Raw genomic sequence first — 288358 nt, 5'->3', positions numbered from 1 at the left:
ATGGTATATTTGTTACAATTAATGAAATGATACTGATACATTATTATTAACTAAAGTCCATATTTTATTCATATATCTTTAGTTTTTATCCATTGGTCTTTTTCTCTTCCAAGATACCATATTACATTTGGTCATCATGTTGCATTAGACTTCTTAGACATCTTCTCAGACTTTTCCTTATTTTTGGTAACCTTAACAATCTTGAGGAGTACTGGTCAGGTATTTTGTAGAATGACCCTTAATAGGAATTTGTCTGATGTTTTTCCTATACATAGACTGGGATTATGGCTTTGGGAAAAATACCATAAAGATGAAGTACCTTTCACATCATATCACAGTGAATATATAAAATCTACATGACTTATTACTGTTAATGTTAACCTTGATTATTTGGTTGAGGTAGTGCTTGTCAGATTTCTCCAATGTAAAACTACTCTCCCCCTTTCCGTACTATACTCCTTGAAAGGAAGTGTGAGCAGACCACACTTAAAGCCTGGGAAGTTATGCTTCTTGAGTACAAACTGTGGACATAAATTGTCTGAAACTGTTCTACATGGGAAATTTGTCTCTTCTCCCCAATTATTTGTTTAGGCAATCATTTACCTTAGAGCTTGTGGTTGTTTATTTTATGCTTTGGGTTATATACTAATACTACTTTATTTTGTTGCTCACATTGTTATAATTTCAGCCATTGGTAGCCTTTTCCGTTTGCTCTTCCGTCACTTGGAACATGTCTCCATCATTGAGGGTTTTTGTCTGGTGTTTGCCTGTTTTTGTTTGTTTTAGTATTACCTTACTTTCTGACGCTACATGATGCCCTGCGCACACGTATTCAGTCACTCAGTCATGTCTGACTCTGTGCAACTCTTGTGGACGGTAGCCCATCAGGCTCCTCTGTCCATGGGATTTTCTTGGCAAGAATACTAGAGTGGGTTGCTATTTCCTTCTCCAGGGGATCTTCCCGACCCAGGGATTGAACTCTTGCATTGGCAGGTGGATTCTTTACCACTGAGCCAACTGAGAAGCCCATAAGATGCTCCACGTTCATCTTATATTTTCCTTGCCCACTGCTGGAATCAACCATTTCTCTAAGGAACACTGTTTCCTCTGACTGGATCATTGTACTAGAAACCAAGATCTGGGCAGTAGGTATACTCTTTGCTACTAGGGAGTTTCTCAGGTGATAGAATGAAGGAATATACCTGTCTAGACTAACATATGTATATACATATCTATAAGTATTTCTACATGTAAACATCTGTATATATTAAGCTAATCATGAGTTCATGCTGATGTCTCCAACTCTAATCCATCACCACATGGATCATTCTAGCCTCCTCCCCTTGCTTATCTGTAACCTCCCACCCTTACAGTAGAAACCTGGCTCTGTTGGTTGCCTTTGCATTTTCTTAGCATTATTGGTGAGTAGAGGGTTAAAATTTGATGAAGTCTAATTTATAATTTTTTTCTTTTATCTTTAATGCGTTGTTTCCTGTTTGAGAACTGTTTGCTTAACACAAGGTCATAAAGTTTTCTCCTATGTTTTCTTCTTGAAACTTGATAGTTTTAGCTCTGATGCTTAGATCTGTGATTCATTTTGAACTAATTTGTGTGTGGTATCTCCAATCTTTTCTCACTTTTTAAATATATTGTCCAATATCACATATAAATAAAATTCGGATGTGTGGCTATTTGTGGAAAAGTTCCCCCTGCAAAAGCCTTGGGTCATATTTCAGAGTTAACTAAAACTAAAACATTTTAGTACATTATGACATATAAAGCAAACACTGCCACCACCACCACCACCACATATACTATGTCATGCAGAAACTAACCAGTAAAAACCTGGTACATTGTTAAGAATGGAGAAGATCATGGTGGACTGATAAAAGATTCTGTTCACCAAGCTAGAGCAGTGTTGAGACACGCATAAAAAAAGCAAAAGTGTTAGTCACTCAGTCTTGTCCAGCTCTTTGTGATCCCATGGACTGTAGCCTCTGTCCATGAGAATCTGCAGGCAAGAATACTGGAGTGGGTCGCCATTGCTTTCTCCAGGGGAGCTTCCTGACCCAGGGGTCGAAACCAGGTCTCCTGTATTGGAGGCAGATTCTTTACTGTCTGAAAACTTAATTCTTTTTAAAAATTAAAATAGATAAAACTCTAGCAAAACTAATTCAAAAAGAAAAATATTATCATGAATGAGGATACACATTATCTATTATTGTGTAACAAATTGTCCTTAAATATGTAGCATACGATGACAACCGTATTACTTGTTCTTGATCCCATGGATCAGGAATTCCAGCAGATATCCATGGGAAAGTTCATCTTTGCTTCATGTCTGTGGTTACAGCTGGGATGGCTTGGTTACAGCAAGGATGGATAGAGTCTCTCTTTTCATTCTCTCATCTTGCTCTCCTAAGAGAGAGCAAGATGCTTCAAGATGTTCTTGCCCACCTGTGTGGGTCTTGTTGCTGGCCATCAGCTGGAGCCACTCTTTCTACATGTTTATTCTCTTATTCTCCAGCACGTTCTTCATTTGGTCTCTTTCTCCAGCAGACAATTTTGGACTTCTGTACATGGCAGCTGAATTCCTTCTCAGCAAATGTGGACCTCTTAAGATCTAGGGTTTAAACTCCAAGAATGTCACTTCTACCTTATTCTACTGGTCAAAGCAAAGTCACAAGGCCAGCCCAGATTCGAGGAGGTTCAATCTTATGGGAAGGGTAGCAAAGTCATGTTCAAAGGAGACTGGACACAGGGAGGAACAATTCATTGGGAGCCAGTTTTAGCTGTCTCCAGAAAAGCATAATTACAGATAAAGTTCTAAAAAGACAAGAAGAGAATACCATTAAGATCAATATGCCAATTTTGAGAACTTAGATTAATGAATAAATTCAATAGAAAGCTTAAATATTCTCTAACCAATTAAAGAAGTGAAAACTGTGGTTACATATGTTCCCATAAAGAAAACAGCAGGCCCAGATGGTTTTACAGATAAGTTCCATCTAACAGATTCCTCCTCCAACTCAGTTCATGGTAAATTCAATAAAAGGAAGAAAGCTTGCATTAAAAAATGCCCTTTTCCTTACTAAAAATAAAATCAAGAACCTACCATTTTCCCACTGTAAGTGGTAGCAGTAGCTAAATTTCTCTGAAATATACCAACTTTTTAAGATCTTCAGCCCACACGGTCAGTCCATTGATTACTTGTAACTGAAACAAGTCTGATTTATGTTCAAGCAGGACTTTATTTTAAATGCCAGGGTATTATGAAGGAAAATGCCTGTCATACTGTATTTCTTAAAACATTTTCTGTTGCATAGAACCAAGGGGAGCAGAGAGTTCATAGTCTCCAGTGATCTGAAGAAGCAGCCCAAAGTTGTCCATCTCATTCTAAAATTGTCAAACTGTCACCTTTTTCCTTAAAAAATCATCTTGATGCATTTTAACCCTAAATTGAGAAGTCTATATGGAATTTATTTAGTGTTTTATCCTCAAAATTCTTCAGCAAAGATAGATGCTCCAGGAAGAAGCCCCATAATTTTCTTGTGATTAGGTGTTTTCTAGTGTGCAAAGCACAGGAGGTAATCTGATGTGCTGCAGACATGGCAAACATTTGCAACAGACCCAAGGGAATCCAGAAATAAAGGGATCTTGCATAATCTTTCCCTCTTTGCCTTCTTATCTCCCTTTGTATTGGGGGCATATCTTTTAAGCCCACCACCTAGCGTGGCTACTCCTACAGTTCTGGACAAGACTTGGGTACTTTTCTAGAGAAGGCCTGCACAGTTCCAGTTTCCTGGTAAAAGAGCCATTTCTTCCTGGGTATGTGAGATGACTTATTTAGAGAAGGCCATCTAAATGGAGATGTGGCTTTACTCTTTTAACATCAACAGGATAATCATATTTCAGACAATATAACAGTCTCAATACTTAAGAAAAATGTACATATGTAGTCAGGGGAGAGGGGTTCAGGTGTGTAATACCATCTTATTTCGTTACAGTAAAATGGAAAATTCCTGGCCAAGAGTTAAAGCTGGATTTCAGTCTTAAACCATACCAGGATTCCATGCCTTCACTGCCAAGGGCCTGGGTTCAATCCCTGGTTGGGGAACTAAGATTTCCACAGGCAATGGGGCATGCCCCCCCCCCAAAAAAAAAGCATAGGACAATGATTGCAAATCTTAGACATGTTCATGTTTATTTTGGGGAAATGGTGGCTAAAAACATTAGTTCTCCCACATGCAAACCGTGGGGATGATATCTATCTACATACATACTTGCCAGAGTTGTGTTAAGGATGAAATGAAAATAATACATGTGAAAATGTTCCAAAAACTCTAAAGTCTGTATTCATAAAACCTGATGTTATTGTTAAAGTATTTTTAATTGGGAAAAAGAAGGAAATGATGTTTACAAGTGGCAGTCAATTTATACCATTTTTTGAAAATTACTTATTAGGCTCTTCTGATAGAAGTCTTCGGAAAATATGTTTCCGAACAATTATTGTTTGGGGGTAATTGTTCCTTTTAACAAGTTCAAAAATCATGCCAGTAGTTTCAACAAATACGATAGGAATGGAAGAAGATAGTGAACCTTTGGAACAAAAGAAATTATTGGACTTCTATGGAATTTTATTCATCTATGTAATATTTAGGCACTTCTAGGTTAAACTATGTAATGGAATTAGCCAAGGCAGCAAGTTCTTTTAGCTGAGATTTTTGCCATCAGAAGGACACATTCTTCCCAGTTTCAGAAACATTTTTAAGCAAGTACAAGTCTGCAAAATTCTTGTCCTTTCTATAAACTTAAACTTTGCAACAATTATGATACATTCAATGTAGAATAATGCTGACCTAAATTCAGAATGGTATCTTAGTGCTGAAAATTAATGAATAAGCAGTTATTGTAATTATAGAAACCCTAAAATAAAAAACTCTCACGAGGTTGTGGAAAAGAGTCACAGTGCCACTTAAAAATATATCAAAATTCTATTAGTATGTATTCCAGGGTAAATGAATATGCATAGAAGAAAGAATGCTGTAAATAAATTGGTAGTTTTCTATGTGGCAAGAAAATTAGGCCAAGATCATATTTAAAACAATGAATTCAGGTGTGTGCATGGAGAATTATTTTTAACTGGTGACACTGTAAATTAATATAATTTTGGGGAAAAGCATTTTGGCAGTATGTACCAAGAGCCGCAAAATCTTCAGAGCCTTTTTGACCCTAAAATGCCACATCTGATGGTTTACCACAAAATCATGCCTAAAGACATTCACCAGTTCTCTGAAAATGAAAAACCGGAAGCTATTTAAATGTCAACAATAGAGGAATGTGGTAGTTAAGAGTCTAATCTACATGATGGCTTATTATGCAATCACTAAAAAACATAACTGTGAAAGCCAAACAACCACATAGAAAAATGCAGAGGGTAATTCCCTGGTGGTCCAATGGTTAAGATTTTGTGCTTTCACTGCCAAGGGCCTGGGTTCAATCCCTAGTTGGGGAACTAAGATCCCATACGCAGTAGGGCATGGCCAGGAAAAAAAAAGCATAGGACAATGATTGCAAACCTTAGACATGTTCAATAATTATTTGGAGACTTGGGGATTATAAGATCTCAATATGTTTATATAATTTGAAAAGTGGGGCATTTACTTTTCTATTCCAATTTCATATAGCAGTTTTTAGTATACTTGAAGATGATAAAGCATTATGGGACAGTGGGATAGAAGCCACAATTAACCAAATTGTAGCATTAATTTGTATTTATTCACTTATCTATTTTTAAAATTAGTTATAGAAGCTAACTTAGATAACTGTTATCTAATATTTAATTCTTTCTGCGGAGTTTGATTCAACATTCATTGAGCCCTAAGTACTATTTAAGCATAACAACAAACTAGATGAATAAGATACAGTTCTTGTCTTCAAATAGTTTCTCTAATGGTGAATTTAAGCCCTCTTTCAAATGGCAAGTTTGTAAATGAATTCCTTGTATTTAAACCCAGAGAAGCTTTGGTGACCCCAAACAGTTTTAATCAACTTTTTAATCTAAACAAGCACTTAATCAGCTAACGAGCAACTGCTTATTGAATGCCTTCTATTAATGACTAAACTAAAATTACTGAAATTTTAATGAACACTAATAACCACTGAATGTTGTGCTATTTTCAGTTTTTTAAATGATATTGTTTTGTTTTGTTTTACTTTTAAATAAGTACAGTCTCAATTGGATACTAATGAATTGTGCCCTCCATAAGAACCTCCATTCTTCTAAGAAAAGGATTCTGCTTCTATCTGGAGCAATAACCTAATCAATGAGGCTTTAAAAAATACTCACATAAGGGAAAAAACTGAATGAAATGGGAAAGTACCATCAAAGTAATATGTTTTAAAAGAAAGCAGAATACAAGTTATAACATTGTTTTAATCCAGTTTTAGAAAGTAAAAATATTTATATCTAATTATAACAATTGCTAATAGTTAATATGATCTTGCTTCCCTGGTAGCTCAGCTGGTAACAAATCCACCTGCAATGCAGGAAACTGCTGTTTGATTCCTGGGTTGGGACGATCTGCTGGAGAAGGGATAGGCTACCCACTCCAGTATTCTTGGGCTTCCCCTGTGGCTCTGGTAAAGGGTCCACTTGCAATGTGGGAGCACTGGGTTCAGTCCCTGGGTTGGGAAGACCCCCTGGAGAAGGGAACAGTTATCCACTCCAGTATTCTGGTCTGGAGAATTCCATGGACTATATGGTCCACTCACAAAGAGTCAGACACAACTTGGTAACTTTCAGTTTCTTTCTTTTGTGCCAGACACTGTCCTGAAAGTGATTTACCCATTTAATCCTCACAAGAATGTAATAAAGTAGTTAAGGTTAGGAAACTGAGATACAGAGAGTGTAAGTAATTTGCCTTAAGTAACCTCCTCCAGATCACACATAGAAAGTAAACAAAAAACATTTGAAGGAAATAAAAAATTTTTACTAATTCTTAGGTCTAGAGAATAGATAATTTTCATTTTCTTCTTTGGTTATGTATTTTCCTATTTTTCCTGTGATGAACCTAAATTGTTTTGTAATCATAAGTGTTTAAAAATAAAATTTCAAGTTTTAGAATCCATGAAATTGCCCAAAATATAGTAAGTGGATTGCTAAAAGTCAATATATTTCAATGAGCATGCAAAGAGCATTAGCATTGACTATTTGATAACTTTTTCTCATAGCTTGAATGGGGAAATGAATTTACTTAGGAAGTGCATAGACAAAATCAAAAAGTCCCTTTCAGTGAGTGTAAAAAAACCTTAGGATTACAGTTGGACCCTATTTCATGCATATATCCTCCCATGGGAATATACGCTATTTAAATTTTTCACAAAACTTCTCCAGAATGAATAATGTGTACGTATTAATCAAATTCTGATCTAAAGAAAGAGCACTGCAGAATCAGCAGGACTGCTATATGGTAGCTGGTTTTTTACTTTAAGTCCCCACTATAAAGAACCACTACTAGCCCATATCTAAAGGAATAGCACCTCTTTGTGTCTGTGTGTGTTTTATTTATTTTTAATTGGAGGATAACTGCTTTACAATATTGTGTTAGTTTCTGCCATACATCAACATGAATCAGTCATACGCATACATATGTCCCCTCCCTCTTGAACTTCCCACCTCCCACCCCTCTAAGTTGTCACAGAGCACTGGGCTTGAGCTCCAAGCATCATACAGCAAATTCCCATTGGCTATTCTGTTTTATGTATGGTAAGGTATATGGTTTGGAGAAGGAAAATGGCAACCCACTCCAGTATTCTTGCCTAGAGAATCCTGTGGACAGAGGTGCCTGGTGGGCTGCTGTCCATCAAGTTGCACAGAGTCAGACACGACTGAAGCGACTTAGCATGCATGTATGCGTTGGAGAAGGAAATGGCAACCCACTCCAGTATTCTTGCTTGGAGAATCCCAGGGATGGAGGAGCCTGGTGGGCTGCCGTCTATGGGGTAGCAGAGAGTCAGACACGACTGAAGCGACTTAGCAGCAGCAGCAGCAAGATATGTTTCCGTGCTACTCTCTCAATTCATCCCACCCTCTCCTTCCTCCACTGTGCCCACAAGTCTGTTATCTATGTCTGTGTCTCCACTGGGGATACTACTTCTTAATGCCTTGACTATTTGGCTAAAGATTTGAATCCACATCTCTCTGACTTCAGTGTTTATGCTCTTTCTGGAATACCAGGCTGCCTCTCAAAATACCATACCATACAGTTCTCTTTGGCTTCTTCTTTTTTAAAAATATTTAGCTTTATTTATTTATTTGGCTGCACTGGGTCTTAGGGTTTCCCTGGTGGCTCAGTGGTAAAGAATCTGCCTGCAATGCAGAGCCGCAAGAGTAAGCTTGATCTCTGAGTCGGGAAAATCCCCTGGAGGAGGGCATGGCAACCCATTCCAGTATTCTTGCCTGGAGAATCCCATGGACAGAGGAGCCTGGCAGGCTACAGTCCATAGGGTCACAAAAGAGTCAGACATGACTTAGCGACTAAACAACAAAATTTCAATGAAAATCTAAAATCAAAACAGAGATCTGCTATACTGGATTTGAAGCCTTGGTATAAAAACAGAAAGTAAGGTGTCTAACATTTTTTGTATTGATTCTGTGTTGAAATAATATTTTAGATAAATTGTGGATCCATTGAGTTAAAATATATTACTAAACTTAATTTCACCTGTTTCTTTTTATTTATTTTATTTATTTATTTTCTTTCAGGAAAGAACTTTATTGCTTCCAGGATGGCTGCTTCAGCCTGGGTGAGGTCCTTGAACCTCACTTTCTTGTGGTCCAGGCTAAAGGCAGAAACCAAGGACCTGGCAGTCTCATTGCTAAAACCAGAGCAGCTGCCAGGTTGGTCACTCCACGCCTGGGGCACAGTCCTAGGGGTCAGCTGCAGAGGGGAAAGGGGTGAGGGGGGAATTCCCATCAGGCTGGTCCAGGCCTCTCTTCTCCAGCTCCAAAGTTTTTTCCACTTAAGCCCAGGTGCATCTTGTTGGCTTAAAGGCTGACTCCAGGGTTTCCCTATGGAACAGCTGGGGGCTGCTGAATGGGAGAATCCCATCTGCTCCTCAAGAAAGGCCAAACAGTGCCACAAGCTGGAGGAGGCTGGCCTGAGATCCGGCCCACCTCCCCATAGCCCCGAAGCAGGACACTGGCTAGTCCCGGCACTCCCACTCTACAGGCAGCCCACTGGTACCATTGCCTGAAGAGCCCTTTAGTGGGTCTCTTTCTGCAGGGCCAGTGAACCAAACTTAAGTCTCCAACCTTACCGAAAAATATTTAAAGTATCCCTTCTCTCCCGTCATGGACAGAGGAGCCTGACAGGCTACAGTCCGTAGGGTTGCGAAAGTCCAACAAGACTATGCTCCTGACCCTCCCCCCACCTGGAATTCACAAAATAATAATACACTGAACGCTAGAGAAATGATTCAGGCAGCAGCCATGCTACCTAATGGCCACCTCCTGCATGCTGGGCCCTCTGGGCACAGCCCATGGCTTCATGGCCCTCTGGTTTCAAGGACCCAGGCTGAGAGTGAGGCCAACTCCTAGTCTGCTGGTCTGTGAGCAGGCACAGCTCTGCTTGTCCCACCAAGGCCTTGCCACTCACCAGTTTCTTTTCAATGTGGCTATTAGAAATATTTAAATGGTGTATGTGGCTCATATCACATTTCTATTGGAAAATGCTGTCATAGTTTCTGAGAAGCTTCTCTGTTTTAAATATCAAGGAGAATGGAATGTCTCACTCCCTGTGAGTTACTTCGACACAGGGAAGCAACCTCAATTTCCAACCCAGAGCTTCAGAAAAGAGGTTTGTAAATGGCAGTTTCCAAGGAAACAGGTGATCAGACTAGAATATTCCCAACAGAACTTTGAAAAATATGTCCAACTGGAGGAGGCCAAGGCCATGCAAGCAGTGTTTCTCCCCAGGTGATACAGCTCCTTTCCTTTGGAATGATCAACTGCTTTTTTTTACCAGCATCCAAAACAAAGACCACTTTTAATTATAATACTGAGAAATAAAATGCAAGACACATTACTATCAAAAATAAGTAGGAATGACAAAATTAGCATTAGTTGGTCGCAACTATAAACTGGCAAAGTCTGGAAAACAAGCATAAGGGGTGTTTCCCAATCAGTCTTGCTTGCTTAAGTGTGGGTAATATGCTGTCCTGTGTGACTCTTTGCAGCCCCATGGACTGGGGCCTGGCAGGTTCCTCTGCCCATGGAATTTTCCAAGCAAGAATAGTGGAGTGGGATGCCATTTCCTACTCCAGGGGATCTTCCCAACCCAGGGATCCAGCTCACGTCTCTTGCATCTCCTTTGTTGGCAGGTGGATTCTTTACCACTGGCACCACCTGGGTAGTCTGTAAGGATGGGTAAAATTTCACTTTATTCTTTACACTGTAAGCCATTGCTTTGGATCAGTGTTTTCCGCCAGATGCCATTTTGAAATTAAAAAAAAATCTCATTCAAACTTTTCTTATTCTAATTATTGCTGCTTTCCCCCCATGAATCATTAAATTTTATCGATAATTCTTTACTCAGAAACTGTTTGAGAAAATATAACAGAAAGGCACTTAATAAGTTGATTGAAAATTTTATATGTAGATGTTTTATATAAAGTGACAAATATTTCATTTTTTATGGTGCTGTGAACTCATAAAATATGATTAAAAACACTTATAAAATAAGCTCTGTAGAATTTAAGCACAATCATATCTGAAAATCATATCTGAAAATATGTAAATACAGAGCTGGCAGATTGCAAAGATTTCAAATTTCATTGACAAAGTCTGAAAGGAAATGCAAAATTTTGTGCACTTTTCTTATATTTTAATTTCTAACTGGTGTTATAATAATAGCTTTTGTACAATAAATAATAGCTTTAAAATTTGTGCAAATAGCTGAATCTATGCCCCTGAGGATCTGATTAAATGTTCAATTTTTTAGTTATTTAAAATAACACATCTTTCTTAAAAAGAAAATGGTTTAATTAATTGCTGCATAACTTATTATGTTTTATACATTACAAATCATTCTATTCTTATTAGCTATTTAAGCTATTTTGTTTCCTGTTGTAAATAATCCTTTAAAGTTAACACCTTTTAAAATGTCAATTTTTGGTCAAATTTTTTCATATCACAAAATTGTTTATTTCCTAGTTTTTATAATGTGAGAGGAGAGTGGTACAATTTTTAAAAGCCATGTTTTTTTAAACTGAAAGAAGTAAAAATACCTGTCAAATAGTGCAAAATACATACATTTACCCCACCCCCACCCCCACCTGTCACTCCCATCACTGCCATCTCCATCTGCATGTGATCCCTTTCAGTGTATTCAAATTCCTGATCACTTCTTAGGAGAGCATCTCAGATAGGGCATTACTGAATAATAAAGGATCAAATAACATAGAAATGATAGAAACAGTAATAATATCACATGTTGAATCTTAAAAAATCAAACTAGTGAATATGGCAAAATAGAAGCAGACTCAGAGATACTGCTTTGTTAAAACTAGTGGTTACCTTTGTGGGGGAAGGGGAAACATAAGGGTGGGGGTGTGCGAGATACAAACTATTGGGTGTAAGACAGATTCAAGCATAGAGCATGGGGAGTGTAGCCGGTATTTTGTAATAACTATAAATGGAAAATAATCCTTAAAATTGTCTAAAATTATTTTTAATTTTTAAAGAAATTCAAGGAACAGTAAAGGAAACTATTGGTGGCAAAACAGAAAATTCAAATACTACATATATACAATATATATTCACATATATATACATACATAATAAATAGTTGCACAAGAGAAAACAAATGAAATAGGGTTGTTGTTTAGCCACTAAGTTGTGTCCTAGTCTTTTGTGACCCCATGGACTATAGCCCACCAGACTCCTCTGTCCATGGAATTTTCTAGACAAGAATACTGGAGTGGGTTGCCATTTCCTTCTCCAGGGGATCTTCCTGACCCAGGGATCGAACTCATGACTCCTGCTTGGCAGGCAGATGCTTTACCACTGAGCCACCAGGGAAGCCCTGCGACAGGGGAACGCTTGCAATTAATACGTCAGATGAAAATTTGGTATCTAGGGAGGGGGGTTCATGTTTGGGAACGCATGTAAGAATTAAAGATTTTTAAATTAAAAAATAAATAAATAAATAAGAAAATTTGGTATCTAAGAGAACTGATAATACATTCTTTGGACAATAGCATTCAGTAGATAAGTAAGAATTTTATAAAGAAGAAAAATGAGAGCTAGGCATGAAGGAATTTGCCCTGTGACATCTATGCTGAGTCTTTGTGCTTAACAACTATTGTATCTTTCTTTTATTCAGGAATTATGTGTGTTTGTTATATGACGTTTAGATTTCATGACTAAATATATCATGTGATTTATATTGATAGAGAATGTATATATGAACTGTGATTTAACAGGGTGCTGGAAAATATTCTCTAAAATCGTTTTACTGGATCAAAGGATGTAATCATTTTTGTGACTTTGATCACGTGAATGAATGATTTGAATGATTTCCTCCGTTGAAAGACTGCATGCTCCTTCACATTGCTCTGTTAATAGTAACTGTTGTTATTTTGTGTTAGTGTTTCCCTCTAATTGTTTTCCAAGTGTTTCTTTTGGGGTAAATTATTTGCTCATCTGTATAAAGCTAAGAAGATTTGTTTCTCAGTGTGGCTATTTTAGCATGTGTTCATAATATGGGAAGGAATTTAACAGTAAATTTTTAGAGTAAAGTCCTAGTATCCAAGGTATATTTTAGTGTGTGAGTTCTTTATTAAATTTATCTCATAAATATTAATCAGGTGGTATGTTTAACATAGTCTTATTTATTTATTATGAGTTAACCTAATTTTTTAGAAAAGAATTGCATTACATAAAATTAAAATTTAAAAGTTAGAATGAAAATAAAGAAGTCTCCCTCCTCTTCCCAGCTATCACTTCTCCTCATCCCCTAATTTGATTTTCAGAAATCACCTCTGTTAACAGTTTCTGCTTAATTTTTCTTCAAATTTTACAGAATCTGTTGATATTCTACTATGAAAGTATAAGAATTTATCATGACCTAGCTACTTTTTCATCTCTGGATTTTATTGCCTATATTTTATATTTTTATTTTCTAGTGGCTGCCTTATTTACATTAAATTACACATTTAAATATTTAGGTCTTGATTTATCAAATTTAGTATGGCTTCAGTTCAGTTGCACAGTCGTGTCCGACTCTTTGCGACCCCATGAATCACAGCATGCCAGGCCTCCCTGTCCATCACCAACTCCCAGAGTTCACCCAAACTCATGTCCATCGAGTCGGTGATGGACATCCAGCCATCTCATCCTCTGTCATCCCCTTCTCCTCCTGCCCCCAATCCCTCCCAGCATCAGAGTCTTTTCCAATGAGTCAACTCTTCGCAAGAGGTGGCCAAAGTACTGTAGTTTCAGCTTTAGCATCAGTCCTTCCAAAGAACACCCAGGACTGATCTCCTTTAGCATGGACTGGTTGGATCTCCTTGCAGTCCAAGGGACTCTCAAGAGTCTTCAACACCACAGTTCAAAAGCATCAATTCTTCAGCGCTCAGTTTTCTTCACAGTCCAACTCTCATATCCATACATGACTACTGGAAAAACCATAGCCTTGACTAGACAGACCTTTGTTGGCAAAGTAATGTTTCTGCTTTTGAATATGCTGTCTAGGTTGGGTACCCACAATGAAAAATGAGACTAATACCCTCCTTTCTACCTTTATCTAACTCTTAAGTTTTTCTCAGTTGTATTCATATGTGTCTGAATAATTCTATTTTCCCTTTCCCATTTTTCCATTCAAACAAGTAATATGCTCTGAATTTTATCACTTCAGGGGAGGTATAAGACAGAGAGAGAAGCAGAATTAGCCTGTAAGATTTGTCCTGGCTTTTGTTAATTCCACAGGCTTTTATGCTCACCGAAGAGCTTAGGATTTGAGGCAGGCAGCATGCTGACCTGGAGAAGCGGGAGACAGGAGAGGCTTCTCCCCACTCCAAGAGGGTTGGGTGGTAGTGATAAGCTGTATGAGACTCAAACCTGCTCCGTGGTGGAGTTTTGAGGAGCAGGCAAGGCTCAGACGGGGTAGCAGTGCAGGTATCTAGGGACAGCAGGACCCTAGCACGGGATCTCAACCTCTGCCAACAATCTCATGCCACACGTGGGACCACAAAGAAGCAGAGACCTGCTGCACAGGAAACAATCACTTACTGAGGCTCTCAGCCACTTGGATGTACAGATGACCAATGACTGGAGGGTCCCCCTTCTCTCTGCTGCTTTGGTAGTTGTGCACTTTGATGGGACCCAGGAGGTTAGAGAAACCCTAAGAATGTCTGTGTTTACCTTTCCCATCAATCAGAGCTTATGGGGGAGGTGGGACGAGAAAGGGAGTATTTTCAAGAGGTAAAAATTAAAGTGTAGAGAATAAGGTGGTATTTCTTACAGACTTGAATGTGTTGCCTGAGATTTATCCCCTGCCACATAATTTTTAAATTGTCATGATTTATGACATGTATTTGTACCTCTGTAATATAATCATTAACTCTTCTGTGCTTTGGGCATTGTTGGATACCCCGAAGTGAAAACTAATAGATAGCACAAATGCTGACAAGCATTATTCATAGTGAACCAAATATTGTGCTTGGGCTAATTTAGAAGGAAACTGAGTCTTGTGACATTAAAAGTGTGCTGCTTAAATCTTGGCTTTTTCTGTTTATGCTTAGTTGCTACCTTGTTGTACAGCCTGATCCCTTGGATTTCTATTTTTGTGCTGAAGTGCTTCTTCAAGTAATTTTTTCTCATGTATAGAATGTGAATGGTAAATTTTGAATTCCCAGATGTATTTATTTTGTCCTCATGTTTATTTAATAAAGCTAAACTTAATAAAATCTTCCCTCAGATCTTGGAAGGCATTATTTACATTTTGTCCAGCCAGAGACTAAGGGAAGTGAATTAGATTCTCTATTTCTTGTGTGTTTCTATTTCTCCTTGTATCATCTATGATTTTTGCACTATGAATATTGATACTATGTTCTTTGGTGCATAGATTTTATATCTCTATTGTAAATTTCCCCTTCAATACAGTAAAGTATCTTTTTTAATGCTTTTTTGGCCCCAATTCTGAAGTTACTACAAATCTGACTTTGACTTTTCTCTGAGGCCCCAAAAATCTCACCAGAAAGCATCTTTCATGAATTGCCCTGATGGTTGCTTCACAAACAGCTCCTCTCTTAGAATTTGCTGCTGCTGAGCCTCTTAGAAAGAACCTGGCTTGCTTTTGGTATCCTAGGATACAATTAATTCCCTTTTGATTTCTTTCACAAAATTCAAAACCATTTGCTTTCTATTTTTCAGGTAGTCCTCAAATTTTCTGGTACATTGATGATCCTCTGATCGTTTTTTACTGATATAGTTTTGTGTTTTAAAAAAATATCTGTCATGGAAAAAAAGTCTGTCTTGAGGTTCCCATGGCAGGTGGATGGATGGGTATGGGGTTCAACACGTGTCACAGTCTATACCCTGACCTGGAATCTTTCCTAGAGATTCTTAATAAGCACCACATTTATAAGAATAAAACATTGTTCATTGTCTATCCACTTTCCTCTTCCGTCCTTTATTCTTCAACATGCATTACATATGTACACAAAATCATTTAATTTATCATCTATTTACTTTTCCTTAGTATTCATTAAAATTCTCATTGTTTGAGTTCTTTTCAGTTCAGTTCAGTTCGGTCGTTCAGTTCAGTTCAGTTCATTTCGGTCGCTCAGTCGTGTCCGACTCTTTGCGACCCCATGAATCGCAGCACGCCAGGCCTCCCTGTCCATCACCAACTCCCAGAGTTCACTCAGATTCACATCCATCAAGTCAGTGATGCCATCCAGCCATCTCATCCTCTGTCGTCCCCTTCTCCTCCTGCCCCCAATCCCTCCCAGCATCAGAGTCTTTTCCATTGAGTCAACTCTTCACACGAGGTGGCCAAAGTACTGGAGCTTCAGCTTTAGCATCATTCCTTCCAGAGAAATCCCAGGGTTGATCTCCTTCAGAATGGACAGGTTGGATCTCCTTGCAGTCCAAGGGATCTCAAGAGTCTTCACCAACACCACAGTTCAAAAGCATCAATTCTTCGGCACTCAGCCTTCTTCACAGTCCAACTCTCACATCCATACATGACTACTATAAAACCATAGCCTTGGCTAGATGGACCTTTCTTGGCAAAATAATGTCTCTGCTTTTCAATATGCTATCTAGCTTGGTCATAACTTTTCTTCCAAGGAGTAAGCATCTTTTAATTTCATGGCTGCAATCACCATCTGGAGTGATTTTGGAGCCCAAAAAAAGTAAAGTCTGACACTGTTTCTACTGTTTCCCCATCTATTTCCCATGAAGTGATGGGACCAGATGCCATGATCTTCGTTTTCTGAATGTTGAGCTTTAAGCCAACGTTTTCACTCTCCTCTTTCACTTTCATCAAGAGGCTTTTGAGTTCCTCTTCACTTTCTGCCACAAGGGTGGTGTCATCTGCATATCTGATGTGATTGATATTTCTCCCAGCAATCTTGATTCCAGCTTGTGTTTCTTCCAACCCAGCGTTTCTCATGATGTACTCTGCATAGAAGTTAAATAAGCAGGGTGACAGTATACAGCCTTGACACACTCCTTTTCCTATTTGGAACCAGTCTGTTGTTCTATGTCCAGTTCTAACTGTTGCTTCCTGACCTGCATACAGATTTCTCAAGAGGCAGGTCAGGTGGTCTGGTATTCCCATCTCTTTCAGAATTTTCCACAGTTTATTGTGATCCACACAGTCAAAGGCTTTGGCATAGTCAATAAAGCAGAAATAGATGTTTTTCTGGAACTCTCCTGCTTTTTCGATGATCCAGCGGATGTTGGCAATTTGATCTCTGGTTCCTCTGCCTTTTCTAAAACCAGCTTGAACATCAGGGAGTTCACGGTTCACGTATTGTTGAAGCCTGGCTTGGAGAATTTTGAGCATTACTTTACTAGCATGTGAGATGAGTACAATTGTGTGGTAGTTTGAGCATTCTTTGGCATTGCCTTTCTTTGGAATTGGAATGAAAACTGACCTTTTCCAGTCCTGTGGCCACTGCTGAGTTTTCCAAATTTGCTGGCATATTGAGTGCAGCACTTTCACAGCATCATTTTCCAGGATTTGAAATAGCTCCACTAGAATTCCATCACCTCCACTAGTTTTGTTCGTAGTGATGCTTTCTAAGGCCCACTTGACTTCACATTCCAGGATGTCTGGCTCTAGATGAGTGATCACACCATCGTGATTATCCAGGTCATGAAGATCTTTTTCGTACAGTTCTTCTGTGTATTCTTGCCACCTCTTCTTAATATCTTCTGCTTTTGTTAGGTCCAGACCATTTCTGTCCTTTATTGAGTCCATCTTTGCCTGAAATGTTTCCTTGGTATCTCTAATTTTCTTGAAGAGATCTCTAGTCTTTTCCATTCTGTTGTTTTCCTCTACTTCTTTGCATTGATCGCTGAAGAAGGCTTTCTTATTCCCCACAAATGTAAACTATTAGAAAATGTGAAATACTGGGAAGAGCTATTTTAATGAGATATCACTAGTGAGCTTTCAAAAATTTAAGCATGCATTTTAAGACCTGTTGCTGTTATATAGCCATTATAGAATGCATAATTCCAAGGGGAATTATAGAATCTATAGTCAGAATATAGTGTAGTAATTTTAAAAAATGAATAAGTTGAAAGGTTTGAGTAAATTACTTGTATATAATTTTATTCTTATACTTTCTGTACATTACCAGTTCTAAGAACTTTACAACTAGCAGCTGGTAGTATCTGCAATAAGTCATTTTTCCTTTATAGGCTAAATATACAAGGGCTTCCCAGGTGGCACAGTGGTAAAGAATCCACCTGCCAATGCAGGAGACATGGGTTTGATCCCTGGGTCAGGAAGATCCCCTGGAGTAGGAAATGGCAACCCACTCTAGTATTCTTGCCTGGAAAACTCAATGGACAGTAGAGCCTGGCAAGCTACAGACCATGGGGTCACAAAGAGTCGGACACAAATACACAAGCAGAAAGTTATATATTCAATTTAATTATAAATATATGTGATGTCATTATCTACCTCATCTTAAATCCTCATTTTGGAAGGCAAATTCTTTTTCTTCTTTAATAAGAGCATTGGTTCACCTTCTTTGTTAGCTGCATCAGAATCTGTATTATCATTTTTCATTTTGGAAATTAATAGTTGGAGTCCTTCTTCAAAGAATCAGTTGCAGTACAGCAGACTCACCATGTGGTGGCACCCAAAAGCCCAGAAATCAGCATCACGCAGACATATCAGGCCTGTATCTAAAAATTTAGGCAGACAACTATCTTGTAGGTAGTAACAAGAAACAGAGCTGTGAAACAGTCGTATTAAAAGATGCTAAAAATGTTCTGTAGCTTTATCAGAATCGTGGTTACACAGGTATATACATATCTAAAAATTCATCAAGCTATATATCTAAGATTTGTGCATTTTACTATATGTATACTATACCCTGGACTTCCTAGGTGGCACTAGTGATAGAGATCCTGCCTGCCAATGCAGGAGATGTTAGAGACCCAGGTTCAATCCCTGGGTTGAGAAGATCCCCTGCAGGAGGGCATGGCAACCCACTCTAGTATTCTTCCCTGGAGAATCCCATAGACAGAGGAACCTGGCAGGCTACAGTCCATAGGGTTGCAAAGAGTTGGACACGACTGAAGCAATTTAGCATGCATACATACTACACCTTGATAAAAAGTTTTAAGTGATAATAAATGAAAAACATTTTATATAAACCACCTTAAAGTTTTCCCTATTACTGAACACAACAAAAAAAATTTTCAGAGGAAATGGGATGTAATAACAATTTCCCTAAACAGTATGAAACTAATAATAGTTATATTTTAACTTATTGCAATAAATTTAAAACATTTTGAAACTTAGAACATTTAGTTCAGTTCAGTTCAGTCACTCAGTCGTGTCCAACTCTTAGCGACCCCATGAACTGCAGCATGCCAGGCCTCCCTGTCCAACACCAACTCCTGGAGCCTACCCAAACTCATGTCCATTGAGTCAGTGATGCCATCTAACTATCTCATCCTCTGTCGTCCCCTTCTCCTCCTGCCCTCAATCTTTACCAGCATCAGGGTCTTTTCAAATGAGTCAGCTCTTCGCATCAGGTGGCTAAAGTTTTGAAGTTTCAGTTTCAACATCAGCCCTTCCAATAAACACCCAGGACTGATCTCCTTTAGGATGGACAGGTTGGATCTCCTTGCAGTCCAAGAGACTCTCAAGAGTCTTCTCCAACACCACAGTTCAAAAGCATCAATTCTTCGGTGCTCAATTTTCTTTATAGTCCAACTCTCACATCCATACATGATCACTGGAAAAACCATAGCCTTGACTAGACAGACCTTAGTTGGCAAAGTAATGTCTCTGCTTTTGAATATGCTATCTAGCTTGGTCATAACTTTCCTTCCAAGGAGTAAGTGTCTTTTAATTTCATGGCTGCAATCACCATCTGCAGTGATTTTAGAGCCCCCCAAAATAAAGTCTGACACTGTTTCTACTGTTTCCCCATCTATTTCCCATGAAGTGATGGGACCAGATGCCATGATCTTCGTTTGTGAATGTTGAGATTTAAGCCAACTTTTTCACTCTCTTCTTTCACTTTCATTAAGAGGCTCTTTAGTTCTTCTTGACTTTCTGCCATAAGGGTGGTGTCATCTGCATATCTGAGGTTGTTGATATTTCTTCCAGCAATCTTGATTTCAGCTTGTGCTTCATCCAGCCCAGTGTTTCTCATGATGTACTCTGCATATAATTTAAATAAGTAGGGTGACAATATACAGCCTTGACGTACTCCTTTTCCTATTTGGAGCCAGTCTGTTGTTCCATGTCCAGTTCTAACTGTTGCTTCCTGACCTGCATACAAATTTCTCAAGAGGCAGGCTCAGGTGGTCTGGTATTCCCATCTCTTTCAGAATTTTCCACAGTTTCTTGTGATCCACACAGTCAAAGGCTTTGGCATAGTCAATAAAGCAGAAATAGATGTTTTTCTGGAATTCCCTTGCTTTTTTGATAATCTAGCAGATGTGGGCAATTTGGTCTCTGGTTGCTCTGCCTTTTCTAAAATCAGCTTGAACACCTGAAAGTTCATGGGTCCACATACTGTTGAAGCCTGACTTGGAGAATTCTGAGCATTCCTTTACTAGTGTGTGAGATGCAATTGCACTCAATTGTGCAATTGTGTGGTAGTTTGAGCATTCTTTGGCATTGCCTTTCCTCGGGATTGGAATGAAAACTGACCTTTTCCAGTCCTGTGGCCACTGCTGAGTTTTTCAAATTTGCTGGCATATTGAGTGCAGCACTTTCACAGCATCATCTTTTAGGATTTGAAATAGCTCAACGGGAGTTCCATCACTTCCACTAGCTTTGTTTGTAGTGGTGCTTCCTAAGGCCCACTTGACTTCATATTCCAGGAGGTCTGGCTCTAGGTGAGTGATTAACTGGGTCATGAAGATCTTTTTTTGTATAGTTCTGTGTATTCTTGCCACCTCTTCTTAATATCGTCCGCTTCTATCAGGTCCATACCATTTCTGTTCTTTATTGTGCCCATCTTTGCATTAAAAACTGTCAATTGTGTTTAAAACTGGATCATCCACATCCTAACAATACATTGGATGGATATACTCACATATTGGAACATTATTCAGAAAGGCGAATTAGGGAAGCCCAGCTAAATGCATCAACATGGATAACTCACAACACAAAGTTAGGCGAACAAACCAAGTCACAAATATCACTTAATATATAAACTTTTATATAAAGTTCAAAAATAGACAAAATAAGATATATTGTGTATGTATGCATGCATAAGTAGGTAAATCTAAAGAAGTACCAGCATGATTATAATATTCAGGATAGTGGTTACTCCTTGAGGGGTGAGAGGAGGATGCCATCTGCAGAGAAGAACACAGACAGCTTCAAAGGTCTTGGCATCATTCTGCTATATTTCTTCACCTGGGTGGAGGTTCCACAGAGGTTTGCTTTACATTTTCTCTTAAAGTGTAAAAGAGGCAGATATAAAGTAAAAATCCCCAAACCAGGTATTTTGTATTTCAGAAAACTCAGGGGTTTATCCTCTGGCAAACTGAGAGTATTCACAAACATGTGACATTATATGTAGGGTTGGCAGATTTAGCAAACAAAAATAAGAAACTCTAGCAAATAGCTATAGGGAAGCTAGCTGGTGGCTCAGTGGTAAAGCAGCTACCTGCTGATGCAGGAGTGCAGGAGACACAGGTTCGATCCCTGGGTCAGGAAGATCCCCTGGAGGAGGAAATGGCAACCCACTCCAGTATTCTTGCCTGGAGAATCCCATGGACAGAGAAGCCTGGTGGACTACAGTCCATGGGGTTGCAAAGAGTTGAACATAGCCGAGCGATTGAGCACGCAGTGTATGTAGTAAATAACAATCCGGAAGCTCAAGGTGAATTTCTAGCTGTTTTTTAATTGCTAAGTAGTGTCTGACTCTTTTGTGACCCAATGGCCTGTACTCCACCATGCTCCTCTGTCCACGGGATTTCCTAGGCAAGAATACTGGAGTGGGTTGCCATTTTCATCTCCAGGCATCAAACCCTCATCCCTTGCATTGGCAGGCAGATCCTTTACCAGTGAGCCACCAGGGAAGCCCTGAATTTCTAGTAAACATCAACTAATTTTTTAGGATCAGTATATCCCCGTGTAATATTTGATCCCATGCAGTATTTGGAACACTGCTACTGCTAAGTCACTTCAGTCGTGTCTGACTCTATGCAACCCCATAGACGGCAGCCCACCAGGCTCCCCCATCCCTGGGATTCTCCAGGCAAGAAAACTGGAGTGGGTTGCCATTTCCTTCTCTGATTCATGAAAGTAAAAAGTGAAATTGAAGTCACTGAGTCGTGTCCAACTCTCAGCAACCCCATGGACTGCAGCCTTCCAGGCTCCTCCATCCATGGGATTTTTCAGGCAAGAGTACTGTTTAAAGGCAGAAGGCAATGGCAACCCACTCCAGTACTCTTGCCTGGAAAATCCCATGGATGGAGGAGCCTGGTAGGCTGCAGTCCATGGGGTTGCTAGGAGTTGGACAGGACTGAGCAACTTCATTTTCACTTTTCACTTTCATGCATTGGAGAAGGAAATGGCAACCCACTGCAGTATTCTTGCCTGGAGAATCCCAGGGACGGGGAAGCCTGGTGGGCTGCCATCTATGGAGTCACACAGAGTCAGACACAAGTGAAGTGACTTAGCAGCACCAACAGCATGTTTAAAAATAATTCATTGTTTATCTGAAATTCACATATTATTGAGCATCCTATACTTAATCTGGCAACACTAATTATGTGGTGGCAACACTAATTACATGGCAAGTTACACAGGCAAAGGCAGTTCTCTGTGGCTCACTGAGTGCACCCAGAGGAGGATCAAAGAAAAAGAAAGAAGAGAAAAAAAAAAAAGTCTTAAATTAGCCTGATTCTAAACCCCTATGTGGAAAACAGAGTGATGCATTTGCTGAGTTAAACCATTATTGCAATAGTTCACAAATAGTGAATTGACATAAGCTATTGAATAATTTCTACCAATGAAAAGCAATACCAGCAGCTATTGAAAACAGCCATCAGTATTTCTGCTAAAAATTGGATATCTCTCATTGCATCATCATCTCTTCTGATGATTTTGGTTAAATATATCGTGGAAAATAACCTTGTTAATGTTCATTCTGTGACTAAAGTTTTTCTGATTTGTAGACTATGACTACTAAGAGTGTGAAATTGCAAGGGAAGTTGTTTTGTTTTTATTCTACAAATATTCTCTGACAGCTCATCATGTGCCAGGAACTCATCTGAGACCCAAAGGACAGGATAATGAATGACACCAAAAGTGTCTTCCTGCAAAGCTTAGAGTCTAGGCCCTAAAGGACTGTAAGCTGATGATAGATAGACAGACAGACAGAGAGATGGATGGATAGATAGATAATTATGTGCTCTAGGGAAAACATTATGTAGCAGTAGTAGATATCTGCTGTTTTCTGGCCAGCATTCCTCTTTCTTTTGGGAAATCACCAAACCCAATTCCATGTGTTCGAATTGACCCCAAGCCCATGACCACATGCTTTCAAATTGTAGTCCTGGAGAAGACTCTTAAGAGTCCCTTGGACTACAAGATCAAACCAGTCAATCATAAAAGAAATCACCCTTTAATTGGCAGGACTGATGCTGAAGCTGAAGCTCCAATACTTTGGTTGCCTGATGCAAGGAGCCAACTCATTGGAGAAGACCCTGATACTGAGAAAGATTGTGGGCAGGAGAAGTAGGGCACAATAGAAGAAGAGATGGTTAGATAGCATCACTGACTGAATTCTGGGAGACACTGGAGGACAGAAGAGCTCGGCGTGCTGCAGTCCAGGGGGCTGCAAAGAGTTAGACATGACATAGTGACTAAAAAACAACAACCATGATACAATTGGTGATGACTGATTCAAGGATGGGAAAATAAGCTAATCAGAACGAATGGACCCCTAAAAGGCATTAGTAGAGGCTTCTCAGAAAACTAAGATCATGGCATCCGGTCCCATCACTTCATGGCAAATAGATGGGGAAACAGTAGAAACAGTGGCTGACTTTATTTTTCTGGGCTCTAAAATCACTGCAGATGGTGATTGCAGCCATGAAATTAAAAGACACTTACTCCTTGGAAGGAAAGTTATGACCAATCTAGACAGCATATTAAAAAGCAGAGACATTACTTTCAAGGCTATGGTTTTTCCAGTGATCATGTATGGATGTGAGAGTTGGACTATAAAGAAAACTGAGCACCAAGAATTGATGCTTTTGAACTGTGGTGTTGAGAGTCCCTTGGACTGCAAGGAGATTCAACCAGTCCATCCTAAAGGAGATCAGTCCTGGGTGTTCATTGGAAGGACTGATGTTGAAGCTGAAACTTCCATACTTTGGCCACCTGATGTGAAGAGCTGACTCATTTGAAAAGACCCTGATGCTGGGAAAGATTGAGGTCAAGAAAATGGGACCACAGAGGATGAAATGGTTGGATGGCATCACCAACTCAATGGATATGGGTTTGGGTAGACTCTGAGAGTTGGTGATGGACAGGGAGGCCTGGAGTGCTGCGGTTCATGGGGTCGCAAAAGAGCTGGACACGACTGAGCGACTGAACTGAACTGAGAGGCTACTGGGAAAAGTGAAGCATTCCTGCTTGCCTTTGGTTCCCGCCACTGTGTTGCTAGTTTGATAGAAGCCATCCAGACCATCAAGACCGTCAGGTATACGTCGCAAACAGCATTAATTACATATGCAAAAGATGAAGTCAACTCCTGGAAAATCATCCAAGTGATACTGGAGCTGTGATTCAAAATGAACTGAATGAAACTCTTCATAGACGTTTTAGTTAAATTGAGCCAATACATTTCTTTCTTTTTTCTTTTTCCACCACTCCATGCAGCTGTGGGATCTTCGTTTCCTAATTAGGAATAGAACCCAGGCCCACAGCATTGAAACCTTGAGGCTTAAGCACAAGACCACCAGGAATTCCCTCAATTCATTCATTTTTAAGGACAATTTGAGTTTTGGTTTTGTATCATTTGCAGAAATAGAGTCCTAACTGATACAATAAAAGTCTAAGAGGAAATAAAAGATTTCTCTCCTATTCCCCAACCTCATTTTATCCCCTGAAGATAATCACTGTTACATTTCTTTCAGACATTTATTTACTTTTCATGTAAATAGGATTGTGTTCCACCATTTGCTTGTTTTAATCTTATGTTTATTGGGGATATCTTCATTTGTGGATGCAGAATAACCTATAAATATATAATCATCAATTTAATGTCTTCCACTGATAGAAATTAATTTTTCCTCAATTTTTGCCTTGAGAAATAATATCTTTATACTTATGGCTTTGTGCATTTATGCAACTATAAAAAATTCTAGAAATGGAAATCTTCTTTCAAAGTGAATGTACATTACAAAATTTGCCCTCCAGTATGATTACACCAATTCCTAGTCTTCTCAAAAACAGAGTTTCTACTCACCATTGCTAACACTGTGTTTTGTGAAACGTCAGGAAATTTACCAAGATGACAATGAAAATCAGAATTGTTTTCTTGATATACATTTATTTAATGCATGAATAACACGTACAACATACATGGAGAGACCTACGTATACTTAGGCTGTTTTATAAATTCACCATTTTCCTATAAATTCCCCATTCATGTCCTTTGCCAATTTTTCTCTTGGGTCATGTGTCTTCCTTGTTGATTTGTCTTTATAAATTAAGAAACTGGACCCTTTTCTCACACATGGTTTGAATATATTTTTCCAAGTTTATTTGTCCTTCAGCATTCCTTCCTTCCTTTCTTTTTCTTTCTTCTTTCTTAAGTATAACATTTCAAACATACAGGAAACATGAGAGAATTATATAATGAGCACTTATACGCTCACCATTTAGCTTTAAAATGTTATTCTGCAGTTTGGCTTCACTTTTAAAAACAAAAAGAATAAAATGTCACAGGTACATCAAAGCTTCTTTTTATATTCTCATTGATTTTGTTCTTCTCCACCCCTCCCCAGAGGTAATCATCACCTTGAAGGTGATGTGCACGTATTTTTGAAGACCCTTTATATACTTGAAAACCCTCTCTTGTGCACCAAATTGTAAATATTTTCCTATGTCACTCAGAAAAAAAAACAAAGTGGAGAGAGGACAGCAATAACAAACTGTCAACAGTTGTTCTAAAGTTAGTCACATCAGGGATCTGCAGTATATTTTCTAAGATTAATTTCACATTATTGCAACAGCAGGGCTTGCAAAGGGCTTCCCAGGTGGCTCAGTGGTAAAGAATCTGCTTGCCAATGCAGGAGACAAGGGTTTGATCCCTGGATCAGGAAGATCCCCTGGAGGAGAAAATGACAACCCACTCTAGTTTTCTTGCCTGGAGAAGTCGTTGGACAGAGGAGCCTTGTGGACTACAGGCCATGGGGTCACAAAGAGTCGGACATGACTGAGTGACTAAGCAGGCACACAAGATTTGCAAAGTTCCCATGAGAAACCTTTTACAAATATGCCAGGCTTCTGGTTAATGTTGCTGATAAAGAACAGCAAAGAATCTACCCATCAAACTTGCCTCAAATGAGGTTATGATTGCATATATTTATATAATTCTATTATTTATTTTGACCTCAGGAGAGGTCAGTTTTCAAATGGCCATAGTACTGTTCTTGACCGCTTTGAAGCATATGTTAATTGGAGTCAAAACCCGCTATATAAATGGTAAAATGGTTATGGAGGCTGGGGTGTTTAGACTCACTCGGATATATGAAAAGGAGGCATTTCATAAATAGAGTAATTAAACAAATGTATTCATGTCTGAACATTTTTGCAGAAAGAATTAAAAGACAGTTTAAAAAAAATTCTTTGATATCTCTAGTCTTTTGAAAATATTCTGAAATTTCTATCTAATTGCTTATTTTTAAAACAACCCGTGGGGAGTTCCCTGGTGGTCCAGGGGTTAGGATGCTGCACTTTCACTGCCAGGACCAGTTTTGATTCCTGGTCTGGAAAATATGATCCCACAAGCACAGGCAAAAATAAACAAATAAGCCCAAATTATGCTTAGCATAAACAAGGGAGACACCTATGATTTTGACAAGCATCTTAAAAAACTTCTATACTTTTATTTTTTCACAGATCTCTTTTAAATATATATATATAACTTTATAAAACTGTGAAAAGTTCATATAAATTGCACATACTGTGCATATCCTTCTGCAGCTCATTGTGGTTTTCAGGATGACTTCAAAATTTGTCCATGTTGATACATATATTAACAGATTGAGTTGATTCATTTTATCCATTCAATAGTATTCTATTTGTGAGTTTTATTTTCAATTTTAAAATTAATAAACATTTAGATTCTTCTTTTTTCTTCTAGTAAAAACAGTGCTGGATTGAATATATCTTCTTGTGCACATGTCTGAGAATTTCTCTAGTTCATCTGACTCCAAGTGAAACTGCTGCTTTGTGAGTTCCATACCCCTGCAGAACTAGATACTGTCAAACTCTTCTTCCAAATGGTTGTATCATACAATTTCTATTTTCCCTGGCAGTAAATGAAGGTTCCTATTTACCCATATCCTTTTTGTCTCTGGTATTTTTATTTTGGAGTTGCATAATTTTAATAGAGGTATATTTTATCAAGCTACTGTCTTAAGCTGTCCTATAGCTTACTGACTTATAGCTTCTGTGTCTATATATGAGTTGTCATGTTTTGAGGGTAGTTTTTGTCTTCTGGGCTTCCCTGGTGGCTCAAATGGTAAAGAATTTGCCTGCAATGTAGGACACCTGAGTTTGATCCCTGGGTCAGGAAGAAACCCTGGAGAATGGAATGGGTAGGCTCTCTTTTCTAAATTAAATTATTTTTAATTGAAGGATAATTGCTTTACAATATTGTATTGTTTTCCGCCATACATCAATATGAATCAGGCATAGGCATACATATGTCCCCTCCCTCTTGAATGTCCCTCGCACATTCCACCCCATTCCACTGCTCTAGGGTGTCACAGAGCACCTGATTTGAACTCCTTGCTTTATATAGAAAATTCACATTGGCTATCTGTTTTACACATGGTAATACATACGTTTAAATGCTACTCTCTCTGTCTTTGCATCTCATCCTCTCCTTCCCCCACTGTGTCCGCAAGTCTGTTCTCTATGCCTGCATCTCCTTCGCTGCCCTGCAAATAGATTTATCCATACCATCTTTCTAGATTCCATAAATATGTGTTAATGTACGATATTTTTCTCTTACTGACTTACTTCACTCTGTATAATAGGCTCTAGGTTCATCCATCTCATTAGATTCAAATGCATTCCTTTTTATGGCTGAGTAGTATTCCATTGTATACATGTACCACAACTTCTTTTTCTATTCATCTGTTGATGGCCATCTAGATTGCTTCCATGTCCTAGATATTGTAAATAGTGCTGCAGTGAGCTTTGGGATACATGTGTCTTTTTCAATTGTGGTTTCCTCTGGGTATATGGGATTATTGGGTCAGTAATGGGACTATGCCAAAGCCTTTGACTATGTGGATCACAATAAACTGTGGAAAATTCTGAAAGAGATGGGAATACCAGACCACCTGACCTGCCTCTTGAGAAATCTGTATGCAGGTCAGGAAGCAACAGTTAGAACTGGACATGGAACAACAGACTGGTTCCAAATAAAGGAAAAGGAGTGCGTCAAGGTTGTATATTGTCACCCTGCTTATTTAACTTTTATGCAGAGTACATCATGAGAAACGCTAGACTGGAAGAAACACAAGCTGGAATCAAGACTGCCAGGAGAAATATCAATAACCTTAGATATGCAGATGACACCACCCTTGTGGGAGAAAGTGAACAGGAACTCAAAAGCCTCTTGATGAAAGTGAAAGAGGAGAGTGAAAACGTTGGCTTAAACCTCAACATTCAGAAAACTAAGATCATGACATCTGGTCCCATCACTTCATGGGAAATAGATGGGGAAACAGTGGAAAGGGTGTAAGACTTTATTTTTGGGGGCTCCAAAATCACTGCAGATGGTGACTGCAGCCATGAAATTAAAAGCCACTTACTCCTTGGAAGGAAAGTTATGACCAAGCTAGATAGCATATTCAAAAGCAGAGACATTACTTTGCCGAGAAAGGTCTGTTTAGTCAAGGCTATGGTTTTTCCTGTGGTCATGTATGGATGTGAGAGTTGGACTGTGAAGAAGGCTGAGCGCCGAAGAATTGATGCTTTTGAACTGTGGTATTGGAGAAGACTCCTGAGAGTCCCTTGGACTGCAAGGAGATCCAACCAGTCCATTCTGAAGGAGATCAGCCCTGGGATTTCTTTGGAAGGAATGATGCTAAAGCTGAAACTCCAATACTTTGGTCACCTCATGCGAAGAGTTGGCTCATTGGAAAAGACTCTGATGCTGGGAGGGATTGGGGGCAGGAGGAGAAGGGGACGACAGAGGATGAGATGGCTGAATGGCATCACGGACTCGATGGATGTGAGTCTGAGTGACCTCCGGGAGTTGGTGATGGACAGGGAGGCCTGGCGTGCTGCAATTCATGGGGTCGCAAAGAGTCGGACACGACTGAGGAAATGAACTGAACTGAACTGAACTGAATGGGATTATTGGGTCATTTGGTAGTTTTGTTTCTAGTTTTTTAGGGAATTGCCACACTGTTCTCCATAGTGGCTGTAGCAATTTATATCACCACCAACAGTGCAAGAGGGTTCCCTTCTCTCCACACCCTCTCCAGAATGTATTATTTCTAGATTTTTTGATGATGGCCATTCTGTGAGTGTGAGTTGATACTTCATTGTAGGTTTGGTTTGCATTTCTCTAATAATGAGCAATGTCGAGCATCTTTTCATATGCTTATTAGCCATCTGTATGTCTTCTTTGGAGAAATATCTATTTAGTTCTTCTTCCCATTTTTGATTAGGTTGTTCTTTTTTCTGGTATTGAGTTGTATGAGCTGCTTGAGTATTTTGGAGATTAATCCTTGCCAGTTGTTTCATTTGCTATTATTTTTTCCCATTCCAAGGGTTGCCTTTTCACCTTATTTATAGTTTCCTTTTCTGTCCAAAAGCTTTTAAGTTTAATTAGATCCCATTTGTTTATTTTTGTTCTTATTTCCATTACTGTAGGAGGTGGGTCATAGAGGATCTTGCTGTGATTTATGTCAAGGAATGTACTACCTATGTCTTTCTCTAAGAGCTTTATAGTTTCTGGGCTAATATTTAAGTCTTTAATATATTTTGGGTTTAATTTTGTGTATGATGTTAGGTGGTATTCTAGTTTCATTCTTTTACATGTAGCTGTTCAGCTTTCCCAGCAACACTTACTGAAGAGGCAGACTTTTGTCTATTATATATTCTTGCCTTCTTTGGCAAAAATAAGGTACTCATAGGTGCATGGGTTTATCTATGGGCTTTCTATCTTGTTCCATTGGTCTATATTTCTGTTTTTGTGCTAGTACCATATGTCTTCTTGCTTTTTGTGGGTTTTTTAGTCATGTTTAGTTTTTGTAGCTATTGCAGCTAACTTTCAAATATACTTTTGCTGTTTTTCATTTTGTTTTATATGGTAAAATTAAAAAATAATAGTGCTAATGGTCCAGAAATTTGGTAACCCTGCATCATGATTCTTTCCAGACTGTACAATTCCTTGCCTGAAAATATTAAGGGGTTAACAGTAAAATTAAATTCAGAGAACTGTGATTTGAAAACTCTGCTAAACATGATGTATAATAACTGGACATTTTTCATGGAAAGGTTTTTGCTCACTGTATAGAACTGGCTTATCTAATACAGTATTAATATACCAGGTCCATGGTGAATAGCTAATCTGTAGGGTTCCAGAACTGATGTTTCTTTCCCCCATCTTCTTCATCCTAATTTTTTTGAGTAGTGTTCACTTTCTCTTCCTTTTCAGGTCAGTTATAATGTTTCAGGAAAGTTCTAGGTGTCACAAAGTTCAGTTTAAAATTTTTGCAGTGTAAGCTCATTGAAGGCACTAAACTTTCTTATACCATCCCAGCTAAAAATAAACTAAAACTCCAAACCTGTGGGGTAACCAGATGTAACATGTGCCGAGCTGTCCTGTATAAATAAGCAATAAATCACAGAGTGAACAAAGACCATATAGCAGATGTGGTAAGTCAGGAATGTCCTTTTGACACAAGCTGATGGCATTTTTACGTCTTCTGCAATAATCAGAGGCATTTCCTTATTTTACACGCTCAATCTTTTTTTGTGAAGCATTGTTTCATAACAATATAAAATCTAACAACACTTTATCACATTATCACTAGGGACCGGGGACCGGGGACCGGGGAGATTGCTTTCTTTCACTATCTAAATGTTCCTAAATGAAGGATTTTTGCCTCAAGATGTTCATTCCTCCAAATTATGCGTGAAGTTTTCTTTGAAGAGAGTCTAACTACTCTATAAAAGTTGAAGTCTTGCACGGGGAAAATAATTTTGCTTTTTACTATTTCATGGTTTTTAGGAGGTGGCAAGGCCTTTAAGCCCATCTGTCCAGACGTGGGTTTTTTCATTTTTGTTTTTTTTAGTGAGAGTTGAAAGAAAACAAATCTTCACTCAAAACACATGGAAAGATATCCCTAGTTTACAAAGTCTTCCCAGACCCTTTCAGTAAGATATTCAGAATCCTATCCTTTCTACAGCAAACTGGAGGGCACTCTTGGTTGCAATTTGTGTTGCAACTTCTCCTACGTAAGTAGTATTTGTTGTGTCCGACTTTTTACGTCCCCATGGACTGCAGCATGTTGGCCTTCCCTGTCCTTTACTATCTCCCAGAGTTTGCTCAAACTCGTGTCCATTGAGTCAGTAATGCCATCCAGCCATCTTGTCCTTTGTCACCCCTTTCTCCAACCGTCCTCAATCTTTCCCAACATCAGGGTCTTTTCCCATGAGTTGGCTCTTGGCATCAGATGGCCAAAGTATTAGAGCATCAGTCGTTGCTATGTCAGGTCCTACATCAGGACTTATGTATTATCTTTTGAATATTTATATTTTGGAGCTCACTGTTTCATAAATCTATGGTTGTCATTTCATTTTCCTTCTGTCTGATTCCTGACCTTCCGTCGACTTCAGCTCTCAGTTGAAAAGGGGAAACTCATATGTATTAATGTATTTAAGATGTATTTAATGCCTTAAATTGCTTTTACTGTCATCTTCAATGATATATATAGAAAAAATTAATAGATCCTATCTGTTTCACATTGGGAACTTATAAATCAATCCTGCTTGGTTGTGTGCATCTCTCTGTGCTCACTAATAAACTCATAGCAGCTGACGGTTGGTATTAATCTCTTTTTAATTAGAGAAGCATATGCTCACATATCATTCTGAATGGGAGCAGTGGCATTTAATTTGTTTCTCTGATCCTGCTCACTTTATTGTCCATTGATCAGTACATGATGATTATATATCTTGTCATAGAGAGGATGGGGTGGTAGAATAACATGGGGTTTGGAGGCGATTGTTTGGAGTTGAGTCCAGGCCTCTGATTTAGCTGTGTGACCTCAGGCAAATTGTCTGATGTCTCTGAGCCTTAGATTCTTTATCAGTTAAACAAAGTCATTTCAGTTATTTAATAAGACAGTTATGATGGTTAGATAAGATAAAACATGGGAATAACTCAAAAACCTTTGAAAAAATTTTGATTATTGAACATTTCAAACATATTCTGAGACTGAAAGAAGAGGTTCATACCCTGACGTACCCATCACCTGCTTCAGCCCTCAGGCATTCATGCTCAGTGCTGTTCATCTATTCTCCATTCAGTGCCACCCTCTTTCCCCAATGTTAGAAAACAAATTCCAGATATTGTATTTCCATCCTTAAACGTTTCCCTTTTTTAAAAAAGCATAACTATAAAACCATTATCATATTTTTAAATGTAACAAAATATCCAGTCATTGTGCATTTCCCCAATTATATCATTTTTCTATAATTATTTTGTTTGACTTAGGACCTAAATAAGGGCTACATAGCATTTGGATGGCCTGTCTTTAATCTACAATTGTTCTACAATCATTCTTTAATCTACAACTGTTCAATGTGGTAGCCCCTAGCCATATGTGACTGTTTAAATGTAAACATAAATTAATTAAAATTAAATAAAATTTAAAATTCCATTCCTCAATAGCAATCACCACATTTCAAGTGCCAAATAGCTATATGGATATCTGTGTGTGTGTTAGTCAGTCAAGTCTGACTCTTTGCAATCCCATGGACTGTAGCCCACAAGGCTCCTCTGTCCATGGAATTCTTCAGGCCAGAATACTGGAGTAGGTTGCCATTTCCTTCTCCAGGGGATCGTCCCAACCCAGGGATGGAACCAGGTCTCCGAAACTGCAGGATATTCTTTACCGTCTGAGCCACCAGTGCAGATACAGAACATCACTGCATAAGTATTATGGGACAGAGTTGATCTGTAAGCCTCTCTTTCCTCTCTGTTCTATGACTGCAAGGAGATCAAACCAGTCAATCCTAAAGGAAATCAGTCCTGAATATTCATTGCAAGGACTGATGCTGAAGCTGAAGCTCTAATACTTTGGCCACCTGATACTAAGAACTGACTCATTAGAAAAGACCCTGATAGAGGTAAAGATTGAGGGCAGGAGGAGAAGGGGATGATGGAGGATGAGATGGTTGGATGGCATCACCGATTCAATGGACGTGAGTTTGAACAAGCTCTGGGAGATGCTGATGGACGGGAAAGCCCAGTCCACTGGGTCGCAAAGAGTCAGACATGACTGAGCAACTGAACGGAACTGAACTGAATATAATTGTTGGAAGAAAACAAATCATTAGTTGTATAGAATTTCCTATATTCTGGATTTTTCTGATTGAATTCCCTTGGTGTCCTTTAACATAGTCCTTTGTCTTTGGTTTATAATTGGCGATTAGATGTAGAAAGGAAAATCTGTTCCCCTGTTTTGTAAGCTCATGTGCCACCATGTGACCTTAAGCACACAACCTGACCCATGTAAATGTCAGTTTCCTCATTTATAAAATGAGAATAATAACAGTACCTATATCATGCGTGTGTGTGTGCTCAGTCACTTCAGCTGTGTCTGGCTCTTTGTGACCCTGTGGACTGTAGCCTGCCAGGCTCCTTTGTCCATGGGATTCTCCAGGCAAGAATACTGGAGTGGTTTGCCATACTCTCCTCCAGGGGATCTCCCTGACCCGGGGATGGAAACTGTGACTCCTGCGTCTCCTGCATTGCAGGCAGATTCTTTCCCCACTGAGCCACCTGGGAAGCCTGTAAAGAGTATATGAGAGTATTAATAGAAAGGACTCAACCTGGTACATGGCGCACAGTATGGATTAAGTATATGTTAGTTATTACTTGCAATATTATACTGATTATTAGGCAATGATTCTCAAATCCCAGTCTATATGGATCGGTTGCATTGAAATCCTCTACACAGGACTTTGAAGAAAAATTTTCTAGAGAGTCTCATTCAGTAGATCCGAACATGGTCCTCCCAAATCTGTATTTTGTAATAAGTTCTCGATGATACTGTTGCAGTTATGGGTTTGGAAACTGATAACTCTGTGATGTGTCAGCTTGACTACTCTGAACTACAATCTCCAGAATTTCTTTTCTAGTATGCTTCCCATTAAGGTGGATGACAGATTTCTTGCAAGTCAGAGGAGGAAAGGGAAAAAGCAGCTATTTTGCAGCATAAATACACCTTCTCCCAGTTATTTAGTCAAATGTAACTTAGGTGCTACTGTGAAAAGATTTTGCAATTGTAATGAAAATCCCTAGTTAGTTGACTATAAGTTAATGCAGAATGAGATTATCCTGAGTAGCCCTGACTTAATCAACTGGAATACTTTTAAAAGAGAGCTTAATCCAGGCCCAGCTAGTTTCACTGGTGAATTTTATGAAACATTTGAAGAATTAATGCCAATGCTTTGCAAACACTTCTAAAATATAGAACAGGAGGGAACACTTCCCAATTTACTCTATAAGGTCAATATTACCATGTTAAAACCAAAAACATCACAAGAGAAGAAAATTAGAGAGCAATATCTCATCGGAATAGAAACATAAACATCCCCAGCAAAATGCTAGCAAACTGAATCCAGGAATATGTAAAAAGAAGTATATATAATAATCAAGAGATTTATCCCAGACATGAAAAGTTGGTTTAATACCTGGAGTGAGTTAATGTAATATAATTTACCAGTAGAATAAAGGACAAAACCATATAATTATTTCACTAGATATAGAAAAAGTATTGGATAAAATTCAATGCCCCTTCATGTTAAAATCATTCGATAGGGTGGGAGGTGGGAGACAGGGTAAAGTGGGAGGGAACATATGTATACCTACGGCTGGTTCATCTTGACCTATGGCGGAAACCAACACAATATTGTAAAGCAATTATCCTTCAGTCAAAAATAAATAATTTTTTCTTAAAAAAAATAAATAAACCAGGAATAGAAAGGAACTTCCTCAACCTAGTAAAGAACACCTACAAAAACTCTCTTGGGAGTCCACACCTTCTTTTGTTCTTCTCTTCCAAACACTTTACTCATGCCTGATTTTATGCAGAGACTGGGGATAGTCCAATGTCTGGACCTGGGTGAGACTGTCATATAAGACAGACTGTGAGATTCAGTTATAAGACATTTATTTGCGTATGGATAGATGCCATATTATCCACCCTAGTCTTTATTAATAATAAACGTGATATTTAGACTCATCCCAGCCACTAATGCCTTAGACTCTATGTTATTCCTCCTTCAGAATTAAGACAGGGAAGAGGGGGTGGTAGCCTTTGTTCATTTTAAAGACCCCAGCATGACACAGTAGAAGGGATAATTTACAGACAAGTTTTAGACATGCACAACAGTAATCCCCAAAGTAATGACTAGGATCTTAGACTGTTTTTTAGAAATTGGAAAGGATCCCAGAGATCATCTAGCAGCTGGATTCTAACCCGCAGGGGTTAAGTAACGTGTACAAGACTACCCGGCCATCTAGTGGCATATCGCAGCTAGAATTCAACATTTTCGTCCAGCCCGCTATACTTTCCACCACACCCTCCTGCTTCCTTAGTATGCCGAGATAAAAAAAAATAGCACATTAGCTATTTGTTATCATCTTATCTGTTTCCCTGAAGATCAGAATTTTGTCATGAAGGAATAAATGCGCTTAGGTTAAATAACTTTCCGTTAGTAATAGGGCTTATCAGAGGTAGCACTGGAAATGAAAAATAGTACTCTAATTTTAGTTCAAGGCTGTACTCATGAGATCATTTTTTTTTTTTTTCTGTCAAAATGCCAAACTGAAATAAATAGGAGAGTAGAACAGCCTGGAAATACAGCAACTGCAGCAGAGTCTGTGGCTGATATGTTAATTCAACTGACGATCTTTGGTTCCTTTTCTAGCATGATGTCAGTGTATGTTGTGGTACTAAAATTTCCTCCTGTAAGAATAGAAGGAAATAAGTAGAATGGAGTGTCACAGCTTAACTCCAAAGCCTGTGATCTTAATTAACTATGATTTGTACTGCCTTCTCAGAGGTGTAAGGTGCAACGGCAAATGTTAAGACAATAAAATGAAAGTTTAGGTGAATATCTAGAAACAGTTAATTTAAATGTTATTCATAAAAGGACTTAGCACTTGGTTATGACAGATTTCTTTAAATAATCATCTCTGTGAATTTATTGGTGGAAGCAACAGTTATGTGAAAGAAGCACATTAGATCACTGAGATGACACCAGATCTGCTCATCAGGCCAGAATGCTTAGATTTTCTACAAAATCTACCAATAAATTTTATTTTCTACAAAATAGATCTTTAATCCCAACTCTTTGCCATGTTGAAAAGTTATTCATTCTTTCATATGTACTTTTATGCATCTATTGAGTGTCAGGCACTGTTTTAGGCACTGGGAAAAGAATTATAAATAGAACCAAGTCCCTGATCTCATTGAGAACAGGGTACTATAAAACAATAAATATAATAAAATTCTTTATTTTGTGTTATTAGAGATGGGCATTAATCTATTTAATAAAGTTGCAATATTTGTGTCCTTCAGAGAAGGCAATGGCACCCCCATTTTTCCACTTGCCTGGAAAATCCCATGGATGGAGGAGCCTGGAAGGCTGCAGTCCATGGGGTGGCTAAGAGTCGGACACCACTGAGCGACTTCACTTTGACTTTGCACTTTGCACTTTGCACTTTGCACTGGAGAAGGAAATGGCAACCCACTCCAGTGTTCTTGGCTGGAGAATCCCAGGGACGGGGGAGCCTGGTGGGCTGCCGTCTATAGGGTCACACAGAGTAGAACACGACCAAAGTGACTTAGCAGCAGTCATTTGTATCCTTTGAGAAGAAAAGAAAAGAAACTATGGTAAAATAAGTTTGGGAAATAATGCAACTATAGTTTCTTCTTAATGCTTCAAATTACAACTGGTTTACTAAAACCCCTAAGACATTAGACAATAAAAGAAACCCTTTAACTCCATTTTTCTTAACTTATTTGACCATTTAAGCTTTTTCATTTGGGGAGAGGAAGGATAGCACTTATTAACCTTCTGTGAAATGTACCTTCCAAGGAAGCCAGTTTTAGAAAATACTGAACCATAAGAGCTCTTTGTACAGTTTTTGTTTTTATATATGTTCTATGAGTCTAGTCAAGGCTATGGTTTTTCCAGTAGTCATGTATGGATGTGAGAGTTGGACTGTGAAGAAGGCTGAGCGCCGAAGAATTGATGCTTTTGAACTGTGGTGTTGGAGAAGACTCTTGAGAGTCCCTTGGACTGCAAGGAGATCCAACCAATCCATTCTGAAGGAGATCAGCCCTGGGATTTCTTTGGAAGGAATGATGCTAAAGCTGAAACTCCAGTACTTTGGCCACCTCACGCGAAGAGTTGACTCATTGGAAAAGACTTTGATGCTGGGAGGGATTGGGGGCAGGAGGAGAAGGGGACGACAAAGGATGAGATGGCTGGATGGCATCACTGACTCGATGGACGCGAGTCTGAGTGAACTCTGGGAGTTGGTGATGGACAGGGAGGCCTGGCGTGCTGCGATTCATGGGGTCACAAAGAGTCGGACACGACTGAGCGACTGAACTGAACTGAACTGATGATTCTTTTTAAAAAATTATAGTTTATATACAATATTGTATTAGTTTCGGATGCAGAGCAACATCATGCAGTTATATATGTATATTTTTCCAGATTATTTTCCGTTATAGGTTATTATAAGATGTTGAATGTAGTTCCCTGTGCTATACAGTAAATCCTTGCTGCTTATCTATTTTATGAATAATATTAGTTTGTGAGTTTTCGGATTCTATATCAGTTTTAGTTTTATTTTATATGGTTAAGTTTTGGAAGACAAAAATGGACCTGTACTAGCTCATATGCCTAGTAATAATCAATTATATTACAACAAAATCTATTGGGCTTACTTTTCTTCTTACATTTTCCAGGTTGGTTTAGCTCTGTGAATCACTGTAACTTTTAAAAAGTAGAGCTTAGTGACTAATTATAAGATAAACACTTTGTAGCCACCATCCAGGTCAAGAAATAGAACTTTTCTGGTCATCTCAGAAATCCCTTCCTGTGCCACTTGTAATTTACAGTCCCTTCTCTCCCTCCAAAATAACCACTGTTCTGACTTTTATAGTGATCTCTTTCTTGCATTTCCAAAAAATATTTATTTATTTGGCTGTGCTGGGTCTTAGTTGCAGCACTTAGGACCTTCGATCTTCACTGGGGCATGCATGACCTGTCATTGTCCCCTGCACTGGGAGTGCGGAGTCTTAGCCACTGGACCACCAGGGAAGTCCCTTTCTTGCATTCCTTTACACAGTAGTCTTGTTTTTCTCATTTAAAAAGGAAAAAAACCCTACCTTGTTATGTCTTTTTAATCTCTTTTAATCTACGGGTTCTCCCTCTATCCTTTCTTTTCCTTAATATTTTGTCTGTTATGAACTCAGTCTGTTTGAGTTTGTATAATGTATGCTCAATCACTAAGTCATGTCTGACTCTTTGTGACCCCATGGACTGTAGCCCACCAGGCTCCTCTGTCTATGGGGTTCTCCGGGCAAGAATACTGGAGCAGGTTGCCATTTCCTCCCCGAGGAGATCTTCCCGACCCAGGAACTGAACCAGCAACTCCTGTGTCTATTGCTTTGGCAGGCGAGTTCTTTACCACTAGCACCACCTGGGAAATCCCACTAAATGTTTAGATTCATTAATTTGTTGAGAGTTGCAAAAAAAAATGATATTTTTTAAAATTTTTATTTATTTTTAAATTGGAATATAATAGTTTTACAATGTTGTGTTAGTTTCTACTATATAACAAAGTGAATCAGTTATAGGTATGTACATATCCCCTCCCTCTCCATCCCATCCGATCCCGTTCCTCTAGGTCATCACAGAGCACTGAGCTGTGCTCCTTGTGCCAAATAGCAGATTGTCTAAAGGCTTGTCTTTCTTTAGTGCTTGGAAATAGTCTATTATTTATTTCATTCCATCCATTCTTTCTCTTTTTGGAATTCTGTAAGATGAATGTTGAACTCCTTGTATTAATGAATCAAAAGGATGATATTCTATTTCTACAATTTTTCTTTCATGTATTACTTTAGATACATGATTCTATCATGAGATGCTTTCCTTCATCTATTGATACTATTTGGTTATCCAATGGAATGGATTTTCCAGAAAAAGGTAGGACAAATGTTTGAGTTTTCCCTTTCACTTCCCCAGTTTTTGGTACAATGAATTGATTCTCTATTATGTTTTTAAATTTCCAATGAGATTTTAAAAATATTATAATGAAACTGAACATATTTAAGAGATTTCAGTTTATTGCAACTCTTGCCCATTTATTTTTAAGGCTGCACAGTGTGGCATCTTAGTTCCCCGACTAGGGATTGAACACATGCCCCCTGCATTGGAAGTGTGGAGTCTTAACCACTAAACTACCAAATATTTCTCTCTCTCCTTCTCTCTCTCTCTCTTTTTTTTGGCTGTGCTTCACAGTTTGTAGGATCCTAACTTCCCAGCCAGGGATCAAACCCGTGGCCCATTCAATGAAAGTACCGAGTCCTAACCACTGGATTGTCAGGGAAGTTCCCAACTCCTATCCTCTTTCAAGGATTTCCCAGGTGGCACTAGTGTTCCCAAAGCAACAGACACAGAAGTTGCCGGTTGGATCCCTGGGTCAGGAAGATCTCCTGGAGAAGGAAATGGCAACCCACTCCAGTATTCTTGCCTGGAGAATCCCGTAGACAGAGGAGCCTGGCAGGCTATAGTCCATAGGGTCACAAAGAGTCAGAGGCGACTTAGCATGCTTCCTTTTTGAAGCTCCAATTGTCCTGTGTTTGACTAGGAATCTTCAGATTGGCTCCTTGAACAAGATCCTAATAGTTTTCAATAGTTGTCTTGCTGGCTACTATGTCAAGATGTTCCATTTTCTGCTCTAGACCTCAAACCCTGGAATCAGCCTTTTTCCTAAGGACTCCTAGTTTCCTGAATGGGAAATGTTTCATGACCACAACATAGTTGCTATTTCTAAGCCTTGCTGGTAGAATGTATACTACCTTACATATTTGCATTCATATTTCTATTTTAAATTCAGAACAACGTAGTTTTTGCTTAACCTCTTCTATATTACATCTGTGTCTTCTACCTTCCACACAAAGAACCCTGATTCTCAAGGTAACAGGGGATGATAGAGTTAGAGTATTCCATAGTTTTCATTTATTTTTTCCCACCTTGGACAGCAAGGAGATCCAACCAGTCCATCCTAAAGGAAATAAGTCCTGGATATTCACTGGAAGGACTGATGTTGAAGCTGAAACTCCAAGTCTTTGGCCACCTGATGCTGAGAACTGACTCATTGGAAAAGACCCTGGTGTTGGGAAAGATTGAAGGTGGGAGGAGAAGGGGATGACAGAGGATGAGATGGTTGGATGGCATAACCAACTCAATGGACATGAGTTTGAGTAAACTCCGGGAGTTGGTGATGGACAGGGAGGCCTGGTGTGCTGCAGTCCATGGGGTCACAAAGAGTTGGACACGATTGAGCAACTGAACTGAACTGAACATAATACCAACAACTGTTCCAGAATAACAATACTAGTTGTCTCAGAATACCAGTAGTAATACTGATTTTAATATTACTAATATTATCATCAATTACTAAAAAAAGAAAGAAAAGCTATTAATATCTAACCTGACAGTGGTCCTTCTTCCTGTGTTTATGTAATGTTTAAAACATTTGACTGCTTTCTGAAATTTCCTGACCCTGTTCCCCTCAACCATTTTTTATCTGGATCTTTTAACTTCATCATCATAGTCACTATCCTGGTCAATTTTTATTCCAAAGCCAGAGGTTTCTCCTCAGAGCTATGTCCTGGAAGGGAGGTTTTGTTGGTCAGCACTGAAAATTCATATGGGTGAGACTATTGCCACCCTTTCAGGTCTTACCAGGACTTCATTGTACTCATCTGTTATTGGAATGGATAAAACCAGTTTCAGTTGCTACTCTCAGATTTCATTTTCCAGCAAAATATCTGTTTCTTTGGGATTGTCCAGTTCTCTGGTCCATCAAATATCTGACTGATTCCCTTTATTCTCTTGCGTAGACTCTAACATTGTGGTCTTCTGTTTCAGGTGATTTGGCCCCACCTGCATATAATTGTCAGGAAAGGTGATGGCACCCCACTCCAGTATTCTTGCCTGGAAAATCCCATGGACAGGGGAGCCTGGTGGGCTGCAGTCCATGGGGTCGCAAGGAGTCGGACACGACTGAGTGGCTTCACTTTCACCTTTCACTTTCATGCATTGGAGAAGGAAATGGCAACCCACTCCAGTGTTCTTGCCTGGAGAATCCCAGGGATGGGGGAGCCTGGTGGGCTGCCGTCTATGGGATAGCACAGAGTCGGACACAACCAAAGAGACTTAGCAGCAGCAGCAGCAGCAGCAGCGTATAATTTGTATTTTGTGTTAATACCTTATTATCTTGTTTTGTTGTAAATATTATCCATGGGTTTTTAACTTTGCTTTCCAATCTCTCTGTTTATATTAGGGTTTTAAGAAGATTCAAAAACTATGCTATTACTTCCTAGAAGCCCAATATAACTTTCCATGAACTGAAATTTAATTTTTTTATATTACACATCTTGCTTTTTCAAAATAACTACTCTAAAATCATTTCAACCTTACAGAAAATTCTTAAGACCAGAACAAAAAATTTTAGTTTGCCCTTTACCCAGATTCTCTAGTCAGCTGTTAATATTTTGCCAGTTTGTCTTTTTCTCTTTTATCTCTTTCTCTCTAAATTATTTTGTATGTATAGTAAATCCAGTAAAAATCAAGAAATTAAAACTGATACAAAACTACCATCCACTCCATAGCCTGCATTCAAAAGTAGTAATGTACCTACAGTTCCCTTCTAATCCCAGATCCCTTCTAATCCGTGATCCTGTGTTGTACCCAGTTTTATATGCCTTTAGTTGGAGAAGGCAATGGCAACCCACTCCAGTGCTCTAGCCTGAAAAACCCCCTGGATAGAGGAGCCTGGTAGGCTGCAGTCCATGGGGTCGCTAAGAGTCGGACACGACTGAACAGCTTCACTTTCACTTTTCACTTTCATGCATTGGAGAAGGAAATGGCAACCCACTCCAGTGTTCTTGCTTGGAGAATCCCAGGGATAGGGGAGCCTGGTGGGCTTCTGTCTATGGGGTCGCAGAGTCGGACACGACTGAAGCGACTTAGCAGTAGCAGTAGCAGTAGACTCCTTCTTGGAGGATTTCCTCAGTTTTTCCATGTCTTTCATGATATCAACTTTTTAAAAGAGAATAGGTCAGTTATTTTGTAGAACATCTCTCAATTTGAATTTGCCTTTTACTTATTAGATTGGATTCAGATTATTCATCTTTTTGGAGAAGTACCACAGGCATGATGCTACGTTCTTCTCAATGCATTATCAGGAGGCAAATGAACACATGTTAATTTGTCCCATTTCTAATAATGCTGGCTATTATCATTGATTAAGACAGTGTCTGCCAAACTTCTTCATTGTAAAATTAACATCTTGTACTTGTTAATTAATGTGTTATTAAGCAGTATTTTATGGAGAGCTACTTTGATATTATGTAAATATCCTGGTTTTAATGGCCATTGTTGGTTCTTCCCTGAACAAGTGATTACTATAATGACTGACAAATGGTGATATTCTAATTCCATCCTTCCTTCTATATTCATTATTTTGCACTGTTCTACTAAAGCTTCTATTCATTCCCATTTATTTATTTATATATATTTATATCAGGATAGACCCAGGATTCCTATTTTATCCAATAAGTCATAATCTGTTGCTACCATCATTCATTTTAAGTTTAAATAATCCCAGATTTAGTTAACGGAAGCTCTGCAGTTTGACTCCTTTCTAATAACTCCTCATCATTTTTGAGTACTTCCTTATTTTTATGCTCCACAATAATATTCCAGGGACAGATTGTACTTTCCCTGTCCCAGCCCCGAATTCAACCATTTCTTCAAGGAGTTTTGGACGATTTTAGTGGAGAATGATATTCAGAAGCTACACTTTGGCTGCTGGAAGTGCTCATTACTTCTAGGGGATCACTTCTTCCAGGCCTAGTTTTCTTCCTTTCCACATTGAGAAGTCTAGCTCCCTCTAGTTCGGTCTACTTACGTAACCATCCTGTATGCCTCTTGACCTAATAGCAGACTGACACATCACCGTCCATTGAGGCCACTGTGTAGTAGAAATGAGCCTGTCCTAACAGGCCAGCCCCACTGCTCTTCCCACTATAACTTGTGAATTACATTAAACAAAGCAAATGAGATACTTTTTCTCAACTCATTCCTATTCTGTATGCGAAAGAGAGAATATGTGAAACTTGGGACTCTACTTATATAATTTATCATAATTTGAAAAATTCATCTTATGGTAGAAATGAATATCATAAATACTGTGACTCAGATTTTCTTATCTGAAGTTTCTCATTTTGGGCTTTTTATGACATGGTGAGAATATTTGCTCAACTGCTTTCTGAGTATACATCAAACAAGCTGATAGATGAGACTTGACCAGCAGGAAAGAAATACAGTGAAAATTTTTAAAAAATTCAGTTGTCACAGAACTCACTTCTCGAATTGAAAAACTGATTTTAAAAAAGCTAACACAGGGACTTACCCAGCAGTTCAGTGGTTAAGACTCTGCAGGAGGCATAGGTTCTATCTCTGGTCAGGGAAACTAGGATCCTGCATGCCCTGTTTCATGGCCAAAAGGAAAAAAAAAAAAGCGAATTCAAATTTAATTCAATAAATATATTTCTAAACATAAACAATTCTGTTGTAGGCTTTGTCATAAGTAATAGTTACTGTTTGCAGACAAAAACTTTTATCTGTATGAGCATTATTGGTTCAGTTCAGTTCAGTTCAGTCGCTCAGTTGTGTCTGACTTTGTGACTCCATGAACCACAGCACTCCAGGCCTCCCTGTCCATCACCAACTCCCAGAGTCAACCCAAACCCATGTCCATTGAGTTGGTGATGCCATCCAACCATCTCATCCTCTGTCGTCCCCTTCTTCTTCTGCCTTCAATCTTTCCCAGCATCAGGGTCTTTTCAAATGAGTCAGCTCTTCACATCAGGTGGCCAAAGTCTTGGAGTTTCAGCTTCAACATCAGTCCTTCCAATGAACACCCAGGACTGATCTCCTTTAGGATGGACTGGTTGGATCTCCTTGCAGTCCAAGGGACTCTCAAGAGTCTTCTCCAACACCACAGTTCAAAAACATCAGTTCTTCAGTGCTCAGCTTTCTTCACAGTCCAACTTTCACATCCATACATGACCACTGGAAAAACCATAGCCTTGACTAGACGGACCCTTGTGTTACAAAGCCCTTCAAAACTATTATCTCAATCTTTTCCTAGCTCTGTAGAGTAGATGATATTATCTCCATTTTACAGATATGATCACAGGCTTTTAGAGGCTATGCAACCTATTAAGGGTTGCCCAACTATTAGGTGGTAAAATGGGATGTAAACTCCTTTTCACTATTTCATTCCTCTGACTCGGGAGGAATGACTGTTTCATTCCTCTGAATAGGGATTTTTCTCTCATCTCACTCCTGTCCTGTTTGCCAGATTACAAATAGGTAACTAACTTTCCCAAGTAGTTTACTAATTAGCCTGAGATCATTGAGTCAACCCTAGCAGATCTCATTTTTTCAAAGTGGCAGAGGGTGTTTGTCCCCCAATATTAATTTCCCCCTCATTCTGAGTAATAGAATGGTTAGCCAGGAAAATGGCTATCTAGAATAAAGTTCATTTCCCAGCCTAGTTGGCACATGGGAGTGGTGGTTTAGTCGCTAAGTTGTGTCTGACTCTTGCGACCCCTTGGACTGTAGCCTGACAGGCTCCTGGTCCTTGAGACCAGGCAAGAATACTGGAGTGGGTTGCCATTTTCTCCTTCAGGGGATCTTCCCCACCCACAGATGGAACCCATGTCTTCTGCACTGCGAGTCGATTCTTTACCACTGAGCCACCTAGGGAGCCCAGCTGGCAGGTAGGTATAGTCACGTGATTAAGGTAGCCATGCGTGACAGCTTCTAGAAATCTTCCTTCAAATGTGCCCTTTTGCCCGTTTTTGTTTGTCACTTCCTCTATGCTGGGATAATGAGGGTTAAGCCTACACTCTAGGAATGTCATTAGGATGGTGAGCTAAAGGGAGACTTCTGGGTCCCAAGGACATTATGGAGCAGAGCTGCTGTACTAAGCTTGTGCTGCGAAGTTCCAGACTTTTAGCAAGGAGACAGAGAACTTCTACCTTGTTTAAGCCAATGATACCTGCCCATCACATCCAAATTCAGTATCCATCTGCGGAATCCTAGTTGTCTTCCTAACATTCATTTAAGCCTTCTGACCTCAGGAACCTGCCCAGCAGTTGAGCAAGACTGACCACGCACCTCATATCCAGAGGGCTCATGGCTGATTACCTGTCAATCTGTGTTATTTTAATGTGCAGTGGTAAGTGTGATTGGTTCAGTGATGATCACCTAAGTCAATCAATTTATGCCCTTCCCCTAGCCCCAGTGGCTGGTTCAGGCATGACACAAATAGTGCGATTTTTGGGTGGTGGTGGTTTAGTCGCTAAGTTGTGTCTGACTTTTGCAACCCCCTGGGCTGTAGCCTGCCAGGCTCCTCTGTCCATGGAATTTTCCAGACAAGAATACTGGAGTGGGTAGCCATTTCCTTTTCCAGAGGATCTTCCTGATCCAAGGATGGGACCTGCATCTCCTGCATTGGAGGCCAAAGTTTTTACTGCTGAGCCACCAGGAGAGAAGGATGTAATCTTAGATGTAAACACAGAAACAGGTAGATTTTGCTAAACCAGGGTGAGGATATAGCTGGTTTGTGGATGAAAGTAAACCAAGAGAAATGAAGGAAAATGCTATTTTCCTTCAGTTTGCACCAACCTAAAGCCCGCCCAACTAGTGGTCTTTTCTGGAAACTGAACCAACAAGCTTTCAGTTATATTAGTTAAGCTAATTTGAATTGGATTTCCTGTTATCTGCCTCCTGTTATCTTACCTAATATACCTTCCAATGGCTTCAGGATTATATCCTATTCAATTGTGCAAATCAGCACTTCCAGGGAAGTATTTTTGAATGGAAGTTCTAACTTAACAAAACTTGTTCATATTGTTGACCTTGTTGTTCTATTTTCAAAACCTGGAAGGAAAAAAAAATCTTGAAGTATCCTTCTGCAAAGGCTGAGATGTCTGTGTTACAATTCAAATGTATCCTTTCTGGAATCATTCCTTGATTTTCTCCTTGTTGTTGTTTTTGTTTTTGTGGGGTTTTGTTTGGCCACACCCTGAAGCAGGCAGGATCTTAGTTACCCAACCAGGGTTGGAATCTGTGCCCCCTGCAGTGGAAGAGTAGCATCTTAACCACTGGACCACCTGGGAAGTTCCATCCATGTTTGTCTTATGCTATTTCATTTCTCCACCTTTTTCTCTGTCCATTTTTCATATTGTTTCTGTACTGACTCCTTTAGTTTATTTTCTCTTCTAACTCCCTAAAGAGCAGCATATCCTACTGTTTAGCCCTGGGGCCCTGATTTAATACGAAGCCTTTCTCAGAGGTGCTGCTTACTTTTATGATTTCAAGTCATTTCTTCAGTTGTCGCTTTTTCTTCATGCCTCTATTTCCATCTCTACTGGGAGTCATGGAGATACTTAATGCAATGTATCTAAAACTTGATTAAATTTTCATCTAAACCTAGCTCTCTCTAAGAAGGTTTTCGGTTTTTGCCTCTGCACCGTCATACTCTGTTTCTCAATTCCACAATTTGTCGTCTTTATGTTCTACTTTCCCTTTTCTACCTCCTGTACCCTCTAACCAGCCTTCCCTGGTAGCTCAGCGGTAAAGAATCAATCTGCAATGCAGGAGACATAAGTTCGATCCCTGGGCTGGGAAGATCCCCTGGAGAAGGAAATGGCAACCCGCTCCAGTGTTCTGGCCTGGGAAATCCCAAGGACAGAGGAGCCTGGCGGGCCATAGTCCGTGGGGTCCCAAGAGTCGGACACAACTTATTGACTAAACTACCACCTCCTCAAAACCAAAGTGTGATTTCTTCCTTTGTGATGTTTCAAGGACCACTACCTGGCACAGACCTTTATAACCTCACATCTGGATAACTATATTTATTTTCTGACATGTCATCCTGTCTCTATACCTCCAATCTATTTTATATGTGACATCTGACGTCTGTCTCTTGCTAAGAAGCTTTAAAGACTCCTTAAAGCCTTTATCCTGGCATTTAAGGCCTCCCAAATTGGTACTTGCTTACATCAAACAACAAAGTGTGAGGTGTACTAATTTCTTCCCAACTGCCACATCTTCTTTGCTCACATCCTTCTCCACTCTCTGAAATGCCCTCTTTCTTATCAGTTGTTTAATGTTATTTCTCCCCTAAAGGTAAGCTCAAGTTCTGCTTCCTCCAAGAAATAGTTGTTAGGGTGGTAGGATAGAGGTCCCTCTCCAGTTCTTCCCTTTCTCTCCCAGAGTTAGATACATGTCAGGCTAGCCTTATAGAATGGCACCCCACTCCAGTACTCTTGCCTGGAAAATCCCATGGATGGAGGAGCCTGGTAGGCTGCAGTCCATGGAGTCGCTAAGAGTCGGACACGACTGAGCGGCTTCACTTTCACTTTTCACTTTCATGCATTGGAGAAGGAAATGGCAACCCACTCCAGTGTTCTTGGCTGGAGAATCCCAGGGACGGGGGAGCCTGGTGGGCTTCCGTCTATGGGGTCGCACAGAGTCAGACACGACTGAAGCGACTTAGCAGCAGCAGCAGCAGCAGCCTTATAGAAGACATCCAGCCCTCAGTAAACCTTCTAGCAAGTGCAGGAAACACCTACAGGATTTTTAACCATATCCATGGATGATCTGATTATCTTATAGTTACCACAACCTGAGTGCAGTCCACTGAGTTCTCTTTTTCCTTTTTCCATCTTGAGCCTCCAGGGTTGGAAACCCCAAGAGACTTGACTAAGTCCCCAAACTGACATTTGGCACAGAAGCAATGGGTTCCTGAAGTCAGGGAAAGGGAGAATGAAAAACAAAAACTTTGTAGCTGTAGGAGAGGAGGTTTCTCTGATAAGGAGGTCAGGGAGGGGAGAGGTTGAGGTCTGGGTCCCATGAAAGAATTTAGGGAGTAGAAACTGATATCAGAGAACAGAGGAGTCACTTCTGTATCTCCAGTGCTTTTATTAAAGGCTATTTTGCACATTCTTTATATCTGTGTGAACTTGACCTATCTATCTCCAAATGGTAAGACTACTTGGGAACAAGTACAGTACTATCTCCTCCTTTCTAGAATACGAATATAACGTTGTAGTCAGCGTGCTGGCTGGAAAGATATGGCACATTCAGCAGTTTAGCCAAAGAGTTTAAGCAAGGACTATTGTCAGAGGTGTGAGCAGAGTTAAGGGACACAATAAAATTACTGGTGATGCTCCCAGGAATTAGCAACAGCTGAGAGCTGTTACCACCATAGGTCTGGAAAGGCGAGGGAAGTGAGCAGTAATACTAGAGACCCAGGGACCTGGAACCATGGAGAGAGACCACTTGGCAATAGTTGCAGCCAGAAAGTAACATGACCTCTGCTAGAACCCCACAGTGCTGTGGGCACTACGTTCCCATATCTTCTTCCCTTCCTCCCACTATCAGGAGCTTCTCTTGGCAATTCCCAGGGGTAAGCCACAGGCTAAGGGAGTACAGGGCATGCGGTCCTTGGAGGTCATCCTTCTAAGGCACAGAAAACGGGGCAGAGAAGAGCAGATAATGAATCTGTGGTGAGAGGACCAACCCAGAGCACCTCAAACACTGGAGTTAGAGGAGCGATTGCTTTCTATTCTGAATCCCACTGCACTTACAGCTTACACCCTCAGTTCAATTTTCAACAAACATCTCCTGAGCACTTCCCATAAATAGTAGATGCTTTGGGATGAAATTAACCTGACATGGGTCCCTTACGAGCTCAAATCTAATGGGCAACCACTGGGACACTTGGAATTTGCTCTACCTTGGAGGGGAGGGTTCAGATTGCAGGAGCAGAGAGATGTGTTCAGAGATGTTTTCTCTTGGGATGTGATTATGTCAGGCTCCATTTAGAATTAGAAGGTTAGTTCGGATATTGTGGCAAATCAGGCAATACCACAATGGCTTCTGCAAAAATCACCTCTGATACTGGTGGTGTGGCTCCCTGTTCCCTGCTCTTCTCTCTCTCTATTCCTGTATCCTCACTTTTCTCTGTTTGCTAACTGCTCACCTCTTTGCATGTCTTACACAGATTCCCTGAGACAGGGTTATGTTGTATCATGGTGTACCTATTAGAGTCCTATAAACCACTTCAAAGAGCAAATATTTCCCTTATGTTTAGTCTTTAGATGAACCGTTATGTCCTGAATAGCCAGGTCACATGACCCAATATGACAACTGTAATGAGCATCTGTAATTCATGGCTGCCCCAAACCTTCTGATCATTCTCTCGGCATAATCACAATTCTTCACAATATAAATCCTCCCTTCTCAATGTGGAACCATTTTCCTTTCTGTGCTTTCCTCCTTGTTAGGGTGCAGGCATGTGGCATAAATTCTGCTAACCAGACTCAAAACTTTGTTTCTGAATGGAGTTCTGTGCGCTAAGAGGGAGGGTGCAGGGTGTGTATTTTGCTGTTGCAGATCCTAGCAAAGGTGGTTCTGGAGCTGGTGAAGGGAACTGTAGAAACTAAAGAAGAGGTGGGCAACCACAGCTGCTCTTACTGTACATCCCCGATCCAAACAGTTTCCCTGAGGATGAAGACTTTATGGAAAGAAAAGACCATCAAAACAGTTGTTGCTATCTCACAGCCAGAGGAAACTTCTTAAAATGCAAAGAGTCCTTCTGCCTCTGCCATTGCCAAGGGAAGATGTGACCAAGCTTTTCTGCCATTCTAGGAGGAAGAGGAGGAACAGTTAGAGTAGAGCCCAGGGCACGGAAGGGTCCAGTCTGCATCAGCTTATTCCCAGCTGACTCGGAGATACACTGAGCGAGTCTAGCCCAATGCACCCTCCCTCTGATGACCCCAAGGCACGTGAGCACATCTAGCCAAGGTAAGCAGCACTGCCTAGATCAGCACAGGTCAGCTCATCCCCAGGTAACCTTGAGACATATATCGACGTCAGCTGGGGTTATCAGACCTATTCATCCCTGCCCAGTTAAAACTGGCCAGTTCCCAGCTGACCCACAGATTCAACAAGACTGAACTACTCATTGAGCTGGACCATGCCTGTGTCCCCCAGGACTCAAGGAGTAGGCTCTGCACTGAGACGCTTATATGGCCCAATACTCCTGCCCCTGAGCAGCATCCATCCAGCTCCCCAAAGCCCCTGAAATGCTCACTGTGAACCAGTAGCACGTGAGCGCCTTCTGTGTCATCAGTCATTTTACTACTCGGTGCAGGAATAGTTTGAAAATCATGCTGTTTTTGATCCCAGTTGGACTACACAGTTTCGAAATGTGAACACTTTGAAAACACCTCTTGCTTCTTCCTTAGGTTTTTTCCCTAAATATTTATGTATTTATTTGGCTGCGTCAGGTCTTAGTTGCTACATGCAGGATCTTTGATCTTTGTTGATGGATATTTAGTTGCGGGTGGAGAACTCTTAGTTACAGCATGTGCCTCTGACCAGGGACCAAACCCAGGCCCCTGCATTGGGAGCACAGAGTCTTAACCCCTGCATCACCAGGGAAGTCCCTCCCCTAGTTTTTAAAGATAAAGTTAGTGAAGTAAGTTGAAATTCTGCAACTGCATCAGCACTTCTCCTTACTTTATTCAAAGGCCAGTCAGACACAAGCCAAGGAAGGGATCTGAGAATAGGGAGATTTCTGTGAACTTTGTGGGCAGGATAAGGCCTCCAGGACCTCAGAATAAAATATTTACTCCATAAAAGGGAGAGTCATTGGCCAGTGTTTTACTGATTCTTCTTCCTTACCTCCATCAAGGTCTGTGCCTGTTTCTAGTCACTAGTTTGGCTTCGGACCTAGTGATCTGGTGTGTTCTCTGCCATTTGAGGTAGCTGGCAGGGTCCTGGGAACGTGATGCTCTGTGTCACACGGGTCCCAGAGACACTGTACCAGGTGATGGCAGCACAGGCAGGGGAATACAGACCTGGCCCAGATTATCCTGGATTTCTGTGGGAAATGATGTACTTATGTCTATAGTCACAGTTTTACTTATTATATGCTACTCTATACGAGACAGAAAAAAACTGGCCACTGGAGTCTGTGCCCTTCTAGAGAAAGACATCTAGTTTTTGACAAGTCTGACTTCATTCAAAAAGAATTTAGAAAAGGCTACATGCTGTATGATTCCAACCACATGACATTCTAGAAAAGGCAAAAGTACAGATACAATAAAAAGATCAGTGGTTGCCAGAGGTTGTGAAGCTAAAAGGGATGAATAGGTAGGAACACAGAGGAATTTTGGGACTGTGAAACTATTCTCTATGAGACTATAATGAGGGATACCATTTGTCAAAGCCAAAAGAATGTATAAGACTAAGAGTGAAATGTAAACTATGGACTCTCGGTGATAATAATGTGTCTGAGTAGGTTCATCAGTTGTAAAAGATGGACCACTTCTGTGGGGGATGGTGATAAAGGAGGGGTATGCATACCCATGTGTGAAAGAGAACAGGGGTGTATAGGTAACTTTCTGTACCTTCTGCTCAACATTGCTGTGAACCTACTCTAAAAAATAAAATTTATTAATTAAAAAAGTGATCTGAAATTTACAGGAAAGTTGAAAGTACAGTACAGATAACATTTTATCTTAAACCATTTGGGAGTACTGGAGTAGGAAACTCCAGTTTCCTACTCCAGTATTCTTGCCTGAAAAATTCCATGGACATGGGGTTGTAAGAGTCAGACACAACTGAGTGACTTTCACTTTGGGAGTAAGTTGCCAACCTGATGCCCCATTGCCCTCAAATAGTTCAGAGGTTTGTGTAGGACATTCTATTTCATAGTCACAATACTATCATCAAAATCAGGAAATTAACATTGATAATACTAACTAATCCTGAGACCCCACTGAATTTTACCAAATGTCCCGGGAGTATCTTTTAATGCAAAATAAAGGATCCAATTGAGGGGGAAAGAAAAGAATTTAGAAGCCTTGAATCAACTTTAATGGATGCCATATTTGAGGAAAAATGATCAAAAATATTAAAGCTGGAAGTCATTAATAAAGAGCCAGAAATTTTCAACACATTTTATGAGCTTAAAGAAATTGAGAAAAGGACTCAAAGAGATAAATGTAAACACTTAAGAGAAGTTGAGCTGATGATTGACATTATAAGACAGATTCAGTCTTTAGAATATGCATCAAAACGTAGCCAAAGCAGCCTTCAATATACACAGCAAGGGTAAGAAACAATTTCAGAAGCACTAAAAGATGCTTTGATGAAAATTTTTATTTTTTAAGGAAACATAAAGCTGTACTCACAAGAAAGGGAAGAATAGAAAGGAAGAATGACGGACTGATCCTACAGAAGAAAAAAAAGATGAGGAAATGCTAAAGTGCATATGGTGCAAGGCTCTGGTGAGCACGTGCTAATGATGAGCCACCAGGCTTCTGTTCTTAAAGACAACGTATGTTGTGCGCACTTGGAACTGGATATAAGAAATGCTTTAGAAAATGCTCAGCTCCTAGAAGATGAATAAAAGAGATTTTTAAGAAATGGATTGATGTGAGTTAAATACTTATTTAAAGCTTTTTGAAGAAAAAAGAAACCAAATGTACACAAAATTAATGAAAGAAGGTAAGTTAATTGATGCACTTAAAGATCAGATGAAAAGAGGACTTCCCTGGTGTTCCAATGGTAAAGAATCCACCTGCCAATGCAGGAGACACAGGCTCAATCCCTGGTCCAGGAAGATTCCACATGCCTTAGGGCAACTAAGTCCATGCACCACAACTACTGAAAGTCGTCCCTAGAGCCTGTGCTCCGAATCAGGAGAAACCACTGCTATGAGAAGCCCTCACACGGCAACCAGAGAATGCCCTCATGCATCAGTGAAGACCCAGCACAGCCATGAATAAATAAATACATACATTTATATAAGAGCACATTAAAAGTTAGTAAATGTATAACAGCCTTAAAGTTAGGCGGAGGGGGAAAGCAGGGAAAGGGGGAGGCCGATGGTTTGACTGAAACTCCAAGTTCTTCCTGAGTTGCATCAAGAAAAAGAAGTGAATTTTCACCAAACAACCGATTTAAAGAGAAGTTACCCTTTGAAGATAAAGGAGAATCTTTCCAAAGCAGATGTGAAGATGAGCCATGCATGTGAAGGGCTGAACACCTATGAAATAGAAGCCAAAGTTCTTTCGGAAAAATTCAAAAGAACTGCTGGCTATTACCCATGCTAGTTCATTTTCCACTTAAGAAAGGATTGTGTAATGGGTTGAGAGCTCTGTTGGCTGAGAGAAACTTTGATAATTTAAGAAGAGAAAACGCAGGCTGTAAGATGTTTGGGAAAAAGATCTTTCTGTTCCCAATCTTCCAAATAGGATATTTGGCAGAGACTCAGGTGGACTCAGGTCCTTTATGGACCAAATACCACCCTCAAGGGGTTGTTACTGAACACAAGTTCAGGTGCCTGATGAACAGTGAAGCCAAACAGAAACATTGGAGTTTGCAGCAGAGAACTGTTTATTGCAGGGCCAATCAAGGAAAACAAGTGGCTTGTGCTCAAAAACCCTGAACTCCTTCACGGTTTTTGAGGAATTTTTAATAGGTAAAATTTGGGGTGAGGGCTGCAGGGCACGTAGAAGGCTGCACTCTCTTCTGGCTGGTTGGTGGTGAGGTAACAGGGTGGTGTTCCAGAAACCGAGCGCTCAGCCTTAAGCCCACCCTCCTCCTGGGTGGGGGCCTTAGTTCCCCAGAAGAACTCAGAGATAATGCTCTGTGTATTCCTCGGGGAGGAACCAGGACTCTGCCCCAAGGTTGCACTATTGTTTCCTGACTCCTCCTCCCTTGTGTCTGCATTCCCTCCCTTTCCTGATTAGCAGATGTTTGAATCTGCCCTTTGGAACTCAGGGAAAGTCCAGGAGGCTGAAAGAAGCCTATTTCCTACAAAAAAGAAACAAATGAGGAGAGGGAGGGGAGGGAAGTGAACACAGAAAGGATTTTTAGCTGGGAGGGTCCCACAGGGTTGTGCTTCATTTCAGGTTCAGGATCCCTGAAAAAGGATCCATCCATCAGGCCAACTTCATCCTGAAATAGATCCTCTTCCAGAAGCAACACAGAGCTTTCCCTTTTTTCCTGGTGCTCCTTACAGTGACAGATGCTTAGGACTTTTTTGGTTACCTTACCACGGAACTGGAAGACACTGACCCAGGCAGTTCCTCTCTCATCCTCCTGTCAGGAGTTAAGATGTTGCAGAGGGGACAGAATGCAATTCCTGAAAATTAGGTCCCCCTCCCTCTTCTTCCCTTGGGGCTTCCCTGGTAGCTCAGCTGGTAAAAAATCTGCCTGCACTGCAGGGAAGTGAAAGTGAAGTCACTCAGTCGTGCCCGACTCTTTGCGACCCGTGGACTGTAGCCCACCAAGCTCCTCCGTCCATGGGATTCTTCAGGCAAGAATACTGGAGTGGGGTGCCATTTCCTTCTCCAGGGGATCTTCCCGACCCAGGGATCGAACCCAGGTCTCCCACATTGCAGGCAGACACTTTAACCTCTGCACCACGGAAACCCTGGTTCAATCCCTGGGTCGGGAAGATCACCTGGAGAAGGGATAGGCTACCCACTCCAGTATTCTTGGGCTTCCCTGGTGGCTCAGACGGTAAAGAACCTGACTGCAATGCTGGAGACCTGGGTTCAATTCCTAGGTTGGGAAGGTCCCCTGGAGGAGGGCATGGCAACCCACTCCAGTATTCTTGCCTGGAGAATTCCCATGGAGAGAGGAGCCTGGTGGGCTACAGTCCATGGGGTCGCAGAGTTGGACATGACTTGAGTGACTAAGCACACACACACAGGTCCTTCTTCCCTTACTCTGGAAAGTAAGGATGAAGCTCCCCAGGAATCCTTCCCACCCTCGTCTGGGGAAGGTCCCTACACAGCACATTCTTCACTGGCAACAAGAAAGGATTGCACACCAAGGCTCAGTCTCTAAGCACACAGCTGGAAAACAACGCGTATCATTTTCCACTGTGATCCCTTGTCAACGAGTCTACTTTTGAAGATCCAAAACCACAGCAGGTAACTTTTGTTCTCTCTGCTAAACTAAATTATATTTTTTCTTTTAGTTTTATTGCTATGAAGTTTTTATATCAGCTACCCTGGTGGCTCAGGTGGTCTGGGTTTGATCCCTGGATTGGGAAGATTCCCTGGAGGAGAACATGGCAAGCCAGTCCAGTATTCTTGCCTGGAGAATCCCAAGGACATCGGAGCCTGGCGGGCTGTGGTCCATAGGGTTGCACAGAGTCAGACACAACTGAGCGACTAGGCACACAAGTGAATATACAGTGGTTCAGATGGAAGCTTGATAATATTATAAATTCCTAGAATAATGTTTTCCAGTGGTTTGTTGTTCTTTGCTGTTCAGTCGCTCAGTCATGTCCGTCTCTTTGTGACCCCATGGGCTGCAGCATGCCAGGCTTCCCTGTCCTTCACCATCTCCTGGAGTTTGTTCAAATTCATGTGCATAATGTTTTACAATGATAGAGTTTTAAATTGCGAATCTTAAAAATTAATTGCTTTCATTTTATAATATTTGTAGGTAGAATAATTACAATATTTTTGTTTTTGTTAATAAGTTCATTAAAACAATTTGGAAAACACTTTTTGTCTTTAAAATAATTTTTTATTTTTTTCTCTTTTTAGCTATGCTGGGTCTTTGTTGCGGTATACGGGCATCTCATTGTGGTGACTTCTCTTGTTGAAGGGCACAGGCTGTAGGTGCTCAGGCTTCAGTAGTTGCTGCAAGTGGGCCCAGTAGCTATGGCTCTCGGGCCCTAGAACACAGGATCAATAGTTGTGGTGCACAGGTTATTTGCCCCATGGCATGTGTAATCTTCTCAAACCAGGGATCGAACCTGTGTCTCCTGCATTGGCAGGTGGATTTTTAACCACTGGACCACCAGGGAAGTCCTCTCTTGGTTTTACTATTTAACTGATTATACAATTACTGACGTAGAAAATTAATAGGACTATGATTCTTAGATTTTCTAAATGTATACTAAATGAATATGCATCTGATTTGTAAATTGTTTTCATTTTATTTGATTTCTAGATAGTTCATCATATTTTTGTATTATTTAACAAACTTTTTTTTTTTTTTTTGGTTTTTTGGTCTCTCTTACAAAGTGGTTTTGAATTTTCTTGCATTTAGTTTCTCTGTAATAGTTGTTGTATATTTGCTCAGAAATGAGCTTGATAGGATATAATTCACAGGATAGTGTTTTTAAATGTAATTTACTTAAAAATGACTTTCACAAGTAAATAGTTTCCTTTTCTTCTATTTCTGGATGGTATAAGGACAACATTTCACTTCTCTTTTAACGAGTCTTCTTTCCATAACATGAATTGTTGTGGCAATCTCATATGAGATGTCTCATAACCAAAGACACTTGAAACTCGTAGTTTACATTCATATACTGAAGACTAAATTTACTCTAGTTGTGAGACTGTCTGAATAATTGTTGCAAAAATGACCTAATTTCAAATAATTATTAATAAAGTGGAAAAAGAGAATTCTCTTTATAAGACTGATATTTTAAAATAACTTTTGGTTTAGAAAAGAGCGGAATGAGAAAAAGCTGATGAAATGGTAGATGAGTCTTGGTTTAATATGTTAGTTTGTCTACATATTCTTTAAATTGAGGAAATAAACTCTGACTTGACTCTGTGCTATTGCTTTCTCACTCTTGACTGTAACTTCATCATCAAAAGCCCCTAAAGGTCATTGCTAGAGCTTGCTAGAGCTAGCACTCAGGAGCTTGTGAGGGCCAATTGTGCCCATCTGTTTCTAATTCCACGTTGCCTCTCTGAAACTATGTAACTCAGTTTAGGACTTGAACCCACTGTCTTTGTAACTAAGATCACACACCTGGATTCAGGAATTAATTAAGCTCAGATTCTTGATATCTCATCAGAGAAAGAATTCAGTGAGAAACAAAGTGATAGGTAAAGAAAGAGTGGATGTGTTTAGAAACACATTCCATAGATAGAATGTGGGCCATCTCAGAAGGTGAGAGGCCTGGAAATGTGGCACGATTAGTTTTTATGCGTTAGGTAATTTCATAGGCTGATGAGTGGGAGGATTATTCCAACTATTTTGGGGGAAGGGGTAGAGATTTCCAGGAATTGGGCCACGGTCTACCTTTTGATCTTTGATGGTGGGCCTTGGAACTGTTATGCCACTGGTGTGTTTATCACCTAGCTTGCTGATGTGTTAGAATGAGCATATACTGAGGCTCAAGGTCTAGTGGAAACCAACTTGTCCATCATCTTGGACCTATTTGGTTCTAACCAGTTTTCGTCATATTCTACTGCTATGTCATTCTTCTAAAGGCTATGCCCTACCCACTTCCCTCCTGTTTCATCTTCACATTAGTAGCTTGAAACTGGTCAAGGTGGGAGTATTTACACCAAGAAATAGGCTTATATTGTATGAATCAGGGCTCCTTGGAATAACCCTCCCCCACCCGGAACAACCAGTTTACCAGCGAATCCGCGGCACTGTGGCAGCAATTCTTAACCTTACTGTGCATCAGAATCACAAATGCCGCAGCTCCCCCTCCCAGAGATTCTGATTCAGTTGGTCTGGGTGGCGCCTTGGCATCCTACTCTTCAGAAACTCCCTGGGTGATTCTAACGAGTAGCCAAGGTTCAAAACAACTGCCTATAAATACTTTCAACCAGCCTTTGATCTGTTTATTGTGCAAGAGACCTTTGGATGTTTCCTTAATACTTCTTTACGGAAAAATAAATCTACTTTATCAGGTTCTGAGTTCTCATCTCCTGGGACCTCTCTCTCCTGAGTCAAGTAGATGCAGTATGTGAGAAGACTGTAGAATGCCTTGCACAGAGTTACTGGCTTTTCTCAGCTGGAAATCCCTCCTGAGGATGCTTGGGTGTTACTAGCTCTCCCATCAGCTCCGCACCAGAGTGTGGCTACTTTATGTAGCATGTTACTTTTGATGTAAGTCCTTGGAACTAAGTTATTTTCAATAAACAGGATCTTTTTCTTTTTTCATAAGAATTTTAAATCTTTCAGATTTAAAGTAAAAGTCTTTAATGATGAATCAGGTTTTTTTTTTTGTTGTTGTTGTTGTTTAGAGCTTACTGAGGCCTCATTAGCCCTAACAATATGTTTGAAATTTATTTTGCATGAAGAATAGAGGTCAAGGGTTTGGGCACTTGGTGGAGTGACCATAGACAGTGCCTTTGCTGCAGCTCCATAAAGGCTCGTAACAGAATTCTGTGGGTGTCTCCTTCTGTGTGTCTCAGCTCCCTCTGCCCTCCACGGTGTTTAGTCATTGAATGATGCTGCTTCGTCATAGGTTAGTCATATATTTGTGTGCTTTGTTTGTGTACAGTTCTGGGGGTTACAGAACCAGCCAGAAAAGAAGCTGATAGGAGGACAATATAGGGAAGAGAACTTTGATACTCTGTCTCACTGTCAATTCTATGCGTGATTTTTTTTTCCACTTAGATTTTTTTTTTTAATTGCAAGATAATTGCTTTACAATGTTATGTTGGTTTCTGCCATACGTCAACATGAATCAGCTGCAGGTATGATTCCCTCCTGAACCTCCCCCCACCACTGTGGTTTTTTTTTCCGTGGTTTTTTTTTTTTTTTTTTTAAACAGCATTACAAAGGCATTTGCTCCTAGAGTTCAAATTCCAGGTGGCTTATAAATGCCTGAGTTTTGTCTTTGCCTTCTCACTGGAAAAATAGAGCAGTAATGCCAGGGTAAGTAAAGACAGAAATCTTAACTTTGCTTTCTCCACTTAACAAAGAAGTATCATTTTTATACATTAAGACTTCCGCATGTTTCACAAACAGTGTCATAAATACTTTGGTATAAGAAGGGAAAAGAAGAATGAACTGAAACTTTTTTTCTTTCATCACTGTTACCTATAGGCAGTAAGTTAAATGGTTTTTTTCTCAAGGATATTCTTCGCATCACAACCTCTCCTAAAATTTTCAAGTGAAAAGTTTCCATTTACTTCTTACATTTATAAAATACAACTAAGATGCCAAAAAAAATCTGAATAATTTTACAAATACCATTTTTATTTATTTTATTTTATTGTCTGTACTGCAGGGCATGTGAGATTTTAGTTTCCCTACCAGGGATGGAACCCATGCCCCCCGCACTGGAAATGCAGAGTGTTAACCATTGGACCACCAGAGAAGTCCCTCACCATTTTGATTTTTAAAAAGATTAGCTGTGAACCCGGAGAAGGCAATGGCACCCTACTCCAGTACTCTTGCCTGGAAAATCCCATGGATGGAGCAGCATGGTGGGCTGCAGTCCATGGGGTCGCTAAGAGTTGGACACGACTGAGAGACTTCACTTTCACGCATTGGAGAAGGAAATGGCAACCCACTCCAGTGTTGTTGCCTGGAGAATCCCAGGGATGGGGGAGCCTGGTGGGCTGCCATCTATGGGGTCGCACAGAGTCAGACACGACTGGAGCAACTTAGCAGCAGCAACAGCAGCTGTGAACCAACCATATTTGGTTCAGCTATTTTTTTCTTAAATAGAATATTCTATTATGATTGAAGTCCTTCTTTGTGCCTCTTTCTAACATTTTCTTCTCTTGTTCTCCTCAGAAATAATTATGATTCTGAAGTTGTTTGGGGACCTTCTCATCCATATCTTTATACTTTTATTGCAATTATAGCTGTCCACAAACAATAGTTAGCATTGTTGTGTGTGTTTCATTTGCATGTTTTTAACATTTGTGTAAATGGTAATATATAATGTGTATCTGTTTGCAACTTGCTTTTATCACTGATACAGTCTACGGGGTTGCAAACAGTCCAACATGAGTGAACCAATTTCACACTTTCACTTCTATCACTGAACCCAGTGTTTTCTGAGAATCACCACATTGATACACATAGATCTAAATGATTGAATTCTATTACTGTTTCTTATTCCATTATATGAAGATACTTCCATGTAGTAGTCATCTATCCCCTATTTGTGATCTTTTTTTTTCATACCTATGAATAGGGACAAATTATATATGCATAAAAACAGTTTACTTTTTCTTAAGTATTTGAAGACAGCTTTCTTCTTTTTTGTCCTCCCATTTCTCCTCTTCCTTTTTCATTATGTACTAGGTAGTCCTGCTTTGCTTTTAAAGTTGACTGGCAGTTTTGTAAGAATGACAGGGGATAAAAGGGAAGGGAGAGCTTGACTGGGATAAGATTTAAAACTGGCAGGCTCAGTTACTGCCTAAATGAATATTAAACTGTGCTTGAAAACAAATAAGAAAACCCTTATCACAAACTCATTAAATTTTCAAATAATTTTATTATTTAATATGAATAAGTTAGAAGATTCAAATAATTCATCTTTGACAATAACATACAAATTATAGTCCAATACAGAATAAAACTCAACATTAATTTAATGCATCAGGCCCTCTGAAGGGAACATGTGAATCATTTTACCTTTGAGAAGACACTGGGGGAAAATGGGAGCCTTTTCAAAAGACAACAAGCAGCACTGTGACCATAAAGACAAGTTGACCACTTAGGAAAGGATCATAAAGCTATGACCATTGGAGAGGGTCATGCTGTTTAATCTGGGGGAGCTTCCCTGGTGGATCAGCGGTAAAAGAATAATCCTGCAACGCAGGAGACATGAGTTTGATCCCCTGGAGAAGGGGTTGGGAAGATCCCCTGGAGAAGGAAATGGCAACCCATTCTTGCCTGGGAAATCCCATGGACAGAGGGGCCTGAGGGGCTCCAGTCCGTGGGGTCACAGAGTCCAACATGTCTCAGCGAGTAAAAACAACAAAAACAACAACATGCTCTTTTAGTTCCATTTATGTAAAATTGACAAGTTTGGCAGTTTAAATATCATTGCATTTAATGGAAAGATATTTTTACCTCTGAATACTTTTGAATATTTTGATATAGTCAATAAAATTGTTCTCTTAGCTCTTTCATTCATTCACTGATTCAGTAGATCAGTTTATGTCTTTAAAGAGCTCACAGAGGAGAAGGGAAGCTCTGTACATAATAAACCACCTTGAAATGTTTTAAGTGGAGTAGCACAAGTGGAACAAAGTTCCGTGAGATCACAGATCGGGAGAATGACTAATGTTGTTTAGGGATTCAGGGAATGAGTCATAGGAGTCGTGAGATTGCAGTAGGTGAATAACATGCTTGTATGAGCCACAGTACTTGCATCTTCTCTGGGCACCTGGATTGTAAGAGCAATCGCAAAAAGGTAAAAAAATGATTACCAATTTTATTCATTTTATGCCTTTTAAAGGAAGAGTGGCTTAACCGATTATTTTGGAGCTTGAAAAACAGTTTTTTTTTCCCTGTAATATTCCAACAGGGGCTTTTTATCATCAGAGCACAACTTCCTCCGCAAAGCAGGAAATTAAGAATCAGATGTGCCAACGTATAGAATAACACATATGTGGAAATATATTTAGGACATTTTGGAGAAGTAGTTAATGAACTTAAGAACAAGATTCTTACCACAACTATTAAGCACATATTGGTTTATTCGGAGAGTAAAGCCCTAGAGTTTTGCCAGTACTGGAAATACAAGAAAGATAATGCCTGCAGTCATGCACAAGTAGGCCCTCAGTAGCAGGGAATGAAGGAAATCACTGAGAAAGAGAGAGGATTCAAACCTACACTCAATATGTAGAGACTCGCATCGTATCATGTAGGGACTAACAGGAATCGTCTTCTCAACTAGTGGTGATTATAAAAGTCAGGTCATTAGGTAAGAAAATCAGGAAATAGAGGAGCTATAGTGGGGGCAGAGGCTGGAGAAGTGCAGCAGTAGTCAGGGGAATAGATGGCAAAGCACAGGAGCGATGAATGGGACCCTGAGGAGCATATTATCTGAGTGTGAGAATAGGGGCTCTGAGATAAGAAAACCAGAGTGGCTCTGAATAAGAGGGAGCAGTCAGGTGCCCCCACTCTTTCACAAGGCCATTATGCCACTCTGAAGGCACGCTTTGGCTTTGTTGAGAGGAGGGGCATCTAAAGAACCCAGGGATTGAACCTGGGTCTCCTGCATTGCAGGCAGATTCTTTACCGTATGAACCACCAGCGTGGCTCAAAGAAAGGACAAAACAAGCTCTAATACATATATGTGTTGTTGGCCACATGAGTCTTACTGAAGGCATATAAAACATTACCCATAGCCCAGCAGTTTTAAGAAGCGGTGAGAATCAAGATGTGAAAAAATGATGGGATTCTCTATTAGAGTACGGTAAATTCTAATACCGTAGAGGGATGGGTCCATTGCTTCAGAATGGGTGAGTTCAGAAGAAACCAACCACCACATACTTTTCCAAGGGAAATATCTAGTTCATTAATGTAATATTAGTATATTACTCATTGATAAAACAAATGATTTAGCAAGGAAATGCTGGTAACTGAGCTCTGTACTTTTTGCAAAGTATCTTTGGTATTTCAAAGTAAGACTTGGCACTAAGAGCATAGTTATGCCTGGTGGAAAATGTCAGCAAATCCTAAAATTGCAGAATATGTTGGTGGCATTTTTTTTTAAAGAGCTCACTTTTGAGCAAAGTCAATGCCCTGGACCATTTTAGCAAGCTGATGTAACTAGGTTACATTAGCCAGGCAGCCTTTCCTTTGCTACAGCAGGTGCCTGTGAATTTGGTGTGCTAAAGCTGAGGAAGAAGAAGGACAGGATGGCTAGTTTAGTGCTAATGCCGCAGGCTCCCCCAAAGTAAATGTCAGTGATTTGAAAATATCGTTTTCTTAAAGATTTCAAAGTATCACGAGTTCCAACTCATTTATTTAAAGAACACAAACACGCATTCACAGATTCTTTTCCCACCGGTTTTATCAACTTCTAGCATCATTAGTTTAGGATTGTTCCAGAAGCATAGCAAAACAAAATTATTTTATTATTACACTGTAGTAGCACTTGCCCCCAAAGAAGTAGGTTAGTGTCCCCCCCACCGCTACCGGTTTATGTTCTATACAACAATCTCCCATCCATGAATATAAGTGTGTGTGTGTGTGTGTGTGTGTGTGTATGCATGCTAAGTTGCTTCAGTAATGTCCGACTCTTTGTGACACTATGGACTGTAGCCCATCAGGCTCCCCTGTGCATGGAATTCTCTAGGCAAAAATACTGGAGTGGGCTGGTATGCCCTCCTCCAGGGGCTCTTCCCAACCCAGGGATCAAACCCAGGTCACTAGCATTGCAGGAGGATTCTTTACCATCTGAGCCACCAGGGAAGCTCCCATATGTGTGTGTGTGTATATATACACACACACACACATATGGGCAAATGAAATGGCAACCCACTCCAGTATTCTTGCCTGGAGAATCCCATGGACAAAGGAGCCTGGTGGGCTACAGTTCATGGGGTCGCAAAGAGTCAGACATGACTGAGTGACTAACACACACACATACACACACACACACACACACACACGTGACGCTAGTGGTAAAGAACGTGATTTCTAGTGCAGGAGACGTAAGAGACCTGGGTTCTGTCCCTGGGTTGGGAATATCCCCTGGAAGAGGACAGGGCAACCCACTCCAGTATTCTTGCCTGGAGGAGCTCATGGACGGAGGAGCTTGATGGGCTATAGTCCATAGGGTCGCAAAAGATTGGGACATGACTGAAGTAACTTAGTGTGGCACAGCATACACATATATGTACTAGGATGTTTTTAGCTATTTTCACAATTTTTAGGAAGTCCTGCTGCTTCTGCTAAGTCGCTTCAGTCATGTCCGACTCTGTGCGACCCCATAGATAATGTCTTAAATATTAATACAATTTATTATTTTATATAAAAAGAAGTCTCAAGGATTATTTTAATCAGAAGTTCAATCATGGCATCAAGGATGCAAGATACTTCCATCTTTCTGCTTTGCCCTTCTCTCATGTTGTCTGCAGCTAACATCGCTCATGATTCCAGGATGGCAGCCGCACTACCAGGCACAGTTCTAGCAGCAGAAGACAAACTTTTTCTTCTTGTGTGTTTTTCTCTCCCTTTTCTTGTTCTTGAGTATAATTTTATTTATGAAAGTAATGCATTTCAGCAGAAAATAATGTCTTTTTACTAAAGGTAAGAAAAACCTTTTCTGGATATATCTCGGGCTTCCCAGGTGTGCTAGTGGTAAAGAACCCAACTGCCACCGTAGGAGACATAGAGACTCGGGTTCAATTCCTGGGTCGGGAAGATCCCCTGGAGGAAGGCATGGCAACCCACTCCAGTATTCTTGCCTAGAGAATCCCATGGACAGATGGAGCCTGGCAGGAAAAACCTTTTTCAGGTATATCTCAGTAAACTTCCCTTCGCATTTTATTAGGTAGATTTGCATCACATACACATGCCTCAACCAATCCCCGACAGAGTTCAGGACCGCTCAAGTGATGACTTTGCTGCAGTGTTTCTCACCTTTGGCTTTCAGGGAGGGATAACTCTTTGCTGTGGCAGTGCTGAACTGTTGTAAGCTGTTGAGTAGCATCCCTGGCCTCTCCTGTTAGATGCCAAGAGCAATTCTCTCCAAGCTGTGGCAATCAGAAATACCTTCAGACGTTGTTGAATGTCCCCTGGGGGACAAAATCTATCCCCCCACTGAGAACCACTGGCTTAGGTCAGTCATTGTTCATCCCATGGATCTGGGCCCATCTCCCCTGAAACACAGAGAGTGCCTAAGCCCAGGATTCTGTTAGCAAGGAAGGAAAGGGAAATTGCTATTTTATAGACAGCCAATGGACAGTGACTCCTCCCTTCCCCTATCATTTTTTTTTCTTGTCATTTTTCGACAAACAGATCAGAGCCTTATCAAAAATATGAAAGATATAAGAATGAGTTACCTGGTATTACCCGATGAAGGCTAGTTCCTGTCTAAATGACAGGTGGGTAGTATTAATATAAATCTCCTTATGTTTATATTATTATCTGGCAAATATATTAATCATATATTAATATATTAATAATATAATGATATATATTATATGATATATTAATATATCTGATTAATTGGTGAATCAGAAAATTTGGTCAAAGGTAATTTGTATGGAAGCACCAAAATCATGACTGGTTGGTTGAGTTTTACAAGATGTTCTTACTTTTGGTCATTTCCTGGTACTAAGACCTTGGTTTTGATTTTATTCAGGTTCTGCTTCTACTGTACAAGACCTTTCACCCTTGCTATTTTTATTAATCATCCATTGATGATGAACTTCTGCATCCTGGATCACCTTGTTTGGTGTGAGTAGGTATGAATATTTTAAATAATTCGACAGGTATGTATTGGGTGCCTATTATTGTCAGGCATGGAGTCCGTGAAGGAAAGTGACAAGGCTGAAATATTGCACAGAGAGTTAGAGAAAGCTCTGAGGAGGTAACATTTCAGCCAAGACAGGGTCAGAATGGAGAGAAATTGAGGAAGGGGAAATTGCTATGGATCTTTGTGTTTGTGTTGTAGAAGCTGACATCTGAATGTTGCTGAAAGGTCAAAGGGCACTTAACAACAATGGGCTGGTTTAAGGACAGTACCTTGGAGGGAGGAAGACCTGAGACCTTGATTCGATTTTGCCTTGGCACTTTCCCTAGAAGAGGTTGTTGTCTTTTACTTCCCTTTTTAAGTGTGCAGGTTACCATAAAGTTAGTTGATCTAAGGGCCTTTTTTTGGGAGAAGTTAAATTTATTTTCAAAATTATAAGACTCTGATGCTGGGAAAGATTGAAAGCAGGAGGAGAAGGGGAAGACAGAGGATGAGGTGGTTGGACGGCATCACTGATTAGATGGATATGAGTTTGAGCAAGTTCCTGGAGATGGTGAAGGACAGGGAAGCATGGCGTACTGCAGTTCATGAGGTTGCAAAGAATTGAACATGACTTAGCAACTGAACAACAACAATACATTACAAGATATACTCATCTTTCTTGGCAGTTTGCTGCCCTGGTCCTTCTGCTTCCCTTTAGTTGCTCTTCTGTTTATCATGAATGAGGTTCTTCCTCCTGGCTGAGTAGCCTCTGCTTCCTCCCATTACCATCACCATGGTTCATCTGTGCACACCCTAGGCAGAAGCTCGGTGCTTCACACATGCTCCAATGACTTCATTCAAGGAGAGGTTAACTGCATGCCTTAACCTGTGTAAATTTTAAATTTTGGAAAGCACTTTCACTTTTCTCACTTGTTTGAGCTTCATGGTAATACAGTGAACTAGGAAGGGAAAATCATAATCACACCTAGGAAGCTAGTTTTGCAGTAAAGAGGGGCCTAGAGACAAAGTCCAGTTTCCTTTTGGTTTCCTCTGTCCTAAATGGAAGAAGTAGGTTGGGTTAAGAGTTTAGGGTTGTGGAGGACGATCAGAACGTGTTTTTCTTTTGAGGTAGGAGTGAGCTATTGAGGAGTCGTGATAGGTTCTTAGTTTTTATCTGAGTGGAGAGTCTGGGTCTATACAAACAAATCCATTGAACTGGGTCTTAATTTAATGTGACGTTTGCTTGCTGGTTTGAGATGACTAAGTTCTAATCATTGATGAAATAACCAAAGTAATACATCAATACTTTATAATATTTAGACCTTCTCAGCTGCTGTGCCCCCGAAGTCCCTTAATCTGTTCTTCTGTCAATACTGCTTCAATCCCACAACCCCACTGTGTCACCCTGGTGACCAAGCAGGCCAGGGAACTCCCTCCCAGGTGTGAGGCATTGCACTGGCTCTACTAGCTTTTTTCAAAGTTTATTCGCATTGTACAGATGGAGAAACAATCAAAAAACTACTTGTCTCAAGTGGTTTCACTGCCTGCTACTCTGATTGTTCTCTTAGACTTCTGCTGCTGCTAAGTTGCTTCAGTCGTGTCCGACTCGGTGCGACCCCATAGACGGCAGCCCACCAGGCTCCCTCATCCCTGGGATTCTCCAGGCAAGAACACTGGAGTGGGTTGCCATTTCCTTCTCCAATGCATGAAAGTGAAAAGTGATAGTGAAGTCGCTCAGTCGTGTCCAACTCTTAGCGACCCCATGGACTGCAGCCCACCAGGTTCCTCCATCCATGGGACTTTCCAGGCAAGAGTACTGGAGTGGGGTGCCATTGCCTTCTCCTCTTTTAGACTAGTGCTATTCAAAGTGTGGCCCACTAGGCAGCTTTAGAGTCAGTCCATGAGAAAGAGCAGAAATGAGAGGAAGAGGTTCAGAAAGTTTACTAGCAATTTGACAGAGTAACTTTATGTGTGCTGAGTTAATAAGAATTTGGGCTGTTTAAAACAACATTTTCACATTTCTAGAAGTTTTAGTCAGTTATATTACATTTTACAAAATAGTTCACAATGGATTAAATATTAAAAAAAATCCCTGCACGACTGGTTCTCAATCAGAGACAGTTTGAAAAACACTGCATTAGACCAGACAGTCTTTATAATTAGACTCTTACAATGAAGATATACTGGCCACATGGAAACCAGTGTCATTTAATTTTGGTATTTGTGTTTTTTGCAGTTTCAGTGTCTTTAACCCATCTGCAATTTCCAGGAACAGTACAGTGAGTGATATGATAAGAGTTCTGGGGTCCTTGCTCAGTTTGGCTCTAATAATGAGGCAGGAGATAGACGGGCCCCAGGCTGAACAGTCTCTTCCCTGAGGAGAGAAACTCCAAAACAGTAGGAACTCCATAAAAGCAGGATCATAGAGGAAGCTGGGGCCTTTCCAGATAGAAGACGAGTGCAGGCTAAGTCACTTCAGTCATGTCCCACTCTGTGCATCCCTATGGACTGTAGCCTGCCAGGCTCCTCTGACCATGGGATTCTCCAGGAAAGAATACTGGAGTGGGTTTCCATGCGCTGCTCCAGGGGATCTTCCCAAGCCAGGGATCGAACCTGCTCTCCTTACATCACCTGCATTGGCAGGGGGGGTTCTTTACCACCAGCGCCACTGGTAAGAGACCACATATTCCTCATTTTCAGAGTTAAGGAAAACTCCCTGCCTATATCCATGCTGAGAAAAGGCTCCTTGGAGGTCAAAAGAGAGAGGGCATCACCTCATAGTTAGTGACGTCAGCTGCCCATAAGTCTCTTGGCTAGAATTCATCATGGCTAAAAGATACACGCACACATGGGAGGACCCTGAGAAATATCAAATACAGACTCAGAAACAGGGAAAGCAAGATGATTGGTCAAAGGAAATCTGGAAGAAATGACTCATAAAAGTGACCGCAAACTACCACGAGGGCGCGACTTTTAAAAGCGCCAATACTCTTTCACCTAGGAATTCCATTTCTGGGTATTTATCTTTAAAAATTTACATTCATGAAAATGTTCTATGGTTTCTTTATAATGTCATAAAGGAAATAAGTCTGAGAATGAAGAATTTGGTAAATTTTCTATGTTCACTTAATATACTTTTACACAGCTTCTGAAGTGTTTATGAAGCTTATGTAGAACTAGGAAAAAATAGTTATAAAAGCAAAAACAAAAAAGCACCCCAAACCAACAAGGATCCAAAATTGTGTGTACACTATGAGCACATTATAAATTAAATATGCATGAGAAAATGTCTACAGGAAAATAAGCTGAATGCTGAGTACCTGTGTTAGGGTGAAGGCGTTTTTTTCTTTTATTGTCCTCATGTTTTATGATGTGGTCAAAATTATTTTTACAGTGAATACAATTAACAGTTTAAAGGCTGAGTATAAAATAGCCTTCACTGGCACTCTCATTTGAAAGTATTAAATAAAGTACCGAAAACCTCTTTTGTAGTCATCATTTACAATCCTTTACTCTTCTAAAGATTACATTTTGAGACTGTCAACCTCAAAGTTTATCAAATTGCTGGTAGGTATTACTGCCATTGAGCAGGGCATGACAACCCACTCCAGTGTTCTTTCTTGGGACTCCCATGGAGAGAGGAGCCTGGCAGGCTATAGTCCATGGGGTCACAAGAGTCAGACACGACTGAAGCTACTTAGAATGCACGCACGCATTCCTGCCTTTATTTGTATAGAAAAGAACATAATGGACATTCCCAATCCCTTCGTTTTACGAATAAGAACTCTGAAGCCCAGCTTCCCCAGGTAGTAGCAGAAGCAAAATCTGAACCCAAGTCTACTAGGTCATCTACCAGTAATTTAACACCATTTATATAGTTCCACCTCGGAGAAGGCAATGGCACCCCACTCCAGTACTCTTGCCTGGAAAATCCATGGATGGAGGAGCCTGGTGGGCTGCAGTCCATGGGGTCGCTAAGAGTCGGACACGACTGAGCACTGAGCGACTTCACTTTCACCTTTCACTTTCATGCATTGGAGAAGGAAATGGCAACCCACTCCAGTGTTCTTGCCTGGAGAATCCCAAGGACGGGGGAGCCTGGTGGGCTGCCGTCTATGGGGTCGCACCGTGTCGGAGACGACTGGAGCGACTTAGCAGCAGCAGCAGCATATAGTTCCACCCACATCCACCCACGAGTATTAATAGACTTGCCATTGCTACTGACTGTTGAATCCTGGCTTACTACCATTCTGGCTGGCTTGAGGGGTTGAGTCCTTTCTCTACAGGTAGTGCTTGAGCTTTCCCTCTTCACCGCTTGGGGGCCCGGAGAAGCCTCACGAGGTTTTCTCCGTTTAAGTACTCCCCCTCTGAATCCCCAGCGCCCGAAGTGCCGCAGAACCCCGGCAGGGGGCGTTGTGACCCTGACTCCGCGGCCCCTCCCCTGGCCAACCGTCGATTGGGCCGGCGCGTGACGTCACGCCGTTTTAGCCAAACAAATGGGTTTCGGGGCGAGCGTTGGGCTCCGCCGCGCCGCGCTGGGCGCTCGGTCTGTCTCAGCGGTGGGGAGCGAGCCAGGCCTCCAGCCGCCGCCGCTGTATAGGGGTGTGCAGCCCCTGGCCAGGCCCCGGCCGGGGCAGGAGCGCAGGTGGGTCCGGGCTGGGGTGGGGCGTGGCGCGAGAGCAGCGCGGTCGGGGTCCGGCGGCGGCCACGGTGGCCGCTCCCCGCCCCCTCCCGCCGCCCGCCTGCGCTCTTGGGGCGCCGGGCGGGTGGGGGCGGGGGTGCCGCCCGCCGGTCCGAGGCTCGGTCTGGGGCAGGGACTCGGTGGCCTGCACCTTGTCCTGGGACGGCCTCCGCCTGCACGCGGGCCGGGCGCTGAGCGCCCCCGCGGGGCTCGGAGGGTCAGGCGGGCCGGCGGGCGGGAACGGGGTCGCGGGTCTGGGTTGAAGCCGAGGAGATCCGGGATAGGCCCTGAGGAGTTTCAGGATCGTCTCTCCCACCCCCGGTACTGGCGGCCGGTGAGGAAGTCAGGCCCTGGGTGGGGGTTGTTTTGCCCGGTGGCTCCCGCCAGGGCTCGGCCGCTCCGTCCTTCCCTGTCCCAGCGCAGGTGAGCTGGCGCCTGTCCTTAACCTTCTTTGGGAACCGGGCAGGACGGAGGCTCGGAGGCTTCTCTGGCCTCTGGGCTGGTGCAGGTCGACTGCGGTTCCGCCCCAGTCCGCGATGAAGTCACAGTGTTGTGGGTCCGCGTGTCTGTGACGTCAGGGGTTACGAGGAGATGAGCTGTGATGTCACTGCAGGCCCTGGGGGTTCGGAACCCTGGCGCGCAGAAGTGCCGGGAGGACCGGGAGGGGAAAGAAAGGAAGTTCAAGCTTCTGTCAGCGCCTGGGGTCCCAGAGAATTTGAATCGAAAGTTGTTCGATATCAGCATTTTACAATTTTAATGTAGTAGTTGTCAAGTTCTTTAACTTCATTTCGAACAAGCATTGTTATACAGTTCAATATAAGACCCATTTGATTTAGGAAAATCTCAATCAGGAGGATTTTTTTTTTTTTTTTTTGGTGGGGGTGGATGGTGGCTGTTTGATCTAAATGCTTTTCAGAGAGCTTAACTGTAGTTGGATGGCTTGTGATTGGAATTGCTGAAAAAGAACCAATTTGAGCGCTGATGATTTCCTTACTGTTTCTTGCTATACAGTTTTGAAATAATTTATCTGCCCATTTGCTTTATTGTTGTTAAGAGAGTGACTTGGAAGAGAGCGGCTTTTAAGTCAACTTTTTCTTTTGTAAAAAGGAAAGGAGGAGGCCTGAATTAATGCAATATTATTGTTAAATAATAATTACCTGGGGATTTAATTTATCCGGGTTGTCCCTACCCATGGATAATTGAGGGTTTCCTGCGGTTATAGCTCACCAAAAAGGCTTTTTCTTGTTTTCCTACTAAGACTGGGTGTAACAGTAAAATAACATATACCAGGAACTGCTTGCCTGGACAAGTAACTAAAATTTTGTCTGTAGTGCTTGCAAATATGAAACTACAGAATTTTTAAAAATGCCTTGTCTGTAAACCGCTTTTCTTCCGAAGCTTTCCAAAGAGATCAGGCTAGACCTGCTGTTTCTAGCTTCAAGTATTGCAGCATATCAGTACTTTTGCTCATCATTTCTTCCTCTCTGTAAAACCACTTAAATAGAATCTAGTTTGAGAGGTAGATGGCTAAAATTGAAGCATAATTGCAATTTAGTGTCTTCAGCTGGAAGCTAGGATGGGCGTCCTCAGTCCCTCCCCATTGACCTTGACTTATTAGGGCTTTTCTGTTGTTAATACTTCTTCTCTTATTTGCTCTTTAAAGGTGATTGAAAAGGTATTGCATCTCTAGATTTTGCATCAACATGCTGGTGGAAGTTGTGCTGTGTGTCTTTGTTTACACAGAAAATGAAAACAAATTTACCCTTGTTAATTACTATTAGATTTGACTGGAAGTTCACAAAACAGGATGTTCTTGTAAATCTCATTTTAATACTCACCACACTTTGGACATTCTACAGCATTGTGTGTACTATTTGAAAATTACAATATACATATTTTAAAACATTAGGAATTGTGTGGTGACAGTGTTAAGGCTCTGAAGACATAATTTGGTTTTTTGGATCCTCAAGACTGATAAGTATCAAATTAACAATGAAATTGCTGATTTCGAGGGTGTTAACCAAGCTACTCTTTAAAATTAAATGATCATGACAAGATATTATGTAATGGAGTTGAAGGAGGTACAAAAAGAACACTTTAATATATCTTTTCCAATGAGCCTTTCTGGGGAAGGCCACATGGATGTGTATAAATTAAATGTACTAGTGCTCATGGGAAGGGGTGAAAGTCAAACTGTGTAAGTTGAAAGACACATAAATGATAATAAAATAGCTTCCCCTTGGCAGTGCATCTCCCCCACCCCATTGTATTTAGCAGTTTATTAATTTTTTTAATGGAAAATGAGTTTTTTATTCTGAATAAAGGTCTTCATGTATTCTGATATGACTGAGAGACAATGAAAACTATAAAAAAAACAGCTTTGAATAGTTGTATAACTAAACCAGCCATAACACATAAACATTTTTACAGTTTGTTTCTACTTTGGTCAGGTTATTTTTCACCCAGGCCTTGCAGTATTGGGAGTAGGAAGCAGTTTTTACTTCTTACAAATGAAAATTTATTTGAGATCAGTATTACTTTGTTATTTTATCCAGTTGCTGTATTTAGGGGACTAAGTGATACAGCATCTTTCTGACAGATAAAAGCAAATATAAACAATAAAAGTCCTAGAAATTCTTCAGGATATGTTTATTGGGTCAATTATTAACACATAGAATTAAAATTCTTATACATATTTTTTACTTCATTTTCTAATAAATTTATGCTCAGCCAGTTTAATTTGTGCGGTTTTGATACTCTAGTAACCCTTAATCTTATTCTCATATTTGTTGGGGAGAGAACATACTAATGGTTAGAGACATCATTCAGTGTTATCTTCCAAAATTTGCAGCTGTTTAGAACCAGGCACTTGAGAGAAGCTACTATGGTAGGATGAATGCCTTCCTTGTTAGGTCATGTGTGACAAAGGCAAAATTCAGCAAGTGCATAATCTGCGGTCCTTTGGAAGCAACAATAACAAAAAAGAGCAAATGAACTCCAAATGCATTTAGGTCATTGGAAATTGAATTCCTGTCGATTCTTACCTATGCATAATTTATCTTCCCCCCTTTTAGTTCATGTTTATGGTACTTTGACGCTGATGAACATACTGTATTATCTGGGGAAAGCATTAATGATTTAAATGTAGGTGTTTCTTAAAGTCAGTTGAAAGAGTTTGTCAGCCTTTTGTTTCTAGGTCCATCTTCTAGTTTGCTTTCCACAGAAGAGGCTCCAGATCTTCCCTTTTTAAATGTTCAGCTCTGGAAACTTAGCACAAACATTTTTCAACCTCAACACAATGTAGATTTAAATGTGAAACTAAGCTCTGTTTATGTATCATGTTATTATCAAGCATGGGTTTTACTCATACAGCAAGCATTTTTGGGTACTCTCTGCCAGGTCCTCAGCCAGGGACCGTGTGACCTTTGTTTTAACATTCTGTTGGTGTGGAGGGCCATGAGTCTGAAGTGCAAGAATTGGACCAAGAGGGTGAACATTTATGTTAACACAGATTGGTCACAGGTTTAGAATGAGAAACAGATTATTTTATCCCAAGACAGACAAAGGGGTTAGGCTCCACAAATTTGGATTGTTCTAGAATGAAGGGAGCTTAAGTGAGTATGCATTTTTTTTCAGGCAACAAGTATTCAAGACCAGAACTAGCCTGTGTAGTCTGTCTAAGACTAGAGATAGAGCTAGAGAGAAGAGGAATAATCCAGACATCCCTCTAGAAGAATGTATATACCTTCTTTTTTCTTCTTAAGATCAGTCCTTTAATTGACTGACTTCTGAAATAATGTGAGCCTCTCACAGCCTCATTTCCAGTCTGCTTTTTTCCCCCTATCATTTTATCATGAAAATTTCAGTCACAGAAAAGTTGCAAGAATTGTTTGTACATTGAATACCTAAATATCCACAACCTAGATTTTGTAATTCTTATTTTGCTATATTTACTTTATCTGTCCATACATTCTTACTTCTCTGCCAATGTATTTTATCAACCCATCTTATGTTTTGGTTGTATTTCAGGGTAGGTATATTTTACCCTTTACTTGAGCATTCCTATCATGAACTATTTATTTTGTAAATAAACAAATAGTTTAACTTGTCCCTTAGTTTGAACAAGTTCATACATCTCTTTAACCCATAACCCTGTCAATATATAGAACATCACCATCCCTACAGAAAGTTTCTTTGTGCATCTTCCAAGTCAATTTAGTTAAAATTTTAAATCCTGCAATCTTAACTCCACCCTTCTGAAACTACCTGTTGAAAGGGCCTATTTGTTAGCAGTGAATGTGGCATTATACTGAGGGTTCAGAATATAAGGAAATGAAGAACACAGCCCCTGCTCTATTTAAGCTTATAATTTAGTTTGGATTTTAGTTTGGTGTCTGATAAATAAATGTTCCATGAATTCAGAGGAGGCAACTTCGACTGCTGTGAAAGCTTTTTAGATATGGGTCTTGGATTGGACTTTTATTTTAGGACCTAAAAAAGAGATTTTTTTTTTTAAAGAAGACTGAATAAAAGTTGTGATGTTAAAAAAAAAGAAAGGCTTCCTTGGTGGTCCGGTGGTTAAGAATCTGCCTACTAATGCATGGGTTCAGTCGCTGGTCCAAGAAGATTGCACATGCGCGGCAACTAAGCCCCAACTACTGAAGCCTGTGCACCTAGAACCTGCGCTCTGTAGCACGAGCAGCCACTGCAGTGAGAAGCCTGCTCACCACAACTAGAGAAAGGCCACATGCAGCAGCGAAGACCCAGGACAGCCATCAAGAAAGAAAGAAAAATAAATGGTATAGAGGAACTGTAGCACACAAGGGGCCCAATTTTGGAGAGAGTTTGAGCATTATTTTTTTATACAGGATAATCTTTGAGAAAGGAAGTAATAAGAATGGATCTTAACCCAGTTTGTCATCTTTGGTATTTAGTTGAACAGAAGACATCTTCACATTTTTTGAATTCTCTCCTCTTTTGGTTCTTGTCTCTTATTTCTCCTGATTTATCAGCTTTGCTGGCAATTCTTTCTCTTTCAGATCCAAACTATCTAAACCTCTTTTTTTTTAATTGGAGTATAGTTGCTGTACAATATTATGTAAGTTATAATGTGTACATTTGTATGCAATAGTGTACCATATAACGATTGAATCACAGTTTTTTTGGGTGGGGGCCATGCTGCACGACATGTCTTAGTTCCCTGGCCAGGGAGTGAACTCGCTCTTCTTGCATTGGGAGTGTGGTGGCTTAACCACTGGACCGCCAGGGAAGTCCTACAATTTTTAAAGGTTATACACCACTTAGAATTATTATAAAATATTGGCTATACTCTCAGTGTTACATAATATATTCTTGTAGCTTGTTTTCTACCTCGTAGTTTGTACCTCACACGTCTCTACCCCTGTGTATCCTCCTCACCCTCCACAACTGCGGACCACTAGTTTGTTCTCTAGGTCTATGAGTCTGTCTAAAGCTCTGTTGTTAACTCTATATTGTGCTCCTTGTAATGTGGCCGGTAGCCTTTTAAGGCTTTTCGATTATAATGCTTTGCAGGTCAAGCCTATATCTTTATCTATAAGTTGTTAATTCTTGATAGGTTTCTAACTGCTAATAGGATGGTGCCTTTTTTTTTTTTTTAATTTATTTGTCTGTGTTGGATCTTCGTTGTACATGCAGGATCTTTGTTGTGGCACGTGGGCTTAGTTGTTCCATGGCATGCAGGATCTTAGTTCCCTGACCAGGACTCAAACCCATATCCCTTGCATTGCAAGGTGGGTTCTTAACCACTGGACCACTGGGAAAGTCCCAGGATGGTGCTTTTTTTTTTTTTTTTACATCCCTGTTTACTTTGTACTTATTTTACAAGAATCTGTAGCAAGAGCATCTGCTGTAAGTAGTTGTAGCAAATGGGATTTATTAAGAAAGAGGTAAACTTTGAGTAGGGTGAGTGAACAGATTAGACTGAGTTTCTTGGAACAAACCTCACAAGGACATTATAGAACTTGCCTGAGAAGGGGCTACTGTCATTATGGGCTGTGTTGTTGAATCAGAAAGCTTATTCATACATGGCAGAAGTTTTAACTTCTTTGGGCAAGAATATCATTACATGTTACTTTTCACTCTCTACATCTTAAGTGATCTGCTTGGCCACACTTTGCTCTTATGTGAAACCTTTGCTTCAAGGGCATCTGAAAAATGTAGTTTTAGCTGTCCAGCCTCTGTAAAACAGGACGTCCATGTGAGAATAGATCAAAGTGAATATTGAGTGAGTCTACATCAGGAAGCTTCCACAAGCCTCTTATCCGTATCCATCAGAGGGCAGACAGAATGAAAACCACAATCACAGAAAACTAACCAAACTGATCACATGAATCACAGCCTTGTCTAGCTCAATGAAACTATGACCCACGCCATGTAGGGCCACCCAAGACAGACAGGTCATGGTGGAGAGTTCTGACAAAACGTGGTCCACTGGAGAAGGGAATGGCAAACTACTTCAGTATTCTTTCCTTGAGAACCCCATGAACAGTATGAAAAGGCAAAACGATATGACACTGAAAGATGAACTCCAATGGAGAAATAACTCCAGGAAGAATGAAGAGACGGAGCTAAAGAGAAAACAGTGCCCAGTTGTGGATGTGACTGGTGATGGAAGTAAAGTCCAGTGCTGTAAAGAACAATATTGCATAGCAACCTGGAATGTTAGGTCCATGAATCAAGGTAAATTGGAAGTGGTCAAACAGATGACAAGAGTGAACATCGACATTTTAGGAATCCGTGAACTAAAATGGACCAGAAATTGGTGAATTTAATTCAGATGACCATTATATCTACTACTGCGGGCAAGAATCCCTTAGAAGAAATGAAGTAGCCCTCATAGTCAACAGTGTCCAAAATGCAGTACTTGGGTACAAGCTCAAAAAAACAACAGAATGATCTGTTTCCAAGGCAAACCATTCAGTATAGTAATCCAAGTCTGTGCCCCAACCACTAATACTGAAGAAGCTGAAGTTGAATGGACTGTGATGACCTACAAGACCTTCTAAACTAACACCAAAAAAAGATGTCCTTTTCATCATAGGGGGCTGAAATGCAAAAGTAGGAAGTCAAGAGATACCTGGAGTAACCTAGGAAAATTTGGCCTTGGAGTACACAGTAAAGCAGGGCAAAAGGCTAATAGAGTTTTGCCAAGAGAACGCACTGGTCACAGCAAACACCCTCTTCCAACAACACAAGAGAAGACTCTACACATGGACATCACCAGATGGCCAACACCAAAATCAGATTGATTATATTCATTGCAGCCAAAGATGGAGAAGCTCTATACAGTCAGCAAAAATAAGACCGGGAGCTGACTGTGGCTCAGATCATGAACTCCTTAATGCCAAATTCAGACTTAAATTGAAAAAAGTAGGAAGAACTACTAGACCGTTCAGATATGACGTAAATCAAATCCCTTATGATTATACAGCAGAAGTGAGAAATAGATTTAAGGGACTAGATCTGATAGACAGAATGCCTGATGAACTATGGACGGAGGTTTGTGACATTGTACAGGAGACAGGGATCAAGACCATCCCCATGGAAAAGGAAATGCAAAAAAGCAAAATAGCTGTCTGAGGAGGCCTTACAAATAGCTGTGAAAAGAAGAGAAGCGAAAAGCAAAGGAGAAAAGGAAAGATCTACTCATTTGAATGCAGAGTTCCAAAGAATAGCCTTCTTCAGTAATCAAAGAAATAGAGGAAAACAACAGAATGGGAAAGACTAGAGATCTCTTCAAGAAAATTAGAGATACCAAGGGAACATTTCATGCAAAGATGGGCTCGATAAAGGACAGAAATGGTCTGGACCTAACAGAAGCAGAAGACATTAAGAAGAGGTGGCAAGAATACACTGAAGAACTGTACAAAAAAGATTATCGTGACCAAGATATTCAAGATGGTGTGATCACTCACCTAGAGCCAGACCTCCTGGAATGTGAAGTCAAGTGGGCCTTGGGAAGTATCACTGTGAACGCAGCTAGTGGAGGTGATGGAATTCCAGTTGAGCTATTTCAAATCCTGAAAGATGATGCTGTGAAAGTGCTGCACTCAATATGCCAGCAAATTTGGAAAACTCAGCAGTGGCCACGGGACTGGAAAAAGTCAGTTTTCATTCCAGTACCAAAGAAAGGCAATGCCAAAGAATGCTCAAACTACCGCACAATTGCACTCATCTCACACACTATTAAAGTAATGCTCAAAATTCTCCAAGGCAGGCTTCAGCAGTACGTGAACCGTGGACTTCCAGATGTTCAAGCTGGTTTTAGAAAAGGCAGAGAAACCAGAGATCAAATTGCCAACATCCACTGGATCATCAAAAAAAAAATGTATTTTAAATAATTAATAACATAAAAATTGCCTATCTGAAGCTCTGAAATCACTCTTGGAACTACCATAGGAAATTGATTAGCTGGAGTTTCTGAAGATGATTTTGAGTTTGGTAAGGAAGTCTCAGTGGACATATTTGCTCTATTTTCCAGGAACCAGGAGAGACAAACTTATTTCCTAAGTAGGGGAAGAGATTTTATTTCAAGTTCAGTTATCAGAATTATTCTCTGGAGATTCTCGGTACTTTCTACGTACCACTTCAGCCCTTGGGGATAAGTTTCTGTGGTTCAGGCTGTCTTCTAGTTGAAGATCTATACTATCATCACAGTAGTCTAGCTTATTGGGGATGCTATGAAAACTGTGAAAATGGATCCTGAAAATACATGCATAGAAAGTCTATAGATTTATACTTTAGGAATCATATCTTTCATTTGACATTTTCTTAGCCCATGTTTTATGAAACGTTCCATGGTTATCTTGATAACATAGTTAAATACCACCATTTTTAACTTGTGGAATTTCAAGTCCTATGTATTTATTCATTTACTTTAAAAAAGAGAGCATGTTGCCAGGCATTATGTACAGTGCATTAGTTACCTTCTGTCACTTTTTCTCTCAGCACAATTTGCAGACCTATATATTCTTTGGCAAGTACCAGTCTTAAATTTAAGAATTTATCCTTTTGTCTTCTTTTTTTAATATCTCTTTTTATTTATTTATTTGGCCATACCAGGTCTTAGTTGCAGCCTGCGGGATCTTTGATCTTCATTGCAGAATGTGGGATCTTTAGTTGCAGCATGTGAACTCTTAGGTGGGGCATGTAGGATCTAGTTCTCTGACCAGGGATCGAACTGGGGTCCCCTGCATTGGGAGCATGGAGTCTTAACCACTGGACCACCAGGGAAGTCCCAATCCTTATGTCTTTTTATTGTTTATCTTTAACATCTTGTGGATTTTCCCCTTTATGGCAAATATCATTAATAAAATTGATTATTAAAAGTCCAAGTAAATACTAACTTTTCTGGGAAATTCACATTTTTTTTGTGTAAGTAGGAGGTTGTGTGTGCATTTGCGCTCAGTCATGTCCGACTTTTTGTGACCCCATGGACTGTAGCCAGCCAGCCTCCTTTGTCCGTGGAATTTTCCAGGCAAGAATACGGTAGTAGATTGCTATTTCCTACTCCAGTGGATCTTCCTGACCCAGGGATTGAACCCACATCTCTTGCATTGGCAGGCAGATTCTTTACCCCTGAGCCACCAGGGAATCCCATTTATTTTTTTGTTTTTGGCTGCGCTGGGTCTTCATTGCTATATTCTGGCCTTTTCTAACTGTGGTCAGTGGGAGCTACTCTTCCATGTGTTGCGCAGGCTGCGTGTTATGGTAGCTTCTCTTGTTGCAGAGCACAGGCTCTAGGCTCTTGGGCTTCAGTAGTTACAGCACTTGGACTCAGTAGTGGTGGCGCACCGGCTTGGTTCCTCTGTTTCTTGGGAGATCTTGCTGAACCAGCACCAGGGATCAAACTCTTGTTTCCCGCGTTGGCAAGCAGATTCTAATCCACTGCACCACCAGGAAAGTCCAGGATTTGCACTCTTAATTAAAAAAAAGTAGGGCATAAGGTTAAAGTGTGCTGCTTTTTTTTTTCCTTGCTCTTCTGTTTTTTCTTGCGTACATTCCTTAATATGTAGACGCGTATTTCAACTAATCTTAAAATGTCCTTTAATGTAATTGGGGAAAATAATCAATAAATACATTTCTTTTGGTTCCTTTTATATATTTCTTGTGGGTCTCTTAACTTTCTAACCTTTTACTCTCCAGTTGTTAAGTGGACTTAGATGAGTTATATAAAGTATGTTCTGAAAAAAAAAATTCTGCTAAAGTAATTTTTTGTAGAGTGTCTGTAAAATGTGTTTTCAACTCTTATAAATACAAGCTTTTGGTTGTGACTTGAGGGAAATAAAATTCATAGTATTTTTCTTTTCAACCAAATGGTATTATGTGCTGTACTTACTTTCGAAGTAGTAAATCCAATAGCATAAAAGATACCTAATGCATGTTTTCCCATACCACTTGATGAGGTCTTGGAGGTCAGAGCCCTCTTACTTAGCTAGAGCATGGCATATAATACCTTGTACTTGGTAGATCACGGTTTTTCTGTAATAGAAGTGGATCTTGAGAAAGTGTTAGAAAAATTATTAGACCCCCCCCCCCCCCAGTAGCAGTAGTTTGGCCTGCTGCATCAGGGAGAGATTATAGTATCATTGTTCTTACTTTTGAAATTTTTCACTCTTCAGGTGAAGAGTATTTGTGCTTTAAAGAACAGAGACTGAGGTACTTTTCATTGTAGGTAGTATCATCCCACTTTATCTGGAGGACAAATTTCTATAGATCTCTGCTTTCTTTCTTTCTTGCCCATCCTTCTTTCCTTTCTGAAAGCAGTGAAGACCCAGTAAGCTAAATAACAGGAAAAAAGTATGTCTTAACACTTAAAAGATCTTTGTAGTCAACCTTAGGCCCCTTGCTGAGATCTTCATAGTTTAGGATAGAAAGTGGTGAATATCATGTTCTTTCCTGTGTCCTTAGCTAAACATTTGTTGAATGAATTTATATATGCTTAGTCGCTCAGTCGTGTCTGACTCTTTGTGACCTTTTGAACTATAGCCCGCCAGACTTGTCTGTTCAGGGGGTTTTCCTGGCAAGAATACTGGAATAGGTTGCCTTTTGCACCTCCAGGGGGCCTTCCTGACCCAGGGATTGAACCCACATCTCTTGAGTTGCCTGCATTGCAGGCGGATTCTTTACCACTGAGTCATATATATATTTTGTTAGCACAGATGTCTTTTTTTGGAGAAGGTGATAAGAGACAACATTTTTGTTTATTTGTTAGGTAATGGTGGTACAGGCAAGTGCTTGGCTTAGCCTGTCCCATGTGCCTAGATAAATGTTCATTTCTTATTCCCTCATCTCTTTCAAACAGCACCTTCTCAAGGAAGCCTACTCTGATCACTGTCTAAAATGGCAGTTGCCACTTTCTTCCTGCACTTCCAAGTTCCCTTACACTAGTCAGTTTTCTCCCATAATCGTTACCTCCTTGAAACATATACTGTGAGCACTACTTACTGTGATTATTATTTTTCTTACCACCAAAATGTAAATTCCTTGAGGGGTTTCATAATTTGTTCACTTTATTCCGAGAGCTTCATAGATGCTTATTTAACAAATGCTTGTTGAATGAATGAAGGTTGGAAAGAATGTAACATGATAAAGTTAGCTATAAAATAATTTACATTAAGATTTATATTTGAAAGTACCTCCATTGTTTTTGCTTTTGTTGACCTTTGTGTTCCGTAATGGTGTGTCTGTGTGTGCTCAGTCATACCTGCCTCTTTACAACCCCATGGACTGTAGCCCGCTAGGTTCCTGTGTTTATGGAATGTTCCAGGCAAGAATACTGGAGTGGGTAGCCATTTCCATTTCCAAGGGGTCTTCCCGACCCAGGGATTGAACCTGTGTCTGCTGTGTTGGCAGGCAGATGCTTTAGACTAGCACCACCTGGGAAGCCCAAGGCAAACAAACGTGCAAAATTTAAGGACTCTTCTTCTCTTGGTGGAAAAGGGACTGAGTTTGGCTTGCTGAAATGTGTTGTCTGCTTCATGCCTGTAGCATCTTTTTGATGAAGTTGCTTTTCATAACCTTCACTGGTGGTTTAATTAATAAGAAAGAATCTCAGAGTGTGTTCCACTGTGTGCAGATGGAGCATCTCTTTCCTATAGGATGTGGCTTTCCATGAAATAAGGCATGACAATATTAGTAACTGTCTTTCTTCCTTCTTTTTTCTTTTGACTTGGTCTTATGCTAAAGCTTTTATGTGTATTAAAAAAAAATCTTTGTAACAATTCTATGAAGAAAGTATTCCTGTCCCCTTTTTCTTGCAGAAAACTGAGTCTTAGAGATTTAGCAGCTTGTCTCAGTAGAGTGTCGGAGCTGGATTTCAAACCCATGCAGTCTGACTGTAGAGGAACGTCACTGCACAGTAAGCCTTCTTAGTGAAGAGCAGCTAGATATGAAAAAGAAATTAGCAACGCTGTAGTGAAACTAACTTCACAGAGCTCTTTTATTTGCCCCAGCTTCTCAAAAGTTAAGTAGTTTGAATGAAACTAGTGTGATTGAAGCACTTGTATGTTTTTGTTGCAGAGTCAGACTCGACATAGCAACTAAACAACAATTTAAAGTGCGTTTTAAATGGAACCAGAGCTGGCTCCTAATCAGATCCTCTATTACTTAGACTTATAGTTTAGCCCAAGAATAATTTAGCTTATCTCGGGAGCAGAATTTGTATATGCCCTTTCTTCATCGTCCCTAAAAATTAGGTTCAGTTGGAGCTGTATAAGAAGTATAATTTGGTGGAGAAGTAGAGAAGTAGACAGTGAGTAGGTTTTGCTATTCTGGATTTTTAAGAAAAAAGTTATACTAAATGGAACTAGTCATCCCCTACCAACTATACAATATAATTCCAAATTATTTTTAATTGTTTTAATTTCAAATTTTGGTTAGAAAATTCTGATTCTTTAATGTGAATTACTTTTTGACCATTAATTAGCTGTTTGTCTATTTTTTTCCTTGTAAGATGACATATTTTATTCCCTTCACCATAGAAGTATTTCTTCTCATAATTTTAATTTCACTTTTAAAACACTGGTGATTTAAGGGGTAACTTAGAATCTTATTCGGAGATGGCGATGGCACCCCACTCCAGTACTCTTGCCTGGAAAATCCCATGGACGGAGGAGCCTGGTGGGCTGCAGTCCATGGGGTCGCGAAGAGTCAGATACGACTGAGTGACTTCACTTTCACTTTTCACTTTCATGCTTTGGAGAAGGAAATGGCAACCCACTCCAGTGTTCTTGCGGAGAATCCCAGGGACGGGGGAGCCTGGTGGGCTGCCATCTGTGGGGTCGCACAGAGTCAGACACGACTGAAGCGACGCAGCAGCAGCAGCAGAATCTTATTGCAGGAAATCATGTTTAAGGATGCATTTATATGCTGAAGCCAGTAATATGCTTTCCATAGAAGTTGTAGGACACTATTGTGTACATCGCTAGTAGACTCATTAAAAAAAAAAAAATCTCCAAAGCAAGACATGACATACTTATTTTTGGAGATACATTGAGACTGTTTTCTGGCTTGAGGTGATCATTGGTGAGAGACCTTCCCTTTTAGATTTCTGGAACTGTGAGAAGAATATCATGCTTAATGAGTAGTTTTCTTGATGCTCTCATCCAATTTTAGTGGAATGAATACTAAAAAGAGGGTTTTCTTTTCATTAATTTTTACCGAAATATAGTTGCTTTACAGTGTTGTGTTAGTTTCTGCTGTGCAGCAAAGTGAGTCGGTTGTACATATCCATACGTCCTCACGTAGATTTCCTTCCCGTTTAGGTGCCCACGGATCACTGAGTAGAGTTCCCTGTGCTGTGCAGTAGGTTCTTATTAGTTATCTATTTTATACATACTTGTGTACGTATACACATCCCCAGTCTCCCAGTTCATCCCATCCTCTTGAAAAGAGTTTTTTCTTGTACACTTCTTTTTTTCCCCCTTTAAAGGAGCCCAGAAAGGCTTCTTTTTTGAATGCATGTTTATGGTGGATGGAAAAAGTGATAGTTCAAAGAGTTTATGATGAAAGTAAAATCCCCTAGTCCTCTGCCTTCCCAGTCCCCTCCCACCCCCCAGGGAACCACTTCAGTTCCTTCTTTATTTGATTCTTCTAGTGATAATCCCCATATTAATGTGCTTATGCTTCCATTTCTAGATTTGTCAATTTTAAGCATTGTCTATAGTGATAGTCAAGATTTAGCTCTCATTTACGACCTGTCCAGAATTACAAAGGATCTGAGGGTTTGCTCTACTTGAAGCTAACAAATTAGCCTGTCACAGTTTCATGGATGCTGGTGGAAATATAGACTGTTATGGTTGGAGGCAGAGTCAGAGATGAAGTACAGTTTATTACTTATAGCCTTAGCAGTAGCTAGGGTATCAACATTCATTTGTGCCTGTATCCTGAGCTGCACTTCGCACAGGACACTGCAGAGAGGGCCAACACTGTTCACATAATGGATTTTGTTACTGGAGAAAACTCTGCTTTTAAGGATTTCAAATATTTCAAAGAGCGTGCTTGCTCTTTGCTTCAAAGGGAGACAGTAGTATACTGAAGACAGCTTCTGTCTTCCAAGGTTGCTCACGGTATGAACGTCCTTGAGAGTATAGTCCAGAACAAAGAGCAGAAGGTGCCTTGCTTGCAAGACATGGAAAACCATGAAGAATTATTTTCCACACCACTACCCTGTTCCCCACCTTCTTTCTGATATAATTATATATCATTATTTTTAGCTTTCTGCTCACCTTAGTAAATACTGTATGTTTTTATTTTACTAACAGTAGGTGGTGTCTTTTGACTTCCTGCTTTGAAAGAGGAGTATTTTAGTTAGAGATCCTTATTAGTGTTAGAAAACGAGTTCAGTTAGAACCTAAGTAAGAAAGGAAATAGAGAATTCAGGGGGGTAGAATAGGATTGGGTCCAGGTGCTTGAATGTTACTTAGAAGAATTAGTGTCTCCCTATATCCCTTTGCTTTCCCCCTTTGGCTTTACTTTTGGTACCCTCCTTCACCTCTCTCTCTCACCAGTACTGATTCTTGGCTCTGTGTTTATTTCTGAACAAGTTGCTATGGCAAGGTGGAGAGACTAGATTAGAGTAGCTTGAGTCTGGTCCCATGCCCAGATGGAGATGTGTGTTGGGGGTGGGGAGGAGGTAGTTCTGCAGAGATAAAACGGATGCCATAACCTCTCCATATCAGAGTTCTCAGTTGTACTTTTTTTTTTGATGAGGGTTTTGTTAGTTTTTATAATTGACCTTAATATTTTTCATTTTCTTAAAGATAGAATGAATTTCTGGTATCTCCCGTTTTCATAGTTATCCATCTCTTGATGTCCTGTATCCTTCTGCTCCAGTTTTATATAGTCCTCTTTCTTGCTGTATTGCCTTGTTTTGCTGCGATGCATACTAAGGTAAGATGTGTGGGAGGTAAATTTTGAGTACTTCCTTGTCTGAAAATGTTTTTATTTTATTCTTAAAAATGGAATGTTCGTGTGGCTGAGAGTAGAATTGTAGGTTGAACATAATTTTCTGTCAGTGCTTCAAAGGCATTGATTCATTCTTTGCTAGTATTCTTCATTATTGAAAAGAAGTCTTAGGCCAGTTTTATTATTATTATTTTTTAATTGAAGTATAGTTGATTTACAGTGTTGGGTTAATTTCTGCTGTACAGAAAAGTGACTCACTTATCCTGGATGTGCATTCTTTTTCGTATTTGTTTCCACTGTGGTTTGTCACAGAATATTGAGGATAGTTCCCAGTGCTATGCAGTCGGGCTTTGTTGTTTGTCCATTCTATAAAGAATAGTTTGCACCTGCCGATCCCAGACTCCCAGCCTGTCCCCCTCCCCTGCCCTTGGCAGCCACAGGTGTATTCTCTGTGAGTTGCTGTTTGTTTCATAGATAAGTTCATTTGTTTCATAGTTTAGATTCCATATATAATGATATCATATGGCATTTGTCTTTCTCTTTTTAAAATTTAATTTTATTTTTTATTGGAATATAGTAGATTTACAGTGTTGTATTAGTTCAGGTGTACAGCAAAGTGATTATTTACACATATACATATATGCATCCTTTTTCAGATTCTTTTCCTATATAGGTTATTACAGAATATTTAGTAAAGTTCCCTGTCATATAGAGGAAGTCCTTGTTGATTATCTGTCTTATATATAGTAGTGTGTATATGTTAATCCCAAACTCCTAATTTATCTCTCTCCTAGCCTTTCCTCTTTGGTAACCGTAAGTTTTTTTTGTTTTAATGTCTGTGAGTCTGTTCCTATTGTGTAAGTAAGTTCATTTGTATAATTTTTTTAGGTTCCACATATCAGTGATATTAGATGGTATTTATCTTTCTATTTCTGACTTCACTTACTGTGATAATCTCAGGTCCATCCATGTTGCTGTAAATGACATTATTTCATTCTTTTTAGTGGCTGAGTAGTATTTCATTGTATGTACGGCGTGTTCTTTATCCATTCCTCTGTCAGTGGACGTTTAGGTTGTTTCAATGTCTTGGCTATTAGTGCTGCTAACATTGGGGTACATGCATCTTTTTGAATTATAGTTTTGTCTAGGTATGCCCAGGAGGGGAATTGCTGGATCATATGGCACTTCTATTTTTAGTTTTTCTGAGGAACCTCCATACTGTTTTTCATAGTGGCTGGACCAGTTTACATTATCACCAACGGTGTAAGGGGTTTCCTTTTCTCCACACCTTCTCCAGCATGTTACTCGTAGACTTTTTAATGGTGGCCATTCTAACCCATGTGAGGTGGTGCCTCATTGTAGTTTTGATTTGCATTTCTCTAATAATTAGTTATGATGAGCGTCTTTTCATGTGCTTGTTGGCCATCTGTAAGTTTTCTTTGGAGAAATGTCTGTTTAGGTCTTTTGTCCATTTTTTTGATTGGTTTGTTTGTTTTTTTGTTACTGAATTGTTTGTATATTTTGGAAGTTAAGTCTTTGTCAGTTGCATTATTTGCGGATATTTTCTCTGCAAATATGGTAGCTTGTCTGTTTTATTTATGGTTTCCTTTGCTGTACAAAAGCTTGTAAGTTTCACTAGGCTCCATTTGTTTATTTTTGGTTTTATTTATATTGCTGTGGGAGGCCAGTTTGATTCTTGTTCTTTTGCATATGAGCTACCTTTTCTCTGAAAGTGTTTATTGCCTTTTTTTGTCTTTGTTGCCTGAAATTTCCCAAAGATTTTGATGGTATGGGTCTTTATTCATTTGAGCACGGAGTGGGGTTATTAATTGGAAGACTTTATAAATCTTTTAGTTAATTAAATCTTTTAGTTGTAGAACATTTATATTTCTCTGAAAATGTCCTCTCTTCAATTTTTTTTTCCCTATTTTCATTCTGTAATTTCTGTTACTTAAATGCTGACCTCCTGGACTGATGCTGGGTATCCTTTGGTTCTTTCTTGTCTGTTTCCTGTTTCTGTCTACTTTCTAGGTTTTACCTCCACAGTATAAAACCTTATACTACCTTTTTAAAAATTTGTTATCACGAGTCTTTTCTTGTACTTTTTTGCCTTTTCACAGCTTCCTTTCTTGATTTATGAATGCACCATCTTTCTGAGGATCTCAAAGAGCTTTTGACAAGTTCTGTTTTATGAATTGTTTATTCCTTTGTCACATTTCTTCAACTTTTTGTTTCCTAGTCTCTTTCATGTTACAGATGTTTGATTCTGATTTAACCAATCAAATGAAAGAATGAAGCGATATAAAAATGATTGGCATCTCTTTACCTAGACAGGCTCTGTTGAGTAGTGAGCTTTGCAGTAGAGTGGGCAGATAAGGGGCCTTATTAGCTTTGGTCAGTGGTGCTAGTGCCTATAATGCTGCCACTGCTAAGTCGCCTCAGTCGTGTCCGACTCTGTGCGACCCCATAGACGGCAGCCCACCAGGCTCCTCTGTCCCTGGGATTCTCCAGGCAAGAACACTGGAGTGGGTTGCCATTTCCTTCTCCAGTGCCTATAATAGCTGCTGTTAATTCTTTCCACACTATTTAAAGAAGGATCTGCCCGGATGTTTTAGTTTTGTTATTTTCCTTTGTTTATTTTGTTTTTTAAAATGTAAAATCTCAAAGGTAACTGGAATTGTGAAGAGGGTCAATGAGCTAGCGTCTGGAAATGTTCATGTAGTCATCTTTCTTGTGTTTCCGAGTGAGAAGTTCTAGGGTATGAATTCTGTAGAGAGAGTAGCCCAGGTACTGGAGCCAGACTGGATTCAAGTCTCGTTCTACCATTTACTTAACACGTTACTTAGCCTTTCAGTGCCCCACTTTTCCCATCTGTAATTTTTGGACATTGATAGTGCTATCAACCAACTACCTAATAAGGTTGTACTTAGAGGACTTAGTTAAAAATGCGTATTAAATAGTGGCATTTAGTAAAATATCAAAGTATTCATTTTCCTTTTCTCCCTACCCAGAGTAACAATTATGTGATTTAAATATGGTGGTGATTGGCTGCAGCAGAAATTTGGGTGGAATTAGGTAATTTTAGAATTTTCTCTTTAGAACCTTGAAGAACACTTGGTATCATTACTTCAAGGACTGGAATGTGTATGTGCAAATGTTTCCATGAAAGTCTTTCAAAGTTCCTCTTGTTTCCCCTAAAAAAGGATCTCACTCAAGATGACTTGATAAAAGTAGTCTTGGAGCAGAGCCAGAGAACTAGAAATGAAAGAATACCATTTTCACGCCCAGAAACTCTTATGTCCTGTCAGAACTGTATGTGCTCAGGGTATTAGGGAAGCTTTGTTTCTATACAAAACACTCACTGACAATCCTAACTCTTGAACTTGAGAAATTTTTGAAAGTTTTTTATAAATGGATTTCTAGGGCAAAAACTGGCAGGAGGAAATAATTCTTGAAAATAATTTTTTTTTTGCTTTGGCTGTTGCCTCCAATGTGGTGGAACACTGGGACTTTCTTTACCATACTCTGCTGTGTGTAACATTCAGGTGAGTTGAGTGAGTAAAACCCTTGTGTAGTGGTTCTTGCTCCCTCCCCCCAAATCTTGACCCTTATCTGAATTAGGGTTTTAGTTTGGATTATTTATCTTGTTTTTTCCCCTTCTCTCACATTGTGGAGGAAGTTCTTAGAATCTAATATTTTTACTGTTGATATTATTATAATGTTATTTACATCTTAAGATGGAAATACACACTACCATGTAGTCCATGAGCCCCTAAATACGTACCAGTTAGTTTTAACATTTTGCCATGCTTGTTTATTCTTGTCCTTGTCCCAGTTAAAAAAAAATTTAAAGCAAATTCTAGACATACCATTTTTTTAGCTGTAAATACATCAATATTTTGTCTTTTAAAAAGGCAATTTCCCCATAACCACAATACCATTATGTAATCTAACAAAATTAATAGATTGATCTGACCCCTAGCTTCTGAGTTTTAATCGCCATCTTAGTATCATCAAATTCCTTTATTTCATCTAAAACCCACATATATTTAAGTTGTATGTGGTATCATTTTTAAATGATTTGGTTTTCTTCATTTATATAAAAATATTTATATCTTGCAAATATTTGACTTTCTAACTTGTAATGGAAGATTTCCGACTCTTTGCGACCCTGTGGACTGTAGCCTTCCAGGCTCCTCCGTCCATGGGATTCTCCAGGCAAGAATACTGGAGGGGGTTGCCATTTCCTTCTCCAGTGGAAGATTTTAAATCACGTAAAAGTAGATGCAGTGCATTAGTAAACTCCCATGTACCCGTCACAGCTTTGTATTCATGCTCGGTCACTAAGTTGTGACTGACTCTTTGTGATCCCATGGACTGTATAGCCCACCAGGCTCCTCTCTGTCCATGGCATTTCTGAGGCAGGCATACTGGAGTGGGTTGCCGTTTTCTACTTGGGGATCTTCTTGACCCAGAGATGGAATTTGAGACTCCTGTGTGTCCTGGACTGGCAGGTCGATTCTTTACCACTGTGTCAAATCATTCCCAGTTTTGTTTCATTTATTACCCTCTTGCTTCATCCTCCTGGATTATTTTTAAGCAAATCCCAAGTATTAATTGGAGTCCAGGGTATCTTTAAGAGATAAGGACTCAAAAAACCTATATATATATATCACCCCCTTAAATGCCTTAATATCATCAAACGTCCATGTTCAAAGGTTCACCTATCTCAGATGTCATAGTTTGAATCGTTATCCATGTCAAGTTCCTAATTTGCATTTGGTTGGTAATGACCTTTAAGGCCCTTTTAATCTACTGCTCCCATTTTCTCTCTCCCTTGTGAATCTGTTTATTAAAGAAATCAGATTTTATTTTATGGCTTTTAGGGTTTCTCAGTCTGGGTTTTAATGACTGTGTCCCTGTGGCTTAGCTTAATTAACATGTTCTTGTGTCCTCTGTATCTCCTGTAAATTGGCGGTTGAATCTGGAGGCATACTTATACGATATACAATACATGCACATAGTAAACGTTTTAAATGATACAAAGGGTGTATATTGGAAAGTCAGTCATTTTTTCACACTGTACCTTTCAGTGTCTTCCCCAGAAGCAGTTACTGTGTCTAGAATGAAATTTTTTATTAAGCTCTTGTATATCACCAATAAACATTCTAAATATCCTAGTAATTCTGAATATATAAAGATTACTAATTTGTACATTTTAGAATTTTATTAAAATTAAAAATTTTTTCTTGTGGTTGATTTACAATGTTGTATTTCTGGTATACGGCAAAGTGATTCAGTTATATATTTGCATTTCTTTTTCATATTCTTTCCATAATAGGTCATTACAAGGTACTGAATATAGTTCATTGTGTTACACAGTAGTACCTCATTGTTTCTCTGTTTTATATATAGTGGTTTGTATCTGCTAATTCCTAACTCCTAATTTATCCTTCTCGCCTCCTTTTTCTCTTTGGTAACCATACGTTTGTTTTCTATGTCTGAATCTGTTTCTGTTTTGTAAACAGTTTATTTGTATCATATTTTAAAGTTCACATTGAAGTGTTAGCATATGATATTTGTCTTTCTCTGTCTGACTTACTTCATTTAGTATGGTAATCTTGGGTCTATTCATGCTGCTACAGATGGCATTATTTCATTTTTAACGGCTGAGTAGTATTCCATTTGTGATTGTCTGGGTACCACATCTTTATCCACCTGTTGATGGACATTTAGGTCGCTTCTGTGTCTTGGCTGTTGTATATGTTCTGCTTTGAACACTGGGGTGTATTTATCCTTTTGAATTATAATTTTCTCCAGAAACATGTCAAGTGGTAGGATTGGTAACTTTTTTTAAGGAACCTCCATACTGTTCTCCATATTGGCTATACCAATTTACATTCCCACTAACAGTGTCGAAGGGTTCCCTTTTCTCCACACCCTCACCAACATTTATTGTGTGTGGACTTTTTACTGTTGGCTATTCAGATTGGTGGGAGGTGATACTTCATTGTAGTTTTGATTTGCATTTCTCTAGTATTAGTGATGTTGAACATCTTTTCATGTGCTTGTTGGCCATCTGTAAATCTTCTTTGGAGAAATGTCTCTTTGGGTCTTCTGCCCCCTTTTTTTTAAAGCTACCTTTTCTGTTTGTTTTTTTTTTTTAAATGTGCTCATTTCTGGCTGCACTGGGTCTTTGTTACTGTGCGAAGTCTTTCTCTAGTTGCGGCAAACAGAGGCTGCTCTCTTGTTGCAGCATCTGGGCTTCTCATTCTGGTGGCTGCTTTTGCTGTGGAGCTTGGGCTCTGATGTGCAGAGGCTCGGGAGTTGTGGCACATGGGCCTGTTTGCTCCGTGGCATATGGGGTCCTCCTGGACCACAGATGGGACCTGTGTCCCCTGCATCGGCAGGCGGATTATTAACCACTGGACCACAGGAAGTCCTCTGCCCATATTTTCATTTTTTTTTTTTTAACTGAGTTGTATGAGCTGTTTATATGTTTTGGAAATTAAGCTCTTTTTGGTCACATCATTTTCAGATATTTTTTCCAAATCTTTAAGTTGCCTTTTTGTTTTGTTTATGGTTTTCTTTGATGTGCAAAAGCTTGTAAGTTTTTTTTTTAAGGCTTTTTTTTTTAAAAATTGTCTATATATACTCTGGTGGTATTTGCATGCACATTTTATTTTTTAAATATCTAGCTTTATTCTGATCCATTTGTAACACAAATGTACTACCCATTTGTTCAGCTAAAGCAAACAACAATTAAAAATAACCTGTACTCTTTATTCCAGTCAAAATTTTTGGTAACTTTTATTCTTTGGTTTCCTGTCACATTCCAGGTTATTTGTGAACTATCTTGTTAATTCTAAAGTTATAAGAAACTGGCCATCTTAGGTGAAAGCAGACTTTTGCAGCCTTAAATGAACTTACTGACTTAACCATTTGCCCATTCCTGCACATCTTTTCAAGAAAAAGTAGATTTGCTGAACTAACATCATTGGGCAAGGGATACAAACAAAGCATTATACCTTGAAAGAGAGTGGCTGTGTTAAATCTTCATTATTCTTTTTTGAAAATACTCAAAATACAAAGTAACACCAAAGAGGAATTGAACGTCTTATTTGCAAACTCTTTTAAGTAACGTATATACTGGGCTTCTCCTATTAGCTTGTTTGAATATATTGGTGCCGCCCCTCCCCCTCCTTCCACCCTGGTTTATGGGTCATCAGTGAATGTGAACGTTTTTAAAGTTTACCTTAGAGGGTCTTATAAACAAATTTTTCATCTGTTTGTCTTTTTGTTAGTGAAATAGTTTAAACAAATGTTGATTCTAATCAGAAATTTGAGACTTCAGAAGAGCTGAATTTAAAGTGTTTATGAAGATAGCTCCATTTTCCTGGGTGTTCACAAGCATTTTTGCTAAGTACTTTATAAGCATGTGTGTAAGGCATAGAACAGGATAATTAACAGGATTATTGTTACCATATTATTACTAGACTTATGAGTGAGTTTATTTTTTTTAAGCTCCTGGGAGTTCTAATACGCAGATAAGTTTGAGAACAGTTGCTCTAGGAAGAGTCACAGATTTCTGGCTTGGTCCTCTTGGTGTATAGTTGTGCTTTTTGAAGTGAGAATATAGAAAGAAAGAGGCGTAGTTTGTATTAATAAATATATGGTTGGTTGGCAGTGGGAAATAGGATCTGAAGCCCAGAGGCAAAGTCAGTTCTAAAGGTGAGGTGTGGGAGAATTTTTGGCAGTTAGATGGTACTCAGAGGATTAGGTGAGACTTCACTTTCATTTTTCACTTTCATGCATTGGAGAAGGAAATGGCAACCCACTCCAGTGTTCTTGCCTGGAGAATCCCAAGGACAGAGGAGCCTAGTGGGCTGCCGTCTATGGGGTCACATAGAGTCAGACACGACCGAAGCGACTTAGCAGCAGCAGCAGAGGATTAGGTGAAATTGCCCTGGGAGAGCTTGCATGAAGAAGAGAAGACTCAGAATTCTGGGAAAATCTTGAAACATTTTGAGTGGGTGGAAAGAGAGAAACAAGATAACAGGTGTTCAAAAGAAGTAACAGCAAGGGAGTGAGTGATATTTCAGAATCCAAGGGAGAAGATAGGGTCAAGTTACAGGCAACAGATTTGCCTAGCATATGGTAGGTGCTCCATACATTTTGTTTCAAGTAGAATTTAGTTTGAAGTTTTAAAGAGTCATATGTTTCCACTGGATTATTAGTTATGTTGCTGGTGACCTTGGCAAAAAATAATTTCATTGGGGTAGTATATCTCCTATCTTGTTCTGGGCTCCTTTTGGTCTCCTTTTAGGTTCCTTATCCAAGAATTATCAGAGTGGGCTATTGGTTCTCAAAGTGTGGTTCCCCGGACTTGCAACATCACTTGCAAACTTGTTAGAAATGAAAATTCGCAGGTCCTACCCAGACCTACTGAGTCAAAAACTGGAGATGGGACCCAGCCATCTGGGTCTGGTTAACAAGCCCTCCAGGTGATTGTGATGCTTATGAAATTGGAAAACCAATGTTTTAAGACCTTTTCTCTATCTGTGCTTTCTCCTTAGGCATTTATAATCTGTTATTAGGTTGGTGCAAAAGTAATTTCAGTTTTCCCTTGTTGAACTTTGCCATTTGATATTGGAATACATTTTAAATAAGTGTGGTTATGCTGTACATCTTTTAATGTACATTTCTTGCTTTATGATTTTTGCTAATGAATTATTACTTGCTGTTTATTTTACATGTATTTTATACTTTGGAAATGATGTTAGGCAAAAAGCAAATTTGAGTGGTTTCTTATTTGAATTCAAAATGAGTCATAAATCTGTGGAGACAGTTTGGAACATTAACAACACATTTGGCCCAGGAACTGCTGATGAATGTACAGTGCAGTGGTCATTCAAGAAGTTTTGCAAAGGAGACAAGAGCCTTAAAGATGAGGAAAGCAGTGGCCAGCCATTGGCAGTTGGCAGTGACCAACTGAGAGCATCCTGGAAGCTGATCCACTTATAACTGCACAAGAAGTTGCCCAAGAATTCAGTGTTGATCATTCTGTGGTCATTTGGCATTTGAAGCAAATTAGAAAGGTGAAAGAGTTCGAAAAGTGGGTGCCTCCTGAGCTGACTGCAGATTAAAAAAATCATCATTTTGGAGTGTTGTCTTCTCTTAATCTGCACAACAGCAGTGAACCATTTCTTGACCGGATTGTGATCTGCAACAAAAAGTGGATTTTATGTACAACCAGCAACGATCAGCTCAGTGGTCTTGCACCAAAAAAAAGGTCATGGTCACTGTCTGGTGGTCTGCTGTCGGTCTGATCCACTACAACTTTCTGAATCCCAGCGAAACCATTACATCTGAGAAGTATGCTCAGCAAATCAGTGAGATGCGCCGAAGACTGCAATGCCTGCAGCTGGCATTGGTCAACAGAAAGGGCTCAATTCTTCTCTGTGACAATGTCTGACTGTATGTCACACAACCAATGCTTCAAAAGTTGAATGGATTGGTTTACGAAGTTTTGCTTCATCTGCCATATTCACTGAACCTCCCACTAACTGACTACCACTTCTTTAAGCATCTTGACAACTTTTTGCAAGGAAAATGCTTCCACAACCAGCTGGATGTAGAAAATGCTTTCCAAGAGTTCATTGAATTTCGAAGCATGGATTTTTTTTTTTTTTTGCTATGGGAATAAACAAACATTTCTCATTGGGAAAAATGTGTTGGTTGTAATGGTTCCTATTTTGACTAATAAGGATGTGTTTGAGCCTAGTTATAATGAATTAAAATTCAGGATCTGAAACTCCTATTACTTTTGCATCAACATAATATCATGGCTTTGAGCTACCATGCTGTATGCCTAAACTTCCAAGTTTACCTCCTTGGTCCAGTTCTTCTGAGGACCACGTCCACATATCTGGCTATTATTTATTTTGACTTTGATGTCTCATAGACAGGGACTATCATCCATGTAGATACTCATGCTAGAAACTCAAGCCTGATCTACTTTCTTACACAAATACTAAAACATTTCTTTACCACAAGTTCTAACTACATTCTGCTTACTGGTTTATACACATAAATGATATGGTAATAATAATATAATGAGTAAATACCTCCTCAGTTGTGTGAAACAGATGTTTTTCAGGAAGTCTTAATTCTCAGAGCCACTAATAATCAATAAACCTGTCTTGCTGAGTATGATTCCAGAGTTTAAAGGTTAAAAGTGTAACAAAACATGGTCTCTAAACCCAAGTTAAGTACTTCACCTAGTGCTCAACCAAAGAAACTTGTGTATAAATGTATAATGTATCTGCTTACTGTACAGGATTGAATATACAAAACTATGTTGTAATGAACTGATAGGCAGTTTCCAGGAAAAGGCTGGGTAGAGTATGGGGGACTTTGGGGCCAGAATGCTTTTGTTCAAGTCATAATAGCACCACTTGCTTTGACCTTGGGCAGATTACTTTCCTTCACCATGTTTCAGTTTCCTTATCTGTAAAATGATGATAATAACTGCCCATACTTCAAAGGGTTATTAGGATTAAATATAATAATTAAGAGTTTGGGGACTTCCCTGGTGATCCAGTGGTAAGACTCCACACTCCCAAAGCAGGGGCCCCAGGTTTGATCCTTGGTCAGGGAACTGGATCCCACGTGCTGCAACTAAAACGCAGCATCCAGGTCTTCACTAAACTCTCCTGATTCTCCAGATTAGATGAAGGTTCCTTTTATATGTTTCTTAATACCCTTTTTTTTTTTAAGTAAAAGCTTTATTGAAACATAATTCACATACTATGCAATTACCCTGTATGAAGTGTACAGTTCAGTGCTATTCACAGAGTTGTGTAATCACAACCAAAGTCAATTACAGAACACTCGATTCAAGTCATGAGAATACTACCTGCTGTCATAAAGATACCAAAAAGAGTCCCTATACTCATTAACAGTCACACAAATTTCCCCCATCCCTCCAGTGACTATTAAAAACAACCACTAAATCTGCCTTCTGTCTCCCTAGATTTGCTTATTCTGGATATTTCATATAAATGGAATCATACTTTATGTGATCTTTTATGTCTGACTTCTTTCATTTAGCATAATATTTTCAAGGTTTATCCATGTAACGCATATCAGCACTTCATTCCTCTTTATGGCTGAAAAGTATTTCAGCATATGGATATACGCTGTTCATCAATCGATGGACATTTAGGTTGTTTTTATTTTTTGGCTATTATGAATAATGCTGTTACAAACATCCATGTACAAGTTTTGTGTAGAGTATGTTTTCACTTCTCTAGAGACCATAAGTAGGAGTGGAATTGCTGAATCATATGGCAACTCTATGTTTAGTCTTTTGAAGAATTGCCAAACTGTTCTCCATAGCTGCCACATACTTTACATTTCCAACACCAGTGTATGACAGTTCCAGCTTAGCCATATTGTTTCCAACAAGAATTGCCTCTTTTTGATTTTAACCATCCTGAGTGTGTGTGAAGTTGATCTCATTGTGGGTTTGATTTGAGTTTTTCTGGTAGCTAATGGTGTTAAGCATCTTTTCATGGCTTTATTGCCTTTAGTGTATCTTCTTTGGGGAATTTTCTATTAATATCCTTTCCTTTTTTTAGAAAAATATTTCTTTCTTTATTTGGCTGCACTGGGTCTTAATTGTGGCATGCAGAATTCTTGGAGGCGGTAGGTGGGATCTATTTCTCTGACCAGGGATCAAACCTGGGCCCCCTGTGTTGGGAGTGCAATCTTAGCCACTGGAGGGCCAGGCAAGTCTCCCTTCCTTATTTTTAATTGAGCTATCTCTTTGTATTGTTTGTATTACTTTGTATTATTATTGAGTTACAAGAGTTCATTATATTCTATATACAAATCCTTTACCAGAAATATTAATTGCACATATTTTACCCATTCTGGGAGGCTGTGTTTTTCACTTTCTTGGTAGTTAAAAAAAAGTTTTAAATTTTGCTGAAGTCTATCTTTTCTTCTGTAGTTTTGTTTGTACCTTTGGTGTCATATGTAAAAAACTATTGCTTAATCCCAGGTCATGAAGATTTAAGAGTTTTATAGTTTTAGCTCTTGTATGTTTGTTTTATAACTGTTTTTCTGCCTTCCCTGTTAGAATGTCAGCACCATCGGAGGGCTTAGATGATACTTATCTAATTTATTTGTTGTTTGGGCTTCATTTAAGTCTTGGAAAATACTAAGTGTTCAATAATGGTTGTTAGTTATTTTGGAAAGACTAAGGAGCTGTTATCAAAATGTATTAAAACACCTAACTTGAAACACTTAAAAAAAATTAGGAACTGAAACATTATATTTTTTGTTGGTGCGCCAGGAGTTGTATTTATATTTCAGAGGTTTAGGAGACCTTAAATGATTGCCTTCCTTAGTTCTCAGAACTTGTCGCTCTTTAGCGTACAAAATTGGGCAGTTACATTTAATTTTGGACTTGGAGAGTTTTATTACTCTGGTCTCCATCAGTGATTCTAGAATTAACCAGTGAGCAAGTCCCATGTTCCTAAACTTCTGGGTTTCCTTCCTATCACTTCATGGGAAATAGATGGGGAAACAGTGGAAACAGTGTCAGACTTTATTTTTTTGGGCTCCAGAATCACTGCAGATGGTGATTGCAGCCATGAAATTAAAAGACGCTTACTCCTTGGAAGAAAAGTTATGACCAACCTAGATAGCATATTCAAAAGCAGAGACATGACTTTGCTGACTAAGGTCCGTCTGGTCAAGGCTATGGTTTTTCCTGTGGTCATGTATGGATGTGAGAGTTGGACTGTGAAGAAGGCTGAGCGCCGAAGAATTGATGCTTTTGAACTGTGGTGTTGGAGAAGACTCTTCAAAGTCCCTTGGACTGCAAGGAGATCCAACCAATCCATTCTGAAGGAGATCAGCCCTGGGATTTCTTTGGAAGGAATGATGCTAAAGCTGAAGCTCCAGTACTTTGGCCACCTCATGGGAAGAGTTGACTCATTGGAAAAGACTCTGATGCTGGGAGGGACTGGGGGCAGAGGAGAAGGGGACGACCGAGGATAAGATGGCTGGATGGCATCACGGACTCGATGGACGTGATTCTGAGTGAACTCCGGGAGTTGGTGATGGACAGGGAGGCCTGGCGTGCTGCGATTCATGGGGTTGCAAAGAGTTGGACACGACTGAGCGACTGAACTGAACTGAACTGACTGTGGTAAACAAAAAATTTCATGCCGCTTTCCAGAGGTCTGACACCACCACTAGTAGATAGTGAAAGACAGATCTCTTTACTGATTATTTCTACCAGTAAAGAGGATTTTGTGGGGCTTTACTACCATAATTTGTTATTCACTCTGTAATACTAGATGTGGAGTTAAGGTAGCATCTGAAATGAGGGCTTTGGCATATATTAAATTCAACTGCTATGACTTCCTGTCAAGGCGAGTTGTGTGCTTTGTCATTATAAAACTGTGTACTTAGTTAATCTTTTGAGAAGGGTGAACTGAAACTTTGATAATGAGTGGTTTTACATCTTAGACTATAAAATCTGTTTTTAGGGTTTTTTATTTTTAGTGGATTGATATTATAAAATTTTAATATGAAAAGTATTATGAAATGTAGGTATATTGCTATACTTTGGACAGAATCCTGGAGGAATATTCTTAGGATTAAGCTAAATCATGGAGGGAAATACTGTCTCATCTAACCTTTTCTTTTTTGATGGGTTTAAGAAGCCTTCAGTTATAGGTGTGTTTGTAAACAGTGTGTATATGTTTGCATGCATTAAACAAATTTAGGATCTTACATCAAAAATCAATCTGTTCCCTTCTAAGGAAGGGAAAGAATAGTATTTGAATTTATTGCTTAGTTACAATGATATGTCTGCTGATAAAAGGATGAAATTATTTAGTATGAGTTAGTATATATCTCAATTCTAATGAGATTGGCTTTGCTGCTGCCTCTAAGTCGCTTCAGTCGTGTCCAACTGTATGTGGCCCCATAGACGGCAGCCCACCAGGCTCCCCCATCCCTGGGATTCTCCAGGCAAGAACACTGGAGTGGGTTGCCATTTCCTTCTCCAATGCATGAAAGTGAAAAGTGAAAGTGAAGTCACTCAGTCGTGTCCGACTCTTAGCGACCCCATGGACTACAGCTTACCAGGCTCCTCCATCCATGGGATTTTCCAGGCAAGAGTGTTGGAGTGGGGTGCCATTGCCTTTTCCGCAGATCATCTCAAATTCTTGGAACACCAACCCTAAATTTCCTTAATACCATCACTGTCATTCTCATTCATCAAAAAAATCTTTTAGAATATTTAAGTTTGGATACTAATTAGATACAATTTTAAGTCATTTTTGAGCAGAGTGGAATCTTTCAAAGATTTCTATATATCAGTCTCCTTTTCCTCTCCCACCACTTAATTTTATTGTAAACTTGAATAATTCTATGTTTTCATATCATCTTTCGTTGATCCAAAGCAGTCATTTAATTGCAGAACAAAAGTACAAAACAAAATACCCCAAACTGAAGCTTCCACAGATGTTAAGGGATTAGCAGAGTTCCTGTACTTCAAAGTAGTAAGGATGAGATGGGGGTTTGATTGAAATGAAATATTTATTAGTTTTCTATGTTCTGTTCAATTAGGCTGTTTTTTCTTTTGACCTTTAATAGGTTTCAAATACTGGGTCAGCCAAAAAGTTCATTTGGCTTTTTCTATAAGATGTTACAGAAGAACCCAAATGAACTTATTGGCCAACCCAGTACACAAAACAGACTGAAATTTTTATTTCCTTATTTTGCTTTAAAAATAATTTATTTATAATAAGTTATTTAGGAAAGATTTGCAGCATTATACTTGCTTTAGGCAGTTTTTGGGTATGCCCACAGATGTGAAATGTATCTTTGTTTTGCCTTTTGCAATACTTTGGGTAAGTGCTAAACGTTTGCATCATTCTCATCAAGTTTACCAGATAAATTTAAAAGTATGGCCTCAGTCTTAATATACCAGAATATTTGGAAAACTCAGCAGTGGCCACAGGACTGAAAAAGGTCAGTTTTTATTCCAATCCCAAAGAAAGGTAATGCCAAAGAATGTTCAAACTACTGAACAGTTGTGGTCATTTCACATGCAAGCAAAGTAATGCTCAAAATCCTTCAAGCTAAGCTTAATAGTACATGAACTGAGAACTTCCAGATATACCAGCTGGATTTAGGAAAGGCAGAGGAACCAGAGATCAAATTGCCAATCCTTGTTGACTCATAGAAAAGGCAAGGAGATTCCAGAAAAACATCTACTTGTGCTTCATTGACTATGCTGAAGCTTTTGTGTGGATCACAACGAACTGTGGAAAATTCTTAGAGATGGGAATACCAGACCACCTTACCTGTCTTCTGAGAAACCTGTATGTAGGACAAGAAGCAACAGTTAGAACCAGACATGGAACAACTGGACCAGTCCAGGACTAGAAAAGGAGTACGTCAAGGCTGTATATTATCACCCTCTTTTAACTTTTATGCAGAGTGCATCATGTGAAATGCCAGGCTGGATGTCTCACAAGCTGGAATCAAGATTGCAGGGAGAAATATCAACAACCTCAGATACGCAGATGACATCACCCTTATGGCAGAAAGTGAAGAAGAACTAAAGAGCCTGTTGATGAAAGGGAAAGAGGAGAGTGAAAAAGTTGACTTAAAACTCGACATTCAAAAAACTAAGATCATGGCAACCAGTCCCATCACTTCATGGCAGATAGATGGGGAAACAGTGGAAAGAGTTAGAAACTTTATTTTCTTGGGTTCCAAAATCACTGCAGATGGTGACTGCAACTATGAAATTAAAAGATGCTTGCTCCTTGGAAGAAAACCTAAACAGCATATTGAAAAGCAGAGACATTACTTTGCCGACAAAGGTCCGTTTAGTCAAAGCTATGGTTTTTCCAGCAGTCATGCATGGATGTTGAGAGTTGGACTGTAAAGAAAGCTGAGCACCAAAGAATGATGCTTTTGAACTGTGGTGTTGGAGAAGACTCTTGAGAGTCCCTTGGACTGCAAGGAGATCCAACCAGTCAATCCTAAAGGACATCAGTTCTGAATATTCATTGGAAAGACTTATGCTGAAACTGAAACTCCAATACTTTGGCCACCTGATGGGAAGAACTGACTCTTTGGAAAAGACTCTGATGGTGGGAAAGATTAAAGACAGGAGGAGAAGGGGATGACAGAGGATGAGATGGTTGGATGGCATCACCAACTAGATGAACATGAGTTTGAGCAAACTCCAGGAGTTGGTGATGGACAGGGAAGCCTGGTGTGCTGCAGTCTGTGGGGTCACAAAGAGTCAGACGTGACTGAGTGACTGAACTGAACTGAACTGAATGGCAGAAAGTGAAGAGAAACTAAAGAGCCTCTTGATGACGGTGAAAGAGGAGAGTGAAAAAGTTGGCTTAAAACTCAACATTCAGAAAACTAAGATCGTGGCATCTGGTCCCATCACTTCATGGCAAATATATGGGGAAACAGTGGAAACAGTGACGGATTTTATTTTGGGGGGCTCCAAAATCACTGCAGATGGTGACTGCAGCCATGAAATTAAGACATTTGCTCCCTGGGAATAAGTTATGACCAACCTAGACAACATATTAAAAAGCAGAGACATAACTTTACCAACAAAGGTCTGTCTAGTCCAAGCTATGGTTTTTGCAGTAGTCATGTGTGGATGTGAGAGTTGGACCAGAAAGAAGGCTGAGCACCGAAGAATTGATGCTTTTGAACTGTGGTGTTGGAGAAAACTCTTGAGAGTCCCTTGGACTGTAGGGAGATCCATCCAGTCCATCCTAAAGGAAATCAGGCCTGAATATTCATTAGAAGGACTGATGCTGAAGCTGAAGCTCCAGTACTTTGGGCACCTGATGCAAAGAGCTAACTCAATGGAAGAATCCCTGATGCTGGGAAAGATCGAGGGCAGGAAGAGAAGGGGGCGACAGAGGATGAGATGGTTGGATTTCATCACCAATTCAATGGACATCAGTTTGAGCAAAGTCTGGGAGATAGTGAAGGACAGGGAAGGCTGGTGTGCTGCAGTCCACAGGGTTTCAAAGAATTGGACATGACTTAGCAACTCAGCAACAGCAGCCTTAATAATAAATGATTTTGCCCAAAGTCACTGTAAATAGCCTATAATTTATGTGGTCAACCTATTTTTTATTTTAATTTTTATTTATGTTCTTTTTTGACCATGCAGTGTGGCATGTGGAATCTTAGTTTCCTGACCTGAACCACTGGAAGTCTCCAACATATTTTTAATTTATTTATTTTTGGCTGTGCTGGATCTTCTTTCCTGCGTGAGATTTCCTCTGGTTGCAGTGCTCAGGGGCTGCTGGCTAGTTGCGGTGCACAGTCATTGGGGCGACTTCTCTTGCTGTGGAGCACAGGCTCTAGCGCACAGGGCTTCAGTGTTTGAGGTTCCTGGCCTCTGGCAGGCTCAATAGTTGCGGTACATGGGCTCAGTTGCTTTGCAGCATGTGGGATCCTCCCCTATCAGAGGTTGAATTTGTGTCTCCAGAATTGACAGATGGACTCCCCACCACTGAGCCACCAGGGAAGCCCCTCCAGCCTATTTTTATTTTAATCATTTGTCTAGGTTTGGAGCTCTCTGTAAACCTGGTTTTCAAAATGGATATTTTAAAAAGATTTATTAAAATTTTAAATTTTATCTACCTTGCAATTTTTGGCAGAAATTTTCATAAATGGTTCCTTTTCTTAGAGCAAAATAGGGCAGTAGATACTATACCTTCTGAGAAGCTGCCCAGGAAGAGTCTAAACTCTTGTGGGGTTCTTTTAAAAGCAGTGTATCTGAGAAGACACTCCTCTTTCAGTTTGGTTTGAGCAATAGATTTCTCTTGTACTAGCTGTTGACCTAATGTATAAGTTGTAATTAATGCATTAAAATTATATCCAAAAACATCTTTCATAAATATGAGTCTTAAATGCAAGCTATTAAAATTGTTGTTTTCACTGAGTCAATTTGGTAGTGAAATTTCTCCTAAGACTTGAGTTTAGTCCCTCATTTTTCTGTTTTACTACTAATAGTACTATGTCTGTGTATAAGGTTATGTTCATGTAATTATAGTCCTATCATTGTTTAAGCTCTTTCTTTGTCCCTTTTCTGATTTTTGCCTTAAAGGCAGTTAACAGAGCACTAACTAACGTAATTAATTTAGCCTGAATACAATTGATTAAAATATTGACATGCCACAGTGACGAATGAAGTGCATTTTAAACCTGTATAGTCTAGTAAAGAATAACTAGTTGTTTTATCAAATAAACTTTACATTCTTGCTGAAATGCTTACTTAAATATGTGTTCATGTATATAATGCATAGTCCTCCTCTTCCTACTTGTTTAAAAAGCAGTTTGTTTATTCTCTGAAAGTAAGCTGTACAATTATGTGACTACCAAACTTCCAGAAACAATTGCTTAGGGATGTCCCTGGTGGTCCAGTGGTTAAGAACCTGCCTACCAATGTACGGGACTAGGGTTCGATCCCTGGTCAGGGAACTAAGTTCCCACATGCCATGGGATAACTAAGTCTATGTGCAGAAACTGCTGAGCCTGTGTGCCACAACTAGAGAAGCCTGACTAAAACAATTGCTTAATGTTTTAAACTTCATTAGAATTAGGAAAACAGAGCCAGGAAACCCAGTGGGAGAATAATTTGTTTCCTGAGGAATAGCGCAGTAGAATAACTGCAACAAGCAAAGCATTAGGTTTTACTGTTACTTGTTGTCTTCGTTCAGTTTTCACTTTCGTTGCTGCTAAGTCATTTCAGTTGTGTGTGACTCTGTGCGACCCCAGGGACTGCAGCCCACCAGGCTCCTCCATCCATGGGATTTTCTAGACAAGAGTACTGGAATGGGGTGCCATTGCCTTCTCTTCACTTTCATTAAATGTTTATATAACACCTGATTTTCTTTAGAGTTACTCAGTTCAGTCGCTCAGTTGTGTCCAACTCTTTGCAACCCTATGAATCAGAGCGTGCCAGGCCTCCCTGTCCATCACCAACTCCTAGACTTCACTCAGACTCACGTCCATCGAGTCGGTGATGCCATCCAGCCATCTCATCCTCTGTCGTCCCCTTCTCCTCCTGCCCCCAATCCCTCCCAGCATCAGAGTCTTTTCCAATGAGTCATCTCTTTGCATGAGGTGGCCAGAGTATTGGAGTTTCAGCTTTAGCATCATTCCTTCCAAAGAAATCCCAGGGCTGATCTCCTTTACGATGCACTGGTTGGATCTCCTTGCAGTCCAGGGACTCTCAAGAAAGTCTTCTCCAACACCACAGTTCAAAAGCATCAATTCTTCGGCACTCAGCTTTCTTCACAGTCCATCTCTTGTATCCATACATGACCACTGGAAACACCATAGCCTTGACTAGACGGACCTTTGTTGGTAAAGTCATGTCTCTGCTTTTGAATATGCTATCTAGGTTGGTCGTAACTTTCCTTCCAAGGAGTAAGTGTCTTTTAATTTCATGGCTGCAGTCACCATTTGCAGTGATTTTGAGTTATTAGTGTCTATATTTAAAGGTTTCCACATATATATGTTTATAAAGTTTTAAAGTTTATATATTATACAAGGAAATAATAAGCATCTTTGTGCTTAAAAACAGGCTGTGTTTAGGTCTTAGTAAATGAAATCTTTCTTGACTAGTGCTTTTCAAATAGTAAAAATTGTTGTGTGTGTAAAGAAAGAAGGGAATTTAGCATCGGCATTAGGATCATTTTTTCCCATATCCTATTAAGCTAATTCCAAGATTGTTTAATGTGTATCCACCCATTTCATTTGGCTGCAACCTTTGCTTTTATGAAAGTAAGACTGATTATTCTGAATTGCTCTGTATATGTGCTTTGGCACAGCATGAAGGTACCCTTAATAACATTGCCATTGTCTTTAAAACAGCTTGCAGTTATGAGTACAAATAAGAGGGTGTGACAGGAGGGCATGACAGATAATGATTCTTTTTTCCGCCCTTAGTTTAACAAATCCGCTTTAGACTATGATCCTTTTGTGTTCCCAGGGCTACCTGCTGTATTTTCTGTATATTGTTCCTAGTCAACTAAAATGTCTGCATGTAACTTCAACGTGTTTACAGTCGGCCACTGAATTCTTTTTGTGGAGGCAGGCAAGACAGAATATGTGGGGAGAACTTGAGTAGCCTTGCCTTTATTGGCATTTTTACCCCCACTTGCATACTTAAATATGTGCTTAAATTATTTTGTGTGACCATTGTCTTCCAAATGTTTGTTTGCTTTTGTCTGGTTTAGAAGTTTGGGGATGGCCTTTAGTTTTAATTCCCTTCCTTTTTCAATGCACAGTCATACTGTCTTTAATATGTAATTAATTATTTTGGCAAGGAGTTTCCATGGGAAAAAAATTGCTGGCTATTTGATTGGCTTTGTTTTAGATTACTGAGATGCTGCACTGAAGTAAGGATATTATTTGTACTATACTTTATCCTATTTTAAGTAATCTTATCAAGTAATATGGAAGAGAAAGTGAATATCCATAAGGCAGAAATCAGAAAAGTTTCCTTACTGTGTTATTAGGTTATCTTTGAATCTTATATGCTTCATGGACTGACATTTAATTATGGTAGTCTTATATGTGTGGTTGTTAGCATTTATTCTTACTACTGATTGAGAATTGGAGGATCAGATAAGCATTTCGCATAGAATTACAGGCACATAGCTTGTAATAGTCTTACTCCAAAGCCAGTACTTTTCGTTCTAAACATATTTTACGCTTGAAGTGTCTTAAGTTTTAGGTTCAGTTTGTCCTTTGGGAGATCCATTTGATAGCATATTTAATGTAGTAAATAAATTAGAATTTGAGGATATTTAAGGTATACTAAGGAATAAGAGATCTCTAGTCTTTCCCATTCTGTTGTTTTCCTCTATTTCTCTGCATTGATCGCTGAGGAAGGCTTTCTTATCACTTCTTACTATTCTTTGGAACTCTGCATTCAGATGCTTATATCTTTCCTTTTCTCCTTTGCTTTTTGCTTCTCTTCTTTTCGCAGCTATTTGTAAGGTCTCCCCAGACAGCCATTTTGCTTTTTTGCATTTCTTTTCCATGGGGATGGTCTTGATCCCTGTCTCCTGTACAATGTCACAGAATGGGAAAGACTAGGAAGCAACAGTTAGTACTGGACATGGAACAACAGACTGGTTCCAAATAGGAAAAGGAGTACGTCAAGGCTGTATATTGTCACCCTGCTTATTTAACTTATATGCAGAGTACATCATTAGAAACACTGGACTGGAAGAAACACAAGCTGGAATCAAGATTGCCAGGAGAATCTCAATAAGCTCAGATATGCAGATGACACCACCCTTATGGCAGAAAGTGAAGAGGAACTAAAAAGCCTCTTGATGAAAGTGAAAGAGGAGAGTGAAAAGGTTGGCTTAAAGCTCAACATTCAGAAAACAAAGATCATGGCATCTGGTCCCATCACTTCATGGCAAATAGATGGGGAACCAGTGGAAACAGTGTCAGACTTTACTTTTTTGGGCTCCAAAATCACTGCAGATGGTGACTGCAGCCATGAAATGAAAAGATGCTTACTCCTTGGAAGAAAAATTATGACCAACCTAGATAGCATATTCAGAAGCAGAGACATTACTTTGCCAACAAAGGTCCATCTAGTCAAGGCTATGGTTTTTCCTGTGGACATGTATGGATGTGAGAGTTGGACTGTGAAGAAAGCTGAGCGCTGAAGAATTGATGGTTTTGAACTGTGGTGTTGGAGAAGACTCTCGGGAGTCCCTTGGACTGCAAGGAGATCCATCCAGTCCGTTCTGAAGGAGATCAGCCCTGGGATTTCTTTGGAAGGAGTGATGCTAAAGCTGAAACTCCAGTACTTTGGCCACCTCATGCGAAGAGTTGACTCATTGGAAAAGACTCTGATGCTGGGAGGGATTGGGGGCAAGAAGAGAAGGGAGCGACAGAGGATGAGATGGCTGGATGGCATCACCAACTCGATGGACGTGAGTCTGAGTGAACTCCCTGATGGACAGGGAGGCCTGGCGTGCTGCGATTCATGGGGTCGCAAAGAGTCGGACACGACTGAGCGACTGAACTGAAGGAATAAGAATAATTTGCCTTTGATTTCTCATGGAATTAATTGATAATTAGTCTTACCTTTAAAGGTAACTGCTGTAGTAGTTTAACATGGATTATTAAATTTGGTTTCACATTTAAGTTCCTCCAAAGTTGGATTATTATTTTAATTTTACAGATGATGTAACTGAGGTGCAAGTTTGAAGCAAGTTCTAAGTAGGCCTAGATGTGAGATTCAGGTTTTCAGAAGAAAACAGTGGTTTACTTTTAAATAGAACTGAATGATTTGGAATGAATGTACTTCAGGCAGTCAGTGTCATCAGTTCCCCCTTAATTCCCTTACCTTTAAAATGAAGTGGTTGGACTAAGTGATCTCTAAATACCTCTTTAAATGCTCCAGATGAGTGTACTTCATAAGCCTCAAGGATCCGTGAGCTTGAATGAGAAAAATGTTAGTTACTTGTTTTCACTAATCTCTGACTGAAAAGTACCTACAAACCACAGCAAGTTAGCAATCCCTGTGACTGTCATCAATTCACATCATATTTTTATATCACATTGTAGTTGTTATAGATACCTTGAAAATATCATTTATGTTGGTCATAATTTGGAAATTATGGTAGTTAATAGACTTTTTAGCGCTTGTTATATATTAAAAAAGAAATGTATTGAATATTATATGAATTTTAAGTATTTTGATAACCATATAATAGGTTTCTCAGTATATGTATTTTTGCTTAAAAAAAAATTCCAGTTTATAGTCTTTGCATACTGCCAAAAGAGTTTATAGCGCAAAAACGTTACATACCCCTGAGTTACATGTTCTCTGCCTTCACTGCAAAGTGGCCCATGTTGATTTTGGTTGATGTGAAAGAGCTTTTGGACATTGCTATTTTAGGGGGTTGTGTATGGATGGGGGAATGATCTCTGCATTGCTCTTTCATGTTTCCAGAATGATGAACTATGCTTATGTAACTTTCCACAAATACTAAGTAAGTTAGATAGAAGCAAAATAATGATGACGGAAGTAAATTCATGATCATCTCTAGTTTGTTTTTCTTTTTTGCAAGAACTAGGTTTCTAAGTAGTTGTTCCATTTGAAGGATATAGGAAAAGACCTCTTACTTTAGGTTATCTGCTGTTGATTTTCCAAGCCAGGAGCACTGGCTTGCCAAGAACAGAAGTTACCCACACAACACATGTACTGCACAAAATATTTCTGAAACAGGAGATCAGTTGGAAGGCAGTATTACCTTAAAAACATAAGGGCATTTGCTGCTGAGTTTTTGTGTTGAGTGTGGGTTGTGATTTTTTTTTTCCCTTTTTTCTTTTGTGCTTGCTTGACTCTCACTAATTTACATATTAATTGGTTATGAGGAAGGTAATGGTAAATCCTTCATATTAGTCAGAATTAGGATTACACAAAACTCAATAGCTTAAAAGGAACACAAAGACTGCTTGAGTTCTGTCCTGTGGTGAGTCTGTTATTCCATTTATAATACATTTATCTTTAGATTGGTTTTGAGATTCTTATCAGTCAGTATTAGGAGTGACTGTTTTTAATAGTGATAATGAGGCAGCTATTCCCAGGAGAAGATTTAGTCACTGGCAGAATTGTCAGAACCCTGAAATATTTTGGGAAAACCTAGGGTGGATAAAGCAAGCTGTTTCAAAAACAAAACATGACAGAAAAAGCTGCTTTGGAGAGGAAGGTTAGATGGGGATGGATGAAGGTGGTAAGAAACCAAATGAACTTTACTAACTAAGGCTGTAAGCTTCCTAGAAGCTGAAAGAGATTAGTAGTATTTACCTAAAGTACTCTAGTGTGAACCTGAAGTTTTGAGTGTTCTAAGATTAAGTTGGTTAACAGCCACTCATCTGAAAGTATGTTCTTTGTGTGTACTGGCAAAGTTTGACTTTGACAAAGACATTCTTCTGGCAGCAGCTTGTTTTTGTTGACAGTTTGAGAAAAAAAAATTTTTTTTTAATGTCAAAGACATATTTTCCTGGCTCTAGAGGTATGTGTGTGAGGAGTGTTTATAATCCTCCAGGCTGCATTATCATGCTGCTGCTAAGCCCCTTCAGTCGTGTCCGACTCTGTGACCCCATAGACGGCAGTCCACCAGGCTCCCCCGTCCCTGGGATTCTCCAGGCAAGAACACTGGAGTGGGTTGCCATTTCCTTCTCCAGTGCATGAAATGCTAGGGTTTACTAATTAATAGTGAGGACAAAATAGTCTTTGCCATGATTAGGCAAAACAGAGATGAGAAATGTAAATTAACTGTGACTTCAGGTATATCTGTCCCACCTCAATTTTAAGTGCAAAAGGAATCTTTTTAGATTAGGATTTCTTCACAGCCGCCTGCCTACCAATATTTTGTTGTAGTTCATTCACTCAGTTGTGTCCGACTCTCTGCGACCCCATGAGCTACAGAATGCTGGGCTTCCCTGTCCTTCACCACCTCCTGGAGCTTGCTCAAATTCATGTGCATTGAGTCAGTGATGCCAGCCAACCATCTCGTCCTCTGTCGTTCCCTTCTCCTGCTAACAAAACATAACAAACTGTAAAACCTTGTTTCGTTTTCCTTAAATCCAGAAGTGATACTATACCAAATCCAAACAAGTCAAATCACTCTTAAAGGAATAAGTGAAAACATGTGTAGCTGCTTTGACTGGACTACATCTGTCTACAGATTGGCTCAGTTCTGTGTGGTAAGCAGATTCCTCCTTAAATACCCTGTGCTGACCATGACTGCCCTCATCTGGAGGTGCACAAGAGGATGTGACCGCATTCACTTATCTGAACTGTGTTTTGTAAACTGACTGTATAATAACTTTATTAGCTAGTTAAGGTCAACCTGACAGCTATATAAAGAAAGATTAAAAATAAATACTAAATGCTATCAGTTGTATTTAAATAATATGTTGTATATTGTAATTTATATGTACTGAAATCTTTTAGTGTCTAGGGTAATAAAGATATGAAAAAAATTGAACTTGTTGCCCCTTAAAGCACATTGTGTTTTTTATTTGAATTTCTTACAGGGTTAAGTGGAAAGTCTTTTTGTAGTGTTTTGACAGAATTGTAGGCTTGCAGAAGGAAACCCTTTGTGAGATAGGGAGTCATTTGGTATAAATTGCTATGGTAACTCCGTGAAGGACAACGGCCACCTTTTCCTGAGTTGGGCCAGGTTGGGTATCATATGATACAGGAATATCCCTAAATAATAATTGGAGTTGCAGATGACTTAGAATATCAGACAGTAGTAAAATGATTGTTAACTTTTTATTATATGAGTAATCAATTGTAGAAAAATGGGAAATACAGCAAGTGAACGGAGAACAGTTTCTTATTGGGAAAACTTGTAATCTGAAAAAAAAAGAATCATGAACTAAATCAAGCTGAACTTGGTGCTAGTTTTTCTCATGTTTTTGTTTTGTATTTTTTCTATCAGTGTGTTAAATGCATAGTTTAATGATTCAATAGCTCTATAAGACTTGTTTTGAAAGCAGCAGTTCTCCCACTTGGTCCCCTGCTTCTTCCCTAGAGGCAAATGCTTTAATTTCTTATAGCTGATTCTTACCTCTGTGTTCTTGGAGGGGAGTAAAAATTCTTTTTCCTACTATCCTCCTAGGTTCTGTAGCTAGGATCCTGTAAATGGACTGACAAGAGACATAACAAACAAAGGAAAAGCATACAAATTTATTTATTGATAATATAGATTTTGTGTGATGAGTCTTCATAAGGAAATGAAAACTTGAAGAAGTGGTTAGGCCTGAGCATTTTTTTAAAAAATATGTATATGTAGTTATTTGTGGACTTCCCTGGTAGTTCAGACAATAAAGAACCTGTCTGCAATGCGGGAGACCCAGGTTTGAGCCCTAGGTCAGGCAGATTCCCTGGAGAAGGAAATGATAACTCACTCCAGTATTCTTGTCTGGAGAATTCCATGGATATAGGAGCCTGGCGGGCTACAGTCTGTGGGGTTGCAAAGAATAGGACTGAGCGGCGAACACACACATGTATATATGTATTTAGTTATGGCTGCCCCGGGTCTCTGTTGCTATGCATGGACTCTTTCTTGGTGCAGTGAGTGGGGCTTCTCTCTAGTTGTGGTGCATCGTCTTCTCATTGCAGTGGCTTCTCTCGTGAAGTCATGCGAGTGCTAGAGCGCGGGCTCAGGAGTTGTGGCGCAGGAGCCTTGTTGCCCCCTGGCATGTGGGATCTTCCCAGAACAGGGATCAACCCTTGTCCCCCACATTGGCAGGTGTGTTCTTAACCACTGGACTGCCAGGGAAATCCAGGCCTGAGCATTTTGATACTGAGTTTGAAAGAGTAGAAAGTCATGGAAGAATGTGATAGGACAAAATAATATGAGCTAAGGTTAATAAACGGGAAGCTTAACAAGGCCAGTTACTTTGAATTTCTCTTTGTCTATTCATCTTCAGAAATAAGGATCCTCCCTTCCTCCAGGTATAGGGAAGGCTGTTCTCACAGGAGGGTCTTAGGACCTGCTTCAGAGTTCAGATAGTCCTTCCTGCACCTGTCATTTCTCAAATTTCTTCAGCTTAAAATAGTCACTATGCCAAGGCGCTGTATTTTGGGGTAGCAAGTTCTGAACCTTGTCATTCTTAATAGCATTCTTGTATTCTGATTTCTTGATTTCTCAGCTTCACGTATTATCTTTATTTCCCATCTGGCAGATGAAGATTTAGTTCTTTTTCCACATCTCCAGGTACCTTTTTTCTTTTCCCATCTTGGCATAGGTGTTCATAACTGCTTAGATCAGTGTTCAGTGTTTACACAGTTAAGAGTGAATGTGCTATTCACAGTTAAGCCATTTAACAAGCTGTGAACACTTTTACTTTTCTATACAGTTTTGGTTTTCTGTGAAATTTCTGTTTTTCTTTGTTGTTGCTTACTTTAATATTAATGCCTTGTATAGTTCAGATTGCAATTTGCCCAAATTTCCTTTCAGGAAATCCCAACACTTAAGGTGTTCTATTAGCTTCTCATATTCCTGAAGATATGGTCCCATATTGACTGGTTGCCCATTGTTTTTATGTGTACCTTTTATCCTGGGTCTTCCCTTCACCAGCATCTTGCTGCTGCTGCCTCTAAGTCGCTTCAGTCGTATCCAGCTCTGTGGGACCCCATAGATGGCAGCCCACCAGGCTCCCCCATCCCTGGGATTCTCCAGGCAAGAACACTGGAGTGGGTTGCCATTTCCTTCTCCAATGCATGGAAGTGAAAAGTGAAAGTGAAGTTGCTCAGTCGTGTCTGACTCTTCGCCATCCCATGGACTGCAGCCTCCCAGGCTCCTCCGTCCATGGGATTTTCCAGGCAAGAGTACTGGAGTGGGGTGCCATCGCCTTCTCCGTCACCAGCATCTTAGGCTTACTCTTTTCCTCTTTGTGTTGAGTTCTAGTTCTTTAGATCTCATATCTTCTTGTGTCTTACTTTGTCAGAACGTATTCTCCAGTAGCTGCCTGAGAAAGGGAGGGTTTGATTTTTAATCAGCTTGGAGACTTTGAATGACTGAACCCATCTTACTCTGTCCTTACTTTTAATTGATTGTTTGGCTGGGTATAGAATTCTGGCTTGCAGATTTTCAAGGCATGACTTGTTTTATAGTTTCCTCCAAGTTTACTGCATTGTTCTTGAAGCCAAAGTTATTAAGTTCCTGATTATTTATGTGATCAGTTCTTTTGTTTCTCAGTGTTTAAAATTGCACAATAATATACCTTAGTGTGAGTTTGGTTCCATCCATTGTGCTGAGCATTTGATGAATCCTTTCAATCATGGCACTGTTTTGTTGATGTGTGTTAGTTGCTCAGTTGTGTCTGACTCTTTGTGACTCCCATGGACTGAAGCCTGCCAGGTGCCTCTGTCCATGAAATTCTCCAGGCAAGAATACTGGAGTGGGTTGCTATTCCCTTCTCCAGGAGATCTTCCTGACCCAGGGATTGAACCCAGGTGTCCTGCATCACAGGCACATTCTTGATGACTTCCCCCTTTTTCCTTTGTATCTCCTTTTGAACTCTTATTATTCAGATATTGGACCTCCTGGACTCATCTTCCAGAATTCTTATGCTGTTCTATTGAGTTTTTCATTTCAGCTCTTACAGTTTAAATTAGCAAGGAAGTATGCTTGTGATCACTTTCTGATTCTCTCTTTTTTGTCCTTTTTTTTAACATACTGTTCTTGCTTCATGTTTATATTATTTTGTGCTATATTTCTGAAAATATTAGTGGTGTCTTTCTCTCCAGAATTTTCTTCTGCCTGTATAGTCTCTGTCAGGACTAGCTACATAATTTGCAGGGCTGAGTACAGAGTGAAAATGTGGGGCCCCTTGTTTAACATTATTAAAGAATTCTAAGACAGCAACAGCAGAGCATCAGCGTGGAGCTAACGTGGAGCTCTGCAGAGTGCTGTATGACTGCCCAGGTCTCTCAGCTTGCTTTTTCTATTTCCATTTCTATTTTTTATACTAGAATGTCTAATGACTCTTCGCTGTTTCCTGATATTTAAGTCGCATCCTAAGAAGCTGACTGGAAGCTCTGAACGTGCAGGTAGGACTTATCGATTGTGAGCTTTGAAGTAGGATGATCTGGCTGGTCAAATATAGTTTGAGAACTTGTCAATATTTTATATTTTTCCTTGTAGATTAATCGCTGGACAAATTCCCCAGAGACGTCTCTTCTAATCACTGCCTGGAAGTGACGGCCTGGCTGTCAGTCTTTTGAGAAAGGTATTGACAAAGGGGTCTGGGGTTAGTGGGTAGTACTAGCACGTCAGAGACAGTTGTTTTCAGGAACTTTGTGAGTGAGTTGCTACATACAACAATTATTAAAGATTATATAGACTTATTAAATGTTCTATTAAAATTAATAAATACTAAAAGCTCACCACTCTCTGTTTATTGTATTACATTTTTAATTGTGGATGCTCTTGAGAGTATGTACATCTATCTGTAGAGTGGGAATACCATGTTGTCACAGGCATCTCTTTTGAATTCTGCATTCAGTGACATTGGTTGCTTGAAGCAGCTATGGTAAGCAGCAAATATTACAAATAACTACCCTTGTTCCCCTCCTTCCTCTGCTCACCAGACCCCAGCCAGTTGTTAGACATTTGTTTATCAACACACTGGGGACTGGAATCTAGTACATATGTTAGCTTAAACTGTCTTCACCTTACCTAATGATCTCCAGTCCATGTAAACCTCTGTTTATTTATAAACCTTCTTAGATTACCTTCAGTGTTGCATGGGTGAAGGAAAGGCATTTATCTGCCTACCTGAGAGAGTGGAAGGGTACCTGAGAGAGTGGAAGGGTACCTGAGAATTGCATTTCAGAAAGGTTTTCTGTTAATTCTTCCCATTTATCCCCACTGAGCCTTTTGGAGGCCTGTTCCTTGATGCTTACCTTAGGATTCAGTTTTCTTGGGTCTTTGGATCCTTTACCTCTTAACCATTTGTTTTCCAGCTTTCAAAAGTTTGTGGCTATAATCTTCAGTTCTCTTCATCTCTGTGGGTTTTTATATTGAAAGAAAAGGAATCCCTTGGTGTTCTGGGAAGGATCAGTGAATAGCTATGTGTTTAGTCCATCATCCTTACCCAGAAGTCTGGCATCTAATTCTTGGGGGAAAAAAAAAGATTAGGTAAGTAGACTGAACAATTTAAGGGAGTTCTCAGTAGGCTTAGTCAGCCTCCTGATTTGCAGGTCATGCATAAATGCAGTGAGGAAAAGAGTCTACTGATTCTAGAATATTTTTCATTTCCAAAAAGAAATAACCATCTGTAAGTAGATGTTGTTAGCTTTTCATATGGGTGTGTGGGGACATACAGAAATACAGGGCAGTTTTAGGTCATATAGTTTGGTATTACAGAGAATTGGAACCACAGTACCTAACTGTCCTAGATTCTGTAGCCATTCCAGTTGCCCATCGAGTGGCTGGCTCATCTGCTCTGTGGCAAGCATCTGTTCTCCCTCATGCAGCGAGCCTTCCAGTTTTATGACTTCGTCTCTGCTCCTAACTTCTGCTCAAATTCAGTGCCCTCCTCTCCCCGTTAGATTTGATGTGTTTGGGTTGGTTAGACTCTCATTACTATTAATTTTACACCAGGCTACCTCATGGTCCACTAAGTTATCCTTTGTCTGTTTATTGATGATTACCTTTTGGGTAAGGCAAGAGTTGAAAGGTGTTCGGATACCAGTGTAGCAACTAAAGTGAAAGAAATTGTTTGTAATCTCTCAGAAGGGAGTCATGGGCCTCTCAGACACTTCCTCTTGGATTCAAGGAATGTAGCTATTTACATATATTAAAATTTTTTTTGTGGCTCAGGGCAGTGACAGTTGTGGCTAAAAGGAACAGATATTTGGCGGGATGTAAAAGGAATAAATATTTGACGCTCTGCATGTGAAATTAGATGTCTAGGCGAACCTTCTTTTTCAAAGCTGTGAAGATGGTTATAGCACTATCCAGTGGTTAAATATTTCTACTAAAAGGGCTCTGGTAAGTGCTGCTTATTGCCCGCTTTTTCAGTCTTCAGTTTTTCTCCTGCCCTCATCGTCTTTTGCGTTTTTAATTAGAGCATTTCCCCGCGCTGTTTATGAGATAGAGGCCAGTCAGTATTATTTGTTGTTGTTCAGTCACCCACCAGGTCTGACTCTGAGACCCCATGAGCTGCAGCACACCAGGCCTCTCTGTTCTTCACTGTCTCCATAAATTTGTTCAGACTCATGTCCATCGAGTCAGTGATGCCATCCAACCATCTCATCCTCTGTTGTCCCCTTCTCCTCTTGGGAAAAGAGTTTTTGTTTTTTTAAAATCTGTTGTAATTTCTGGTGATCTCTCTGGGAAGAAATGATGCTCTTTCTCAGGATGACTTGGGGATTAGGCCAGGTTTTTTCCATATGATTATATGCTGGGAGGGGTTGGGGGCAGGAGGAGAAGGGGATGACAGAGGATGAGATGGCTGGATGGCATCACTGACTCGATGGATGTGAGTTTGAGTGAACTCTGGGAGTTGGTGATGGACAGGGAGGCCCGAAGTGCTGCAGTTCATGGGGTTGCAAAGAGTCGAACACGACTGAGCAACTGAACTGAACTGATATGTTCTTTATAGAGAGTCTGGGGCTTCTCTGATGGCTCAGCGTTAAAGACTGTGCCCATGCAGGACACTTGGGTTCGATCCCTGGATTGGAAAGATCCTTGGGAGAAGGAAATGGCAACCCGCTCCAGTATTCTTGCCTGAAAAATCCCATGGAGAGAGGAGCCTGGCAGGCTACAGTCCAAAGGGTTGCAAAGAGTTGGACACAACTGAGTATGCACCACCAAGAGTCTGAAAATATTTTTTTTCTGGGGTTTGAACTTTATTCTTATTACAAAGGCTTTCACAAGTATAACTTACATCATCTTAAGGGACTTCCCTTGTCCGGTGGTTAAGAATCCACCTTCTAATACAGGGGATGCAGGTTCACTCCTGGTTGGGAAACTAAGATCCCACATGTAGCGGAGCAACTAAGATCACGTGACGCAGTTAGAAAAGCCCGAGCAATGCAGTGAAGACCCAGCGTGGCCAAAATAAAACCATAAATAAAAATAAAGCTAGGGTAAAAACCATCTTGACTAACATATTTAAACAGGCATCTTATGTGAAAACAATAAAATACTGTGAAAGTGGAACTGCCTTGGGGTATCTAGGTCTTAACTGTCATGCTTGCCATAATCACTTCCTCAGAAACTGACGTGCATTTTGCTTGGTATTGCCCACAGCGTGCATTTGAGATAGGAATTATGAAAATGGGGGACCTTGTTGGCACGGTTTGTGGAGAATTGTGGTAGCATTATGGTACCTTCAAGAAAAGCTCATTCAGGCAGTTTCCTTTGTCAAGGTGATGGTGATTATCTGTTTAACCAGCAGCCTTGGAGAAGTTTGTTTCCTCAGCCCCAGATGGTTAAGCAGTTAGCTCTCAGGTAGTGGCATAACTTGGACCTGCTGCCACACCGCTCATGTTTTTGGCATACCCTAAGCTAAATGGGGAGAAGGCAATGGCATCGCACTCCAGTACTCTTGCCTGGAAAATCCCATGGATGGAGGAGCCTGGTAGGCTGCAGTCCATGGGGTCACTAAGAGTCGGGCACGACTGAGCGACTTCACTTTCACTTTTCACTTTTATGTGTTGGAGAAGGAAATGGCAAACCACTCCAGTGTTCTTGCCTGGAGAATCCCAGAGACAGTGGGTACCCGTCTATGGGGTCACACAGAGTTGGACACGACTGAAGCGACTTAGCAGCAGCAGCAGCAGCAAGCTAAATGGTGGGATTTTTCCAATGGCTTAGCCATAAAGAAGCTGCCTGTGCAGGAGGTGCTGGTTCCATCCCTGAGTTGGGAAGATCCCCTGGAGGAGGAAATGGCTATCCGCTCCAGTATTCTCATGTGAAAAATCCCATGGACAGAGGAGCCTGGCGGGCTACAGTGCAAAGTGTCACAGAGCGACTGAGCATGCAAGATAAATGGTAGGATTAATTGTTTGTCATTTATCAGCAGGGTTTTTTGTTTTTGTTCGTGCTTCCCTTCATTTGGTGGACACTTTTAAAAAATGTATTTTAAGATGAGAAAGTTTAAAACATTTTTTATGTATAGTCATGGTCTTTTGTTAAAACTGGCTTGCTGTTGCAATAGCAGATGGGTGTGATAAAATGGGAATATGTCAACTGTAAAAAGAAACCAGTGCAGATTAAATCACAATTAAAAATATCTCTAATATGAGTCACTAAAATGTTTTTCCTTTGGGTTAACTCTTAATATTGTGTCCTCTTTTTTTAGTCATCTTTTGACAAAACCAAGGTCTGAAAAAAAAAAAAGATACAGAGAAAATGACCGGAGTGGCTTTGAAATTTCTTTATTCAAAGATTTTTAGAACATAGACTTTATCAAGTCAGAGAATCTTGAAAACAAGACAGTTACTTGTAAGAAGAGGCTGATATGGGCTTTTTGGTTTTTCGAGTTGTCAAAAATGGATTATATTATCAGGAATATCTGATCCTCTTGTAATATAAGGAGTATCAGAAGAATATTATCCACAGATGCCTTTCAAATGGTGCCTTACATCCCTTATACCAGTGCCCAAAGAATAATATACCTAGCATACTTGATCTTTTGCTGAGACAACTTGCAACATTTCTAACTGGTCCCAATGCTTAGCTCAGTGCCAAGCCCCAATAGGTGTTCAGCATTTGTTGAATAGAGAGATGAATCATTACGTGTCATATTTCCAAACTGGTGCTTTTCATAGACATTCTTTGTAAAGCTGCTCCAGGGATTTGTCAGAAAAACTAATCCAACCATGCTGTCAGTTCAGTTCAGTTCAGTCGCTCAGTCGTGTCCGACTCTTTCTGACCCCATGAATCGCAGCACGCCAGGCCTCCCTGTCCATCACCAACTCCCGGAGTTCACTCAGACTCACGTCCATCGAGTCCGTGATGCCATCCAGCCATCTCACCCTCGGTCGTCCCTTTCTCCTCCTGCCCCCAGTCTCTCCCAGCATCAGAGTCTTTTCCAATGAGTCAACTCTTCGCATGAGGTGGCCAAAGTACCAGAGCTTCAGCTTTAGCATCATTCCTTCCAAAGAAATCCCAGGGTTGATCTCCTTCAGAATGGACTGGTTGGATCTCCTTGCAGTCCAAGGGACTCTCAAGAGTCTTCTCCAACACCACAGTTCAAACGCATCGATTCTTTGGCTCTCAGCCTTCTTCACAGTCCAACTCTCACATCCATACATGACCACAGGAAAAACCATAGCCTTGACTAGGCAGACCTTAGTTGGCAAAGTAATGTCTCTGCTTTTGAATATACTGTCTAGGTTGGTCATAATTTTTCTTCCAAGGAGTAAGTGTCTTTTAATTTCGTGGCTGCAGTCACCATCTGCAGTGATTTTGGAGCCCCAAAAAATAAAGTCTGACACTGTTTCTACTGTTTCCCCATCTATTTCCCATGAAGTGATGGGACCAGATGCCATGATCTTCGTTTTCTGAATGTTGAGCTTTAAGCCAACCTTTTCACTCTCCTCTTTCACTTTCATCAAGAGGCTTTTTAGTTCCTTTCTGCCATAAGGGTGGTGTCATCTGCATATCTGAGGTTATTGAGATTTCTCCTGGCAGTCTTGATTCCAGCTTGTGTTTCTTCCAACCCAGCGTTTCTCATGATGTACTCTGCATAGAAGTTAAATAAGCAGGGTGACAATATACAGCCTTGACATACTCCTTTTCCTGTTTGGAACCAGTCTGTTGTTCCATGTCCAGTTCTAACTGTTGCTTCCTGACCTGCATACAGATTTCTCAAGAGGCAGGTCAGGTGGTCTGGTATTCCCATCTCTTTCAGAATTTTCCACAGTTTATTGTGATCCACACAGTCAAAGGCTTTGGCATAGTCAATAAAGCAGAAATAGATGTTTTTCTGGAACTCTCTTGCTTTTTCCATGATCCAGCGGATGTTGGCAATCTGATCTCTGGTTGCTCTGCCTTTTCTAAAACCAGCTTGAACATCAGGGAGTTTACGGTTCACGTACTGCTGCAGGCTGGCTTGGAGAGTTTTGAGTGTCATTTTACTAGCATGTGAGATGAGTGCAGTTGTGCGGTAGTTAAAAAAATCTTCAGTGGCCCTCATCTACTGAAAGTTTTGCCTTTCAGACTTTCCTTCTAAAATTATTTTGACATTATAAAATTAGCATTCTGTGGCCAGAAATTCAAACAACATTGAAAATAGATGTGAAAAAATACATGTCCCTAACTCACCTTCTAAAACATCCAGTTTGCTGGGCATTATATACCTTTCTGTTTTGCAGACTATAGTCTTTTCATTTTTGTTTTACATCATTATGCTAAAATAGTGACACTTCATCCCTCCCCTGTTGGCCCGGGTGAACTATGTAATGTCATGGAAATTAACCTTTTATGTATATTGCACAAAATTAACCTTTTGTGTGTATATTCTCCCAGTCTTTTGCTTGTCTTTAACTTTATGGTGTCTTTGCCCCAAGTAGATACTTAAAATTTGTATTTAGTCAGATATTGCAGTGTTTTGTGTCTTTTTCTTAGGTAAGGAGTTATTTCCCACTAAGACTTTAAAATCATTTTTCATAACTGACAGTATTGAGTTTTGCAGTTTACTCAGTCTGGCACTTTTGTGTTTTTATGGTGTAGTAGGCATCTGCCTTTTTACTCAGATATTTGGTTTTCTCTGTGTATTCAGACATTCTGCTTTTCCACTCACTGTGCATCTGATCATTTAGATTGCTGTGTTCTTGAACTCCTTACGTGTTTCTGCCCTGCTTCCATACTGTTTTGGTTATTATAGTCTTAGCATAATTTTTTTAAGAGTTTTATGTTTTTCCCACCTCAGATCTTACTGATTGTTCTTTTCCATCTACTTTTAAAATGTAGATAAGAATCACATACCATAAGATTCACCTTTTTAAAAAAATAATTTTTAAATTGGCCTTACCACGTGGCATGCAGGATCTTAGTTCTCCAACCAGGAATGGAACCTGCATTCCCTTGAGTGGAGGCAGAGATTCTTAACCACTGGACCACAAGGAAGTCCCAGGCTTTTCTTTAGTTGCGGTGAGTGGGGACTACTCTCTCGTTGCGGTGCACTGGCTTCTCATCGCAGTGGCTTCTCGTGTTACGGAGCACAGGCTCTAGGGTGTGTGGGTTTCGGTAGTTGCGGCACGTAGGCTCTGCAGTTGCTGCCTGTGGGCTCCGTTTTTGCAGCCGGGCTCTGGGGCACAGGCTCCACAGTTGCGGTGCACAGGCTTAGTTGGGGCTACCCTGGTGGCTCAGATGGTAGAGAATCTGCCTGCAGTGCAGAGACCTGGGTTTGACCCCTGAATCAGGAATATCCCCTGGAGGAGGGCATGGCAGCCCACTCTAATGTTCTTGCCTGGAGAATCCCATGGACAGAAGAACCTGGTGGGCTACAAGTTCATAGGGTCACAAAGAGTCAAGACATGCATGGGTGAAGCGGTTTGGCACTCCCGCACACACAGGCTCTGTGGCTTGTGGGATCTTCCCAGATCAGGGGTTGGACCTGTGTCTGTTATTAAATAATAATCCATTGTTTCTTTATACTGTGAGTTATTGATTCATCCACTGGTGGAAATCTGGGTTGTTCTCCCCTTTGGCTGTTCAAGTGTAGTGCTGCTATAAACTTGTGCACAGTGTTTCCTTAAGTACCTCTTTTGGGTACATACTTAGGAGTTGAATTGCTGGGTCATGTGGTAATTCTTTTTAAAATGTTGTTTGCTTTTAATTTTGATCTTTTATATAATGTTTTTGTACTATTAAACCAAATAGTTTTTAATTTGATTGTTTAATTTGAAAGCCCTGTAACATGTAGTATGCAAATAATGACAGATCTTTGTCTTTTCCTTCAATGTTTCAATCTTTTTATTTTTTTGGTAATATGATGGCTGGCATCTTTATTCTTGATTCTGAGAGGGAATATTTTTAATGTTTTGCTAGTGTGTATGCTATTTTCTGTAATTTTCTGGTAGATTTCTTTAATTAAGATAAACTTTTACTCTATCCCTAGTTGGCCAAGAACTTTTTTTTAGAATCAGGAATAGGTGCTGGAATATTATTTTTATTTAAGAATTTATTAAGATGTGGCATCTCTCCTTTAAAACGTTGGTGTTTTGGAAGATTGGGCTTGGTACTGTAATACTGGTGCTTTGGTTGAATTTCTGTAGTGCCAAGTTCAGTGATGGTGTAGAGCTGTACAAGTTAACATACACTCTAGTATGCTGGGAAGGATTGAAGGCCGGAGGCGAAGAGGGCAACAGAGGAAAAGATGGTTGGATGGCATCATCAACTCAACAGACATGAGTTTGAGCAAACTGCAGGAGATAGTGAAGGACAGGGAAGCCTGTCATGCTGCAATCTGCGGAGTCGCAAAGAGTCGGACACAACTTAGCGATAACAACAACAGATGTTTATTTTCTTCAGTCCTCTTATTCCCTTCATTTTTTCCTGTAAATTAAGCAATTTAAAATCTTGTTATTCAGAGTTAAGAAGCATACTCCTTTACATGTTTATAAATACACTCCATAATTGCTTCTGCTGCTCCTCCTACCTTATTCCTGATTAAAAAAACAAAGCTACAGAATGCTTTGAATTTTCACTTGGAAATTATCTGTTTCTAGGGCTCTCATCACCCTAGTGACAAGGAGCCAACTCCATTACCTTTCAAAAGGACCTAAAAACAATCCAAATACCTTTTCATAGGTGAGACTGCAGGCCTGCTCAAGGTGTGTCTAAACATTCTCAGCATGCACAAAATACAACTGAGGTAGTTTGCAAAGGAGAAGTAAAATCTAAAATCTGGAGTTGAGAGGGTCCATCACATTACGAAGACTTCCAAACAAATCCTGGTGGGCTCTACTTGCTGCCTGAGGATGATCAAGTAGCTTCCTTGGCTCATTAATATGGTTACCACACTCCACCCTCTAGTCCACATTGAAGATGACTGGTAGAGAAGGTCTAGGGGACTGGAGAATCAAAGGAGGTGAAGGTTAGAAGTGATATTTACTTATTTACTTGATGCACCACATAGCAGGGAGGATCTTAGTTCCTTGACTAGGGATCAAATTTGTTACCCCTTTAGTGGGAGCTGAGTCTTAACCACTTGGCCACCAGGGTTAATCACAAAAAGTGATTTTTAGATTTGGGCCAAATTGTGTAGGTGGGGGGCCCACAGGTAATCTTTGGTATAAACATGTTGTGGTTAGATTTTGAAGTGCCTTGTCTTAGATCTTTCTATGGGACAATGTTGTTTGGGGCCTATGTCTTTAGAGATTTTCCTTAACAGTTGGTTTAAAGGTAAGATCTGAGAAGAAGGTTAGTGGGAAGAAAAAAAGATTGATCGAGATTTGAGATTTGTCACCTGAAACATCTCCCCTGATTTTATCTAATCTTTTAGCTTATGAGTAGAATTAAAGAGCTTAGGAAAATCAAAGTATAATTCATTTTAGACTAGCCAAATAATTTTCTGTATGGATAATGATGACCCCTGAAAAGCATAAGTTTAATTGTTATATCAGGAAAAAAGGAAAGTTTGAGATGCTTATTAGATATCCAAGTAGAGATTTCAAATAGTCAGTTTACAAATCTGGAGTCCTGCAGAAAGGTTGGGGGCTAGCCACTTTGCGCAGTGTGTTGGTTAATTTATTAACCGTTACCCCTGGGGGTGTGGGGAGCCTAGACTGTTAGCTCCCAGACTGTTTGGGGAGCCCTGAGGCATCATAGCTTACTTGGGCAGAATATTTCAAATTTCCAGGAAAACAGTACAGATGGTGCATGTGTTTTTTAAAAGTTTTAAAAAGATGTTTGAGTTCTGTGCCTGTGTGTGCGTGTGTGCGTGTGTGCGTGTGTGTGTGTTTGCGCGCGCCCTATGCTGCTGGCATCAATCGAGAAATGGGAACCCGTTCCAGTATGCTTGCTTATAGAATCCTGTGGATAGAGGAGCCTGGTGGGCTGCCATCTATGGGGTCGCCCAGAGTCAGACAACTGAAGCGACTAATCATGCATGCATGCATTGGAGAAGGAAATGGCAACCTACTCCAGTATTCTTGCCTGGAGAATCCCAGGGACGGAGGAGCCTTTAGGGCTGCCATCTGTGGGGTTGCACAGAGTCGGACATGACTGAAGCGACTTAGCAGCAGCAGCAGCAGCAGCTATTGTTTTCTTACAGAAGAAATCCTACATAAGCAAACATGAAATTTACATCTTACTCAAATCGTTCCCCAGTGTATCAGTATACCATACAGCTGAACTGATTGTATTTAGAAGTTCCTGGAGAATGGGGTAGAGCCTCTACCCTGAAAGACAGAGAACCACTGCCTGGAAGACCAGGAAAGGACTGGTGAAGAATTGCACAAAATGTCTTTTAAAAGCAATTTATTTCTAAAATTCTTGCATATTTTGCATTCTTTCTCCAATTATGTTATCCCATTCTTAAACCTTAAAAGTTATTCAGATTAATTCCATGCAATTATAACATTTGTGGCAAGAATGAATGGTTAAGTACACTCTTCTCTTTCAAGTGAGTATATTCTTCAACTTTGAGGTATGATGATTCAGAAAATTAGGGAGAGTTGAGAACTCTTGGATGCCATCAGACATCTTTAGAAGAACCATAATCTAGCAAATAAGCAGTTAGATTTAGAACCGTCAATGGAATTAGTTGAAGTACTCTTGCCTGGGAAATCCCATGGATGGAGGAGCCTGGTAGGCTACAGTCCATGGGGTTGCGAAGAGTCGGACACGACTGAGCAACTTCACTTTCCTGCACTGGAGAAGGAAATGGCAACCCACTCCAGTGTTCTTGCCTGGAGAATCCCAGGGATGGGGGAGCCTGGTGGGCTGCCGTCTATGGGGTCGCACAGAGTCGGACACGACTGACGTGACTTAGCAGCAGCAGCAGAAGAGTAGGAACACGTAGTAAGTTAAAATCCATGTAGGTAATCGGGTGAAGAAAGTATGTAATAAGTGGAAGTTGATTAGGCCTTGAGGAGCTTAGAAACAAAAATTTAAGCCATGTTTGTTCTGCCTTTAGGAGAGAGAAGGGGGGATGTGGCTGAATTTTCCTATATTGAATGAGTTCTTGGGAGGGGGGAAATACTGATTACTGCTTAATCAGCTTAAACTGAACTCTTCCTTAGATTCTTCTTCTTTCTTCACTTTTTCATACATAACTCAAACCTCCTGGTTTAATACTAGAAGGGGGACAGTATAAATGGAGGACTCAAGCATTCCAGTTTCTGAAATCTTATTCCTGAATAGGGCTTCCCTGATGGCTCAGAGGTTAAAGTATCTGCCTGAAATGTGGGGGACCCGGGTTCGATCCCTGGGTCGGAAAGATCCCCTGGAGAAGGAAATGGCAACCCACTCCAGTATTCTTGCCTGGAGAATCCCATGGAGGGAGAATCCCATGGAGGGAGGAGCCTGGTAGGCTACAGTCCACGGGGTTGCAGAGTCAGACACGACTGAGCGACTTCATTTTTTTTATGTCTGAATATATCATTAGTGTAAGATGCATATACCTCTCGCTTCCATTTCCCTCCATATTTACCTTTATGTATCATATGTGTTTTATTCATGTCTCCCACCTAGAACACAGGTTTGATGAGAATGAGGATTTTTGTACTTGCCCAGTGTTATACCTGCAACTTCTGAAAGATTTCCTGGTACATGCTCAATATATGCTCAATAATACTGAGTGAATTATTGAAAGATCTGTTCTACAACTTAGCTTTCAAACTGTAAGATTTGAATAGAAGGAGAAATAATTACCCTTTAAAAAATAATTGTATTTCTTTTTGGCCGTGCTGGGTCTTTGTTGCTTTGCATGGGCTTTCTCTAATTGCGGCAAGTGGGGGCTTCTCTTCCTTGAGGTGCACGGGCTGCTTATGGTGGTGGCTTCTTTTGGTGTAGAGCACAGGCTGTAGGGTGCTCCAGCTTCAGTAGTTTCAGCTCCCAGGCTCTAGAGCGAGGCTTTGTAGTTGTGGCACATGGGCCTAGTTGCTCCTTGGCATGGGGATCTTTCTGGATCAGGGGTCAAACCTGTGTCCCCTGCATTGGTGGGTGGATTCTTATCCACTGGGCTACCAGGGAAGCCCAGAAATAATTACTTGAACATTCAAATTAGAGACTAGAAATGGTTCTATACTTGTGAAATGGAAGAAAATTCACCAAAGGTAAATTTTTTAGGTTTAGGATTGGTGAAAATCCTCGAAGTTAAGGGGCCCTCTCTCTTTACGCCCCTCTAGAAAGTAGCAGTTTGAGTGCATCACCAGTGTTGCCCATCTGGATGAGGATGGGCCGGCCTTTTTTGTAGTTTTAAGCAAATCACTGTGGGATATACTTACAAATGTATTTATAGTTTTTCCTATGCTGCTGTCATCCTCTTTTTCACTGTATAACTTCTGGTCTTGGGAGCAGTATCTTGTAAATTTGAAGAACGTATGAATACCGTCCGAGGAAGAAATTTATTGAGGCCCTTCAGTATGAGTAGAATTGAAATTTTTTTTACATTATAATTAAATCTGTATGAACAAAACTAGTAAACTTTGTATGCGTCTCGATTTACACAACTATCAAGAGAAAATAGGTGCATGATGTATACAATACTTGAGTATTGTTTTGATGTTACTTTGAATGAAGTTTGGAAACTAAATTGACACATGCAATACAAATGCTGACATTCAGTCTGCAGATGCTTTTGTGTTTGTCGACCGAGCGACTGAACTGAACTGAAAGATACTGTGGTTACTCACACACTACTTTTTCTCCATTTGAACTGCGGCTGAAACCTTTGTTAACATTATTTGGCTTTCAATTTGAATTAGAGTTTCAAACATATTGGAGCATATCTGTAGGTATTAAATAATTATTTTCCAAGGAAATTCAGGAACTGAAGAATATTCTATTTAATCATGCACTAGTGTTTTAATATTTTTCTCACATCAACATTCCGCTCAGTATAAGTAAGAGTTAGAGTGAATATTACTCTCCATGAGGACATTCAGTGCAACACTGAATAGGGTTTTTGTTTGTTTGTTTGTTTTTTTTAAGAAAATAAGTGTTGACTTCTTATTTATTTATTTGCGGCTGTGCTGGGTGTCTGTTGCTGCACGCAGGCTTTCTCTAGCGGCTACTCTTTGTTGTGGTGTGAGGTCTTCTCATTGCGGTGGCTTCTCTTGCTGCAGAGCATGGGCTCTAGGTGTGTGGGCTTAGTTGCCTCTCGGCACATGGAATCTTCCCACACCAGGAATCAAACCTGTGTCCCCTGCATTGGCAGGCCGATTACTAAGCGCTGGACCACCAGGGAAGTCCTGAATAGGGTGATTTTAAAGTGTCTACTCTCTTTCCTTCTAGCTCAGTCGGTAAAGAGTTTGCCTGCAATGCAGGAGACCTGGGTTTGATCCCTGGGTCGAGAAGATCCCCCTGGAGAAGGAAATGGCCACCCACTCTAGTATTCTTGCCTGGAGAATCTAGGCTAGAATCTAACCCCAGGCTACAGCCCATGGGGTTGCAAGAGTTGCACACAACTTAGCGACTAAACCACCACCACCAAAGTGTCTACTTATATTTGATTCTGGGCTTAGCACTATCACCTCTCCCAGGTGGTGCATGTTAGCTTTTGGTTTGCTCCTGGGAAATTTTCAGTTCTCTGCTAATTACTGCAGAAGATGTTTTAGATACAGAGCTTTTTAAGATTGTCTTAAAACTGGGAGGGAAGTTTAATATAAGATGTTTAATACAAGATGGGACTGAGTGTCAGTTCCTGAAATAAAACATATTGAAGAATGTTTTCATAAAGAGAACTTGGTGAGCCTCTTTATTTATTTAAATCTTTTATAACTTAAAATACAGTGTTTTAAATTTTTAGCGTATCAGAAGATGTTGACCTCTTAAGTAATGACTACATCACTACTGTGATCTTGAGCAGGTTTCAATTTCTGGGCTTTTATCTCCTTTTCAGCACAATGGTTGCAGGCTGTGAACTACAAAAACACGGAGGAACATGAAGTTTGTGGTGACATGAGGACCTCAAGGGGATAGGTAGGCATACAGAGATTGGGGAGAAAGGAGGAGCAGCTGGCGTAAAGGCCCCAACATGCAAATAAGCTGAGGAACAGAAAGAGGGCTAAGTGAGATCTTTATGAAAGTGCTTTGTAGATACAAAACATTCCTTGAAGCTCAGGTGCTGTTACGTTTAGGAAAGATGTTTGTTTTCTTTTTCCAATGGACTAGTTTGTTAGCTACAGGACCATCTTGCCTAGCGAGTAGGATCCTGCTTTGAGGATGGAAAGCAAGAATTATACCCATGAGTCACAAATTCTAGCAGTTTGTGAATTAAGGTTACTGTTATGTTATTGTACTAATAATAGGACAGAGGAATAAGCTTGTTAATAAAAATTTAGGGGAGAGAGTTTTGCTTGGCTTTGCTGTTTGGTATCTGTAGTTTTGCATCTATTTAACCCAGGACTGAAATCTGATCAGGTTTTCCTTTGTGGTTTGCTTTGTTAATAATTGAAGTACCTCATGGTTCTGGGTGTGAACTCTGCATACTTTATATAATTAATTTAGAACCAGGAAAGTTAGGGCTTTCTATTGAAGTAATTAAAGCATTAGGTGTTTTTTTAGTGTAAGTTATATATATTTCTGTGTAAGTTACATATATATATTATATAATATATATGTATATTATGTATACATATATATACATATTATATGTATATTATATATATTATATGTATATTATATATATATTATAATATATATATGTAACTTACACAGAAATAACCAAAACATTATACTAGGACATAGTTTATGCTTTTATATACCTTAAAGATGGAAGTTTTAAAAATTTCTTTGTGTCGTCTTTCTAGTTTGAATGTGCAGGAGCCTGTTTATCATCAGTTTTGTTAACACTGATTTTTTTTTTTTAATCTATAAGTAAACATGTCCTTAGACAGCTGTGTTTAATATCCTAAAGAATCATGTGGAGACTTCACAGTGTTTCTTATTGAAACTTAGGATCTATATATTGTAGTATTTAAAGGATGTGGTTGGGGCTTTGAAAATGAGGAGGTTGCCTAACTCATAGCTGAATGCCTGCGTATCTAGATTGTTCTGTTCTGGAGGTTCTTAGTAACATGAAAGTTTTTATTGTAGCTAAAGTGACAGTATGTGGAAATGTGTGTGCATGGCTGGTGAGCAGGATTTTCTTTAAAAGCTGATACTGCATAGGAGTGTTTTAGGTAACTAGAGTGCTGGAAAAATGCTGCTGCTCAAGCCCAAGTACTTTTTGTTATGTAGAAAACTGACCATGAGCTGGACAGCCTCTGAGTCTCCACCTCACACGCCTCCCATCTCTGAGAGAGCAGGGTGCTAGATCAGGAAATGATGGGTGGAGCTGCTTAGTTGCATCAACTTCCTGGGCTGCCCAAGCACTGATGAGTCAGACACTCCTAATGTTCCAGTTAAGAGGTTATGCTGATCGGCTGTCTGCTTTTAAGTCCTCAGGCTTGACATTCATGCTTGTGAAAACGCTTGCCATGTGCAGGGCACTTTGCTGCATGCTCTCTAAGAGATACAGAAAGGAGTAAGATTATTCTTACCCTTCAGGAGCTAACAGTGTAATAGGGGAGATGAAGACAAGGTAGGCATGGTAAGTGACCCAGGAGAGTATTCTGAGAATTCAGACAAGGCTTATAGTCACTGTTGATGGGTAGGGCTGGTGCTGTGGATGAGACCTAGGCAGGGAGGGACCCAGTTCCGTTTCAGTAGTTCCTATGGATAAAGAGTGATAAAGATATTGACAAGTGGGGAAGAAAGGTCAGATGGCTACTGTGAAGGTGAAGGCAAAAGGAGGAGGAGGAACCAAAGCAGCAGCTATTTAATCATAAGCCCTGAGATTTCCCCAAAATTCGGTCCAAAATTGTTTCTGTGGATATTCTGGCATTTTTCTGGGGCAGAGAACTCAGACCTTTTCTCAGATTCTGAAAAGGATCCTGGTTCCTAGAAATTTGAGAACCCCTGTGCTGAGTTTTCAGCCCTAGATGACTGAGAAGATGTCGAGGCTTTGTAGAGAAGCAGGGAGATCATGTGGCACAACTGTTCTTGTGGGAGGTAAGGTGGAATTTGGGGTTTATTTCTGAGATTATGAAATAGTCTCCTGAGTGGGGAGGTTGCCCTGTCAAACTGGGTGTCCCACCGAGCAAGTTAGATGGGTCCATTAATGATCTGGTACAACCCCGAAGGGCAGGTGTTTTCATTCAGAGGAGTTCCTTAACATTATTTCCCCCTGTATTTGGAGTCCAGATTGATGAAGATGTGGGAGACGAGGATGCTATTGTAGAATAATTCTGGCATTTTTCTTGGAATTCCTTTGTGTAAAGTGATCTGTACTTGACCCAATGAGGGATTTATAAAATTTCAGACAGGGATACACTTAAGGAGTTGATGGCATGTAATGCTTTTTCTTTGGCTTTTTGTTCAGCTTGGATCTGTATGTTCAGTTATCGTTGGGTCTTTGATTATTTCCTGGGCAAGAGAAACATTTCTGTTAAAATGAACTTAAAGTGACTGTGGTCTATAACAGTTGTAAATATACTGTACTTGTAATTAGGAACCTCTGTACAGACCATTTAGTGACTTATAGATATATCATTTGATTGTTTTACTAATTGTTATATAAATATATGTGTATATACACATACATGGCCTCATTTAAAATATTATGAAGCACATCTTTAAAATGACCCAGCAGGAATTCCCTGGCAGTCCAGTGGTTAGGGCTTGGTGCTTCCACTGCAGAGGGCACAGGTTTGATCCCTGGTCAGAGAACTACCTAGCACTTAGTATTTGTTATACTTAGTTGGTCAGCTTCCACATGGTTAGCTTCTACATTTGTGAAATGGGAATAATTAATAATAATAGTAATTTTTTGTATCTCATAAAATTGTCCTGCAGATGAAATTAATACATATACATACATAATCAAACTCCATAGTGTACAGCTTAAGTACTCAGTAAATATCAATGGTTACATTATTAATAATTTTAATATTTTAATATTAATAATATAATTTGCCCCTTCCCCATGAGTGAATGTGGGGGGGGTGACTGTTGTTAGAAAAGAATTTGCAATAAGATATCTTTAAATAGCAAAACTTCATATGTATTTATTTAAATGTTTATATTTTTCTTTAAAGTTGTGAAAGTTAAGAGCATTTTTTGCAAGGCAGATTCAGGTGTTAAGCTGCACATTTAGGTTACAGAATGAGGGACTGAAAGCCGTATTCGTTTGAGAAATGAGTTGCCTGGTCTTGGCCACTGTTGTCTTTAAGTTCTTTTTTGACTGCCTGTGTGTGTGTCTCCCTTTTCTTACCTTTTTTGTGCCTTCTGGTTTCTTTCCTGTTCAGTTTTCAGTAAAGGGCGTGAAGAACTTCTGTTGGTTGGTGCCCTGGGTCTGAACCAGGAAGGAGAACTGCATCAAACAGCCTGGGGCTTATCTGTGACAGATTTAACAGTAATCCCTGCAGAGCTCCCTACCCAGGGAACCTGTGAATTCCAGTTTTCTCCCTCTAAATCAGAGGGTGTGCAGTTCCAACTGTGTGTGCATAATGAACATTTCTGGACTCATCCATCCATCGTTTTCAGATGCTTCCATTTATTTATTTCTCCTTTTAAAAAACCAGTAATTCTGAGAAAATTTAGTTAGGTTAACAAATACAGAGATGGTTGGATGGCATCACCGACTCAATGGACATGAGTTTGAGTAAGCTCCGGGAGTTAGTGATGGACAGGGAAGCCTGGCGTGCTGCAGTCCACGGGGTTGCAAAGAGTCAGATATGACTGAGTGACTGAACTGAACAAATGCAGAAATATTAGAACGATAAACCCCACTTTGCTATTGCTCAGCTTCAATAATTTGTCATCTAATTGCCAATCTTGCTTGATCTGTATACTCTGAACCACTTCTCCACCTTTTTTTTGATGTGGACCATTTAAAAAGTCTTCATTGAATTTGTTATAATATTGTTTGTGTGGGCTTTTTTTAAAGTCTTTATTGAATTTGTTATAATATTGCTTCTGTGTTTGTGTTTTTTTTAGCTCCGCACCCCCTGCATTGGAAGTCAGAGTCTTAACCAGACCACCAGGGAATTCATTCTCTCAGGTTGTTTTGAAAACGTATCATTTAAGCTTAAAAGATTTCAAGATATCTAAGGGATGAGGACTTAAAATTACAAACATACATGCACACATATATATTAATCTTTTTGTCTTCTGTATTTCCTCTGAGACTAGCACTAAAGAATTGGCCAGAATAGAACTGAATTTATTTTTTAAGTATCTCTTTTCCCCCATCAGGAGTATGTAATGTCTGGTTGTGTTTCAGTTTCGTGATGTTAGCAGCTACTGATAATCGTTGCCTAGATCCATTAATTCAGTGAAATTTGGAAAATGGTGATATCTGTCATTCCTTCTGTTTATTTTGAATCAGAACCTGTCAGGAAATAAAATTTTACTTAACGCATTTAATGAATTAAGTATTTTATTTTGAATTAATATTCTCTTTCTCTGACTTTGTAGCAGTGATTAAAATATAGTACATGATATGGTGTTGAGATGTTCTATATGCTGTGTAGGGTAGCTGATTACTTCAGGATGACTTCAGAGCCACCTAGTTCATCCACTTATGAAATTGTCTTAGATTGCTTACTGGTGGTTATTTCCTAGCAAGAAATAATTATTAGGGATATATATGCCTTGTAATCGGAAAGGCGATGGCACCCCACTCCAGTACTCTTGCCTTGAAAATCCCATGGACGGAGGAGCCTGGGAGGCTGCAGTCGATGGGGTCACAAAGAGTCAGACACGACTGAGCAACTTCACTTTCACTTTTCACTTCCATGCATTGGAGAAGGAAATGGCAACCCACTCCAGTGTTCTTCCTTGGAGAATCCCAGGGACGGGGGAGCCTGGCGGGCTGCCATATATGGGGTCGCACAGAGTCGGACACAACTGAAGTGACTTAGCAGCAGCAGCAGCAGCATGCTTGTAATTAGTGTGTACTTGCCTCAGTTCAGTCGCTCAGTCGTGTCCAACTCTGCGACCCCATGAATCGCAGCACGCCAGGCCTCCCTGTCCATCACCATCTCCCAGAGTTCACTCAGACTCACGTCCATCGAGTCCGTGATGCCATCCAGCCATCTCATCCTCGGTCGTCCCTTTCTCCTCCTGCCCCCAATCTCTCCCAGCATCAGAGTCTTTTCCAATGAGTCAACTCTTCACATGAGGTGGCCAAAGTACTGGAGCTTCAGCTTTAGCATCATTCCTTCCACAGAAATCCCAGGGTTGATTTCCTTCAGAATGGACTGGTTGGATCTCCTTGCAGTCCAAGGGACTCTCAAGAGTCTTCTCCAACACCACAGTTCAAAGGCATCAATTCTTCGGCGCTCAGCCTTCTTCACAGTCCAACTCTCACATCCATACATGACCACTGGAAAAACCATAGCCTTGACTAGACGGACCTTAGTCGGCAAAGTAATGTCTCTGCTTTTCAATATGCTATCTAGGTTGGTCATAACTTTTCTTCTAAGGAGTAAGCGTCTTTTAATTTCATGGCTGCAGTCACCATCTGCAGTGATTTTGGAGCCCCCAAAAATAAAGTCTGACACTGTTTCTACTGTTTCCCCATCTATTTCCCATGAAGTGATGGGACCAGATGCCATGATCTTTGTTTTCTGAATGTTGAGCTTTAAGCCAACTTTTTCACTCTCCTCCTTCACTTTCATCAAGAGGCTTTTTAGCTCCTCTTCACTTTCTGCCATAAGGGTGGTGTCATCTGCATATCTGAGGTTATTGATATTTCTCCTGGCAGTCTTGATTCCAGCTTGTGTTTCTTCCAGTCCAGCGTTTCTCATGATGTACTCTGCATAGAAGTTAAATAAGCAGGGTGACAATATACAGCCTTGACATACTCCTTTTCCTGTTTGGAACCAGTCTGTTGTTCCATGTCCAGTTCTAACTGTTGCTTCCTGACCTGCATACAAATTTCTCAAGAGGCAGGTCAGGTGGTCTGGTATTCCCATCTCTTTCAGAATTTTCCACAGTTTATTGCGATCCACACAGTCAAAGGCTTTGGCATAGTCAATAAAGCAGAAATAGATGTTTTTCTGGAACTCTCCTTCTTTTTCGATGATCGAGCGGATGTTGGCAATCATCTCTGGTTCCTCTGCCTTTTCTAAAACCAGCTTGAACATCAGGGAGTTCACGGTTCACGTACTGCTGAAGTCTGGCTTGGAGAATTTTGAGCATTACTTTACTAGCATGTGAGATGAGTGCAATTGTGCAGTAGTTTGAGCGTTCTTTTGCATTCCCTTTCTTTGGAATTGGAATGAAAACTGACCTTTTCCAGTCCTGTGGCCACTGCTGAGTTTTCCAAACCTGCTGGCATGTTGAGTGCAGCACTTTCACAGCATCGTCTTTCAGGATTTGAAACAGCTCAACTGGAATTCCATCACCTCCACTAGCTTTGTTCGTAGTAATGCTTTCTAAGGCCCACTTGACTTCACATTCCAAGATATCTGGCTCTAGATTAGTGATCACATCATCATGATTATCTGGGTCGTGGAGATCTTTTTTGTACAGTTCTTCTGTGTATTCTTGCCACCTCTTCTTAATATCTTCTGCTTCTGTTAGGTCCAGACCATTTCTGTCCTTTATCGAGCCCATCTTTGCATGAAATGTTCCCTTGGTATCTCTACTTTTCTTGAAGAGATCTCTAGTCTTTCCCATTCTGTTGTTTTCCTCTATTTCTTTGCATTGATCGCTGAAGAAGGCTTTCTTATCTCTTCTTGCTATTCTCTGGAACTCTGCATTCAGATGCTTATATCTTTCCTTTTCTCCTTTGCTTTTCGCCTCTCTCCTTTTCACAGCTATTTGTAAGGCCTCCCCAGACAGCCATTTTGCTTTTTTTGCATTTCTTTTCCATGGGGATGGTTTTGATCCCTGTCTCCTGTACAATGTCACGAACCTCATTCCATAGTTTATCAGGTACTCTATCTATCAAATCTAGACCCTTAAATCTATTTCTCACTTCCACTGTATAATCATAAGGGATTTGATTTAGGTCATACCTGAATGGTCTAGCGGCTTTCCCTACTTCTTCAATTTAAGTCTGAATTTGGCAATAAGGAGTTCTTGACCTGAGCCACAGTCAGCTCCCAGTCTTGTTTTTGTTTACTGTATAGAGCTTCTCCATCTTTGGCTGCAAAGAATATAATCAAGATGGAGAAGCTCTATACAGTGTACTCGCCTACTTGTATATTATTAATTGCTGTTTTAAAGTCTTATTTGCTTATGTAAGTCATTTCTTTTAATGAGCTTATACAATTAATTAAAAAAATTATTTCTAGGCAAAAAGTATAATTGATTAAAAATCATTTCTGGGTCAAAAATATGTCTGCTTAGTGTAGTTAACTGTGGGATTACTTACTGAAGACCTTGGTTTCAAAATTGTACATTTTTTTTGGGTAAGATTGTAGAAGGGAGGCTTGGAAGGTGATCTGATTTTGTTGACTTTTGTAGTTTACAGTAAGTCCTATTTCTTGACCTGCATTTTTACATTTGAGTATTATTCACTGGGTTGTGGGGCCCACTTGATATCTTTGATGACCTTCCAGATATTCCTATTAATATGTATTATATGAGTATTTTTTTTTTTTATGGAAAGAATTAATTTGTTTAGAAAAACCCGGTCATGTCTTTCGTATTTCATTTAAAGCAAGAAGCTGAAACTGGCGAACTGGAGAGTGATTGATCTAAGGCCTAGTGGTCTGAGCAGCTCACACAGAAGCTCATGAAAGTACCTGTGGTGGAGTTAATAGGAGAGATTTTCTTCAGTGAGTCTGAAAGTGACCAGATAACTAATACATAGAATAACTAATACATTTCCTCTAATACATTCTTACTGACTTTCTTCTGAACTCTCTTCACATCTTGTCAAGCTCAGTGCTCCTCAGGTACGCTGAATTTGAATACCCTTTCTAATCATAGCTGATAAGTATGATTGAATTTATTCTTCATATATATCTGCAGTGGGAAAAAAAAAAACCCTGATTTTTTCAGTAGTATTCCAGATGGATCTCAAGTATGTTAATTTTTAGGTAACTCTTTAGAAAATAATAGTATAATAAATCATTTTAACAAACAGCAGTTTTGTTTTCTGAGACACTTGCCACACATTCTTCTTGCCACTGATACCTTGTTGAATCCAACAGGCTGTAGCCATCCAGTTGAGGCACTTGTGCAGTAGGGACGGATGTTGCATTCTGTCTCTGGTTTCCAGATTCAGGCTGTATAATGTAGAATACATCATTCATTCAAATCCAGTGAACAGTTTTTCAGTAAAATTCTAGGGCAATAGTGGTATACCAGGTAGACAAGGGTCTCTGTCCTTGGGGGCTTACATCTTAGTGAAATTGTATCCACAGAGTTCCCTAGGTCAAATTCTATATAAACTTATCCTTTGCCCAGTTGTGTAAACAGGTCCAAAGCTGCTTTTTGAGGAAGGTCAAAGAAAGTACCTTTGCATAGAGAGTAGCCAGGTTTAAAAATTTCACAGCTCAATGTTATTTTTGCTGGCTGACTTTGGTATATAGAAAATAAAGGAGCTTCTTTCACTAAACAAGACCAGCTAGTGATTTCTGCCTATCGCTATTTTCTCTTTTTAAGGTTTTCTGCTGAATTGCAGTAGGTTTTCTTGGTTTGTGTGTGCTTAGTCGCTTCAGTCATATCCAACTCTTTGTGACGCTGTGGACTGTAGTCCATCAGGCTTCTCTGTCCATGGGGTTCTCCAGGCAAGAATAATGGGGTGGGCTCCCATGCCCTCCTCCGGGAGATCCCCTCAACCCAGGTATCAAAACAGTGGCTCCTGCATTGCAGCTGGGTTCTTTACTGTTGAGCCACTGGGGTAAGGTGTTGTGCTGAATTGCCTAAGTGTTTTCTTAGTTTGCTGCCACTGCTGCTAAGTCGCTTCAGTCATGTCCGACTCTGTGCGACCCCATAGACGGAAGCCCACCAGGCTCCCCCGTCCCTGGGATTCTCCAGGGAAGAACACGAGTGGGTTGCCATTTCCTTCTCCAGTGCATGAAAGTGAAAAGTGAAAGTGAAGTCGCTCAGTCGTGTCCGACTCTTTGCGACCCCATGGACTGCAGCCTACCAGGCTCTTCTGTCTATGGGATTTTCCAGGCAAGAGTACTGGAGTTTCTTAGTATAGATTTTCTATAATAATATATTTTTTTCTCTTCTCCCCTCTGCCCACCTTCAGTGTTGGCTAGTAGGATTAAAAGTTATTCTGATCCTGTTTGGTTGATCATTAGCTACTTCCAGGCCTTTGGAAGGTAGCTAAATGTAAACATGATTACTTTGTGTACTCAAAGAAAAGTTTTATATGAGATGTGTTATACAACTACATAAAACCCAGTATGTGATTTTTGCTGTAACATAACAATTTGGTCTCCTCAGTGCCTAACGATTGGCTTTCTGTAGTGTAGATTTCTCACATTTCCCCTTGGAAAAATACTCATTTTTCACTTCAGTATTTAAACCGGCTGTGATAAGCTCCAATAACAGCCCCAGAGCAACTTTCTCTGTTTTCTGTTGATCATAAACTTCATTTTTTTACACGTGTTAATTCTTAAACCTTGACCACCCAGTGAAGACTGCTACTGCAGTCTTGATTCAACAAATTATACAGGGATGTGGTAGAATTACTAAAGAGCTGGGCAGGACTGAGATTTAGGCTTCTTTCTTTGATAAACACTGTAGGTCAAGTAATCCCCTCCCTGCTTTCCCCTCCACCCAGGATTGCTGACAAGAATCTTACATTTGTCTTCATTGATAATGGAAGCAAACTATTTTGCTTGATGCTTTAGTGTTTGTTATCCTGAATCTTTACCTTTTCCCCCCTTCCCGAGGGATAAACCATTTTTAAATTTGGTGGTTTAGTATATAGAAATAGATAGCTAATAAGGACCTACTGTATAACGCAGGAACCTCTTCTTAATGCTCTGTAATGACCAATATGGGAAAAGAACCTAAAAAAGAGCAGATGCATGTATGTGTATAACTGGTATACTCTGCTGCGCAGTAGAGCTAAAGCAACACTGTAGATCAGCTGTGCTTCAATAAAAATTAAAAATAAAATGTAGTTGTTTGTAACAGTGTCAGTGGGCCAGCTTGTGCCCAGTGGGCTGTTAGGTTGCTTGGCTCAAGATTGAGGCTCAAGGTGGAGTGGTATGAGTACCCTGGCAGACACGCGCAATGTGGGTGCTGCATCTACACTTGAGAAGTGGTTGCTGTTCTGATTTATTTTCCTGTGAAATGTTATTTGGCAACTAATGGGTTTTTAAACTGTGTTCATGACTGGCCTTAGCCTCTCTAACATTTATTCCCTAAAGAAGATGACATCCTTATGTCCAAGTTACATTTTAATCGAATAGGACACATGTTAAAGCTCTGAATATACTGCATATGCAATGATGTAAAAAATTGCTATGGCTATAAATTCACATAAAATATGTATGGAAGAATGATTGGTTTCAAAGTTTTAAAAAAGCACCAGCACATTCAAAGAAGTAACAATTTTCTATGTAAAAAAAATAGAAGTCATCGTTTTCTGTAAGAAACATTGGAAATAGGAAACATAAATATAATATTAAAAGACAATAAAAGATTTTTCCATTAAATTATACACTAGTAACCATCTAGTCCTTCCAAAACAAGTTCAAAGTTCCCTTGAAATGACTCTAGACAGTATTACTTTTAAAAAAGGAGTGAACACCCTCCTGAAAAAAAGCCAGTCCCAACTATTTTGGAGCTCAGTTTGAGAAATATGGTCTTTTCTGGCTTAGAGTTTGTTCTGTTTTGTTGTTAAGATACACTGAGAGTTGGATGCATTCTGTCAATGCTTAGAGGTTAGTGGGAGACTTTTTTTATGCCTCTGCCTGTGTTCACACACTCCTGATCTTGGCATTTTTGTCCGCTTTAATAGCCATAGAAGCAGTTGTACATACTTGTAGGTTAGTGTGGCTTCTTATGACACATCTGCTTAAATCATCACAGTTCTGAGTAGAAGTTTTATGTGGCACTTAAGAAAAACTGATCCCAATTTGAAAGGTAGAAGCTCTTTGAATATATGCTGTCAGATTATTTAATTTTGTGTCATAATTGATCCTAGGATTTTAATTTTGTATTTTTGTAGCAAAAAATATATATATAGATCCAAGAGACTTACCTAATTCTGATCTTAATTCTATTACTATCTACCTGTAGGGCTTCAGAAGTCATTTTAGTACTTTGCTGAAGCTGCTAATCTTTTCTGTAATGGTCCAGTGAAGAAGGCCATCGTAATAAGATGTTCTCTGGAAGCATTTACATTTTTAAAGAACAGTGATTTATTCACTGTCTACTTTTTTTCATCCTCTAAAGGAAAACATACTTTTTTATTCCTCTAGTCTTTTGTAAATAAAGAGTAGCTCCTGTTATACTGATAAATGACTCCTCTTTGGAATGAGCATTCCTGAAACTTTAATAAAGTAGAAAGAAACAGGAAACGCCTTATCTTCCAACCTGTTTAGGTAGGCAAGGCCACAGACTAATAGCGACAAGTTAGAAAACAGGCCTTTGATGTCAGGTTCCTTTTAGCACTAAGCCTGTTAGCACTGAGAAATCTCATTCTTTTCCTCACTCTATTCCCATATTGCCACTTGATTTCCTCATTGATCAAGTTCGCTTCTCTGTAGACTAGAGTTAGTGTGATTCTTTAGACTCGTTAACATTTGTCTAGGCATTCCTCCCCCTGCTCCCCTCCAAGCAAAGTTAAATTCTCTTCCATGGCTTCATTTTCAGATTGTACAGTATGTTTGGGTTGGAGTTTTTTCCAGCTCTTTTGAGCTGAAATCAGAAATTGAATTGATAAAGAATACTGGAATTACTTGAAAGTAAGATTTTGACCTTTATTGGAGGAGGAAGGTTGTTCAAGTTTTAATTGATTCATTGTTATATCTCACTTTATTCCTGGAAAGGACTTATGGTAACAGTTGTGTACAAAGATCATTTATAGCCAGACTTCATGAGAGAGTTGCAGACATTCACTTTTCACCTGCCATTCACTCCGTGAACTTCTGACTCTCCTCTGTTCATCTGCTGCAGCTCCTCATAGCAGAGCACCCAGGGATCTCCAGCACTAACTGGACTTTTTTTTTTTTCCTGCTGCACAGCTTGGCTTGTTGGATCTTAGTCCCCTGACCAGGGATTGAACCCCAGCCCCCAGAAGTGAGAACCCAGAGTCCTAGCCACTGGACAGCCAGGGAAGTCCCCTGGAAAGAATTCTTTATATGGCCTTGGGTAGGGTGTGTGATTGCTCTTTACTTTTATGTGCATTTTTTCTGATTATAATCGTAAAATAGGCAGTATATACTTGTGAAAATTCTGGGAAAAGACATCATAATCTCTGTCCAGAAAACTTTATCCTCGTTGAATTTCTGTCGCAACTGTCTTGCCTTTCCTCTTGTTTCTCTTGGCCAGACCTGGATGCAGCATTTCTTAAAACTGAACTTACCTTTTCCCCTGCTCCATACTAACAACTCACCTGCTTTTGTCGCTGTCTCACTAGAAGGTGCCACTCTTTACCAGGTTGCTGTAGCCATGAGGAGCCATCCTTGACCCCCTCCCTCAGCCTCCATTTATAATCAAGCGCTAAATAAAATCGTGCCTATTTTTCGTTTCTAATCCATTTACTTCTGTCTCTCCACCTTCGCTGGGATGCTGATTATTTCTCACCTGCCTCAGTTTCCCCAAAAACACTGTCTAACTTTTGAACTTGTAGGACTTTATCTTCCTTCTCGGCTTTTCTCGCCTGTTTCTGTGCCCTCGAGACTAAACGTGGTGCTGATGGTCCCTCTCCTCCTTTCACACACTCCTTCCTTCTCTGTCCTCTTCCTCCACCTTCTTCCCTCGTGGACTGTCACAGCACCTGTACTGTCCCTTATGAACACATAGCACACTCCATATTGTAATTGCCTATTTGATTTTACTGTCTCCTTAAACCCGGGTTCGATCCCTGGGTCAGGAAGATCCCCTGGAGAAGGAAATGGCAACCCACTCTGGTATTCTTGCCTGGAGAATCCCATGGGCAGAGGAGCCCGGCAGGCGCCAGTCCATGGGGTTGCAAGAGTTGGACATGACTTAGTGACTAAACCAACCAAGGGCAGTAACTGTGTCTTACTCATAATTGCACCACTGAAGTCCAGCCCAGAGTGTTTATTAATAAATTTTTGAGAATAAATGGATAGAAATAAATGGGTGGCAGTTAGTATGAAAAAAGTTTGAAGCTGTTTCGTTAGTTTTATGGCTCTGCCTACCTTAACATTTGTATCTTAGGTGATAATTTTGGCTTTAATCTACGTGGTCCTGTGTTAATGGCCTGTGAACAAGCTTCCAATTATGAAAGGGCAAGGCAGGAGTGGGCTCCATGACCTTGCATGTCATTGATGCAAGGGGTTAGGCTTTGTAGAGAGAAAATATGGCAGCTGAAACTAGGGCAGTTGGGTAAGGGATGAACAAGAAGAGGAAGCCATTTTTAGTGACTTGGTGATCGGATGGGAGGAGGAATCGAAGTGATTTCAACTTTTCTAGGTACTTGGTGCTGTCATTAGGTAGTCATTTTGAGTTTTGAGATTCTGACATCCAGGTGAGTATGTCTGTTAGGCGTGTCATAGCATATAAAGCTTGGGAGAGCATACCACTGGAGCGTCATGAGTCTGTGGTCATTAAAACTGTGAGGTCACTTAGATATATAGCTTAAGAGTAATAATGGTCTAGAGAAAGAACTCTGAGGAATACATCAGTGTTTAAAGACTGGAGAAGAAAAGAGAGCTGGAAAAGCAGTGCAGAGAAACTGAGGAGTTGGAGTTGGACAGAAATTTGGCAATAAAATGGCCATTGACTTTGGTGTGTGGGTTTTAAAGAGAATAAAAAGTAAGAAGATGGGTCTGTCCTGAAGAGTAGATGCTTCAGTGTGGACTGAATGGTGTTGGTCAGTTCCACCTCATGCCTGTCAGTAGCCCAGCCCCCCAGCCCAAACCAGAACCCCACTGACACTCTTAGATCTAACACATGACTGACCTTTAAATTCTCTTTCAAATTAAATCTAAGGTTAAAAACAGATTCTTGGCCCAGTCCCAGAAATTCTGATTCAACGAGCACAGGGATCTTAATTTTTTTCAAGGACATTTCTGAGCATCTAACAAACACTCATGTGTGGGTAGGTGCTATAACCCACATTTTATTTAATTGCAAGGAATCAGGAGTTTATTGTGGTGAACTTTTCAAATACAGTTGTGTGAAGAGATTGGCAACCGTGGAAATCTGACTGGAGCTTTCTGCAGTGCCTGTCTGTACTTAAGAGAGTGAGATGGGGTGGCGGGTGGGCGAAGTGCCAGTCTGATGTAATCTCTCAGAGATGTAAAATTTTTATTTTACGGATTTTTGCAGTAGATGGCCTCTATCATCCTCGTGCTTCAAAACTGATTTCAGCCCAACCTCTTAATTTTTGCATGTTGCTCTGAGTCTTGCCAGCATTTTACTGTCTCAGGGCCTTCAAACCCAGCAAAGGAAGGGCAAGCGGTTAATACCTCAGCCGTCCTTCAACCAGTGGAGGACTCCAGCCTGTGCCTAAAGGTTCGACTTCCTTCGGGGGTCCCACGGAATCACCATTTACTCTCCAGCAGTCACCCTGGTTGCATCAAATGACCTTACTGGCTTTTTTCCTTCCCTGTTGGACCTGTCCTCACTCCTGTTCGGTGGGATCATCTACTTTAAGCCTACTAAAACCTTGTCTATTAGTAATGCGTTAGTTGAGCTGACTTTGCAGGTTCATATACACAAAAGCCTTCTGTAATCACATTAGTTTCTTCCAAATGTTGCTGTCTATCAATAATAGCACCTAAAATACTGTGTGGGGGAGGAAGGCGAAGAGAACATAGCGTGCAGTGCAGAACGGTGCACACATTGCTGGAGATGAAATGTATTCACAGGCATTCTGCGGTGAGATCATCATGTGCGAATTAATTGGGTTTTTCAACACCTCAGTTTCTTACGTTTTACATGGAAGGTATTGAAGAGAGATGAAAAACCAGAAAATTGTTGACACAGAGGGCACTAGGAATGTAAGAGAGGCCTCTTATATTCATTTATTTTACTCATATATATATGTATATATCTTCTTCTTGAGGAATTCTGGGTAACTCCTTGTAAAACTGACCTACAGAAAATAATGATTCTGTATTCTATAAAATATAAAGCTGCTAAAAATGCTTCAGTGCACACAAGGAGGTAATCTCAACAGATGTAGGCTGTAATTGCCAAAGATCAGAAACAAATCAATCTCATCTATTTCAGGGGTGTCTTTACTTTGTGTGCCTTAAAAGTAAGGTTTCTCTTTACCTAGCTGGAAGATATTCATATCCATATTTCTTCTTTTAGCTGACACTGGACTCTAGGAATTAACTTTGAAATGGAAGTTAAATCTGTTCTGGATAATCACTTTCATTCTTGATGGATAAAACTGCTATCTGAAAGCAGTCACTATGAAGGCTGCCACAGTGCAGGCCCTGGTAACTGTTACGGAGTGAATGAGAAAGGGATGTGACCGACTGCCCCATGTGTATGTCTTAGACTGTATCCCTAGGAACAAGAGTGGGTTGAGAGCCCACATGCTTAGTAGACCTATGAAAGCCCTTGCCTCACTCCCTCCAATCTGTGACTGCAGGTGTTCATTTTGGGCATAGGTTTATTTTATGGGAGACCAGGCATCCCGACAAGACTTGTTTTTCTCAATCCAAGGTGTTCTATGTAGCAGTGGGATATCTTGGCATACAAGCTAACAAAATCATTAAATAATCTAGTATCTCAGTTTAGCTCAGTCATGTCCAACTCTGTGACCCCATGGACTGCAGCACGCCAGGCTTCCCTGTCCATCACCAACTCCCGGAGCTTACACAAACTCATGTCCATTGAGTCAGTGATGCCATCCAACCATCTCATCCTCTGTCGTCTCCTTCTCCTCCTGCCTTCAATCTTTCCCAGCATCAGGGTCTTTTCAAATGAGTCAGTCCTTTGCATCAGGTGGCCAAAGTATTGGAGTTTCAGCTTCAGCATCAGTCCTTCCAATGAATATTCAGGACTGATTTCTTTGAGGATGGAGTGGTTGGATCTCCTTGATGTCCAAGGGACTCTCAAGAGTCTTCTCCAACACCACAGTTCAAAAGCATCAATTCTTTGGCTCTCAGCTTTCTTTAGAGTCCACTTTTCACATCGATACATGACTACTGGAAAAACCATAGCTTTGACTAGACTAGTATCGCAACCCCTCAGTTAACATTTCAACTCAGACCCGGAGAGGAAGTGACTTACCCAAGGTAAAATTACCCTGTCTAGCTAATTAGTGATATGACAAGGACTAGAACATGTATCTCTGAATGTAATTATCTTTGTAATTTATAAAATGGTTCCCATCTCCACCCCTGCCCAGGGAACAAAACAGGAACTTTTTTCCTGAACCAGTCAATTAATGAAGATTGTGGACTTTGTATTTTATCTGCAGAAAATTTGACAGTTAAGAGCTTGTACAGATAGATTGTTAGTTATAGATGTCTAAAATATTCAACAGTAAGAATAGCTTAGAAAGCAATATAACAATTCTGATAGACTGTTTTGCAATCAATAAAATGCTAGTTATGGTGACTTAGAAAAGCATTAATATACCAGGGATTTTGGATGGATTTCTTTTATCCTATTGTTTCTTCTATACTGTGTCTTATACTGATACTTAAGTGTCTTTAGTAAGTTCAAATTTCTTTACATTTAAAGTACTAATTTTATGTATAGAATGTGAATTAATGCCGGTCTGAAATTCCTTTAGTCACTCAGTCTGAAATTTATTTTCCAGCATGTAAACCATGGAAAGTAGTTGTTTTTTTGCTTTGTTATTCTTGATTTGTATATGAAAAACTAGTGGAAATGAGAGTTGGTAGAGATTTAGTGAACTGAAAGATAATGTTTCTTTTACTTGCTAGAACCATGTGAATATAAGTTTTTTTAAAAAAAGCTTTTCTAAAAATAAAATCAGACTCTTAATCAAATGTGTATTTCCTTCTTGTAGAACCTCTGTTATGCACCTTAAGCCATACTGGAAACTCCAGAAGAAAGGGCAACCTCTGGAAATCGGCACGGGAACTCTGAGAATTCCTATGAGCCACCAACGGGCTATCAGCGATAAAGAATGCAAAGCTAGATGTATGAAATCAAGTGTCTTTCCTTCAGCCTCTCTTGGTAAAGCATCATCTCGAAAGCCTTTTGGAATCCTTTCTCCAAATGTTCTGTGCAGTATGAGTGGGAAGAGTCCTGAAGAGAGCAGCTTGAATGTTAAAACCAAGAAGAATGCACCATCTGCAACAATCCACCAGGGTGAAGAAGGGGAAGGGCCGCTCGATATCTGGGCTGTTGTGAAACCGGGAAATACCAAGGAAAAGATAGCATTCTTTGCAGCCCACCAGTGCAGTAATAGAATAGGATCTATGAAAATAAAAAGCTCCTGGGATATTGATGGGAGAGCTACTAAAAGAAGGAAAAAATCAGGGGATCTTAAAAAAGCCAAGATACAGTTGGAAAGGATGAAGGAGGTCAACAGTAGATGCTACCAGCCTGAGCCTTTCGCATGTGGCATCGAGCATTGTTCTGTGCATTACGTGAGTGACGGCGGGGACGGCGTCTATGCCGGGAGGCCTCTGTCGGTCATACAGATGGTTGCCTTCCTTGAGCAAAGAGCCAGCACTCTGCTAGCCAGTTGTGCAAAGAATTGCACTAACTCACCTGCTGTGGTGCGGTTTTCCGGGCAATCCAGAGGTGCACCCCCAAGTCCCGAGCCTTTGTCCGCCCCAGGAGCATGTGAAGAACCTGCAGAAAGGAGAAATCCTGAGGTTGGTGAACCACAGAGTGAACCCGTCCGTGTCCTGGACATGGTAGCCAGGCTGGAGTCCGAGTGCCTGAAGCGGCAGAGTCAGCGGGAGCCCGGGAGCCTCTCGAGGAATAACAGCTTTCGCCGCAATGTGGGCCGCGTGCTGCTTGTGAATGGCACCCAGGCTGAGGAAAGCAAAGCAGACAAAGGCGCCTTGGAGGTTCCTGACACTCAGGTGAAAACTGTGGGGTCTGTATCTGTGGGCTGCAGCCCCTTAAGAGCTGACCGTTGTTCTCCTCAGGGGGCCCAGGCCTGGGATGGCGCGCCTCGGGGCTGCCCCTCGGTGCCGGCAGGCATGAGTTTGCACACAGACAGTGCAGAGTTCGAGCCAGATCAGCAGACTGCCATGAAAAGCAGCAACAGGCACGATGTGGAAATGGCAGAGGAACTTGTTGGGCCACCTTTTCGTCCTCTCACCTGTCCCCAAGCCATTGAATTGCCCACAGATGCTGTTGATGGCATTAGTGAAGAGCTTGTGCCACTTGCTAACCAAAATTCTGATCAGCACAAAAAAGAATCTTTGTGCATCAGTATCACTGTGTCCAAGGTAGAGAAAGACCAGCCTTCCAGTTCGGAGTCCTGTGAAGACCCACTTCCAGGGATGCTGTTTTTTTTGCCGTCTGGTCAGCACCAGGCAGGCCATTCGCAGTCAGATGAAAGCACAACAGAAGAGTCTTCCGAGGCCAGTCAGCTTGAAGAGGCTGCTGAAGGTGACGGTGCATCTGAGGAAAAAAGTATCTCGGTTGATTCATTTGTCCCACTGGCCTCTCCTGTGGAAAGTACATTACCAATGCTTGAGGCGTCCAGCTGGAAGAAGCAGGTGTCACATGACTTTCTGGAGACTAGGTTTAAAATCCAACAGCTTTTAGAGCCTCAGCAGTATATGGCTTTTCTGCCTCACCACATCATGGTGAAAATCTTCAGGTTACTTCCTACTAAGAGTTTAGTGGCTCTTAAATGTACCTGCTGCTATTTCAAGTTTATCATTGAATATTACAATATCAGGCCAGCAGATTCTCGCTGGGTTCGGGATCCACGCTACAGAGAGGATCCGTGCAAGCAGTGCAAGAAAAAATATGTGAAAGGGGATGTGTCCCTGTGCCGGTGGCACCCCAAGCCCTACTGCCAGGCCCTGCCCTACGGGCCGGGGTACTGGATGTGTTGCCACCGGTCTCAGAAGGGCTTCCCTGGCTGTAAGCTGGGGCTCCATGACAATCACTGGGTCCCTGCTTGCCACAGCTTTAATCGGGCAATCCATAAGAAAGCAAAAGGGACTGAAACTGAAGAGGAGTATTAAAATGTATGTGCGAGGCAACAGACCGATTTCAAAAACTGCAAAACACCACCTAGATACACCATTTCAATGAGTGTTGCCTCTGAGTCATCACTCCAGGAGAATCTCTGCTACTCCATCAGGACCGCCATTGCTCAGGCATCTTAAATCTCTGAATTTATGATCTGTATAAGAAAATTGGTCTCATCATTTTATAGTGGTGCCTCACATTTGATTCAGGGTTGTATCCCACGGTTTGATTCACCTGGCTGTGAATAACTATGCCTGTTTTCCCAAATCAAATCCGTGAGGACGAAGACTTGCCACCATCAAGAATGTTCAGCAGAGTTCATCACAGACTGTGCAGGCAATCCCCAAAAAAGGGTTCCGGGAATGTTTAGAGCACTGGCCCTGTATTTGAAATAAGTGAATAGTGTCCTGTGAAAAGAATAGCAGTACTCTTGGATGAAAAGTATGCTTACAAAGGAAAAGTCAGGCACCTTACGTAGACCTTGTATGCTTGATCTGTGAGGTTGATGTTTGTGATTGGAGATGGATTTCATGCCCTGTGGTGTTTACAGTGTATATAATGGTTGTGTTTTCCTAGGGCTATGAAAGTGCACATTAAACCCGAGCGCCTTTACTTTAGATGAGTGCTTTTGGCCCCTCTGTAAATAACATTAAAATCCAGTTGTAAATAGTGGATGCAGACTGAACGTAATCACCACAATGCAGCTAGGATAGTGTTGCAGCTACAATCGTGTGGGTTGCTTTGTTTTTTGGGGGGTTGGGGGGGTCTCATCTCAAATTTGTACATCCTGTATAAAATATGAATGTTTCCCAAATAAACTATGAATGTTTTCTGTATAATATATGAATGTTTCTGAGAGGAAACTCTAAATAGTTAAGAGGTTAACCTGTTGAAAGGATACCAAATAATGGTTTAACTGGACAACCTTAAAAATTAGCATAGAGAGCAATCTTTTGTTATATTTTAGTGATTCACCAAGAATGAGAGAATATTATATAGTCAGATTATAACATTTTTGTCTATTCTGTCTGGTTACAAATTTTTTTTTCAATAAAAACATGCATCTTAAGTGGAACCTGAGTTTTGCAGATTTGTTTCCGTTTTTGAGGTAATATTAAGAGATATTGTAAACTGAGTCCCAAGATTTTTTTGAAAAATTGAGTTGTTGGGAGGGGGAGAGAGAATACCACTGGAAAGAGGCCATCTTCATTTAACAGTATGAGCTGACATTTTTACAAACCATTAACACTTACTTTGCATTCATCTGCCCAGGACTGTCTTTATTTCCTATTGGATGAGGTATTATTATCTATGCATGATGAGTTAATTGTTTAGAAGTCAGTGAGGATTTATTCAGACCTGTGTTCATGTAATGCTTGGTGGGGCTGAAAAGTATCTGGCCCCAGAAAGCTGCTGTGGAGGACCGGCAAGCTAGGTTGGCTTGAATTGAGTTGAGTTGAGTTGAGTTCAGTCGCTCGATCGTGTCTGACCCTTTGCGACCCCATGAATTGCAGCATGCCAGGCCTCCCTGTTCATCACCATCTCCCGGAGTTCACTCAGACTCATGTCCTTCGAGTCGGTGATGCCATCCAGCCATCTCATCCTCGGTCGTCCCCTTCTCCTCCTGCCCCCAATCCCTCCCAGCATCAGGGTCTTTTCCGATGAGTCAACTCTTTGCATGAGGTGGCCAAAGTACTTGAGTTTCAGCTTTAGCATCATTCCTTCCAAAGAACACCCAGGGCTGATCTCCTTTAGAATGGACTGGTTGGATTTCCTTGCAGTCCAAGGGACTCTCAGGAGTCTTCTCCAACACCACAGTTCAAAAGCATCAATTCTTCGGCACTCAGCTTTCTTCACAGTCCAACTCTCACATCCATACATGACCACTGGAAAGACCATAGCCTTGACTAGACAGACCTTGGCTGGCAAAGTAATGTCTCTGCTAATCACCAACAAAGCCTTGCAGCTGCATCAGCTCCCGGCTGTCAGGAAGCACTGGTGAGTGTTCCAGGGGCGGGGCTGATGGCAATGATGAAGACTGCACTGGTCCCACAGAAGGATGTGAAGGTGGAGGAAAGCTTTGGCCAGGACTGCCAAGCAGAGTGGGGCAAGGCTGGAGTCAAGGGAGCCAGGTTCGCCTGTGGTGGAGGTGGTGTGGCCACAGAGCGGCTGCTTTCTGCCCTTGCCCTTGGGCAGTAGCTGCTCCTCCCTGAAAAGGGGAAACTAAAACTAGGAAGTGTCTCTGGACGCTGAGCAAGCAGGCACATCGTGATACCACCGACACGCTCGGCTGGAGCCCTTCTGTGACAGGACCGTGCAGGCCGACTTCCCCCTCAGGCGGTTGGTGTCCTTCTCGTGACTCACCCCGGCCCACGTAAGGGCGAGTGCTTCCCATCCCCAAGGCTGAAGTTCCGGCACTAGTCCTTCCCTGTGGTGTGCTCTAAAGCGGCCGTCTCAGCGGGCCTCCCTGATGTGAGGTTTGTTTTACTCGATTCAGGAGTAAAGGGTGCACTCACAGGACTTCACACAGCTTGGTGTGCGGAAAGCGCCTAGTGTCTGTCAGCTTTCACTGTTATTGGCACGTGGTTCTGCATGAGCCCAGGGTGCTTCTCCCAGGTCAGCCATCCTGGATCTGGTTTTCATGTGGGACACAAAGCTGCGAGTGTGAGGGCCTGGACTGACAAAGAGCAGGAGACGAGAAGGCCCAACCCCATCTTGGCATGCAATTCTTTGGGTCCTCAGAAATCACTGATGACCCCTTTTGAACCCGACGCAAGACCCAGTTCCCAGGGGTGTCTGTGTGAATGGTAAGGGAACTTCAGGAGGTGGCGTCAGAGGGCGCCTCCTCCCTGGTCTTCGTTTCTGGATGAGATGAGTGTAGCTTTTCCCCTGAGGAGAAAGATGCTGTGCTTGAGCCCCCTAGTGCCAGGCTGGGGAAACCAGTTCACTTCTCGCTTCTGCAGCACCGCAGTGCTCCCTGCCTGACTGTAGAATCCTAGACTCATAAGAAAGGAAATACTGTGGCCATGAGGACCCTAGGCTCACCCCAACTCCGCCCCTGTGGGGACCCAAAGGAAGAAAACTTACTCCTTCAGCTTTTGCTCAGAGGGTCTGAAATACTTGGCCTAGCAGCTCTCTCCCACCCCTCACTTCACCGGTTGAAAGAAAATCCAGAAAGGAAAGGGCAAAAGGGCCAAGGTTAAACATGTTTTTCAGGCCTTGTCAAAATGACTCACATTAATATGGCCACGTAGAAGGCTCATTCACAATCGAGCACGTTCCCTGCCCTAGCACACTGACAACTCTGCATAGGAGGCATCTCCTTGGCAGCCCCCACCCTGTCCTGCCCAGCTGGTTTGCCTGGTAGTGCCTCTCTACTGCCTCTCGTGTGTCTGGACTCCACTCAGGGCTTGTGGAGGGCAGCTTGGCCGTGCCCTCGCTCAGCACCTCACACCCAGTGCACGCACGTGCCATAAAAACTTTTACACCTTTTGAGTCGTCATGTGGATGTGAGGGGTGCTGGCCAGCTCTGACTGCTCCACTGGAACTCCTAGTAGGAGAAACATGAAGAGGGATGAAGGGACCTGGGAGGAACTTTTCCTCTGGCCACGGCTGGTCCCGGGGAACTTTCTTGGTGAGGGTTGCTTCCGTAGCCGCGCTGGCAGTCTTGCTGGGTGACTGTCAGCTGTGTTTGGCATCATCTGGGCTTTGTCATGTTTTCCCTGGCAGCAGGTTCCTCTGAGCTTCCCGACTGCAGAAGGCTGTGAGTTGCTAGGTAAGCTTGATCTTGGAGTTCCCTTCCTGGATTCTGTCCAACCACCCTTCTAACTTGGACTTGTCAGGGCCTCCCTGCCAACCTTTATGAACTGGCCTGATTTTTTATTATGTGGGTCTTCCTGGACATTTTTCTCCCCACCCCCCCGCCCCCCCCCACTGCTTTACTAGCCTCTGTTCCTTCTTTACTCAGCAGACTGGCTATTCTTCCTCTCCTACCTCCCACAGCCTACCTCAAAAAGACTAAAGCCCGTCTGTGCCAAAACCCTGCTGTACCATAGACTGCACCAGTAACCAGAGCTGGTATTACCTAGCCCTTACTGTCAGGTACCATGTTGTGTTTACATAAAGGCATTCTCTGCCATGCACAGCAACTGGCACTCAGGGAATCTGACAGTTTCTATCCCGGGTGTTGCTTTGGGTTCAGACAAGCTAGTTCTGCAGTCTCCGTGACTGGCAAAAGGACCTTCATGGGAAATGTGCAGTCCCTTCTATGACATGCACCTAAGTGTGTGGCCATAGTTGGTGTCTGCATAACCTCATGGGAAGAGCAAACATCACTGTGGTACCCTTGGGGGACTTCCGGTGTATGTACATCTGACTCGTTTAGGCAAAACCCAGTTAGGCAGTAACACCTATTCTAGGTGGTTTGCTTGACCTGGTATTATTCAGTATCTCAGATGGTAAAGAATCTGCCTGCAATGTAGGAGGCCTGGGTTTGATCCCTGGGGTGGGAAGATCCCCTAGAGAAGGGAATGGCAACCCACTCGTCTTGCCTGGAGAATTCCATGGACAGAAAAGCCTGGCAGGCTCTAGTCCCTGGGGTCACAAAAAGTCGCACACAACTGAGTGACACATACATACATAATTTTAAAGGAGCAGGGCCACTGAAATTGGCAGTTGGGAAGGGAGTGGGAGCAGAGAGATGCCATCTCCTCTGCTACAACCACCCTGGTGAGACATGGTGCTCCTCTGACTGAGTGCAAAGTGAAACCTTCCCCTCTCAAACGCCCCTCATCTCCTCTTCACTTAGTAGAGAACAGACCTCAGAACAAACTAGTTTTGGGACCCGTTGTCTCAAATTCTTTTTGGATTAAGATTCTTTGGAGGCTATAAAAGTTTAAAATTAGAAACCTCTACTTAAGTGTTTTGCTTTTCTCTTTGGAATGACAAAACCCAGCAGGGATTAGGTTCAGAAGTCAGCATTTACGGAGAAAATGGCATACAGCTGAAATGAAGTCCTGCACGTCCATCTCCCACCAGTAGAGAAGGATACATGCCAGGCACAGTGGTGGGAAATGTGCAAGTCCTGTAAGAGGACTGGTGCTTGCTGAGTGATGAGCAGATCACGTCTCCTAATTAACTCGGGCAGAATCACTTGTGCTATTTTAATTATTGTCCTCCTTTACATCCACCTTCTCTACCACCCCCATCAGAGAATAAAACTGCTTTACTAACTGGTATTTTTAGATGTCTATTAAGTAGTATGAAGAGGTTGATAGAAGATTCAAAACCAGATTCAAAATCGATTATTTGCCAATCAGTAAAATGCAGAGCAAAGTTGTATCCGTTAGTGCCCTATCCATTAGGAGGGGAAACGGCCCGTCTGTGTGTAACCATGTTTGCAGCCCCGTGGGCAGGCAGGGACGGACAGGACTCTTCTGGGACAGAGCCATTGATGACCTCGGCTCTTCCTCACCAAGCCTCCTGTATGGGTAGCCAGGCACGATTCTGCTGCAGGGTGTGTGGCCTGCCACAAACAATTCTCCTTCCATCCCAGCCTGGGTTGATTCCTCTCCTAAGCAGAGACTGCTCTGGCTGCCCTGGCATCCAAGCTGGGACCTCTCACACCATCTTTCCCCAGGTCAGTATCCCTTCAGGCTTCCGATGTGTGCTCTGCGGAGGCTCTTTACTGCATACCTTCTCAACAGGGCTGTGGACACACCCCAGAAGAGTGAATTAAAGGAGGGTTTAAGTGTAAATAAAGGGGTAAGCCCTCCCCAGTTTTTGTGGCCCAGGGCAAGAATATAAATGAACCCTCCTACAGCCTCCCATCCACCGCTGTTTAATATTTTTCATGCTAATCAGATGAAATAGTATTTGGGGGTATCCTGAATTAAACTATATTATACATTTTACCTATTTCTTCTTACCTTTTTAATGAGACTACCAGAAAGTTTAGAATCACATATGTGGGCTACAATAAATATTACACTGGATGGCACTGCTATAGGTGAGTGTTTCTAAAACATTAGTGCACATATGTTTTGGGCATTAAAGGTCTTGGTCAAGAGCTTTCCAGACCTCAGCAGACTTTTTCTCCAAGGCCATCAGTGCAGCAGAACTTCCAATGTAAGCCAGTACCAGTACCCCTAAGCCAGATAATAGGTGTACCATTAGGGTGCAAGTCCAGGGTGCTAGACATGGTCCTTCCTACTCTGACAGCAACTATTACTGAATACATTACTGATGTAGAAGATATGCCGTTTCTATCATTATTAATCACCCTTTGGTTGGGAGATGTTTCTCTCCCATCTACTACCTTCCAAATCACTTGCCCCTCTGTTATTAAAATTAAAAGCCATCTACTTGCCTATGCTCTACAAATGTCTTCCTGATAATGTTTTAAATTTAGGGAAATAAGCTGCTGGGAAGGGCAGGAGAGCCCCTTCCTCAAAATCCAGGTGTCTCCTGAAGTCATAAAGTAAATGCTAAAAAGCCATGCCCCAGGGGGAGATGAACAAGCTGATATGGACCTGGAGGTATTAATGTGCCTTCACGACCTAGCTGCTTCCACTCTACTGACTCCCACCCCCTTTGCAGCTTACCTAGTGCTGCCAGATAGGAGAGGGCAATGGCACCCACTCCAGTGCTCTTGCCTGGAAAACCCCATGGACGGAGGAGCCTAGTGGGCTGCAGTTCATGGGGTCGCCAAGAGTCGGACACGACTGAGCGACTTCAATTTCACTTTTCACTTTCATGCATTGGAGAAGGAAATGGCAACACTCCAGTGTTCTTGCCTGGAGAATCCCAGGGACGGGGGAGCCTGATGGGCTGCTGTCTACGCGGTCGCACAGAGTCGGACACGACTGAAGCGACTTAGCAGCAGCAGTGCTGTCAGATACCTCCTGCCTATTTCTCACTTTCTAAAGGGACCATTTGAATTCTCCATCAGGTTTTCTCCCCACCAGACTATTACCTCATTCCTTCCTACAAAAACACAATAAAAAAGTCACTGATGCAGCTTTTGCTGTTTTCCCAACCCCTTTCTTCTAAAAAGATGGTCCCACTGGTCCTTTTTGGTTAAAAAAACAAAAACACTTCATCTTCGGAACTCTAAGCAGATGGTGAACGCTTTTTCTGGCGATACTTTCTCACCAGATCCTTGGAACGGGGTGCTACTGGTGGCTTTGAGTATTTCATAGCTGGGGTTCAGATAACTTGCCCAAAAGTTGGTTTCAAATTTCCTAGTGCATGCTGTTGAAGCAATTTTCAAATGACCTCCCAACCACTAAGGACAAATTTATCCTTAGTTCTTTCCATCTGCTTCTTCCCAGTTCCTGCATCAATCATGATCTAACTCTGAGGACTGGGAATCTGTGTGTATCCATTAGATGGGAGCATATTTTTAACTGTTATCTGGGGAGGTGCAAGGACTGACATGGAAGCACACACCCTATTCAGGACTCCTTCCATTTCCCTGCCTGTCTGCTGCTGCTGGCTGGCCTCTTCCTGCAGGTGAAAAAGAGAAGGGTGCCCACGGCAACAGTGCCTCAGCATTTGTCTGAGCTGCTCTTGCTGTTTCAGTCATCACTCTCGATATCCCCATCCACTTTGCACAGGGGCCCTCTCCACGGTAATCTAACCTGAAAGGCACAGATCACCCACCTGGGAGACTACATAGTTCCTAAAACAGAACAAAACACAGAGGGGGAGGATTCTGTTCTCACTGCTTGACAGATCGCCTCTAACATTTCCCTTTCTCTTTTTCTGAAGAAATCTTAGGCAGATTCCATATCGGCAACCTAGAGGCCCCATCCTTCCCTCCCTCCCTCCCTCCTTTAAGGGCTGTTGCAAGACACCAAAAGTCACTGCTGGTGATCCGCATCAAATGATAGCTACCAGACAAAAACGCATCTTCAGAGCAAGTATGCAAACAATTTTCAAGATGGGCCATTACTGTAATACCACTAATACTTTTTCAAAAAGTATTAACAGGCATTTTTCACCACGCGGCAAAAAATTCTTAAAAAAAAAATCCTATAGTTTGTATAAAATACTCCAGAGTTAGATCTCATTTTTGCTACCCTCAATTTATTATCAGTAGAAATGAGTAATCAGAGCTTGAAGAAGACGTACATATTTGCAAAGTACTGTTAAAAGATTTATTGCAATAATACAACAAAAGTTTAGAAAACGTTTATTTGTATGACTCAAACTGGTTTGGAAGTCGCAGAGCAGTGGGGAATCCCTGCAATGTGACGCCTCGAGGAGATTCTTTTAACAGCATGCCACCAGACGTTCTTCCCCATATTATCAATGCACGACTCCTTACATGAATTCTGTCCACTTCCCGATGTTGACATTGTTCTCCCCCTGAACTTACAGATGTGCAAAGCTTTTCTTCGTTACACCCCATTACAAAAACAGTCTTTAACAGACCATTTAAAGCAGCCTATATGGTGCCTGTGAGTTTTTCTAGTATTACCTTGTTTCAACAAATCATTTTACTATGGAATACAGGACCAAGTTCTATGGCTTTTTTTGTTTAGAAAAAAAAAAAACACAAAATACCAGCTTCAATTCTTTAAAAAGCTGTTTACATATGGTTCTGGCACCTCCATGAGAGATTTTAATGAGCAGCAAAGAGAGTAGAAAAAACAAACAGTGGTTGAAATGTATATTTAAGAATATTTACAGGGTGGATCCAGTGCAAAATAATGAAAACCAAAATATCTCAGCAGTGTTAAGCCAGTATGTTGGTGTTCAAAACCATTAAAGGTTTGATCATTAACCCTAAGTAAAGTGCCTCTATTTGATATTAACAACAACAAAAATACCCTATCAATCCCTACATTTCCCATATCCATGTAAGTTTTGTTGAATTACTCTAGTTTGTGATATCTTCTTCGTAAGAAGATTACTTGAGAAGAACCGTGACTGCTGTGCATTTTTTCAGCTAAAGTTGTTTTCTACCCCCAAGCCCCAAATCCCAGTGTTCCAAGACTAAGCTCTTTGAGGGTCTGAATGCCTAGACAACTCTCATCTCGTGGGATTTTAAGTTCATTTGGTATTTGTTCAAGTCTACCGCAGCCACCCTCTATGAACTACTCTACAGACATGGATGGATGGGGCGATTCAACCCAGCAATCACGAAAGCCAGCACTTAAAACCCGTACTGGCTGTAATAAGAACCCACAAGGGGAAAAGCCTGTTTCCTCCCTCAGTGGAAAATTCATAAAGTCAGGGAACTCAGGATTCCTGGGTAGGAATAAACATTCTTCTCTGCAATTCTACCCCAAACTCTACCAAACACTAAGTATACCAAACAGCAAGAGCTATATATAGCACCTCAGATTCGGAGGCAAAGTATCAACTATAATAATTACAACGAGAAAAGAAGCTAGGGTGGGACAAACCTCCGAGTGATTTATGAGGTACTATCATGCCAGTCACACTAACAAGACATGGTGATAACACCTGCTAGGAATTTTTCATAGGATTTCACTTGTAGTTGTTACATAGGATTTTTTTTGTAGTTATTAAAAATAAAAAACTACTTACATATTTGTACATAATGCCTCTCCACGGTTTTGTTATGAGATTGTCACCAAGAAAAGGACAAGACACATTAGCTGAAAATGATCTCTTGGTGAGAGAAAATTCTTTCCATCAGAGCTTTCCCAGGATAGAGAAGAACAGTATTAGCTATAATGATATGCTCTGCATTTCAGAGCAAAGGTAGTGTCCTTAGAGCAACAAAGACCTAGGAAACAAACAAGCAGGGTGGTTTTCCCTGGAGAAACCTGCTACTTACTAAAGCCCTTGGAAAGAAACTAGACAGCAGCAGAATGACCAGAGGCCACTTCAGTGGCTTTTAACCTGTGCCCAGGCAGGCATTTGGCTTCCATAACTGAACGACCTTAATGACTTACTTTTTACCCACAGAAAATAGTTCAATTTCAAAATGCACACGGAGTGGGTGGTAGGAGTTCAGTCTAGGTAAGAAGGAACTTAATTTCCCTCAAAACACAAGAAAACAGTTCTTAAATCTCTAGGACAGTATTGCAGCCAGCATCTCTTCTCTTCATGGATATGGGTCCTAAAGGAAAAAAGACCTCGGTTTCTTTGGTGTGTGGGGATAAAGGAAACGGGAATGTCCGACAGGCCACAACGGAGCAGCGTGAGTGAAGTCGCCTTTAAACTACCTCCCCCTCCAAAACCAGAAGAAGACTGAAAACCCACCCTTTTAAAACGAAACAAAAATCCTTGACCTAAAAACCGAACATGACCAAATTATAAAGAAACCACGTGTTTCAAATTGCCTGCCAATTCTCTGTACAAAAAATTAATGGCATAAAAACGAACTCATATTAAACAGTTTTCATCTTTCAAGTCCTAATCATGAAGAATCACTTCCTTGTGATTCAATCTCTGAAATGAAGTGTTTAGCAAGTCTTAGCATCACAAGAGATCAACATGTCAGCCATGTCTGTGGGGTCCATGCCTGGCCTCAGAGGGAGCTCCCTGCATTTCTGCCCCAACAGAACTGACCAAACAGGGCCTTCCTCCACCAGCACTGGTCTGGGAGAAGGACCTGTGACCCCTCTGTTCTGTTAATTATCATAAGCATGTCGGTCACCACCACTGCCCAGTTGACCAAGAGAAATGCTAGACTCCCTGTTTAAAAAAAACAACACCCCAACAGCTTAACCTCGTTTTGTTCCAGGCACTATCCGAGCTAAACACGTAATGTTTGCTAGAGAGTGGAAGAGGCGCTTTCTCCAGGTGGTAGTGGCGCCTCTTGGTCACTGCCCGTCAACGGTGTCCAGTGTAAGCTTTAAACCAGGAGGTGACTGAGGCTGCGGCCGATGAGATCATCCCACCTGCACTGCTGCTCGCGATGGGCGGGGACGCCTGGCTGCTCTGGCTTTGGGAGACTTCCACCGGCTGGGAAGGGATGTCACAGAACCGGGGGCTTGGCAGGTTCTCCCAGTCCGTGCCCAGGTCAGTTTCCTCGTCACTTACGTGCTCATCTCCACTCTCATCTGATTCTCCAGCAACTCCGGGATCCACAAATTCCATGGACTCCTCCAGGTCTGCTCGCACTTCAAAGGGTCCTGATCTATGGGCAGACAATGAGACAAGCACCACTCTCACAACAGAAGAGACGGGACGCGGGGGACCAGAGCCATCCCTGCACCCTCTGCTGGCCTAGAATTGAGTGCTTCTTTACCTAAGTAAGGGGCTTCCCAGGTGGTTCAGCGGTAAGGACTGTGCCTGCAGACTTGGGTTCAATCCCTGGGTAAGGAAGATCCCCTGGAGAAGGAAATGGCAACCCACTCCAGTGTTCTTGCTTGGAAAATTCCATGGACAGAGAAGTCTGGCAGGCTACAGTCCAGGGCAGTCGCGAAGAGTTGGACATGACTGAGTGCGCATCCAGTTACCTAAATAACGATGGCCATCCAAGTAGTGAATAGAACCACCACATGACACCTTCCTCAACTTGACCTACTTGTGCAGACCCTGAATGGAAAAAGCCCATCCACTGAGACAAGGCGTGCTTGTGAGTTCCTGTTTCAAACAACTGCTGTGTCTACGCATTCCAACGAGAGAATTCTAACAGTCAGCTGAGGTATACGCTGGTAGATTAGTGGAACAACGGAACTGTACAGGTGTTCTCTGCCTTATGTAAGCCCCCAGTTACTGAACTCCTAACACAGGGGCTAAATGATAGAGCTGTACGCATGTTAACAACGCCTCCTTGGATTTATGTCAACAGCAAGCTCTTGCACACATTTTAAGATATCATTACATAGTTTTCTAGGGACATATTTATAGTATTGAACGAGCTACAACTCTTCAAAATATAGTCATCTGGAATAGTGTGTATTTCTGTACTATATTTCAAGAGAAAGCTCTTTTTATTTCCCAAAGGTCCCCAATGACATCATCACCTCCAAACCAGGCCGCATTGGCTGTGACGGATCCTCAGCGCCACTGTGGAACCCGTGTCAACAGGCTCCACCCAGCCCCTGCCCCTTCTCCTTGGCCTCTTCCCAGCTCCTGCCTCAGGGGAGCCTTCAGGTAGGCCGTCACCCTGCCCACTGCCCTTCTGGGGGAGTTCCCTGCAGCCACTCACAGGATGGGACCAATCACGCCAGCAGCCCTTTTCTATCCCCTGTGGTCCCCAAGATAAGGACCAAGGCCTTGTTCACTGAGGAATTTCACTGATAGCGATTTAGGGGAAAATGACAGACATTAGCAAAAGTAATGGAGACATGAGAAAAAAGAATCGTAGAGCCTGTCATTTTACTTTATGGTCCAAAATTCTTTGCACCCTTTTGAATGCTAAAACCCTAGCACTAGCCTCAGTGCACCTCATCAGACCTGTACCTTCTGACTCACTTTTTTCAGGATCAGGCAACCTTCATTCTTTCAAGACAACCATGGTTCCTAGCTAGAACACAACAACAGTAATAGCTAACATTTCTATTCAGTCTAGGGGCTTTACAAGTATTAATTAAATTGGAAGCAGCACTGCAGGGCTCCCCCTTGGTCTGCAGTGAGCAATTTACTTTTTGAAGAGCCACTCAGACCAGGGGCTCCCAAGCTGACCAGGCTTCCATCCTGCCCAGCAGCCCTCACTGTACAAGAGGCAAGGGGAGGAAGAACGGAGAGATGTCTCTCCCCAGCAGTCTTTCAACCTCCTAACCACTGCACCAGCCTCTTAACTCTCAGTATCTCTTTCCTGGTTCCTGAAAAGGTTCTCCTTACAGTTCAGTCTTGTCCCCCTTCTCTTTTTCTTTTCTTGGACAGGTCTACCCCAAAGATGTTTTTTCAGATTCTTCTCCTCCCAGCTCCACTCACAAATACCCTCCAGCCTGCCAGAGCTCTCCGACTGAGGGCTGCTAAACTCTCACACTCATCTTCTCTGATGTCTGAGCCCACCAGTCTCAAAATACAAGCCAGCAGGGACTCTCCCCATCCTCCCTCATGCTCCTGCCTGCTATAACCAAATAAGCCCCCCTTTCCACCCTCACTGCCCTCCTCCAGCTCTGGTCCTGTCTACACCCCACCCCACTTCCTGGTCAGGGTCCCATCTCCACTCAACCTCCCTTCACCCACCTCGCTTACTGGGAGCTGCTAGCCCCGCTCCTCTTCTCATGGCAGCTGCCCACCAAGAACACAATTTAAGTGCCTCTGCCACCAAGAGGGACTTAGCCTTTGTCCCCATTTTCCTGAACACAAAAGTCTTGTATTCTGTTCTGTCCAGGGCCCTCAGCATCTACTGCCAGGTTCCATATCCCAGCGCCCTCACAGACCCTGGCCAGCTCTCCACAGCAGTCGCTTCCTCCCAGCCAGCCCAAGAGGCACAATCTGTTTTCTATTCCTTTCTGATGCTGCCAGATCTACTCTTGGGGTCCTTCTCGGCATGAGACTGCCATCATCCACGGACCTTCTCTTTAAGGGTTTTCCCAAGGAAACAGGCAGGAACGATGCAAGGTGGGGAAAATGACACTTCCTCCAGGCAGAGCTCCCTGCTGGAAGCCACCTGGACTCCAGTTTTCTGCTCAGAATTCCACAAAGCAGAGTCCAGCTGGCCTGAAGAAGGTGCCAAATTAAGTACTTCTAATGAAAAATAAGCCAGTAAGATGATCCCCAAAGTGACAAGTCAGAACAATTTTAGTTCTGACGAGTAACCTACATCTCTGAGAACCTGCAAGAGCAGAAGACATTTCTCCACTCAACTGCTCTCCCATCACTTCCAGCTCAGAGACGATCTGCCCAGCACACCCCAAGCCACACACACATCAACAAAGAACTAACTAACAGAATTAAGTCTTTTCACTTAATGTCTTTGGGAATAAAGATTATAAAATCATTCCTTTAATTTTCAGTTTAGCTGAATAACTGACATCCTTTTATTCAAGACTCTGAAGTTAAGAGTACTCATTTTTCACGATCCTGTAGGAAGTTAACTCTTATTGACTAAGGGAACAATCTTTTGGCTTTTAGGAAGCCATCATTTTTGGCTTTTAGGAAGTTTCTTTTGCAAAATATTTCAAAATTATTATCTGATAGAATACACAACCTCAAGAGTGAACCCTAAAGTAAGCTATAAACTTTGGATAAAAATGATGTGTTAAATATGGTAAAGGCTGGATCAGATGGGAAAAAAAAACAACAGATAACAAAATCCAGGGGGAAATTCTGATGAGGATAACTGCATGGTCTCAAAATGTCTCCTAAATGTCTGCTTACTAGTTGCAAGGAAGGAAAAATACAGGAAGTGTACAGAGGAGAAGCTGGAGAGCATCTGGACTAGGTGATGAAATTAACATCACCAGTGAGGGACAGACGGCCACAGTGGGCCTTGGGATGTGACAGCCAGCAGATATTCACCTAGGAGGCATTCCAGCCTGCAGTGTACACCTGATCCACGTTTCAAGGGAACAGCAAACTCAGAAGAAAAGCTCTATTTAAAAACAAACAAACAAATGGTAATGTCATGAAAAGCAAAATAGACTGTGGTAACTGTTCCAGATTTAAAGGGTAAAGAGATAATAGCAACTGAACAGTACATCCAACTCAAGACTGGATCCTGCACTCGGGGGCGGTGCTATCAAGGACGTTATCTGGTCCAGACAAAATGTGCATCTGGGCACCAGAGTACTGTATCAATTAGAGTTGTTGATGTTGGTAACTGCACTGTGGTTAAAAGCAAGAAAATGGCCCTATTTTTGAGAAATACATACTGAAGTCCTTCTAAGGGGTAACAGCCATGATCCATGTAACTTACCCTCACAGAGTTAAGGGAAAAAAGGTTTTGTGTGTGTTTGTATGAATTTGAAGATAAGAGACACAGAGAAACTGCACAGATGACAAAGCATACACGATGCAACACAAACAAAGGTGGATGTGGGTAAAGGGCCTAGGTATTTTTGTCCTATTTTTATTTTATTGCTATTTTTCTGTAAATTTATTTCAAAGAAGTTGTTTATTTTGGGCTCAGGATGGATCCTCAGTTCAGCTAGTCTTCATGGAAGCAGGCAGAACCCAGGTTCTTGCAACAACCTCTCTAAAGTCTTAATTCTGACTGAGGCAGGTATGAAGGGTGAAGCTTACTTCCCGCCCTTCTGGCCCACAGACGCGGATTCAGCATCCAGGTTGTGCGTGTGTACTCCCGGCAGGCCGAGCCCTCAAAGTGGAGGGCAGCCCAAAGAAAGCATCACACCCACCAAGGAGATCTGCCCTACGAGAACCGCGTTTGTGTTCCAGCAACACTGGGTATCATCAAGCCTTTCTACTTTTGCCACACTTACGACTGAAAACTACTGACAGAAAGCTGTTTAGAACAGTAATTCTTTATTCTTGATTGAGGCTGAAGATTTTTTCATTTGAATACCTCTTGCACGTCTGTGTGAAATTCCCGCCTAAATCCTTTGTCTATTTTTCCATTAGGTTTGTCTTTTACTGATTTGAAAGATTTCTTTAGTCTAGATTTTAAGCTGCTGCCTATTATAAAGGTTACAAAACACACCTGCTGCTTGTCTTTTAACTTTGTTCATGGTGTCTTTTACCTGAGACAGTTAGTTTTGACACAGTAAAATGTGTAACTCCTTCCCTTCATGGTTTCTGGGTCTTGTGGGTTGCTTGGGAACTCCCTCCCCACGCTGCCTTTCCTCCTAGTTCCTTTAGAGATTGTTTTTTTTTTTTTTAAATAAAGTAATAAGGTCTTTTATATCATCTGGAATTTATTTTTACATATGGAATGCAGTATGATTCCAACTTTTCTCCCACAGAAATACCCACCTGGCCTACCACCATTGAGCTGCTACTGTTATCCGACTCAACATGCCACCCCATCATCATCTATGATGTTCACACACACACACACACATTCACACACACACACACACACACACACACGCGCGCGCCTGTTTCTGGACTTTGTTCTCTCCCTCTAAGTGCTCCACCTATCTGCATGCTGTGAGCAGGGAATAAAGGTTTTAATTACCTTCATACTACGTTTTAAAGGAGCCAAGCCCATCCCTTGTTCTTTTTTCAAAATTTCCTTTCAGACTGCGCTTCTAGCTGAACTTTGGAAATCAACTAAAGTTCCATGAAATATCTGTTGAAATTTCCGATCAGGTTTCCTTTTGGGCAGAAATGGCATTCTTACCATACTGAGCCTTCCCATCCTAGAAAATGCTAAGGGCCTTCACAGCCTCGGGCTTACTTTCATTCAGTTCAATACCTCATACAGTGCCTGACAGACATTCTGGAAATATATGCTGAATCATTTTTTAAGTTCCATATTTTCTTTATATAGGTTTGCAAGTATTTGGTAAGGATTATTCTTAGATAATTTATATTTTTTGTTGCCACAACAGAAAGGACCTTTTATCCATTACATTTTCTAACTAGCTGCTGTTGGCATATAAGAAAGCAATTGCTCTTTGTATGGTGAACTTGTATCTAGCCACCACTGAACAATCAATGCCAACAGTTTCTTAGTTCTCCTGGATAACCAGTTTGATAATCATACCATCTACATTGTCACCTTTTTCCCAATATAAACACACCTTCTTTGTAAAAATGTTCTGCCTTGGTCAGGCTTCCAAAGCAGTAACACAGCAGTGATAGTAGGCATTCTTGGCCTTTTCTGACTATAAGGGGGAGACTCTATTAAATATTTACCTAAGTAACATGTCAGTAAGTATACTGGTTTTTGATGTAGGTTTGTAGTAAATATCCTTTATTAATAACCTATTTTAAAATTTTTAATAGTTTCCTTTAATTATTAATGAGAACTGAATTTTATTCATTGCCTTTTTCTCATCTATCATGTCAGTCTTACACAGGTCAAGCAGTTGGCCCACTGTCCATATATATTGGCTCAAAACATATTAGCTGTTATCATCAAAGATAAATTTCCTCATGTGGAATCCTTTACAAATAATGTATAGAGAAGACAGCAGCAAACTCACAAAAATAGGCATCAACCACTAAAAACGGGATGGCCACCTTAACAGGTTCCTGTGGCCTGTGAACTAATGCATGTGATTTAGGGTGAAGCAAATAACCTCCATACAAAATGATGTAGAATTCTAGGTATAGGTGCAGTGCCCTGGAGAGATTTCACAGCTTTCTCCAGAAGGGTCTATGTCCCAGAAAAGTTAAGCACTGTTTTAGGTGGGGGGAGAGTTGAGAAGACACACAAGACAAGGTTAAGAGCAGATGACCAAGATTAGGCTCACTGCAGTTTGGAGGGAGCCAGGCACCCTGGTCAGTGGAGGGGTCTCCCCTAGAGCTGTGGTTTCAGTATTGAAGAAAATGAATGATGGGGGAGGGAGTCCCAAAGAACTTTCCCACCTTTTATTTTCCTTTGTTCTCTTTCAAAAGTTCAAATACATTAACCAAGTCATATCTGCAGAAATGTACAGGCCAACTTCTCAGAGCAAGGGAAAAAGATAAGCACCCAGAGAATGGATGCATGGATGGTCCCAAAGATAAGTCCCATCTATGCTGTGCTCTGTGGGCTTAGAGACTACAAAGATCACACAGACCAGACCTGATTGGTCATTCTGGTGAACTTACTCCTCTTTTCAGGATAATGGGGTTTCAAACTAGTTCATCTCATAAACTTTCCAATACCCTTTATCTCCAACAAATGGCGGCCAGATGGACTCAGCGACGAAAAGAAAACAGGGAAGGATCATTATGATGGGAAAGAATGAAAAGGCACAAAAGAAAATGCGTAAGAATCGGGGGAGACGCTAGGCCGAGCTAAGGAAGAAACAGATGTGGATTCAAAGAAACAGCCTCTGGTCTTCAGAGACAGAACAAGAAGTCCCCACTCCAGGAACATATGGCTTCTATTCTGCTGTAAGTGTTAAAAATGGTTGCCATTTATTTCCTCTTAGGAAAGATTATGTAAGGACCACAGGGGATCAAACATAGCTAACCCTTGTTTCCTTCTGCACAGAACTGTGTTAGCTTTGTCTCAGCACCCTGCTCACGGGCTTAGAAACTCTACTTAGAAGCCATCGCAATAACACCACTTAGAGAAAAGCAACAAACATCCTTCTTACCTGCCTAAGTGTTCAGAGTTCGGACTGACCAGGTACATTAGATTCCTGAGTGTATGCAGTGGCTGTAATTGATCTAAATTTACATGCTAGAAAAAGTGGGAAAAAAAAAAAAGATTAATATTTTCAACCATGTAACAAATTAAAATTGAGCTCACAGCGTATTTTCCATACCTGGGAAAAGCACAGGTAAAGAATATTTGCATTCAGTTTCTTCACTGCTCGAGTAAATTTCTGTCTGCTGAGGTTTTCTCCACAAAATTCACTGCAAAACAAATGGACAATTTGTAAAGTCGTGATTCCTGAAGAAATTCTGTTAAAATGTTCATTTTAAAGAGTATGCTTTACACTATAGTTAGCACAAGACACACCCCAAGTCCTTGGCCTCATAATAAACTGCACTTAATCAGAAACTTTCTAGGAATGAGCTGCTGCTCTCCCGGAGAGCAACTTCACTGCATCCAGAAGTTACACATGCATGTACCCTGTGACCAAACAGCCCTGCTTCTGAAAACTTACTCTGCACAAGTATCTGCACACTAATGAAACAACGGATGGACAGGATTATTCTCTGAGGTATGAGCAGGGGACACAGCGGATTGGTTAAGATTCTGGCACATTTGTACAAAGAAAACGTTGCAACTATCCACATTAGGTGGAGTGACTGCTAAAGCCAACAGTGGCTCTATAAGGCCCCCACGGGATCCGCAGACTTGGGCCCCCACTGCCTCATTCTCTCACTCTCCCCAGGCTCTACACCTGCCCTTCTTGTCCAGGGATTCCCGTGGCCTGCCCCCAGCCTCCTCCAGGTTCCCACAGGATCCATACCCACCCTCTTGGATGTGGTAAATAAACCCTTCCTTGCCCCACATTCCCGCTCTTTCACCTGCTCTAATGTTCTCCCCAGCCCTCATCACGAACTGACACAACGTTCATTTATTATGTGTCTCTCTGTTCAAATTAAGTACCAAATGGGCAGAGATTATTTTCTCATCACCAGTGTACCCCTCCAGTGCCTAGAACAGTGCCGAGCACACAGCAGGTGCTCAAAAAATCTTCATGAATAAAAACAAATTTAAAAAGCAAGGCATAACACCTTAGTTTAGCACAATACCTTTTGTGTTTAAAGGGAGGTGGTGATGGTGCTAATAACATACATGAACATTTACTTGAAATGCAAGGATAACTGGTGGGAGGCAGGAAGGTCTTAGTAGGAACTGGGTGGACTATAAACCTTTACAATTGAATAAAAAAGTGTCACAATTTACTCAGTTCTTACACATAAGCATGCCCTCTGCATATCCTGGTTTTCCCTTATCTTTTCGTATGAGAGAATTCTGTGGTCTTTTCAAACATGTCACGTGCAATTTTTGCACATTGGGCTTATCAAGTATTTCATGGTCAGATCTTCTCTGTAGAACTTCCTTCGATTCCTTTTCCTTCCTGGCCATACATGAGGCACGTGGGATCTGACCAGGGATCCAACCCATGCCTCCTGCAGTGGGAGTGCAGAGTCTTAACCACTGGACCGCCTGGAAAGTCCCAATAATACTTAGATTCTTGACCTTCTCCAACTCCCCTCCCATTATTTAATTAGAATAAAGAACACAATAGGAGCACGAGAGAGCCATGATAAAGATGACATCACTGCTTTCAATTACTTGCCTGTTGCACAGCTTTTTGGGAAGATTTATGTCGAGTATATGAGACAAAATGTTGACCAGCTGAGTCGCGTAGCACAGTGCAGCACTGATCGTGTAAGCAGGGTTATTATGCTCCATGTCTATAAAGTAGATAAACAACAGCCATACACAAAAAACTTCAATTTCAACAAGAACATTACTGAACCTAGATTTCTGGGATGTGTGGTTTTATCAATACATTACTGACGGCTAAGCTTTACTCTTTACTAATAAAGGGTCCATGGCCAGATATTAATAGTTCATTATTTATAATTCTTGATGAGTGGAATATAACCTAAGCAAATGGGCCTAACCAGACCCAGCATAAATGAAATTGAAATCTGAACTGCTTGGATAACACATTATTTATGCAATTAATGACCAACTTAAAAGTCACCTCCTCAGAGAGGCCTCCCCTGACTACCCTACAGAGAAATAGTCCCTTCCTCTGTAGCCCCACCCCATGAAGGTGCTGGTTCTGCCCACAGCCCACACTCAGTTGTGATGCCTTTGACCATTAGTTGCTTCCTTTCCTCTCCACAGAGAGGCAAAGGGCTACACCTGCCTTGGTGACATCACCTTGTATCACCAGCAGCGTGCATAACAGAAAGCACTCATTACATACTTGCTGGATAACTAAATGCATCATCTTTCTCCACCAAAGCAAAGCTACTAGCATTTTAAAGGGTTTTTCTACTGGGGTATTTCAACCTCCACTTAGGACTGGCAAAAAAAAAAAAGTTATTCACAAAGTTAGAAGCTATAAAAATGGGACCCAACAGGCTAAATACACTTCTTTAAATAGTGAGATCTTTTTATATAAGTAACATTTGACCCCAAAAGGTGAAATATCTAAAAAACTATGATGCATGTTTTCAGTTCATTCATCGATTAGCAAACTGCGGCATAGCCACACAAAGGGGTATTATTCAGTCATAAAAGGAATAAAATGTATATGCCACAACGTAGATGAGCTTTGAAAACCACACACTACTTGAAAAAAGCCTGACACAAAAGGCCGCATGTTGTATGATCCCATTTCTGTGAAACAGAGAGAAAGCATCCACAGAGACGGAAAGCAGGAGTGACTGATTCGAGCCCCCCAGTTTTCGTCTGGGATGAAAAACATGCTTTTGATCTTGACAAAGGTGACGGCCGCACAACACTGTGAATGTACTGAGTCCCGCTCACTGACCCTATAACTGTTCATTTTGTTACATCAAGTTCACCTCAATTAAAAAATTTTTATAGAAGTTTTCGAACACTATGTTGCTTCTCACCAGGCCCCTGCGTGGTCTTCTTCTCTTCCACCCAGTTGTAGTAGGCCGAGTAGTCCCCATTGTTGGGAAGGCTAATCCAAGGCCCTGTGATGCTAATGCTGGTATCCCCGTTGTGATCATCACAGACCCATCGCCCCGAGAGGTAAGTCGTCCTCCGTGCTTCAGCGAGTTTGCTCACAGTGCTGGAGGTCATGGCGCTGTCACTCTCTGAAGACACGTCTGCAGGATCTCTACAAACCGAAGATCATACGGATGTAAAGGCACTGGGTTTTAAACAGGTGTGCAGTTACTTGGAAGGTACATGGAACACTGGGATGATGCATGAAAAGACAGGAATTTAATTGGAAAACATAGAGATAAGCAAGTCCTTCTAGAGGTGAAGGACAAAGCAGCCGTGGCAGAGCTCACAGCATGTGGGCACGATGGCACCATAAACAAGGGCATCAAGTGTTAGGTTCTCAAACTATGTGATCTCAAGACCCTCATGTGCTTAAAAATTCTGAGGGCTCCAAAGAGCTTTTGTGTATGTGTGTTAGATCTATTAATATTTACTGTATTAAAAATCTGAGAAATTTTTAAATTATTAACTCACTCAAAAATAATAAACCCCTTTACACATAAGTAGCTTGTCGGAGAAGGCAATGGCACCCCACTCCAGTATTTCTGCCTGAAAAATCCCATGGATGGAGGAGCCTGGTAGGCTGCAGTCCATGGGGTCACTAGAGTCGGACACGACTGAGCAACCTCACTTTCACTTTTCACTTTCATGCATTGGAGAAGGAAATGGCAACCCACTCCAGTGTTCTTGCCTGGAGAATCCCAGGGACGGGGAAGCCTGAAGGGTTGCCGTCTCTGGGGTTGCACAGAGTCGGACACAACTGAAGTGACTTAGCAGTAGCAGCAGCAGTAGCAGCATGTTTTTATGAATGAAAAACTATATTTTTCAAAACAGGAAAATTCATGAAGAGTGACATTATTTGCTGACTACCTGGGCTGCAAAGCACAGCACAGCACTGATCATGACTTTTGAAAATCTCTTTAAAACCCAAGTCTTTCTGCTGTTCTTTCAAGGGGAGAAAGTGTCCCATGGAAAAAAAAAAACAAACTAGTTTTACCAGCAACTCACTCAAGGGCCTTTCCTTCAGCCCCTGGTAGCTTTCAATATGCAGCAAACATGCTTTCTACAGACTTCCCACCACACTGCACAGGAGTCTAAGGATGGGCATGCAGAGGTCAAGACTTAATTTAAATAAAATGAATAATTTCTAGTGCTTCATCAACAGTGTTCTTGATGTGTAACTGGCTGGTTTTTTGCACTGCAAAGCAATCCAATGACTATTACCACAATTTGGTGTCACTGCCTTGAAACCTGTCAAGGCGACAGAGGTTTTCCTACCATGGCATCTGAGCCACCAGTACAAATGTCAACAGAGCAAAAAGGGAAAATAAAGTGTTAGTATTATTATGGAAACAGTTTCAACTGCACATATGCCCTGAAAAGGCCTCAGTGACCCAGAGAAGTTCATAGACTACACTTGGAGCGCTGCTGGCCTAAAGTGTGGAAGTGTAATGAGAAGTCCCAGTGGGTACCATGCAGGTGGCGAGAGGACACAGGGTGTCTGGGGAGCAGAAGGTCAGTGTAGATGCATGTAGGAGGCACCAGTGAAGTGCCAGAAAATGGTGTTGAAAGAAGAGGTGGGAGATGCCCAGACAAGGCAGGGCCTGCTGTGCTGCTCTGGGTTTAGAATGCATCCCCGGGGCCGCCGGCTCTCAATTCCTCTTCCTCTGCACCAGGTGCGCGTAAACCCACTCCTCCTGGCGGCCCTGCACAGGACAGGACAGCACAGGACACCATGGCCAGTTGTAAGCTGACCTTTACTTCCTCCTTCCTCCACTCAAGGCAGCTTGAGAAGAAATGTGAAGGAATAAGGTATCTTACCATGGGGATAACTTCAACACTACTAGCTTAAAAAAAAAAAAAAAAGAATGATATACAGCAATTTACACTAACATAAAAGATTTAAACAGCATAAGTATGGAAGAGAAAGTTTTTCTCTATGAGTCTTAGTATCCTAAAATCTGGAACAGTAGCCTAGTCTTGTTGACTACGCGTTCTAACACAGGTATTTTGGCTCATACGTAATTAAAAAAATCTAGAATGTAATTTGGCATAATGCTTCTGTTTGTCAGCTTTTTCCCCCTCAAAGGCCTGGCCAGCTGTCTTTACACCAATTTTTGGAAAAATCCAACTTTCCCCCACTGATTCCAAATACCACCTCAGGGTCTATTTCTGAGCCCTGCATTCTTCTCTATTTTGAATCTGCCTTTTTATCTCTGTATTTGCTAACCATCACTAGTGACAAATGACTTGTTAAGTGTCAGAGAGAAGGCTGTCAAGTCAGAAGCACAATCAGACCTTCAGGTTTTGAGGAAGCTCACTCTGGCAACAGGTGAAAGGATAGACTGAAGTGGAGGCAGTGAATTCTAAGTCCTAAGGAGCAAGAGTCCAGACTGTCCAGCACCAGGAAAAGGAGCCAGAAAGTGAAGACAACTTCAAGAGAAGGAAAACCCTCAAGGCCAAGAGCCTGATGGTTAACCAGAAAACAAACAGGGAGGTGGGAGGTGGGGGTTCAGGATTGGGAACTCATGTACACCGTGGCGGATTCATGTCAATGTATGGCAAAAACAATATAGTATTGTAAAGTAAAATAAAGTAATAATTAAAAAAAAAAAACTAAAAGAGGAATCAACTTTCAATCAGATTATTAAATGTCATAAAAATTTCTTTATAAAAGTCGAGATGAAAAATTTAGTTTTTCAATATCTAGCTCTAAAAATTAAAATGTGTTATCATACTTTCATAATTTAAAAAATAAAGAATATTTAAGAAAAGAAAACAAAAAGAAAACAAATGAAACTCCTCAGTGGAAGTTTCCAAATCTGTGTGATCACCAGCATCATCTAGGGAAGTTTAAGAAACAAAGCATTCCAAGATGGACAGGGAGGCTGGAGCTCAGTCCTCTGGGACCTGTTTTCTCCTGAAGTTCCTGAGTGACTCTGATGGTCAGCCGCTGGGAATCCCCATCCTGTTCGTCCCACTGGCTCCTGAGGGTGTCTGAGTACTATGGCCTGAGACTCAACCTAGCTGATCCTGAGCTAGACGGGAGGGTTACCAGGAAAATGTAGAGTCAGCATGTCTCGCCCACCAAGTAAGAGACCCAGGGGCTTTTCTTCCATCTTCGCTCATGATTTCTCTGTGAAGTAGGCGTTTATTATCCCCATCTCACAGACAAGGAAATAAGACTTGAAGGCGCAAGAACCTGCCTAACAGCGTGTGACTAATGAGCAGCCGGACTGGCCCTGCAGCCACAGCAGATGGTTCCGGATGAAGCGTGTGAGCCCGGCCCTCCTCTGGCAGCTCCAAGAGTCCACAAGCCTGGGCTTCACCTCTCCCAGGGCCACCACCCTTCCCCTTGGCTGCCTCCCCAACTTTGTACAGTGTTTACTGTTTGCTGAAGCAGATAACACTTAAGTTTCATCACCAGGAAAACCCAGAATAAGGCCCAATAAATGTGCTGACGTGCTTGAAAGACACTTGATCTTTGGAAATTGGGTTTCCCTAGAGCTGAAAGACTCGCTTACTGTACCTCGCACCAGTCTTTACTTCCTCGATGGGAAAAATGACAGACGTGAGCTCTAATATGTGAGACCGCCGAAGATCTGCCAGACGCTCATAATGACTTCTTAAGTCCGTGTTTTTTTTCTCTACCAGGTCACCAAGTCTGCGATTATGCCTCTGGATCTTCTCCTTCTTTTCCTGGTGCCGTTGTGCTCGAGTATAAAGTTTCTGATTCTTTTCCTTGGTTTTGAGGAGGCCTTCAGCATCTAAAATAAACAAGTCACACCCAACAATAAGCTCTGGAAACAGTTCCTGGGTACTGTATACTACCACTCCCCCACCACGGCTCTGAAGCATTAAGTGTCTTCCTGAATTATGTCTAAACTGAAAGCAAAACTTCAATAACATTAATGAGATGATGTTCACCAAGTATGGAGACCAAGAGTTTAGTTCAAGGAGGTATTACACACAGAGCAAAGGGGACCACCACTAAAATGATTCTGAGTCTCCACTGGTAATCAACATTAGTAAGCATCACTCAAGACTATCAAGTTCAAGTTAGGGAAGCTGGATTGTGTTTGAAGTTTAGCACACAAAGCGCCTGACTTTCTTAAAGTAAACCCTGAAGAATAGGCATGTTGGGCAGAAAAAATATTTAAGTTTGAAAAACTCACTGGAGACCTGATTTTCCTTAGAAAACTACTGAGTGTGGCTTGGGCTCCATTCAGAGAACCTGAGGACAACCTCACGGCCGGTGGTCATGCAACAAAGAAACAGACCACCACTCTGAAAAGTCACAGTGGGGAGCAGCACCCCCAGCAGGGTGGGAGTACCCACCTTACACTAGCATTTTAACCACTGCAAGGGCCACCAGAGCCTGGCCACACAACCGAGAAATCAGACACCCATCCTGCCCAATATGTGTCCTTTTCACGAAGGTCCTAGGGCTTCCCAGGTGACACAGTGGTAAAAGTATCCCTGCCAGTGCAGGAGATACAAGGGACGCGGGTTCGATCCCAAGGTTGGGAAGATCCCCTGGAGGAGGAAATGTCAACCCACTACGGAATTCTTGTCTGGAGAATCCCATGGACAGAGGAGCCTGGCGGGCTATAGTCCATGGGGTCGCAGAGAGTCAGACAAGACTGAGGACGCGTGAAACTGAACCTAGGTTATTTCACTGCAGGCATAAAGTTTCTTTTATACACACACATTTTTTTTCTTCTCTGATTCATCTTTTCACCATTCCTGATCAATATGAATGTCCCTAAGTCTATGGTCCTTTCATACACTTTCCAGTAAGTTCAATCATTTTCATGATCTCTACTGAGTTCTTTACAAGTACTCAAATGTATCTATCAATAACTAGCCATGGCCTGAGCCGTATGGTGGTTGGATTTTTTAAATGACATTTTCCAGTGTAGTAACTAGGACCCCTTGAAGGTGGCAGGAAATCATCACAGACACCCAACCTGCACTAGTCACTCAGATTCAGTCACTCCTCTCTCCGTGTCATCTTCCCTTGTCTGCAATCTGCTCTTGCTATTTTGGCAAATAACAGGTCAACCCAACTCTGAAATTTCAAATGCAATCCAATTTCCCTATCTATGCCGTATTATCATGCAATCATAACATATTAAATTAAAAGATTCTAGAGAAATATTCATCAGGAGCTACAGTTTATAATTGTTATTTTAACAATAAGATTCTGTTTTTAAAAAATAAAAAACACAACAGGCTATTTCTTGAGCAGTAAACTCAATCTAATCTATAAACTTGAGCTTCTGGAATCCATTAACTGCCTTGAAATTGTTTGCAAAATTTTCTGAGTCTAGTGTAGATGGTGGCAAACAGCTTATGAGCCTGGCAGGTCATCAGGGTAGAGCTACTACTTAAAGTGTGAACCATGGATCTGGCCCAAACCTTTACCAAACAAAACAAGTACAGAAGTAGAGAGCAAACTTAGGAAAAAAAAACAAACATATTTTGACATGGCTATGTGATATTACCCTGGCATCCAAGTATGCAATCACTTTTCTAGTAACTAATTTTATTATAGTTTACAGAAGTATTGATGTTGGTTTATGACACATTAGAAATGAAAGAGAAAAAAATAGTCTTCTACTATAGACAGCTTATGAGCCATTGACCCCAGTCCCCATGAATGAGATTTTCATTTTCTAAGTTCAAGGCAGGGCCCAGATTCTCTCTAGATTTTAAAAATGGTTATCAGGTGACACCAATCATCTGCTAGGGATGGAAATCACAGCTATAGAGTCCACTAGTGGAGAACCATCAGAGAAGGCAATGGCAATCCACTCCAGTAGTCTTGCCTGGAAAATCCCATGGACGGGGGAGCCTGGTAGGCTGTATTCCATGGGGTCACGAAGAGTCAGACATTTACTAAGCGACTTCACTTTCACTTTTCACTTTCATGCATTGGAGAAGGAAATGGCAACCCACTCCAGTGTTCTTGCCTGGAGAATCCCAGGGACAGCGAAGCCTGGAGGACTGCCATCTATGGGGTTACACAGAGTCGGACATGACTGAAGCAGCAGTGGAGACTTAGCAGCAGCAGTGGAGAACCATCTCTCTTATTAATATTTCCCATGGTTGTTGCTTTCAGTATTTGGGGGCTTTGTTGTGGTTTAGTCACTAAGTTGTGTCCAATTCTTTTCCACCCTGACCGGCCAGGCTCCTCAGTCCTCCACTACCTCCTGGAGTTTGTTTAAATTCATGTCCATCAAATCAGTGATGCTACCTAACCATCTCATCCTCTGCCACCCTCTTCTCCTTTTTCCTTCAATCTTTCCCAGCATTAGGGTCTTTTCCAATGAGCCAGCTCTTTGCATTGAGTGGTCAAAGTATTGGAATTTCAGCTTCAGCATCAGTCCTTCTAATGAATATTCAGGGTTGATTTCCTTTAGGATTAACTGGTTTGATCTCCTTGCAGTCCAAGAGACTCTCAAGAGTCTTCTCCGGCACCACAATTTGAAAGCATCAGTTCTTTGGTGCTCAGCTTTCTTTATGACCCAACTCTCATATCTGTATATTACTACTGGGAAACCTATAGCTTTGGCTAGATAGACCTTTAGCAACAAAGTGATGTCTCTGCTTTTTAATATGCTGTCTAGGTTTGTCACAGCCTTTCTTCCAAGAAACTAGCATCTTTTAATTTCATGGCTGCAGACACCATCTGCAGTGATTTTGGAGCCGAAAAAAATTAAGTCTGACACTGTTCTACTTTTTCCCTGTCTATTTGGCTTGAAGTGATGGGACCAGATGCCATGATGTTAGTTTTCTGAGTGCTGAGTCTTGAGCCAGCTTTTTCACTTTCCTCTTTCATCCTCATCAAGAGGCTTTTTAGTTTCTCTTCACTTTCTGCCATAAGGGTGGTATCATCTGCATATCTGAGATTGTTGGTATTTTTCCTGGCAATCTTGATTCCAGCTTGTGATTCATCCAGCCTGGCATTTCGCATGATATACTCTGCATAGAAGTTAAATAAGCAGAGTGACAGTATACAGCTTTGTCATATTCCTTCCACAATTTTGAATCAGCCATTTGTTCCATGTCCAGTTCTAACTGTTGCTTCTTGTCCCGCATACAAGTTTCTCAGGAGACAGACAAGGTGGTCTGGTATTCCCATCTCTTTAAGAATTTACCACAGTTTGTTGTGATCCACACAGTCAAAGGCTTTAGCGTAGTCAATGAAGGAGAAGTAGATGTTTTTCCATAGAGGAGCCTGGCGGGCTACAGTCCACGGGGTTACAAAGAGACAACTTAGTGACTAAACTAAAAGGATAATTGGGATAGGAGCCTATTAAAAGGAGCTGATCAAAGTTTTAAGCTTATTTATCAGAGAAAAGCACAAACTCAGTCAATTCAGCAATTTCAGGAGGTTCACAGATATCTGGTGGCAAACTCCTACTGTGAACATCCAGGGAGGAGGGGAAAGTGGGTGAACCCATGGTAAGTAATGAGTCCCTACGCTGCTGCTGACCCAGCGCCTTTGGAGGGTGCAAGCCAAACGGCACAGGAGAGGCGGGCTGTAGTTCTGAGACCTCTTCACCAGGCTGCCCTGTTTCTGTAGCTTATTAATCTGTGAAACTCCATGCGAGCACTTTATTAAGACAAGTTTTTCAAAGGTAACTTTTATATCATTACCCACCACTATAAAATACTTGCTTCTGGAAGCAATGAGTAGACAAGAACGGGACTTACAAGGCATGATAGCAATCCATTTTAAACTTTAAACAACTGTCTTCAGAAATACTTATTTTTCTTTTTTCTAAAATTTATCTTTGGCCTTGCCACATGACATGTGGGATCTCAGTTCCCTGACTAGGGACTGAACCCCCACCCCCTACACTAGAAGCTCAGTGTCTAAACCACCAGACCACCAGGGATGTCCCAGCAAGCACTATGTCTAAAGACACGGATTTCTAAGAGGATTCTCTTAAAATCTGGCAACTACCTGTGATAAAATATGAAGTATACAAACATAATGCAAAATTAATACAAATTAAAATATGTATAAGACTCACTGATGGAGAAAAAGCCAGTATTTGCTTCTGGTGTGAACTAATAATTATACGTGATTACCAAGACTGACTCTGAGCTTCCTATCAGCTAAGGGAAATGGGACACATACAGTACTCAACTTTTTAAGCTAAGTAGTTTATAAAGGTTATTACATTTGCACATGTGTTTATGTATATATGCACACATTTGTAAATATACATAACACAGATACATGTTTTATATATATATTTGAAATATATATATATATATAAATTCCTTATACAAATGTTTTACACACAGTAAAAGGCAACCAGTTAACTTTTCCAGGTTGCTATTGCCTCTACTGCCCCTCCCCTTTTCTTTCCCTAGTTGATCAATCCCATGAAATTACACATGAGTCCTTTATCAGGGCTGGAGAGAGGTGGGAAAGTTACTTACTTTTCTTCATCTCTTCATTTCCTTTACATATAGTTTGTTTCAGCTGTTCAATCCTCATCTTGCAGGACATTATTTTCCATCTCTTAAAAAAGGTATGAAACAAATATCACAAATATTGGTCTCTTACAATTAATATGATTATCTACTAGGGACACTACTTATCCTGAGGTGTATCTTAGAAAATGAAATGAAGAAATGTCCAGTATAATTATATTTATTATAGCTTTTGTAACTAGTGATTCAGGACAGAAGCTGCTAGGCAATTAAGAGAGAATGAGAAATAGTTCTTTTCTGTGTTAGAAAGTACAGAGAAAAAAGTTGACACATATTATCTTAACCTGTCCTATCCAATACAGAGCTACTGTATGTGGGTCCTATGTGGCTATCTGAAACTCAATGAGATTATATAAAATTTAAAAAGAAAATCTGGTTTTTACTCCCACTACCCACATGTCAGGTGGTCCCTGTCGACACCACCTATGGCTAATGCCTACCACATCGGCAGTGTAGACAGAACATCTGTATCATCAGAGAGTTCTACGGATGCGCTGCTCTAAATTCCCAGTGCTGGTTTCTGAGGAGACTATCAGCTGTACTATCTCACTGATACAATAAGCAAATATTACTTACAGAGTAATAAAAAACTGCAACAGAGCAGAATTCCTTTTTTTTCAAAATGTATAACTCATGTAAGATTTCTGGAAAAGCCCTGAAAAAATTTTATGAAACATGAAACTGCCTTTTTCCATTACCAAGATTTAGGTACGGCTTCCCCAAAGAGAATAAAGGATAAGTAAAAATCTGACATACTAGCTGGTTTTTAGAAAGTATGATTTATCTATTCCATGATGTCTCCATAAATGGGGACATCCGAAAGCTTACAACAACATTCAAATGCTTATAATGTTTAACACTTGTCTAAGTAGTGTTGATGGTACAAGACACAGAATACATTACAGGACTGTTCAGTGGGGAAAATGCTCCCCTTTCCAAAGCACTGTGAGGGACATCTGAGAACAGATTCACAGGAACCATGATCAATTTAGGAATAAACTGGCAATGAGATGTTTTCACTTTTAAAAGATACTAGTCTTTAAGAACCAATATTTTAAGTTTTTGATAGAAAAACTAGAAAACTTAGAAAGGAACTTATAAAAACTGGGATGAGATTCTTACAAATAGTCTTTTATAACTTTTTTCCATACAACATAATTTGTGCATAGAACATTCAGAACATAAGCAGAATTCACTTATATCACATCTCTAAGTATTTAAAAATTATGAATGATGCCTATGATAAAAAAGCAGGCATCACAAAAGAGAAGAACGAGATTGTTAGCCTGACTCCTTCCCACTATTCAGGGGTAACTGTGTATCTTTTCAGCTTTCAAGAGCATATATATTTAAAACACATACACAAATGGAATCCTACTTTACCCGAGCCTACTATTCAAAATTTTTTTCATTTAAAAAATATACCTTGGGTATCATTCCGTACTAGTGCATATAGACTGACCACATACTTTTTAACAGCTACGCAGCATCATAATCAGCTGATTCTATTTGATGAATATTTAATTATATATTAATCTTACTAAGAACAATGCAGACAATCAGAATCTTTACCTGTAAATCTCTATATTCACATGCACTTTCTCAGGAGGAAAACTGCTGGATGTATTTATACCACATATGCATTATAAAAGCAACAAACCACCACCAAGCTGTCCCTCAAACAAATATGCCAACATGCCCTTCCCCCAACAGTGAATACAAGTGTAGTCAATCAGACCCCTTATTTTCATATGTTGTAATCATTTTGTCCCAGTTTCTATTCATTTTGCCAGGGTCTTCAACAGACATAATTTTTAAACCTTTTATGTAGTGTATCAAATGTTTTACTTTATGGCTTATAAAGGTCTGCTCACCTTCAGATTATATAAACACTCTCCCATATTTTTTTTAATATCTTAGCTTATTTTTCAATTAACCCATCTAGAAAATGTATGTTCATGATGAGTAATTTTTTTAAAAAAGAGCATCTAACTGTTCTTGTATATTTCTGTCAGCATCAGGCCTCATAATTATTCATTATGGTGGTTTCATAATTAACTGCTGATACCCTGTTTTTGATATCTAAATGAAATATGTGAGAAGCCTGCACTAGAAATATATTCACAGAGAACTACTAAGAAATGATCACAAATAAATTTAAGTTCAAAATCATTTTTTAAGTTCTGCCAATTTAAAAACATCTAACCTCAAGTGTAAAGAATATTATTTAAATACTTGTTGTTCTTACCAATTGATCTGTCATCCATTTTCCTTCCATAGCTTTTAATACTCTGTATGGAGAAGAGATAAAGGAAATAAGCTCTTAAAATAATAAAACTGGTAAAGCTCAAAAATGCAAAATCAACAACTTTTTAAAATAAGGTCTTAGAAAACTCTGGATTTACCAAAGTGGGGTATAAGTATTTAAAAATGTTTTCCAAATCCCCTACTTTCTGCCATGCTTTTCCTCACCTGCTTCCTTCTGTACTTTTAGTATGGCTCAGAGCCTTTCTGTAAATACAATAAACTTCCATAACAGCCATCGCCTTTGCTCTCCATCATAATCAATAATTTCCATCACTTGTAATAATAACGAGACCCTGATGTTGGAAAAGATTGAAGGCAAGAGGAGAAGGGTGTGACATAGGATGAAATGGTCGGATGGCAACACCGACTCACTGGACATGAGTTTGAGCAAACTCTGGGAGATAATTAGGGCAGAGAAGGCTGGTGAGCTGTAGTCTATGGGGTCACAAATAGCTGAACACAACTTAGCAATCCAACAACAACATAAGATAATTCATGATTCAAAATGCTATCATCAGTTCCCCTACTTTAAAATGGCACTAGTAGGCTAAAATTTGTTCTATAGAATGAAGTGTTCTACAGGAAAAAAGTTAAGTTTCTATGTTACAGTAAGTTAGAGAAGTGACTGAGTAAAATAAATCCAAGCAGGTTTCTCTAATTCAGGGCATCTCTGAAGAGTTAACCTGCTCATAAATGTGTTAATCATGTCTGGGGTCTGGATGGAGAGCAGTGACTGGACCAATTTGGGACAAAAGGTTCTACAGGATAATTTCCAAATCCAGAGGATGAGAGATTTGTCAGGGGTGCTTGTTAATACCTGACTTCTGGGCCTCCCCTCAGACCTACTGAATCAGAATATCTGAGGACAGACTTCAAGAATCTACATTTTTAACCAGAACACCAAGTTAATTTAATCTTATGTGGATGATCCAGAGACCACACTTTGCAAAACCTTCATGCGGAAGAATGAAGACAAAGAGAAGCAATAATGTCCTACATGAGCCGCCACCACTAGTATAACATGCTTTCTGTACTGGACCCATTCACCAGGGTCAGCTCTCTGATTCACCCATTCAGTCACTGTGCCTGCTGTTAACCAGGCACCACGTTTGATCCCACTGTTTTCCAGAAACCCGACAATCTCTTATTTTGGTTTCTCCCAGATACAGTGCTCTTCACATGTTGAGATCTGTATCCTAAATTCAATAAATCAGCAATCCACACATCTGCGTACCACAGCATTGAAATAAACCAGGTGGTGACCAGATAACCCCCACAAATTAGAAAGCAAAATGAAAACTCACTCTTTTTGAAATTCTTCTTGCTTGCTCTTAAGCTGGCTTAACCTTTCCTTCTTGTCTATAAACCTGTAAGAAAAAAATGCAGCATTTTATTTAAATGTTCTTTTTTTTTTTCAGTCAAATGAGATTCTGCAAATTCCTGAGAGCCAATCATTTCTGCAGACTCATCCAGAAATGTCACTGTCCAAACATATCTTCTCGATGGGATGCATGTAGCTGCCTATCATTTTACTTAAAACTAGGTTCATATTCTCAGCTTTAAAACTCTTTCATGGATTTATAAAATATATCTATAGGTTTCTTCATGCCTAGGTTAAATTATCTTCCAAAACAGGCAAATCAGAGCACTAAAGTGAGTTTGAATCCAAGGAAACTGAGGCTTCCATTATAAATAACTGTAATTATTAAACTTAACTGAACCCTGCTCTCATCTATAAATTGGTGCCTCAGTTCAGTTCAGTCACTCAGTCATGTCCGACTCTGCGACCCCATGGACTGCAGCATGCCAGGCCTCCCTGTCCGTCACGAACTCCCGGAGTTTACTCAAATTCATGTTCACTGAATCCGTGATGCCACCCAACCATCTTATCCTCTGTCATCCCCTTCTCCTCCCACCTTCAACCTTTCCCAGCATCAGGGTCTTTTCACAAGAGTCAGTTCTTCGCATCAGGTGGCCAGACTATTGGGAGTTTCAGCTTTAGCATCAGTCCTTCCAATGAATATTCAGGACTGATTTCCTTTAGGGTTGACTGGTTGGATATCCTTGATGTCCAAGGGACTCTCAAGAGTCTTCTCCAATACCACAGTTCAAAAGCATCAATTCTTCAGTGCTCAGCTTTCTTTATAGTCCAACTCTCACATTTATACATGACTACTGGAAAAACCATAGCTTTGACTAGACGGACCTTTGTTGGCAAAGTAATGTCCTATTTTTTCTCACTAAATTTATTGCTAGTCATTACAGCTAGCAAGTCACTATTATTAATAAAGTTAAAAGGAAAGAATATCACATCACAGATCATTTTTTATATTTGTCAGTATTCTACCCTTATTTTCTTCCTGCTACCTTATTATGGATTTAGTTTGCTGTTTTTGTTTTTTGTTTTTGGAGTGTAAGGTAGAAACTTCAATCGTCAAATTTAAGCCTCTCATTAACTTACAAATTTCCACCAAAGTATTGCTTAAACTAAACACTTAACATTTTTGAAATGCTATATTTTATTCTTTAGTTTGAAATTTCTAATTTTCCATAAAATTCCCTCTGATCAAGAATTTATTTATAAGTGTATCACTCAATTTCCAGATATACCAGCTTTTTAGGTAACTTATTGTTATTTTTCTACTTTAACTCTGATGTGGTCCCAGAATACATGTGATTTCAATCTTTCAATTTGAGATTGTCTGATGGCCTTGCACATGATGAACTTCACCTTGGTGAAAGTTCCATGTGAACTTGAAAGAATGCATATTTTATAGTTCCTGGGTACAGAGTTCTATAAGCACCAACCAGCTGAAGGTGGCAAGCAGTGATATTCAAATCTTCTAGATCTGTGCTGTTCAACACAGCAGCCATCAGGCATATGTGGCTACCGAGTACCTAAAATGTGACTGTAATGGCTCTAAAAATCTCTTCCTTAAAATAATAGTAAAATAATCTCTTCCTTGAAATAAGAAAAAAATTTAAAAATGTATGAGTAATATCACGCAACAGACTGGTTCAAATTGGGAAAGGAGTACATCAAAGCTCTATATTGTCACCCTGCTTATTTAACTCATGTGCAGAGTACATCATGCGAAATGCCAGACTGGATGAAGCACAAGCTGGAATCAAGATTGCTGGGAGAAATACCAATAACCTCAGATATGCAGATGATGCCACCCTTATGGCAGAAAGTGAAGAAGAATTAAAGATGAAAGTGAAAGAGGAGAGTGAAAAAGTTGGCTTAAAACTCAACATTCAAAAAACTAAGATCATGGCATCCAGTCCCATCACTTCATGGCAAATAGATGGGGAAATAATGGAAATAGTGACAGACTATTTTGGGGCGGGGCTCCAAAATCACTGCAGACAGTGGCTGCAGTCATGAAATTAAAAGACGCTTGCTCCTTGAAAGGAAAGCTATTACCAACCTGGACAGCATATTAAAAAGCAGAGACATTACTCTGCCAACAAAGGTCCATCTAGTCAAAGCTATGGTTTCTCCAGTGGTCATGTATGGATGTGAGAGTTGGATCATAAAGAAAGCTGAGTGCCAAAGAATTGATGTTTTTGACCTGTGGTGTTGGGGAAGACTCTTGAGAGTCCCTTGGACTGCAAGGAAATCAAACCAGTTCTAAAGGAAATCAGTCCTGAATATTTATTGGAAGAACTGATTCTGAAGCTGAAGCTCCAATACTTTGACCACGGGATACAAAAAACTGACCCATTAGAAAAAACCCTGATCCTGGTAAAGACTGAAGCCAGGAGGAAAAGGGGACAACAGAGGATAAGATGGCTGGATGGCATTACTGACTTGATGGACATCAGTTTGAGCAATCTCCAGGAGCTGGTGATGGACAGGCAAGCCTGGTGTGCTGCAGTCCATGGGGTCGCAAAGAGTCGGACACGACTGAGCAACTGAACTTAACTGAATCTCATGCAATGATTCTGAATTGAGCTAACAGTGGCTTATTAACTACTTTCAAAGAAATAAAGGTAATGTTACCCGCCATGGTTTAACATGGTATGGAGTCCAGAATTAGGCTTGTGGCTATCTCCTGATTTTCCAGTCTAAATTAAAACAATTCAACAGAATCGTAACATAAAACCAGAACCGTAACAGCCCTAAAAATCTCTTCCTTAAAATAATCCAGACACAGAAGTCTAACACACTATTTTTATAATCCCACATCTGAAATATCCCCGGATATCTACTTCTAAATGGAAGGGATAAAATGTCCTAATTATGACTCTGCCATTTCATAGTCACTGAAAATGTATCACATATATTAAACAAGAAAGCAAATCAGACAATATTATATGTGACAGAATTATATACTTAAGCGGCTAAATTAAATTAAAAATTCACTTTCTCAGTGACACTCTCACATTTCAACAGCTACATATGGCTGGAGGCCACTTTACTGGATGCACAGATATGGAGCATCATTGCACAGAGTTCTACTGGGTAGTACTGCAAAGGCCAGTGAGGTGGCAACTACAGGAACCATTAGAAAACTCAGAAACCAATGTAGAATGTGGACAAATTCATAGGTTCACCAAATAATCTATCAGGCTTTTACTATGTGCCTGCAACTTACTACAGAGCATTTTACAGAATGTTAAGAAATCTAATCATTCATTTTCTGCAACTGGCTGTGTGCTAGACATGGTACTTGTTATATGCTTCCATTTCCTTATATTGAAAATGAGAAACAAATGTGGTATTTACGTCTCCCTTACTGAGGTAACGCGTGATTCATGCTCTTGATAACCTGAAAGGAGATGACAAACACAAGATTCATCAACCTGTGTAAACAAAGGGCTGACACGAAGGAGAAAATCCTGCTTTCAAAGGCTATAAAAGTGCTCCTTTCAGATCTGTTGTAAAGACTCCACTTTGCACTAACACAAATTGGGATGATGACACTGTCCAGCTTTACATCAGGCTGGTTAGTTCTCCTGGGTTGTTAGAAACAAACCCAAACAAAACACAAAAATAAACAAACACAAACTTAAAACACAAGCAGGAGATGGCAATTCCTCCTGTACCGAACGCTTCATGAGCAATGTCATTCTTCACGAAGGAAATGAGAAAATAGGCAGTGTGAACAGAGCAAAAGAGCAGATGGTATCAAGGAGTGTGCCCGGTCAGCAAGCCAACTGCTTCCCAGCACCTCATCCATTCTCTGCATTTTCCAGTTCTGGACTCATGGAGATAGATTAGGGAAGGAAAAAAAAAGAAAAAAGGAAAAGGGGAAAGGCATATTTTATTTTATACACTGTCTTTCAAGCTGGGTTTATTACATAAAGTGTTCTGTATCTTTTTCCACGTCTCATTATAGAATTTCACTGAATGGACATCATGTAACTTGTTTACAGAAACTCCTACTGAGGAACACTGCCATTGCTTCCAACTTTTTACCACTATCAATAATGTTAGAAATGAATATCCTGGTGCACAAATGTTTTAAGCTTTTAGGTTTCTCTACAAGAAATTCTTATTTCCAACCCTACCAGCCTGTTCTCATTTTCTCAGCCCTGCAATTTTATTCTTTACTAACCTGACTGGCTTCCCACTCCCTTCCTTCAAAGACAGTTTACAATTCATTTACTTGCCTTTCTTCATTATTTCTTATTGGCTACTTTTCATTTGTTATTCTATGTCCTTTGTTCACTTTTCTATAGTTTTTTTTAAAGGGTTATTAGGAAAATTAGCTATTTTCCTTTCATACATCTTAAAATTCTTTCTCAACTTTCTTAGTGACTACTTATGGTTCTGCTCTACAAAAATTCCAAAATTTTGTGCAGATACATTTATTCATTTTCTTGTCACTGAATGGCTCTATAGTTTTGCATTGTTTTCTGAAAGAGATCTGCCAGTGAACCTGTACCATGCATCAGGGTTTTTAAACACTTTTTAAATATTTTCTTTCCCAATTTAAAAATGTCTTTTGTGTTATTTACCAAATTCCTCCAGACTTGTACTTGCTTTTCTCCCCCCTAAAACAGGATTCCCTTAAGTTGACTTTAAACGGTGCCCCTGTGACAGAGACTGGTGAGAGCCAGGAGCAGGCGGTCACACACAGTCTGGGGCTATCAATCCAAGAGATGGCACACAACCCAACTCAGGTTCTGGAGTCATGTCTGCCTGGGCTGCCACTTGAGGACGGGTTAGAGGTGGCCCTGCTAAGGGAAGGAAGGCATTACAGGCAGAGGAGATTCTGCTGTTTCACAAGCTAGGAAGTTAATCTGTCCTGCCCCAGAGAACTTCACCACACCCGGGGGACAGCAGGGTGATGAGGATCAGTTACCAGTGTGACCCGCCATGGCTCCACGCTGCGCCATGGCCACAGCTCGCCCTGGGTGACTGCGTGGATCTGGCCACAAGCAGGACTGGTCACCTAAGTCTGTCCCATGAGACCAGAAAAGCAGCACCCAGGCATGCGCCCTATCAGGAATCCTATTAATTCTGTGCGAGATGTAACCTTGCTGAGCACTGACCTGGTGCCTTTCATAAAAGAACTCTCACCTTCCATCTGCCTGCCCAGTCCTTTCCCTCATTCTAGTGCTTTACATTCACTTTGTGCCTAGGGTTATGGCAACAGAAAAGTCCAAGAAACACTCTTCCTGTATTTTAAGAAAGGTAAACAGAACAACCCCACAAAACTTTCAAATATGCAATTGAGGGCCTTAAGAATTAGTCAACCCTTATATTCCTTGCGTTTCTTAAATCTGAAAGGAGAAAATAAGCACTGACAGCTTTCAAATTACTGGGGGGGGAATTCCCCCCAGCTCTGATTTGGACACAGGTTTGGTGAAGAGGTGATGATTCTGGCTCTAGAAATAAGGCAGCAAGACTTATTGGGCAAGAAAGAGCACAAATTTTCTTGGAGAAGAGCATAGCAATCTCTATTATACAAGCAGAAATGGTTAAAGAACTGAGTATTTCTTCAACTAGGATACTATCAATAACACAGCAAAAATTACTAGCATTCACATTTTTCTCCCTCAAGTTCTTTTAGGCATTCAAGGGTATGACGTTTATGGACAAATGCAATATGAAAAGACATAGTCCTTATCAGAATAGTTCTTCTACCTTATGTTAGAGTATTTAAAATATGAGAAAACACACAACTTCAACAATGCGGGTCTTATCAATTGTAAATACTACAGTACCACATGGTCTGAAGTGGATTCAATCTGTGGATGCAGAGCAACCGCAGATAAAAAGAGGGCTGACTATAAATTATAGGCGAATTAACCCCTGTTGTTCAAGGCTTAACTGTAGTAAAAACCTACTCCACTGGCAGGAATGAAGGTTAAGTCATTAGTAGAAAGTACAAACAGAGCACTGTTTAGTTTCCTCACTTGTAAAATGAAAATAATGATTATCCTACTTGATTATAGGGATTAAATAAGATAAATGTGAAAGCATCAGGTACAGGCATTTAACAGGCAATGCAGGCTGGTTTCCCTTTTCTTCATCGCAATCAGTGATTTTGCACTTAATCCTACTAATGTATTAAATTGAGTATATACATATGTATGTATGTATGTATTTCAGATCTGGAGGTCAATGTAAGAATGAGCATAGCCCAGCAGCAAGTAAGGCACAACTATTCTGAGCGTCCTCATCTTAAAAACAGGTTAATAACTCATGGTTTTGTTAGCAGGGAACAAATGAGACAACACTTGTGAAATCCTTTTACAAATTCTGAAGGGTACACATAATGGTTAAGAGTAGCCAGTGATACTGATTGAAACAAGAATTATACTTTCTTAGGAGATCCGCATGTATTGTTGGAAATACAATTAATAAGCTACAAGGGTTGGGAGCTGTGACCCTTCCTGAAAGAGATAACCAAAGAGCAGCAGGTTGATTAAACTCTTGTCTCAAGATGGGGAGTCCAGGTACCTATGGAGCTTTTATTCTGCTGAGTGGGGGACACAGATGTGGGTCCAGAACCGAATCCTCATGAAAACAAACTTTTATATAAGCTAAGGACTGACAACCAAAAAGATACTGGAGGGGAACAGAAATGTCTCAAGAGTAGCATTTAGGATGCATCTTCCTCTCAAAATCTTCAGTAATGTCTAAAATTTCTTGCTTGTTCTCTATCCCACTTCTCAATTTGTCCAGTGCCCATATTTGTTTTGTGGTAAAAATGTAGTCCTCAATGCCTAAAACTCATCAGTGAAAGGAGTGCTGTATCATTCCTGATGCTGTGTACATATGAAAGCAATATCCATCTGCTCATAAAATGCCTTTCTTTTTGATCCACACTTTAAAATAACTGGTTTCTAAACCAGCATGTAGATGTTCCTGGGTATCCTCAGATTATCCCCCCTGTCTCATTCTTATACCCTATCATAAACTGGTAAGCAATTTTTTCCAGTTTTGAGTGGAAAGATTATTTCAACTTGTCAGCTATTTATTGGGTAACAGTGTTATTTCTAGTATCAGATAAATGTTTAATCCAGAAAACTACATTCCTGTTAAAAGACCTGCAATTTTAAAATGTTCTCTGGTACAAGATTCAAAGGAGATGGTGTTGAGAGTACTGCTTAAAATCATTCCTCTTCATCTCTTAAGGAAGCAAACAAGTGAAAAGACAGACACAAAAGCAGAGATGTGGGTACTGTCTCAGGACTGGGCCGAGGTGGGAGATGAGGAAAGGATAGTGCTGATGAGGGTACCAAGGCTATAAGGAACTGTCCCACTGAATAACCAAAAATAAAAACCAAAAGTGGCAAGTTCAAGTATTTTTCAATCAATCTAACTGCCAAACTCATACTGTCCACAAAACTACATAAAGATGCATGTTCCCTTCTTAGAAGTCAAAAGAGTTATTAGGAGACACATTTATTCTTTAATATTGAATTTTCCTTGAACTGCTAAACCATTAGAACCTATATATTCAGCTAGTCTATTAATGAAACCTGAAAAAAACCTACATTTATAGGAACTTTGATATGTACATCACATTCAAGATCCTTGCAGGCACAGCTATTTTGGTTGACTAACTGAAAAGAACCAGGGGTTAAACAAAGGTATTTAAATCATGCTGAAGCTTCCATATTTTATTTCCAAGTGATTTCCCAGTCAGTGAGTTTTCTCATAAAGTAAGAGGGGGAAAAGGGTGTGAAGCAAAGCACAGAATACAAAATTTTTCGTAAGTACTGAAGACCAGAGAATATCTCACAATCAACCTTTGGCCCAAGATATTTAAGGCTTATTAGTAGTCAGTGTAAATCCTCGAGAGCAGCAACCTGCCTATCTCTTATCTACTGGAATATTTCACGCCAATAACTGTACCCAATGAGCTCAGTCAAACTGATCTGGCCATCAGGACAGGGTCCTGGGTCTCAAGAGATTCTTGTATCCTACTACATGCTGGACACTGGTTAGGGAATGAAGGAAAACAAGCAAACTCCTCTTTAGAAATACACACTTCAGAAAAGGGGATGATTGAAAGAGAAGTGAAGCTGTCTGTTATCCCTAAACCTTAACTTTTTCATTTCTAAATTCTGAATGATCCTGGTATTTATTTTTCACTTTTCTGCTTCGTCATAAAAAGAAATCCACTGTAACACATCCCTCTCCTGAAAATAATCTGTATTTCAGTTTCTAAAATGGTCTTGCCTTTACCATTCCCTTCAACAATCTGCTTATTACATTCCTCCCCAGCGCTGCACTAACCATCAGGATGGGACTGAACAAAAGCAGAATTCACTCCTGTGTGGAACTACTGATACATTCTGGACGCAGTTACCTTCCGCAGATAAGTGACACCACTTATCATGCTCAATACCATGAAAGAATTGAGTACTGTAACAGAAATGGGGGGAGAGATGAAGTGGGGACCTACCTGAGTGAAGGTCAGGCAAAGTCTCGCTGAGGAAGTGACATTTAAGTTGAGACATGAAAGGCAAAATGCTCATCAGGAGGAACAGTGTTCCAGGTAGAGGGAATAGTAAGGAAAAAGGCCCATGGGTAGAACAGTTCCATGTGTTTGAGGATGTGAGAGAAAGCCCAATTACTGAGCTGTGAACATGAGGGAATGTGGTGAGAGTTTACTTTTTGAGTGCTTAATACATGCTAGACATCGTGTTAAGTAATTCAGTTCATGCTCTTATGTAATTACTACCAGAAACCTATGAAACTTCAAAATCACATAACAACTGGTGGAGCTTGGATTCAATTCAATACAGCTTGAATCCAAAGATCACATTTTAAACTCAACCTTACAGCCAAAATTACAAGGTAGGCAGTAGCCAGATAAGGCTTAATAAGCACAGTAAAAAGTTTGAATTTTATTTTCTATAAAGTGAAAAAACACTGAAGGGTTTAAGCAAAACAGTGAGTTATCTGATTTACATCTCTACTGTGGCTGTTGTGTGAAGGCCAGAGGGTGGCTAGGGAGCTGTACCTGTAAAAGAAAGAAAACAAAACTAGTGGCCAGGAAAGAAATGACAGCGGTCTGGACTAGAAGTAGACAGGTTCAAGATCTACTCTGAAGCAGATCAAACTATACCTGTCAATGATTTGGATACGTGGAATAAGAAAAAAAGGAAAAAGCTAGGACAACGTCCAGGTTTCTGGTTTAAGTAACAAACGGGTCATGATGTATAATAATGAAGTGGTGCAGGATCAGATTAAGTCTGGGAAGGAAGGGTAGATTAATCCAGTCATTCAATGAATCTTTATTAAGCTTCTACTATGAGGATATAGCAGAGTACAAAACTGTCTTAAAGTTTTCACAGAGCTAACATCACTGGAGTGAGAGGCAGTTACAAATTAATATGTAAACCATAAGATGGTGATAGGTACTATGGAAAACAAGATATCACATTGTGTGGGGAAGAAAGTTACTATTTTAATTGAATGAATGGTCAGAGTTACTCTGTAAGGAACAGAGGCCTACGGATTCAAAGAAAGTAGCCTAGAAGCCTAGAAGAAAGGAGTTCCTGGCAGTCTGAATAAGACTGAGGCAGGAGTATTCTCAGTATGCCTGAGTACTGGCAAGGAGGCCATGATGTTTTGAAGAGCAGGTAAGAGAAGGAAATGGCAACGCAATCCAGTATTCTTGCCTGGAGAATCCCATTGAGGGAGGAGCCTGGTAGGCTACAGTCCACGGGGTTGCAAAGAGTCGGACACGACTGAGCTACTCTACTAAGAGAAAACAACAGAACTGGAGAACAAACAATATAGAACTTCCGATAAACACTTTGGCTTTTTTTTTTTTTTTTAAACTTTGGGTAAAACAGGACACCCCTGGAAGATGTGAACAGAGGAATGGAAGAATGGAATTAATTTGTCTGCAATATGAGAAATTACACTATGAAGGAGAAAAGGCAGAAGCAGAGACTCAACAGGCAATAATCCTCTGGTGGACCAGAAGGGGAGGTAGTGAAAGGGCTGGGATTAGGATAGGTTTTGAATGGCAGATGGGATCTGTTGATGGGATAAGATATGGTAGCATTAAGAGAGGAGTCAAGGAAGACTGGAAGACTTTTTTTGCCTGTTTCAAAGAATTAGGTCATCATTTACTGGGTTGGGATGAGCATGAGAAAAATAGATTTATTATGGATAATCATGAATTCAGTTTGCCATATGAAGATGGAGATTCTCACTACAAATTTAAATACAAATAGAGCAGGCAGCTGTTTTCTCAATTTAACAAAGGCCTAGGTCGGAGAAACAAGTCTGGTAGTCTTCAACCTATAGATGATATTTAAATTATAGGAATGGATCTAGGAAAAAGTATATAGAGAAGAGGATCTGGAACTGACCCTTGAAAGACATTTCCATCTCATACCTAGTATTTTTATAATAAAACTGTTTTAATTCTTAAAGCTATTACTTATTATATCAGCAGTTTCTAAATTCATCAACTACATCAATGAGAAAACAATGATGAATTAAAAGATTATATCATACAAATCTTCTCAAAATAAAAAGTAATGAACTCCATTCATGATCAGAAGACTATCAGAAACTCAAAAACACTTTCAAATACAGATGTTATATAATCCAGTGGTTAAGTGCATAGCATATGGGTTCAAGCTGCCTGGAATTTAATTCTGGTCCCTACCCTTATTATTTGTGTGACCCAGGGCAAGAAACTGTGCAGCTCCCTTAGCAGTAAATTAGGGATAATATACTTATTGGATTGTTGTTAAGGTGTTATTATCTGAACTTTTGCACTAAAAAAAATTAGCTGGCTTACTGTCACTAAGTTATCGAAACAAAAGTTGGGACTGAGAAAACTTGCAGCTAACCACACTAATTTTACAATCATTTAACCAAGGACTTGTTTTCGTCACTAAGTCTGTCCGACTCTTTTGTGACCCCATGGACTGTACCCCGCCAGGCTCCTCTGTCCATGGATTTCCCAGGCAAGAATACTGGAGTGAGTTGCCATTTCCTTCTCCAGGGCATCTTCCCCACCCAGGGACAGAACCCGAGGCTCCTGGATTGTTAGCTGTATTCTTTACCACTGAGCCACCTGGAAAGCCCAGGACTTGTAGGCCTCTGTTTAAATTCCAAAACGAGGCCAAAACGTGTTCTTAAATTCAATTCTCTAAGGGCTTGCACCTCCCACTCTGCATTTGTAAAACAGAGGAAACACATCCTCAAACTCCTTAACATTCAAAACAATCTTTGTAAAGAGGAGAAACTAGCTAGACTAGTTTATACATTACAGTAAGTATGTCTGATAACAAGATCAATCTGTGACACAAACTACCAGGGCTCGAATCCCTCTTAACCAGTTATTTGATTCTCTTCTGGCCTCTTCTCTAGAAAATGAATGTTCTTTTGAAAATAAAGATTAAACCAAGCTTTTGCTTGAGCGAGTAACAAAGTACCGAGAATCCAACTCTATGGCAATAATAGAAGACCTCTCCACAGGCACCTAGTACCAGAAGCACCGTGAGGTCAGACTCCACTCGAGTGGGTTAGGAGAAAACTGCGACCTCTCCTCTTCGGGCCTCCATCCCCATCCCCATCCCCTGGGAGCAAAGCACCGGCGCAAAGGAGCTACCTTCGCTACCTCCTCCTCTTTTCGCTGGGCTCCGAGGCCCAGACTCGGCTCCAGGCTCCAGCCTCCGAGCCAGTGGAGACACCCAGAGAAGACAATAGCGCAGGGGCGGCTGCCGTACCTTTCGCGGTCGCGGCCGTCGAAGTAGACGAAATCGCCGCTCTGAACGCACTTGGCGCAGGTCAGCCGCCGGCGGGTGGTGTTGCAGAGCGGGCAGCGCTCGACCGCCACGTACAGCCCCTCCGCGTCGTCCACAGAGTCTACCAGGTCCCGGGCGAGCGGCTGGGGCCCGCAGCCAGGAGCCTCCTGCGCCTGGGCTCCCTTCCCACTGGGAGACGCCATGATAGCATGAGAGCAGAGGCAGTCACGTGGGATTTTGTTTTCAACCAGGTGCATCTTGGGTGAGGAGGAGGGGCCTGGGAGGGGCCTAGGGAGGCTCCAGGAGCTCGGCGGGAATCCCGCGAGCCCCTAGCCTGACCTCGCCTATCCGTCAGCTGCCGCTGGGTACGAATTAGGTTAGAGGAGGGGCGAGGCGGCGCAACAGAGCGTCGTCAGCGGCTCCTTCACGTCCAGGCTACAAATTAACGCCACAAACTTGTGCAAGAGATAGTAATACAGTGCCCCCAGGATTTGGGGAAGACAGATTGCGAACGCATAAGGGAATTTCTGTCATTAGCTGTGGATACTTACTAAATTTGACTAAAACCACCGCAGAGTTGGATGAGGGAAGTGGGTCTTGGAGCGAGGGGGAATTATGGCTCATGTGATTTCGGGGCAAATTCCTCACCTCTCCTGTGTTCACGTGGAGAAAATTTCAGTGCCCACCCAACGTCGTGAGGATTAACAAGTCAATCCGTTTAATAGTAATCTGATAGTACTTTGCCAATAATAACTAACCAGTGGAAACAACTGTACTGAACGTGTAAATCACAGTTGGATCTTTATGAAAAATAAATTTTAATGTCCAGCATTCTGCTTCTATTCTCGGCCATATTCCAAGAATTTCAACTAGGTAGTCTTTTAACATGGCTTGATTACTCCAAACTTCTTTCTGTGAGGATAAATAAGGTGGGCCAGAGGATTATATCAGAGTAATTGGTGTTTGAATATGCCTGTAAACTACATAAGAAAAAAATTGGGCTCATAGGTCAAATGATCCAGACCAGTGACTCAACAGGATTATTTTGGCAGGCTATAAATTAATGACTGCCTTAATTTCTCCCTTCAACTAGGGCTTCTCTCCCAATTCAGTTCAGTTCAGTCGCTCAGTCGTGTCCGACTCTTTGCGACCCTGTGAATCGCAGCACGCCAGGCCTCCCTGTCCATCACCATCTCCTGGAGTTCACTCAGACTCACGTCCATCGAGTCAGTGATGCCATCCAGCCATCTCATCCTCTGTCATCCCCTTCTCCTCCTGCCCCCAATCTCTCCCAGCATCAGAGTCTTTCCCAATGAGTCAACTCTTTGCATGAGGTGGCCAAAGTACTGGAGTTTCAGCTTCAGCATCATTCCCTCCATACCCCGAAATTCATAACTGCCTACACTAGGCTTAAAGTAATGTACGGTGACCAATTCACTGTATAGAATTGGTCTGAAGCAATTCAAAAACAAAACTGAACTCTCCCTCCCCACAAACGTTTCCTCATTTTGCTGTTGTTCACTCGACCAGTCGTGTCCGACTCTTTGAGACCCCATGGACTGCAGGCCAGGCCTCCCTGTCCTCATTTCAGTGAAAGACAATCCCCGCCCACAGGGGAACAAGGTCCAAGACTCTTATTAGCCCATCCCCCTCCCTGTTAATCTCCACTTCATCAAATGCGGCATGATTCCCACAAGCTAATTGGGTTTTGAAGCTGAGCTCTTTGCTCCAGCCTCTTAAGTCTTATTTGATCTATTTTAATACAATTACACAGGGTTATGAAGGTACAAAAAAAAGCACAAAATCCCTAAACTGTTTTCAAAATAGACTTTATACTAAACCTGAAGGGTTCCTGAAAGTTTAAGATTTATTTTTAGGGAGAGAAATACTTTTCTCTGATCATTTCAAACAAAACGATATGTAATTATTTTTCTTAAAGTTTTCAGACTTTAATGTTTCATTTGTATTCTGACAGGATCTGTCACAGGCCTGTACCTACTGGCCAGGATCATCTACTCAATATTTTAAAAGGCAAAAAAAAAAAAAAAAAAAGACAATAGACAATTTCTATCCTGTTTTATACAGATATTTTAAATTTCTATATATTGTTATGCATTTTTAGAGAACACATGTTCATGTACTACGTCTTTAACAAGAACAAAGCATTAAATTTTAATGATGTTAGAATATCATTCTAACAAGGCCTTAACTCTTCAAATTCTGAAATCAGGTTACTTTTTCCATTTTAAAAATAACATACAATAGTCATTTCAAAAAAAGCATAATTTCTTAGGCATGGTTACTCATACAGAATCACACTTTAATAATTAAAGTCAAAATGTGCATGGGACATCTACAGTCTAGCTGTTTCTGTTGCTGGGCTTATGCGTATATTCAAACCAATATACTGTGAGATGTTGAATGATACGTTCAGGCTTTTTTAAAACCCTTTAGAATAGGATAGATGTTTTCAAATGCTTCATAGATGTCAGAACGTTTTTTGGCACCTATAAAGAAATCCAAGTTTACATAATCTTTAATATAAAAGCAATGCTAAAATTTTCTTAAGACTAACATTTCATTGTCACTTTCAATTACCTTCAATACTTTAGGTGTACCTGAAAAGTACTTTATTCCTGGTAAAGACAAAAGAATTTGGTGACCACAGTCATACCCCCACAAAAACATACCCTAGAGCAGAGTTTTCTAGTATTTCTGTAATGTGGGCACATCAGTATATCTTTAGCCTCCTAGGGCACAGTATGAAATATGGAATGTTATCTCTTGGTGTGCCATGGACATGACCATAGAACATGACCTTCATCAGCAGCTGTGGGCACTTCAGTTCAGTTGCTCAGTCGTGTCCGACTCTTTGCGACCCCATGAATCGCAGCACACCAGGCCTCCCTGTCCATCATCAACTCCTGGAGTTCACTCAGACTCACACCCATCGAGTCAGTGATGCCATCCAGCCATCTCATCCTCTGTCGTCCCCTTCTCCTCCTGCCCCCAATCCCTCCCAGCATCAGAGGCTTTTCCAATGAGTCAACTCTTCGCATGAGGTGGCCAAAGTACTGGAGTTTCAGCTTTAGCATCATTCCTTCCAAAGAAATTCCAGGGCTGATCTCCTTCAGAATAGCTACCAGAAAAAGGGACTTCCTTTGATCTACTCAGCTTTAGTTAACATCCTTATTCCCTAATATTAACTAACAGAGTGAGACAAACTGGAACTGTTCTAAAGTTTCAAATTTCAATTTGGGAAGGGATTATTAGAGGGAAAGACTCTACCATTGTTACCCTTAGAGTTAAGTTTCATGAGGTCTTTAATTACAACTGCTCTAGGGGTTAAAAAGGATAAAAATATGAATTAGACATACCGCCCACCCTTCAGTGAGATTATCAGTCAGCCCTACTAACTACCTTCCACTTTCAAAGCTATGCAGGCATGTTATGTTAAGGGTTAAGGACATATAGTACTTATGTGGAACTGTCAGTCCATCAGGGAACTATTATCTGATGCTGGGCAGGAGGCAAGGAGATTAATGAAAAGCATGTTAAAAACTGTTAAGAAAAATGGAAAATAGTTTTTTTAAGTTGATAAAGACTTGTTCTTGGGAGCTATAAACTTAGCTAGGAGAAAGGCTAAGTAAGACAGCAGAAATAACTTGTGGGATGTAGTTATCTGGTTTAAGGATGGGACTAACGAGAGGGAATTCCCAAAAGGAGAATCAAGAGATTTGAGAAGTAGGTAGAAATCAGAATTCAGAATCTAGGATGAGCTAGAATAATTTAAAAAGTGGAAAATGGCAAGTGTTGGCAAAGAGACTGAGAAATTGGAACCCTCATATGTTGCTGGTAGAAACATAAAATGGTTCAGCTACTATGGAAAAAATAGTTTAGCAGTTCCTCAAAGCTGCTAAAGAAGAATTACCACATGACACAGCAATTTCACTCCTGGGTACCTGGGAATATACTCCCCAAATTGAAAATAAGTAGTCAGACAAATAATATGCATGTAGCTGCATATTCATTGCTGACAATGGAGTATTATCCCACCACAAAAAGGAATAAAGCGCTGATACAAGTACAATGAGGATGAACCTCATAAACATTACGTTAAAAGAAGTCAGACATGAAAGGTCACATGTTATATGATTCCATTTATATGCTATCTCCAGAATAAGTAAATTCAGAGACTGGAGACTGGTGGTTGCCAGGGGTTAGGGTAGGGAGGAAAGGGGGAAAACTGCCCATGACATAGGACTTTATTTTGGAAGAGTGGAAATCTTTTGGCACTAGAGTTGGTGGTTGCACAACATTTTGAATGAACTAATTGTCCCTCAATTTTTCGTTTAAATGGTTATATTTGCGCTATTTGCATTTCATCTCAATAAATTAAAAGTTAAGAATCAAAAATGAAGTACTTATTAGCTTAAAATGGCAGGGGGCGGGGGTGGTATGCAAGGGCAAAAGTTACTCATTCACTGCCAAAGAGTTTACTTTCTGAGCCTCTACCTTCAAAGATGTCTGGTAGAGAGGTGGGAGGGTGAATCATTGAATGGTTAATAGAAACTCGGTATGTTTGAGGTAGGAAAAGTCCCTTAAGTCTCAGCAAATTTTAATTATAGTACTAAAAATTTTAGTTTCTAAAGAGACTGGTTTTGTAGAAGCCAAACTGTTAGTTTGGGAAAAAGTAAGACATCACTATAAAAAGACACTTTGCCTCTCCTTTGATGGACTTTTTCAGGTGCTGGATACATTTGAATAGAACAGCCTTAACTGGGAGACAGCAAAGTAGGAAGATCCCCTGGAGGAGGGCATGGCAACCCACTCCAGTATTCTTGCCTGGAGAATCCCCATGGACGGAAGAGCATGGCAGGTCCATGGGGTCACAAAAAGTGGGACGTGACTGAGTGACTAAGCACAGCACAGCAATCAGCAGCACAGTAGGCATAGCAAGCAGGGAAACACATTCACCTAATCCCCGCCCCCCCCCAGCCCCCCCACCTCCCCCACCAAAAAACTAAAGTTCTTTTTTTTGGTAACTAAGTTTCTTTTTATATCTGAGTTAACAAATATCCAGGTCCAGCATTTTGGGTAACCATGTACTTCAGTTTTTTCATAACACTTAAAAATAATACCTAGGGACTTCCCTCCTGGCCCAGTGGTTAAGACTCCAAGCTCCCAATGCAGGGGGCACAGGTTCAATCCCTGGTGAGGGAACCAGGATCCCACATGCTTCATGGGGCAGCCCAAAATTTTTAGAAATACCAAGAACTTTACATTCAAGCCCAAAATAGTATAGTGTTCTGGTGTCCCCTAGAGAGTAGAAAACACCCATTGCCCAAGAGGGAACAGACATTGAGAGTGATCATTTTTTTTATATCATAGAAAAACAACTTTAGACACAGAAAGGCTTTAAGAAAATTGTCTAGTGCAATTTTTAAAAATTTACTGTGTGGGAAAGCAAGGCCCAAGAAGTTGAAGATCCCCTGAATCATGAGTATCAACTTTGAGAGAAGACTTCACGTATCTGTGTTCCTTCCTGTACACAGAAGGTGGAGCAAACAAACATCGCCAGGAATTGTAAATCCCAATGAGGGAGCCCGGTCAATTAGTGAAATATTTCCTCAGTGAAATATTGGCATAAAAATTTTGAGGAAACATAAATTGGCCCCACCGGAGAAGGCAATGGCACCCCACTCCAGTACTCTTGCCTGGAAAATCCCATGGGCGGAGGAGCCTGGTAGGCTGCAGTCCATGGGGTCGCAAAGAGTCAGACACAACTGAGCAATTTCACTTTCACTTTTCACTTTCATGCATTGGAGAAGGAAATGGCAACCCACTCCAGTGTTCTTGCCTGGAGAATCCCAGGGATGGCGGAGCCTGGTGGGCTGCCGTCTATGGGGTTGCACACAGTCGGACATGACTGAAGCGACTTAGCAGCAGCAGCAGCAGCAAATTGGCCCCACAGTCCTATTAATAATCAATCTATAATCAAACATCTCAATTTGGAGCACCAGACTCTGATTATATGACCCTTCTCTTTTAAGCAAAATCTACCAGATCTTTCCTTCAAGTTTATGATGACCGCCAATTTCCCTGGTAGCTCAACTAGTAAATAATCTGCCTGCAATGCAGGAGTTCAGTTCAGTTCAGTTCACTCGTGTCTGACTCTTTCCGACTGCAGAATGCCAGGCTTCCCTGTCCATCACCGACTCCTGAAGCTTGCTCAAACTCATGTTCACTGAGTCAGTGATGCCTTCCAACCATCTCATCCTCTGTCGTCCCCTTCTCCTCCTGCCTTCAATCTTTCTCAGCATCAGGGTCTTTTCCAATGAGTCAGTTTTTTGCATCAGGTGGCCAAAGTATTGGAGATTCAGCTTCAGCATCAGTCCTTCCAATGAATATTCAGGACTGATTTCCTTTAAGATGGACTGGTTTGATCTCCTTGCAGTCCAAGGGACTCTCAAGAGTCTTCTCCAACACCACAGTTCAAAAGCATCAATTCTTCAGTGTTCAGCTTTCTTTATAGTCCAACTCTCACATCCATACATAACCACTGGAAAAACCACAGCTTTGACCAGACAGACCTTGGTCGGCAAAGTAATGTCTCTGCTTTTTAATATGCTGTCTAGGTTGGTCATAGCTTTTCTTCAAAGGAGCAAGTGTCATTTAATTTCATGTCTGCAGTCTCCATCTCTTGTGATTTTGGAGCCCCCCCCCCAAAATAGTCTTCACTGTTTCCATTGTTTCCCCATCTATTTGCTGTGAAGTGATGGGACCAGATGCCATGGTTTTACTTTTCTGAATGTTGAGTTTTAACCCAACTTTTTCAGTCTCCTCTTTTACTTTCATCTTCAATTCTTCTTCGTTTTCTGTCATAATGGTGGTGTCACCTGAGTATCTGAGGTTATTGATATTTCTCCTGGAAGTCTTGATTCCAGCTTGTGCTTCATCCAGCCTGGCATTTCGCATGGTGTACTCGGCATATAAGTTAAATAAGCAGGGTGACAAGATACAAACTTGATGTGCTCCTTTCCCAATTTGGAACCAGTCTGTTGTTCCATGTCCAGTTCTGTTTCTTCTTGACCGAATACGGATTTCTCAGGAGGCAGGCAAGGTGGTCTGGTATTCCCATCTCTTGAAGAATTTTCCACAGTTTGTTGTGATCCACACAGTCAAAGGCTTTGGTGTAGTCAGAAAGCAGAGGTAGATGTTTTTCTGGAACTCTCTTGCTTTCTTAATGATCCAACAGATGTTGGCAATTTGATCTCTCGTTCCTCTGCCTTATCTAAATCCAGCTTGAACATCTGGAAGTTCATGGTTCACATACTGTTGAAGCCTGGCTTGGAGAATTTTGAGCATTACTTTGCTAGTGTGTGAGATGAGTGCAATTGTGCGGTAGTTTGAACATTTTTGGCATTGCCTTTCTTTAGGATTGGAATGAAAACTGACCTTTTCCAGCCCCATGGCCACTGCTGCGTTTTCCAAATTTGCTGACATATTCACTGCAGCACTTTCACAGCATCTTTTAGGGTTTGAGATAGCTCAACTGGAATTCCATCACCTCCACTAGCTTTGTTTATAGTGATGCTTCCTAAGGCCCACTGGACTTCACATTCCAGGATGTCTGGCTGTAGGTGGGTGATCCCACCATTGTGGTTATCTGGGTCATGAAGATCTTTTTGTACAGTTCTTCTGTGTATTCTTGCCACCTCTTCTTAATATCTTCTGCTTCTGTTAGGTCTCTACCATTTCTGTCCTTTATTGTCCTTCATCTTTGCATGAAATGTTCCCTTGGTATCTCTAATTTTCTTGAAGAGATCTCTAGTTGCTCCCATTCTATTGTTTTCCTCTATTTCCTAACACTGATCACTGAGGAAGGCTTTCTTGTCTCTCCTTGCTATTCTTTGGAACTCTGGATTCAAATGGGTATATCTTTCCTTTTCTCCTTGCCTTTCTCTTCTCTTTTTTTTTTTCAGCTATTTCTAAGGCCTTGTCAGACAACGATTTTGCCTTTTTGCATTTCTTTTTCTTGGGGATGGTCTTGATCCCTGCCTCCTGTACAATGTCACGAACCTCCATCTGTAGTTCTTTAGGCACTCTATCAGATTGAATCCCTTGAATCTATTTGTCACTTCCATTGTATAATCGTAAGGGATTTCATTTAGGTCACACCTGAATGGTCTAGTGGTTTTCCTTACTTTCTTCAATTTCAGTCTGAATTTGGCAATAAGGAGTTCATGATCTGAGCCACAGTCAGCTCCTCCTCTTGTTTTTGCCAACTGTGTAGAGCTTCTCCATCTTTGGCTGCAAAGAATATAATCAATCTGATTTCGGTGTTGGCCATCTGGTGATGTCCATGTGTAGAATCTTCTCTTGTGTTGGAAAAGAGTGTTTGCTATGACCAGTGGATTCTCTTGGCAAAACTGTTAGCCTTTGCCCAACTTCATTTTGTACTCCAAAGCCAAACTTGCCTGTTACTGCAGGTATCTCTTGACTTCCTACTTTTGCATTCCAGTCCCCTATGATGAAAAGGACATCTCTTTTGGGTGTTAGTTCTAGAAGGTCTTGTAGATCTTCATAGAACCATTCAACTTCAGCTTCTTCAGCATTATAGGTCAGGGCATGGACTTGGATTACTATGATATTGAATGGTTTGCTTTGGAAATGAACATAGATCATTTTGTTGTTTTTGAGCTTACACCCAAGAACTGCATTTTGGACTCTTTTGTTGACTATGAGGGCTACTTCATTTTTTCTAAGGGATTCTTGCCCACAGTAGTAGATATAATGGTCATCTGAGTTAAATTTGCCCATGCCAGTCTATTTTAGTTCACTGATTCCTAAAATGTCAATGTTCACTCTTGCCATCTTCTGTTTGACCACTTCCAATTTACCTTGATTCATGGACCTAACATTCCAGGTTCCTATGAAATATTGTTTTTTACAGCATCAGACTTTACTTCCATCTCCTGCAATGAAGGAGACCCTGCTTTTATTCCTGGGTTGGGAAGATCCCCTGGAGAAGGAACAGCTATCCACTCCAGTATTCTTGGACTTCCCTGGTGGCTCAGACAGTAAAGAATTCACCTGCAATGTGGGATACCTGGGTTTGATCCATGGATTGGGAAGATCCCCTAGAGAAGGGAACAGCTATCTACTCCAGTATTCTTGCCTAGAGAATTCTATGGACAGAGGAGCCTGGCAGGCTACAGTCCATGGGGTTGGAAAGAGTCAGACATGACTGAGCAGCTTTCACTTTCGCCAGATCATTCCTTCAAGTTATGATGACACCAATGTGGGGGATGAACACCTTTGCTAACTGTGGTAAATGAGATAGAAATTCTGTGGCTAGTGCACTGAAGAAAGCAGTGGCTACTGGCTTGAGATCAAACCACATGGGCTCAAATGCAAGCAACTCCCACTTAGTCTGAAACCACAGGCAGATCGTTTAACTTCTGAGCTTCTATTTCCTCACCTATAAACAAGGACAACAGTCTTCTTATAGGGTGACTATAAGGACTGCATGAACAAATTTTTGCAAAAAGTCCTTTTCCAATGGTAACATTTAACAAGAGCTCAGCCATTTTTCCTGTCCTAAAAGAATGTACTTCAGGATTAGGGATGCTGGGATGGCTGGTTCACGCACTCATGGCTTATCATTTGGTTCTGTGAGAATCAGTATCATGTAATTTGTCTGTGTCCTTCACCAGGGCTGGATTTTTGCTGGATAAGGAGTGCATTGTATTTGCTTTCGCATCCCGAGCACCTAAAACAGTATATGTACCTTGTAGGCATCCGAAGTTTATTAAATATCTATCATCTAACAACAGAGTTTGCAAGCTCATCCATACCCCTTGCATGCATGCATGTGTGCTAATTCGCTTCAGTCATGTCCGACTCTTTGACCCTATGAATTGTAGCCCACCAGGCTCCTCTGTCCAAGAAATTTCCAAGCCAGAACACTGGAGTGGGTTGTCATGTCCTCCACCAGAGGAATCTTCCCCACCCAGGGATGGAACCCACGTCTCTTATGTTTCCTGCATTGGCAGGTGGGTTCTTTACCACTAGCACCACCTGGGGAGCCCTCCCTACCTCTTCAGTTCAGTTCAGTTCAGTCGCTCAGTTGTGTCCGACTCTTTGCGACCCCATGAATCACAGCATGCCAGGCCTCCCTCTCCATCACCAACTCCTGGAGTTCACCCAAACTCATGTCCATCAAGTCTGTGATGTCATCCAGCCATCTCATCCTCTGCCGTCCCCTTCTCCTCCTGCCCCCAATCCCTCCCAGCATCAGAGTCTTTTCCAATGAGTCAACTCTTTGCATGAGGTGGCCAAAGTACTGGAGTTTCAGCTTTAGCATCATTCCTTCTAAAGTATACCCAGGACTGATCTCCTTTAGCCAGCCCCAATATCTCTTCCCAGGATTACCTGGATTTTCTAACTCTATTCTTACACCAAGTCACAAGTACACATCTTATTTTCCCAAGGGATACCATATGTGTATACACATAAATGAAAGTCTTACAAACTGGGGGAAAAATAAACAGTCTTTAACTTCTCAAGGTATACATTTTGCAGTATATACTGAGTCACTCTTAGTGGTAAATAACCAGAAATGGTCAACAGAGACATCCTGTTCTCTGTCTGGCTCACTCACTATTAAGTCTTGCCATTTTTATGGTGTCCTCTGACCAGCTCATTTCCAAGAACCACTGACAACCAGCTGATTGAGAGTGACCCTCCGTAACAAAGACCCAGATTCTGCATCCTTTATGCCAGAAGGAAATAAGTATAAAAAGCATTTTACTAAAGCCTCTTTAAACTTCATATTCCTATCATCTGGGCAAGACATGAGAGCAACAGTTCATCTTTTTCAGTGCTGGGGAAAACACAAGAAGAGTGGGCTTTCACAGAGGTAATAAAAACTAACACTATACTGTGTTTACCATATGTCAGGTCTTGTTTTTAAGCCTCATAACACTTAGCAGGTAGTTTCTATGGGCACCTGTCTTTTACATATATAGAAATCAAGGTGGAGTGCAAACTCATCCAAGGTCAACGTAGCCAATAGATGGTAAAGCTTGGATTAAAACTAGATGACTGGCTTCCAGAGCTTAGCCTCTTAGCCACCACACCTGCTGCCTCTCACCACTAAGAGTATTGCCATTCCTTAGGTGACAAGGAGTATTAGGAGGAAAGTGTCCAAAAGACCACACAGGTGTATTCATAGACATCTAAAGAGCTGGAGGATAGTGTACGTACATGAAGATGGTGGGTTCTGAAGCCAGGCATGTGCAGCATGAACAGCTGTTTGACATTGTTAATGTTACTTAAGCTCTCCGTTGTCCTCATTTTACAGGTGAGGAGACTGAGATATTAAGCACAACCTCACAGAATTAACTGTTGTTGTCTGGTCACTAAATCATGTCTGACTCTCTTGTAGCCGCATGGACTGTTCGCCCGCCAGGCACCTCTGTTCATGGGATTTCCCAAGCAAGAATACTAGAGTGGGTTGCCATTTCCTTCTCCTGGGTATCTTCCCAACCCTGGGATCGAACCTGCATCCCCTGCATTGCAGGCGAATTCTTTACCACTGAGCCTCCAGGGAAGCCCACAGAGTTAACTAGAATCCACATAAAAGCCCTTACTTATCATAATGCCTGGTATATGAGTACCTAACATGGCTTTATTATGTCTCATCTTGGAAGTGAAAATTGACATATACGCTGTCACTGTATATTGTTCCAGCAGATCCTAGCTAGATGATTCATTTTACCATGGTCTGAGAGAAAGCATGGGTCCTAAATGTCATATTAGCCATAGAAAAGCAGCACAGACTTGAAAAAGTTGTGTTAAGGTCCCTTTGCTGTTTGCTTTCTGGGACCATGATGAAGGACAAAGTAGGAAAGTAGGTCCTCTTTGTTCTCAGCTCATTTAACTATCCATTCATTCAGTTGTAGCTTTGGACCTGCTGATTGCAGCTTTGGCACCTCAAGGGACTAAGACAGTTTTACAACTAGCTATGCCTGTTCTTTGAGCTGAACACATTGACAAATTTTCAGGGAAGCGTATTGTATAGTCTTCAGTACCCTGTGTTGACATTCCTTTACTTTTGTAATTTGAAACTTTTCCCGGTGGCTCAGAGGTTAGTGTCTGCCTGCGATGCGGGAGACCTGGGTTCAATCCCTGGGTTGGGAAGATCCCCTGGAGAAGGAAATGGCAACCCATTCCAGTATTCTTGCCTGGGGAATTCCATGGATGGGGGAGCCTGGTAGGCTACAGTCCACGGGGTCGCAAAGAGTCGGACACGACTGAGCGACTTCACTAGCAAATGTGCACATGAAAGTATATCTTTTTCCTTTTTATTTGGGATAACTAAGAAAGTTGGTCTGAATTATGGATATTTGAAGAAACTTGTTCTTGTATACCTATAATAGGAACTTAGCCTGTACTTAGCAATTTGTACTTGTAAAGAAGATAGATTCCTAACGATACATAACACATAGATGAAAACATCCATTCAAAGGTCTTAAAATTGTTTTTTCTCTGGAGGAGGGCATGTATTTGCCTGCAGTATCTACACTATTCAATGTACTTGGCAGGCTTTTTCCCCTTTCTTCAGGACATATAGAGGGAAACTGTCAATTACTGCTGCTGCTAAGTCGCGTCAGCTGTGTCCGACTCTGTGTGACCCCATAGACGGCAGCCCACCAGGCTCCCCCTATCCGTGGGATTCTCCAGGCAAGAACACTGGAGTGGGTTGCCATTTCCTTCTCCAATGCATGAAAGTGAAAAGTGAAAACGAAGTCGCTCAGTCGTGTCCGACTCTTTGCGACCCCATGGACTGCAGCCTACCAGGCTCCTCCGCCCATGGGATTTTCCAGGCAAGAGTACTGGAGTGGGGTGCCATTGTCAATTACTAGGAGGTCTTAATTATTCCAGACACTAAACTGGTTGCATCTGAGCAATTGTTGCATTGTTGTATTCAAAAGGTTCTTGAATTCTAAACAAGCTTTCCCCATTTTGAAGACACATTATTTCTGAAAGAAAAACTGTAACACTTACTGGGCATTCTAAAGATTTAATAACAGACACTCCATGTTTTTGGATGCTGAGTAATAACTTTATCGATGTTTCTCAAACTAATTCCGCTAATGCAGAAATCTCAACTGGCTTTAGATGAGGCAAGATATTATTAAATTTTAAAGTTTATTTGGAAGAATAAATATTTGAGGGGAGCTAATACAAGAGAAGCAACAATGGGAAACTAGCCTATCAGATATAGAGCTCACTAGGATTAACACCAGAGAAGGCGATGGCACCCCACTCCAGTACTCTTGCCTGGAAAATCCCATGGACGGAGGAGCCTGGTAGGCTGCGGTCCATGGGGTCGCAAAGAGTCGGACACAACTGAGCTACTTCACTTTCACTTTTCACTTTCATGCATTGGCGAAGGAAATGGCAACCCACTCCAGTGTTCTTGCCTGGAGAATCCCAGGGATGGGGGAGCCTGGTGGGCTGCTGTCTATGGGGTCACACAGAGTCGGACACAACTGAAGTGACTTAGCAGCAGCAGCAGGATTAACCACAATATAGTAAAAATACAGTAGGATTATCATAGTATAATTCAGGAGCAAAGGTGGAACTGGAGACCAGACCCACATTTTAAAATAAAGGCCAAAAAGAAGTCATCAGAAATTAATAATGAAGGATATGTAGTTTTAGGTTGGCTGGCCAGCTATTTGGGGGTGGGGAATAGTCAATTTGGCTCATGCCATATGAACCGGGAATTCATACTGGTCCCAGAGAGTAAATTGTGTAAAAAGTCAGACAAAATAAGGCAAAACCAGCACACTTCAGTAGAGTGGTGTGGAAAAGAGCCTCAACCATTTACCTCAAGAATTTAAAAAAACCTTTACGTAAAAATAAGTCAAACTGAACAAAATCACAAATAAAAGGGAGAGTAATTATTTTCAATACTACGGTGAACTCATACAAACCCTTAGAGGGGGGAAAAGTAGGGAAAAAGCAGTAAGTTACATACACGCTATTTTAAAAAGATGAAATGCTATTTACTATGCTGAAAAGCGATCAATTTCTATTCCTGATGACCAGTGGGATCCCTTTCACTTGCACAGTTAGAGTTTTATTCTGTAAATTATTGTTTTGAATGTTGCTGACAGTTTGCAAAAGATACTCAGATACATTGCTGGCAGCAATGTATGCTATAGAAAAACTGCATTGTATAACCCTTTTCAAAACAATTTCATAAAATAATTTGTACTAGGAAGCTTTAAAATGGTCTGTCTTTAGACAAATATTCCCCTTCTGAGCATAGGTCTTCCCTAGTGGCTCAGACGGTAAAGCGTCTGTCTGCAATGCAGGAGACTTGGGTTTGATCCCTGAGTTGGGAAGATTCCCTGGAGAAGGAAATGGCAGCCCACTCCAGTATTCTTGCCTGAAAAATCCCATGGACCCAGAGCCTGGTAGGCTACAGTCCATGGGGTCGCAAAGAGTCAGACATGACTGAGCAACTTCACTTCTGAGCATTTACACTAATAAATGACTCTCTACACATAAAAATAGCCAAACTTTTGTCCCATTAATAAGCAGCAAACAAAGAAAAAGCATAACCTGACAATGGGAGAATCAGTTTGATGCAGTAACATGTTAGAACAGAGGTTGGGAAACTTAGGTGTGCTGGTCAAACCTAGTCTGCTACCTGATTCTATATAGCCTGTGAACTGAGAATGATTTTTATACTAAAATGTTTGGGGGGGAAAAAAGAAGAAAATTAGTTGATATGTGTAAATTAAATGAATTACATTAAATTCACACTTCAGAGCCTTTTTCTTAAGTGGTGTTCACAGCTACTTTCACAATAAAACAAGGCTCAGTTGTGACAGAGACTCTACTGCCCACAAAACCTAAAACATTTAGTATTTAGCTCTTTGCAGAAAAAGATTTGTTGACCCCTTTGTAGGAACATTGTTCAGACATTGAAAGTCTTCATTAAGAATTTGTAACAGTGAGTTAAGCTACATATGTTATAATAGTTATTAAAAAGGTAGGATGTAAAGATGAGTATCTCTTGAGTAGGAAATAGCTATAAACTTCAGTATTCTTGCCTGGAAAATTCCATGGACAGAGAAGCCTGGTGGGCTACAGTTCATGGGGTCACGACTGAGAGCTGGACACAACTGAGCAACTGGACAGACACATAGACACATAACATATTCATTTTATATATATCAAAATGACATAAAAACATGGAAAAAGTTATGTTGTTTAACTATAGGGGCCAACGTATGATGTCATCTTTCATTTTGCTTTTCATTTTTTTCTGGGTATTCTATAATACCAAGAATTGCTGTATGACAGTGAATAAAGTTATTTAAAAGATAAAACAAAGCATAAGCAAAGCATACGCAAAGCTATTGAATTTTAAGAGAGTCAGAATCTCAGAACTTACCTGTCAACACAACTTTTCCAGATACAAAGATAAGCAACACAATTCGTGGTTTCACCATTCTATAAATAAGGCCAGGAAACAGTTCAGGTTCATAACTGTTAAGATATAAAAGAAAGAATTTTAAAAATAGCACTGTTCAACTACTTTCTCATAATATTTGAGATCCAGCACACAAAAGCAGTTTTCAAAAGCCATTTTACCAAAAACCTTTTGGCCATCTTGACAAAAGTAGTCTTGATTGTCCTAGGTAATTTCTGTGGCAGTCAGTGACAGAATTCATTTTTAGTCATAATATTTTTCCAAGTCCAGACATCCTAAGCTTTTAGAAATTAAGGAAATTTAGAGCATCATATTTAATATATTAAGATCATCTTAGTTAAATGTTCTCTATCTTTCAAAAAAAGTCTATCAATAGCAATACATAAACACATTTTCAAAAATTTCCAGTTCCACAATAATGAGCACATTATGGATATATTTATAAACTGCTAAAGCCTTTGACTGTGTGGATCACAATAAACTATGGAAAATTCTGAAAGAGATGGGAATACCAGACCACCTGACCTGCCTCTTGAGAAACCTATATGCAGGTCAGGAAGCAACAGTTAGAACTGGACTTGGAACAACAGACTGGTTCCAAATAGGAAAAGGAGTGCGTCAAGGCTGTATATTGTCACCCTGCTTATTTAACTTCTATGCAGAGTACATCATGAGAAACGCTGGACTGGAAGAAACACAAGCTGGAATCAAGATTGCCAGGAGAAATATCAATAACCTCAGATATGCAGATGACACCACCCTTATGGCAGAAAGTGAAGAGGAACTAAAAAGCCTCTTGATGAAAGTGAAAGAGGAGAGTGAAAAAGTTGGCCTAAAGCTCAACATTCATAAAACGAAGATCATGGCATCTGGTCCCATCACTTCATGGGAAATAGATGGGGAAACAGTGGAAACAGTGTCAGACTTTATATTTTTGGGCTCCAGAATCACTGCAGATGGTGATTGCAGCCATGAACTTAAAAGACGCTTACTCCTTGGAAGAAAAATTATGACCAACCTAGATAGTATATTCAAAAGCAGAGACATTACTTTGCCGACTAAGGTCCATCTAGTCAAGGCTATGGTTTTTCCTGTGGTCATGTATGGATGTGAGAGTTGGACTGTGAAGAAGGCTGAGTGCCAAAGAATTGCTCCCTTTGAACTGTGGTGTTGGAGAAGACTCTTGAGTCCCTTGGACTGCAAGGAGATCCAACCAGTCCATTCTGAAGGAGATCAGTCCTGAGATTTCTTTGGAAGGAATGATGCTAAAGCTGAAACTCCAGTACTTTGGCCACCTCATGCGAACAGTTGACTCATTGGAAAAAACTCTGATGCTGGGAGGGATTGGGGGCAGGAAGAAAAGGGGATGACTGAGGATGAGATGGCTGGATGGCATCACGGAACTGATGGACATGAGTCTGAGTGAATTCCGGGAGATGGTGATGGACAGGGAGGCCTGGCATGCTAGGATTCATGGGGTCGCAAAGAGTCAGACACGACTGAGCAACTGAACTGAACTGAACTGAAAGTTAACATTTTTAGCAGATAGAACCTAAAAATGTTACTAGAATACTTTGGACAGATACTGTATACTAAATCATATCAAGTTTTACAAATTCAGAATTTGCTCCTATAAATAGTATCTCACTCCTTCCTAGAAAGGCTTGAGGAGCCTACAAAAAAGATGTCAGTAGTTAAGAGGATGTTGATGAAATAAAACTATTCTCAAAACAATGGCTAATGGGGATAGAAAAGAAAGAAAAAAATCTAGGAAATTGAACACTATAATATACATAGGGAATTTCCTAGTGGTCCAGTGGTTAGGACTCTGCACTTTCACTACTGAGGGCACAGGTTCAATTCCTGGTTGGGGAAATAAGATCCCTCAAGCTGTGTTCAGTTCAGTTCAGTCGCTCAGTCGTGTCTGACTCTTTGCGACCCCATGAATTGCAGCACACCAGGCCTCCCTGTCCATCACCATCTCCCAGAGTTCACTCAGACTCACGTCTGTAGAGTCTGTGATTCCATCCAGCCATCTCATCCTCGGTCGTCCCCTTCTCCTCCTGCCCTCAATCCCTCCCAGCATCAGAGTTTTTTCCAATGAGTCAACTGTTCGCATGAGGTGGCCAAAGTACTGGAGTTTCAGCTTTAGCATCATTCCTTCCAAAGAAATCCCAGGGTTGATCTCCTTCAGAATGGACTGGTTGGATCTCCTTGCAGTCCAAGGGACTTTCAAGAGTCTTCTCCAACACCACAGTTCAAAGGGAGCAATTCTTTGGCACTCAGCCTTCTTCACAGTCCAACTCTCACATCCATACATGACCACAGGAAAAACCATAGCCTTGACTAGATGGACCTTAGTCGGCAAAGTAATGTCTCTGCTTTTGAATATGCTATCTAGGTTGGTCATAATTTTTCTTCCAAGGAGTAAGCGTCTTTTAATTTCATGGCTGCAATCACCATCTGCAGTGATTCTGGAGCCCAAAAAAATAAAGTCTGACACTGTTTCTACTGTTTCCCTATCTATTTGCCATGAAGTGATGGGACCAGATGCCATGATCTTCGTTTTCTGAATGTTGAGCTTTAGGCCAACTTTTTCGCTCTCCTCTTTCACTTTCATCAAGAGGCTTTTTAGCTCCTCTTCACTTTCTGCCATAAGGGTGGTGTCATCTGCGTATCTGAGATTATTGATATTTCTCTTGGCAATCTTGATTCCAGCTTGTGTTTCTTCCAGTCCAGCGTTTCTCATGATGTACTCTGCATAGAAGTTAAATAAGCAGGGTGACTATATATAGCCTTGACGCACTCCTTTTGCTATTTGGAACCAGTCTGTTGTTCCAAGTCCAGTTCTAACTGTTGCTCCCTGACCTGCATACAGATTTCTTAAGAGGCAGATCAGGTGGTCTGGTATTCCCATTTCTTTCAGAATTTTCCAGTTTATTGTGATCCACACAGCCAAAGGCTTTGGCATAGTCAATAAAGCAGAAATAGATGTTTTTCTGGAACTCTCTTGCTTTTTCCATGATCCAGCGCAGTGGTGCAGCAGAAAAAAAAAAAGTTTTTGCTCTTAAAGAGTGGATCCAGATACACAGAAAAACTTCATTCCATTCTGCAGTGGCTATGACCTCTTACTGGCACCAGAAAGATGCATGACGGTGGTGAGGGTACCCATCTGAAGTATATGGAGGTCGTTATGTGTAGACATGTCTTCCTGGGACATCACTCTATTTTCCTGCAGAAAGCCTGTCAGGACTTCTGCCCACAAGCCACTTCCCGACACTGGGGAGACAATGGTACTAGCCGGAGCCCTGAAAAACTTCTATGGGAACTATGAAGTTCCAGCCAAGAGAGTGAAGACTAAGGGCAGAGAAGAAATGTCTTCATTTGATTTTCCAACCAAATCTGAAGACACTAAAAGGGAAAAGAGCAAATAAAAGTCTTTGGTATGTAAATACCTGGAAATGTCCCTAACCTGGGAAAGGAAGCACACATCCAGGTCCAGGAGGCACAGAGAGCTCCAAACAGCATCCACCCAAGGAGGACTTCACCAGGACACATTGTAATTAAGATGGAAAAAATTAAAGATAAAGACAGACTATCAAAGGCAGCAAGGGAAAGCCAACAAGTTACATACAAGGGAACTATGGTAAGGCTATCACAGCTGACTTTTCAGCAGAAATCCTGAAGGCCAGAAGGGATTTGCACAATGTATTCAAAATGATGAAAGGGAAAAACCTACAACCAAGAATACACTACCAAGCAAGGCTGCCATTCAGATTTGATGGACAGAGCAAAAATTGTACAGACAAGCAAAAGCTGAGAAATCAGCACCACCAAACCAACGTTAAAAAAAATGTTAAAGGGACCCATCTAAGTGAAAAAGAAAAAGCCACAACTAGAAACGTGAAAATTAGAGAAGGAAAAAGCTCAGGTAAAGGCCAACAATGCACAGTAAAGGTAGTAAATAACAAAGCTAGAGGAAAGTTAAAAGACAAAAGTAGTAAAATCATCTATATCTACAATAAGCAATTAGGGAATTCAAAAAAGAAAAAGAATGGTATCAAAAACAGTAATCATGGGGGGGAGTAAATATTCAGGGTTCTTAAAATGCCTTTGAACTTAAGAGATCAACCACTTAATTATGTGTATACACACCCACACACACACACACACACACAGATTGCTATATATGAACCTCATTTATGGTAGCCACAGACCAACAATCTAATAATACATAACACACAAAAAGAAAGGACTTTCCTGGTGGTCCAGTGGCTGGGAATCTGCCTTCTAATGCAAGGAACACAGGTTTGACCCCTGGTCTGGGATGTTCCCACAGGCCTTGAGCAACTAATCCCGTGTACCATGACTACTGAACTCGTGCCCTAGAACCGCTGCTCTGCAACAACAGAAGCCACGGCAATGAGAAGCATGCACATTGCAACTAGAGAATAGCTTCCAGATTGTCACAACTACATAAAGCCTGCACATAGTAATGAAGACCCAGCACAGCTAAAAATAAAATTAAAAATAAAGAGAGAAAGAAATCCAAACATAACATTAAGGATAGTCATCAAATCAGAAGGGAAGAGAACAAAAGGAAGAAAGGAACAGAAAAGACCTACAAAAATAACCCCCAAGAAATGAACAAAATGGCAGTAAGAACATGAAGGTGAAAGTGAAGTTGCTCAGGCGTGTCCAACTCTTTGCAACCCCATGGACTGTAACATATCAGGCTCCTCCAACCATGGGATTTTCCAGGCAAGAATACTGGAGTGGGTTTCCATTTCCTTCTCCAGGGGATTTCCCTAATCCAGGGACTGAACCCAGATCTCCTGCATTGCAGGCAGACTCTTTACCATCTGAGCCACCAGGGAAGCCCCAGTAAGAACATATCAATAATTACCTTAAATCATAAATTGACTAGGGACTTTCCTGGTGGTTCAGTGGTTAAATATCTGTCTTGCAATGCAGGGGAAGAGGGTTCGATCTCCAGTCAGGGAACTAAGGTCCTACATGGTGCAGAGCAATTAAACCAGTGAGCAGCAACTACTGGGGCCAAATGGTACAACTCGAGAGTCCATGGGCTGCATGAGAGATCCCAAGTGATGCAGAGAAGAGCCTGCATGCCACAATTTTTGTAGGTCTTTTCTGTTCCTTTCTTTCTTTTGTGCCCAATGCAGTCAAATAAATAGATACGTTCTAAAAAATTAGAAATAAAACTACCATATGATTCAGCAGTTCCACTCCTGGGTATATATCCAAAGAAAATAAAAACATTCAGAAAGTTACATACACCCCAAAGTTCACAGAAGCATTATTTATAATAGGCAAGATATGGCATCAATGTAAGTGTCCATCAACGGATGGATAAAGATGATGTGATATATATACACAGTGGAATACTACCCAGCCACAAAAATGAATAAAATTTTGCTATTTGCAACAACATGTATGGACTTGGAGGGTATTATGCTAGGTGAAATAAGTCAAAGACAAATACTGTATGATGTCATTTATATGTGGAATTTAAAAAATACATCAAACTAGTGAATGTAACAAAAAAACAGAATCACAGATACAGAGAATGAACTATTGGTTACCAGTGGGGAGAGAGGGAAGGGAGAAGAAGTAAGAAGGGATTGAGAGGTGCCAATTGCTATAATGTAAAAAAAAATAAGCTACATGGATATATTACACACTACAGGGAATATAGCCAGTATTTTATAATAATATTAAATGTATAATCTATAAAAATTTGAATCACTATGTGGTACATCTGAAACTAATATTGTAAATCAACTGTACCTCAATAAAAAACAGATACATACGTATATATACAAAAAAAGTCTTTGGTATGTAAATCACGGTGAACTGTCTTTGGCTTCAGAACCATGATTTTAAGGTACTAGCATGATGAACTCCCAACTAGAGATTTACTTCATTTTATTTACTCTCTACTTCATTTCAAAAGAAGGCTGAGACAGAAGGAAAAGAGGTTTTGGTTAGAGATGGAGAACATTTCATGAAGATTGAAAACAACAAATAGCTGCCGATCTCTTGGATCAAACCAGCTCATTCAAATCTCAGTTTAAATGTCACTTCCCTTAAGTCTTCCATATCTTCAGCCCTTCCCCAGTTACATTAAGTATCCTAATTGATGCTACCAAAACACTCCAAGAGGTGTTCACCTTCGCAGTTACACCTTCATAGTTACATTTCATTACTGTCTTTGGTTTCTCTGTTTTCCCTTTTAAATAGTGGTTCCATAACGGCAAGGGCCCATGGCTGCACTGATTGCCACTAGCCCCATAGCATCTACTACACAGCAGCCACCTAGATTCTACTCATTTAAGAAATATTTAAGATAACTTTGATTTATTGGGTTGGCCAAAAATTTCATTTGGATTTTCCCATGAGATGGAACAAACTTTTGGGCCAACCCAATAAAAACTGAATGGAAGGGGAAAAAATTGCTCAGGGAAAATGGAAAACAATTATGGAATAGAAAGACTGATGGAGAAGGTGCCCAGTAACAAGTGAGATACATATTATCAGATGCTGATATACATATTTGTAGAATCAGGGGAATTAAATGAGGTTTTAACATAAAGCAAACTTGACTTGACAATCGTAAGTAATATGTTGCCATGGTTCCCCACAGGGCTACAGGCAATTAAATAAAGTCTTCATTTTAAAGAGAGAAATCTGCTGAGAAAGAGGTTTTAATGCCCCAGTGTCACAAATACACACACTGAAGTTGTAATCCATACGATAAGGATGGAGGGCATGTTGGGGGAGGCAAAAATGAGACTAGAAAGAGGTATCTGTGAGAGTATCTGGCCAAATTTTTAAAAAAGATGAATGAGATCATAAAACTGGCTTATGAGGAGGGAAAAACAGTGATGGACCCACTCCAAGTGACTAAAAGCACAGCATCAGACAAATTCTCATCTTGCCCTTCTGCAACTTCATTTTTCAGAGGTAGAAGAACTGACAAGGGGGCACTCCCACCCCAGATTTAAATCTGACCTACAAAGAAGACAATCTTGGTGAAACAGAAATGAAATTTGGGGGAACTGCACACATCATTTCAGAGCCCTAAAGGGCCAGAAAGGGGAATGCCAAGACTAATACAGACATGTACCTCAAAATTGGGCAGACATCTTTCACATGTTCATTAAAAACTGGCTCAGAGAAAGATCGACAAGAGGTCCAAGGTTGAGGATCTGGAAGATTAATAGAGTATGTGTTCAGAGACTCTTAAAAATGAAGGTTTTACTATGAATCTATGAGGCATTCTAAGATTGAAGGAAGAAAAGGACACATAATGAAGCAATACATCTTGCACGGGGTGCTTCTCAGTGAACTCAAAGGGTACCTCATAGGCACTTAATAAACATATGCTGAAAAAATTGAGGCAGAGGAAAAAATGAAAATACAATCAAGAGCAAGATATTGCTTGCTAAGTCTTTTCAGTCGTGTCTGACTCTGTGCAACCCCATAGACGGCAGCCCGCCAGCCTCCCCCGTCCCTGGGATTCTCCAGGCAAGAACACTGGAGTGGGTTGCCATTTCCTTCTCCAGTGCAGGAAAGTGAAAAGTGAAAGTGAAGTAGCTCAGTCGTGCCCGACCATCAGCGACCCTGTGCACCGCAGCCTTCCAGGCTCTGTCCATGGGATTTTCCAGGCAAGAGTACTGGAGTGGGGTGCCATCGCCTTCTCCAGATATTGCTTAAAGAGTATCATAAAAGCTAAATCACAGAATGAACAAAATTTTTTTGAAAGTTAGGGGAAAACAAGGCAGTTTTTAACTTCTGTTTAGGTCATATGTCAATGGAGAGTTAACAAACATTAAAGAACACACATCTCTATGATCCCTCTCTATTATTAAGCAGAATGATTGCTTAAAGGCAAAGGGAAGGAAAAGCAGAGTGAAAGGACTTCAGTTCAAGTTAGATCACAAGAATTTAAGAGCATCTGTGATTCTAAGCCAGTTCAAGTGCGCTGGCCTAAGGGGTGGTGGGACTTAGTGCTTGTCAGTCACCCTCCATCACCACTCTCTGAGGGCCTGAGCAGGCTGTGAGAAGCGCAGAAGCAGCTGGAGGAGGAGCACTTGCTATTGAGTGGGGAAGTTTCGTTTGAAGAGGCCAAGCAGGCTAGAGATACTCCCCAAGAAATGTGAATCCATGAAAGAAGCTGTGGTGGGGGCTACAGCCACACACAGGGAAAGAACCCTCGAACAAACTCCACAGGACAAAAAGCTAGATAGGATTGCCTTCGTAAAGTATGCTACGGCCATTCTTTATCATTATAATATTATTTAAAAATCTTCTCTCCAGCCCTTTCTCCCTTCACTGGCTGTCAGCCCTTCCTACTTACCTAGTCCGTATCATACCTTTTCTCTTCCTGCCACCGCCCCCAGCCAGGTGTGACTTTGTTTTTTAGAAATCTACATACATTAGTGAGTCTCAATGTGTGGGACTCTGGCCAGCTGCAATGGCATCACCTGTGAGCTTGTTAGAAATGCAGAGTCAAGCAGAATCTCTGCGGACTAGAGCCCAGGCAGGAATGTGTTGATAAGCCGTCCAGGTGATTGCTATGCAATTTAGTTTTGAGAACCACTGTTTCAGAAGATTAGACACATATGGTAACCAATGAGGACTTAGGTATAGCAACTTAACCCTTTCACTTATTGTGGCTTAAGAAAAATGTACACTTTCTCTGAAAGACATATACGCAATCCAAATAGAATTTTAATATTTTGGTAAACTCAAAGTGAAGTTATACAATCATACCTACTGAACTGCTGATGGGTTAGCACCAAACCTTCCAGACTGATAGGAAATCTCACATCACAGCTTGCAACCATGTTTTGAATTGTAAAATCGAGGAATCTGGCAGGAAAGCCCAGCTTCTGCACCACACGAGCGTATTTTCTCGCTGCAAGTCGAGACTGCTCTTCGCTGGGGAGGGGCAAGACATTAAAGATGTCTTAATCACTGCGACTGCTGACAAGTTGGGCCATATTCAGACACTTCTCTGATTTTATTTTTAGCATTTGTACCATGTTTACCATTCACTGTATACAAAGAAGCTGCAGACTTTGAAGAGAAGGACCCACCTCCCCTACTACAGTCCCTAGCACCTAGAAAAGGGTTTGGTACAAAGGACAGTTGTTGAATCATAAACAGATTTGTGTCTTATTTTCTTTTACTTGTTTTAAGAGCTATTAGATAAAATTAACAATTTACACCAGTTCTCGAAAGGTGTCTTCAGGTCAGCAGCAGTAGGATCACCCGAGAACTTGCTAGAAATGCCAAGTCCTAGGTCCCACCTCAGTTGTGCAGACACTCTGGGTGGGGCCCAGCAATCTATGTTGTAACAAGCCCGCCAGTGACTGTGGTGCTAAGGGTTTAGAACCATCCATGTGGTCTAAAAGTACGTGCCATTTAGATGAGGAAAGCAGCAGCAAAAATAAGGACATGTGCACACAAAAAAAGTCAACACGAGAAAAAGTAAGATATGGGCCGTCTGAGTGGTACAGGTAGGATATCAGGACTTGGATCTTTATGGGGCAACTTATATACTTATAAAAAGAGTCATACCTCAAAATCTGTCCAGTTTTGCTTAGGCTTTCTTATACAACTGTCATTCAACTCATGCTCAAAATGAGAAAGACATAAATTCACCCAACTCTGTGGCTATGTTTTTCTAACCATTTGTCCAGCTCTGTCCTTAAATCTATGGCAGAGAATGTGAAATCCCGAGATTTGGGGCTTTTTCAGTGGTCACTATGGTCACTACCAAAATAAAAACAATGAGCAGCAGGGGTTGCTAAACAGGGACAACACCTGGTGAGTAAAACCTACGAATTCTACCCTCTGTTATGGCTTACCCCTATCTTTAAGATGAAAATCAGAAAGCACATTAAAGAAAAGCCAGATTGAATTTACTTGCCTGGACCAAAGAGACTGGTAGAGTCTCTTTCTATTCTAGATCTCTCACCCCATAGTCCAATTTTCACATCACCTCACTCTATGCTGATTCTCTTCATCCATTTCCAACTCCTGAAATGTCCCTAGCAGGGCCATGTCCCCATAGCAGAAGTGAAATAAGTGGTTCCCATTTTTAAAAAACATATTTCACCTAACTGACCCACTACATTTCCTACAGTGCTAACCTTTATAAAGTCAAATTTCAAGAATTTTCATAGCCCTATAGTTTCTTGTATCACACAGAAATTCCCATTCAAACAACTAACAGTTAAAGTTTACATATATGTTCTTGTACAAACACTTGAAACTAGGTTAAGAACCTTGAAATTTCAACACCAGTGGTGATTACCACTGATAAGTTTAGCCCCTCTTCACTTCTCTGTGCAAACAAGGTATCCCTCACTCAGCAAACTCTGGTTATTACAACTGAAGAAACTACACTGGGATACATTTTTTGAAGATAATTGTGATATCCCTTATACTAACCAAGCTTTCACAACTCTCGATCCAAAACTTAACCTCAATATGTGGCTATTAATAATACTATATGTGGCTAAATAATTTTATTTTCTGATTGAATCAAAACTATCTTCCTAGATATTTGTTCCCTCTGCTCCCATTTTAAACAATGCTGAAATGAACATCTTTGCAGAGTTGTCCAAAAATGACTTCAAAATGGAGACTTCTACACAGATCAACAGAAGAGAAAGTCCGGAAACTTACCTGGACACAGGTAATGGTGGCCACCAGTTACATGTGGCTATTTAAATTTGTATTAATTTTAAAACAAAATAAAAGTGTCAATTTCTCTGTGGTATTAGCCATATTTCAAGTTCTCATGAGCCACATGTGATGAGAGGCTACCACACTGGACAGCACAGATACAGAACATTTCCTTCATCCAGAGAAGGCTCTAGGTGAATCAAAACATTAATTTCCTCTCTTCAATACAAAGCAAGACTTGAAAGAAACAAGAAAAACATATGGAGGTCAATACTTACACGTGGGGAATGCCTTCCTATGCGTGAAGCCAAACATTGAAGCCATAAAGAGATTGGATAGACTAACCATACACACAAAAATTAAATTGTGTATTTAAAAAACCCCAAAATATCACTAACATTAATATGGGAGAAATACTTATAGTCCAAAATGGCAAAAATACTTAAATACCAAAAGGTAAATATCTCCATAGAATATTGGGCAAAAGATACAGTAGACAGTTTATATCCTTATGAAAAGTTAGTCTCACTAGTAAATAAAAATTTAAATTACATTTAAAACAATGTAACTTTTGCCAATAAATTTGGCAAATATAAAGATGAATATTAACACTCAGTGTATATTGAAGAAAATTGGTTCCCTTTCAGGAGGACAATTTACTCCTCATCTACTAACACCTGGAGTGAAGAGCAGCTCTCCTACTAGCTTTATGGCAAACAGCTCTCCATCAGCACAGGCTACCTCGGCATGAGAGCCAGGAAAGAGAAGCCTTTTAAGAGATCCCTCTTGAGTGAATGCTCAAGCTAGTGGTCAAGAAATGTCTAATTGCCCTCCTTTGAAAAGTCCTATCCATGTATCTGCCTGCAATGAGGGAAACACACAGGAACTACTTCCCCAGATTTATAACAGGCTTTACTACTACTATAGCTTTTCTTTTTCTCATTTTAAATATACCTTAGAAACAAGTTGTAATAGCCTAGTGAAGCCCCCTTCACTATGCTACTAAGTCACTTCAGTCGTGTCTGACTCTGCGACCCCAGAGACGGCAGCCTGCCAGGCTCCCCCATCCTTGGGATTCTCCAGGCAAGAACACTGGAGTGGGTTGCCATTTCCTTCTCCAATGCATGAAAGTGAAAAGTCAAAGTGAAGTCGCTCAGTCGTGTCTGACTCTTAGTGACCCCATGGACTGCATCCTGCCAGGCTCCTCCACCCATGGGATTTTCCAGGCAAGAGTACTGGAATGGGGTGCCACTGCCTTCTCCGTCCCTTCACTATGGGAGACTGTAAAGTGGGATATGCCAGTATTATGAGGCTGAATGTTTTTAACCCCTAACTTTGCATTTCATGAATGTAACTCTTCAGCAAAGTATTTTGCATCTACTGTGTGTTTTAGAATATTAATACCATCCTTCCTTGTTTCACGTACTGAATTATTTGTCTGATTTTGGAGGAGGGTGGCTCCTCTTACCTTTTGGCTCCTGTGCAGACCATTTTCCCAGAGCTAAATATGAGGGCTGTAGTCCTGGGCTCTCGGATCCTCATTATGACAGCTGCAAACCTCTAAAGACAGAAGCCAAAAGAACAATTAACCTCCACGAGGGGTTAACACCTGCTGAAGCTGAAACTCCAACACTTTGGCCACCTGATGTGAAGAACTGACTCACTGGAAAAAAAACTGATGCTGGGAAAGATTGAAGAGAGGAGAAGGGGTGACAGAGGATGAGATGGTTGGAAGGCATCACCGACTCGATGGACATGAGTTTGAATAAGCTCTGGGAGTTGGTGATGGACAGGGAAGCCTGGCATGCTGCAGTCCATGGGGTTGCAAAGAGTCGGACACGATTGAGCAACTGAACTAAACTGAAGGGTTAGCATTATTCCAGTTGCAAGGGTGAGCTAGACATGAAAAGTGTTGAATAAATTGAAATTTAGTGGGAAACTAAAAAATGTCTGGGTCTATTCTCCTACCCTAAGGTTAACAAAACGATCATGATTCTAAAACGTACACGATTCTAAAAGAATAATAATAGTAAAGCTAAAATTTGAGTATCTGTTATGTTTCAGACCCTATGCTAAAAGTTTTATAGGACTTATTGCATTGAAGTGCTGACAGTAGAAAGAACCCTGAGTCAGCACTACACACAACTGATCAAGGCCTATTAATGTTTTCCAGGTGTTTACTAAAATGGTGGCACTCTCACCTGATATTCATTTTGTTAAATTCTTAAGACATCTGAAATGCCAAACCAGAATTTTTCCAGCTGTCAAGTCTGCTGCTGCTAAGCCGCTTCAGTCGTGTCCGACTCTGTGCGACCCCAGAGACGGCAGCCCACCAGGCTCCCCCATCTCTGGGATTCTCCAGGCAAGAACACTGGAGTGGGTTGCCATTTCCTTCCCCAATGCATGAAAGTGAAAAGTGAAAGTGAAGTAGCTCAGTCGCGTCCGACTCTTAGCGACCCCATGGACTGCAGCCTACTAGGCTCCTCCGTTCATGGGATTTTCCAGGCAAGAGTACTGGAGTGGGGTGCCATTGCCTTCTCCGGCTGTCAAGTCTAAGTATGGACAAATCCTATGCATCAAATTGAGAGGAGAACTGAGGACGGCAGCTGAGGCTCAAGATGTTGATTGCTCAATTGTGTAGTCAATCATAGCTACATCCTTAAAAATTCTAGCCCATCACTGGGCTTCTGTCCTCATCATAGCTAGCAACACAAAAGATAAATAGGAAAGCTTTGTTTCACTAGGTAATATTCAGGTAATATTTAAATTCAGATGTCAATAGCACCACTACCACAATAGGAAACAAAGACTTTATCCATAAATAGTTGATGTTGGCAAGGTCCTCTGGGTTCTGACTAATATGGCCTTTCTCATCTAACTCCTTAAATCCTCCACTACCCAAGACAGTGAACTTTTCCCCCGTAGGCACCAGGTCTTACTCATCTTTGTACTAAGTAATTTAACTAATCATTAATGTTGATTGAATTAATAAATCCTACGTAAATAGACCACTGAAAATGGGATGCCTGGCCTTGGAAAGACACAAAAAAGAATAGATTTTATTAAACTTTGATTTTAATAGATAAGATAGAATTTAATATAGATTTTATTAAAGCTGGAATCATACACTTCAAATTTGCACTTTATACAATTGAGATTTCCCAGGTAAGAGAAACTATAAGTGAAAAAATACATGTGTCAGCTGAATGGGAAAACAATTAGAAAAAATTATTTCCATGAATATGATGACATTGTAAGAAAGTTAGCATTTCCATAGTCAGGCTGAAAATAGTCACACTGAAAGGTTTTTCTGAATAACAAGGAAAAGATCTTAATGTTTAGAACTGCTTAATAAGTATTCAACACAGAAAATGAGATTTTTATAAGTTCAAAACAGAGAATGAGGCAATTAAACTTTCAAATTGCCAGAAGTCTTCCACCAAACATTTTTTCTTTTTAAAAAATATTAACAAAGGAATGAGTCAATATCATAATCCTATGAAGGAAAGAACATCTAAATAGAACCTAATTATTGAAAAAATTACTGAGAAATCTTACCTTTGGGTTATATTCTGCATTTTTTGCATGCAAAGCTATTTTCTTCAGATCCAATTTACAGGCCAAGTTTACAGTGGAAACTATGTTCCTAAAGAAATAAGTCAACCTAAGTTATACCAGATTTAAAAAGTAAAAAATAATTAAAAAATATTTACGTCATTTTATAGGTTTAGGTGACTTCCTAGGGGGAGAATTATTCCGAACATGAAATATATAGTTACACAGTTCTTAGTATATTGTAAAACTCCTAAAGGACTAAAATGCTTTTTCTAAAATTTCGTGACTAAAATTAAGTTTTAGATCTTTTTCAAAATGCCTCAAAATAGAAAGCACAACATCAAATCAACTTGCAAATCAAATTCAGTTTTACATTTTTTTTATCCTTTGTGTTATTCCAACTCCAACCACAATTTACAACAACTAAAGTGCTTTAGTGTAAACAATCGGAGAAGGCAATGGCACCCCACTCCGGCACTCTTGCCTGGAAAATCCCATGGATGGAGGAGCCTGGTGGGCTGCAGTCCATGGGGTCACAAGGAGTCGGACACGACTAAGTGGCTTCACTTTCACCTTTCACTTTCATGCATTGGAGAAGGAAATGGCAACCCACTCCAGTGTTCTTGCCTGGAGAATCCCAGGGATGGCGGAGCCTGGTGGGTTGCCATCTATGGGGTTGCACAGAGTCGGACACAACTGAAGTGACTTAGCAGTAGCAGGGGTGTAAACAATATAATCCTTCAGGAATATGTAGACTAACCCTCAACTCCTGCTTAGGAGATCAAGAGTTGGTGCTTCATTTTTCAGATAAATAGTCTAAAACCAAGTCCACTAAGAGCTGATAAAACAAAGGATACTGAGATCTGAAATTCTCTTCCCTACACTATTATGATCCCAGTCAAGAATACAAAATCTATACTCCGAAGCATTACTCATTTAAAACAATAGCAACTTACTGTAGTTGAGGCACAATTCCAGAACATTCTGAAATAGGGGCCATTGGTGTCATAGGAGTTATGGACGCCAGAGGCAAGGAGTGTGGTTTCTCAGGAGAGGGCTGGGCTGAGTTACCATCAGCAGGGTGCAGATGTGAATGGGAACTTGACCCACTGCTGCTGTTTAAGGCCAGGCCAGTGTCCAGTTGGCTGGGTAAGGGCAACGTAGTTTGCTGACTTTGCGTTTTACAGTTTTCTTCAATTTCATGCTTGCTCCTAATGACAGCCTGGTCTTTATTTTCTTGGGAGAGCTCATCTGGTAAGAAGCTAAGATCCACAGCTGAGAAACTGCCAGATGTTTCTGTGACTTCTTCAAGCTGGGGATTAAATGCAGTCTCTGGATTTGATGAAGTAAGCATGTCCACATCATAAGGCACAGATGGGCTCAGCAGGGGTGATCTGGGTGGGGTAGGGGCATCCTAGGCCGTTCCCGAAACAGAAAAAACACAACACACAGAATATCATGTCACACCCAAAGGATGCCACCTTGGCTGGCAGGCAGTGTGTTCAGGAGGAGGCCGTTCAGATAGCTTATATTCACAGCCTGCTCGTTCCACAAAGTCTCCTTAAAGTTCTACTCTAGGGTTACAACACACTTCATGAAAACAGGAAAATACAGAAAAAGCAGGTTTCAAAAAACGTTTTTCTTTGGTTAGATTTGTAGTAAGTTGCTACTCTAAATCCACTTCTGTAATTCAGGTAAGTTGACAATCAAACTCTAAATCTGTACTTTGAAAAGTACAGATTTTTCTGTACTCCCTAAGTTGATTATAAACTTTAGTTGACTTGGAAGTTTTTTTTTTTTTTTGAGTTTTAAAATCATATTTTAAAGAGAAGAGCAGTAAGTGAAGGAAGCTGAGGATACAGCCTTGAGTGCTAATCAAGCCTCCACAAAGGACTCATCTTTATTCCTTCTAGTCAAAGGAGAGATAAGAAATCATTCCATTTATGTGCATAGTGGGAAAGTTATTGAAATTTAAATGGAAAGATTGGTTTAAATCAATGTATTGTATTTCCAGCCCAGGGACAGCTAATCAACTTCCATTATCATCAACCGAGGGAATGAGGTGTGTAACTGATGGAAACAGCTAATATAAAACTCATGGCCTTTGTTATGGAAAAAAATTGTTGGTACATATTACCACCCACGTCACCCAAGTTGCACGCCTGGATTCTATATTTTGACCACTAGCTGGCAGGATAACCTCACCCATCAGTAGATCCTACTTCTAATAATTGAACAGTCACTAATGCCTTGTGCTGTGTCTTCTCCATGACAAAGTTATCTCAGCTAATATGTCTGGCTAAAAGTGTGTGCTCAGTCGCGTCCAACTCTTTGTAACCCTATGGACTGTAGCCCGCCAGGCTCTTCTGTCCATAGAATTTTTTAGGCAAGAGTACTGGAATGGGTTGCCATTTCCTACTCCAGAGGATCTTCCTGACCCGGAGATGAACTCATATTCTTTACCACTGTGCCACATGGGAAGTATATATATATATCTGTGTGGGCTGTGTACCAAGTCACTTTAGTCGTGTCCGGCTCTGTGAGAATCACCAGACTCCTCTGTCCATGGTATTTTCCAGGCAAGGATACTGGAGTGGATTGACATGCCCTCCTCCAGGGGATCTTCTCAATCCAGTGATGGAACCTGGGGCTCCTGCATTACAGTCAGATTCTTTACCATCTGAGCCACCAGGGAAGCCCATAACAAGTCTGGCTAGATCCTATTGGGACGAGGTGGCCGAGTGGTTAAGGCGATGGACTGCTAATCCATTGTGCTCTGCACACGTGGGTTCGAATCCCATCCTCGTCGGCCTGTGGCTTCTGTGGCCCACTTTGCATTTTATGGAGCTTCCCTGATAGCTCTGGAGAAGGAAGTGACAACCCACTCCAGTATTCTTGCTTGGAGAATCCCATGGACGGAGGAGCTTGGTGGGCTACAGTCCACGGGTCGCAAAGAGTCAGACACCACTGAGCGACTTCACTTTCACTTTCTGATAGCTCAGTTGTAAAGAATCCTCCTGCAAAGCAGGAAACCCTGATTCAACTCCTGGGTGAAGATCCCCCGGAGAAGGGATAGGCTACCCACTCCAGTATTCTTGGGCTTCCCTTGTGGCTCAGCTGGTAAAGAATCTGCCTGCAATGTGGGAGACCTGGGTTTGATCCCTGGGCTGGGAAGATCCTCTGGAGAAGGGGAAGGCTACCCACTCCAGTATCCTGGCCTAGAGGATTCCATGGACTGTATAGGCCATGGGGTCGCAAAGAGTCAGCAGGACTGAGCGACTTCCACTTTTACTTTCACTTTCAGATCCAATTGATGGTGCTGTTACCACAAGTCCAGCAGATGGCAGCGGTGACTAAATGTTAGACAAAAACACTTGGAAGAATGCAGTTATTTTCTTAAAATAAGATTTGACCTTATTTCATTTTGAATTATGTTATTAGCCCCATCTCCCTCCACCCCCACCCCACAGGTGGGCCCTAGGGAGAGTGAGGTGGGGACAGCGGCCCAGATCCCTCTCCATGATTTCCGGGGCCTCTTCTGTTCTAGCTAGGAAAGATTTCATCAGCCAATTTACGCTAAAGCACTAATGTCTGCAGCATCGGTGACTCCCCTCCTTTTTCCCATTACGGCATTTTAGCAGAAGGCAAAACTCCCACCCAAAGAACTGAACTTCAACAAGGAATCTGAGGCAATGGCAACAAGATATTAAAGAGGGATGTTTTATGTCAGTGGAACCCTGAAAGCCTCCTGTCTGAGTTCACTTATAGGCACACACCTTAGAGAACAAGCTTACAGAGTATTCCCTAAGTATACAGAGTATAGCCTTACACTTGAAGAAACTTTTTGTTAAACTGTCTTTACAGAGCCATTAACTCATCTTTCACGGAATCTTCCCAGCTTGGGCTCTCCTTTGCAATGTTAAATGCTGTGGGACTTCACAGTTTCTACTTCACTGCTAATCACTGGTCTATTTAAGCACCCCCCAACCACCACACCCCCTCTGTTAAGTTGCTCTCTCGCTTTTTCACTTGTTTTTGGCTCCACCACATGTATGATCTTAATTTCCTTAGCAGTGATGGAAATCCAGGCCCCTAAAATGGAAACTCAGAGTCTTAACCACTGGACCAACAGGGAAGTCCCTTGTTTTTCTTTTTGGGGACTCTTTCCTCTGTTTTCTACAGTTCTTATATTAAAAAGCAAAACCTCAAAATGTAAGAATCAACAAGCTGAAAGAAGCCTCAGGTGTCTCCAATTTGTATTCACACTGGACCAGCAACCTTTAGTAAGTTAATTCATCTCTCGAACCGTCTAGTTTTTCAACTGAAAGATGGAGATAATGAAGCCCAGCTCCTACGGTCGCTAGAAGTTTTACTAGAGATAAATTGAAGGCGGACTCCGGGGTGCGCTGGACGTGGGCCCTGACTCTGGGACAGTGGCGGCGGCTTCCAGGCTCACCTGGGCGGAGCACTGGTCCAAGTAGAGCTCCAGGTACGTCTCCTCCATGGGTGGAGGGCTCACTGTCGGGAGCTGAGAGGTTGGGAATGGGGAGAAGAGCCAGCGCGAATGGAGCTACGGCTGAGCTGGCCAGGCGCGTGGGGCGCAGAAGCCATTTATTGGCTACTGCTCGTGGCGAGGCGGGGCCTGGGCCAGGGCTGGGAGCAGGGACCAGGGGCCAGGCAGGGGCCCTCGCCCGGTCCCCCCGCCCGGTCCCCCCAGTCCCGCAGACGGCTGGAGGGAACACATGATGAACCAGGGAGGGGGTTGCAGAACTCAGCACCCGGCCCATGAGTCCCTTACCTTGCTGGGGAAGGAGGGCTGGGGCAGGAAGACTGTTTTCACCTGAGTGCAGTCGCTGCACTGGGCCCACAGCTGAGAGGCAACGCGGCCTGCCAATCTGGAGAGTTCCTTCCACCTGCAAATGCTGCCTTTGCCTTTTGCAGAAGAAAATGTCTCAGTGTTGTTCAGTCACTAAGTCATGTCCGACTCTTTGGGAGCCCATGGACTACGGCACGCCAGGCTTCTCTGTCCTTCACAATCTCCCAGAGTTTACTCAAATTCATGTCCATTGAGTCAGTGATGCCATCCAACCATCTCATCCTCTGTCTCCCCCACTTTTTCTCCTACCCTCAATCTTTCCCAGCATCAGGGTCTTTTCCAATGAGTCAGTTCTTTGTATCAGGTGGCCAAAGTATTGGAGCTTCAGCATCAGTCTCTCCATGGAATATTCAGAGTTGTTTTTCTTTAGGATTAACTGGTTTGATCTTCTCGCAGTCCAAGGGACTCTCAAAAAATCTCCTCCAGCACCACAATTCGAAAGCATCAATTCTTTGGCACTCAGCCTTCTTTATGGTCCAACTCTCACATCTGTACGTGACTACTGGAAAAACCGTAGCTTTGAGTATATGAACCTTTGTCAGCAAAGTGATGTCTCTTCTTTTTAACACACTGTCTAGGTTTGTCATAGCTTTTCTTCCAAGGAGCAAGAGTCTTTTAATTCATGGCTGCAGTCACCATCTGCAGTGATTTTTGGAGTTCATTGTTAGCATCATGAAATGCGTTGGGCAGTGAGAAAAAATTTTTTTAATAGAATTTTTTTTTCTTGAGTAAAGTGAGTGGAATTTTAGGCATTTTACCCAGTCAGGTGTTGGACTTTTATGTTATAATCACTTCTCACTTTCTAATCCCAGCTGGCTTTTTTCCAATCTCAGAGAATTCAGTCTAAAGCCACGTATAAAAGAATGTGTTGCTGCACTTAGGGTTGTGCTGTGCTAAATCTCTGCAGTCGTGTCTGACTCTTTACAACCCCATGAACTGTAGCCCACGAGGCTCCTCTGTCTATGGAATTCTCCAGGCAAGAATACTGGCATGGGTTGCCATTTCCTTCTCCAGGGTATCTTCCCCACCCAGGGATTGAACTCATGTCTCTTATACCTCCTGCATTAGCAGACTGGTTCTTTACCATTAGTGCCACCTGGGAAGTCTACAGTTAGGGTTGATGCAGTTCAGGAAGGTAATGTAAAACCAAATAACCAGAAGATTTTCCTCTTTCTTGAAATTTAATTGTTGGTGCCTCAGCTTTCATAAGAACTTACATGTGCAGAATGGTTCTATAAATACAATTGATACTCTTAATATGAGATATTTCAAAATGGAGACATGCATGTCCCCATTCTAGCCTATGCTATCTGAGAGGAGGATTGTTAATTACTCATCTTTGTGCCTTTGAAGCAAGCTCATAGATAATCAGTAAAATTTGATCAGTGAATGAAAATCTGTCCTCAGAATGAAGCATAGTAGAGACAGAGAACTCTAAGAATCAAGTCTAAAAATCACATACAATTTCTAATTGAAAATATAGGATATATTTTGACAAAGCTAGGATTTTATATAATAGTTATACTGATGCATTATTCAATGATTTATATTTAATAAGATAACTCATCAAAAATGTTTAGCATAATACCTGTTTAGTAACTCAAATATTAGCTCTTAGTTTTGCTATTAGACAGATAAGGACCAAATTGTGTCTCCCCCCCCCCCCCCCCCCCCAGTTCATATGCTAGAAACCTAATCTGGGTAACTTGTGTCCTTATAAGAAGAAAGAGACATCAGACTGTGAGGACACAGTAGGAAGGTGGCCGTCTTCAAGCCAAGGAGAAGAGCCTCAGGAGAAACCAGACCTTCTGACTCCTTGATCTGGGACTTTCAGCCTCCAGAACTGTAAAAAAATAAATTTTTGTTCTTTAAGCCATTCTGTCTGTGATATTTTGCTGTGACAGCCCTGGCAGGCTGAAATATATGCTTATAAAGTATCTCATCATATGTGGAATCCTGAGATGGTCCCCCAAATTTCTACCTTCTCCCAGTTATTCAAACAATAATCTAGGTGCTGCTGTAAAGGTATTTTGCAGGTTTAATTAAGGTCCCAAACCAGTTAACTTTAAGAAAGAGAGACACCTTATCCTGAGTGAGCCTGACCTAATCAACTCATCAGGCGAGGCCTTACAAGGAACCGGGCCCTTTCTTGGGAGAAAGATTCAAAACTTGAGAAAGAATTGCCATGAGGGAGATTCTCCATTGCTGCTTTGGAGATGGATGGGGTCATGTTGCAGAGAGGATGGGTGACTCGGAGTAGCTGAGAGTGGCCCACACTTGACACCAGCAAAGCAATGGAGACCTCAGTCCTACAGCTGTAAGGATCTAAATTTGGCTGGCAACACAGAAAGGAGTCCCTGAAAGAAACTCAGCCTAGCCATGACCTTCATTTCAGTCACGTAAGCTCTGAGCAGAGAGTCCAGTCATGCTGTGCTCAGACTTCTGACCTGTACAACTGTGATCTTATAAAAAGGTATGGTTTTGAACCACCAAACTTGTGGTTTGTTATGCAGAAATAGAAAACACATACATCATAAGTTGTGAATAAGAAGTAGGGACACAGATTTGCAGTGATCTGCTGGACAAATGATAAGTTGAAGGAATAAAATGTTAATAATTCTGAGTTTGAAGTTATTTGCAAATAAAGAGTTTCAAAATAAAAGATGAATAACTGGTTTTGTAGATGTTTTCAGCTTTTGTAAGAGTTAATTTATTCAAAATCTTAAATTGTTTTATTTCTGAGAATCAAAGATCGGTATGGTTTTGGTAAATAATAACTGATTGCTGGCATTTGTTCACCTCTTATGATGGGACAAGCTATATTCTAAATATTTCCTATCTATTAACTCACTTAAACATCACAATAACTCTGTGAGGTAAAGTGAACGTGTTCGCTCAGTCATGTCAGACTCTGTGACTCCATGGACTGTAGCCCGACAGGCTCCTCTGTCCATGGAGTTCTCCAGGGAAGAATGCTGGAGTGGGTAGCCATTCCCTTCTCCCGGGGATCTTCCTGACCTAGGGAATGAACCCAGGTCTCCTGCATTGCAGGTGATTCTTTACCTAATACTCTTATCATTTTACAGTGGAGGACACTGAGGCACAGAGAGGTTAAGTAACTTGTCCCAGGTCACTCAGCTCCATTCAGAATTCTAACTCCAAAGCCACGTGCTATGTATTGTTCCCCCACCAAAGTCTACAGATGTAGTCTACAAAGTCTACAGATCAAAGTCTACATTTCAGATTAGTTTGCTTTCATTTGCACTGTGCTTGTTAATCTGTTTTGATTCTGAAGATTTTTTGTCTGTTTTATAGTTCAGAATTTGTAATATTTTTTACTTTGACAAAAAAATGGGGGATACAAAAGCCCCACTGTATCCAAGCATTTTAATTCATTATTTCATAATTTACTATTGTAAAGATGAAATGAGTTGTATGGGAGTATGTGCGAACTTTTACCAAGTACTTTGCATGAAATATTGTTTGTAACGTCTTTAAGAGAGTAATGCCAAACCTGAAACATTGTAAGTCAACTATACTTCGATAAAATATATATATTAAGGAAAAAAAAGGAGAGTAACATCAAGACTTAGATGGACCATGTCAGTGATCATGAAGACTCTTTGAGAGGTCAACTCTGAAAAATAGGCTTTTTACTCTTTAAGAGGTTGCTCCTCATCATAGAAAATATTAAAAAGAACCCACATCTCACATTAAATATAATTTATATGAAACTATTTAATAGCTGAGTTGCTGTGATTAGTTGATATGTCACATTTTGTAAACATTTAATCTAATGTTTCAATTTTGAATTTTAAAGACTTTGGAACCAATGGATTTTTCTCAGCTCTCAAAAAATTTTATTGGCTCTTGAAAAGCTTGTAGGGTGTAGGTGCTGGGCCTTAGCTTCTAAAAGGCAATCACACTGCTTGCTGCAGAACGGAGATGGAATTTCGCTGTTGATGAAACTTTAGGAAACACCATTTCTAGGTGTTTCCTAGGGGGTGCTCTTTCCTCTCCAGAAAGGAACTCCTTGTTTGGGGAGCAAACAGCTTTTGGAGACAGAATGCAAAGGAGTCCTTGCACCCCTAGATGTTAAAATAAAAAGTGAATATTACTCTGTGCTCAGAAGACCAGAGGGTACTTCCAAAAACACTGATAACTAGAATTAGGGAATTCCCTGGCCATCCAGTGGTTAGGACTTCAAGCTTTCACTGCCAGCGGCAAGGGTGCAGGTTCAGTCCCTGGTCAGGGAACTAAGATCCTGCAAACTGCAGGGTATGGACAAAAAAGAAGAATTAGGATTTGTCACCATACCAATCAGTGCAAATGTATTTTTACATAATTATACAAGTGGATTCAATCTTTTTAGTGGCAAAAGCAACTGTAAGTGCTTTAGAGTAATCTACGTTCATACCACCTTGATAGGTGCATAAGTGAGGGGCAATTTTGCTGCCTAGGAATAAGCTGAGAAACGAGAGTTTGTGAGGTCATTAGGTTTCTTGAGGTCATGTTAGGAGAGAACATTCTTTAATCTGGTGCCAGTTTTGCTAGGTGTAGCCTTCTCTTTCTTTTGGGAGCCCTGGACATTCATTGTGATGAATCTCTGCATTGAACTATCAGTTCTCCTGACAGGGATTTTATACACAAGAATAGGTAGGTGGATTTGAGCACTGCTTGAAGGTCTTGTGTAGATCAAAATTTGATGAATTCTCTTCCTTTCAGTAATTATTTGAAATAAAAATATCCTGCAATAAGTCATCCTTTCCCTTTTCAGTGGATTTGGAGCATAAGAGTCAGCGTCTGGGAAAGAGCCTGGGTTAGGACTTAATCAAGAAGGCTCTGAAGCAAAGTCACAAATAACCTTCTTAGTAACCACAGCGTTGGCTCCCCGCTCTCAGTCCATGGCAAATTTTGCATGGTAACCGCTCCACAGTGCTTCCCTGATAATGCCAGTGCTTTCCTTCTCAGGTGACACTGTGCTCCGCATGAAAAGAAGACTTGTGTGTTTTAATTTTTGCAGAAAAATGGCTCAATTTCTTGTAAAATGAAAAAGTTAAAATTTCACAAGTTCTCTTCTCTTTTTGATTCATCCTCATTAGGAGATCCAACCAGTCCATTCTGAAGGAGATCAACCCTGGGATTTCTTTGGAAGGAATGATGCTAAAGCTGAAACTCCAGTACTTTGGCCACCTCATGTGAAGAGTTGACTCATTGGAAAAGACTCTGATGCTGGGAGGGATTGAGGGCAGGAGAAGGGGACGACCGAGGATGAGATGGTTGGATAGCATCACGGACTCGATGGACGTGAGTCTGAGTGAACTCTGGGAGATGGTGATGGACAGGGAGGCCTGGCATGCTGTGATTCATGGGGTCGCAAAAAGTCAGACACGACTGAGCGACTGAACTGAACTGAACTGATATGTACCATTAGAGAGTTTCTACGATAAAGAATACATTACTTTTAAGCCTGTAGATAGCAAGTGTTATGTATGAGCATAGTTTTGGCAGTTGTTACATGGAAACAGAACTGCATCAATCAGCACTGATTCTGGGCAGGATGGAGTTGATTTATCATTTCCCGAACTGAATGCATCCAGGGAAACCTCATCCCAGAAGTCTGCTCTACCTGCCCTACCGGGCACAGCAGATCAGGTTTTCCGGCATCTGCTTGGCAAAATATGTATAAGGGTTTCCGCTTCTGTCTTCTCTTTCACCTACGCTTTGTACACACCTTGCTAAAATATGAATCTTTGCACATGCCTGTGCTTGCATATTGTATAATTAGAGGCAAGTTGGGAATGACTCTCCAACACTATCTTTCCTGCCTCCAGAATTAACATTTAAAATTTTAATTCTGATACATATTCTAAGGAAACTTAAAATGTGTTTATATTTCTTATGCGAAATCAGGTAAACTTCTGAGACTGCAGCTGTTTACCCACCTGTGAAGGGTCAGTATTTCTAACCTGGGAAATGCAAGAAGATTGTTTTTGTTCTCTGCTTGGAAGAGAGGACTATGTGGATACATATTAGGAGGTGGTAGTGTTCGGTGGTTCAGTCTGAACTTGGCAGTTAGATCCAGTTGGAATCTTAGTTTCATCATGCACAAGGATTGTGGTTGCAGGTGTTATTTACTATCTATAAGCCTGAAGTTTCTCCCCTGTGAAATGGAGCTAATCACAGGTTTCTCTTAGATTTGTGGTGAGGATTACAAGCAATAATCAGTAGAACACAGTTCCTGGTGCTTACTAAGTGCCCAGTCAATGATGGTAGGGTTACCAGGAATATTATCTGCAGCCAAGTGGCAGTGACTGCCAGCCCTCACGTCTAATGGTGAACATCTTTTAGAAAACTTTAGAGTATTCTAAAACAAAAGAAAAGGAACCATTTCTTAAGAGCCTTGACCCTTTAGAAATAGCCCATGGGATCACAAGGGGGAGAGTATAGTGTGTAGAGAGAGCGAGCAGGGCAGTGAAGGTTTCCACATTCCTGAGAGGCCCTTGAGGGGAGCAGCCTTTGGGAGGTGAGTCAGCACACCTACCCAGTTCTGAAGAGGCTGCTTAGGGCTACTGAGTCACTTTTCCCTTAAACCAGGAGCCAGCCTCTCCCCACCCCCTTTCTTCCCTTCTATTTCAGAGTCACATCAATACTAAGAGGTACAATGAGAATGATAAAATATAATTACCATGATGACAAATCCACAGATGATGTTCTTTATGAAAATGGATTCTCCTTGGACATGCTGGCTCACTCAGAAGGGCCACTGAGTGACAGACCTCCCAGTTGTGCTTCTTGTAAGTCAAAGGGAGTAGCTGCTGGCAGAAAGGTCCTGGGAGTGGCCAAGAAGAGACTCCCCACCTTTGGGGAAGACTTGGGCGTTTACTCCTTGGAAGAAAAGCTATGATCAACCTAGATAGCATATTCAAAAGCAGAGACATTACTTTGCCGACTAAGGTCCGTCTAGTCAAGGCTATGATTTTTCCTGTGGTCATGTATGGTTGTGAGGGTTGGACTGTGAAGAAGGCTGAGCACCGAAGAATTGGTGCTTTTGAACTGTGGTGTTGGAGAAGACTCTTGAGAGGCCCTTGGACTGCAAGGAGATCCAACCAGTCCATTCTGAAGGAGATCAACCCTGGGATTTCTTTGGAGGGAATGATGCTAAAGCTGAAGCTCCAGTACTTTGGCCACCTCATGCGAAGAGTTGACTCATTGGAAAAGACTCTGATGCTGGGAGGGATTGGGGGCAGGAGGAGAAGGGGAGGACCGAGGATGAGATGGCTGGATGGCATCACTGACTCGATGGACGTGAGTCTGAGTGAACTCTGGGAGTTGGTGATGGACAGGGAGGCCTGGCGTGCTGCAATTCATGGGATCGCAAAGAGTCGGACACAACTGAGCGACTGAACTGAACTGAGCACTTCACTGCTGACGGGGGGCTGATAGAGCACTCACCCCTTCATAACATTTCCAAATGTGTCTCTGTGATGACTTTTTTATTTCAAGGCAACTTATCTGTCATTTTCCCCCAATATTCTTTACTCTGTGCAAGACACATCTTAGATGCCATGGAGGATACAGAGATGTCTGTCTTTAAGGAACTTTCAAAATTAGGGAAAATGACAAAATCCACCACAATAAAGATAATAATAATAATAACACTTACTGATATTTTACTGTTTCCAGGCTCTGCTTTAAGGCCCCTTCAGTGTCTTTTTATTTGGACTTCCCTGGTGGTCCAGTGGTTAAGATGCCATGCTTTCACTGCAAGGGGTATGGGTTCCATCCCTGGTGGGGAACTAAGATCCTGCATGCCATGTGACTAAAAAAAGTTTTGTTTTGTTTTAAATCAAAACAGTGCTATAAGAAAATGTAAGTATCATCTCAATTTCAAAGATGAGGAAACTGAGGTCTGTGAAAGTAAGGGGCTTTCTTGGTGTCTAAAATGATAAAGAATCTGCCTGTAATGCAGGATACCTGGATTCGATCCATGAGTTGGGAACATCCCCTGGAGAAGAGAATGGCAACCTACTACAGTATTCTTGGACTTCCCTGGTGGTTCAGACGTAAAGAATCTGCCTGCAACTTAACTAAATCCTTCTTGGTGTTATTGCATGCGTGTATGCAGGACTCATCTTAGTGTGAGTTACTTGGAAGTTACTTTTTGTGAAATAACTCACACAAAAATGAATCCTGCATACAAGCATGCAATAATACCAAGGAGGATTTAGTGAAGTGTCTTGATAGTTTGTAACAGGGAAGGATTACTTCCTGTGTATTGCCATCAGGGCATTCTTCACAGAGGAAGCAGCGTTAAAGCAAAGTATTGAAGAACATAGAGGGGTTGAATGGGCTTCCCAGGTGGTGCTAGTGGTAAAGAACCCACTGCTGGTTCAACCCCTCAGTTGGAAAGCTTCCCTGGAGGAGGGTTGGCAACCCACTCTATTACTTTTGCCTGGAAAATCCCCATGGACAGAGGACCTTGGTGGGCTGCAGTCCATAGGGTCATGGAGTCGGACACGACTGAAGCGACTTAGCCCACAGAGGGTTGAATTGTGGCCCCAAAAAAGACACATCCTCTTCCAAACTGGGAATGTGACTATTTGGAAAAAGAGTTACTGTAGGTGTAATCCAGATAAGGAGCTTGAGATGAGATCATCCTGGATTTTGGGGGGGCCCTAAATCCTATGACAAGTGCCCTTTTAAGAGAAAGGCAGGGGGAGATTGGAGACCCTGACACACAGGGAGAAGGCCATGAGGCGATGAAGACAGAGATTGGCAGTCCTAATTCAGGGGTGCTGGCAGCCACCAAACACTAGGAGAGAGGATGAAACAGATTGTTCCTGAGAGGACCAGTCCTGCCAGCACCTTGATTTTGGACTCATGGCTTCCAGGATTGTGAGAGAATAAATTTCTCTTGTTTAAAGCCACCCAGTTTGTGATAATTTATTGTGGCAGCCCTGGGAAATGAATACAAAGGGTATGTGAGAATCGCTGGGAAACAACAGCTCAAGCTAAGACACTGAAGTGGAAAAATACAGAGATGTGAGTGTGTGTCTCTTTCAGTTTGGTTGAAGCATAAAGATCCTGAAAGGGAACAGGGTATTGAAGATGGAGGTCATATCATATGATGGAGGGTGGTGAATTTCAGGTTAAGAAATCTAGATTTTATTTGCTGAGCAATGAGGAAAATTAATTAGGAAAATTAAGGTATCCCTGAGCTGGCAAGAGGTGATGTGTGAGTGTGTACTCAGTCGTGTCTGACTCTTTGCGACCCACGCAGGGTAGCCCTCCAGGCTCCTCTGTCCATGGAATTTTCCAGGCAAGAATACTGGAGTGGGTTGCCTTTTCCTTTTCCAGGGGATCTTCCCAACTCAGGGATCGAACCCACATCTCTTTGCATCTTCTCACTGGTAGGCGATTTCTTTATCACTACCACCTAAAAGCAAGAGATAATATGTATGTATACAGTTACTTCAGTCATGTCCAGCTGTTTGCAACCCCATGGACTGTAGCCCTCCAGGTTCCTCTGTCCATGGAAATTTCCAGGTAAGAATACTGGAGTGAATTGCCATAGCCTCCTGCAAGGGATCTTCCTGACCCAAGGATCGAACCCACATATCTGCATTGGCGAGTAGGTTCTTTACTGCTGAACCGCTAGGGAAGTGCAAGAGGTAATAGGGGCCTGAAACAAGGCAAAGGGATTGGAAGGAAGAAAAGGGACAGAGGAAGGTATCTTGTGGGAATCCAAGAGACTTGGCAATGGGTAGATCTCAGCCTGACTTGCTAAGTAGCTTGATCCGTATTTTACCTGCTATTGTTTATGCGCCTTTGTCTTCTGACCTGCATCACACTCACATGTTAAATGAGCTACCTCGTCTTTTGGCTGCCTGTCAAGTCAGATTATGAACTTGTTCTGGTCTTCTGGCAGTCAAGCTGCACTCTAGGTTGGGGACTTTTTCTGAATCTTGGGACTGCTTCTTTGACTAAGATCTACCCCTGCTCCTCCTACATGAGCTGGACCTCTGGAAGCTTCGGAAGCTGTTTCAGCACCCTTGGTCACCTCGTCCTGGCTCCCATCCTGCCTGAACTGGGAGCAGGGCCTTATTCCTGCTATGCTGACCTTATTCCAGCATTCTGTAATAGACCTGTCTTAACATTTGATGCAGTGTGTGATGGAGAGATGGCATGGATCAAGCCATGGCATCTGGAATAGGTGCAAATCCCAGAGCCTTTTCAGAGGTTGGACGCTGGTCACGTCTCGGAGACCTTCAATGTGGTCTGAGTCTTCAAGCCTTATTAACATCATATTCCTTTGGTTAGTTTTCCCCAATCATGCTGACCCTCTTGATCTGGTTTTATAAATAGTGTGAGACCAATGGGAGAAAAAGAAAGGGAACCAGAGTTTACCCAGGGCTGACTCAATGCCAGTTATCTTGTGAGGTGCTTTGCATATGTTATCTCATTTCATCTTTGTGTCAGAAGTATGAGGCAGGTGCTATTATCTTTACAGATGAGGAAATAGAAGCTCAAAGCACTTAGGTCATATGGTGAGTGGTGCTGCCAGGATTCAACTTTGGGACTTGCCCAGAGACCACACTGCCTCCTACATAAGAGATCATTTGTGGTCAATGCTACTAAAGTGGTAGAATTCAGTTTTGGGCATATGTGCAGGATTTGGCTGGTATGTCCTGGTTTTTTAAATTTTGTGCCATGATTTTGTAAGATCATTTCTCCCATGGTACCTCCTAGAGCCTAGGCACTGACCTAGCATTTACTAGACAGCAGCTTCCAGAAGGTTTGAGGACTTTCTAGGCTGATGAATTTGTGCTGTTTCACAAAAGAACAAAAGTGTTTCAGCATCGGGTTGCAGTTTTCAGTTTTCTGGTTGCATTGCTAGGTTTGGTTGTATTGCTATCTTGGAAAGAGTGAATACAAAGTGTTCTTTTATGTAGCCTGTGTCTCTGCATTGGTTTGGGGAAAGGAATGGTTTTGGTAGTGTCACAGCAGTACTGCTTGCAAAACCTGTGATGCTAGGGCCTCTGTTCATGGTTTCCAAACCCTAGCAAATATCCTCAAGTCCACTACACTAACGGCCTTTGTATAAGCTGTTTTGTCCCACCTTCCTCTTGCTCAATCCCACAAAGTGCTTCTCCCTTCTTTCTGCAATTCCAATCCTACACTTTGCTCTTGGCTCAGTCCCAGCTCACTCCCTCCATTAAGCACTATCTGATCAGCTTTACCTTTCTGGATTCCTGAGGCCAGTTTGCTTCCATGGTGCTCCTCCCCAGCTCTCTTTCTAACTCTGGATCTGTGCATTCTCTCTTTAATGGATTGTAGCCTCTGAGAGTGAGTGTGGTTAGTCTTCCTTATGGTACCATGGTGCCTGGAAGAATGAGGGGCATACAACCAGGGCATTCATTATTGATTGAGTCCATAAGTTGCACCTACATTTCTAGAACATAGACTACCTTGCACAATCTGCATTGCTTTCTCCACCATGTAGAGAATACAGTGCAAATTCCTGAGCATGGAATTTTTGTTTTAGGGAAAAACAAAACACTATACTTCTAGCCTGTAAAAATGCATTATCACCGCTCCTATGATTCTCTCAGCCAAGAATACCATTTCTGGATTGTGTGTCCCTGGAAATTTTTCCTAGACTTCAGCTGTCACCTTCTGTGTGGAGCTCTTCTTGATCTCCCGGGACACAGCTAAGACAGTTTTTCTTCAGAGCATCTGTACCATATCACTTTAGCTCCACCTGGCCTGTATTTCATTTGACCCTGTCCTCTATTTCATTGTTTACACTGACTCTGGATTGCACACTGCTTAAGGAGCAGAAGGGTGTGGATTCACCTCTACACCCAGTTAATGCCCCATGTAGCATAAGCAGCCTTTCATTAAGCCTGCCTCTGGCTGGCGTAGCCCCTACTTAGTAGGAAACAGCAGTAGCTCTGACGGCTTGCGTGTAGAGGAGCTGAAAGGGGAGGGCTAGGAGGAAATGTACCTGACCTTTCCTTCTTTCCACTGTCTTCCCTGGTGGCAGAGACAGGGTTCTTGGGTCTCGTTTCTGGATGCATAACTCGCTGTCCTTAGCAACCTCTGTTTCCTGGAGAGGAAATAGAAATCAGTGCGGATTCAGGTACACACATCGCATCAGAGGCAGGCCAGGGCCTCTGTGTCTTATGAGTCAGCAGGCATTAGACCAAGCTCATCTCTTCCCTTACCTCTAAAAGCCACAAAGCAGCAAACTCATTAGCTCTGCACAGGGAGTCAGGAGCATTAGGCCAAGGTCAGAGCAACCTGGACTGTTGCAAGGACTGCTTTTTTTTCAGGTTGGCGCGGTGAGCCGGTTTCCTTCAATTGCTCACTGCCAGTGAACCAGAGATTTCCTCTTGACATCATTAGCTGGGTGAGCCAGATGTCAGCCACTAGCTGTTTCTAACTTCCCCAGCTTGCTGAGCTCATTTGGTCTTTTATGATTTAGTAAAAAATGTCTCAAATCTTCATCTGTATGCAGTAAGTAGCTCAGATACTTTCCCAGTAGCTCTCAAAATTCTTTCCGGCAGCACAAACAGAAGAAGCCTGTGTTCCCTCTGCCCCTTCTCTCTGTTTCCTCTGCTTTGTTGGTCTCACTCTACTTTCTGCCTTCTGTATGCCCTGTTCCCTTTGCATATACTGCCTACTTACTGGACTCCTTACAAACCCTCAGCGCCCAGAGGGCCATTGTTCCTGGCTGTGAGTGCTGCAGAGTTTACCAACGATTTGGGCAATGGAGTGCGTGCCTGTGTATGCGTGTGTGTGTTTCCTAGGGCTGTTATTACAAAGTAATATAAACTGAGTGGCTTAAACAACAAGAATTTATTGTCCCACGGTTCTAAAAGCTAAAACTCTGAAATCCAGACGGCAGTGGGACTATGTGTCGGCTCAGAAGATACTAGGGAAGGATAACTGCGGGCCTCTCTCCCAGTTTCCGACGCTTCCTTAGGTTGTAGTGTGGTGTTTTCCCTGTATCTGGATTTTCTCTTTCTATAAAGACACTAGTCCCACTGGATCAGGGGCCCACCCTTCTCCAGTATGACCTCATCTTAATTACATCTGCAAGTCCTGTTTCCAAAGTCACATTCTGAGGTACAGGGTGTGGGGGGTGTTAGGACTCCAACATTTACATTTTGGGAGGATATAATTCAACCCATAACAGAGAGGAGTGTGTGTGTGTGTCTACGTGCATATTATGTATATTAGGGTTAGGAGTATTACCTTACAGAATATAAGGGCAAAACACTTGCAAATGAATACTTACCCTTCTTAGTTTTTTAAAGTCCCTAAGCCATTGTGTACTTTGGGGAAATTCCTGTGGTCCTCTCTTTCCCTTGGCCTCCTGCCATGTTGCTGGGCCCCATCTTACCCTCTTCTTGGACTTCTCTTTGCTTCAACAACAACTCCAAAAATGTGTGTTTCTGATGTAAAACAGTTAAACTATTTTCCTCTCTCTACAAACCATATAGATGTGATCAAGAGGGCCATCCTAGTAACCAAAAAATCCATTTTAAGATGTTTTTTTAACAAAGATAGTTCTCTGCTGAAAGAGAAATTCTGTAATCAACTCTGACAGAAACCTTTTTTTCTCCTTCTGTCAGTACATAAAATAAAATTATTTGTTGTTCTAAGTATTTTAGCAGATTAGCCTTTTAAAATTTATTTTATTTCTGGGTGCATTGAAAAAATGATGCCTCTTGCACAAAAAGAGAAGGAAACAAACAAACAAACAAACCCAGAAATGATAGGGAGAATAGGTTGTGTATCTTAGGCCGGGGAGGGCAGCTCATTTCCCTTCTACTGAAAGACATACTGATAAGCATGGCATTCTTTTCTGCTGAGCAAGGACATGGCTTCGGAGTCCTCTACAAAGCTGACTCAGGCTGCCATTATTAAGTCCATTAGAGAAGCTGGGGGTGAGGAAACCAGTTTACCACCACTGGGAGGCAATATGAAGGGAGTTGTATTTTCTGGTGATTACTTCTATTTCTGTTCACTAACAGTTGCTGGTTTGGGGAAATGAGTAGAGTGTGGAGAATGTGATTTCTGTAAGAGTCAGTATAAACTGTGATAATAACCCCCCAAACTTGGTATTTCTTGCTCACGTGACTCATTGTTTCAGAATTAGTTAAGGATCTGCTCTGTGTTACCTTTATCTAGGAAGTCAGGCTGACAGAACAGCCTCTATCTGGAACATTGCTAGTCTTGCGGCAGTAGAAAACAGACCATGGTGAATCATTCACTGACTCTTAAAATTTCTGCTTATAAGTTACTCATGTCACTTCTGTTCACATTTCATTGGCCAAGCCTAATGTCAGTGAAGTGGGCAAGTGTACCCTCCCTTAGGGCTGGGCAGCAAACACATTAATTCAGCTTACATCATATATTTACATTTTACTGTTCTTAAATAAAGGGAGTGAAAGAAAGGAGACTTTTCTCTTTATCAGTTTCAATGGCTGTTCCTTATTTTTCTTACTGTATATAGTAGAAATCTTATTTTGAGGTTTAAAGACTAGAAATACACATTTGGTGTGATTAACCTCAGGACTTTTATTATTCAGTGTCTTTTCTTCAGCTGGGATATAATTAGTTTTAACAGAAGGCTGTTTAATGGTCAAAATGAGGTGTAGTATTAATGCAGACTAAGATAATCTTAGTGGTTAAATTTGACTCTAATTATCTGACACAATAATGCTGAGAACAGTATTAACCTCATGAACCATACCCTGCTCAACTTTCTGAAAATATACTGTACCCTCATACATAATTTTACTAGGAAAATAATCTTTTCATATTGAAATAGCTATGATACTATTCACTTCATCCCATTTAATGTAAAAGTTTCAGCATGTGACAAACACGTTTGGAAGAACACTGGTTTAGGAAGTGTTGGTAGATGTTACATTCAAAGAGGTTTAGTAATTCAAGGGTTCAGGAGTGCTTGGTTAAACACAGTGAATCTGTTATGCAAGAAGTCTGAGAATCTTCATGATGCATTATTAGCGCACGAGCCACTTCCATGGTAGTATTCTTCAGAGCACACTTTAGAAAATGCTGATGCACAGCTTTCAGCCAGTCCATTACAACTGTTTTTCAACCTCTCTGGAAAGTCAGTCCTTCAAGCCTTCTGTTTGTTTCTAATTAATCAGCCCTCTGCTTTCTTTGCTTCCCTGTTTATCCATCTTAGACTGAATGATTCATCATTTTAGTAACATGCTTGGCCAATTATCTAAGCCCCCTTATTTCTTGTTTGTACCAATCTGGCAAAACCCCACTGTGGATGGAGCCAACTTTCTGCTTCCATTGAGCCCTGCTGGAGAAAGCCAGATGATCATTTAGTGTCAATTAGGCCCTTAGTATCTGACAATCCTATTAGGCTTCCCGTTCAGCTTACATCCTACTCTCCCACTCCCTGTAAACTCTTCAAATCCTTTCTACTTTGTGGATTCTACAACTACCTCTGTCTTCTCCCCAGCTGCATATCCTACCCACCTAGCTCCTTTACACAGCACAGTTGTGCCTGGTGTCCCTCATCCTACAAAATTCCTGTGGCTGCCCCCATTCCAGCCTCCTTTTCCCCTATTGAAATGATAGAAATGTTCCTCCTCTATCTAAGGACAATCCTTCTACTTGTACTTGGATGCATACCCTCCCAACTTTCCACAGATCGTACACTGTGGATTATACTTGCTTTTCCTTATACAGAGTCAATTTCAATTTTTAACTAGTGTTTCTCATCAGCAATCAGCTTTTACATATGTGTGAGTCTTTCCCATCACACAGAGGAAGGGAAGAAGAAAGGAATGAAAAAAGGAGGGAGAGAAAAATTCTCCCTTGACAGTACAGTCTGTTTTAGCTAGTGCTTCTCTGTGGCCCCAGGTCTCTTTCCATTTCCTCTTCTCTACTCTTTACTGAGTTTGCTACCATTAAATGTTTTAAATTGAGCTTTAGGATACATATGGTCAGGTGCCCCAATCTTAAATGCACAGCTCAGTACAAGTTTTACATTTTTATGCACCCCATGTAGCTTCCACTCAGAACATTACCAGGTAATAGAACATGACCAGGAACAAAAAGTAGCAATATCCTCAATGTTTACTAACTTGTTATCTTCACTTAACAATACATCCTAATGATTACTCCATAGCAGTGTACCGAGAACTTCTCAATTTTTTCTCTCAACTGAGTAACTACTCAGCTGTGCCAACGCTTATCGGTATTCTACAGATGGACCTTTAGATCGATTCCAGTCTTTTGCTATTACCAATAGCGCTTCAACGAAGAGTTACATACAGACATCCTTCAGTATTTCTGCCAATGTTTGTTTGATTCTAAGAAATGACTTACTGGGCCAAAGGTTAAGTACATTTGTAATTTGCCTAGATATTGTCAAGTCTTCTGTGTAGAGGTTGTGCCATTTGTATTCCCAACTGCAATGTGTTAGGGTATGCCAAAATACTGTTTCCCCACAGACTTGCTAATAATATGTTAATAAATGTTTGAAGTTTATATGCATATCTTTTTTCCCTCTTCTCATTTTCTTGTAGCTTACTTGAAATATAATTGACATACAGTATACTACACACAATTTGATGAGTTTTCTCATATGGATGCTATGAATCATACTACAATCAAAATAATGGATACAGCCAGCTCATCCCAAAGTGTCTTCAGGTTCCTCGGTAATCTATCTTTTCCTCCCCAGTCCCATCTCCTAATATTTTACTTCTCATACACTCTTTCTCAAGGTGTCAAGAAGTGTGTCCTCCAACATGAGGGAGTAAATTAAGAGAGGGAGAAAGGGCCATCCTTTCTCAGCATGAGGGTAAAGAAATCCAAGTCTATGGGTTGCTGCAATGCAGGCTGATGGCGCCAGCGTGGAAGGCAACCATTATGGATGTGGTGCAGGCCTTAAGACTCTAGAATAGATGAAGGTGAAACCAATGCAAGTTTTTTTGGAGTAGAGATGTAGAGCTCTAAATAGAATGTTTTGTGACTGAAAAACCAAGCAAGTGAAAAAAATAATTGATAAGGAAAAAAAAGGAAAAGTTATCCTGATATGCGAAATGGCTCAACTATGGATGGCATTTGCATTGTAACTTTAATGTAAATATTGAAGTTAATTCAACCGCAATTCTGATATGAGTCTTGCAGGGGAGTGGCAGAATGGGAGTGCATGCGGTAGGGGTGAAAGAAGGCTGACTCCTTATCTTCGCGTGGGCAAACTGAAGGAGCTTTCTTACAGCTGAAAGATCAAGAAGGAGCAAAAGAAGCACGGTCTCAGCTCCTTCCTACATCGCCTTACATCTTGGCTTGAGTGACATGTCCAGGTGCCACTTTTCCTGACTGCCCTTGGTGGCTCTTTCAGGCAGTCTTGTGCATACCTTTATTAAGGCACAACCAAGACTTTTTATTTACTTTTCTGCATACCCATGAGATAGTGAGCTCCTTGGGAGGAAGGACAGTATTTTATATCCTCTTGGTCTGACAGATAGAAAGTGTGAGTTAATAAACAATACTACAGAACACCGCAAAAGCAAAACTATAAAGTCTTGGTAAAATTAAGAGAAATTTAAAGCATCTATTAAGAACCACAGCATACTGAAATTAAAATAAAATCATAAAGATGTAAAAATATTTACTTATCTGACTCCTAAAACTTAGAAACATTCTACCTTCCATGGTGATGAGCTGTAGTCATGCACAAAATCTCCCCTTAACTCTTTAGGCTACTGAGCAGTTTTCTTAATGAAACTAAGTGCTTAGCACCCTTTCATAGGGGCATTTATTTAACTTTCTCATTCACTAACAAAAAGGTTTTATATTCATTTTTCCATTACCTCCTGCTGGGGTAATTTCATAAGCCCTAGGTGTCTTGTCAGGAACAAGAAACCAGTATAGCCATGAAACATTGTGGGATATTAAATTGTACTTAACAGTACAGGAGTGTACTCAGTCGTGTCCGACTCTTTGTGACCCCATGGACTGTAGCCTACCAGGCTCCTCCCTCCATGGGATTCTCCAGGCAAGAGTACTGGAGTGGGTTGCCATTTCCTTCTCCAGGAGATCTTCCCAACCCAGGGATCGAACCCGGGTCTCCTGCATTCCAGGCAGACGCTTTAACCTCTGGGCCACCAGGGAAGCCCTATTACTATTGAAACTCAATGTCAAACATGTTAATTGATAAAATATTTCAATTTGATGGAGATGGAGAGCAAGTGGGAAAAGTGAGTTAGGGGGTGAAAGAGTGACTATTTGATTAATAAAAATAATTTTGCTGAACTATTTCCTTTACACTGTGAGTTCCTCAAATGCATTTAAATTCAATTCAGTTGGCCACAATTTGACTTACATTTAGATTTTTTTTAGAAGCCCATTTCTATCATAAACAGGTCAATCTGTTTTCCTAAAACTACAATATTTTCAGTTCTATGCTGCAAATGACAAACGAGGTGGAGGAGGCACCTCTGAGCATTCCACTCAGTGACCTAGTTGCAAAATTTTCATTGTCCATCTTCAAAGCTCTGTGCTTTGTCATGCCCAGGGGGAGGAATGCTTTCACAAGCAGATGCAATTATGGTTCTAATGGATCAGAAGTAAGGTTTCCACATGCCGTTGGCTGAACAGATATAAAAAGAGGGGTTCATGATGTTGATGGGGTGATTGTGCCTGGCTCCTAAGAAGAAATGAAGTTGCTGCCTGTGAAAAAGAGATAAGCCCAGCAGATCCCTTTGAAGGAAGGACTTTTGGCCCAGCTACAGGCAATATGGTGTGCAGTCAGCTTCCAGATATCAGACCTTTAGCTGCCAAGAGCCACCTTGCACATGCCACACCCTTCCTGGGATAGCTGGGGACTGAGTGACCGGCAACACTTGCTTCAGAGCTCCCTCCCCACCAGGCTGGCTTAGGCTTTGCCAGGTTTATACTGCAGTTTTGCTCCTCTGCTCAATTCTGCTTCCCCCTCCTTAACATCACTGGTGTTGATCCCTAACAAGCACCTTGCACCCCAAACTCCCATCTCAGTATCTGCTTTCAGAGAACCCAACTGGCAACATGGCACACAGGGAGGGCAAGAAGGAATATGGATGGGACTCTAGGGAACCACTGGACTGCCTCCGCCACTGCCAGTGGTAGAAGTAAGTGGAAAACTACAGTAACTCGATAGCAACTGGACCAGGAGGCTCAGCTCCCACAGGAATTAAGGTTTGGTTCACTTCTTCAGGCAAAAATCCAAACCAGCTGAGATGCTGATGGAGAACCAAGGAAATGTGGGACAGATGGTGGGAAAACAAGCCATAAATATTAACTGTAGTATTTATACAACATTGTGGAAGTAAGAACAATCTCAGCAATTCATGTTTTCTTCTCTGCTATTGTGTATGTATTTACATACTTTAATTTCCCCTCTCCTTTCTTCTTCCTGCAATGGGCTTCCCTGGTGGCTCAGATGGTAAATAATCTGCCTGCAATGCAGGAGACTCAGGTTCCATCCCTGGGTCAAGAAGATCACCTAGAGAAAGAAATGGCAACCTACTCCAGTATTCTTGCTTGGAGAATCCTATGGACAGAGGAACCTGGTGCGCTACAGTCCATGGGGTCACACAGAGTCAGACACAACTGAATTGACTTAGCTCTCATGAAGGAGTGGAGAGAAAGAAGGAAAAGGAAGAGAAGGAAGGAGCAGAGGAAGAAGAGAGGAAGGAGGAGAAGATGAAGAAGAATCACTTTAATATACCTAACATTTGCTGAGCACTTGAATTAACTTATTTAATGTTGCTGTTCAGTCGCTGAGTCATTTAATCTTTAGGACAGCGCTTCGAGAATGGTACTATTATTATCTCCATTTACAGATGAAATGAAGCCTCCTGCAGTCTAATTAACTTGGCCACAGTTACAGAGCGTTTGCCCCTAGGCATTCTGTGTATAGAACTCATGCCCTATACTCACTTAGCTTGCTGCAGAGGAGATAGGTCATTCTTTAAGGCTGCCCAGCTTCTGAGTCCTGTGTTATGCTTGGGAAATTCTCTTTCACATGAGTCTGGGTAGCAGACAGAGCCCACCTGGGCCTACAAAGCTGAAAGTGCCGCTACTCACGTGCCAGTTTCCCTTGCACATTGGATATGGCATGTGATCAAGACTCACTCATCCTGTGTACTCTCTGGGGGCCACTGCAGCAGGATCAAATTTCAGGAGCTCCAGGGTCAGTGCTGCTAGTGATAGGCTCCAGTGTCCAGTGATGCCAGGGGTGTTGGGGGGTCAGAAACTGCCCCTTCCAGTTCTTGGCAGCTTGGCAGTGGCAATAGGCCTATCCTCACTAGACCAGTCCCATTTTTTTTTTTTTTTTTTTTTGCCACATTCTTTGGCTTGTAGGATTTTATATCCCTGACCAGGGATCAAACGCAGGCCCTTGGCAGTGAGAGCACTGAGTCCTAACCACTGGGAATTCCCAGTGATCCGTCTTAAAACATTATTTTGGAAGTTCTTAGCTATGAAGTTTACTCTGCAGTCTTCTTGGCAATTCTGTGAGGCTCCTCATATTCTAATTTGTAGTAACAGCCCTCATAACTGTTTAGCCTTGTTTTCTAAAATGAAATACTAGCTTCACATATACAGCTAACAGCATTTTCTTTACCAGGCCCTATTCGAATGTCATTTCGTATATAAGCCAAATGAAGTCTTAGAAAATCTTAAGACTTCAGTTCATCTCTTGTCTACATTTTACAGTGAGGAGACTTAGGTACAGAGAGCTTAAATGACGTGTCCAAGGTCACAGAGAGATTTGATTCCAGCCCAGGTGGTCTGTCACCATAGTCGACACTCACCGGGGCTCTTTCTTTTCTAAAATCTTCTGTTTTGATTCTACCCATTCTTGCATGGCTGCATTTTGTTATCAGAGAATTTTGGATTGTCTTCTTTTTTAAGAAGAACTCATAGTTATTTCCTTTGAGCTCTTTCATGCTGGAGAATGAAAAGCTCTTTCATGCTTTATTTTATGAAAGCAAATTTGTGAATATAAATTCTTTTTTTAATATAAATTTTTAGGTCACTCTTTCTTATAGAATACCCCAAACATGGTTCTGCTGTCCTCCAGAACAGAAAATATCAGTAAAGATAGATAAAATTTGAATAATACAATTAGCAAACCTGATCTAATGGACATATATAGAATCCCATAAAACAACTAGAGGATGTACATTTTTTATGCTGTACAGAATGTTATGAAAATTGAGTACTTAATAGTCCAGAGTTTGTGTCAATACATTTTGAAAAATTGGAACCACAATTTCTGACTACAGTGCAGTTAAAATTCAAATCTGTTTGTAAAAAATGACCGTGAAAATCTTATATGCCAACAAATCTTAAAATAAACTGCTAAATTATTCACAGGTAAAAAAGGAACTCAGAAAATTCAAAATACATAGAACTGAAAAATAAAAACAAATGTAACAAATAAAAAATTTGAAGATTTAGCTATAGCAATGCATATAGGGAAACATAATCTTAAATGGATAATTTAGAAAAGCCAAAGGCTGAAAATTAATGAGCTAGGTGGCTAATTTAAACGTTATTAAAGTAACAACAGAATAAACCCAAGGAGTAGTAGAAGTATGGAACTAATACAGTAGAAATTAATGAAATGGAAAAAAAGGTAGAAAAGAATCAACAAGCAAAAAATTGGTTCTTTGAAATGAGTAATAAAATTAATATATCTCTGGAGACTTAGTTTAAAAAAGAGAAAGGCACAAAAGCACTATACTGGGAATAACTGGGACATAACACAAGGGACAACAGAGATTAGAAAGAAATTATGAAAAAAACTCATTTTTAAATAAATATAAATGAACAAATACCTAGTTTAAGAAAAGTAATTAATCAAGATTAACTTAAAAAGTTCAAACCCAACCCTGAGTACTCCTTTAAACACACGGAATTGGTAATTTCAAGGGAGATTCTCCTAAAGAAAACAACTGCTCCAGATCGTTTTGAGGACAAGTTCTAATAAACAGTTGATGCAAACCTTTCAGAGAATTGAATAACAAGAACATTTATTCATCCTGTAGGATTTATTAAATTGTTAATTTCAGAAGGTTGCAGTAACTACTAGAAAAATCAACAAAGTATTTTGTTAACTCTTGTTAAATTTTTCAGCAGTTCAAAGTAACTCTTGGGTTAACTGTACGCTCTATCTGATCCAGTTTGCATAACTGAACTTACCTCAGTTAATTAGAGCCCAATAGAATCCTGTTTTAAGTCCTCTTATTCATCTATATTAATACAGGGGCTTTCTATGTGGTTCAGTGGTAGAGAGTCCACCTGCCAATGCAGGAGACACAGGTTCAGTCCCTGGGTTGGGAAGATCTCCTGGAGAAGGAAATGGCAACCCACTTCGGTATTCTCACCTGGGAAATCCCATGGACAGAGGAGCCTGGCGGGCTACAGTGCCTGGTGTTGCAAAGAGTTGGACGTGACTGAGCGACTAAACAACATACTAATAGAAGTGATCATCCTTTGTGAGAGGTGGGAACTTGCCAGCAATCTCTGAGAGCATGATGTTGCAATATCTATAGGCAGAGAGTTTGCAAAGTCCACAAACTCTTCCAAGGGAATCACAAATGGGAGAACTTCTTGTGTTACTTATATCAGTTCAAATTTGCCCCACTTTTTCCATGCAAATAATCTTATATAGGGAATTCCCTGACAGTCCAGTGGTTAGACTCTGTGCCCTCGCTACTGAGGCTCAGGTTCGATTCCTGGTCAGGAAACTAAAATCCCTACAAGCCACGTGGGTGGACAAAAAAAAACAGCTTATGTAATATGCCTGAGTTGGTATAATCTCTTTTCTCCTCAAATTCCAAAAAATCTGAAATATGGAGCTCCACCTTCACCACTGAATTTAAGAGGAATATATTTAATTGACATAAAGCATAATTGAGCCATTTTTTTCTCTCCTTGTACTGCATGCTGCTGAAGTTTACAGGTTATGAAAATCTGCCTATTTATGATACCTGAAAAATCCTCTTATTAATCCTAACTGTGCTCTTGTTGGGGTCCCAAGGGCTATCTTTTTCTTTCATGACCAAATACATGATCTCGGTCCTACATGTTTATCAGTCACAATTGCAGAATTCTTGTTGGCTTGTCTATTTTCTCCATTCCCTGGGCTTATTTTTTATTTCTAGTGGAAGCATGACTCCCAGCCTCTTCTAGAGGCTCTTGATTTCCAGCAGTCCACAGAATCTTTCCTGTTCAGCATTAAGCTAGAAGTAAAATATCAATAACCTCAGATATGCAGATGACACCACCCTCATGGCAGAAAGTGAAGAGGAGCTAAAAAGCCTCTTGATGAAAGTGAAAGAGGAGAGTGAAAAAGTTGGCTTAAAGCTCAACATTCAGAAAACGAAGATCATGGCATCTGGTCCCATCACTTCATGGGAAATAGATGGGAAAACAGTGGAAACAGTGTCAGACTTTATTTTGGAGGGCTCCAAAATCACTGCAGATGGTGACTGCAGCCATGAAATTAAAAGATGCTTACTCCTTGGAAGAAAAGTTATGACCAACCTAGGTAGTTATTCAAAAGCAGAGACATTACTTTGCTGACTAAGGTCCATCTAGTCAAGGCTATGGTTTTTCCTGTGGTCATGTATGGATGTGAGAGTTGGACTGTGAAGAAGGCTGAGCGCCAAAGAATTGATGCTTTTGAACTGTGGTGTTGGAGAAGACTCTTGAGAGTCCCTTGGACTGCAAGGAGATCCAACGAGTCCATTCTGAAGGAGATCAACCCTGGGATTTCTTTGGAAGGAATGATGCTAAAGCTGAAGCTCCAGTACTTTGGCCACCTCATGAGAAGAGTTGACTCATTGGAAAAGACTCCGATGCTGGGAGGGATTGGGGGCAGGAGGAGAAGGGGACGACTGAGGATGAGATGGCTGGATGGCATCACAGACTCGATGGACGTGAGTCTGAGTGAATTCCGGGAGATGGTGATGGACAGGGAGGCCTGGCGTGCTGTGATTCATGGGGTCGCAAAGAGTCAGACACAACTGAGGAACTGAACTGAACTGAACTGAACTAATGGGTTTGGAGTAAGACACACTCTATTTGGACCTATAAAACTAACAAATCCAAGGGTAATTTATTCAACATTTCTGCTGCTCAGTTTTCTCATCTGTTAACTAGGAACAGTGATTCCTACCTTGCAGGACTGAATGTTTGTGTCCCCCTAATAGTTATATGTTGAAACGTTACCCCTACCCTTACACCCCAGCATGATGGTATTGGGAGGTAGCCAGGATTACATGAGGTCATGAGGATGGAGTCCCCGTGAATAGGATTAGTGTGCTTCCTCGAGTCATGAGAGAGGGTGCGCCTTCTCTCTGCAGTTAGGGATGTGACTAGAGGTCCACCAGCAGACAGAGGACGCTCACCAAAACTCAGCCATACTGGCCCCCTTATCCCAGACTTCCAGCCTTCAGAACTGTGAGAACTAAATTTTCATTGTTTATAAGCTACCCATTCTATGGTTTTTCTGTTTAAGCAGCACAAACAGACTGAGTCTGAAATAGTAATAATAAGGTTAGAATGAAAGTAAGTGCTTAGCATAAAGCTTAGAACTCAGTAAACACTCACTGCCTGCTGCTTATCATTATCATCATCATCTCCACTCCCAAAGCCAGTTTTCCTGTGTGTTATAGGGGTAAAGAGATCTTCAAACTGTTTCTTCTAATCTCCATTGATTATCTATTGATGTAATTCATTTGGGGGAAGGGCAAGTTTTTATTTTTATTCTATTTTTGGCCACATCATATGGCATACAGGCTTTTTGCCATGCAGATCAAACCTGTGGCCCCTTCAGTGGAAGTGTGATTCTTCTTCTTTTCGTTTTTTTTGATGTGGACCATTTTTAAAGTCTTTATTGAACTTGTTACAATATTGCCTCTGTTTTATGCTTTGGTATTTTGGCCACAAAGCATGTGGAATCTTAGCTCTCCAACCAGGGATTGAACCTGTACTCCCTTCATTTGGAAGATGAAGTCTTAACCACTGGACCACCAGAAAAGTCATGGAATTATGAGTTTTTAACCACTGGACTGCCAGGGAAGTCCCAAGAGCATGTTTTTAGGTTTTAATATTTAAATACCCAGTGAGATCTGATTTCTGGGAGCATCAACTGGGAACATAATGGCGATGATAGCTTGTATTTCTAATTGCCTTTAATGTACTCGTAGCCTTCCTGGGAGCCACTATCAAGGCCTTATGAAATATCTTAGCTATTGGTATAGCAATGTCTCTTGCTTTCAGGACCCTCAACAGTGAGTTAATATTTAAATCTTATAACTCAGAAGGGCAGTTGATACAAGTTTCTGTGTGATTTTTTTCACAGATATAAAGAAAGTAGTTTTTCTCATACTTTTTGCCAAGAAAATGCATTGGTCATAGCAAACACCCTCTTCCAACAACACAAGAGAAGACTCTACACATGGACATCACCAGATGGTCAACATCAAAATCAGATTGATTATATTCTTTGCAGCCAAAGATGGAGAAGCTCTATACAGTCAAGAAAAACAAGACCAGGAGCTGACTGTGGCTCAGATCATGAACTTCTTATTACCAAATTCAGACTCAAACTGAAGAAAGTAGGGAAAACCGCTAGACCATTCAGGTATGACCTAAATCAAATCCCTTATGATTATACAGTGGAAGTGAGAAATAGATTTAAGGGCCTAGATCTGATAGATAGAGTGCCTGATGAACTATGGAATGAGGTTCGTGACATTGTACAGGAGACAGGGATCAAGACCATCCCCATGGAAAAGAAATGCAAAAAAGCAAAATGGCTGTCTTGGGAGGGCTTACAAATAGCTGTGAAAAGAAGAGAGGTGAAAAGCAAAGGAGAAAAGGAAAGATATAAGCATCTGAATGCAGAGTTCCAGAGAATAGCAAAAAGAGATAAGAAAGCCTTCTTCAGCGATCAATGCAAAGAAATAGAGGAAAACAACAGAATGGGAAAGACAAGAGATCTCTTTAAGAAAATTAGAGATACCAAGGGAACATTTCATGCAAAGATGGGCTCGATAAAGGACAGAAATGGTCTGGACCTAACAGAAGCAGAAGACATTAAGAAGAGGTGGCAAGAATACACGGAAGAACTGTACAAAAAAGATCTTCATGACCCAGATAATCATGATGATGTGATCACCAATCTAGAGCCAGACATCTTGGAAAGTGAAGTCAAGTGGGCCTTAGAAAGCATCACTATGAACAAAGCTAGTGGAGGTGATGGAATTCCAGTTGAACTGTTCCAAATCCTGAAAGATGATGCTGTGAAAGTGCTGAACTCAATATGCCAGCAAATTTGGAAAACTCAGCAGTGGCCACAGGACTGGAAAAGGTCAGTTTTCATTCCAATTCCAAAGAAAGGCAATGCAAAAGAATGCTCAAACTACTGCATAATTGCACTCATCTCACATGCTAATAAAGTAATGCTCAAAATTCTCCAAGCCAGGCTTCAGCAATACGTGAACCGTGAACTCCCTGATGTTTAAGCTGGTTTTAGAAAAGGCAGAGAAACCAGAGATCAGATTGCCAACATCCGCTGGATCATGGAAAAAGCAAGAGAGTTCCAGAAAAACATCTATTTCTGCTTTATTGACTATGCCAAAGCCTTTGACTGTGTGGATCACAAGAAACTGTGGAAAATTCTGAAAGAGATGGGCATACCAGACCACCTAACCTGCCTCTTGAGAAATCTGTATGCAGGTCAGGAAGCAAGTTAGAACTGGACATGGAACAACAGACTGGTTCCAAATAGGAAAAGGAGTACGTCAAGGCTGCATATTGTCACTCTGCTTATTTAACTTCTATGCAGAGTACATCATGAGAAACGCTGGACTGGAAGAAACACAAGCTGGAATCAAGATTGCCAGGAGAAATATCAATAACCTCAGATATGCAGATGACATCACCCTTATGGCAGAAAGTGAAGAGGAGCTAAAAAGCCTCTTGATGAAAGTGAAAGAGGAGAGCGAAAAAGTTGGCTTAAAGCTCAACATTCAGAAAACGAAGATTGTGGCATCCGGTCCCATCACTTCATGGGAAATAGATGGGGAAACAGTGGAAACAGTGTCAGACTTTATTTTGGGGGGCTCCAAAATCACTGCAGATGGTGACTGCAGCCATGAAATTAAAAGACGCTTACTCCTTGGAAGAAACGTTATGACCAACCTAGATAGCATATTCAAAAGCAGAGACATTACTTTGCTGACTAAGGTCCGTCTAGTCAAGGCTATGGTTTTTCCTGTGGTCATGTATGGATGTGAGAGTTGGACTGTGAAGAAGGCTGAGCGCCGAAGAATTGATGCCTTTGAACTGTGGTGTTGGAGAAGACTCTTGAGAGTCCCTTGGACTGCATGGAGATCCATGACGAGTCCATTCTGAAGGAGATCAACCCTGGGATTTCTTTGGAAGGAATGATGCTAAAGCTGAAGCTCCAGTACTTTGGCCACCTCATGAGAAGAGTTGACTCATTGGAAAAGACTCCGATGCTGGGAGGGATTGGGGGCAGGAGGAGAAGGGGACGACTGAGGATGAGATGGCTGGATGGCATCACAGACTCGATGGACGTGAGTCTGAGTGAATTCCGGGAGATGGTGATGGACAGGGAGGCCTGGCGTGCTGCGATTCATGGGGTCGCAATGACTGAGTCAGACATGACTGAGCGACTGAACTGAACTGAACTGAACTGAACAGCTTCACTGGGCTTTCTTGGTGGCTTAGATGGTAAGGAATTCGCCTGCAAGGTGGGAGATCTGGATTTGATCCTGGGTTGAGAAGGTCCGCTGGAGGAGGGAATGGCTCCAGTATTCATGCTTGGAGAATTCCATGGACAGAGGAGCCTGGTGGGCTACAATCCATGTAGTTGCAAAGAGTTGCATCCGACTGAGTTACTTTCACATTCAGCCTCATTGGACCCCTTATCAGTGTTTGGCATACTTGTGAACTGAAATTTTAGTGACTATTTTAAAAGATTGCTCACTAGTATAAAGCGATATTCAAAATTTATGATGATCATTTCAGATTTTTAAAGATTGTATGCAATTTCTGTCAAGGCAGTGTCATAATGGGTAACTTGATTCATTCTTGGGACTTGCCCTGGGGCCGTACTCTTGCAGTTTTTGAATGTGATTTAAAATAAGCTGAATAATACATCATTGATTTATCTTCTAGGCATCTGAAGAATCATCTGGAGTTAGGGAAAATTTAAGGTGTTAGTCATTGAGTCAGTTGTACACAGTGGAGTTTTCTGAAGATATCCTGATGTTTTACCTTCAACATTAAAAGTCTAGATAATAGGTGCTTGAAGTAAACTTTGGGTCAACTTCAGGTCAACTTCAGATACAGTTTATGCTCCTTAGATTTCTTTGGATTCCACATCCTGAACCTGCAGCTACTTATTCTATCTTGGCCACAATCAAAGCCACCCAGCTTCACTGGGGCCCACATGGCTCTGCTCCCTGGGTCTGACCAGCCTCTCACTGGGAGGGCTGGGTCAGTGCCCTTGCTGTGATCCTGCATCCAGGCCAACCACCCTATACCTGAGTGTTCTGACACCTCGGGTCACTTCTGGACCTGGACAAATACCATACACTGGGCATGGCAGTCTACTTTCCCAGAAATCAGAAAGGTGCTTGTGTTAATCAAGGTTCTCCACAGAAACAGAACCAACAGGGTGTTTGGTTGCCTACTGTTCTTTTTTATTTTGTCAATTGTTTATTTTTTATTTTAAAAAATGTTTATTCGGCTGTGTCAGCTCTTAGCTGTGGCATGCAGGATCTTCACTGAAGCATGCAGGATCCTTCATTGTGGCCCACGGGCTTCACTGTAGTTGTTTGTGGCAAGCAGGCAGGCTTAATTGCCCCAAGGCATGTGCAATCTTAGCTCCCCTAGGGATCAAACCCAGCGACCCATACTGGAAGGTGGAATTTTTTTCATTCAAATGTTATTTATTAATTTAAAATTAACATGTTATTAATTATAATAAATGGGTAGTAATAAAATATATTAATTTAAATTTTATATTAAATATATAGTAAATAATTTGATTTTTAGATTTTATAATAAAACTTACTTATTTTAATATTTTGATTTATTATATTAGTTATATAATAAATGATTCAATTTATTGATTTTATTTATAATTAAATAAATTGGTTTAATTTATTAATTAAAAATTAATGAAAATTAAGTTTCATTTCAATAATGAAAATCATGATCTTCAAGATCTTGGTAGGTCACATACACACTGCTACCTTTAATGTGGATAACCAACAAAGTCCTATTGTATAGCACATGAAACTCTGTTCAATTTTATGTGCCAGCCTGGAAGAGAGAGGGGTTTGGGGGAGAATGGATACATTTATATGTGTGGCTGAGTCCCTTTGTTGTTCACCTAAAACTACCACAACATTGTTAATTGGCTGTACCCCAATATAAAATGTTTTTTGTGTCATATAAAAAAAAGTAAGAATATGAAAATTACAGGTTTGAGTCTGTACGTTAAGTTGTTATGATTTGTAGCAATAAAAAATTCCACTAGCATAAGACCCATGTTCGATCCGTGGGTCAGGGAGATCCCCTGGAGTACGAAATGGCAACCCACTCTAGTATTCTCGCCTGGAAAATTCCATGGACAGAGGAGCCCAGGGGGCTACAGTTCATGGGGTCGCATAGAGGTTGAACGCGACTGAGTGACTAACACTTCAGGGATGAGGAGAACAGAAACTCATCTAGAGCTTCTCACCCACATGTTAGATCATGATATGGCAAGGTCTGGTCTCTGCCCTGACTCTCATCAGCGGTTTCCTTCTCGCATGAGGTACTAGTGCGCACAAAGGATAGTAGCTACTCTGTTACCGTGTGTGCCTTTGTCATTAGCTTCTGCAATAGAGTCATTCATTAAGGGATTGCCAATAGCCATTTCTGTCTTCTCTCTGAATATGATTCTTATCATTTGCTTTGCAGCTATTGTTCAGCAATGCCATGACATGCACTTTACTTGCAAAGTATTATTACTTTTAATAAGGTTCATAAGAATGACAGGTAGGCATTGTTTTGATCCAGCAGCAAATTTCACTGTTTTCATATTGGAGAATATTATTTATTTTCTGCTTGTTTTGAAACAGAACAGATGATTGGTTCATCTGAGTGGTCGTGATGCTTTGTTAGAACATTACACAGAGAGTTCATGCTACCATCTGGCAACATTTTGAAGCAGACAACATTGCTGAGAACTAGAGAATAAATTAATTAATGACTATCATTCAACTTCAAAGATTAATCATATTTCTTGTCTGTATTTTTCATCTTTTGTTACTTATAGGAAATCAGTATGCATTGTATATTTGTTCTAGATTTCTAGTCACTTTTTATGTGGTTGTTCTCAAGTATAGTGTTTACATTATTATTTTCATTACTATATTTATACTTTGATGAACTATTTTATTTATTTGGCTGCACTGAGTGGTTTGCAGGATCTTAGTTCCCTGATCAGGGACTGAACCAGGACCACGGCAGTGAAAGCACAGAGCCCTAGCCACCAGGCCACCAAGGTACTCCCTCAATGACCCATATTTAAATTATTGCTGCATTGGACATAAAATATAACAAAGGGTAATTTCAAAAGTACAAATTCAACAAATATAAATTTTATTAAATGATGTTCAAATATGTTCTCTAAGATAAATTACGATATATGAATTGAATATAAGCTGAAGCGAAGTGATTGAAGTAGTCCTTGTAAGATTTTTACAACTTTAAGAATGTAATGATTACTATACATGAGATGAGATTCATGGGAAAATCCTATTTAGTTATATTAATGCATCTCACATTTTTAAATGTATGTGGAACAGTTTATTAGGCTTTGCTTGAGGCTTTAAGGTATGGTGTTTCAGATACCAAAAGTTCAGAACACCATGCAAAGACTTTAAAGTAGATGTTCAAAAATCAAAGAATCAATAGAGCCTTCTACAGTGATGGAAATGTTCTGTATCCGTGTTTCCTGTGTGGAAGCCTCCAGCCACATGTGGCTATTGAGCCCTTGACTTATAAGTACCATGACTGAATTTTTAATTTTTTGTAATTTTGATTAATTTATAAAGTTGATTAATTTATTTCTTTGTTTTTACGTTTTTGACTGTGCCACTTAGTTTGTGAGATATTAGTTCTCTGACCAGAGATCAAACCCACGCCCTTTGCAGTGAAACCACAGAGTCCTAACCACTGGACCATCATGGAATTCCCAATTTTGATTCATTTAAATTTAAAGGATAGAAAAGCTGGCTTAAAACCCAACATTCAGAAAATGGCATCTGGTCCCATCACTTCATGGCAAATAGATGAGGAAATAATGGAAACAGTGACAGACTTTATTTTCTTGGGCTCCAAAATCACTGAAGATGATGACTGCAGCCATGAAATTAAAAGACACTTGCTCCTTAGAAGAAAAACTATAACCAAATTAGACAGCATATTAAAAAGCAGAGACATTATTTTGTGGACAAAGGTCGATTTGTCAAAGCTATGGTTTTTCCAGTAGTCGTGTATGGATGTGAGAGTTGAACCATAAAGAAAACTGAGTGCCAAAGAATTGATGCTTTTGAACTGTGGTGTTGGAGAAGACTCTTGAGAGTCCCTTGGACTGCAAGGAGATCAAACCAGTCAATTCTAAAGGAAATCAGTCCTGAATATTCAATGGAAGGACTGATGCTGAAGCTAAATCTCCAATAGTTTGGCCACCTGATGCAAAGAACTGACTCCTTGGAAAAGACCCTGTTGCTGGGAAAGATAGAAGGCAGGAGGAGAAGGGGACGACAGAGGATGATGGCATCACCGACTGGATGAACATGAATTTGAGCAAGCTCTGGGAGTTGGTGATGCACAGGGAGACCTGGCATGCTGCAGTCCACAGGGTCGCAAAGAGCCAGACACAACTGCGCGACTGAACTGAACTGAACTGTGCGAGTGAAAGTCGCTCAGTGTTAATTGGCTCTTAAATCCTTCACCCGCACCAAGAGCATAGATGGGATGAGGAAGAAAGGATTGGCGAGAGCTGTGATATGGATTCCCCAACTGCCACCCAAGAGTAGAGCTGGTGGGTGGATGCTCCTCACTCAAGCCTCGTGAAACAGGCTCGGTTCCAGGAATTTAAAGGATGAGAGTGGGCTGGCTAGCTGCTGACAGGCAAATAAAATTGAATGGGGCCAAGACTTCTAAATGTTTCCTAAGACCCAGATTTGAGAGAGAGAGTGGTGAGGACACCTACCCGTACATACAGTCTGATAGGGTTTCCTGAAGGGTGATGATGGCCTAACAGAAACTCTGAAGAAATTATTATGGGCCATAGAAGGAGTAAGACAGACAGACCAGACAGATCTAAGATATGATTGCTTAGATCAAGGAAGCTATAAGTAAAAGATTTCTGATTGGGATGTTTCTGAAGCAACCATGGCAGTTACCCACAAAAGGAAAGAGCCAAGCTCTAAACATTTGCCAGGACAGTCTTCAAGGCCATTTTAAGTCAGCCGTTTCCTGCCTTCCTCACCTCTTCCTTTTGCTCACTTCTCTCGCTGCCTAAGGGGTCAGGAACCATGGTTAGCAAGCAGGATAAGAGTGGGGTATAGGAACCTAATCATTCATTTACTTCAACTAAAGTTGGTTTGCTTACGTCAAGTCATGGTAAGGATTTTTGTTTGCTAAAAGGGATCAGAAAAGTCATGAGACTGCTTGAGTTCATTCAGAGGTAAAGGATGAACCAGTTCCATCTAATAAATTTGAAGGGATAGTGAAAGACAAAATTCAGTTGCTTTATGATTATAGCTCATGAGTCCAGCCTATTTTGTATACTATGTATTTATGTGAACAAAACTGTTCTTTCACTTTTTCCTCTGAAATATATCCAGAAAACTACTCGATGGAAGGGTATATTTTAGACATTGATGGAACTCCACCCAAATCCCTTTACTAGGCTGTCCAATCTATCCCTCAGCTGCTGTGCATGTTGGTGGCAAACCATTCATAGCTGCACCTTTCCCTAGAGAATTGCTCTAGCCCAGAGAGAACCAGCTCATCAAGAGTTGGTTGGGAGGTTGTTAGCCACTTCCCCTCGGCCAGCCAGTAACTGACAAATGTGTGGAACACAGCTCCTTGTTTTTTTGAGGAGGCAGTAACTCTGTGATGCAAGATACATTCCAAAGCTCCCCATGGGATCAATGTGAAACTAGACTCCAGCTGAAACTATGGCTTTGCTTAGCTTTTACTTCTGTTCTATCTTATTACCCTTCTCTCCTGCAGGTTTCTCCAGAGAGCACTGTTCAATAAATAACGCAGTCTAAGTGAGTCAAACCAAAGTCATTAAAAGTTATTAATTATGTTCATTCTCTTCGTTGATCTGCCTGCAAGTTCCCAGCTTTTAAAATTTCATGATCCAGTAAAGTTTTTGTTTTTAATCAGGGGACCCAATAGGGGGTCACCAACTTTTAGTTTTGCAAATACAATTAAGGGAGAAAAATCCTTTCTGAGAAAGACACCATTGGTAGCATATTAAAATCTCATGCTCTTCTTCCTTGTTTTCAGAATCCCAATTTTGTTCATGTGTGTAGTAGCCAGGGAATTCCGGGTAATTGAACTCCTCTTCTGCGGCAAGGAGTGAATCTTGATTAGGATAAGCCAATTATGCAGTCCCATCCCTTTGCCAATGATTTGTTTAGGAGTGAGCCTTGGCTTAGTTTTAGTCAATGAGAGATATATAATGCAGGAGTTCTGGGGAAAGTTTTTCTTATTCTTAAAAAGAGAGATACACGAAGAAAAAGTACTCTTCAGGATAAGATCCAGGTTATGGAGCTTGAACATTATACAGTTTTGGGGCCCTTTTTAAGGAAAAAGGTATAAAATTATCTTCCTTTTTCAGTTTACAAAAATACATGACCAGGTGAATGATTACTAGGGTCCTCTTCAGGACCTTGGAAGAAGCCTGTAAAAGTGAAGGGTCCTAAAGCTCAAGATTCCTTAGTGTCATAGTAAATCACCACTGGCAGCTTTGCTTTTTTGGACATTGCTGTCTTTATGGGACAACCGGAACTACTGCAGCCATCTTGGAACCAGGAAGAAAGCCAGCTTAAGGGGACAAGCCAACATGCACCAGATGCAGAGTGCAAGGATGAAACAAATCTTGCTGGAATCACAGCACTTGACGTTCCTTGGAATTCCTTTAAGTACAGGATTCTTGTATGAAAAATAAGTATCTTTATTGTTTCAGCCACTGTTTAATAACTTGTAGGCAAAAGCATCCAAACAAAGACAGCTACTATCTACTCTCCATTGTTTCACACACACATACACACACAAACATGCATACTCCTAAATATGTAGAAAGGAGATAATCTCAGAATATAGAATGGTCCTTTATATCAAATTAAAATTGATGGTCCTTTATATCAGATTAAATTAGCTATGGAAAACTCAATTCATTATCCTTTTTTTCTTGTTGGCTGTGTACCCAGTGAAAACTTCACCATGGTATTTGGGAAGCATTGGCCTAGACCAGTGCTATGGAAATTGTGGTTCATGGGCTAGCGCCAGTCCATGAACTATTTATCAGCCTGTGATGAGATAAGTTCTGAAACCAAGAGTAGGAATTTAGAAACCTTCTATAGCATTTAGACATTTGAGAGTAATTTTTGTTATAATTAATGAACCAACATTGAGGCATTATTATTATTATTAAAGTCTATACTTTATTCAGATTTCCTTAGTTTTTTCTTAGTGTCCTTTTCTATTCTAGAATCTTACCCAGAACACTACATTACTTTTAGTTGTCACGATATCCTAGGCTCCTCTTGGCTTCTTTCTGATGGCCTTGACAATTTTGAGGAGAAATGGTCAGTTATATTGTAGAATGTCCCTTAATTAAGATTTGTCTAATGTTTCTCTCATGATTAGTACGTCTTTTTAAAAAAAATTCATTTTCTTAATACAGCCATTCATTTTTACTGAGTTTTACAAAAGCATTGGTCCAGGAAAATTCCCTGGTGCTCTATTGGTTAGGATTACTGTTCTGCTGCTGCTATGACCTCGGTTGAATCCTTGGCCGGGGAGCTGAGGTCCTACAAGCTGCTCACAGCATGGCCAAACAAAACAGAATAACCAAAAAAAATCGGTCTGCGGTAGATTGGGAAAAACCTGGTCCTTCATCCCAGGGAGTCTGAGCAGCACTGGTCTAAAGAGCTACTATTCTAGTCTTAGCACTTAAAATTCTCAAACAAATTCTCCTAATGGAACTACTGGTTTGCTTTTGGATGCCATTCTGTTTTCTGAATCAAACTGTTATGAATGGGGCTTTTCAGTTTAAATTTTAAGATGTTAAATTACCTTTTTAAAAGATTATCTTTTGGGCTATCTATAGTGTGTCAGCAAATGCTTGATAGCTTACAGAACATTTGAAAGAATGTTCATAAACTCCCAACTATTATGAAAATATGATGTTTCTGAATCAAGATTGTAGTGCTGCTGCTGCTGCTAAGTCACTTCAGTCGTATCCAACTCTGTGCCACCCCATAGATGGCAGCCTACCAGGCTCCCCTGTCCCTGGAATTCTCCAGGCAAGGACACTGGAGTGGGTTGCCATTTCCTGCTCCAATGCATGAAAGTGAAAAGTGAAAGTGAAGTCACTGAGTCGATTGTAGTAGGGAAGAACAAATCACACTCCATTTTTGATCTGTTTCTTTTTCTTTAACCTTTGTATCCTATTGCTTTTGCTACAAGTTAAGAATGTTGCCTATCAGTTCAGTTCAGTTCAGTTGCTCAGTCGTGTCCAACTCTTTGCGACCCCATGAATTGCAGCACGCCAGGCCTCCCTGTCCATCACCATCTCCCGGAGTTCACTCAGACTCACGTCCATTGAGTCCGTGATGCCATCCAGCCATCTCATCCTCGGTCGTCCCCTTCTCCTCCTGCCCCCAATCCTTCCCAGCATCAGAGGCTTTTCCAATGAATCAACTCTTCTCATGAGGTGTCCAAAGTACTGGAGCTTCAGCTTTAGCATCATGTCTTCCAAAGAAATCCCAGGGTTGATCTCCTTCAGAATGGACTTGTTGGATCTCCTTGCAGTCCAAGGGACCTTCAAGAGTCTTCTCCAACACCACAGTTCAAAAGCATCAATTCTTCGGCGCTCAGCCTTCTTCACAGTCCAACTCTCACATCCATACATGACCACAGGAAAAACCATAGCCTTGACTAGGCCTATAGCTTGAAGTATTCAGGATAGCCCATTCTCAAGGCTCTGACCTTTAAAGATGTAACACTTTTCCATTCAGTTGCAGATCAGAGAATAACATTTGTCTTGTTGGAGGTTTACAAGAATATCATGATCTGACCTATGTGGACAGCAGAGAGAACAAAGGATTCTGACCCCAAGAAGTTTGCAACAACCAACCACATTCTCTCCCTTTTTAGTATAAAAGCTAGAATTCTAACCCAGCAAAGATGGTTCTTTGGGACCATCATCTTCTCAGTCTGCTGGCTTTCCAAATAAAGTTGCTATATTCTTTGCCCCAACGACTCATCTCGATTTATTGGCCTGTCATGTGATGAACAGTTCTGGACGATGCAGCGAGGTTGGCCTCGGTAGAAAGATCTTTATTCAAGAGGTTTTGTACAATTTAAGCTAGAAGCCGTAGAGGTAGCATACAAACCAGAACATATTCGTATGTTCATCTGCATTCTGCTTTGTTTAGCCTGGCCATTAGGTGTTTTGTTTTTCTTTCTTTTCTCTCTCAATTTCACTATAACAAATACTTCGAGCATTGACAGCCAAATTTTCTCCATTATGTCACATTCCTCAGTGGGTTATCACTGTCATGTTCATCCTTTTTTCCCATGTTTCCTCTGATATATTCATGTTGATGATATAAAGAGTTCCCTAAACCTTGCTTCTTTGTGGATTCTTTCTTTGATCCTTGTGTCTAGAAACATTATTATAATGAGCCTTCTTTGGGCTTTGATGATAAAAGCTTCACTTGGTATGTGTTTCCTCTCTGGAACCTGATTTTTTTAGTTGTAAGATGTGTGTTAAACAGTATATGTAAACCATTGTATGCCACTTCCTTTATTTATTTTTGTAATTCACGAAAGTATAGCCAAGTATTTTTTTCTGTGTTTAATGTAACAGCCTTTAATTTTTGGTTTAGATCTCATTTCTGCTTTTGAAGCTTTTGACTTCATTTTGAAAATCTGGTTCTTGTTTCTTGCCTCACTTATTGCGATGGATACAACCATCAGCTCAAGTTCATTTTTGTTGGTTGTCCAATAAGTCAATTGAGTAGCTTTGGCGGTTTTTCAAGAACAGTTTGCAGTTAGGCTTTTGACTCTGATTTAAAAATTGTGGTAAGACTGTCCTTGCCCCTCATCTGGATCTTTCCATAACAGTTGCCAATGCAAATGGGTAAAGAAAAGCACATGTAAGACTATCTTTTCATTCATTCAGTGATGTTCACATGTCAGATGCTACTCTTGCCCCAGCGTTGCAGGGCTTGCTTCAAAGGTAAAGTGCTCCTGTTTACTGTGGGAAATGTGGGTATATTTACAAATATTCTGTCAGAGCCATTTTTTCCTTAATATATTTCCTTAGAATCATTTTATTTTCTTGATACAATTTTGTCTGTATTTCCCTCTGATCTGGAATTCTGATTTTCAAATATCTGTTATGATTGGTTTTTTACTTTCTTTTCTCTCATTTTAAACAGTTCAAGGAAAGACAAATTATATATTCTTCTGTAGGTTTGTCTAGTCAAATGTGATGTTGCCACAGGCTTGTTTGTTCATTTACTCAAGTTATTTATCCACAAGGTCAGCACATGTTTAGAAAGTACTTGTTAGGGGGCAATGCTGTTGTTGTTGTTTATTGCTAAGTTGTGTCCAACTGTTTGCAACCCCATGGACTGCAGCACGCCAGGCTTTCCTGTCCTTCACTATCTCCCAGAGTTTGCTCAAATTCTTGTCCATTGAGTCAGTGATATTATCTAACCATCGAATCTTCTGTCACCTTCTCCTCCTCCTGCTGTTTATCTTTCCCAGCATCAGGGTCTTTTACAAAGTGTCGGCTCTTTTCGTCAGGTGGCCAAGGTACTGGAGCTTCAGCTTCAGCATCAGTCCTTCCAATAAATACTCAGGGTTGATTTCCTCTAGGATTGACTAAAGGGCAATGAATGCTACTGCGAGGTATCAGAGAGACAGTGGTGAACAAACAAAAACTCTGACAAGAAACTTTTGATTTGGTGGGAAAGAGACATGTGATACACATATACATACGTAATGAAAGATGAAATTCTGACCAAGATGGTGCAGAATAAGTACAACTGCAATCACCCTAGTTTTGTGATTAGAGATGGGAGGGGGCTGTAAGGGCTTTCCTTTCTTAAGTGTTATTCAGACTGAGACTTGAGGCATAAGGGGAGCAGATCAGGTGAGGTGGAATGAAAGACTTCTACAGTGAACCTACATGCTGGGCAAATCTGATTCTTCTTGCCCTCCCCCGCTTTTTTTTTAACCCTGGAAAAATTAATTCATTCAAGTAATACTGAGTACCTACTATGTGCCAGAGATAAACGCTTGTGTGTGGAAATAATGTATTAAATACTCTTTAATAGGAAAGAGAAATTCATTTATGGTTCTGAGATTGGTTTGGCCTCTAGAGCCCATTTCTCCTTTTTTTTTATTTCGGCAGTTGATAAGAAAATACTTCAGAGACTTCCCTAGTAGTCCAGTGATTAAGATTCCACACTTCCAATGCAGAGGGTCCTGGTTTGATCCCTAGTTAGGGATCTAGATCCCGCACATTGCAACTAAAGATTTCACATGACACAGCTGGAAGACCTCATGTGCCATAACTAAGACCCAGGGAAGACAAATAAATAAATAAGTAAATTAACAGATATATAAAAGAAAATATTTAAAGATAGGAAGGAGAGGAGTGGATTATGATAATAATAATAAAATAATAACAAATTTTTATTAATAATAATGAAATAGTGATTGTGAACTCGTTGAGAATCCTTTCTGGGTTTCAGTTGCTTCATCTTTAATAGGATAAGCCGAAACTAGATATTGTGCAAGGCTTTATTTCAGCTTCAAGTTTTGGTTAAAAGCCACTAACTTTCTGTATTTGCATATGAGAAATAATTCTGACAGTGTTATTACTTGGCGTGTTTTGCATGATATACACAAAACACTTACTTTATGACTATAGTTTTGAATTATATGAAGATATTTTCAAAATCTTATTTTAATTTAGCTGTCAGTAAATTTCTTATCATTATTTATTTATGTTTCAATTCACCAAATATACTATTACTTGGAAACATGTACACAAGGAACACTAAACTAATCAAGTGTATATTCAGGCAAGTGTAATCAGTTATATAGTTAATTATGTATATAAATTCTTTTTGAATCTGTTGCTGTTTAAGCCCTGAGATTTAAAATGGTTATTTGGAACTGGAAAGCAAAATTTAATGCCAGGCATTAGACATTTTCTCCCTCCTGCTTAGTTGCAGAAAATTACAAGGTACTAAATCTTGGCCTGATAGTACAGTTATAAGATGCTGTATTTTCCTTTGTGTACAGGCACACATACATACCACATACTGCTTGAAGGAATATGCAAATATTGTTAAATATACTACTGTTCTGGCCGGAAACAAAGCCTCTGGCAAATAACAGAGTGCTGCAGCATTTTGCCAATTTTAAACCTACTTCTATTTCTCTTCTGATTTCTGGCTGAAACATGAACCACCTTTATTATTCCTCATAGATGGCACCAACCCAGCTGTTCCCTCACTAAATTAATTAATAAAGATTCCAAATGAGTTATAATTTTATCTAAGGAGTAATTTTGGCAAGATGACTTGAGTGAACTCTCTTGCTTCTCTTTATCCAAAGAGAATGTTAGTCTTGGAGTCCTGGCCGCATTTCTGCAATGTATCCCGATGGACTACTACCTGTCATTGAGTAGAATGGGAAGTTTCCCTACCCACTCTGAAGATGACAACACAGAGAAGAAAACCTCTTCTACATTCACAAGGGGGAAATGAACCTAATAACTGCCTAGATGGGAAATGGGTTGGGGTCTGATAAATTAGGATTGGAATAATGTTTTCATCAGTTATTTGTTATCTAACTTCAGTGTCCCCATCTAAAAACTGGGGTAATGATACTGTAATCCACATACCAGTAGTCCTTGTAGATTGCCCCATGCTTTCTTAAGAGCTAGTTCAGTATATTGACACTTCTGGGAAAAAAATAAAGTAAAATCCAAGTTGAAGAGTGATGAAGACCTATGAGGTTGCTCAAGGAAAAAAAAGGGGGATTACATTGCACAACTCCCAGGAAGACGTTTTAAAACTCCTCTTTAAACAGTTTTAGTTTCCCCCAGCTTCCAGTTCCTCTATCAATTTTTATATGCATTTGTTAGGGTAATAATAAGTTACCATAACAAAGAGTCCCAAAATGGAGTGGTCTAAAAAAAAAACAACGGTTTTTTTTTCTCTCTCTCTTGTAACAGTTAGGGTGTAAATGTTCCTGGTCAGTAGGGCAGCTCTGCTCCCTGGTTCCTCAAGAAACTGGGTTCTTTCTAAAGCTCCTCATTGATAACATTTGCATAATAAAATTGGATGGATTCCATATGAAGGGAACAGAGAAGAAGGTGTGAAGGAGGCACAACTCTGTGTCTGAAGATCCAGGCTCATAAATGCATATTTCACTTCTGCTAACATTTGATCATTCAGTTGTTAACAACTTAATTACTTGACCACACCTACTGTAGCAGTTTGCAAATTGGCCCCAATTCTTCACCCTGCCCTGTACCCAACCCTTTGCATTGTGACTTTATGGCTCTTCTGATCAAAAGGTAGAGTTTGTTTCTCCTCTTGAATCTGGCCTGGACTTGTGATTTATTTCTGCTAGTAGATTATGGCAGAAACAATGCTGTGGCAGTTCAGAGTCTAGATTTTAAGGGCGTTCTGCCTTCTCTCTTGGAGTTCTTTCTATCTGCCATGTGAAAAAGTGAAGAAGTCCATGTGAACAAGTCCAACCAGCCTGATGATGAGAAACCACGGAGCAGAGACAGACCACCTCAGCTGAGCCCAGCCCAGATCAATGACCCACAGAACTATGAACTGTTAGTGGTTAATTTGTTGACAGTTGGGTTCTCTGGGGAGCAGATGCTGAGATGGAGTTAGGAATACAAAATACTGTGAAAGGAAAAGGGAAGGAAGCAGGGTTTGGCAGGATTTATAGGCAATGTTTACCCTTTAGTAACTATCTTATGTGTTGTATGTAGTTGTAAAAATTTGAGCTAATATATACAAAGTATCTTGGCGAAGGAAATGGCAACCTACTCCAGTATTCTTGCCTGGAGAATTCCATGGACAGAGGCACTTTGCAGGCTACCATGCATGGGGTCGCAGAGTCTGCTGCGACGGAGCACATGCTGAGTATCTAGTAAAGTGCCCAGAGGTGCATCCTGGTTTTGTGGGGCCTAAATGTAATGTAACTTGCAGGTCCCTTTTTAAAGAAAAAGGATGCAAAATGACAAAAACAAAATTAAGTGCATGACCTTGGATAGGTCCCTTGTAAGAGAAGATTTTCCTTCATTAACTTTATAGTAAACCTGCTCCTGATGATACTTGACAGATGATAGATGTTAGAAAGTGCATGTTATTATTTGTCCAGTTAAAAAAATCACACAGTCATTAATTTATTGGTAGACAGCATTGCACAAACAAGGTGATCAAGTTCACTTAGGTGCAAAATCCATACCAACTTCAATTTCCTCCTGAGGGGAACTGAGGGTCCTTATCACAGACAGAGCCCACCTATTCTTTCCATCATATAAACCTGTGACGGGGAACCCCCGTAGCTTTGTAAGGCAGAGTCAGGCTTCCACTCTACAAGCTGAAAAATAGCGAAAATGTACTTCCTGAGCCTTTTCTGCAGCTAAGACAGCACAGATCAATCAGGGCACATGACCTAGATCTTGAAATGAAAATAACTGTGTGAGGAAGAAGCCCAGCAGAATGTTCTCTGGTAGTTGTTTGGAGACGTAGATGCAGTATCTCTGGCAGTGGCCAGTGTCCGACATCCAATATCGGTGGGGTGAAGGGGAAGTTGCAGTGGCTGCACCCAGGGATAGCGCTAGCGAGTTTGGATCCCACACCAATGTGAGTATAGACCTGTATACACAGCCTCCCAAAGATTCCATGAGATGCCCAGTATCTTTTCAATAGATTTCCTTTCCTGCTTAAATTAGCCAGAGCAGCTTTCTCCTGCTTGCAGCCAAATCCCAGCAGACATACTATACATGGGTTTTTAACTACAGCCCTTGCAGCTGAAGAGCAGGAAAGGTTCCCTTCCCACCTTGGGTGAGTTCATACATCTGGAGATGCTATGGAGAGAAGGATGCACCTATGTGAGAATCCGATGAGAAGCATTTTCCTCCTTAAGAGTCAGACTACTCATTTAATGTCTTCAGTTGTTTACTTGCTGTATGACCTTGGGCCACACAAGGAACTCGGTTTCTAAAAGTCTCTAATGCATGCACCTGGAGTTGGTGTAAGGCTTAAATGTGATGGTATATGTGAAAGTGATCTTTAAATTGTTAAGGAGTTAACAGATCTGAGTTATTTTTAAATATGTATAAAAAAAATCTACCCAATTCTTACTCTAAAACTGATACACTAATTCCTGCTTTGGAAAATTTGGATAGTAATTAAAGTCAGTTTGTGAGCTTGAACACATTCCTCACATAATTCAAGCTTGTTCCATCTTGTTTGTATAGTTAGTTGGTAGCTTTACTATGGGAAATGTACCTTTGTAACTTTCTTCTTGCTGTATAGGTCACAGCAATCATTTATCTCAACAACTCTCATGTATTTTTCAAAATCTGTGAAGGAATAAATTTTATCATTTGGGTTCTTAAAAGAAAATAAATGTAATGTGGGAGAAATAATTTCACAATCATTTATGCAATCCACACATTGGCCTTAGATCTTTTCCATTCTTAGTTTGGAGTTTCAGTTTCTCTTTGGAGTTTCCTTTTGGAGTTTCTGAACTTGTTTAAAGAACTTGGATGAGCAGGAAATCAACCTTGGAGAGAGAAGACTTAAGTATTTTTGTTTCCCATCCAAGTACTAACCAGGCTGGACCCTGCTTAGCTTCTGAAATCAGACAAGATTGGATGTGTTTTAGGTGATATAACCATAGACTAGACTTAAGCATTTTTGTAATTGTTCTTTGCAAAATATTGTTTGGCTTGTATGTAATATGTACTCATTACAGAGAAATTGGAACTATAAATAAGAAAAATATTCTAAATCCCAGTAATACTACTTTGGCATTTAGTTATCTATTATTAGTTATTTATTTTGGGTATTATTATCTATTGCTGCATAACACACAGCCCCAAACTTAGGGGCCTGAGACATTCTATGAAGCACACCGAGAGTCAGGAATTCAGACAGGCACCGAGGAGCGGCTTGTCTCTGCGCTGTGATACTGGGGACTCACTTGGGAAGGGAAGTGCTGGTGACTCGCAAGCCGTGACTGGAGTCATCTGGTGGCTTCTCTACTCACAGGTGTGCTGGTTACCCTAGAATGACACAGAGGCCAAACTTAGCTGCAATTCTTGACTGGAGCCTGAAGCATCTAGGTTTGGTCTCCCCGTGTGGTCTGGACTTTTCACAGCATGGTGGCTGGGTTCTAAGAGGAATATCCAGAGGAAACTTTAGGAGAGTAGTCATTCCAAGAGAACCAGGCAGAAGCTCCCTGACATTTTATGAACTGACTTCAGAATCCACACTGTATCACTCCTGTTATGCTCTTTTGTCCCAAACAGCCACAAGACTGTCCAGATTCAACAGGAAGGAGACATATACCCCGCCATTCAATGGAGGAAATATCAAAGAACTTGAGGGCCATATTAAAAATGCATATCTTGCAAGACTTTTCTGTATGGCTTATACGATACACTCACACACACACACACACACACACACACGCACACATATTTAAACTTTTGTGTGTGACTACACCATGTGGCTTGGAGGATCTTAGTTCCCTGATCAAAGATCAACCCCAGGCTCCCAGCAGTGGAAGTAGAGTCCTAACGACTGGTCCACCATGGAATTCTCCAAGTAATTTTAAAAACAAAAATAAAACCAGATCATGCATTCTATATTAAACATGATTTTATGTAACAAGAAAATAAAAGTTAATGAGATGATTGTTAACTTCCAAGAACATTTGAATTCTGGGAGATTTTATATAGTTATCTTAAGATTACATCTGGAGTATTTCATATTTAAGTATTTTATATATAAAAATAACTCAGATTTGTTAACTTCTTAAAAATTTAAAGATCACTTTCACATATACTATCACATTTAAGCCTTACACCAACCCCAGGTGCATGCATTATAAGTGAAATTTTAGCAACTTTTAGAAACTGAGTTTCTTGTGGAGCCCAAGGTCATATAGCAAGTAAATAGCTAAAGACATCAAATGAGCAATCTGACTCCAAGGTGAAAAGTACATTTTATAGTTTCCTGAAGGTTAATTTAGTGAGAAAAATAAAATTTGGAAAGATGATACATTTAGAGTTTAAAAAAGTAAAGGTCTATACAGTGACAATGTTTCTATTTCAAAGCTATTATTTGAATTCAACTTGTAATCTGAAGACAGAGCTCTAAACCAGTGCTAGTGTTAAAAAGAGATCCAAATGACATTATTTCATCTCAAATATTTTAAAAGATAATGTCAATGCCATGTAGTAGAATCATGGTTTGACTTTTTTATGGTCCTAGGCATGGCCGTTTATCAAATCATATGTGTACATAGCATTCTAGTTATGCTAGCCAGGAATTCAGATACTGTCTTCTTCTTGTTGTTATTTAGTTAATAAGCTTTATTTTTGGCCTTGAGGTGTGTGGGACCTTAGTGCCCCGAACCAGGGATTGAACCTGCACTCTTTGCGTTGGAAGCTTGGAGTCTTAACCACTAGACCGCCAGGGAAGTAACTTCATTTTTTAGAAAAAATTTTAGGTTCACAACAGAACTGAGTAGAGAGTACAGAGAGTTCCCATATACCCCCTGTCCCCACACACATGCAAACTCCTCACTACCATCATCCCATGTGAGAGTTGTACATTTGTTGCAGTCAGTGTTTCTACACTGGCACGTCATTGGCAGGCAGAGCCCGTAGTTTATGTTAGGGTTCAGTTTTGGTGTTGTACATTCTATGGGCATTAACAAATATATGATGACCTGCATCTACCATTGTAGTAGAATGGTTTCACTTCCTTAAAAATTCTCTGTGCTCTGCCTTTTCATCCCTCCCTCCCCTTGAAACTCTGGCAGCCACGAATCTTTTATTCTCCATAGTTTTGCCTCTTCTGGAACGCCATATTGTTGGAGTCATACAGTGTGTAGCCTTAGGTTGGTTTCTTTCAGTCAGTAATATGTGTTTGTTGTCTTTTCATGGCTGATCATTTTGTATTGACCTTTTCATTATCTGTATGTACCCGTTCATTCATCCATCTTGATTGCTCCCAAGTTTTGGCAATTATGAGTAAAGCTGCTGTAAACTTCCATGTGCATGTTTTGTGTAGACATAAGTTTTCAATTCATTTGGGTAAATACCAAGGAATGCTACTGTTGAACAGCGTGATAATAGTATGTTTAGCTTTGTTAGAAACTGCCAAACTGTCTCTCAAAGTGGCTGTACTATTTTTGAATTCCCACTAGCAATGAATGAGAGTTACTGTTGCTCTACATCCTTGCCAGCGTTTGGTGTTGTCAGTGTTTTGGATTAGGTGTGTTGTGAGATAATAACAAATACATGTATTGGTCTCTGCCCCTAGTTCCTGGCACAGAGCTCCTAAAACCTTTGCAATTTCTTAAGAAATAGAAGCCCTAGGATTTGTTCTACTATTTGGTCTTTGACCTTAGTTCCTGACACAGAGTTCCTAAATCCCCTGGAATTTTCTGGGTGATAGCAGTGTATTTTGTTGTAACAAGGTGACACTTTGGGGGTTCCTGGATGGGGGCTGGTCATCAGAAACACCAAGCCATGATTAGAAGCTTGAAACTTTTAGTCCCACCTCCCATTCTCAAGAGAGAGGAGAGGGTTGGAAATGGATTTATGATGAATCATGCCTAGATGATAAAGCCTCCATAAAAATCCCAAAGGTATGGAATTCAGAGAGTTTACAAGCTGGAGAACATAGAGGCGACATGACTGCTTCCCACATCCCTAGCCCTTTGGATTTCTTTATGGATATTCATCTATATTCTGTATCATATCCTTTTATAATAAACTGATAAATAGTAAATAAACTGTCTTCCTAAACCCTGCAAGCCACTTTAACAAAGTACTCACTTGCAAAGAGGGGTTGGTGGGAATCTTTCATTTATAGAGAATTGGTCAGAAGCACAGGTGACAACCTGGACTTGGTGACTGGCATCTGAGGTGGTGACAGTCTTGTAGGACTAAGCCCTTAACCTGTGGGATCTGATGCTATCTCCAGGTAGTGTCAGAATTCGGTAAACTTGTTAATGCTCAGCTGGTGTTGCAGGGGATTTTTGGTGGGGGAAACCCTCACATGCCTGCTGATAGAAGTGTTGTGAGTGTGGTGGTGGCATGAGCGTGAAAGATGAAAGAGATGCACAGAAGAACTGAGTTTCTCCTACACAGTAGTGGTATCTCATTGTTGTTTTAATCTGCATTTCTTTGATGACATGATGTGGAGCATTTTTTCAGATAGTTGCTTGCCATGTGTATATCTTCTTTGGTGACATGTCAGTTTAGGTCTTTGGACCATTGTTTAGTCAAGCTCTCAGCTTTCTTATATGTTAAGAGCTCATTGTATATTTTGGCTAATAGTCTCTTGTCAAATGTGTGTTGTCAACTACAAACTGGCACTTGCCATGGCTGCTTGCTACTTACCACTACAAGGATTAGGTCATGTGTTGCTGCAGCTGCTGATTTTCAACATCCCCTGAAAGGAGTTCGGGGTGGGAAGCAGAAATGAGGCATTCTGGGAAATGAGCTCTGGGAAAAACTGGCAGAATAGGTCTTCAGATAGATATTTTCAGGAGCTGATTTTATGAGCCCAACACTTGTATCTCCTCATATCCAGAAAAGTACCAAAAGTCTTCATATGACAACTGCTCCTCGTGACTAACAGAAATCTGCAAAAAATATGATCTTGATTGCATGTATTGGCCCTTACCAAAATCACATTTATACTGACCTTCCCCTACTACCTCTTTGGAGCAGTTTTTCAGAGCTATCTGAGATGCTGCCTCCTGGGCTATAGTCCTCATTTTGCTCCCAAATAAAACTTAATTCACAACTCTCACATTGTGATTTTTTTTTAAGTTAACAGTGTTTTGCCAATATTTTCATCCAAATATACATCCAAATATTTTCAAGGAAATATTTGTTGCTTATTGTCTCATGATCTTGATTCTTCTGTTTTCAAGCTGTTCATTTTGCAGTTAACAGTGCATCTTCAACTTGATTGTTTTTCACACTGGGCTCCATTCTAAGAGGATTGCTTTTTTGGCACACATACTCTGGGCACAGGGTGGTGCTTTCAGGTTCAGATAACTCTCTTTAATAATACTTGTAGATATATTTTACCTAGGGTTTGAAAGACAAGGGAAAGATTACTTGAGATAATTGAATCTATATTATGGAGTAAATTATGTACACACATAGCTTATATACAACTGTACACTATGTATAGAATTATAATAATTATATTGGTGACTCAGATGGTAAAGAATCTGCCTATAATGCGGAAGACCCAGGCTCGATCCCCTGAAGAAGGAAATGGCAACTCACTCCTGTATTCTTGCCTGAAGAATTCCATGGACAGAGGAGCCTGATGGGTATAGTTCATGGGATTGCAAAAAGTCGGGCACAACTGAGTGACTAATGCTTACTTACTTTAGTGGAGTCAGAAGGCATCCAAGCCAGGGCATCTGCTAGTCAGCTCTTTGCCTTTGGTAACTCACACCAATTCCTCTGCCTTAGTTTTACTTTCTATAAAATGAAAGGGTCAGATTAGATCAACTCTCAGTATACTTCTAAGGCTGGAGTTGAACACGATTGAACAACTAACCTTTACTTTCACAGATGTAATTGACTAATTTTTGAATTTTCTACATAGTAGTTATCTCCAGCTCAAACAGTTTGTTTTTGATCATTTATTTTCTACCTCTTAGAATGTAAGTGTTAAGGTTATGCTGTATTCATCTCTAAGCCTAAAACAGCATTTGGCACACAGTAGTGGAGATGACGGGATTCCAGCTGAGCTATTTCAAATCCTAAAAAGATGATGCTGTTAAAGTGCTGCACTCAATATGCCAACAAATTTGGAAAACTCAGCAGTGGCCACAGGACTGGAAAAGGTTAGTTTTCATTAAAGTACCAAAGAAGGAGAATGCCAAAGAATGTTCAAACTACTGCACAATTGCACTCATTTCACATGCTAGCAAGGTCAAGTTCAAAATCCTCCAAGCTAGGCTTCAAAAGTACGTGAACTGAGAACTTCAAGCTGGATTTAGAAAAGGCAGAGGAACAAGTGATCAAATTGCTAATATCCATTGGCTCATAGCTAAAGCAAAAGAATTCCAGAAAAACATCTACTTCTGCTTCATTGTCTACAGGAAAGCCTTTGACTGTCTGGATCACAGCTAACTATAGAAAATTCTTTAAGAGATGGGAATACTAGACCACTTTATCTGCCTCCTGAGAAACCAGTATGCAAGTCAAGAAGCAACAGTTAGAACCAAACATGGAAAAACAGACTGGCTCAAAATTGGGAAAGGAGTGCATCAAGGCTGTATATTGTCATCTTATTTATTTAACTTATATGCAGAGTACATCATGTGAAATGCTGGGCTGAAAGAAGCACAAGCTGGAATCAAGATTGAGGGGAGAAATATCGATAACCTCAGACATGCAGATGACACCACCCTTATGGAAGAAAGCAAAGAGGAACTAAAGAGCCACTTGATAAAGGTGAAAGAGAGTGAAAAAGATGGCCTAAAACTCAACATTCAGAAAACAAAGATCATTGAATCCAGTCTCATCACCTCATGGCAAATAGATGAGGAAACAATGGAAACAGTGAGCGACTTTATTTCTTGGGCTCCAAAATCACTGCAGATGGTGACTGTAGCCATGAAATTAAAAGATGGTTGCTCCTTGGAAGAAAAACTTTGACAACCCTAGACAGTGTATTATAAAGCAGAGACACTTCTCTGCTGACAAAGTTCTGTCTAGTCAAAGCTATGGTTTTTTCAGTAGTCATGTATGGATGTTAGAGTTGGACCACAAAGAAGGCTGAGTGCCAAAAATTTGATGCTTTCAAACTGTGGTGTTGGAGAAGACTCTTGACAGTCCCTTGGACTGCAAAGAGATCAAATCAGTCAGTCCTAAAGGAAATCAGTCCTGAATATTCATTGGAAGAACTGATGCTGAAGTTGAAACTCCAATACTTTGGTCACCTGATGAGTAGAACTGACTCACTGGAAAAGACCCTGATGCTGGGAAAGAGAAAAGGCAGGAGGAGAAGAGGACGACAGAGGATGAGATGGTTGGATGGCATCAATAAATCAATGGACATGAGTTTGAGCAAGCTCTGGGAGTTGGTGATGGGCAGGGAAGCCTGGCATGCTGCAGTCCACAGGCTGGTAAAGAGTTGGACACAACTGAGCGACGGTGTTTACATTTGATGAATAAATTTATGATTAAATGACTCTGGGGTCTTATATTCTTCAGATATTGGTGAGACCTTAAGGCAGTTCTATGCCAGACTCTTGTCTTGTCATCTTCAGAGGTGCTTACACTTGTCTTTAGATCTATCTTGTATCAAGCGATGACCGCATTTCTTTATACTGTCAGAGCAGAAGCCTTCATTGCAAGGAATCCTTTGTTTCCCATCTGAAATTGCTCAGAGTATAGATTTAAAGTACAGAGTATCCAAGAGATGTGTTTATATGGCTCTATTTAAAATGTATGTGTCTCTAATTCTACAAAACACTTGTTACAGCTGCCAGGAAATGCCCCTGAGTGCTGGCCATTAACGGCCTTCCACAGGTGCTATGGCAGCTGGAGGAGTCTCAGGAGGATGAGAACAACTTTCAGTCTCTGGAAAATCCTCCATCCTACTCCCTCTGCTCAGGAGACTCCCTGTGCATTGCCACCTCAGCTAGGTTATCCTAACTGGCTGGGTATAAAAATAAAACACATTACTTTGCAAGGGTTCCTGTTTATCTATACACATGTGGCACCTACTGTGTATTAGATGAAGTAGAAGATACTCATTACATACTAATAGATGGGTTGTTATTATCGTTATTGATTATATCACTGTTATTATTTCGGGTTAATAATTAGGAAATATATATCTAAAAAGTTACATTACACCAAAGAAGATATATGAATGGCAATAATCACACGAAAAGATATCAATATCACTAATCGTTAGGGAAATGCTAATCAAAATTACAATGAGATACAACTTCACACCCATTAAGATGGCTTTATAAAAGTTTTTAAAAATAAGAAAATAAGTATGGAATGGATGTAGAGAAATTGAAACCGCTATGTACTGGTAAAGGGAATGTAAAATTGTATATCCACTGTGGAAAGTGGTATGCCAGGGCGGTCCTCAAAAAATTAAACACAGAATTTGATTCAGGAATTGCACTTTTGGATATATACCCTCCAAAATTGAAAGCAGGCACTCTATCAGATATTTGGACACCAGTGTTCATATCAACATTTGCAATAACTGAAAGGTAGAATGCTGGCAAACATTCATTGACAGAGGGATGGGCTATAGTCCATGGGGTCAACAAAGAGTTGGACTTGACTGAGCATACAGATAGTTTACCACAAAAATCCCTCCTAAATCACTTTGTCACTAGCAAAGCCCACTGAGAAATATATGCTTGAGGAAAATACAACCCCAAGAAAAATAAGGTGGGATTTAGGTGACAGGTGATAAGGTCTAATCTCTTCTTTTGTGCTTCGTCTAGTTTTCCTTGATCCTCTGGGTGTGGTATTCATGGGGTACCGCACCCAGAGTCCTTGTACCCAGCCCTTCAGACCAGAGTCCCTGGTGCAAAAATGGCTGTGCCGCTCATCTGGCCTCGTGCAGGAAAGCTCCCTAAGTTGTATCTGACTCTTGGTGACCTCACGGACTATACTGCTCTCCAGGCTCCTCTGTCCATGGGATTTTCCAGGCAAGAATACTGAAGTGGGTTGCCATTTCCTTCTCCAGGGGACCTTCCTGACCCAGGGATCAAACTTGAGGTTGTGCATTGGTAGGTGGGTTCTTTACCACTGAGCCACCTGGGAAATCCAGAAGCTTGGGTGCTGTGAAAGTGAAAGTGAAGCTGCTCAGTTGTGTCCGACTCTTTGTGACCCCATGGACCGTAGCCTACCAGGCTCCTCTGATCATGGATTTTCCAGGCAAGGGCACTGGAGTGGGTTGCCATTTCCTTCTCTAGAGGATCTTCCCAACCCAGGGATCAAACCTGGGTCTCCCACATTACAGGCAGATATTTTACCGTCTGAGCCACCAGGGAAGCCTTTGAGTACTGTGACTAGCACTCAATTCAAGATGGTGGTGGCAGGCCATGAGCAGACACTGGACGCTGGGCACAGTGATCTGAAGCCTGAGCAGCACAGCTGTGCCTGATCATGTGAGAACTACCCCCACCTCCAACCCCACCCCAGCAGATCCATATAAAGCTGGCCCACCCACGACCTTTTGGGGGAGAGTGTGTACTCTAGAGTGGGAGCTCCCACCTCTCCATTCTTCGATCAAAGAATAAAGCTTCTTGGGCTTCAAAACGAAACTCTACCTTGTTCTACTGGCTCAAGAAACACCTGACAGGAGGACTCTTGTTGGGGACCAACTTGAAAAGGTCAGTAACAACACTACATACAGCTGCCTCTATTTCCACATTAAGAATGTGATGAAAATGAAGTAACAGTAGTTCAGTTCAGTTCAATTCAGTCCCTCAGTCGTATCCTACTCTCTGCGACCCCATGGACTGCAGCACGCCAGGCATCCCTGTCCATCACCAACTCTTGGAATTTACCCAAACTCATGTCCATCGACTCAGTGATGTCATCCAACAGTCTCAACCTCTGTCGTCCCCTTCTCCTTCCACCTTCAATCTTTCCCAGCATCAGGGTCTTTTCCAATGAGTCAGTTCTTTGAATCACATGGCCAAAGTTTTGGAGTTTCAGCTTTAGCATCAGTCTTTCCAATGAACATTTAGGACTGATTTCCTTTAGTATGCACTGGTTGGATCTCCTTGTAGTCCAAGGGACTTTCAAGAGTCATCTCCAACACCACAGTTCAAAAGCATCAGTTCTTCGGCGCTCAGCTTTCTTATAGTCCAACTCTGACATCCATACATGACCACTGGAAAAACCATAGCTTTGACTAGGCAGACTTCTGTTGGCAAAGTAATGTCTCTGCTTGTTAATATGCTGTCTAGGTTGGTCATAGCAAGCGTCTTTTAATTTCATGGCTGCAATCACCATCTGCAGTGATTTTGGAGCCCAAGAAAATAAAGTCTCTTGCTGTTTCCATTATTTCCCAGTCTATTTGCCGTGAAGGGATGGGACTGCATGCCATGATGTTAGTTTTCTGAATGTTGAGTTTTAAGTCAACTTTTTCACTCTCCTCTTTCACTTTCATCTTCAGTTCCTCTTCAATATCTGCCATAAGGGTGGTGTCATCTGCATATCTGAGGTTATCGATATTTCTCCCAGCAATCTTGATTCCAGCTTGCGTTCCATCCAGCCTGGCATTTTGCATGATATACTCTGCATATAAGTTAAATAAGCAGGGAGACAATATACAGCCTTGACATACTTCTTTCCTGATTTGGAACCAGTCTGTTGTTCCATGTCCAGTTCTAACTGTTGCTTCTTGACCTGCATACAGATTTCTCAGGAGTCAGGTCAGGTGGTCTGGTAATCCCATCTCTTGAAGAATTTTCCATAGTTTGTTGTGATCCACACAGTCAAAGGCTTTGGCATAGTCAATAAAGCAGAAATAGATGTTTTTCTGGAACTCTTTTGCTTTCTTGATGATCCAACAGATGTTGACAATTTGATCTCTGGTTCCTCTGCCTTTCTAAATCCAGCTTGAACATCTGGAAGTTCACGGTTCATGTACTGTTGACATCTGGCTTGGAGAATTTTGAGCATTACTTTGCTAGCGTGTGAGATGAGTGCAATTGTACACTAGTTTGAACATTTTTTGACATTGTCTTTCTTTGGAATTGGAATAAAAGTTGACCTTTTCCAGTCCTGTGACCACTGCTGAGTTTTCCAAATTTGCTGACATATTGAGTGCAGCACTTTTGCAGCATCATCTTTTATTTATTTATTTTTATTTTATAATATGCTTTATTTTATTATTATTTAATTTTTATTTATTATTATTTTTTTAATCTTTAATTCTTACATGCGTTCCCAAACATGAACCCCCCTCTCACCTCCCTCCCCATAACATCTCTCTGGGTCATCCCCATGCACCAGCCCCAAGCACAGCATCATCTTTTAGAATTTCAAATAGCTCTACTGGAGTTCCATCATCTTTACTAGCTTTGTTCGTAGTGGTGCTTCCTAAGGCCCACTTGACTTTATACACCAGGATGTCTGGCTCTAGGTGAGTGATCATACCATCATGGTTATCTGGGTCATGAAGATCTTTTTTGTATAGTTCTTCTGTGTATTCTTACCCCCTCTTCTTAATATCTTCTGCTTCTGTTAGATCAATACCATTTTTGTCTTTTATTGTGCCCATCTTTGCATGAAATATTCCCTTGGTATCTTGAATTTTCTTGAAGAGATCTCTAGTCTCCCATTCTATTGTTTTTCTCTATTTCTTTGCATTGATCACTAAGGAAGGCTTTCTTATCTCGCCTTGCTATTTTTTGGAACTCTACATTCAAATGGGTGTATCTTTCCTTTTCTTCTTTGAGTAACAATAGTAGTATACCCTTATAATATGTTTACTGTTTGTCAGACACTTTTCTAAGTGCTTTTTATGAATTCATTTAATCCTGCCGACAGCCAGTAATAAATGACATAATTTCCATTACCATCTTCAATTTACAGTAAGGAAATAGAGACACTGAAAAGTTAAATAACTTGTGAAGCGTTGCAGACCTAGCATGTGGTGAATGAAGCCAAATCAAATCCGGGCCCCCCAAAGAAACTCTCCCCTGCTTCACTGTGGCACACTGCCTCTCTAATCCCATAACAGGCTAGTATGAGAGCCAAGTTAACACATAAAGGCTCAAGGAGAGGATGTAGCCCTGCCCCATAACACAAATGAAACAGCTAACTGAATGCCATCCCCTGCTGCTTCCCTGCTTCTTTCATTCCATTTGACAAGCTCTGATTTTTGAGAAGACTCAAGGCCTTTGGGCTGTGAGGAATAGGTTATTCTAAACTGTTCCTGTGATTGAACTCACAGATTGTTGGGCAAACACTGATGTGTGCCCTGCATGGGGATCCTCTGGGATATTCTTAATTTTTAAATTACGACATGAACATTTCATCTTGTGTAGGCTGGTACAGTAAATGGAGCAAGCAGAAACCAGCTGATTTCCAGAGAGGCAGAAAGCTCAAAAATGCCAACTGAGAGTCATTTAGTCTCTCATTTAGTCTCACATTCTGCGGCATTCTCTCATAGAAGTACACAAAATCAGCACTGACAGGCCATTCCCACTCTCCCATCTCTGATGGACGTGCAGTCCAGAAAGGAAAGCAGTAGACACTGGGCTATGCCAGGGAGATTAGCCATGAGGATTGTGGCTTTTGCTGTGCTTTGATATGATTTGAGGGCTCAGTGATAAAGAATCCGCCTGTCATTGCAGGAGACGCCAAAGACGCAGGTTTAATCCCTGGGTCGTTAGATCCCCTGGAGAAGGGAATGGCTACTCACTCCAGTATTCTTACCTAGGAAATCCCATGGACAGATGAACCTGGTGAGCTATAATCCATAGGGCTACAAAGAGTTGGACATGACCGAGCACAAATACACCATTAAGAGTAGTGGAATTGAATCTAACCATCATATTTACAATTATCATACTTTACAGAGGCTTCCCTGGTGGCTCAGATGGTAAAGAATCTGCCTGCAATGCAGAAGACCTGGGTTCAATCCCTGGGTTAGGAATATCCCCTGGAGAAGGCCATGGCAACCCACTCCAGTATTCTTGCCTGGAGAATCCCATGGACAGAGAAACCTGGCAAGCTACAATCCGTAGTGTCTCAGAGTTGGACACAATTGAGCAACTAAACTTTCACTTTTCACTTTCTTTACTTTCTAGAAGTGATCATCTGTGAAAATTACAATTTTTTTGTGATAATAAACTTGATAATTAATGGAGAACTTACTAAGTGCCCAACACTGTACTAAGCACTTTATGTATCTTATCTCATTTCCACCTCACAATAGCTCGCTGAGAGGTATTCTTACCTGCATTTTACAGGTGAGAAGACCTGGAAAGTTTAAGAAAATGCCAAAATCCACCCATCTACAAAGAAGCAGAGCCAGGATTCAATTAAAAGTCTTTTTTAATCTGGTGCTTGTGCTCTTAACCACTTATTTATATGTTTTGTATTAAAAGAAGAATGCATTTACATTAATTTTCTGATAGATGAAAAATAGGTAGGATTTCATTAGGTTGAATGATGCAAAAGGGCTGTTTCTGTAGGCCAAAGCAATAAAATATTGGCAATTTCACAGAAGTCAAACAGTTCATAACTGAGCAACTAATAAATTTTCATTTTCATATCTTTAGCATCCTAATAGGCTAATGTGCACAAAATTATGGATCCCTGATAAGTTTTGGCATCATCCTGAAAATATAGATATCCCTTAATAGCTCTATTGAAACCGTGGGGCCACTTTCTTCCATATAAATTTTATAGAAAAGAAAGGTGCTGGGGAGAGCAGGGCTACTGAACAGCCTTCATTCTTTTTGGGTCACATATGGGCAGAGAAAGTGCTCTCTAAATTGCTCTTTAAAAAAAAAATTATTTATTTACTTCTTTTTGGCTGTGCTGGGTCTTCGTTACTGTGCGGCTTTTCTCTGGTTGCAGTGAGTCAGGGCTGCTCTTCATTGCAGTGTGCAGCTTCCCACTGTGTTGGCTTCTCTTGGCCCACTCTAGGCCTGCCAGCTTCAATGGTTGTGGCTCCCGGGCTCTAGAGCACAGGCTCAGTGGTTGTGGTGTATGGGCCTAGCTGCTCCATGGCACATGGCATTCTCCCAGACTAGGGACTGAACCTGTTTCCTGTGTTGCAAGCAGATTCTTTATGCCTGAGCCACCAGGTAAGCCCTATATAGCTCTTTTAGGGAGATGATGAGACATGTCTGTGATGAGATATTTCAGGTTTTAAGTTTCTCTCTTCTCAAAAAGTAAATTCTTGTATTATTTGGAGTGTAAAAGGGTAACTCTGAGTACTTCTTCATGACATACCTGTAGAGGTAATTATAATGTTAATACACACATGCTCTATGTGTATACATATACATGCTGCTGCTAAGTCGCTGCAGTCGTGTCCGACTCTATGCGACCCCATAGACGGCAGCCCACCAGGCTCCCCCGTCCCTGGGATTCTCCAGGCAAGAGTACTGGAGTGGGTTGCCATTGCCTTCTCCAATGCATGAAAGTGAAAGTGAAGTCGCTCAGTTGTGTCCTAGTCTTAGCGACCCCATGGACTGTAGCCTTCCAGGCTCCTCCATCCATGGGATTTTCCAGGCAAGAGTACTGGAGTGGGTTGCCATTGCCTTCTCCGTATACATATACATAGTTAATGTTAATTAAGAAAAACTCTCTTCCTATCAAAGGAGTGCATTTCCCTCTTCCTTCTCATTTATATCAAAACAGCCTAAAATAGGTCTTCACAATAACGCAATAAAATATTGAAGTTTTTAAAATGGAAGGAAATTCTGACACACTCTGGTCAGGACAACGGGTAAATCTTGAGGATGTAATGTTAAGTGATATAAGCCAATCACAAAACAATAAGTAATATATGATTACACATATATGTAGTATCTAGAGTAGTCAACGGAGAAGGCAATGGCAGCCCACTCCAGTACTCTTGCCTGGAAAATCCCATTGACAGAGGAGCCTGGTAGGCTGCAGTCCATGGGGTTGCCAAGAGTCGGACACGACTGAGTGATTTCACTTTCCCTTTTCACTTTCATGCATTGGAGAAGGAAATGGCAACCCACTCCAGTTTCTTGCCTGGAGAATCCTAGGGATGGTGGAGCCCGGTGGGCTGCTGTCTATGGGGTCGCACAGAGTTGGACATGACTGAAGCGACTTAGCAGTAGCAGCAGAGCAGTCAAATTTGTAGAAAGCAGAATGGTGGTTTCCAGGAGCTTGGGGGAAGAGGAAAATGGGGAATTATTGTTGAATGTTGAGTATGGAGTTTCAGTTTTGCAAAATGAAAAAGTTCTGGAGATTGATTTCACAGCAATATGAATATACTTAACACTACTAAACTGTCCACTTAATATGGTTATGATGATAAGGTTTATGTTATGTGTATTTTACTACAACTTAAGAAAAGATTGAAGTTTTTAGAGACCAGGTTTCCCCAAGGTTTCTTATTAGTATATGGGAGGATGTGTGAGTGGTCTGTGAAGATAATTTTAGAATGCAAAACTAAAGACAGCAGTTGATTTATCTTTTTAAACCAGTCCTTGAAAGCTCTTTGAATAGAAAAAGCTAGTTGACAGCTTTTCATTTAATGCCAAATTCACTACATTTTACCTGCAAGCATCTACAGGCATTGAAGACAGTAGTTGTATGCTCTTTCCTCGACAAACGTGGAGTTTTAAAAATATATTGAGAGTGGGTTCTCTCATCAATTTAACGGCCTAAGGCAGAATTTCATACTGTTACACAATTTTTAAGAGCATAGCAACTCCAAATACACTACTTTTTATCCTTTCTCCCTGACCGAATATCCTAATTGGTAATTTCATGAAAATCAGGACAGGATTTATATCTTATTTCAGATTTAATAGAACTTGCCTGGTGGCTCAAATGGTAAAGAATTTGCTTGCAATACAAGAGACCTGGGTTCGTTCCCTGGGTTGGGAAGATCCCCTGGAGAGGGAAATGGCAACCCATTTCAACATTCTTGCCTGGAGAATCCCATTGACAGAGGAGCCTGGCAGGCTACAGTCCATGGCGTTGCAAAGTGACTGAGTGACTAACACTATGCTTTAATACTGCTAACTGAAAGTGCACCAAAATGTTTTGCTTTTTTCCCTTTTCTCTTGTTGAGGTGACAGGAAGCTATATCTTTGTTCTTAAAATGTGGGGGGATTGGCACTTCCCTGCTGATCCCCAGTGGTTAAGACTTTGTGCTTTTAATGCAAAGGGGGAGAGTTCAAACACTTGTTAGGGAAATAAAATCCCACATGCCCTGCAGCACAGCCCAAAAGGTATAAAAATAAAACAAAAACACGAGAGGATTAAGAAGTTTTATATAACTGTTTACGGTAACACTTGAGCTTCATTACTAATTGTGTGTGAATGTATGCTCAGTGAACAAAGGTGCAGGTGTAAAGATTAGGAGCTTAAAAGAAGTCACAGGTATTTTACAAGAGTAAGCTAATTATGATGCATCAGAAATAAAGAAGCCAGAAAATAAAATGCAATGGAAAAAAAAAAGAGCACAAAGATACAATCTGGAAGCAACCTAAATGTCCATTGACAGAGGAATGGATAAAGAAGCTAATGATACATACACCCAATGGAATATTACTCAGCCGTAAAAAATAATGAAATGATGCCATTTGCAGCAACTTGGATGAACCTGGAGACTGTCATACTGAGTGAAGTTAGACAGAGAAAGACAATGTATGATAGTGCTTATTTGTGGAACCTAAAAGAATGGTACAAATGAATTTATTTACAAAACAGAAATAGAGTCACAGACATAGAAAACCAACTTATGGTTACCAGGGGGAGGGATAAATTAGGAGATTGAAATTGACATATATGCACTACTGTGTATAAAATAGGTAACTAATAAGGACCTACTGCGGAGCACAAGGAACCCTACTCATTATTCTGTAATAACATATATGGGAAAAGAATCTGAAAAAAAAAGGATATGTGTGTATGTATAACAGATTCACTTTGTTGTACACTTAAAACTAGCACAAAATTATAAATCAACTATACTCCAATAAAAATTTTTAAAAATACATCATTTGATGTATAGCTCTCTGTCTCAAAAAACTTCTGTAACTGTGCCTTGATTTCTAACCAGCAGAACAGTTCTCAGAGATTACTGAGATGCTTTTCTTGGATTGTAATCCTCAAATTTGGCTCGATTAAAATTTTCCAATTCTTTTTTAAAAAAATGATATTATCTATAAATAAGAAGCTTCAAGATCAAAGACTCTAAATAGGATCATGAAAGTTTCCAAGGTAAACTCCTTAGGTTGGGACTATAGAATACATGTTTTGTTCTTAATTATTTTGTATTTAATATCATGTATTTAACACAAGTACTGAATATTTATTTTGGAGATACCTCTCCAGAACTAGAGAGATTACCAGTGAAAGTCAAGAGGCGAATTTTCCAAAGTTACCCTTTTTTGTCTTGAAAAGATTTCCGTTTGTTCTGTTCTTTCTGTAAATCACATTTCACATGACTTTGTCATGTTATTACTTCAGTTTATTACTACTCAACAATCTCGAGTGATTAAAGCTATCGTTTCAATTGACCAATTTGAAATGATGCCTCATCAATGACTACTCATTGTTGAGTTAGCTCGTAACTCATTTTAGATTGTTATGAGCTGCCAGTAACAGAAAATCTTATCAGAGGAATCAAAAAACAGGGGTTCATTTTTCTCATTACAAAAAGTCCAGAGGCTTGTGGCTCTTGGCATTGGTTGAGTAGATTAAGTTGTCAGGATCATTGTCTGAGTCAGTGGATGTCAGGCTTTGGGTCTTACAGTCTTAAAAATTATTACAGACTCTCAAAGAGCTTTTGTTCATGTGGATTATGCCTATTGATATAATAAAAAGTTTTAATTGAAGGATAATTGCTTTACAGAATTTTGTGGGTATACATCAATAAGAATCAGCCATAGTGGTTTATATGTATTGATGTTTACTGTGTTAGTTACAGCTTCCCTGGTGGCTCACACGGTAAAGTAGTCTGTGGGAGACCCAGGTTCAATCCCTGGGTCAGGAAGAGCCTCTGGAGAAGGAAATGGCAACCCACTCCAGTACCCTTGCCTGGAAAATCCCTGGTAGGCTACAGTC

General features: G+C 40.7%; 3 protein-coding genes and 1 non-coding gene across 9 annotated transcripts; 2 read left to right on the top strand and 2 right to left on the bottom strand.

Annotated features, from left to right (window-relative positions):
* Positions 70272-149079, top strand: FBXO34 (F-box protein 34). Of its 6 annotated transcripts, XM_018054112.1 has the most exons (5): positions 70322-70429; positions 114703-114787; positions 128585-128664; positions 132724-132787; positions 145841-149079. In XM_018054112.1, the coding sequence occupies exon 5, from the start codon at positions 145851-145853 to the stop codon at positions 147990-147992; it is 2142 nt and encodes a 713-aa protein (XP_017909601.1). In that variant the 5' UTR covers positions 70322-70429; positions 114703-114787; positions 128585-128664; positions 132724-132787; positions 145841-145850; the 3' UTR covers positions 147993-149079. The 6 variants fall into 6 exon arrangements, 5 of the variants coding, with proteins under 5 accessions (XP_017909599.1, XP_017909600.1, XP_017909601.1 ...); XM_018054113.1 differs by lacking the exon at positions 128585-128664; XM_018054114.1 differs by lacking the exons at positions 128585-128664; positions 132724-132787 and adding an exon at positions 114531-114608 and having other exon boundaries at positions 70335-70429.
* On the bottom strand, positions 156136-193408 carry ATG14 (autophagy related 14). The gene is made up of 10 exons (XM_018054115.1): positions 193157-193408; positions 181294-181356; positions 179931-179973; positions 177629-177710; positions 172698-172935; positions 169051-169280; positions 167754-167871; positions 166263-166353; positions 166092-166177; positions 156136-159118 (listed from the first exon to the last, which is right to left on the bottom strand). The coding sequence occupies exons 1-10, from the start codon at positions 193375-193377 to the stop codon at positions 158812-158814; spliced, it is 1479 nt and encodes a 492-aa protein (XP_017909604.1). The 5' UTR covers positions 193378-193408; the 3' UTR covers positions 156136-158811.
* TBPL2 (TATA-box binding protein like 2) lies at positions 195460-240574 on the bottom strand. The gene is made up of 9 exons (XM_005685928.2): positions 240554-240574; positions 239855-239956; positions 227425-227496; positions 223925-224382; positions 222972-223059; positions 220882-220973; positions 217491-217658; positions 208656-208750; positions 195460-195681 (listed from the first exon to the last, which is right to left on the bottom strand). The coding sequence occupies exons 1-9, from the start codon at positions 240572-240574 to the stop codon at positions 195605-195607; spliced, it is 1173 nt and encodes a 390-aa protein (XP_005685985.2). The 3' UTR covers positions 195460-195604.
* TRNAS-GCU lies at positions 225696-225777 on the top strand. The gene has a single exon. It is a non-coding gene; the product is annotated as a tRNA-Ser (tRNA).

The sequence above is a fragment of the Capra hircus genome, chromosome 10 (assembly GCF_001704415.2).
Source record: "Capra hircus breed San Clemente chromosome 10, ASM170441v1, whole genome shotgun sequence".
In the NCBI taxonomy this organism is placed as follows: Eukaryota; Metazoa; Chordata; class Mammalia; order Artiodactyla; family Bovidae; genus Capra; species Capra hircus.
The sequence above is the reverse complement of the archived record's forward strand: the minus strand, read 5'-3'. Positions and strand labels throughout refer to the sequence as shown.

Coding starts and splice junctions, on each gene's coding strand:
- FBXO34 (XM_018054110.1), top strand. CDS start 70,281: ATGGGTTTCGGGGCGAGCGTTGGGCTCCGCCGCGCCGCGCTGGGCGCT. Junction 70,430..145,840: donor CGGCCGGGGCAGGAGCGCAG/GTGGGTCCGGGC, acceptor TCCTTCTTGTAG/AACCTCTGTTATGCACCTTA.
- ATG14 (XM_018054115.1), bottom strand. CDS start 193,377: ATGGCGTCTCCCAGTGGGAAGGGAGCCCAGGCGCAGGAGGCTCCTGGC. Junction 167,872..169,050: donor GAAGACCACGCAGGGGCCTG/GTGAGAAGCAAC, acceptor TCTACTTTATAG/ACATGGAGCATAATAACCCT. Junction 166,178..166,262: donor TTTACCTGTGCTTTTCCCAG/GTATGGAAAATA, acceptor CACTTTTTCTAG/CATGTAAATTTAGATCAATT.
- TBPL2 (XM_005685928.2), bottom strand. CDS start 240,574: ATGGCCCTCTGGGCGCTGAGG. Junction 223,060..223,924: donor GGAATTGTGCCTCAACTACA/GTAAGTTGCTAT, acceptor TTATTTCTTTAG/GAACATAGTTTCCACTGTAA. Junction 195,682..208,655: donor TGGAAAAGTTGTGTTGACAG/GTAAGTTCTGAG, acceptor ATTTCTTTATAG/GTGCCAAAAAACGTTCTGAC.